Source organism: Parasteatoda tepidariorum, chromosome 8 (assembly GCF_982258835.1).
Source record: "Parasteatoda tepidariorum strain Cologne lab strain chromosome 8, Ptep-v5.0, whole genome shotgun sequence".
In the NCBI taxonomy this organism is placed as follows: domain Eukaryota; kingdom Metazoa; phylum Arthropoda; class Arachnida; order Araneae; family Theridiidae; genus Parasteatoda; species Parasteatoda tepidariorum.
This window is the reverse complement of record NC_141762.1, coordinates 104,203,682-104,492,039: the sequence shown is the minus strand read 5'-3', so window position 1 is coordinate 104,492,039 and position 288,358 is coordinate 104,203,682. Positions and strand designations below refer to the sequence as shown.

General features: G+C 29.3%; 3 protein-coding genes and 7 long non-coding RNA genes across 24 annotated transcripts; 7 read left to right on the top strand and 3 right to left on the bottom strand.

Moving 5' to 3' along the window:
- The first annotated feature begins 25,980 nt into the window (after window positions 1-25,980).
- LOC122272587 (uncharacterized) lies at window positions 25,981-66,072 on the top strand. Of its 8 annotated transcripts, XR_015436005.1 has the most exons (7): window positions 26,051-26,121; window positions 29,054-29,233; window positions 29,327-29,445; window positions 32,017-32,132; window positions 36,459-36,557; window positions 62,502-62,673; window positions 65,926-66,072. It is a non-coding gene; the product is annotated as an uncharacterized LOC122272587 (long non-coding RNA). The 8 variants fall into 8 exon arrangements; XR_015436008.1 differs by lacking the exon at window positions 29,054-29,233 and having other exon boundaries at window positions 25,981-26,121; XR_015436006.1 differs by lacking the exon at window positions 62,502-62,673 and having other exon boundaries at window positions 26,054-26,121.
- A 3,982-nt stretch (window positions 66,073-70,054) lies between these two features.
- LOC147806606 (uncharacterized) lies at window positions 70,055-81,729 on the top strand. Its single transcript, XR_015436004.1, has 3 exons — window positions 70,055-70,311; window positions 79,397-79,612; window positions 81,194-81,729. It is a non-coding gene; the product is annotated as an uncharacterized LOC147806606 (long non-coding RNA).
- A 15,652-nt stretch (window positions 81,730-97,381) lies between these two features.
- Window positions 97,382-107,794, bottom strand: LOC147806605 (uncharacterized). Its single transcript, XR_015436003.1, has 2 exons — window positions 107,457-107,794; window positions 97,382-97,773 (listed from the first exon to the last, which is right to left on the bottom strand). It is a non-coding gene; the product is annotated as an uncharacterized LOC147806605 (long non-coding RNA).
- A 23,682-nt stretch (window positions 107,795-131,476) lies between these two features.
- LOC147806604 (pre-mRNA-splicing factor SPF27-like) lies at window positions 131,477-132,756 on the top strand. Its single transcript, XM_087149457.1, has 2 exons — window positions 131,477-131,644; window positions 131,726-132,756. Exons 1-2 carry the CDS (start codon window positions 131,570-131,572, stop codon window positions 131,885-131,887), a joined length of 237 nt encoding a protein of 78 aa, XP_087005583.1. The 5' UTR covers window positions 131,477-131,569; the 3' UTR covers window positions 131,888-132,756.
- A 4,600-nt stretch (window positions 132,757-137,356) lies between these two features.
- On the bottom strand, window positions 137,357-195,681 carry LOC122273919 (uncharacterized). 4 transcript variants are annotated; one of them, XM_087169544.1, is made up of 9 exons: window positions 195,189-195,681; window positions 193,238-193,327; window positions 191,374-191,487; window positions 176,180-176,319; window positions 165,840-166,018; window positions 145,367-145,468; window positions 142,078-142,179; window positions 138,839-139,374; window positions 137,357-137,588 (listed from the first exon to the last, which is right to left on the bottom strand). In XM_087169544.1, the coding sequence occupies exons 6-9, from the start codon at window positions 145,383-145,385 to the stop codon at window positions 137,562-137,564; spliced, it is 684 nt and encodes a 227-aa protein (XP_087025670.1). In that variant the 5' UTR covers window positions 145,386-145,468; window positions 165,840-166,018; window positions 176,180-176,319; window positions 191,374-191,487; window positions 193,238-193,327; window positions 195,189-195,681; the 3' UTR covers window positions 137,357-137,561. The 4 variants fall into 4 exon arrangements, 1 of the variants encoding a protein (XP_087025670.1); XR_015435999.1 differs by lacking the exons at window positions 165,840-166,018; window positions 176,180-176,319 and adding an exon at window positions 179,436-179,632 and having other exon boundaries at window positions 138,462-139,374; window positions 195,189-195,678; XR_015436000.1 differs by lacking the exons at window positions 165,840-166,018; window positions 176,180-176,319 and adding an exon at window positions 179,436-179,632 and having other exon boundaries at window positions 138,462-139,374; window positions 191,374-191,481; window positions 195,189-195,678.
- On the top strand, window positions 139,148-140,620 carry LOC147806603 (uncharacterized). Its single transcript, XR_015436002.1, has 2 exons — window positions 139,148-139,284; window positions 139,339-140,620. It is a non-coding gene; the product is annotated as an uncharacterized LOC147806603 (long non-coding RNA).
- Window positions 195,682-200,499: 4,818 nt separating the features above from the next.
- Window positions 200,500-213,434, bottom strand: LOC147806602 (uncharacterized). The gene is made up of 3 exons (XR_015435998.1): window positions 211,865-213,434; window positions 203,232-203,330; window positions 200,500-202,267 (listed from the first exon to the last, which is right to left on the bottom strand). It is a non-coding gene; the product is annotated as an uncharacterized LOC147806602 (long non-coding RNA).
- A 44-nt stretch (window positions 213,435-213,478) lies between these two features.
- On the top strand, window positions 213,479-229,525 carry LOC147806601 (uncharacterized). 5 transcript variants are annotated; one of them, XR_015435996.1, is made up of 4 exons: window positions 213,479-213,621; window positions 217,878-217,981; window positions 221,622-221,702; window positions 229,323-229,525. It is a non-coding gene; the product is annotated as an uncharacterized LOC147806601 (long non-coding RNA). The 5 variants fall into 5 exon arrangements; XR_015435994.1 differs by having other exon boundaries at window positions 213,493-213,664; XR_015435997.1 differs by lacking the exon at window positions 213,479-213,621 and adding an exon at window positions 213,700-213,883.
- A 10,374-nt stretch (window positions 229,526-239,899) lies between these two features.
- LOC147806600 (uncharacterized) lies at window positions 239,900-251,452 on the top strand. Its single transcript, XR_015435992.1, has 2 exons — window positions 239,900-240,208; window positions 242,728-251,452. It is a non-coding gene; the product is annotated as an uncharacterized LOC147806600 (long non-coding RNA).
- Window positions 251,453-279,794: 28,342 nt separating this feature from the next.
- On the top strand, window positions 279,795-287,027 carry LOC147806599 (TBC1 domain family member 30-like). Its single transcript, XM_087149456.1, has 3 exons — window positions 279,795-280,004; window positions 282,522-282,700; window positions 286,589-287,027. Exons 1-2 carry the CDS (start codon window positions 279,839-279,841, stop codon window positions 282,593-282,595), a joined length of 240 nt encoding a protein of 79 aa, XP_087005582.1. The 5' UTR covers window positions 279,795-279,838; the 3' UTR covers window positions 282,596-282,700; window positions 286,589-287,027.
- The last annotated feature ends 1,331 nt before the right edge of the window (window positions 287,028-288,358 follow it).

The following is a 288,358-nucleotide window of genomic DNA, read 5'->3' as shown; positions in this document are numbered from 1 at the left end:
GCGAATAATAGCCAAAAAACGGATAAAATTCGACTCGGGAGCTATGCACACGACTCACTCCGTAACTCCCTTCAATATTAACTTATAATTTTCAAACTCTGCCAGAAATTAGAATTTTATATACCAAACAATCGTACCAAAGAGAATTTTTATACACTAATTAGGAGGCACACAATGGGCCAAAATAGATTTCGTTAATTAATTCGAAAAAAGTTCTTTAAGCTATATATTCGTGAAAGCAACGTGTGAGTCGTGGTGTTGTTGTTAGCGCCATGGGTAAAGAAGATTGTAGACTCGATGAAGAGGGGTTCGGTCCTCGACACTGGATAAATTTTAAATTTTTTTTTTATTTATTTTATTTTATTTTTTCAAATTTTTTTTTCGACTCTTCAACATGAATAAAGTCTTCTATAAATCAAAATAACTATTCTTCTTTTGGGAAAGAGCGAATAATAGCCAAAAAACGGATAAAATTCGACTCCGGAGCTTTGCACACGACTCACTCCGTAACTCCCTTCAATATTAACTTATAATTTTCAAACTCTGCCAGAAGTTAGAATTTTATATTCCAAACAATCGTACCAAAGAGAATTTTTATACACTAATTAGGGGGCACACAATGGGCCAAAATAGATTTCGTTAATTAATTCGAAAAAAGTTCTTTAAGCTATATATTCGTGAAAGCAACGTGTGAGTCGTGGTGTTGTTGTTAGCGCCATGGGTAAAGAAGATTGTAGACTCGATGGAGAGGGGTTCGGTCCTGGACACTGGTTAAATTTTAATTTTTTTTTTCTCTATATTTTATTTTATTTTTTTAAATTTATTTTTCGACACTTTAACATGAATAATGTCTTCTATAAATAAAAATAACTATACTTCTTTTGGGAAAGAGCGAATAATAGCCAAAAAACGGATAAAATTCGACTCCGGAGCTATGCACACGACTCACTCCGTAACTCCCTTCAATATTAACTTATAATTTTTAAACTCTGCCAGAAATTATAATTTTATATACCAAACAATCGTACCAAAGAGAATTTTTATACACTAATTAGGGGGCACACAATGGGCCAAAATAGATTTCGTTAATTAATTCGAAAAAAGTTCTTTATGCTATATATTCGTGAAAGCAACGTGTGAGTCGTGGTGTTGTTGTTAGCGCCATGGGTAAAGAAGATTGTAGACTCGATGGAGAGGGGTTCGGTCCTGGACACTGGTTAAATTTTAATTTTTTTTTTCTCTTTATTTTATTTTATTTTTTTAAATTTATTTTTCGACACTTTAACATGAATAATGTCTTCTATAAATAAAAATAACTATACTTCTTTTGGGAAAGAGCGAATAATAGCCAAAAAACGGATAAAATTCGACTCCGGAGCTATGCACACGACTCACTCCGTAACTCCCTTCAATATTAACTTATAATTTTTAAACTCTGCCAGAAATTAGAATTTTATATACCAAACAATCGTACCAAAGAGAATTTTTATACACTAATTAGGGGGCACACAATGGGCCAAAATAGATTTCGTTAATTAATTCGAAAAAAGTTCTTTAAGCTATATATTCGTGAAAGCAACGTGTGAGTCGTGGTGTTGTTGTTAGCGCCATGGGTGAAGAAGATTGTAGACTCGATGGAGAGGGGTTCGGTCCTGATCACTGGTTAAATTTTAATTTTTTTTTCAATTTATTTTATTTTATTTTTTTCAAATTTATTTTTCGACACTTCAACATGAATAAAGTCTTCTATAAATCAAAATAACTATTCTTCTTTTGGGAAAGAGCGAATAATAGCCAAAACACGGATAAAATTCGACTCGGGAGCTATGCACACGACTCACTCCGTAACTCCCTTCAATATTAACTTATAATTTTCAAACTCTGCCAGAAATTAGAATTTTATATACCAAACAATCGTACCAAAGAGAATTTTTATACACTAATTAGGAGGCACACAATGGGCCAAAATAGATTTCGTTAATTAATTCGAAAAAAGTTCTTTAAGCTATATATTCGTGAAAGCAACGTGTGAGTCGTGGTGTTGTTGTTAGCGCCATGGGTAAAGAAGATTGTAGACTCGATGAAGAGGGGTTCGGTCCTGGACACTGGTTAAATTTTAATTTTTTTTTTTATTTATTTTATTTTATTTTTTCAGATTTATTTTTCGACTCTTCAACATGAATAAAGTCTTCTATAAATCAAAATAACTATTCTTCTTTTGGGAAAGAGCGAATAATAGCCAAAAAACGGATAAAATTAGACTCCGGAGCTATGCACACGACTCACTCCGTAACTCCCTTCAATATTAACTTATAATTTTCAAACTCTGAAAGAAATTAGAATTTTATATACCAAACAATCGTACCAAAGAGAATTTTTATACACTAATTAGGGGGCACACAATGGGCCAAAATAGATTTCGTTAATTAATTCGAAAAAGTTCTTTAAGCTATATATTCGTGAAAGCAACGTGTGAGTCGTGGTGTTGTTGTTAGCGCCATGGGTAAAGAAGATTGTAGACTCGATGGAGAGGGGTTCGGTCCTGGACACTGGTTAAATTTTTATTTTTTTTTTCTATTTATTTTATTTTATTTTTTCAAATTTATTTTTCGACTCTTCAACATGAATAAAGTCTTCTATAAATCAAAATAACTATTCTTCTTTTGGGAAAGAGCGAATAATAGCCAAAAAACGGATAAAATTCGACTCCGGAGCTATGCACACGACTCACTCCATAACTCCCTTCAATATTATCTTATAATTTTCAAACTCTGCCAGAAATTAGAATTTTATATACCAAACAATCGTAACAAAGAGAATTTTTATACACTAATTAGGGGGCACACAATGGGCCAAAATAGATTTCGTTAATTAATTCGAAAAAAGTTCTTAAAGCTATATATTCGTGAAAGCAACGTGTGAGACGTGGTGTTGTTGTTAGCGCCATGGGTAAAGAAGATTGTAGACTCGATGGAGAGGGGTTCGGTCCTGGACACTGGTTAAATTTTTATTTTTTTTTTCTATTTATTTTATTTTATTTTTTCAAATTTATTTTTCGACTCTTCAACATGAATAAAGTCTTCTATAAATCAAAATAACTATTCTTCTTTTGGGAAAGAGCGAATAATAGCCAAAAAACGGATAAAATTCGACTCCGGAGCTATGCACACGACTCACTCCATAACTCCCTTCAATATTATCTTATAATTTTCAAACTCTGCCAGAAATTAGAATTTTATATACCAAACAATCGTAACAAAGAGAATTTTTATACACTAATTAGGGGGCACACAATGGGCCAAAATAGATTTCGTTAATTAATTCGAAAAAAGTTCTTAAAGCTATATATTCGTGAAAGCAACGTGTGAGTCGTGGTGTTGTTGTTAGCGCCATGGGTAAAGAAGATTGTAGACTCGATGAAGAGGGGTTCGGTCCTCGACACTGGTTAAATTTTAATTTTTTTTTTTATTTATTTTATTTTATTTTTTCAAATTTTTTTTTCGACTCTTCAACATGAATAAAGGCTTCTATAAATCAAAATAACTATTCTTCTTTTGGGAAAGAGCGAATAATAGCCAAAAAACGGATAAAATTCGACTCCGGAGCTATGCACACGACTCACTCCGTAACTCCCATCAATATTAACTTATAATTTTCAAACTCTGCCAGAAATTAGAATTTTATATACCAAACAATCGTACCAAAGAGAATTTTTATACACTAATTAGGGGGCACACAATGGGCCAAAATAGATTTCGTTAATTAATTCGAAAAAAGTTCTTTAAGCTATATATTCGTAAAAGCAACGTGTGAGTCGTGGTGTTGTTGTTAGCGCCATGGGTAAAGAAGATTGAAGACTCGATGGAGAGGGGTTCGGTCCTGGTCACTGGTTAAATTTTAATTTTTTTTCTCTTTATTTTATTTTATTTTTTTAAATTTATTTTTCGACACTTTAACATGAATAATGTCTTCTATAAATCAAAATAACTATTCTTCTTTTGGGAAAGAGCGAATAATAGCCAAAAAACGGATAAAATTCGACTCGGGAGCTATGCACACGACTCACTCCGTAACTCCCTTCAATATTAACTTATAATTTTCAAACTCTGCCAGAAATTAGAATTTTATATACCAAACAATCGTACCAAAGAGAATTTTTATACACTAATTAGGAGGCACACAATGGGCCAAAAAAGATTTCGTTAATTAATTCGAAAAAAGTTCTTTAAGCTATATATTCGTGAAAGCAACGTGTGAGTCGTGGTGTTGTTGTTAGCGCCATGGGTAAAGAAGATTGTAGACTCGATGAAGAGGGGTTCGGTCCTCGACACTGGTTAAATTTTAAATTTTTTTTTTATTTATTTTATTTAATTTTTTCAAATTTTTTTTTCGACTCTTCAACATGAATAAAGTCTTCTATAAATCAAAATAACTATTCTTCTTTTGGGAAAGAGCGAATAATAGCCAAAAAACGGATAAAATTCGACTCCGGAGCTTTGCACACGACTCACTCCGTAACTCCCTTCAATATTAACTTATAATTTTCAAACTCTGCCAGAAGTTAGAATTTTATATTCCAAACAATCGTACCAAAGAGAATTTTTATACACTAATTAGGGGGCACACAATGGGCCAAAATAGATTTCGTTAATTAATTCGAAAAAAGTTCTTTAAGCTATATATTCGTGAAAGCAACGTGTGAGTCGTGGTGTTGTTGTTAGCGCCATGGGTAAAGAAGATTGTAGACTCGATGGAGAGGGGTTCGGTCCTGGACACTGGTTAAATTTTAATTTTTTTTTTCTCTATATTTTATTTTATTTTTTTAAATTTATTTTTCGACACTTTAACATGAATAATGTCTTCTATAAATAAAAATAACTATACTTCTTTTGGGAAAGAGCGAATAATAGCCAAAAAACGGATAAAATTCGACTCCGGAGCTATGCACACGACTCACTCCGTAACTCCCTTCAATATTAACTTATAATTTTTAAACTCTGCCAGAAATTATAATTTTATATACCAAACAATCGTACCAAAGAGAATTTTTATACACTAATTAGGGGGCACACAATGGGCCAAAATAGATTTCGTTAATTAATTCGAAAAAAGTTCTTTATGCAATATATTCGTGAAAGCAACGTGTGAGTCGTGGTGTTGTTGTTAGCGCCATGGGTAAAGAAGATTGTAGACTCGATGGAGAGGGGTTCGGTCCTGGACACTGGTTAAATTTTAATTTTTTTTTCTCTTTATTTTATTTTATTTTTTTAAATTTATTTTTCGACACTTTAACATGAATAATGTCTTCTATAAATAAAAATAACTATACTTCTTTTGGGAAAGAGCGAATAATAGCCAAAAAACGGATAAAATTCGACTCCGGAGCTATGCACACGACTCACTCCGTAACTCCCTTCAATATTAACTTATAATTTTTAAACTCTGCCAGAAATTAGAATTTTATATACCAAACAATCGTACCAAAGAGAATTTTTATACACTAATTAGGGGGCACACAATGGGCCAAAATAGATTTCGTTAATTAATTCGAAAAAAGTTCTTTAAGCTATATATTCGTGAAAGCAACGTGTGAGTCGTGGTGTTGTTGTTAGCGCCATGGGTGAAGAAGATTGTAGACTCGATGGAGAGGGGTTCGGTCCTGATCACTGGTTAAATTTTAATTTTTTTTTCAATTTATTTTATTTTATTTTTTTCAAATTTATTTTTCGACACTTCAACATGAATAAAGTCTTCTATAAATCAAAATAACTATTCTTCTTTTGGGAAAGAGCGAATAATAGCCAAAACACGGATAAAATTCGACTCGGGAGCTATGCACACGACTCACTCCGTAACTCCCTTCAATATTAACTTATAATTTTCAAACTCTGCCAGAAATTAGAATTTTATATACCAAACAATCGTACCAAAGAGAATTTTTATACACTAATTAGGAGGCACACAATGGGCCTAAATAGATTTCGTTAATTAATTCGAAAAAAGTTCTTTAAGCTATATATTCGTGAAAGCAACGTGTGAGTCGTGGTGTTGTTGTTAGCGCCATGGGTAAAGAAGATTGTAGACTGGATGAAGAGGGGTTCGGTCCTGGACACTGGTTAAATTTTAATTTTTTTTTTTTATTTATTTTATTTTATTTTTTCAGATTTATTTTTCGACTCTTCAACATGAATAAAGTCTTCTATAAATCAAAATAACTATTCTTCTTTTGGGAAAGAGCGAATAATAGCGAAAAAACGGATAAAATTAGACTCCGGAGCTATGCACACGACTCACTCCGTAACTCCCTTCAATATTAACTTATAATTTTCAAACTCTGAAAGAAATTAGAATTTTATATACCAAACAATCGTACCAAAGAGAATTTTTATACACTAATTAGGAGGCACACAATGGGCCAAAATAGATTTCGTTAATTAATTCGAAAAAAGTTCTTTAAGCTATATATTCGTGAAAGCAACGTGTGAGTCGTGGTGTTGTTGTTAGCGCCATGGGTAAAGAAGATTGTAGACTCGATGAAGAGGGGTTCGGTCCTCGACACTGGTTAAATTTTAATTTTTTTTTTTATTTATTTTATTTTATTTTTTCAAATTTTTTTTTCGACTCTTCAACATGAATAAAGTCTTCTATAAATCAAAATAACTATTCTTCTTTTGGGAAAGAGCGAATAATAGCCAAAAAACGGATAAAATTCGACTCCGGAGCTATGCACACGACTCACTCCATAACTCCCTTCAATATTATCTTATAATTTTCAAACTCTGCCAGAAATTAGAATTTTATATACCAAACAATCGTAACAAAGAGAATTTTTATACACTAATTAGGGGGCACACAATGGGCCAAAATAGATTTCGTTAATTAATTCGAAAAAAGTTCTTAAAGCTATATATTCGTAAAAGCAACGTGTGAGTCGTGGTGTTGTTGTTAGCGCCATGGGTAAAGAAGATTGTAGACTCGATGGAGAGGGGTTCGGTCCTGGACACTGGTTAAATTTTTATTTTTTTTTCTATTTATTTTATTTTATTTTTTCAAATTTATTTTTCGACTCTTCAACATGAATAAAGTCTTCTATAAATCAAAATAACTATTCTTCTTTTGGGAAAGAGCGAATAATAGCCAAAAAACGGATAAAATTCGACTCCGGAGCAATGCACACGACTCACTCCATAACTCCCTTCAATATTATCTTATAATTTTCAAACTCTGCCAGAAATTAGAATTTTATATACCAAACAATCGTAACAAAGAGAATTTTTATACACTAATTAGGGGGCACACAATGGGCCAAAATAGATTTCGTTAATTAATTCGAAAAAAGTTCTTTAAGCTATATATTCGTAAAAGCAACGTGTGAGTCGTGGTGTTGTTGTTAGCGCCATGGGTAAAGACGATTGAAGACTCGATGGAGAGGGGTTCGGTCCTGGTCTCTGGTTAAATTTTAATTTTTTTTTCTCTTTATTTTATTTTATTTTTTTAAATTTATTTTTCGACACTTTAACATGAATAATGTCTTCTATAAATCAAAATAACTATTCTTCTTTTGGGAAAGAGCGAATAATAGCCAAAAAACGGATAAAATTCGACTCGGGAGCTATGCACACGACTCACTCCGTAACTCCCTTCAATATTAACTTATAATTTTCAAACTCAGCCAGAAATTAGAATTTTATATACCAAACAATCGTACCAAAGAGAATTTTTATACACTAATTAGGAGGCACACAATGGGCCAAAATAGATTTCGTTAATTAATTCGAAAAAAGTTCTTTAAGCTATATATTCGTGAAAGCAACGTGTGAGTCGTGGTGTTATTGTTAGCGCCATGGGTAAAGAAGATTGTAGACTCGATGAAGAGGGGTTCAGTCTTCGACACTGGTTAAATTTTATTTTTTTTTTATTTATTTTATTTTATTTTTTCAAATTTTTTTTTCGACTCTTCAACATGAATAAAGTCTTCTATAAATCAAAATAACTATTCTTCTTTTGGGAAAGAGCGAATAATAGCCAAAAAACGGATAAAATTCGACTCCGGAGCTTTGCACACGACTCACTCCGTAACTCCCTTCAATATTAACTTATAATTTTCAAACTCTGCCAGAAGTTAGAATTTTATATTCCAAACAATCGTACCAAAGAGAATTTTTATACACTAATTAGGGGGCACACAATGGGCCAAAATAGATTTCGTTAATTAATTCGAAAAAAGTTCTTTAAGCTATATATTCGTGTAAGCAACGTGTGAGTCGTGGTGTTGTTGTTAGCGCCAAGGGTAAAGAAGATTGTAGACTCGATGGAGAGGGGTTCGGTCCTGGACACTGGTTAAATTTTAATTTTTTTTTCTCTTTATTTTATTTTATTTTTTTAAATTTATTTTTCGACACTTTAACATGAATAATGTCTTCTATAAATAAAAATAACTATACTTCTTTTGGGAAAGAGCGAATAATAGCCAAAAAACGGATAAAATTCGACTCCGGAGCTATGCACACGACTCACTCCGTAACTCCCTTCAATATTAACTTATAATTTTTAAACTCTGCCAGAAATTAGAATTTTATATACCAAACAATCGTACCAAAGAGAATTTTTATACACTAATTAGGGGGCACACAATGGGCCAAAATAGATTTCGTTAATTAATTCGAAAAAAGTTCTTTATGCTATATATTCGTGAAAGCAACGTGTGAGTCGTGGTGTTGTTGTTAGCGCCATGGGTAAAGAAGATTGTAGACTCGATGGAGAGGGGTTCGGTCCTGGACACTGGTTAAATTTTAATTTTTTTTTTCTCTTTATTTTATTTTATTTTTTTAAATTTATTTTTCGACACTTTAACATGAATAATGTCTTCTATAAATAAAAATAACTATACTTCTTTTGGGAAAGAGCGAATAATAGCCAAAAAACGGATAAAATTCGACTCCGGAGTTATGCACACGACTCACTCCGTAACTCCCTTCAATATTAACTTATAATTTTTAAACTCTGCCAGAAATTAGAATTTTATATACCAAACAATCGTACCAAAGAGAATTTTTATACACTAATTAGGGGGCACACAATGGGCCAAAATAGATTTCGTTAATTAATTCGAAAAAGTTCTTTAAGCTATATATTCGTGAAAGCAACGTGTGAGTCGTGGTGTTGTTGTTAGCGCCATGGGTAAAGAAGATTGTAGACTCGATGGAGAGGGGTTCGGTCCTGGACACTGGTTAAATTTTTATTTTTTTTTCTATTTATTTTATTTTATTTTTTCAAATTTATTTTTCGACTCTTCAACATGAATAAAGTCTTCTATAAATCAAAATAACTATTCTTCTTTTGGGAAAGAGCGAATAATTGCCAAAAAACGGATAAAATTCGACTCCGGAGCTATGCACACGACTCACTCCATAACTCCCTTCAATATTATCTTATAATTTTCAAACTCTGCCAGAAATTAGAATTTTATATACCAAACAATCATAACAAAGAGAATTTTTATACACTAATTAGGGGGCACACAATGGGCCAAAATAGATTTCGTTAATTAATTCGAAAAAAGTTCTTAAAGCTATATATTCCTGAAAGCAACGTGTGAGTCGTGGTGTTGTTGTTAGCGCCATGGGTAAAGAAGATTGTAGACTCGATGGAGAGGGGTTCGGTCCTGGACACTAGTTAAATTTTAATTTTTTTTTCTATTTATTTTATTTTATTTTTTCAAATTTATTTTTCGACTCTTCAACATGAATAAAGTCTTCTATAAATCAAAATAACAATTCTTCTTTTGGGAAAGAGCGAATAATAGCCAAAAAACGGATAAAATTTGACTCCGGAGCTATGCACACGACTCACTCCGTAACTCCCTTCAATATTAACTTATAATTTTCATACTTTGTCTGAAATTAGATTTTTATATACCAAACAATCGTACCAAGGAGAATTTTTATACACTAATTAGGGGGCACACAATGGGCCAAAATAGATTTCGTTAATTAATTCGAAAAAAGTTCTTTAAGCTATATATTCGTGAAAGCAACGTGTGAGTCGTGGTGTTGTTGTTAGCGCAATGGGTAAAGAAAATTGTAGACTCGATGGAGAGGGGTTCGGTCCTGGACACTGGTTAAATTTTAATTTTATTTTCTATTTATTTTATTTTATTTTTTCAAATTTATTTTTCGACACTTCAACGTGAATAAAGTCTTCTATAAATCAAAATAACTATTCTTCTTTTGGGAAAGAGCGAATAATACCCAAAAAACGGATAAAATTCGACTCCGGAGCTATGCACACGACTCACTCCGTAACTCCCATCAATATTAACTTATAATTTTCAAACTCTGCCAGAAATTAGAATTTTATATACCAAACAATCGTACCAAAGAGAATTTTTATACACTAATTAGGGGGCACACAATGGGCCAAAATAGATTTCGTTAATTAATTCGAAAAAAGTTCTTTAAGCTATATATTCGTGAAAGCAACTTGTGAGTCGTGGTGTTGTTCTTAGCGCCATGGGTAAAGAAGATTGTAGACTCGATGGAGAGGGGTTCGGTCCTGGTCACTGGTTAAATTTTAATTTTTTTTTTTTGTATTTATTTTATTTTATTTTTTCAAATTTATTTTTCGACACTGCAACATGAATAAAGTCTTCTATAAATGAAAATAACTATTCTTCTTTTGGGAAAGAGTGAATAATAGCCAAAAAACGGTTAAAATTCGACTCCGGAGCTATGCACGTGACTCACTCCGTAACTCCCTTCAATATTAACTTATAATTTTCAAACTCTGCCAGAAATTAGAATTTTATATACCAAACAATCGTATCAAAGGGAATTTTTATACACTAATTAGGGGGCACACAATGGGCCAAAATAGATTTTGTTAATTAACCGGAAAAAAGTTCTTTAAGCTATATATTCATGGAAGCAACTTGTGATTCGTGGTGTGATTGTTAGCGCCATGGGTGAAGAAGTTTGTAGACTCGATGGGGAGGGGTTCGGTCCTGGACACTGGTTAAAGTTTAATTTTTTTTTCTATTTATTTTATTTTATTTTTTTAAATTTATTTTTCGACACTTTAACATGAATAATGTCTTCTATAAATCAAAATAACTATTCTTCTTTTGGGAAAGAGCGAATAATAGCCAAAAAACGGATAAAATTCGACTCCGGAGCTATGCACACGACTCACTCCGTAACTCCCTTCAATATTAACTTATAATTTTCAAACTCTGCCAGAAATTAGAATTTTATATACCAAACAATCGTACCAAAGAGAATTTTTATACACTAATTAGGGGGCACACAATGGGCCAAAATAGATTTCGTTAATTAATTCGAAAAAAGTTCTTTAAGCTATATATTCGTGAAAGCAACGTGTGAGTCGTGGTGTTGTTCTTAGCGCCATGGGTAAAGAAGATTGTAGACTCGATGGAGAGGGGTTCGGTCCTGGTCACTGGTTAAATTTTAATTTTTTTTTTTTGTATTTATTTTATTTTATTTTTTCAAATTTATTTTTCGACACTGCAACATGAATAAAGTCTTCTATAAATGAAAATAACTATTCTTCTTTTGGGAAAGAGTGAATAATAGCCAAAAAACGGTTAAAATTCGACTCCGGAGCTATGCACGTGACTCACTCCGTAACTCCCTTCAATATTAACTTATAATTTTCAAACTCTGCCAGAAATTAGAATTTTATATACCAAACAATCGTATCAAAGGGAATTTTTATACACTAATTAGGGGGCACACAATGGGCCAAAATAGATTTTGTTAATGAACCGGAAAAAAGTTCTTTAAGCTATATATTCATGGAAGCAACTTGTGATTCGTGGTGTGATTGTTAGCGCCATGGGTGAAGAAGTTTGTAGACTCGATGGGGAGGGGTTCGGTCCTGGACACTGGTTAAAGTTTAATTTTTTTTTTCTATTTATTTTATTTTATTTTTTTAAATTTATTTTTCGACACTTTAACATGAATAATGTCTTCTATAAATCAAAATAACTATTCTTCTTTTGGGAAAGAGCGAATAATAGCCAAAAAACGGATAAAATTCGACTCGGGAGCTATGCACACGACTCACTCCGTAACTCCCTTCAATATTAACTTATAATTTTCAAACTCTGCCAGAAATTAGAATTTTATATACCAAACAATCGTACCAAAGAGAATTTTTATACACTAATTAGGGGGCACACAATGGGCCAAAATAGATTTCGTTAATTAATTCGAAAAAAGTTCTTTAAGCTATATATTCGTGAAAGCAACGTGTGAGTCGTGGTGTTGTTGTTAGTGCCATGGGTAAAGAAGATTGTAGACCCGATGGAGAGGGGTTCGGTCCTGGACACTGGTTAAATTTTAATTTTTTTTTTCTATTTATTTTATTTTATTTTTTCAAATTTATTTTTCGACTCTTCAACATGAATAAAGTCTTCTAATAATCAAAATAACTATTCTTCTTTTGGGAAAGAGCGAATAATAGCCAAAAAACGGATAAAATTCGACTCCGGAGCTATGCACACGTCTCACTCCGTAACTCCCTTCAATATTAACTTATAATTTTCAAACTCTGCCAGAAATTAGAATTTTATATACCAAACAATCGTACCAAAGAGAATTTTTATACACTAATTAGGGGGCACACAATGGGCCAAAATAGATTTCGTTAATTAATTCGAAAAAAGTTCTTTATGCTATATATTCGTGAAAGCAACGTGTGAGTCGTGGTGTTGTTGTTAGCGCCATGGGTAAAGAAGATTGTAGACTCGATGGAGAGGGGTTCGGTCCTGGACACTGGTTAAATTTTAATTTTTTTTTTCTCTTTATTTTATTTTATTTTTTTAAATTTATTTTTCGACACTTTAACATGAATAATGTCTTCTATAAATAAAAATAACTATACTTCTTTTGGGAAAGAGCGAATAATAGCCAAAAAACGGATAAAATTCGACTCCGGAGTTATGCACACGACTCACTCCGTAACTCCCTTCAATAATATTTTATAATTTTTAAACTCTGCCAGAAATTAGAATTTTATATACCAAACAATCGTACCAAAGAGAATTTTTATACACTAATTAGGGGGCACACAATGGGCCAAAATAGATTTCGTTAATTAATTCGAAAAAGTTCTTTAAGCTATATATTCGTGAAAGCAACGTGTGAGTCGTGGTGTTGTTGTTAGCGCCATGGGTAAAGAAGATTGTAGACTCGATGGAGAGGGGTTCGGTCCTGGACACTGGTTAAATTTTTATTTTTTTTTCTATTTATTTTATTTTATTTTTTCAAATTTATTTTTCGACTCTTCAACATGAATAAAGTCTTCTATAAATCAAAATAACTATTCTTCTTTTGGGAAAGAGCGAATAATTGCCAAAAAACGGATAAAATTCGACTCCGGAGCTATGCACACGACTCACTCCATAACTCCCTTCAATATTATCTTATAATTTTCAAACTCTGCCAGAAATTAGAATTTTATATACCAAACAATCATAACAAAGAGAATTTTTATACACTAATTAGGGGGCACACAATGGGCCAAAATAGATTTCGTTAATTAATTCGAAAAAAGTTCTTAAAGCTATATATTCCTGAAAGCAACGTGTGAGTCGTGGTGTTGTTGTTAGCGCCATGGGTAAAGAAGATTGTAGACTCGATGGAGAGGGGTTCGGTCCTGGACACTAGTTAAATTTTAATTTTTTTTTCTATTTATTTTATTTTATTTTTTCAAATTTATTTTTCGACTCTTCAACATGAATAAAGTCTTCTATAAATCAAAATAACAATTCTTCTTTTGGGAAAGAGCGAATAATAGCCAAAAAACGGATAAAATTTGACTCCGGAGCTATGCACACGACTCACTCCGTAACTCCCTTCAATATTAACTTATAATTTTCATACTTTGTCTGAAATTAGATTTTTATATACCAAACAATCGTACCAAGGAGAATTTTTATACACTAATTAGGGGGCACACAATGGGCCAAAATAGATTTCGTTAATTAATTCGAAAAAAGTTCTTTAAGCTATATATTCGTGAAAGCAACGTGTGAGTCGTGGTGTTGTTGTTAGCGCAATGGGTAAAGAAAATTGTAGACTCGATGGAGAGGGGTTCGGTCCTGGACACTGGTTAAATTTTAATTTTATTTTCTATTTATTTTATTTTATTTTTTCAAATTTATTTTTCGACACTTCAACGTGAATAAAGTCTTCTATAAATCAAAATAACTATTCTTCTTTTGGGAAAGAGCGAATAATACCCAAAAAACGGATAAAATTCGACTCCGGAGCTATGCACACGACTCACTCCGTAACTCCCATCAATATTAACTTATAATTTTCAAACTCTGCCAGAAATTAGAATTTTATATACCAAACAATCGTACCAAAGAGAATTTTTATACACTAATTAGGGGGCACACAATGGGCCAAAATAGATTTCGTTAATTAATTCGAAAAAAGTTCTTTAAGCTATATATTCGTGAAAGCAACTTGTGAGTCGTGGTGTTGTTCTTAGCGCCATGGGTAAAGAAGATTGTAGACTCGATGGAGAGGGGTTCGGTCCTGGTCACTGGTTAAATTTTAATTTTTTTTTTGTATTTATTTTATTTTATTTTTTCAAATTTATTTTTCGACACTGCAACATGAATAAAGTCTTCTATAAATGAAAATAACTATTCTTCTTTTGGGAAAGAGTGAATAATAGCCAAAAAACGGTTAAAATTCGACTCCGGAGCTATGCACGTGACTCACTCCGTAACTCCCTTCAATATTAACTTATAATTTTCAAACTCTGCCAGAAATTAGAATTTTATATACCAAACAATCGTATCAAAGGGAATTTTTATACACTAATTAGGGGGCACACAATGGGCCAAAATAGATTTTGTTAATTAACCGGAAAAAAGTTCTTTAAGCTATATATTCATGGAAGCAACTTGTGATTCGTGGTGTGATTGTTAGCGCCATGGGTGAAGAAGTTTGTAGACTCGATGGGGAGGGGTTCGGTCCTGGACACTGGTTAAAGTTTAATTTTTTTTTTCTATTTATTTTATTTTATTTTTTTTAATTTATTTTTCGACACTTTAACATGAATAATGTCTTCTATAAATCAAAATAACTATTCTTCTTTTGGGAAAGAGCGAATAATAGCCAAAAAACGGATAAAATTCGACTCGGGAGCTATGCACACGACTCACTCCGTAACTCCCTTCAATATTAACTTATAATTTTCAAACTCTGCCAGAAATTAGAATTTTATATACCAAACAATCGTACCAAAGAGAATTTTTATACACTAATTAGGGGGCACACAATGGGCCAAAATAGATTTCGTTAATTAATTCGAAAAAAGTTCTTTAAGCTATATATTCGTGAAAGCAACGTGTGAGTCATGGTGTTGTTCTTAGCGCCATGGGTAAAGAAGATTGTAGACTCGATGGAGAGGGGTTCGGTCCTGGTCACTGGTTAAATTTTAATTTTTTTTTTTTGTATTTATTTTATTTTATTTTTTCAAATTTATTTTTCGACACTGCAACATGAATAAAGTCTTCTATAAATGAAAATAACTATTCTTCTTTTGGGAAAGAGTGAATAATAGCCAAAAAACGGTTAAAATTCGACTCCGGAGCTATGCACGTGACTCACTCCGTAACTCCCTTCAATATTAACTTATAATTTTCAAACTCTGCCAGAAATTAGAATTTTATATACCAAACAATCGTATCAAAGGGAATTTTTATACACTAATTAGGGGGCACACAATGGGCCAAAATAGATTTTGTTAATGAACCGGAAAAAAGTTCTTTAAGCTATATATTCATGGAAGCAACTTGTGATTCGTGGTGTGATTGTTAGCGCCATGGGTGAAGAAGTTTGTAGACTCGATGGGGAGGGGTTCGGTCCTGGACACTGGTTAAAGTTTAATTTTTTTTTTCTATTTATTTTATTTTATTTTTTTAAATTTATTTTTCGACACTTTAACATGAATAATGTCTTCTATAAATCAAAATAACTATTCTTCTTTTGGGAAAGAGCGAATAATAGCCAAAAAACGGATAAAATTCGACTCGGGAGCTATGCACACGACTCACTCCGTAACTCCCTTCAATATTAACTTATAATTTTCAAACTCTGCCAGAAATTAGAATTTTATATACCAAACAATCGTACCAAAGAGAATTTTTATACACTAATTAGGGGGCACACAATGGGCCAAAATAGATTTCGTTAATTAATTCGAAAAAAGTTCTTTAAGCTATATATTCGTGAAAGCAACGTGTGAGTCGTGGTGTTGTTGTTAGTGCCATGGGTAAAGAAGATTGTAGACCCGATGGAGAGGGGTTCGGTCCTGGACACTGGTTAAATTTTAATTTTTTTTTTCTATTTATTTTATTTTATTTTTTCAAATTTATTTTTCGACTCTTCAACATGAATAAAGTCTTCTAATAATCAAAATAACTATTCTTCTTTTGGGAAAGAGCGAATAATAGCCAAAAAACGGATAAAATTCGACTCCGGAGCTATGCACACGTCTCACTCCGTAACTCCCTTCAATATTAACTTATAATTTTCAAACTCTGCCAGAAATTAGAATTTTATATACCAAACAATCGTACCAAAGAGAATTTTTATACACTAATTAGGGGGCAGACAATGGGCCAAAATAGATTTCGTTAATTAATTCGAAAAAAGTTCTTTAAGCTATATATTCGTGAAAGCAACGTGTGAGTCGTGGTGTTGTTGTTAGCGCCATGGGTGAAGAAGATTGAAGACTTGATGGAGAGGGGTTCGGTCCTGGACACTGGTTAAATTTTAATTTTTTTTTTCTATTTATTTTATTTTATTTTTTCAAATTTATTTTTCGACTCTTCAACATGAATAAAGTCTTCTATAAATCAAAATAACTATTCTTCTTTTGGGAAAGAGCGAATAATAGCCAAAAAACGGATAAAATTCGACTCCGGAGCTATGCACACGACTCACTCCGTAACTCCATTCAATATTAACTTATAATTTTCAAACTCTGCCAGAAATTAGAATTTTATATACCAAACAATCGTACCAAAGAGAATTTTTATACACTAATAAGGGGGCACACTATGGGCCAAAATAGATTTCGTTAATTAATTCGAAAAAAGTTCTTTAAGCTATATATTCGTGAAAGCAACGTGTGAGTCGTGATGTTGTTGTTAGCGCCATGGGCGAAGAAGATTGTAGACTCGATGGAGAGGGGTTCGGTCCTGGTCACTGGTTAAATTTTAATTTTTTTTTTGTATTTATTTTATTTTATTTTTTCAAATTTATTTTTCGGCACTGCAACATGAATAAAGTCTTCTATAAATGAAAATAACTATTCTTATTTTGGGAAAGAGCGAATAATAGCCAAAAAACGGATAAAATTCGACTCCGGAGCTATGCACACGTCTCACTCCGTAACTCCCTTCAATATTAACTTATAATTTTCAAACTCTGCCAGAAATTAGAATTTTATATACCAAACAATCGTACCAAAGAGAATTTTTATACACTAATTAGGGGGCAGACAATGGGCCAAAATAGATTTCGTTAATTAATTCGAAAAAAGTTCTTTAAGCTATATATTCGTGAAAGCAACGTGTGAGTCGTGGTGTTGTTGTTAGCGCCATGGGTGAAGAAGATTGAAGACTTGATGGAGAGGGGTTCGGTCCTGGACACTGGTTAAATTTTAATTTTTTTTTCTATTTATTTTATTTTATTTTTTCAAATTTATTTTTCGACTCTTCAACATGAATAAAGTCTTCTATAAATCAAAATAACTATTCTTCTTTTGGGAAAGAGCGAATAATAGCCAAAAAACGGATAAAATTCGACTCCGGAGCTATGCACACGACTCACTCCGTAACTCCATTCAATATTAACTTATAATTTTCAAACTCTGCCAGAAATTAGAATTTTATATACCAAACAATCGTACCAAAGAGAATTTTTATACACTAATTAGGGGGCACACTATGGGCCAAAATAGATTTCGTTAATTAATTCGAAAAAAGTTCTTTAAGCTATATATTCGTGAAAGCAACGTGTGAGTCGTGATGTTGTTGTTAGCGCCATGGGTGAAGAAGATTGTAGACTCGATGGAGAGGGGTTCGGTCCTGGTCACTGGTTAAATTTTAATTTTTTTTTTTGTATTTATTTTATTTTATTTTTTCAAATTTATTTTTCGACACTGCAACATGAATAAAGTCTTCTATAAATGAAAATAACTATTCTTATTTTGGGAAAGAGCGAATAATAGCCAAAAAACGGTTAAAATTCGACTCCGGAGCTATGCACATGACTCACTCCGTAACTCCCTTCAATATTAACTTATAATTTTCAAACTCTGCCAGAAATTAGAATTTTATATACCAAACAATCGTACCAAAGGGAATTTTTATACACTAATTAGGGGGCACACAATGGGCCAAAATAGATTTCGTTAATTAATTCGAAAACAGTTCTTTAAGCTATATATTCGTGAAAGCAACGTGTGAGTCGTGGTGTTGTTGTTAGCGCCATGGGAAAAGAAGATTGTAGACTCGATGGAGAGGGGTTCGGTCCTGGACACTGGTTAAATTTTAATTTTTTTTTCTATTTATTTTATTTTATTTTTTCAAATTTATTTTTCGAATCTTCAACATGAATAAAGTCTTCTATAAATCAAAATAACTATTCTTCTTTTGGGAAAGGGCGAATAATTGCCAAAAAACGGATAAAATTCGACTCCGGAGCTATGCACACGACTCACTCCGTAACTCCCTTCAATATTAACTTATAATTTTTAACTCTGCCAGAGATTAGAATTTTATATACCAAACAATCGTACCAAAGAGAATTATTATACACTAATTAGGGGGCACACAATGGGCCAAAATAAATTTCGTTAATTAATTCGAAAAAAGTTCTTTAAGCTATATATTCGTGAATGCAACGTGTGAGTCGTGGTGTTGTTGTTAGCGCCATGGGTGAAGAAGATTGTGGACTCGATGGAGAGGGGTTCGGTCCTGGACACTGGTTAAATTTTAATTTTTTTTTTTCTATTTATTTTATTTTATTTTTTCAAATTTATTTTTCGACACTTCAACATGAATAAAGTCATCTATAAATCAAAATAACTATTCTTCTTTTGGGAACGAGCGAATAATAGCCCAAAAACGGATAAAACTCGACTCCGGAGCTAAGCACACGACTCACTCCGTAACTCCCTTCAATATTAACTTATAATTTTCAAACTCTGCCAGAAATTAGAATTTTATATACCAAACAATCGTACCAAAGAGAATTTTTATACACTAATTAGGGGGCACACAATGGGCCAAAATAGATTTCGTTAATTAATCGGAAAAAAGTTCTTTAAGCTATATATTCGTGAAAGCAACGTGTGAGTCGTGGTGTTGTTGTTAGCGCCATGGGTAAAGAAGATTGTAGACTCGATGGAGAGGGGTTTGGCGCTGGACACTGGTTAAATTTTAATTTTTTTTTCTATTTATTTTATTTTATTTTTTCAAATTTATTTTTCGTCACTTCAACATGAATAAAGTCTTCGATAAATCAAAATAACTATTCTTCTTTTGGGAAAGAGCGAATAATAGCCAAAAAACATATAAATTTCAACTCCGGAGCTACACACACGACTCACTCCTTAACTCCCTTTAATATTAACTCATAATTTTTAAACTCTGCCAGAAATTAGAGATTAATATACCAAACAATCGTTCCAAAGGGAATTTTTAAACACTATCTATAGGGGGCACATAATGGGCCAAAATAGGTTTTGTTAATTAACCGGATGGAAGCTCTTTAAATGGGTATTGGAAGGTAAGATGAAAAACATCCAAACCAGTCAGATTGTTGAAAAAATTGTATTGTTTCTTTTTATAATGGCCTTTCAATTCCTCTCTTTTTTTCTATGTCATAGTTTCCCGACAGGGGGGGGGGATTATCGCAGTTGGCGGTGAAGCCCTTCTGCAGGGATCTAATAAGATTGTGGGTGATTAAGATATATTATGGATTTTCGGAAAATTTGGAAGATCGATCCATTCTTTATCTTTATTAAATAGACTATTTTTCAAATTTAGAAATTTGTTTCTAGAAAACTATAAAGTGTGCAAATATTTGTTTGTTTTTACACTTTTTATAAAGACTTCTTGAACGTATTGGTAAAATAGTTTATTTGTATAATTTATGTGTTTTTTTTTTCTTTGTGTGATAATTCAAAGGGATGTTCTCAAATATACTTTTTTTTGTTAACTCATAAAGTATATGTGATTAGATTTTTAAAAATATTTCTCTCCTAGTAGTACTATTTAAAAAAAATCAGGCGGTGGATTGCAGGTCTTCTTAATAACATTTTTCTTTTATTAGTTGACGCAATTCTGAGTTTACGACTATCTACATTCAACTACGTAGCCTTGTAATTTTGAACCCAGCTCAGAAGACAAGAGAACTCGTAGATCAAGCATTGGGACAAACTAGCTTTCGCGGAGGTCTTTTTGATGAAACTAATTCGCATTTGCGTTATAGTGAGAGGAAAAGCACGAAAACATCTCACCGTTAGCCCGAAGGCTGAGGTATACTAACCCTTGATCCATCTACCACTGAGGTCATCCTACGAGTGCACTGTGTTCGGTGCGAGTCAGGACCGGAACTCGAATCACCCAGCACCTCTGGGTTTCCATACAAGGGCATCTCATTGAGAGGTGAACGCTCTATCTACCGCAGCTCTGATAAAATTTGTCAAATTGTTTTTAAAATGAAATATAAGAAAAATATTTAATTAAGTATTTAATTTTAATTTCAAAATGATTCCGCTAAATTTATTTTTACGCAAAAACATTTAAATTATTTACTTATGATAGAACTACGATGTTAAGCATCACTGGCTACTGTCAGTGTGCGAGTGGGTAAGCACTTTGATCAGCCTGCGTAGGGACCGAAGATGCGCCGTATCGGCCAGCGTTAGGCCATTCTACCATATAGTGCTCGACTTCGTGCGCAGGTCGTAGGCCTACCAAATCAGGGGAATCATCCCCTCTGCAGAGGATCAAAATTGCGATGGTATGTCTTCGGATCCTCCTCAGGGATGTTTCCCAGACCGTCGCCAATAGCCCATTGTGTAGCTCTAATGCGACGTCAATAAAGTACCTACCTACCTGCATATGAGTTATTTTTACTAAAATTAACAACAACAAAAAAACGTTCATAGTTTAAATGCATTAGCTATAAAATATATTTTTAATTATTTGAAAGAAAGGTTTCAGAAGAGCATCAAAGCAAAAAATGTTAAACGACTTAATATGGGACTAAAATGTTTATAACTTCATATTCAAATATTTTAATTTTTCTATACGCGGGAACTGAAAAGTATTTCACATGTGAAGCGGACGGTGACCCAAAATAAGTTGAGAAGCTATGTCATAAACGCTAAGAAGATTTTAGTCCCAGCTTCTTCAATAATTATCGTTATATTTTTGACGGTGTTAAACATTAATTTACGACTTTTTTTTGTCTTCATTTCTGACAAGGATTCTAGAAATATATATATTAACCGCTTCCTTTAACAATATTTGGTGAAACAAATGCATAAAATCGCCATATTTTTTTATTTCATTAATAAATACAAGAAACTGAAATAAAACTTAATAAACAAGTTTTAAGTTAAATTTTTTTTTTATTTGTAAAAAAGTATTTAATTTACTATTAGTTTGCTATCCCGGGTTATCTCGGGAAAGTGAAGAAAATTAAATAGTAGCCTTTGTATGATAGTTTTTAAAAGTGACGACACAAATTGATACTTTACAACAGCCAGTGAAGTGATGCCCCATTTGTTTTACCCTTTTTCTTCTATGTAATGTCATCAATTGCAAACAAACAATTGCACAAAACACGTTTGCAGTCCCACTATCTAACAGCAAAACTCCCTAACAAACTTCTGATCACAGCAGACTTTTTTTTTTTTTTTTTTTTTTTTTTTACTTTTGGAAAACAAAGCGTATCGACAAATTCTGCTATGTCCGAGTTTTCTCGGGATAATAAATATTTGCAATATATACGTACCCGAGATAACTCGGGATAATACATATTTGCAATATATTCGTGCCCGAGTTAACTCGGGATGATACATATTTGCAATATACGCGCACCCGAGTTAACTCGGGATAATAAATATTTGCAATATATACGCGCCCGAGTTTTCTCGGGATAATACATATTTGCAATATACGCGCACCCGAGTTAACTCGGGATAATACATATTTGCAATATATACGTACCCGAGTTAACTCCGGATAATAAATATTTGCAATATATACGCACCCGAGTTAACTCGGGATAATACATATTTGCAATATATACGCGCCCGAGTTAACTCGGGATAATACATATTTGCAATATATACGCACCCGAGTTTTCTCGGGATAATAAATATTTGCAATATATCCGTGCCCGAGTTAACTCGGGATAATACATATTTGCAATATACGCGCACCCGAGTTAACTCGGGATAATACATATTTGCAATATACGCGCACCCGAGTTAACTCGGGATAATAAATATTTGCAATATATACGCACCCGAGTTAAATCGGGATAATACATATTTGCAATATATGCGCACCCGAGTTAACTCGGGATAATACATATTTGCAATATATGCGCACCCGAGTTAACTCAGGATAATAAATATTTGCAATATATACGCGCCCGAGTTAACTCGGGATAATAAATATTTGCAATATATGCGCACCCGAGTTAACTCAGGATAATAAATATTTGCAATATATACGCGCCCGAGTTAACTCGGGATAATACATATTTGCAATATATGCGCACCCGAGTTAACTCAGGATAATAAATATTTGCAATATATACGCGCCCGAGTTAACTCGGGATAATACATATTTGCAATATACGCGCACCCGAGTTAACTCGGGATAATACATATTTGCAATATACGCGCACCCGAGTTAACTCGGGATAATAAATATTTGCAATATATACGCACCCGAGTTAACTCGGGATAATACATATTTGCAATATATCCGTGCCCGAGTTAACTCGGGATAATAAATATTTGCAATATATACGCACCCGAGTTAACTCAGGATAATAAATATTTGCAATATATACGCGCCCGAGTTAACTCGGGATAATACATATTTGCAATATATGCGCACCCGAGTTAACTCAGGATAATAAATATTTGCAATATATACGCGCCCGAGTTAACTCGGGATAATACATATTTGCAATATACGCGCACCCGAGTTAACTCGGGATAATACATATTTGCAATATACGCGCACCCGAGTTAACTCGGGATAATAAATATTTGCAATATATACGCACCCGAGTTAACTCGGGATAATACATATTTGCAATATACGCGCACCCGAGTTAACTCGGGATAATAAATATTTGCAATATATACGCACCCGAGTTAACTCAGGATAATAAATATTTGCAATATATCCGTGCCCGAGTTAACTCGGGATAATACATATTTGCAATATACGCGCACCCGAGTTAACTCGGGATAATACATATTTGCAATATACGCGCACCCGAGTTAACTCGGGATAATAAATATTTGCAATATATACGCACCCGAGTTAAATCGGGATAATACATATTTGCAATATATGCGCACCCGAGTTAACTCGGGATAATACATATTTGCAATATATGCGCACCCGAGTTAACTCAGGATAATAAATATTTGCAATATATACGCGCCCGAGTTAACTCGGGATAATAAATATTTGCAATATATGCGCACCCGAGTTAACTCAGGATAATAAATATTTGCAATATATACGCGCCCGAGTTAACTCGGGATAATACATATTTGCAATATATGCGCACCCGAGTTAACTCAGGATAATAAATATTTGCAATATATACGCGCCCGAGTTAACTCGGGATAATAAATATTTGCAATATATACATACCCGAGTTAACTCGGGATAATCAGGGAAGCGGTTAAGGGCGGACGTTGCAAATCACCTGAATGGCGGCTATTTTTAAAAGTAATGCTTTAAAAAAGAAAAAAAAAAGGGAAATAAAGCGAATAAATTTAACCCTTTGCTCTCGAGGTCTTTTCATCTATTAAACAGAATTCACACACAAAACTGAGGAGGATATTATTGAATTAGTTTAAATAATTGTTCAAAATTATTTTATATGTTGAATTATCTTCGGATAAAGGAATTTTATAATCGTGTGCATAAATTTTATGATTTGCTTAAAAAGTTTTTAAGTAATAGCGAAATACGTGCAAAGTAACCTTAACAATTAGGGTCTCAAACTTTCAATCGCTCACCAGCCTAAATATTTGGAACCCGTATTTTATAGATTACGGGCAACAACCCTCCATGTTTTGATGATAAAGAATCGAAATCCTTCGAAAAAAAATTAAGTTTAATTCAAGGAAAATACGGATTTGAGTTTAGCTGAGTTATATTTTACAAAAAGTGTGAAAAGTATAAAGATATAAAAACTGAGGAGGATAAAAAAAAAAATAATTAAATGCATAAAATGAGAAACTAAGTAAAAGATTTAAATTATGGCTGCAAAAATTTTTCTGATTACTTGCCAACTTATTGATTATTTAAAAACCACTCAAAGTTACTTCCGGCCTCCCCCTTCCCTTCTCTTGTGATCCATTTGCGTTTTCAATCTTTTCTTTTTAAGAGAGGAATTCTAATTTTTTTTCCTTCTTTTTTTACATGGCTACCATATTTAAGCCATTATCTTTTTTATAGCTTCCTTTCAAACTTGCTAATTCACTAAAAAAAAATATTTAGTGTAAGATACGTATTAAATTAATAATAGTACATAAAATAATGACATCACGCCTGGAGTGGAGGGTGGGAGTTCTTAAAACTGCGACAGTTAGTTACAAAGGGCAGGGAGGGGGAGTTCTGCAAAACGCACATTTCGATTAAAATTAAAACTTTTAAAATCACTAGATTAAATTATTTGTACAATTATTTTTTGTACTGTTAATAGATTTTTCCCCAAAATAAGTACACATGTTACCAATATTGCCTACAAATGTCATTAAAAACATATGCAATTAAAATTTAAAAATAAATAAAAGTTTCTTTTTCTCTCTATCGCTGAAATACCGATTTGAGACTTCTAATGGTCATTTTTAAAAAAAAAGGATTCTGAAAGTTTATAATAAAAACTTTTTTATGAAACAAACTGCATGTTCTGGATGTTTTAACCCTTTCGCGACGAGTATTTTTTTTTACAACAGAACAATTTTGGAGCATAAACTATGAGTAGGGCAGCATTATGCACGGTAGTGCCATGCATGTTCTGTGAATGAAAATACCTTCAAAAATATTGGCAGGACTGGTGGGAAAGTCTCCCATTAGACAGGGAAGGGTTTCTGTCCCAAAAGATTTTTTTGAAATTTGCTTGGGACGTATGTGTCCCGTTAGGCTCGAAAGGGTTAAATCCTCGAACTTCGAATTCATTACAAACTTAAAATAATGATAGTAATAATAAATCTAGCTCGACCTTATCGTATTTCACTCAAGGAAAAAAGAAAAAATAGAATCTATGAATGTTAATAAATAAAACTTTTAATGTTGTTTTAAATCATATAAGAAATATTTTCAACTCGAAAAATTAACATATTTTAGTGTGTTTTTATTTTCTTGTTTTAATGCGATAAGGTAAAATAAAATTTAATTCATCGCCGTTAAAACCAGCATACAAACACTTTTTTCCCCCCACTACCAAAAAAAAAATTTTCTTCAAGTATTTCTCTTTATTTCAAAAGAAGAATAAATAAAAACACTCTTATTATGGCACATCATTATCATATCTTGAAAGATGGGTTTTCAAAACAAAAAGATTAAAATCAAAGTAGTTAACTAGAATTTTTAAAAAGATACTATGATCATCAATCATTGATTTGGCGAATTTTCCCCCCATGCAAATAACAACCGTCTGAAGTTCTGAGGTGCAAATTTCTACGCGCATCGTTGAATTTGATTGGTTAAAGAATCCAAGACTTTGGCGAAGCGCTGTTATTGGAAATCTTATATTTGTAGTCGCTCTGTCTGTACATCTGGTTCCATTCGAGGTAGATATATTAATTTTATTTTTGTAAATACAGTAGAACATCACTTCCGTTATTTTAAATTCATTAATTCCTAAGAGTCTTTATTTTCAATTTTATGCATTTACAATTAGTATTTCTCAGTTTCTGCTGCCATAAAGAAATAATTCATGAAATCTTTAAGTTAAAAAGCTCTCTTTTTATTGCTTTTTATATAGATTTGACCATATTATTTGAGTAACAAATTGACTTTTTGTTATTTGATGACGTTAGTTCTTTGGCATAACTTTGCAAATCTACTATTTGAAATATTTGTTGTTTCTTGTGTTTTATTTATTTTCTTATATACTACTATGGTAGTCAAAATTGAGTTTTAAAACTGATAACATTTTATAATGTATTAATCTTATTTTAATATTCCGGTTATTTTTCACTCAAATTAACAAATTAAAAGGATACTTTTCATAGTTTTACTACTTGGAATTGACTATTTAATTAGAGTAACAAATAAGCTTTTTGTTAGTTGTTTTGGTTTTACATAGCAAATCTGCAATTTGTAATTTTTCTTGCTTGTTTAGTTTTTCATTCTTTCTATTAACTAATTTGCTGTCCTTTGGCTTAAATTAAGCTTTAATATAGGTTACATTGTGATAATTAAATGCAATAGGTACTTCATGATTTAATTTTAAGGATATTTATTTTTGTGCTCAAATTTAACAGTAAATATTTTTAATTATTAAATGCATTATATTATGCATTAAATATTAGTAAATATTTAATGCATTTCTATATTTATTTCCTTAGAAGATGAAATGTAGTAATTTTTATTTTTAAATTTTTCTAAAATTTAGGTGTAATATCAGTTGTGAATTCAATTTGTGATTTGTAGTTGTGTACCTGAAGAATTTAGTTGTATTAATGAAATTTATTATATTTTAATAATTCTTTACATAGTAATTTTTTTTTAAAAAAAAAGGATGTATATTGTATACATAAAATATTACAACTGTTTTAAACCTTTAAATTTGTTAAATTTATTTTTCTTGCATATTGTTTTCTAGTTATCACATATTTGAAAAAGAACAATTAATTGAATATTAATTGAAAATCGATACTATATTATCAACCAGATTGTAATTAAAAGATGTTTACAAAAAATTGTTTTAGTGTTTGATATTTCTCTATGACAAAGTTTTACTTGGGGGAAAGAAACATATATATTCTTGAGCAATGGGAAGATTTCCCTATCATAATCTGAAGCAGAATAATCTCCAAATATTTGCAACTTCTGGGCAGTAACTTACAAGGTACTGTAAACATCAAAGGCGAGGACCAACTTGAAGGGTATATATCTCATAACCGCCTAAAATCAAGCCTGTATATCTTTAAAAAAAACAAAAAACAATTGAGAATTTAAAATTCATTAATTGCTTTCAATCAATCAGTTAAAGTGCTTTATCAAGTTGATAACAATATTTAGTACAGTTATTAAAATATATTTCCTAATACACTTGGGATTTCACTAGATTTGATGAATTTGCAGATCTTTAGGAGCTTATAATTCTAAATTTCTGGGTCCTTTTTTGTTGTTGTTGTAAAAGCAGGTCTCTATTTGAAATCATTTAAGTATCTCTACTTTAAGGATCTGCATAAAATGTAAAAATTTGAAAAACTATGTGATTTGCAACCAATTCCGTAATAGGTCAACTAAGAATTTTAAGAAGAAGCTCTTTGCTAAGCATAAGAGTGTATAATATTTGGTAGCTTCAGCATAACTTAATATGAAAATATTGTATTCACACAAATTTAATCAAATAGATTATTTTCAATATATTTTAGTTATTATATAGGTAATCAGTGTTTTCATTACAGAAAAAAAATGGGGAGAGAATTTCTCACCCTTTCTCGAAAACAGGGTGAGATTTCAAAAAGTTAAGTGAGATTTCTAAAAATTAAAAAAACACGAGTAGACTGGGAAAAAATTTATTTCTTTAATTATAATACATTTTTAACATCTTCTAATTGAATATTTTTGCTGCATCATTTGCTGCTACTTGGAAAACGTTCGATATCTACTTTTTCATCAGCTATTACATTTATTTGACTGAAAAATATCCGTATTTGTTTCGATTTGACCGTTTCTACAGACATTTGTTTCATTTTCATTTGTCCGCTACGGAGTAGAAGATGCTGCCTTAACAAGGTATTTGTCCATCTTACATTCATGCACAAAAAATGTAAACGTCTTACACGAATAAACCTAAACCTACGGTGAACACGTGGCTGCAGAGAAAGGGGTTCTGCTGTTCGCACCGGTTCTGAACAATACTGGTAAATAGGGAAGCTAGATAACAAGGACCGATGTTCAAAATAATGAAATATCAAGGAAGAAAAGTGAAACAGATTTTATTAAAAATGGCAAAAGACGAAATTTTTTCCAAAATTCGCGCATTTTGAAATTGATTAATAGAGTGCGCGAACTTCTCGCGTTTATCATTTCTTATTGCGAGAAAAGAAAAAAATATGCGAGATTCTCGCGTTCTCGCTCTGTAATGAAAACACTGTTAAATAAACTGCAATAGATTTGAAGTGAAATTAAAAATTTGACTATAGCAACTAGCAACTGTTACATCTGTTAAACTCTGACTTATTTTATTAGATCTGTGGGAAAGAAACAAAATTTACTTATATTTTTTTTAAAATTCAAAACTTCATTTATTAGACTTTGTTTTTTTTCAGTGACTGTACTCTTTGCTGAAAAAAAAAGTCATAATTTTTCTAGCATGTTCTTCACCAAAACTTGTGATTTTCGACAGTGATTGTCAAAACTAAAAGGGGGTTAATGTCAGAACGATTGAACATCATAGTTGATCACTTGTTATTTTCTATGTATATTTATTTATAATTACTTCACATTTATATTAGCTAATAATTATTTTCTTATCTAAACTTTTAGGTATCTGATATGAATGTTAAAAACTATGGTTAAATCTGGATGAAACAGTCAATTGTCAAATGTGTGCCAACTTTGACTTTAGTGGTTTGTCAGTTTTCTCCACTGTGAATAAACCTTGTCCTCTTTGCTTCAATTTTGATTTTTTTTCCCTGGCATGAAAATTTACTTCATTTCGATGAAGTAAGTTGCCATGCCTTTACTCGAAAACATTGTTAAATACTCTTCTATGGATGTTTAGTTGAAATTTTATAAAATTTTTCTATTCTCTTTCAGAGCATATTCTCAGTTAAATAGTTTGAAATGGCTTTTTTCAAAGTACACTGGATGATGAACACAGGTTCTGGATCTATTTATCCTTGTGGTATAAGTGCTCAAGAGGGTTCGAAAACAAGGTATTTTTCAGTTTTCTTGGCACAATAAATTTAATTATTTTATTTAATTTTTATAAGTTGGAGGTCTACATTTTTCGCCAAAAAAATTTGTTTATGCAGGTGTAATTATTTCTTCTTTTTTTGCTGTTTACTTATATTTTGTGGCTTTTTTTTAAACATGATATTTGCTTTGTAAGAGGAAGATATAATAATTTGTATTTATTAAACATTTCTATGTTTAAAATTTTTGTTTTTCTTTTAAATTGTAGTTTTTGACTAAGTATTGTAAAATAATAAACATTTCATTCAAATTATTTGTTGATGAAATTATTTTATTTAAAAACTGTTTATTTTTATAGATAAGTTTTTAGTTTTCACATACAATTTATTTAATGTTTCTTTTGTTTTTCTTACATTGCTTCAGCCAAAAATGTTTAAATTTTTGCAAAAATTAATGATCAATTTAATAATTTATGCTCGCCATTTTAAAGTTTTTATAATATTTTTCTCAATGTTTTCTGTCCATTAAGTAAATAATTCTATTGTGTATTAAGTGCAAAATTTGCATGAAATACGAAATATTTTCAAGTCAAAATCTACCAACCTTTTTTTTTTAAACTCTTAATTATTAAAGATTGTTACTAATTGAAGATTATCTCAATTCACATTTCAATTTTATAGCTGATTTCTTTTATAGCCAGGCATGAGATTCATCTGACTTGTCCCTGGACAAAATTTCAAACTTTTTAAACTTTATAAAAAAATTCCTGAATTAAAAAAAAATTCTCTAGTATCTATTTTTCTAAATATTTCTTTTTCTACATTATTTTATTTTACTTTACTATGTAATCCTATTTAATCATGATAATCTTTAGTTTGTTAGACTGTTAATGTGCACAAATTAAAGATAACTTTAAATAAGTATGTAAATAATGAAAATTAGTTTTAAATTTTTTTAAAATTATTTTTTCATGAGTTTATGTGTATTTTAGCTTTTTTTATTCTTTTCCCACTCTTATAACAAGCCTAGTTAGTGACTAGAATAAGCTATCTGATTGGAGGAAATAGTCACCCCTGGGTCGGGGAAGCCTGTTTCAGATACTGCAGACTTTTCCGTTGTCTAGTAGAACTTGGTCAGGCATAAATTATAGTATTGTAAGTTTTTAGTGTCACACCAAACGTGAAAAATTTAGTAGACCAATGGGACTACTATTCTTTTAGTGTTCCGAAAACTTAATGTGGCTTGAGGGAAAAAAAATAGAACTTTTCATTAGCATAATTCATGTTATGGTACACATGTTATGAAATAAGAGACAGTTGCGCAGAATAAAAAATGGAAATTGGGACACATATAATGAAACTTCACTAGAATTTATTTGCATGAATAAATATTATTAAAAAAATTGAATTTAAAGTTCTCTGTTTTTAGATAAATGCAGTTTTCATTGACTTCTATCGACATAAAAAATTAAAATCATACACATCAATAGCATTACACTGCAATGCATCTTATACATAAATCAAAATTTCAGTTTTTTTTTTTTTTTTTTTGCTAACAAATACATTGTCTAAAACAGTAAATATCATGTAAAGTAATTTTTATCAACAACATTAAGAATAATTATTATAAACATTAATGATGCTTTTACCAGTGTTATAATATAAGCTATGTAAAATGATTTTTCCTCAATATCCTGTTCCTCACTATCTATAACACTTAAAAGCTATTACCCCATAATGATTTAAGAGTACTATTTATCAAAAATTCAGTAAAAAAAAAAAGCTATAACATTTGTAAATAAATTCAACATACTGAGTGAAATGTTGAGTTTAGATAATAAGGAAAGCTGTGAAATTAACAAAATATATTAAAAATTAATTATCTAAAAAATCCTAAATAAAATTCTCAAAGTCCAAAAGATATTTCTTTTAGCTGGTGGACAAATCTTGCTGTCAGTCCACAGAAAGCATGTAAATTTAAAGTTTCAACATTTAGATTTAAAATGCTTCATCTCATGGGGGAAAGGGGAGTGGATGGAGAAACCTCTCAAGTGTAGCCGTTTTCCAGAAAAATTAAAAAGCTGTTTGCAATTGTCATCCAAAAATATTTGTAAATTTATGTTACAGCTGACAAATTGCATTCCTAAAATTTCCCTAAAATTAAAGCCTTAATTGGCCCTTCTTTTAAAATTTTTCCAGACTGTGGCCACCCTGCAACTCACGGAAGAACTTCTGTACTTATTTATTTCTATAATATTCGTTACAGAAGCCTTCAGTTTAGAATAATAAATTTAGAACAATTTTTTTAAACGCATGGAATTCAGAATAAAAAAATGTTTTCATTACTATTTTGTTAATTCCAAACATTTCGACAAATTTGGCACCCATGCATATCATTTGGGTGAAATTTGTCGAACATTTAACAAAGATTGTTGCCATATTGGCATAAACCTTATAAATTTTAATCAAGTTCGTTGCAGTATCTAGTTCTTATGATGCCGACCTATTTAACCAATCCAATAAGTTAGAAATTTCAAACTGTTGATAATTTCCTACAACATGTATCTCTAATATATTTTGTTTTATTTTTAGGATTAAATGGGCATGATCTTAATAGACTTCATCCTAAAGGCTGTGATAACACATCATTTTCTTTTTTAAGTTGTGCTGCTGATCCAAAAGTAAAATTTTCTTTCCTAGTATTTGGGGTAAGTAAACTTTTTTTTGGGAGGGAGGGATTTTCTTGTTTCTCAAAATCTATTGTATTTATGTAACTTTAAGTACATACTGTTTTTTCTATTCACTTTATCATGCTAATAGAAATTTATCTTTAGGTTTGTTGATAAATCATTTTTATTGTGCAAATTTTTTTTCTTCCCATTACAATTGTTACATGAAAAATAGCATTTTACTAATTTATTTAAAGAGATGCTTGCAAAAAACTGACTTAGTTGTTGACTAAAAACTGGGTATTTTTGTTAATTAAATAACTATTCAACTGAAGCATATTAATTAAATGTAATTTTAAAACCATATTTATAACAGAAATGTAATAATTTTAAGAAGAAGTTTAGACTTCATAGCTACTGTTTTGCATAGCTGCAAATGCACTGAGACTCAATAGTCTTGCAGTGTACTGATCATCAAGACATGGTTCCCAATGGAACACCGAAGTCAAGCATCACTGACTGAGGTCAGCATGTGGGTGACCTCTTTCATCAGCCTACAAAGGGACCGGGAGTGCATGGTATCTGTCCCCTCTAAACTGTTCTAAGTAATTTACTCGACTTCAGACACAGATTATCCTGCTGCCGAAATAGGGGACCCATCTCCTTTCCGGAGGATCAAAAATTGTGATGGCATGTCTTTGGATCAACCTCAGGGATGTTTCCCAGCTCGTCGCCGATAGCCCATTGTTCAGATATAGTGGGACGTAAACTAACAACAACTGAGACTCAGATGTTCTGTATTTTAAAAAATTTAATTTTGAACTAACTATGTATACTCATTTTATTTAGCTAACCATATATATTTTATTTTCTTGTTCAAAGTAAATTGCATTGAAGATTATTTGTTTAGAAAAAAAAAAGTTTCATTTTCAATTTCATAGCAATTTGTTTTATTCATTAGTATATTTCCCTTAATTTCTTTCTTGAATCATAGTTTGTTGGTTTAAAGCAAGGTCAAAACCAAACAACTTTTTTAACAAAAGTTGTTAACTTAGTTTTCTTATAAGAAATCTTTTAAATAAATTTTCTTTTATTTTTGTGTGATTGTTTTCAGCTTGAATAATGAAAAAAGATTTCTCACATTTGTTACAATTTTGAATTTAATTGCTAATTGAAATTCACATACTTTAAATAAACATAAATCTGCAATTTTTAAACGTGTATGTAGAATTAGTTTTGACAAGAAAAAAAAAATCATATGTAAAAGAAATTAAAGCAAGCAAATTTTAAATAAAATCATAAGGACTCTTAAAAATGTTTAAAATAAAATGGATTGTTAGTTATTTCATGTTCTCTGTTAGTTTTTAGTATCAGTTAAAAAGCATGTAATTACTGAAAGAATTAAAGTTTTTCAAACTTTATTTTTTCATACTTGTTAAAGATACATGTTTGCTCCAGTGAAACGTATAAACAGGGATGAAGTACTCTTCTAAATTTTATTTTTACAGGTTAATTTCAGAATTATTTTCTATTACTTTGGTGAACAAATTTGTGTTGTATATATGCAGTATGCTCTTATTTATTATTGTAATATTCAAAATTACTGTTTATATGCTATATTTAAAAAAAAAAAAAAGGGTTTAAAAAGTATTTTTAAGTGTTTTTTTCTTTATACTACAATATAACATTGTTACATTTTAAGCTCTATATATTAAATGACAAAAAAGTAATTTATTTTTTTGCGTTTCAGAAACATTAAGATTAAAATATACTTTTACAATTTTAAATGTTTGTAATTATGTAGTCCATTTATTAATTTTATTCTTTACATCATTCGAATTATATTTTTTCATTGAAATATTACATTGTCTTGTCTCTCCCATGATCCTGCATTTTGAAATTTGTTTTGGCTCAAAAAAAAGTTAATCTTTCTTTCATTCTTTGATACATTTTCACCTCAATTAAATTGATTTCACATTGCCTCGATCACATTGATTCAAAGTAGCCTGGTTGCATAATTTTTATTTGAACAGTCAGTTGGTAAAAGCATGTCGAAGCAATAACAAAAATTAATTTTCTAAAGACTGCTGTTATTACTGTAAACTTATACTCTCAGTAATTTCTTTTATATGTTTTATTAATATTCATTATGGAAGGTTTCATTATACGTAAAAAAAATTTTGTTCACAGTACTCTTGCAGCATTTTTTAAAAATAAAAGTATAATCATTCATTTTGTGGATGCTCATTTAACTTATAATCTATGATTTATCTTCGAAAAATGGTTAATGGAAAAATTGTTTAAAATTTAAAAAAAAAATTTCATTTTTAAATCCTTAAGGCCTTTTCTATTTTAACATATTTTAAATTTTTTTCTTAGTGCTTACAATATTCATCTTAACAATTTTATGCATTAATTTGTTGATATATCAATTAAAACATTTTTTATAGATTATTTTGCAAAAAAGTAAAAAAAAAGGTTAAAAATTCATGTTAGGTATATATAACATGCAGTAAAAATTTTAATCCATCATAAAATCTTATTCCATGCACAGTTTAAATAAGTGTATTATACTTAAGATAAAAAAAGTTTACTTCAAAACTTTATCTTAAGTAGAAAAAAAATTCCTTAGGGATTTAATTAAGATTAAAACACAAAATTATCACCTATGAGATAAAGCACTTTAAAGTCTCTCTGTTGATCAAGTTTCGGATTTTAAAGAAAGGTTAAATAGTATTTAATATCTAAATATTATTTTAGTAATGTGTGAATATGTATACATATTGGGATGAATTTTAAATTATTTAGATATTCAAGAAAATGCTTTTTTTTCTTCACTTAAGAAATATTTAATAACAGCATGATGAAAAGAAATAAATTGATAAATGTGTTCCATAAATATATACACACTTATAATAAATGTAGGTTTAAGTTCTGACCGTCAGAAAAACAAAGAACTATTTACTTATATGCCATTTATTTAAACATAATTTAGCTTTAAATATAATGAGGTTCTTATTGACATACTGCAAAATTAAAAAAAATTTACTTAAAAATATATTTTAATTGAATTTTGAAAATTTTACAATAAGGAATATAAGCATACAATTCAAAATTTGTTTATCTAAGTGGCAGAAAACAAATATGAAATTGAACTGAGAAAATAAAATTTAGAAAAGCACCTTCTTATTTATACTTTTGACTGTAGTAAGCATTATGTATATTTCACTAGTATATAAAAATAAAGTTTAGGAAGTTTCAATTATTATATGATTGGCTAATTCTACAAATTACAGAACATGGAATTAGTTATGGTCTAATTTATTTTAAGCATTATTACAAAACCTCGTGTTTTTTATTTTAAATTTGCTTGCATTGATTTCTTTACATTATTACTTTTGTGAAAACTCAAGTTCTATGCAAACATTTAAAAATTTCAGAAAATGTGAGAAAAACATCTTTTGACTTCTCAACATTTAGACAAATAAGAAATCAATATAAATACAAGAAAATTTAAATAAAGGAAACGAAGGAAATAAAAATATGACCACCGAAGCCAACATCTTCAGGGGGTACCGGCCTCGGTAGCCAAAAAAACAAAACCATTTCCAATTGAGGGAGAAGCAAATGCCTAAATTAACTCCCTCAGTACCCCAATGGTTTTGTTTAGAAGTCCAGGAAAAAACATGAAATACAAATAACAAACTAAGAAAAGAAACTCAAACAAAATCATCAGAATAATATAAACTAGAAAAACAAGAACAAGAAAAAACAAGAAAATAAACATAAATATAAAAACAAGAAAATTTATTTATTAAAAAAAAATTTTTTTTTTTAAATATTCAGGCTTTTTTTTTTCTCTTTTAAATCATTTGGTTTAAACTGCATTGTTTTAAACCAGCTAAGTCTGCAGCCAAACATTGTCCTGCATCATTAGCATGAAATATTCTAATGCATTTATTAATAATTCAACAATACATCGAAATAAAAATCCAGATAACATAAAAAATAATTTTATGAAGAGAAATGGGAGAAATGATTGTTACAGTGGTCAAGAGTTTTCATTGAAACACTGTGATAATTTTCATTTCCAAACAATGAATCTTGGGCATTGTTTGATAGACATAGTCTTTAGACATTTGCTTAAAAATTTATAAAATAATTGATATCTAACGAAGTCCAAAATTAAATTAAGGAAATGAAAATACTAATCTATAACTTTTTTGCTCTATGAATTATTCTTAATTATTTCTTTTAAATTAAATTTAGTAATTTTAAACTTTATTTGTGAAAAAAATAAGAAGCTTCATTCTTTTTATAATGTCTTTAATCAGATATCTCATTTTGTAAATTTTTTGCATTTAGCTGAGCAAGTCAAAAGTGTCCGGTGGTAACAGCTCAACAAATAAAGTCTTGGCTCAACTGATGTTATTTCTTGACAAGATTGGAAATTAAAAACAATGAGTATGTTCATTTTAATTATGTCTTAAATTAGTTGTAGTATTTTAGTATACTATTTTTTAAATATAGTCTTGAACAAAATCCCTGTATTGAATTACACTTGTTTCAGATTTGATAAATTAGAATAGTTAAGAGTGTAATTTAAATAATTTGCTTTTAAAGCTCTAAAGGTTTTGAAACATTTTTTGAAGTTATACAGTTGTATACTGTCTATTATATTGAATAATTATTAGGCAATTATCTTTGCTGTTTATCTAGTTTTGACTTCTAATTGATCTTGCTTTTTTGAATAGTAATTGGAAAAAAATGCTCATAAGTTCAAAAACTTTTATAATTTATGATCAATAGAGAAACAGAATTAAGTTGCAGCTTGTTAAACAAAATGATACATGAAATAAAGATTTTTTTCCTGTTTTGAACGTGATAACCAATATTTTTGCAATGGTCAATCAAATATCTTAGTAGACCAGGCCCGTCTTAACCCTTTGAATAAATGTACATGTTGAAATTCCTGTTTGTGTGTAAATAAGAGCAATAATTTACACTTATGATTTTTATCTTTATGTGTTTTATCCTTACTACATACTCCATAAAGCATTCCTTAGTTAAAATTTTATTGATCTTGCTTTTCCAGATAATTCCTCAAAATAGGTTAATGCAAAATGCTATTTAATAAAGTAGTTTTTTGGCAGTAAAAATCTCTAGGCCGTAAAACTGAAACAACAATAGATTGTGATAATATTGAAACGAAATGGAAATTTTGCAACTTATATGGAAATTACTTAAAGAATTGTGATAATATCGATCTTAAGCTCAAAATTAATTTTTGTAAATCAGAAAATTAACATTGATTAAAATATTAAAACAAAGAAAAGTTTTAAAATATCATTTTGTAATTTTTTTTATAAAAATAATAATTTTTATTTCTACCCATTTTTGTATTTCCAACACAGCTTATCTAAATAGTTGTATTGCGGTTTTTGTATGATGTGGAAGAAAAATATCTTCTGATTTTTTATTTTATAAATATTTTATTCTTCATTGGGATTTTTTTAAAACCAGATATAAAAAATTTCATACTAAGACTATGATACATGGATGAGTTTCCGTTAACTGACATATATGTGACTTATTACAGATATCCATGAGATATCTGAGGGATTTCTTTTATACATCAGTTGTATGTATTATCTGGATATCTCAGATATATTCTTATTGGATATTCGAACAATATCTTAATCGTTCAAAAACTTGATTCTATTAAATTTAATGATCTTATATAACTAGTAAATTTAAGTTTTATGTTCCATAATTTTAAGAGTAAAATTGATGTTAGATAATTTAATTTTGCGGAATAAGTTCACTAAATTTAAAGTTTTGCAAATTATTCATGATTTATAAATAATAAAGGTGTGGGAGAGATGTGTAAAATAAAAAGTGTTTGTGATGAAATTTTTTTTAGTCTATTTTGAAAACTATTGCACGTAGAGAAAGCATCAAAGTAGTAATTTTTTTTTATTTACGGAGAAATGTTTTATCATAAAATCAAACAAAATTATGTTAGCAATTCCAGGGGTGATTGTGCTCCGGAAAAAATCCGGATTTCCGGAACTTTCGCTAACAGTGATCTGGAAGTTTCCGGAGATCGAATTTCCAGACGTTTCAAAATATCGTTTATCACAGAAGTTTCTGGAAAATCAAATTTTCAAAGGTGGAACTTAAAAACACAGTTTATTTTATTTGTTTGTAAGGGAGAGCCAAAAAGATACTTTATAAGCTTATATTCATGATTAATATTCATTTTTTCTCAGTAAACAGTTGTTATAATCATGAACTCAAGAAAGAAAGACATATTTGTAAATTTTAATTACTTCTCCAGGTCATCATAGGTATGTGTAAATGGTATAGGTATGTGTAAAATTTTAAATATATTTTAAGTAAACTAAGAAATATAGGAAAAAAACCTTGTTTAAATTTTTTTCAATTTAAACTGTTTTTGTTTTTTTTAACTCAAGAAATTTTCCGGAATTTTGACTTGGGCTCACAATCACCCCTGCAATTCAAGAATGTTTATTCATGATCATAATAGTTTTATTTATTGTATTGCAAATTTATAATTGCTGTAACTTTTTTTTTATAATGATTGACTATAAAGCATGAGTAATAAATTGTAAATCTGTATCTGTTTAACATTTGGCTTTGTGTGTTTGGTAACAGAAATTTTTTTTCCAAATAAATCTTACAGCAAATTCTGTTATATGAAATTGTATCTTCAAGAAGATAAAATACACTTTAATTGAATAATATTTATAGTAACTTGGCAATAATATTTTAAATAGAAGTACAAACTGAATAAGATTTTCTGTACAAGTGCAACAAAGTAATTAAAGTCTATAATTTTTAAACTAGATGAGAGAATTCAATAACAATACTTTTTCAATCAAGAAAGTGCTTAATTTTAATCTAAATACTTTAAAATTATCTGAATCCATTTGTTTTTACTTTGTTTTGGCAATTTTGTAAATGAACAAATTTCAATTATATTTCCATTCTTAATAATTATTAGGTAATCATTTGTAAAAAATCTTATTTTAAGTTTATTAATATACAAATTTAGCTATAAATATAAATGCCTAGTACCATAATCCTTAGAGCTAAAAACATTTTACATCAACTTACTATGCTGTATGAATTTAAATTAACAGCTACTTTCAAAATTTACCATTTGAAAAAAAGAATTTTTTTAACAAACTTTTATTTAAGTTTTATATAAAGTTTGCTTACTTAATACTTGGATTCTAAAATTTATTTAAATGAACTATGAAAATCATAATGTATTTTAACCACCAATATTATGACATAAGTGTTTTTCTTTTAATTTAGACTATTACAGTTGTTGCAATTGTATCGAATTTAAGATGCTTAATTTTAACACTTGGCCTGTTTCATAAATCTGGGAGAAGAAAAAAAACATAAAATAAAATATGCTTATCTTTTTCATGGGTTGAGCATAAAACAGAATATTATTGATGCCAGTGATACTTTTTTAATGGTGTTATTATAAGTTGCTACGGGCTTTGTGTTAATGGGCACTGTTTTAAAAGGTACCCAAGTCAATCTTATAGAGACCTTATGTAGCTAATGTTTTAATATACTTCTTGTATTATGTGTTAATGCATAAAAGATGAAAAATGCTTTTAAAAAAGAATTGACCCAATGAATATTTAGTGTTAAATGTTCCTCTTTTTAGAAATGTTTTTCTTTTTAAGTTTTTTTTTCATACTTAATACATTGCTGTAGTAATAGGCTGCAAATTAATTATGTAATTAGCAATTTTTTTTATATATTATATAAATCACAATCTGTAAACAGAGCAAGATTAATTATTTCAGTATTAACAGCATTTGGTTGTGAAAATTAGTATGCTGTTGTAATTGTGAATACAAAGTGTGATTTAAAGATAATGCAATAATATAATTTGATTATGTTACTTTAAAAGGTCTTTCCATAATTATAAAAATAAGTTCTGTCGTCCTTTGTGTTTAACATGGGAAAAAACTACTTTTGTAACGTCATTTAAGAAATTCATTAAATTTATTTTCCTTTTTAAATATTGCCTTTTCTCTTATTTAAAAATGATTTATTAAATGACTTGGAAATAATACTATTGATTTATCTAAATTATAATTATTAAATTCTTAAAGTTTTATTTTAAATTAATAGATGTTTCTTTATTGAAGAGAAAGTTTCTTCCTCTTATGTTAGAAGAAACCTCTTACTTCACTAGGGAAAAAAACTTTTCATTCCTGGTTTCAAGTTCTTTTTTAATTTTTTTATTCTGTGAATGTTTTTCATGTTGTGCCTTATTAAATTTACTCAATTATAAACTGAGAGTCTAAATGTTGCAATTTTAAATTTAATGTTTATGACTTAGTGTTATTCCTGAAAGCTGTTTCTCGCAAAATAAAACTAGATTATAGGGTTCAGAAAAAAACCTGCCCCAAAAAACTTTTTTTCTCTTCTTTCCCCATGAATCCTGTGGCAGAATTTTTTCGAGCTATCTGTGGCAAAACTCTAGCTCTATTATCTTTCTGCAATATACTTTTAATAATAACAAACATATGTTAATTTTTAAAAAAAAACAGAAGTTCTGTGTTTACAAAAAAACAACATAACATATATTTTTTAAATTAAACATTTAATAAATTTTTAATCTAATGTTGCAATTAGTGATAATCTTGCATTTTGTTGGGGGGATGCGCAAATTACTTCCTTCGCATTTTGTAAATAATAATTACAATAAAAAAAATCATGAAATCCGTAGGAATAATTGCTTGTCGATTGTCATTATAAATTACAAAAAATGCATGATTTGTCACTATTTTTTCTGCAATATTTATCAGAAACTAGTTATTTTATTATAATTATGTAAAGTTTACGAAAATGTTTCTAAATTTTATTGATTTCATGTTTATAAGTTAAGAACATTAAACGATAGAAAAAAACAATTTTTATTACTGCACAGATCCTAATTATGATTTTTTTTTTGGAAAGTGATTAAAAACATTTAAGTACTTGAAAAGTACTTATGAGGTGCTTATTTTTCATTGAAAAATCTGTCTGCTCACCTTGTAACAATAAATTTTAACCCTCGAGTATTTTGTGATTTCTTACGGTCAACAATTGTATCTCCTCAGGGCCAAACTTAATAATTGCTTGAAAATTATAAATATTGGTTGCACAGTATTTTTATAATTAGCATTTATCTTGGCTAACTAAATTATTTTGATTTGTTTTCATATATTTGTTACGATAAATATTTTAAGGTAGTTTTTAAAAAGTGGGCACATAACACAGGGTTGTCACAGAAGACTAAAATGCTACTATTTGTAACTATTTTCCGTCTGAGGCAACTATGGCAACTTTTTTGCCTGAAAAGGCTAACTTTTTTCCAGGAACAGAAAACTATATTTGGAGACTTTTCTGTTCTTTTCTTTTTAACATAACTTAGTTTGACAGCCTGCGGCCCGATGGCTTCTAAACACAATGAACATTTTTTTCCCGCAAAAAAAGTAAAATATGTTGAAAATTTTGAATTGCAAATTGGAGTCATCACAAGTCCAATTTCGATACGCTCGTTAATAGGCTCAATCTTTCAACATAGTTTCAGTGTGTTGTTTCAGTTAATTTTTTTTTTCTTTCGCTATTTCAATTAAATATATATTTTGCATTGATTATATGCAAATTTAAATTTCCTCTTGAATCTCTCACCCTCGCTTAACTCGGATCTCTCACATCATCATAATCGTCATTTTTAGATTCTTCGTGAAGTAACAAATATTCCCGGGAGCTGTAGCCAAACTTTATGACATCTTTTTCCAATGCGATTGTTGCTGACAAAAGTGCCATTGACAGATTCCAAGTCAATAATGTACGCCCTGACCCTCCCTCAGATTGAGAGTTAGGTCGGAAAATAAATTTAAGTAAAGACATTTTTCTCTTTAATCTTCGTAGGAATCACTCAACCTATTTCATAAACCAATAGTAATTTCTAAGATTTCCCTCTTTTCCCTAAATAGAGAAATTTTTGAATTTTTTGCAATATTTTCTACGCCAGACAGACTGTTCATCGATGGAGTTAACTTCACTTTTCTCTCGTCATCCATTTGAGAATGATCAAATAAAATAATATTGCTTTCATTAAAATCCTGTGTCTGTTTTCCTGCTCGGTCCAACTGCATCATTTTATATATATATGTGCTAAATCAATTATTGAGATAAAGGGAAATATTTAGAAAAAAAGTGTTTTTTTTTAATGTAAAAGTATTTTATTTTCTGCAAATATACTAATTTTTTTTAATTTAAAAATTTCTATTTAAAAATTTAAAAATTTTTTAATTTAAAAATTTAAAAATTTTTTAATTTAAAAATTTCTAATAAAGACGTTTTTAAATTTTTAATTTAAAAACGTCTATATAAAAATTATCATATTTGCCACATAACTTGACTAAATGGATCATGGTATATGACAATTGGGTTATTTAATAAAATTTTAGTCATATTGAAAAAAAAAATTCTTATTTAGGCAACTATTTTCATGCTTTAGGCTACTAAAAGCAACTATTTTGTTCATTTTTTTGTGTGACAACCCTGATAACAGATCTAAACTTCTTGCTCTTGCAACAATTAAATTTAATTCACTATCAAAGTTTTACAGCAAATTTATAATTCTGTAAATAACTTTAAAAAAAATTTTTTTTCCAACCAAAGGGAAAAAACTTGAACATTCATGATGCCAACAAAGTTAATTTAACCATTTTTTTTTAATTTTCTCTGCATGTTAATAATGAGTGAATAAACTTTAAATACTACAGTTACTTGATAATATCCATAACAAACACCAGCAAAATATAAGTTATACTTTACTAAGTGAAAGATTTTTAGAAGTAGCAATTAACGCATTATTGAGTTTACTTGTCTGACATAGTTTCTGCGTAATGTTATCGGTCAACAAAGTATTTTGATGCACGCCCAAAGATGTATTTTACAAAACCATGTTATTATTTTAACAAAAAATAGGTTAAAGTAATTATTTTTAACTTTTTTTTTATATATCGTAAAATAATTTCTCAAGTATTATAAGTATTTCCCCTGTTTTAGGGTTTCTATTAGCGACTTTAACTTGAATTACTATTGCAACTTTTTTCAGCCAAGGAGAGTTCAAAATTCAATTAGCTGCTTTCCTTACCAATTTTTTTTGGAAAAAAAAAATGCAAAAATCGACTTATTTTTTCAATTTTATTAATAAATACCAGGAAATCAAACAAAACATATTACACTTGTTCTAAGTTGAAATTTCAATTTTTCAAGTGTAAAAAATATTTAATTTACCATCCGTTTACTATTCCAAATTATCTCGGGCACATGAAAAAAGTTAAATACGGTACAGAACCCGTTATCCGGAAATCAGAAAACCGGAAAACCAAAAAACCGGAACGAAATTCGATAAATTTTCTCGCCATTTAAAAAAAAAAAAATTTTTTTTTCCCTCATAAGATTTTACGATTTTTCTTTCTTTTTTTAACGATGTTTACCTTACCATCATTTGGAAATAATCATTAGTGTATTACTTCAGCGTTTTTTCTTCTTTTGAAGATTATTTCCAAATATTTTTTTTCTTTTAGTTGGGTTTAACAATAAAAAAACGGCTTTTTGTAGCGATTCAGAAAACCGGAAAAATCAGTTATCCGGAATAGCGATGGTCCCGACCGTTCCGGATAATCGGTTCCCTACTGTATTAGTCTTCGTACATGTTCACATCTTCATAATCTGAAAAAGCATCTGCCTTACTTTCGCTCATGAACGCCATTTTTTTTCCTACTTTAATTCATCAACCATCGTAAATACAATTGTACAAAACACGTCTGCAGCCACACAAACAGCAACAATTGACAAACTTCCAATCACAGCAAATTATTATTATTTTTTGTTTTGCTTCCGGCAGAATAAAACAAAACATTCTGCTATGCCCGAGTTGACTCGGGATAATATATGTATTTGCAATGTACCTAATTTAACTCTGGATAATCCGGAAAGTGGTTAAGAATCTTGTTATCCTTTTTTATTTTTTAAAATAACTTAGTACATATAACTTAGCGAGATATAAATGTACAAACATTATTTGGCAGTGAACTCCTGATAATTGCTTCTGAGGTAGTACAGAACTCAAAGTGGCAGTGGAGTATAGAAATCACCCAAAATATAGCCCTTAGAGTTATCACAGGGGGGTGCATTCTCTACTCCAACTATGACAAAGCAAATGCAGATTAGAATTTGGCTTCCTTCCCATCATAGAAAATTTGTTCTCAAGTTGGTGGAGACTAAAGAGACGCAATGACTTCTGGGCGACCTCACTGGTTATCATAAATTAAGGAAAAATCACAAAAATAGCGATAACTCTTTCAAAAGTAAGCCAAACCGTGCAAAATTTGCATATGTTGTCCACTAAGAGTAGCTGAGTAAAATTGCAATATGCAAATTAGTGGCGCTGCACTCGGCTTACGTCATCTGCCTGGAGCATAAAAGTCCAAGTTTGAGAGAAAGCACACAAATTTTACTGTGATTGCGACATTGAAAATCTGAGATAGCCAATTCGTAATAATGACCTCTAGGCATCATTTGCCTGAAGAACTACGATGGAGAGCCATCGGGAGACTAGAGGCAGGGCAGAGTCAATCAGAAGTGGCCAGATGGCTAAATGTGAGTCCATCTGTGGTTCATAGACTTTGGAGGCAATTTCAAACCACAGATTCGGCATCTAGGAGGTTCAGTCAAGGACGGCCAACTGTTACGACCAGTGCCGATGACCGATATTTGACATTAAGTGCACGCAGGAATAGAACCGCTACTCCGACACATCTTAGATCCTCTCTTGCTGCAGCCACCGGAAGGTTGGTGTCAACGTCAACTGTGCGCAGAAGGCTCCACGAAGGTGGTCTGTATGCGAGACGACCAGCCATTTGCGTGCCGCTCACATCACGCCATAGGAGAGACCGTTTGCAGTGGGCCCGACAACATGTCCACTGGACGTCAGATCAATGGAGGCCTGTTCTCTTTACGGATGAGTCCAGGTTTAGTCTAGAAAGTGACAGTAGACGTTATTTGATATGGAGAGAACCTGGGACCCGTTATCATCCATCAAACATCCGTGAAAGAGATGCATACGGAAGAGGCAGTGTCTGTGTTTGGGGAGGCATATCCTTAGGAGGGCGCACATACCTCCATGTCTTTCCAAGGGGAACCGTGAATGCTCAGGTTTATCGAGACAACATCCTTGATGCTTATGTGCGCCCATATGCCGGGGCAATTGGTGATTGCTTCCTGTTACAGGACGATAATGCAAGACCACACAGAGCTCGCATTGTTGATGATTATCTTCAACAGGAAACAATTACTCGCATGGAGTGGCCAGCTCGATCCCCGGACTTGAATCCTATCGAGCACGTTTGGGATGCTCTAGGGAGGCGTGTATCTGCCATCAATCCGCCCCCTCAGACCCTTGCCACGCTTGCAACTGCTTTACAAGAGCAATGGCTCTCACTTCCTATTGAACTGATAGACCGCATAATTGAAAGCATCACACATCGCTGTTTGTGCTGTATTGCTTCTAGAGGCAATCATATTCCATATTAAAGGTACTTTTTCTATTGCAAACCGATACTTCCAATTTGTTTATTTTATACATGTGCTAATTTCTATACTACTATTAATGTCTGATAATTTCTTTTTATGTTGTTTAATACCTTACTATGTGTTGTATATTGTGGGTAAGTTTCATAAAATTCCATGTGTAATTTCTTGAGTTATCGCGATTTTTGTGAATTTTCCTTAATTTATGATAACCAGTGTATAAACAGGCAGTCCATAGGTTAAAATCACAACCTACCGTTTTACAGATGACAACAGGGCTGTTTACCATCTAAATTTTATTTGAATATCCCTCTCTTAGCAATCTTCTTCTCTCCTTTTTTCCAGCACACAAAGTTTAAATTCTAAAAATCTAATGTTTGTATATTTGAAATTATGTATTACTAACTATAGCAGCAAGGCAACTGGACACGACTGCCTTGATGCTCACCTCCATAGACGATCTTTCTCGATCCTAACTGTGTCTTGTGCGGGGAGGACTCCTCAATGAATGCTGATCATCTGGGGGTCTGCCCCGTGACAGATACTGAAATGCCAGGGAACAGTTGCAGGCACTGCTAACTGATTTCTATTTAATGTTTCTTTGTTCTAAGTGTTTTTATATTTCGAATGTTTTAATGTTTTTAAATTTTTTTATTTTATTTGTTATTCCTTGTGGCTCTGTGCGGAGTGTTTTTACACTCCAGCAAATGATGTACACATCACGTGCTGCTGCTAGAAATTTAGAAAAATATTTAAAATTTCTGTTTTAGTTTTACCTTACAGTAGCATCAAATAAATAAGAAGCAAAATGTTTACATTTTTTTAATATTTCATTTTGCCTCAACTGCTTGAACATTTCATTTGCCTCAGGATCATCATTTGGCGCAGGACATTTTTACTTTAACTTTTTTTTATGAATTTAATGTTTCAATACTTGTTTTTCTTTTTTATTGATAAGTTAAAACACACTTCATGCTTCTAAATTTAAAAGGAAATATCTTTTTGCAATTAAGTTTGATCATAGCTTATCTTTTTTTTTTTTTTTTTTTGTTGTTATAACCCCTAGTTTTTCTACTTAAAATTTGAATAAATATTCAAATTTTTGCAGCTGAAAGATGGATCCTACTCACCGTGCTTTAGACTGCCCAAAGTCTGAATGATTTGTTCAAAAAAAAAAAAAACTATAAGTCCCGTTTGGAAATATTTCAGTCAACTATCTACTAAAAAAGGCCATTTAGTGTCATTTGACATTGCTATTTGTATTTTGTGCAAAGCTTCCCTCTTTTGGTGGGAGTTCAACAAATTTAACTGATCGCCTAAAGGTTAACCATCCAATGATTTTTTCACAAACTTCTCCTGGTAATAAATACATGCAAGTTGCAACAATTGCTGAAGAGGAATGTGATGGTCTAGTACCCGTTATTTCTGACTGAAAATGACCTCAAAATCTGGTCACATTGGGGATTTGCCTCTCAATAAGAAGCATAAAACGATACTTTATTTTCAACCACTTGATCGAAATTCTGCAAAAGAGTGCACTGAATCTGTAGCACAATGCATTGTTGGCAGCTTGCAACCATATAACATTGTTCAATCTCAGTCATTCATAAATATGATTAAAAACTTGAATCCACGGTATAATATTTCTAGCCGAAATTTTTTGCTCAAACAGCAATCCCAAAACTATGTAATGAAACAGTTGATAGGGAAAAAAAAAAAGAATTATTACTCATAGAGGTAAAAGATATAGCCATAATAACTGATAGTTGAACATCAGTTGCCTATGCCCCTTATATTGCTGCACATATCATTGATCTTCAATGGAATTTAAAATCTTTTTGCCTCTCCTGCATTGTTTTTCAAGATGACCTTACTTCTGTAAATATTGCAGAGACCTTAACAGGGATATTATCTGAATGGAAAATTTTAGTGCCAGAACTTAGCTGTTGTACTACAGATAATGGGGCCAACATACCTAAAGCTATAAAATTGTTCAACGTGCGTCATAGGCCATATTTTACTCATACAATGAATATAGGAATCAATGAAGCCTTGAAAATGCCAGTGTTAAATAAGCTGTGGCAAGACTAAGAAAGCTCAATAGCGCATAGCTGGGATAAGGGATTTTAAAGAAGCAATAAGAGTTTCTTCAAATGAAAGTTGTTTCTTTGCCCAGCGCGTGCATAACTAGGTGGTGGAGCATTATGAAGCTTTGTAGATTTTTGGATGACCAATTGCCACTATGCAAGCTGCTTCAAACTTATTCAGATAAAAAGCACCTAATGCTTAATAATAAAGAAGCTAAAGCTATAGAAGAGTCATGTTCTATAATATATAATGTTCTATATTATATAACAATTAAAATTTCTTTCTTTGAAATTATTTTTTTGTAATATTTGCAGTTTAACCTCTCTTTTTATTTGATGCTTTTATCATTAAAATAATTTTTTTCTAACTACATATAGCAACTTTGTGGGTGATTTTCTTATAATGTTTTATTATAATTTGTTATTTTGTACTGTTATTGTGTACAACATAATTTTTTTTATTATACATACAGTGTAAATTAAAATTTTATGCCAAATAAAAGAAATATAACCATACTTAGTTTTTTTCTGTCTCAGAAGTAATCATAAACAGTGATTTTTGTACAGTATATTTACAAAAAGTTATTTTAAGTTATCGTTATTTGACAATAATGTATGTAAAATAACAAGGTACATAGGTAATCATTATAAAATAATGGTTATTTAATAAAATTAACTTTCAATATCTGGTTACAATTATATTGCTTTTAACATATTCATAAGGCATGCACGCTATATTCTTATATAGTACTTTATATCTTATATACACTTTCATCTGTCTTTTTCCTTTATTTTTTCAGTCGAAAAATTACTTGACAAATGATAATTACAATAAAGATTACATTTTGTAGAAAATATTGGGTATGAGAAGGCCCAGTTTAAATGCTGCTACTAATATGATTTATTTTCAGTATTTAGACAAATTTATAAACAGTTTCGATTCATTATGTGATTAGATAATTAAAGATTGAGTTTATTACAAGCAGGGTTCGTGATTTTTTTGATTTTTTTAAAAAAAATCAGATTTTTTTGATTTAAATCGGATTTTTTTGATTTAAATCAGATTTTTTTGATTTTTATTCAGATACACAGTAAGAACTTTAATTTATGATTTAAAAAAATTATAAATGTTTAATCAAATTAACTTATTGTTACAATATAGTTTTAATATTATTTTAGAAGCTCGAACTAAAATAATTTTTCATTATAATACATGGCTTTGAATGCATAGCAACCATTTTGAAACAAATGCATGATTAAAATTTAAAGACTAGATGAAATAGAGAATTTAAAGAATACTTCAGGGGTCTGTCTGGGTTTTTCTGAGAGGTACCTATTTTGTGAGAATTAAAAATTATATTAAAAAATCAGCACAAATATAGTAAAAATATGCATTTATCGTTTCTTACGAGACACAAAAATAAAATTTTAAGAAAAAGTAGTTTGTTTGATTATTCTATCATTTTTCCTTAAGTTGAATTTATAAAGCTACCGTTAAACGGTAGTAAATTTGGCTTAGACAGACCCCTGTACTTTAACTATTAAAACAAAGTTTCAGCAAGCAAACCATAACTTTAATTTAAAATTGTGATTTCTTTTTTTTTTCTCTTGATTTTCAGAATGACAAAATAAATGTAGCAGACTGTGTTTATAAATTTAGTCAGTCATTCATCAAAAAATAAATAAATATTTAATCTATATATTTTTATATTAAAATATTCATTTTTAATTCTATATCAAAATAGATAAGTTAATCTAAAAAAAAAAAATAGAAAATCTATGTACTCATTGGAATTTTTTTTCACAATTTCTTTATAGAAAATCAGATAATGTCAAAGATACTGTAAACATATTATGAGAAAAAAATACCAGTTAATAACCCTACTGCATCAAATATACTTTGAAAGGGAAGAATGACACTATATTAGGAAAAAAAACATCTGTTTTCATCAGCCCTTTTCTTTTTCTGTTTTCTGCATATTAGGGTAATTTCTTTTTAATATAACCTCAAGCTTAAAAAATATACATTTTCCACCAATAAAATATGATGTAGATTTTAATTTACGCTTTCTCATTCAAAAGGTAGAATTTTAATTAACATTATTTGTATTATTTTTTGAAAAAAATTCATGTTTATTAATTACTTTCTACAGCTATGCAAGTCTATATTAAGACAGCATTAAATGTTTACTTTAATCTGTACTTTCAATCTCAAGAATCAAAAGATTTCTAAAAATGTAATTTCAAATGTGTTGAAATTTAACACACACCAAGAAAGAAAGTAATTTCGTAAACAAAAATTAATTAATGCAGCAATTTATTTAAATTGAATTTTAATACTAAGAAAAGAAAATAATAAAAGTATCAAAAATTTAAAACACTGTTTTTTAACTTTTAAAATCAATGCATATAAATAAAAAAATTAGTTGATTTAAATCAATGATTTTTTTTAAAAAAAATCATTTGATTTAAATCATGATTTAAATCGTGATTTAAATCAAGCTGATTTAAATCAACGAACCCTGATTACAAGAAATCAATCAAATGCTCAACAAGTGCAAGAAAGCAAAACCAAATGTGAAAGCGTAACATCGTGATGTGGCGATGCATCACGATGCTGAAATCTTAACATAGCCCAGTCCTAATAATTGTTAAGTTTTTAAATATTAAAAAATTAGACCGCAAACGCTTTTAATTTTCACATAACTGTGACTTTTCACCCTATTGACGTTTGGTACCATTTTCAGAATAAGAGCGCTGACTTTAGATAGTCTAAATCTGACCTAACAGTTTATGAGTAACTGCTGCGAACTCGCTATAGCTGTGAAAAAAGCATGTTATTCGCAAAAAAAGCCTTGCATTATTCAACGGAGCATTCGAAAAACTGCCTTAAATGTCCTAATTACCGGAAAAAATATTATTTTTAGCTCTTGAACATTAAACAGTTAAAATCAATAATATTTAACTAAAACTTTATTTGTCCGAAATATTGAGGGGATATCATTTAAAGATTTCTAATTATTTAGGCAGACATACACCCCCCTCCCCATTTCCAAGGACGTTCATGTCAAAATGCATGATGCAGAAATTATACACAGCTCAAAACAAAATGGATTTTTAAAGAAATGTTCACAGCTCAAATTGTGTAGTTTCTACTGGTAGTAAATTTTAAATTAGGTGAACCAATCATGGATCGAGAAGTGCTTGTAAGAGAGATTTTTAAAAGTTCGAAAGCTTGCTTCTGAATTGAATATTTGTAGTATCTATTGTTCGCCTCGTATAACCGTTCTTCGTTTCGTTTAATCTTTTTTGTAGCAGTTAGAACCTGTTCACAAATTGAAAGGTTATTTATTTTAACTAATTTAAAATCTGATGTATGGTACCTTGTAGTTATCTTAGTTAACCGTAAAAGCTCTCTTAAAATATGATAATTTACAAATTCCCGTTTTAACCCCTTAACAATCGGTTAATTTTCCAGAAAACGGTCATAAAAGTGCCCATTTTTTTTTATCCCAGAAAATTATATAAAAATATGTGTATGAACAATATATATATTCATTTTTGATTTGTTTTTAGCTTGAAATTTTAAAAAATAAAATTTTTAGGAAAAGCCAACATTCAGGATTACTATGACTTAATGTTGGTTTTCCAGCAGGCAAGGGAAGTTTAGAAAATATATGTTTTAAACATTGAAAAAGAATTTTATTAAACTTACGCATAATATAAATAAGGATTAGTAATTTTTTTGTGTGATAAATTTCAAAGCATGAGATAGAGAGGCCAACGTCACAATCTGGACAATAGTACCGAGTTTCCTTCCTACATCTCTAATTGTTTTCATCTCTTCTCTAACTATCTACAATTACCTTAAAAAATATACTGGTACCGCCATCTGGTCTGTAAAAGGAGAAATAAAATTTTTTCCGGTCAAAAGAAATGAATTAGTTTTATTCTTATTGGCTCGTTACTACTGAACACTCCAGCGCGTAAATATCACGGGAGCGAGAAATAGAGGACGAAACCTCACCCCGTAATTTTCATGGGAGTGAGAAGGAAGGGGTTAAAGTTCATACAGCTCTTAAAGGCATAAGCAAATGAAAGTAGATTTTGACCAAATATAACATTTTAATGTAATTCATGTAACATTTTACCGGTTGAAATTACATAGAGTGACGTCAAAAGTTATATACCTTACAATTCAAAAAAAAATATATATATTTTTTTTAATATTAAATAAAAGCAAAATTAGCAAAAAAATTTTTTTTACTGGGATTGCGTTAACGGATTTTATAATTTTGTGCAAAAATCTGTAAATTCATTAAGAAAATACCCAATATGGCCAAAGTTATGGCGAAATACAGAAAAAGTAAAATGAACATTAAGGGGTTCGAACTTTTGATCGCTTTTCTGAGCATTAAGTCGTGTCACCGTATAGCACGTAGTAACAAAAAACTAATTTCGGTCATTTTGTACCGAACTGAGAACTTTCAGGATCGGTAGAGTTTCTGAAGACTGCAGGGCACTACAGAGAATGAAATGAAGATTCCCGTCTCGAAAGTAAAACTGGGGCAAGTTTGGTGTTCAGTATGAACACTCCCTTGGAATCAGACATTCCACGACAATTGGTTCTAAGGGCGTGGCTAAAATTTGTCCTATCATACAATTTACCTAACATTTTCTTTTTAAGTGTAGCTATTTACATTAGCATGAATAAAATTGCGAAATGAGCTTTTGCTATTTAGATAATATTTTTGACTATTTACTGTTTTTAAATATTATTTAAAATAATGTTTTCTTGCTTTCATTAGACTAAAGAAATATTCATTGTGAATACTTTAGACTAATATTTAATCTATTATATATTTACATACACATACTATTTTTTATTAAAAATTGTTATATATATCAATTTATAGAATAAAACCCTTTTTTCAATAAGAAATATTCTTTTGTTTCTGAAATATTCTTTTTATTATTTTATAATTATTATTATTCTTATAATTATTTTTTTAAAAGTGTAAATTTTAATGAAGTCAAATGCAAAATTCTGTACCTGTACTGCTTATGACTTTAAGTAACTACTTTATTTATAACTTAGTTTTATTTGTTACATTATCAAAGTGACTGTTTTTACTGATTGTTAAATAAATATGTTCGCATAAAATAACATTAATTTTTCAGATTTATGTAAAAAAAGTTCTTGTGATTTGTAAAATCATTATACGCATAATAGTTCTATGAGCAAAGTCTAGTACAATGAGCTACTTTCACAGCTTTTATTATAAATTTTAATGGAAGAATTAGAATTTTTTTTTAAATTAGGAAAAGAAAAAATACATATTTATTTCCAAAATAATTTTCGAAACTACGTTATTCTAATTATTTTTCTTGTTGTCATTCGCATCTTTTATTGTAAGAAATGTTTTCTTCCCTGTAACAAATGTGCTGCCATCTGTGAATCGTATTAAGAAACATCGTTCGGAATAAAGTGAATTAAAAACTGTTGAATTAAAAGTTTCATCAATAGAGAATTTAAAGAAAAAAAAAATGATTAGGGCATTAAAAAGTAAATTTGTCTAGGGAATATATCCAGTGGTTTAACTAGCCTATTGGGCTCTTAAAAAAATTAAAAAAAATTTTTTTCGAAGTTTAGGCTCTTTAATTTTCTTTATGACGCCGTAATTAAAATATTACTGTTTAGAACCATTTCTATTAATTGTATCGAAAAAAATTATAAATCTAGCACTAATTTTACTATTAATTATAACTTATTAAAACGCTAACTAATAAAAAAAAACTAGCCAATGCATTTTTAAGTGCATACACTTTTAGTTATATTTAATGCCAAAATGTATATATTCGTTATTACCGCCCTTTATATATTATTAATATTATCCTCATATAAGTTGTCAATATTAGAATCTATGTATTTATAGTTTCAACTTAATATGTAAGTAAGTGAGAAAGGAAAACAAGCACTCGTTACCTAAATCAGACAAATCAATATCGAGAAGCATCTAAGCATAGGTTCCAATAAGATACTTGGACCTAATTAATTTAACTGATAAAACTCGAAATGATTTTCGCCACCATTTAATTTTTTCCAACAAGCAAACTGGTTTTGATTATCTAAATTTTGCATTTACGATTACTGACTTCTTTTATGGTTTGAAAAATTTTGATAACTTCGTTTTTTTCCCCCCCCTCACTTAAATGTTAGTTTGCGATCCATAAAATATTTTTTTTACAAAGATTGTGCAGTATACATACAGTGCGTGAAATAAAAAAAGAAGCCCAGTAAATGCTGTAACGCACTAAAATACAATATTAATGGTTTGAGAATCTAACTACAAATATGTTAACTATTAAGTGGAAGCCGTGGTGGCCCAGGGGATAGAGTGCTACCCTAAAATTGAAATGACCCTGGTTCGAATCCCAGCGGTGGCATGCGATACGAATTCCGCGACGACCACAGTGCGGACGCTAAATATCCTCGGTGGACAGTGTTGCCAGGTGCCGATAAACGTTTACCCCCAGATGGCGTTGTAAAATCTCCTACAAATTTTTAAAAAAACCCCAAAATTTTTAACTTAATGTATAAGTATTTAAAAAATAGTACAAAAGTTAAATAATGTGTAAAAAACATTGCTTTAATACTTTTTAATATTTTATTATCAACAAATTAATCTTTTTTACATTTCAATTTCTACTAAAATATTTAAGATATTTTTTCAATGCTTTTTGACTCGTGCATTTTTTCATAAATATTTTATTATCAACGATATAGTCTTTTTAATATTTTAATTCTAACATTATGCTTAAATTTCAGATAAAATATCCAAAATATTTTCATCAATACTTTCTGATTTGTACATGTTTTCGCTGTTAAACATTTTTAACGTAGAAGAAGTAGGTACAAAATTTTGACAACCATTAGAAAGTTCATATGGAACGCGCGCATCAGCTGTAGTTATAGACATTTTATTTATTAATTTGTTATTAATAATAATTAATATGGAGAAACATCTCTGCATTTGAAAACGGAATACTTAATAAAGCTAAAACAAGAGTCGAGCTAAGTAAACTTAAGTCGAACACTAAGTAAACTTATGTCGAGATTCGAGCTAAGTAATTACTTACTACATTTACATTCAACAAGAATAAGTTCTAAAATTAAATCTTAATCTTTTTGTTTTGATTTAACATATTGATTTTCATATTACTATCTCACACATTCAGTTATTAAATTTGATATTAAAACGTCACCAAAATGAAACTAGTAAAACTCACAAATAACCCTAAAACAAACCCCTAAAAACAAATTCCCCTAAAATACCCACTGAAGATAAAAAATCCCCCTAAATTTAGGGGGGAAACCCCTAATCTGGCAACACTGTCGGTGGAAGACGGATCTTGGGTTAGTGTCCCCTTGCCTTCAGGCTAACCGTGGGAGGTTTTTGTGGTTTTCCTCTTTTCGTAACGTAAATGCGGGTTGGTTCCATCAAAAATGTACTCCACGAAGGCAAATTTCTCACAAGATTTCATCCAGGATTTCCATTGTCTCCCGGATTGATTTAAAATTGCAAGATTCGCTGCATTATATTTTTCGAACGGTTCGCTTTTTTTGACTGTAAAAAAATATGGGGGTAACCACGATTTGGAAAATATAAATCCCAGAAGATAAATCTGGTGCGTGGTTGTCCAATTTTCAAGACTATAATCGGGTAATTGTTCTTAAAGAAGAAGATCACAGATGCCCACATTTGACCTATGACGTCAGCGCCAGCTGATCGTTTATAAGCAAAATGGCGGGTTAAAGTCGAATTAAGTTTCTCCTCATAAGTTAGAATTTTAATTAAAGTGATGTTAATAACGTGCTATAAATATTTCGTTTCATTAGTAAGTGTGAACGAAGTATAAATTATACTTATTATATGATAATTGCTACTATTTCTATGTTACGGGATATATTCCCTGGTCGATGCGGTCTTTTTAATATCTCATTCTCATCTTTATTTAATTATTTTTAATCTCTATTGATGAACTTCTAATTCAACAGTATTTTCACTTTATTCCGAATGATGAACAAATGGCAGTACAGAGAAGGATTTGTTACAGAGGTGTATTCATAAAGAAAGTAATTTATTTACAATAAAAGATGCGAAAAAGAATAACGGGAAAAGTAATTAGAATAAAATAGTTTCGAAAAATATATGTCAAATAAATATTTATTTCCACTACCTATTCAAAAGTTTTTTAATCTTATTCGCATCCATTAATAAACTCATGTTTGTGAAAATTGCAACACCATGAAGGAATCGTCATAATTGAATGAAATTTACTACACAGTTGAGTGGTAGTGGTACAAATAAATGATTAAACTTTCAAAGTAAACAAACAGTAACAAGATATCGAAATCAGTATTTTGTGTAGCCACCACGCACCGCAATAACGCCACCACGCACCGCTACACGACGTGGCATGGAGTCAAGCAAATTTTGAATGTATGTCTGAGGAAGAGCATTCCATATAGTTTGTATGCGTACCCTAAGTTCGTCTGTAGAAGCAGCAGGACGAGGATCACGAGCGAGGCACTGACCAACGAAATGACACACATGTTCAATCGGTGACATATCTGGGGAATACGCAGCCCAAGGAAGAAGCTGTACCTGCCGCAATGCAAGGAAGGTTTGAACAGTCCTAGCAATATGAGGGTGGGCATTGTTTTGTTGAAATACAGCGCCTGGCAAGGTTGAAGGAAGGGAGCAGCTTGGGGCTGTAAAACTTCACTGTTGTACCGGTTGTTGTTCAGATTACCCACAATTCGTAGCAATTGAGATCGTCCATGATATGCTATGGCACCCCAGACCATAACTCCAGGTGTTCATCTACTGTGGCGTTCGATAATGCACTCCGGAAGGTGGCGTTCACCGGCATAGCGTCTGACACCGATGAGACCCTCATGGTACCACAAATTAAAGCGGGATTCGTCAGAAAACGCGACACGCTGCCAAACAGCTCGCCAGTCCCTATACTGATTGGCCCATTGTAGCCGCAGGCGGCTATGGTTTAGCGTGATAGTGATCCTGTATGAAGGAGTCCTTGCGCGCAGTCCATGCTGCTGTTGATGTCTACGAATTGATGAAGCACACAATGAAACACCTGTAGCTATTGACCACTGTGCTGCCAGTTGTCTAGAGGGAACCGTATGGTCTGTCAGCGCCATGCGAACCAGGTGTCTATCATCGCGAGCTGACGTGACATGACTCGTCCATCCACTGCTTCCAAACACGCATCACTGTGCTGCTGTTACGCTGCACACGAGCGGCTACTGCACGACAAGACAATCCAGCTTCACGAAGGCCTATGATTCTCCCCCTTTCAAACTCCGTAAGTTGTTGAAATCACGCTCTCATTCGTCAGAGAGGCATAAGTAACGTCTGAGCTAACGTTTACCACTAGCAGATAACCACCCATAACCATACACGCCTCGCTACAGCCGTCTATTTATTCGGATCCATCCGCCGCTCAGAGGGTGCTGCTCAGCATACGCATGCGCTACGGGCCTGAAATTCTAATCATTTGCATATTATGCTCTACTTTGCATTTCCTGAAAATTTCAGCTCACTCGCATAAGTCCTTCATGGTGTTGCAATTTTCACAAACATGAGTTTATATATAATATGATTTCACAATCAAGCATAGACCCGCGTAGCGTTGGATTCGAGTACGTGAATGACCATGTGAAATCGTAGGAAGTGGTCAGTTGTGTAAGCGGACCAATTTGTCGCTGCAAGCGTTGATGACCCTTTCCGATTGTTCTTTACAATTAAGATTTTTTTTATTAAGGTAAATGGCCTTTACTCTATATGCCTTCAATTAATAGAGAACACCAGCCACTGTGCTGACTTAAAATATCTTCAAAATTAGACTGCTGATGGATCAGAGTCCCCTTCCCATCAGGCTAACCATGATATGTTTTTGCACCGTATAACGCAAATTAGGGTTAGTTCCATCGAAAACTACCTCCAAAGCGCGAATTTAATTTCTCCAATAGTTGATTCAGGAACTTCGTTGTTTTCTGGATTGGGTTCAAAATTACAAGACTACGGAGTTGAACAATGGTAGTCGAAGATTTGGATCGGCTGTTCAGCGATGGATATAAAACCAATTCATGAATTCGTAACCAAAACTAAGCGAAAAAATTTTTTCAAAATTCTCAAATAGAAAATAAATTATGTGTGTTGTGACGGACAGATTTGCATTCCTTAGCTTATTTAAAAAAGAAGAAAAAAAAACAAGAACAACAAAGAAACAGAACAATAAAAGTTGTGATCGCCTTGTTACGATCTCTGGTTACCTATTGGTCAAATATTTTTCTGTCTTTTTGGATTGACTCCATTAAAAGCCGCAACATTTGTCAGATTGATTTTCATATCCTGCCTCTGTACGTGTTTCAAGACGTCGCAAAATACTTTTCCTTCTTCAGCATTCATAGTTATATTGAAATCACAGTAATTATAAGTTAATAATAAAAAGAATATAAAATTACTTTTAATTATCATTATGTAAATACATTAAAGAGGCCGGTGCAAATATATTTGAGGGTGCCTCCTTGGCGATTTTTTTTGTTTTGCGCCATTCCTGTTTGCGAGGAACACCGTGCAAACAGAAATGACGGTTAAAACATAATGAAATTTTAATAAAACATTGGAAAATTTCAACGAAACATCGGGAGGACGGGATAGCCTGGTTGGTAGGTCATGTCCAAGAGATCGTGACTTCGATCCCCGCTGGCCGAAGACTCTCCGTGTAGTAAATGGTGACTGATGCATGTTAAATCTGTCGAGACACAAAGTCCTCCATGTTCCCCTGACATATCATACCTCTGGGGGTACTGATCCAGGAGTTTCCTTGTGTTCTCAATTGGGTTCAAAATGACAAGGCTGCGGAGTTGAACATTAGTTGTCGAAAACGTAAAAATTGGGTCGGCTGTTCAACGACGGATATAAAAACATCGGGAGCCGCAGTGACTCAGGGGATAGAGCGTTCACCTTCCAATAAGTGCTGACGTGAAATATCCTCAGTGGTAGACGGATCATGGGTTAGAGTCCCCTTGCCGGCAGGATAACCTTGGGAGGTTCTCGTGGTCTTTCTCTCCATGTAACGCAAATGCGGGTTAGCCCCAGCAAAAGTCCTTCACGAAGGCAACTTTCTCCCAATACTCGATCCAGGAATTTCCTTCTCTTCTGGATTAGTTCAAAATTACTTTAAAAAAATAATAAATAGCATTGCTGTTAGCATTTTAAAATGACTTTGCACTAGCATTGACAGTTTTGTATAGTTAAAACATTTAATTGAATATCAAAATATAATTTTCCTGGTATGTCTTAAACAATATTTCCAATAATAACTAGCTTCAAACCTTCCCATACATTTTTCAATATAAATTTTTTTTTTATCTCAACCGTTGTAAGAATTTAAAGAATTCATACAAAGGGTATTATTTCCAAAAAACTTTGTTGAAAATAATTTTTTCTGTCAATAATGTGTCTTTCATATGAAAATCAGTCATTTTCCTGGCACTTTTTTTAGTAATTTATAACTGAAATAGGTATCGCCAGCAATCAACATCTTAGGTTAGGAGATTAATTAGAATACCATCCTATCAGAACCTGTCTAATTGCAGGAATAAAGAACCAACTTTCTGAGTCAAAACGTATTTCAAAAAATTTTACAAGGTGAGAAGGTTTTTATGTTGCCATTTTCATGTCCTCTTGAAATCATTAATAACATTTACCTTAGTTGTTTAAAGATATCCTGATGTTTTCTGCGGAAAAAAACGTCTAAGGCCAAAACCTTAAATTAAAGTAATGTTAAATGCTGTAAAATGACAAAATTGTCATTATCTTGGCTGTCATTTTCCTGGCTTATAAATTCCAGAACATTAACACAGTTATAAGATAAATTTTTAAACTCTATAATGTAAAGAGAGGGAAAGGAAATATTAACCTAATACCCAGTTTATGAAACATTGTAATATGCTCGTATGTAATTAAAGATATTTATTTATTTAATGATTGATTATTGTACACAATTTTATTCTGGTCATAACAACAAAAACATTTTTGATTCTTTCCACAGTGGATAAAGTAATCAATTTAAACAATTCATGGTCCATCTAACTCAAAGGCTTTAGGTTATTTTTTTTTCAAAACACAGATAGTTAAAAATATAAAGGATAAACTAAGAACATCACTGTACAATTTAATTCTGTCATAGTCTTTAAACGTTGCTTGGGTGTATAAATTAAGGAATGTAATAAAGTGGTAAAATAAAATGGTTTGAAATATTTTAAATTTAAATAATATTATAAAAAAATTTCCGATGTAAATTATTTTAAAATTAATTTTAATGTAAATTTTTATAAAATTAATTAACAAATTCCTAAGATTATCATTTTAATTGTAGGATTCTTTCATAAAGATATTAAAGTTAACTTTATTATTCGTGCTGACAAACAGACTGTTAATTACTTTAAGTAGTCCGGGAAAAAAGACTGTACTAAAATTTCTTAGAATATCTCAAATTCAAAATTGTCTGCTTCTTACCCAATATCTTCCAGGCATTTTGCTTCCCTGAAATCTTCAAGATTAATGAAATTTTACAAAGTTTTTCTGTTTTCTTTGTTTTAACTGTTTCTTTGCAAATTAAAATGTAGTAAAATTTAAAAGTAACTCATTGTGTGCGTTACTCTCTCACTTTCATTATATTTAACTAATTTATTAAAATTGTTCACAATAAAAATTTTTGGAATTTATTTACATAAAAAAGGCAAAATTAACTTCTCAACTTTGTCTTTTTTGAGTTTCTTAAGTTGAGTTACTTACTATTAATACTTAGTTACGAGTTACTTACTATTAATACTTACTATTAATTAGCTTAAAATGACTGTTTTCTTAACTTCTAAGCTAATATTTCATTTTCCTGGCATTCAGAATTTGGTGAATTTCTATTTTATTTTTTTCTTGTGCAAATGTCAGTAAACAACACGGCTGTCTGTAAGATATTAGTAAATGTAACTAAATAAACGTATAAAAAAAAATAATAATTCTTTTGAAGACTTTAAATTTGAAGAATCCGAATTGTCATGTTTCCAAAGAATCACCCATATATCTTTTCGATTTCACGAGTCAGCGATTTGAAATATAGATATGGAAAGACTCCGATCAGCAAAACAAATCATGAATTCACAACTGATGCGTTTTCAATAAAAATAAGATTCAATTTTAAAAAAGAAACTGCAGACTTTTCGGAATCATTTAATAATGGGAAGGGAAAAAAATTTCAGAAAAATATTTCTTTAAGAAAAAAAAAGTAGCGCATTTTTAAGATTTGTAGCGTTCGAAAAATAATAAGTAGCCCAAAAAGTAGCGGGTAGCCCAAATTCGATTTTCAGTAGCGGGGACTTTTAAAAGTAGCCCAATCCGCTACTTGTAGCCCAATCTGGCAACACTGCGTAGACTCTGAAATTACATATACCGTTGAACAATAAAAAAATAACGCTAAAATCTAAACCAATCAGAATCGCGATTGGGTTACCAAAATAAAAATATTGACGTTCCCATGAATAAAACAATATCGTCCAACTTGGCGAGAATCAAGGGGCACCCTCAAATATAGTCTAATCAAAAAGCCTGAAAAGAAAAACAGCAGCGGTCGCCAAAGCGACGCTTGCGCTCTGTTTACTATTACTCTTGAACACAATTGAAAAGTGTGTGGAAGCTATCAAATCGAAACCTAGACCCATTTTGAAAATGGGTAAAAAAAAAACAATAAAAAGAGAGGATCGTAAAAAATATAAATTTACAGAAAATGCTTAGAATCGACGGACTTAATTCCTTGGCATGATAACGTGGCTCTCGATGTGAGAATGTGGATACGACTAAATAGTCTTCTTTGTCCTTGTGTAAAGCTGGATGATTTTAGATCATATGTGTAATCAGAAGTTTTATTTTAAAGCAAAATAGTTTCAACCATTGGTTGGTATTAGCAACCACTAATTGAATGATTAATAAAAGTTTGTTTAGCTTCAAGATTGGGCATCTCTATAAGCTGTGAACATTTGATGTTGTTGTTAATTTACGTCGCACTAGAGCTGCACAATGGGCTATTGGCGACGGTCTGGGAAACATCCGGAAGGATGATCCGAAGACATGCCATCACAATTTTGATCCTATGGCACACCCGCTTCGGTAGCCCGATGACCTGCGCGCGAAGTCGAGTACTTTACGGTAGCACAGTTTAACGAGGACCAATACCGCACACCCTCGCTCCCTACGCAGACTGATCCAAGTGGTCACCTGCCCGCACACTGACCGTAGCCAGTGATGCTTGTCTTCGGTGATCTGCTGGGAACCGTGTCTTAACGATCAGTCCACTGCGGGACGTGAACATTTGATAAGAGCCAATTTGGATAACTACAAAACAATATTTAACCGTTAACGGAAATAACATCAGTTTTTAATCGAGTTCACCCTTGGAAAAAAAGTTTTAGAAATTCCCTCACTTAAAATTCATTGGTTTAACAAGCAAGAAATCAATTTTAAAACGAATTTTTATTTTCTGTCAGTTGAGTTGAATTTAATATATTTGATTATTTAATTCTTAGTTTTCGATCTTTGAGATGTCTGATCACTTTGATGACAATCCAGATCCTGGTCAAGATCCAAAGAAACCTGAAAAATCCCCTGAAAGAAAAGATCCTCCGGTTCCTGGTCAAGATCCTAATAAACCTGAAAAGCCTCAAGGAAACCCTGATGAGAAACCATTGTAAATAAAAAGTAAGAATTTCAATACGATTTAAATGAAATGTAGAAAATTCCTTTTTTTTTAATTCAAATAATAATAAAAAAGATGTAAAATCCTTCATGGAGATCAGATGCTTAAACAGAAGCTTTTGGTTGAAACCGTATCTGTCTACTCCAAATAATTCATGATACATAGGAACTCAAAATCTTTATTTGACCTTAATAGTGTAATGTAAGTAAAGTAAAAAAAGATCTAATAAATATGAAACATAACATTTTAAAAGATTACTTAAAAGAAATAGGAATTTCGTTATTTAATGGGCATTTGCATTCTTAGATATTTTATTTGGCGAAAATACTGAATACTAATCATAAGTTATGAAACACTAGAATCACCGTTATAATCAGGTATATGGCTATGAAGTTTAAATGACTCAGGTGGATAGAGCGCTCGCCTCCCAATGAGGTGAACTGGATTCGAATCCCAACGATGGTCAGTCGATACGAATTCTACACCCGGCTCAAACCGATCACAGTGCTGACGTTATCAATGGTAGATGGATCATGGTTTGGAGTCTCCTTGCAGCCTTCTATATCACTGTATTTATACACTGTAACTATTTATGTACTTCAAATATTATCTTGTACATATCAAAATTAATACCGCTGACTGGACCCGTTCCTTGGCTGGAGTGGAACTGGACTAGTGGCCAAGTCCTGGGCTATATGGTTAAGGGTTTCGTATAACCTAGGTACATGCTCAGGGCTTGAAGGAAAGAAGCCCTGCCTCCAGGCTAACCGTGGAAGGTTTTCCTCTCGATGTAACGCAAATGTGGGTTAGTTCCATCAAAAATTCCTCCACGAAGGCTAGTTTGTCCCAATGCTTGTTCCAGGAGTTCCCTTGTCTTCAAGATTGGGTTTCCAAATTACAAGGCTGCGGAGTTGAGCATTGGTAGTCGTAAACCTAAAACGACGGTTATAAAATAAAATGAATTTTAAAGTATGGTACAGATTTGGCATACGCTGAAGTTCAGGCAGTATTTAAATTTTCAGACTTTATCGTAAATAGTGAAACATGTATGAATAAATAAATAAATTTCCGATGGATACAAAATGGAATAACCCTCTAATAATGGTATTTTTTTTATCAGTCAGACGCACGTGAGTTCAACCATTTATTACTTTTTTATTTTTATAACATAAAAGAAAAAACGCCGTCACAGCCGTTACTTTTTATTATTATTATTTTTTTTTTAAGTATTTCATGTACTTTATTGGATTTACGTGGCGCTAGATATTTAATTTTGCGAAATTACTTGTGTTTTGTTGAAAATCAAACGAGTTAATTACTAAAATAATAAGTAGAATTGTAGGGATAATTACCTTCATGGGATTAACATCTCTGTAGTAAATCGATTTGCTAGTACTGAATTTTCACGCATCATTTAAATTTGCCCAAAATCACAGTACTGAATAATATGAAAAGAATTTCAAATGAATACGTATTACAATAAAGGTCTAAACAATAATTAGAGAAGTATTTTTTTTTAAATATTTTTTAATCTTAAATTCATCAATTATGACATCAGTAGTAAAATGGGAACGAAATTCCAGGGACAACAAGGTTCTAATTTAGCGGCTTCCAAAAGGTGTTCCGCGGAACCCCAGTGTTGCATAGTTTCATCACCGGATCCGAGAGTTAAGTATTTTTCAAAATCAGTAACAAATTTGAAGTCTGTAATTATATTTATATCAAACTATTATTTTATTTTTAATTTTTTATTTCGGTTAATCGTATTTAATTATTCAAGGAAAATGGCAGTAAAAAAGACAACAGATTTTAAAAAATAATGATAATTACACTAGAATTTTCCATCAAACTTTTTAACACAAAGGAAATTATAAAATTCAACTATAGGGAAATGTGTTTCTCTGATAGCCATTTTAAATGTTGTTGTAGTTCATTTACGTCGCACTAGAGCTGCACAATGGGCTATTGGCGGCGGTTGGGGAAACATCCCTGAGGATGATCCGAAGAAATGCCATCACAATTTTGACCCTCTGCAGAGGGGACGGCACCCCCGCTTCGGTAGTTCGACGACCTCATTTCAAATGTTTGCAACAGTTCTTATTCATTTCAATGAAAATCATAATTCAACTTATTTTATTCAATTTTAGTTTATGCCTGCAATAAATACAAATTCAGAACCAGACAAGAAGCCTGTGAAATTAAACTATTTGAAATGCCTTTATCGTTAACCCCTTGCGGTACAGTGTTGCCAGTCTGGCAACACTGTACCGCAAAAAAGTACTGTACTGGCGAAAAAGACTTCAAATCACTAAAAATTTAAAACTTTTTGCTTCTAAACGTGCATCGTTTTTTTAGAAACCAATATTTTTAAACAGGATAGAGCTTAAATATATTTCTTTACTTAAAAATCACAGTTGCTACCTATTTAAAATTTTCACTCAAAATCTGCTGTGCTGAAAAGTTTAAAACGATGAAAAAAATTTTTTTAATTCCGCACCTCAAATAGTTTCAAAATTTTTGGTAGTCTTTCTTCGGTCAATACGTTTACAATTGGGTACTTGCACTTCGAGAAGAAGAAGAAGATCAAACATATGACGTCAGCGCCAAGTGATCGTCAATAAACAAAATGGCGTGTCAAAGTTGAGCTAAATTTTTTCACGTAAGTTAGAATGTTAATTAACGATAAGTTAATTAGATACAGACTGGTATCGAATTCGTTGAAATATAATTCTTTCTTGTCTACTTCTTTTTACTTAGATTTATTATTTGTTTATGTATTTTTTTGTAACCGTGATATATTTTTGTTTTGTAAGCCTGGCAACTTCGAAGCATAATTAGGTTGTTTATGTTCTACATAGCTCCATGCCAGTCTTTGTGTTAAGTCTCTGTGTAAATATATAGTGACATAATTGAAATCTTTGTGAAAGAATTCAGAATGTGCCACTTGAGAGAATTGATACTTGTCGGGCTTGGCTTACTTGAAATAGAATGGAAGGAAAGTCAATCATTTAGGGTTCCGCAGACGGAAAAAATGGAGAACCGTTGTTCGCAATAATAATAAAATTATTATTATTATTTTTAAATATTATGTTAATGTTATTTTAATGAAATGAATGTGGCGTTACTTTAAAAAAACTTTTGATGCGAGATAGTGTTCCTGAATTGAAATTTTCAAAAGTTTAACAAAATAGTTGCGTTGTTTTAAACAATCAAATTTTGAAAATATATTATTTGATTTTTTTTTTAATTAATAGGTATGTGAGTAAAATACCTTTCATACTCAAAAAAGAAGAAATTACAAGAACAAAGTTAAGAAGATGTTAGTTGTGAAGAAGACATTCTGTTCATTTTTATTATCAACGTAATCCACATAGTTTAATAAAAATTTATTAATTTTGTTAGTCCACTTTTTCTTATTTGCCTAACATTTAAATTTTTTTATATTTGCCGAAGATTTTAATTTTATGGCTAAAAAAGATGTTAATAAGCATGTGATTTGAAGTTTTCGTGACATTATAAGGACATGACATTTTATTACAGGCTCCACTTGTTAATTCCAGAAACTGCTGTCCACTCCTCAAAGGTGCGGATTAATTGAGCGGCAAATTTTTGTTGATATATACTGATATTCGTTAGAAAAAGCACAAATTTATAATTTAAATACATCAAAACTGATCAGAAATGTAGACAAAGACATAAGGCCGAGATAGCGTGGTTGGTAGGGCACTGGACCCTTGTTCAAGAGGTCGTGGTTTCAATCTCCACTGGTCGTCTCGCCGTGACTCCCCGTGTTGTAAATGGTGACTCGTGCACGTTAAATCAGTCAAGTCACAAAGTCCTTCATGTTCCGCTAACAAATCATACCTCTGGTGGTACTGATCCAGGATTGCCCTTGTTTTCTGGGTTGGGTTCAAAATTACAAGGCTACGGAGTTGATCATTAGTAGTCTTAAACGCAAAACTGGGACTGCTGTTTGACGACGGTTATGAAATAAAAAACAAACACATAGTTTATTCGCATTCATAAAAAATTAAAACATCAGAATTTCATTAGAAAATCAGATCTAATACTTTTTGCTAAACTAATTATGCGACGCAAACAATATTTCACTTTGAATTAAAATAAATAATTTTTTGTTATATACGTTAGCTACGTTTAATACTCGTTGTCGATAGTGGACACTCGGAAGTGCTTTTCAGATAGTTTTGCTATCTGAGCTTGCTCATTTCATCTGTCCTGAAATTAAAATAGCATTCTACTTGCCTAAAAATTCAAACTATAGTATTTAGAAACAAAAGTTCATATTGATAAAGCGTTTATTTTCGATTTTTTTCCGCTTTATTGCATGAATTTTTTATTTCTTATAAATAATATTTGAAATCAACCTGTAAATGGGAGTAGTTAATGGGAATAATGGCAAAAATAAATGAATAAAAAACATTGATGTACTTCTACATTTTCATGAACATTTACTCCGTTAATTCTAATAATTTATTGTACATATGTTACAATTAAAGTAATAAATCAGGTAATTATTAATACTAAAAGGTCTATTTTAATAATAACCGCTTTTTTTATGGTCAAAGTGAGAAAAATTGCAAATTATTCCCTTTAACCGGTTATTAATAATAATAAGTAATAACAATGTTATTATACGGTTTATATGGCATTGGGACAGAGGGGTGTGCCTCTTTGTATATTACATATGTTAAGGCTAAAGTGGTAGATACGGTTATTATTAATACTAACCGGTCAATATTAATAATAACCGCTTCTTTTGATCAAAGGGAAAAATAGAACGGAGAGATTTCCGTATCGTGATCTGCGGTTGAATAATCGCCAAATCTTGCTATCTTCTGGGCAGCAGCCCGCGAGAAACTGAAAAAAAAAATCACAGGAAGGGACCAACTTGACGGGAATAACTCGTGGCAACCCCCGGGGAAACATCTACAAGCTTGTTTTTTCTTTTCTGTTTAAAAAAAATTCCACTTTAAAATCAATTTGGAGATTGTTGTTGGCCTGGCAGATCACGACACGGAAATATCCCCAATAAAAACGCGAAAGAATGACATTGACCTAACTTCATTAGTTTTTATTAATAAAAACCGGTTAATGGGATGAATTCGCTTAAATTATTCACTTTAACCGGTTTATTTGGTTGTTATTAATATTGAACGGTTAGTTATAATAATAACCAACTGTTCACATTAATCGTAACACATATGCTACATAAACTAACACGTGTGCTTATTGCAACGCGTGGCTTGCGGTAACAGATGTGTAGTTCGTTTCGTTTATTTTAATGGACGCTTCCAACTGACTACTTAGGCAGATCCCAAGGACTGACGGACTAAGAAAAATACTTGTAATGATTCTCTAAAGATCAACAAGCAAGCACTTAAATTGAAGCAACCTCTCCTTCATCCCCTCAACAAAACAAAAAAAACTAATCTACTATAGATATGATCTCTGACAATTTGTGAGAGACACGGTTCCCAGCAAGTCACCGAAGTCAAGCATCACTGACTGCTGTCAGTGTGCGGGTGGGTGACCACTTGGATCAGTCTGTGTAGGGACTGTGAGTGTGCGGTATGGGTCCTCGTTAAACTATTCTACCGTAAAGTGCTCGACTTTGCATGCAGGTCGTTGGGCTACCGAAGCGGGGGTGCCATCCCCGCAGCAGAGGATCAAAATTGTGATGGCATGCTTTCGGATTATCCTCAGGGATGTTTCCCAGACCGTCGCCAATAGCCCATTGTACAGTGCGACGTAAATGAACTACAACGACAGTTCGTGAGAAGACAGTACATTTCCAGCATAAAACTAATTCAAATTTCTTTCTTTCTTAGGGATTTCTTACCTATAATTTGTTCTATATTTAATATAATGTATTTTAATATAATTTAATTCAGCAAATGCTTAGTAGCATTTTGTTTCTGTTGACATTGAATTTGAAGTGGAATTTACCTCTATGAATCCCTTAACATGCTATTCAATTGTAAGAGCTAAACACAATGAGTGTGAGAGGTTTTGAAGGCGGAACCGCTGACTTTCGGGGCCTCCCTAGCCCAGGAGTATCGCGCGCCGAACGCAGTGTAAAGCGTGAAGGTGGCGGGTCCGAATCCTGCTGTAACCCTGTATGCATTCTTTGTGATGTCCTTATTTAAACTGTTCTATCTGTCCTTCTACTTGACGTTGGTTTATAAGCCTAAATTGAGAAAACAAGCCTGCAAATATATGTAATTTCAATAAAGCAATAGAACCGGTGACTTTCTTTGTCATTTATATCTCCAAGTACTTTTTTTTTGGTACTTTATTTGCGTCGCTCTAGAGCTGTACAATGGGGTACGGTCTAGGAAACATGCCTGAGGATGATCCAAACTCATACCTTGGCATTTTTTCATCCTCTGCAGAGGTGATCGCTCCTCTGCTTTCGAAGTGCGAGACCTGGGCGCGAAGTCGAGCACTTTACCGTAGCACAGTTTAACGAAGACCGATACCGTGCTCCATGGTCCCTACGTAGGCTGATCAAAGTAGTAACTCACCCGCTTACAGACCACAGCCAGTAATGCTTGACTTCAGTGACCTGCTGGGAATCGTGTCTTAACGATCAGTCCACTGCGGGACCCAAGTTGCGACAGAGAATGCTGTTGGTTTAAATTGCTCATCACAAAGAACCTTAATAGTTACAAACTAATATCCTACAAGTTACATAAAAAATAAAGTTATCTCTAAATTTTACAGTGCTTATGAAAGTTTGTCCTCTTCAAAACACTTTTAAGCGTGGAGTTTACGGGTTCTATTCCAATCGTAACCATGTTGTATCTAGTTTTTCATGTCTACCTGCATTTTGGATAACTTTACTTTCGAAATTAGAGGCACATTACTTGTTCTTTGACTTAATTTTACAAGCCTGTTAATTTATGTATGATTGATTTTTCTTCGGTTATACTTTATTCCGTATTCAGTTATTCAAATATTTGAGTCCCGCAGTGGATTGTTCGTAAAAATACGGTTCCCAGGAGAACACAGAAGTCAAGCATCACTGACTGTTGTCAGTAAGCGGGTGGGTGACCACTTTGATCAGTATTCGTAGGGATCCAGGGTGTGCGGTATCGGTCCTCGTTAAACTGTTCTGTTGTGCAGTGCTAGACTTCGCGCGCTGGTTATCGTGCCACCAAAGTGAGAGTGCCATTCTCTGGACAGAGGATCACAATTGTGACGGTATGACTTCGGATCATCCTCAGAGATGTTTCGAAGACCGTTGTTAATCACGCATGGTGGAGCTCTAGTGTGACTTAAATAATGTACTTACTTATCATATCATCAACTCAACTCAACTGTGGCAGAATTTAATCGTTATCGATATTAAGGGATATAAAATAAGAGGCACGACTGGTATCGAATGAGCTCTTTCTGTCTCCTAACTGTTTTATATGTAAGTGTAGTCTTGTGTGTTTATTCTCAATTTAAATACTAAGATGGATACCGTACGTGATTTTGTGTCGGATGTTTTCTCTGAAGTTTTGGTCCAAAGAAGCATTTTTGTCTTAAAGATTTTGAAGGAATAAATTTGTTACCGATGATTACCAATTTTCAGAAGGTTGTTTATAGATGACTTTTCTCTTTGTTTTTTTAAAGTAAGTTTTTCTAATTTTTATACTTTTTGCATTTAAGTTTTTCGTGATTATTAGTGGTACGCTTGTAATTGTGTGTATCTATAATTTGTGATTGCTTTTTCAGAAAGATTAGTATTCCTGTCTTAATAATTGACCCTCTTGGGTAATTTTTAAAATATTTTGATTCGTATTTTTTGATGGGATATTAAGTTTCTTAAAATAAAATGAACACATACTAAAAGTAATTTTTAAAGTTCTGTTTTCTCAAATATTGAATTTTCAAAGTTCCGTGATTGTTTAAAACTGAAAAGATATCCCCTCAATATTAAGACATATCTTATATTTATACATTTGTGTAAGCATGTATGTATATTTTATACAATTGTATTAACGCTCCATTTTAAAATGACTTGCATTATTTTTTATACTCGAAATATTTTTAATCCTATTAATTTGAAATTTTTAAGATTAATAGTTTAATAATGGTTTGTGTATACCAACATCTCTTAAACTAATTTAACTTTCATAAGCTTGAGTTTGGTTAAAGAAAAACAAAATGTCTTCTGTATTGAAAGCACTGTTTGCAATCAAGCTTCTTGGTGTCTTTTGTACCCCTTATGTTCTTTCCTTTGACCAGGTAATAGTTTAATTTCGTTATTCAGTTAAGTTGTTTGCTTGCTGCGGTTGAGCAAATGGTTTCAACTTTTAGCCGGAAGTATTTTGCGTCAAACTGTTGTCCAGTACACCAGCTAAAATGTAAAGATATAATATTGAAACAGGTTTTTTTTTAGAGTGCCAGTTTAAAATTTGAAATCAAAATTAAATTCCGGTTATTAAACTAAAATGCTTGGCGATCGATTCTCAGACAAGCCATGTTTAGATTAATAGAAATAGAAAATTTTATTTTGGTATTTTACTAATTAAATATTCGTTAAATTTTCACCAAAAAATTTTTCAGATGCGTGATTGTTATCCCAATGTTTGAGAATCTGTTGAAGTAATTGTACTAGTTTTAAAATATAGTCTACGATTAAAATACACGTAATCTAAAAGTTTAGGCCAAACTTTAAAACAAATTATCTAATAAAATTTATATCGAATCTATAAAATTGTTTGCTCATATCTGGATTTTGTCTGCTATTATTAAACTATACTAAATCAAGTCTTAAACTTGTTTCACTGTAAAATTCAAGCGTGCAGGTAAAAGCAGTTTATTGAATTCACATTCTTTAAAATTAGAAAACTATTTCAGGTATCTAGTTGTTTGGAAACCAAAAACTAGAACATACAATATGGCATATTTAGTGTTATTTAAATAAAACACATGGTATTAATAAAATGACAGTTTTTTATGAATTCTGCTCTTCAGTAATGTACAAATTTGAATATTTAAGGTAACACATTCTGTTCCAAATCAAAATTTTTATCCGACAATTCCGAATCTGTCTGTAATTACCGCTTACATTATTTAAAATCCTTATTTTCGCCTTACAGTGAACCTAAATAGAAAACATTTAATCGCACAGACTTTTTATTGTTTCACAACCCCGCTCATTTTGGTATCTTTTCTCCCCTTCTGTTTTTCCTTACACCAGGTAACACCGTTTAATTTCGTTATTTAGTTAGGTAAAGTTGTTTGCTTGTAGTTCAGCAAATGATTTAAACTTTCAGCAATAAATTCAAATGAATTTCTCATAATTGGAAGTAAATTAATACGTAATAAAGGATTACTGTGAAATAATTTTTTTCCTTTTGATCGCGATTATTTTGTCTGAAAATTTCGTTCCTAATTCAATTGTGTAATTCCTGAGGTGAATAACAAATTTGTTAGTTGAGAAATTCTAATTAACTTTCTTCGAAATTTATGAAAATTAGAAAGTTGACCTAAGTATTGAAAACATTAAAGTGTTGCACAACTTTCAGATTAAAAATCTTATTCTACTGTATTTTAATAGAGCATTTATCCCAAGGCATGAATATTAGAAAACTATCTGCTAATTTCAGCTAAATGTGCTAAATATCATCACACTAAAACATAAAATCAGATTGTTGTATATAATTTACTGGTTGGGTACTAAAGGTTTTGCAATCATTATTGGCTAATTTCAATTTCATTTGTTTTTTCGTGATATTTAAATGCGTACCGCATTGCCAATTTTTAAAAGGTATTTCTAAGCTGCGAACGCCAATATGGAATTGTGTTCGATAACTATCTGTATCGAGCCATTTTTCGTGATTTCTGTAGTAAACTGATTTAAAATTCCGAACAGTTAATGGCATTCAAAATTTTGGACTAAATTGAGAATTGTTTTAAAATGAACAAAAATATTAAGTCTCTAAATTCTTTCTTTTTAGTATTTGAGACTAATATTAATCTAATATTAGTGATACATTACTTAAGTATACAATGTTCAGTAGCAAATTTAAAAATCTAATGTTCATTGTACTAGAACATTTGTTTAAAAGTTTGTCAGGGTCACGTGATGTAATAACACGCATTTTCTGATGTTGCGAGCAAAAAGCTTGATATTATAGATATGATCATTTTTTGTTTTGGTTTTTGGACGATGGATGAAAAAGAATAAAAAAATGGTGAATTAGTTTTTGTAGAATTTTGCGTTATTTCTTTTGTAAAAGGTTACGACTGACAAATGCGCGGGGAAACCCCAATGGATTTCGAAATAAAAGATTGGTAGTTGTTTGTTCTATGAATTTCAAGTTGTTTGATGGAAGATAGTGAGTTATTTAGATTGTCTTGAAATTGGTTTAGGAAGTGGCATTTTTTTTTGTAAGAAGGTGCAGTTTAGAAAGTAGTAGGTGAAAAATGGCATTTTTAGGAAGAGCTTTAAAAGTAGATTTGAAGTGTTTGGCGGAAGAGTTAGGAGAAACGGCAACGGAAGACATGAGAGTTACCGAATTAAAGAAGATTATATTGGCGAGTACGGAGTACGAAGAGGAGTTTGTGAAGGAATTATTAAAAAGAATAGTTAGTGGAAGAGAAGAAATAAAGCGCCAACAAAAAGAAGATGAAATTAGGCGACAAGAATATGAAATTAAGCAACAGGAAAGGGAAGACGAATTAAAGCGGCGAGAACAGGAAAGGGAAGATGAATTAAAGAGGCGAGAACAGGAAAGGGAAGGTGAATTAAAGCGGCGAGAACAGGAAAGGGAAGATGAATTAAAGCGGCAAGAAAAGGAATATGAATTGGAGAGGTTGAAGATAGAAGCTTCATTGGTACATACTGGTACTATAGGAGAGACGAGCAGCTCTCGAAATGAAGAAGCAAGAGAACATGTACCTGGTGGATTGCAAAAATTAATGCGTACTTTTGATCCAAAAGAAGGTGATATAAGTTTTTATCTAATATTGTTTGAAAGACAAGCACGAAGAGTCCATATAAAAGAAGAAGATTGGGTAACGCATCTTGTTGGATTATTGCCTCTAGAAATGGCGAATTTAATTGCAAGGGAGCCTGAAGAAAAAGTAAATGATTATAAACATGTAAAATGTATGTTATTGAAAAGGTTTAAATTGAGCCCAGAAGCATTTAAAATAAAGTTTAAGAGACATTGTAAAGCGGCTGAGAGCACTTGGCGAGATTTTGGATTTGAATTGGCGAACTATTTTAACGAATGGGTTTCGGGACTAAAAATTAATGATTTCGACAGCCTGAAACAACTTGTCATTGTCGAACAGATAAAAGAACGAGTACCTGGAGACATACAAAATCATTTTATTGATGAGTGGAGTAGAATTTGCTCAGTTGACACACTTGCTGAGAAGCTAGATGAGTACGAGAATGCAAGGAAATATAACCAAACTACTAAATTCATTGCTTCTCAACCATATAGGAACTTATACCGGGAAAAACCAAACATGGTTAGTAGAAGATATCATACATTTGGTGAAGGATATAAACATGAGCATAACAACCATGGCAGAATTGATAAGCGGAGTTCTTCCCAAAATCCAGTCACATGTTTTAATTGTGGACGAGTAGGACACTTGGCACGATTTTGTCGAGATAATAAAGAGAGGAGAAGAAACATTGAAGGCAAAGTGGCCGAGGTTCAAGTATCGGAAGGGCAAGTATCCGAAGTTAAGGTACTCAGAAATGGAAATATCGAAAGCAAAGTAGTCACTGCGAGATTTAACGGTGAAGTCATGATAGGAAACAAAAAATGTAAAGGCGTTCAACCAAAAATAGCTGCCCTTAAGAAAGTTAGAATTTCATATAATGGAAATGAATACGAAGCTGTAGTAGATTCTGGTGCACAAATAAGTGTATTTAAAAACGATATAGTGGGTAAGGAAGTGGATTACAAAGGACATATAATACTACAACCTGCGTTTGGCGAAAGTCTAAAAGCTGAGTTAAAAGAAGTGGAAATCGCTTTGGTAACGGAAGGATATATTACGCCTATAATTAAAACGATGATAGCAGCCGTCAATGGGTTAAATGCTGACATTTTGTTGGATGCTGAAACTTATGAGGCATTATTAGAACAAAAAAGAGTATACAATCCCAGTTTTACTGCTGCTATGAAGCTAAGATCAGATTCCCGAAAGGAGCTGTTATATATGAGTGCAAGTGACGGAGAAGAGCAGCAGGAGCCAACAGTAGGTGAATGCGGTGATAAAAAGAATGGAAATGAAACCGAACGATTCAAGATACAACAACAAAGTTGCGATACTCTCCAAGAAGCATGGAAATTGGGGAAGCAAAATAAAGGAGGGTATGTGATACAAAATAATATACTATGCCATGAAGAGCTGTTGGACGGGAATAGAATACAACAATTAGTAATTCCCGAAATTAGAAAAGGTAAAATACTAGAAATTGCCCACGAGTCAGTATTCGGAGCACATCTAGGAGCTCGTAAAACAATTCAAAGAATTAAATTTTCCTTTTATTGGCCAGGGATGGTCAAGGAAATTAAAGCTTATTGTAGCTCATGTCATGGGTGCCAAGGTAGAAGAGTTGTTCGTTCAGTAGACAAAATTCCGATAACACCTGTGTCACGTCCTGAACTTCCATTCCAAGTGGTGAACGTAGATCTAATTGGTCCTCTAGATCCAGTATCAGCACAAGGACATAAAAATATCCTTTGTTTGATGGACCAACATTCAAGATGGCCTGAAGCAGTCCCGCTCAAATCGTTAACGGCAAGGAATACATGTGAAGCACTGCTCGAAATATTCTGTAGGACAGGAATTCCAGAAGTAATCGTGGTGGATAATGCGACAAATTTTACGGCAAGTTTAACGCAAGAGTTTTTGAAGGTTTTAGGAGCTTGCCCGCGATTTTCAACGCCATACCATCCGGAAGGGAACGGATTGATTGAAAGATGGAACCAAACTTTCAAAAATATGCTACATCACATTATTAGAGAAGTAGGAAGAAATTGGCATCGACACATACCATTTGTACTATGGGCTTATCGAGAAGTTCCAAATGCAACTACAGGAGTACCACCTTTTCTGCTAATGTACGGGAGAGAACCGAAAGGCCCGTTATCTATATTGAAGTCAATTTGGGCCGGAGATATGTTTTTACCTTTGAATATGAAAGGATCAGCGGAGGAATATTTAAAAGAGTTAAAAGGAAAATTAGAAATAGCAACCGAAAAGGCAAGGTTAACAAGTGATGTGCAACAAAGTAATTATGCCAAATATTACAATAGAAGGAAAAAATACCGGGAATTTGCGCCAGGAGATCAAGTACTTGTGCTAATGCATGATTCATCCAATTCATTATATGCCAGATGGATAGGTCCAGTAAAGGTAATTAGAAGAGTGAAACCGAATTCGTATTATTTGCAAATGCCTGAAGGAAATTTAAGATTATTGCATGTTAACAAAATGAGAGAATACAAAGCGAGAATTCAAACAGTTGGAGTTGTCTATGATATTGATGATGAATTTGGTGAAATATACGAAACACCAACTCTTCCTACAGATGTGGAAAGCTATGAAGCATTGAAAGGATTAAATTTGGATTACTTACCCAAAATGCAACAAAATCAATTGAAAGATCTTTTACATAGACGCAAAACGTTGTTTTCGGGGAAGATAAGGATAGCTAAAGTTGGGAAACATGCGATAAAGCTGAAAGCTGAGGAGGATACGATGAAACCAAAAACGTATAAGATACCAGAAAACTTAAAGGGGAAAGTGGATGCACAGATCAATGAATTGCTAGCGTTAGGACTGATTGAACCGGTGGTAAGTGAGATAGCACACCCGGTAGTATGTGTTCATAAGAAAGACGGAACAATCAGGTTATGCATTGATTTCAGAAGTTTGAATGCTCTTACCGTTCCGGATGCATATCCAATGCAAAATATGATGGAGTTGAATTTCTTAGTAGGAAAGAAGAAATTCATTACTGTGCTAGATATGTTGAAGGGATATTGGGCTATACCGATGGAGAACGGCAGCAAACACCTCACAGCATTCCGAACTCACCGAGGCCAGTACCAATGGAATGTATTACCCTTTGGATTAAGAAATGCTGCTGCAACCTACCAAAGAGCTATGTCTAAAGTGGTTCAGTCCATGTCTGATTTCACTTGTGCTTATATCGATGATTTAGCAGTATTTTCTGATACGTGGGAGGAACATTTGATTCATCTTGAAGAAGTTTTTAAGAGATTGGAATATTTTAATTTCTCCGTGAACTTGAGAAAGTGCGAATTTGCTAGACAAAAGGTTAAATACTTAGGACATATTATTGATTCAGGTAAACATGCTCCTGACAAAGAACGAATAAGAGTAATACAGAAATTAGAGGCACCCAAAACCAAAAAACAACTGAGAAGTGCTTTGGGATTATGCAACTTTTACAGGCAGTATATTCCAAACTTCGCAAAGATTGCTCTTCCACTAACAGAGCTTACTAAAAAGAAAGTTCCTAATGAGATTCCTTGGAGCGAAGAAGCTGAGAAGGCATTCAAGGAATTGAAGACGTCGCTATGTAAGATCGCAGAGTTACAAGTCCCAGACATAGAGAAACCATACTACTTGCATACGGATGCATCTCAAAATGCGGTCGGATGTTGTTTAGGTCAGTTAGATGAAGAAGGAAATATTCGTCCCATAGCTTTCGGTAGCCAGAAGCTGAATTCAACTCAACAGAAATGGTCTACAATTGAAAGGGAAGCTTATGCTATTATTTGGGCTTTGCAGAGATTTGAAACCTTACTCTGTGGTGCTAAGATTATTTTATTAACTGATCATAATCCCCTAGTATTTCTGACGAGTGCGACACCCCAAAGCCCGAGGTTGCAGAGATGGGCGTTAGCCATTCAACGCCATGATATTGAGGCAAGTCACATCAAAGGATCGAAACTTAGTAATGCAGATGCATTGTCCAAACTGTAAATATAAACTAAAATAAGACTCTGAACATTTTTTCCTATTATTATTATTAGGTGATTAAAGTAAATACCTAGTGTTAAGTTAAACCTAAGATTCAGTGAATATTTGGGTGAATGTGAAACATAGTTTGTTTATGTGTAAAGTGTGACCCTTAAACTATTTGCCATATTCGATCTTTGGATCTATTATGACTCTGGGGGGAAGGTGTCAGGGTCACGTGATGTAATAACACGCATTTTCTGATGTTGCGAGCAAAAAGCTTGATATTATAGATATGATCATTTTTTGTTTTGGTTTTTGGACGATGGATGAAAAAGAATAAAAAAATGGTGAATTAGTTTTTGTAGAATTTTGCGTTATTTCTTTTGTAAAAGGTTACGACTGACAAAGTTCACGATGGCTTTTGCTTAGACACATCGATATTGACCTATTATAATCATTGGTTTAACTTTTATAATTAAATGTTTAATGTTTTAAAATTCTTTTTTAGGGGAAATCTACATATTTGGTTTATAAGAACTTTCACATTCAGGTTTTGATATAAATGTCGTTATAATTTTAGGCTGGGGAATGTTTTTGTAGGGATCATCTTTTCACTAGTCTCTTAATTATACTAACAGGTCTATCAGTGAAAGGTTAGTGCGAAATTTATGGTAAATGGCAAATTTACGAATACGAAGTGTCTGTAGCTTTAAAATGTGTCTAAAAGATTTAACTTTAAGAATTTTAATGGTGCTTTACTTCAGGTAAAATTTTTTATTTAATGAATGTTTTGTATGCGCATAACGTCCAGAGGCAACGGCCCTTAGGTATAGTTCGTTCACCAGGAGTTGGCACTTGGCTCCACGTCCTTGGAGGCTGTGTTCATTTCATCGCGGGAGTAAGAGGAGAAACATCTCTTAATGCGTGCCAAGCACATGCAGTGAATTCTATTATACCTTTCGTTACTCTAGCTAATTAAATATATTTTAAATTTAAAAACTGCTCTTTTCCCAGCAAATATCTTAAAGGACAAACTATTCACTCAAAAGAGAGAAGTATCAAATTTATGAAATATTTAATGTTATATTTATTTCACAATGTGCATTTTTTTTTGTCTTGAGATAGCCAAATAACAACCTTGTTCAGGATTGTTCACTTCCTTCTCCTAAAAATAGCGAAATAGTATGGTCGGTTATTATGTGATGTAGGCAGAACAAAGTGCCCACTCCTGGTGAACGTACTATATAAAGCCAAAGGCATCCACTCTGCCAAAAGGTAACCCAGCAAAGAATCTATTAAACATGTCTTATATACTAGTGAATTGGAATTTTTGTAGTGGTAGATACATTACAGGTATAAAGGCAAACACATCCACTCTGCCACCAAGAATACCAAAATCTAAGCAAACAGCTACGAAATTTAACAGGTACAGGTTTGAGTCGAAGAAAATATTTGGGTCGAAAATATTGTTATTCAAACGAAACTTAGTTATTAGTTTTACGTCAGTTTAGATTTAAGAAATTAAAAATATTGTTCTAAATTATTATTAAACAATATATTTGTATTGACATAAAAGCAGGTAATAATTTAAATTTACTTTGAAGTAAGATACTTTTTCCGGGGGTTAATATAGTTTTTCTGTAGTTCTTACGACACTGCGTACACAGCATTAAATATTTAACTAATGAAACTTAATCATATTAAAGGGTTATATTTTTAATTACATTTTCTTATTTGTTGCAGAATCCAAGAAGCTACCGTGATTTCCTTGAAATTGATGTTTGAGATTCTACCACAGGAAGTAACTAATGCTAGATTGAAAGAATATAGACCTTGCAGCAGAATAATCATGATGACTTTACAGCTTGATACTCTACTACAGAAAGTTAGTAATGCTAGATTGAGAGAATATAGACCTTGCAGTAGAATATTGATTATCACTTTAAAGTTTATTGATGGGTAAGTATTATTATGATCAGGTTAAGAAATTGTTGAACATAAATTTTATTTAATGTATTTAAACTCTAATACAGTGTTTGATCAGAGATTGAATTGTGAATAAACAAAAATCAAATTACTCTGGTATCCAACTGGGTAAAGAGGAAAAAATTTTGACGAAAGTTTGAATATTTCATTATTCATGTTTGGAGTTGGTTAATTAGCTTTCCAAAACACAAGTTTTGATGACAGATTTTAATAAATGGAGTTTGATTAGATTTTTCGCGTGCTGACAAATATAGCCAGAAGTAAACACCTGAAAACTAAAAAAAATTTTCTTAGTTTTTTTAACCTTTCCATTTGATTAAATTATATTTTTAAGACTTAATTTTCGATTTTTCGTCCTCTGAATTTTATGAACGTTGATTTTATGAATTTTTATCTCAATTTATTATAGAATTTGAAACATTATTTGTAGTTTTGTATGTTGTCCATTTGCGCAAAAGCTAGGGTATGAGTGAATTTCGTATTTTTATTAGGCTTTAAGTGAGTCTATAAATTTTTCTTCCTGATAATTAAATATTCATGAATATATTTAGTTATATTTAATTTTTTAAGATTTTAGTTCAAAACACATGTAATCACACTAATCTAGAGAATTTGTATTAAAATTTATGCATTATAATTTGTTGTCGAAGTTTCAGTATGGCATGGAAAATTTGGTTTTTGAACTAATTTGTTTTGAAATATACTTTTTTAATTTTCGGATCCTTGCTAACAAATTAAATTTAGCCTTTGTAAAAATATGTTGAAACCAGTCTCATACCTTAAGGGAATTTCATTTTTATGAAAACTTGGCTTCCTCTAAATAGTTGAGAATGTTTTGGGGTTTCCCGTATATGTTACCAAGGGGAAGAGAGAGGGGTGTGGACTGGACAGTGTGTAAGCATCATTTTAAATAAGCTAGGTAAGTTTTTCAAATGTATTAATTTTTTAACTCGTTAGGACAGAAGTTAATTGCGTTAACATTGTTCCTTACGTTTTAAAACTTATTTCACCTTTTTACTTTCTTAGTGGGGGGGGTAGGATTTTAACGTCTACTGATTTAATCTGCTTATAACTATTGGGAGGCTAATGAATTCGACCCAATGTCATTCATCAAATAATTTCAACTCTAATTACCTTTCGAATGCAATATTCCCTATGCATACATCAAAGCTGTTTCATTTACTTTCGTGGTGATTTTAAAATTTTTAGTAATTAAAATTTCGACTGGCGCCGTTAGACTCGGGGGATTTTCATTTTAACTTTGTCTGCGTTTGTTAATAAATTCTTGTGTTTTACTCCAGTGATTTGGAAAGTAGGCACATAGTGCAGAGGACTTGTGAGTAGGAATTGAATGTTTGTACTAATGTGATCATTATGGCCATTACACAAAAATATCAATTTCAAAAGCTTACCAACGAAGGGGTTGGAACGAATCATTAGAATTTTAGTAAATGATTATAAAACTTGATTCGACGCACTGATATCGAACACTCTTACTAAAAGACTTGTGTAATTTTACCGTGAAAGTAAGGACATTTTTATTTTTATAATTAGGCTTTGTACTGGATACCTCAACGACGTATAGTAACTCTTAAGGACCCTATTTGCCGAGATCTCCATTTCGGACCTAGTTGCCATAGGAAACGTGTGTGCCAAGATGCCCTCGATTACTTAGTGTGATAACTATGTGTGCCTAGATGACTTCGATAACTACCTAGTTACCATGATAAACATGTGTGCCAAGATGACCTCAATTACTGACCTAGTTGTCATGAGAACAATGTGTACCAAGATTAGCTTGATTACCGACCTAGTTACCATGAGAAACATGTGTGCTGAAATGATTGACTTTTGTTGCCATGACCGAACTGAAGAGTTAAACCTACCTTATTTCTTCGACTCAAAAGGTTTATTTTTTATATTCTCTATTTTGGAAATTCCACACTTGTATTGTATGAATATTTAAATATAATTTTTTTTTTTTAATAAGAATGAAGCTACATATTGTCTTTTGTGAAATCTAAATCCATATTTCCAATTCCGTGCATGCAATTTAAGAGTACTCAGTAATAAATTAAATTTATTTCTAAGATTTTTCTTAAATATAATTTATCGAATTGATCTAAAGTTTATTATATCCAAAATTTTGTTCATTAATTATTTTAATAGTAAATTGTTTATCCATTAAATATCATAAATTAAATATCATACTTCATTGATCCTGTGTAGTGTATGTATACGTAAACTTAAGTATCAAAACGTTTTAAGACAAGCTTATTGTTAGCTAGCGCTCTTAATAAATTATGACTTATGTCTTAAAAATAAACCTAGAATATTTATGAGAATTAACTTTCAACGAATAAAAACTAATTTCGATTTGTTTTTTCTTCAAACTGTTGTCCAGTACAAGAGCTAAAATGTAAAGTTGTAATTTTAAAAATTGATTCCTTGAGAGTGCCAGTTTAAATTTGAAATGAAAATTAAATTACGGCAATTAAACTAAATTACTTGGCTTTCGATTCTCAAACAAAACATTTAAATTAAGAAACTTGGCTTTCGATTCTCAAACAAAACATATTTAAATTAAGAAAGCTTAATATAAAATTTTATTATGGTATAATACTAATTATATATTTTTCAATAAATCTCCACCAACTTTTCAGATGCGTGATTGTTATCGCATAATTTGAGAATCAGTTGAAGTAAATATACTAATTTTAAAATGATATCTACGGCTTAGAATACACGTAATATAAGAGTTTAGGCCAAACTTTAAAAACAAATGATTTAATAAAATTTATATCTAATCTATAAAATTGATCGCTCAACTCTGTCGGCTATTAAAATATACTAAATAAACTCTTAAACTTACTTCAATGTAAAATTCAAGAGTACAGGGAAAAACCGGAATAGTTTATTGAATACACAATCTTTAAAATTAGATTTTGGTAGAGCGGAAATTTTTTGAATAATTATCTATGTCTATAGTTAAAATCTGATGTTTTCTCACCTAATATTAATTGAGGAAAAAATTTGGTAGGAACAAATATTTCAACTTCGCCAGGTAATTCCTTAAGATAAACTGGAATTATATTTCTAATTAAATACGTTCAATATATTTTTATAAATAGACATGAGGGTTTATACAAAACTAGTTTCGTTTTTAATCTTATTTCTCAGCAGAGTCTATTTTGTATAACGAAATTCTTTAAATAGATATTCCTCGATTTGCTTTTCCTCTAAATATTTATAGTGGTATTCATTCAGTGTTCAAAAGTAACTGTTCGATTAAAAGTTTCAACACTGAACAATATTTATTACGGATGATTTGGTGGCCAATTTAGTTATGCCTAGCCAGCTATAAACACCGCGCGTGATAAAAGGGTGTTTTAAATTTTTGAAAAGCTTCAATGCTGAAGCTATATCTAGTCGTAGTTGCAAAAAGTAAATAAATTTGGAAGATTAAAATTGAAATTTAGTTCCCCTTTTTTTAAATGTAATTATACCTGGATGAGCAAATTTAAAGCAGTTTAAGGAATTTCGTTATGCATTCATATTGTTCACTTCATTCATATTCACGTTCACGTCATTCATATTATTCATTCATCACGTTATTTCATTATTTCACTTAATTCTATCTAATTACTAACATACGACTAACTATGACATATATTTTAACCATAAAACATTAATTCATGGACTCTGCTGCTAAGTAAGTTTAAATAACGGAGCATAATTACGCAGTATAAGTTATTGAAGTTTTTCTTAATTACGAGATAGCATTTCGTATAACTGAAGTTGTGCAATAGTAAAATGACTCAGAAAATATGTAGATTTTTAAAAGAAAGTGTAAATTTTACTAAAATCCTGTCTTGTTTCAATGCATAAAATTTTTGAAATTTGTTTAAATTAAACAAATTATTTGTAAACGGGACATTATTAGAGAAATCGACAGAGGAGTTTTAAAAACATGTATCTATTTTAAATTGAGTGAAAATAGTACTTCTTAAACTAAAAAAAAATTTAATCTGTAGACATTCTACAATGACTAGTGAATTTTACTAAGACTGAAATGCCTGTACCAGTTATTCTAAAGGAAACTGAAATTAAAAAAATACAAAAACTTATAAAAATTAAACTTGCCAGCTTTGTTATTGTAGGCCTCTCCTATTAAACAAACCCTAAACAATAATCTGAATACCCTGAAACAGTCTCGTATGTTAGTTCGGGCATTTTTTAAATGTTCGCTATTTTAATACTAATAAGAGAGCAGAATATTGTCTACTTGTAATTATCCATCCTCTTTCACGTGACACTTCTGAATTGTTGAGGTTTCGCTAGATTTTTGAAGAATAAAACAAATCTCAACGTTCACGTTACCGTTTACTTGACGCAAATTTTATAACATTCATCGGAATTTTTTTAAAATTTGATATTACATTAGGCAATACTTTGCAATTACAAGTGAGGTATTAAGTGATTTGGAGACTTTTGCGCAATTTAAGGTTGGTTGTAAGGTTTGATCAAACATAGAAACGTTTGTGAAAAGACTTATGGCTGAAATTTTTCCCGAAATTTTAATTCTTACGCAGAGTTATCACAAGCTATTAAATTTGCTTAGTGGATACAGGGCTCCAAATGTTAAATTCCTGAGCCTGACTGGCCTAGTTGAGTACATATCCAATAGAGAATTGACTTAAGCTACTCTAAAATTGGGAAAGTGGGTATTGATTGGAAAAATAGTTTTCGAAGTAAGCATGGTGGAGCTTAATTGAAAAATAAATTAACAATCATTACGGAACAGATATCCCTTAATCTGATAAAAAAATAGTTTTCATAATTTCGAAAATAGGTACATAATTCATAACGTCCTTCGAGATCCAAATCAAATTTTAGAATTTACTTTATGACAAATTTAAAATAAAAGTTAGACAACAAAATTTGAACATTTTAATATCACATCAAAAGTCTAAATCTGTTCGAAAATGTGAAAGAATGTGCCAAGAGATTTATCCAACTTATCCGAATCTAAAAATTAACTATGTTAAAATATGTTAAGAAATAAAATAAATCTTTCAACGTGTATATGTTTCTAATAAAATGCAAAAGATATTTTGTATATGTGTATTTACCTACGTATCTTAAACATTATAACCAACGTATTTAGTAGAATTTTTAAATGTTAAAGATTTCAAAAATCTGATTTTGATGCAGTGTAAAGTGAATATGTAATGAATCAAATTATTATTTCAAAATCTCTCGAACGCATATTTTTTAAACTAAGCTAGTTATTGCAAATCGATTTGATAAAAAAAAAAACTAATTACTGTGCGATAGAATACTAAAAATATAGGTTCTTCGTCAGAGGAAGAAAGTTTCCGCTATAGACATGAATCGACAATTTGAAGAAAAAATCCACGAGGTAAAGTATAAACTAATTTTCTAAATCTATTCATTTTTAAATCCTTTTTACAGTAAAATTTTGAAAAATTTTCTTATTCTCGTGGTATGTTGATTATGCGTTTAATACTTCTATAAGAATAAATGACACAGATCACAATAAGCTTGTCTAAGAGTTAAAACGTGTGTATTATATGAAATGCAGATTTGCAAATTCCTAAAAATTTAATCTCAAAATTTTTATTTATGTTTCAACCTAAGTTAAACATTGTTATAAGGCTAGAAATTTTTACACCAATTTAAAATTCAATAATATTAGAACACCAGGGTTATATTATACAAAATGTTAAATTAACTTTCGGAATCTGAACTGTTTTAAGTCTAACTTTCAAAGAATTAAAATTTATATGAAATTCTCATCTACTTTTAGGTATTAAACTTTAAAAAATAGTACCGCTTAACTCAAACAAACATGGTAACGCCATTGTTGGAAGAGTGGCATAAAAAATTTGATACACCAAAGTAAATCTTGAGATACTATATCGAAATTGCAACTGTATCATTTTTATAATTGCAGAGAACCAAATTTAAACCAGATAGCACGTAAATATTAAGACATCGATTATAAGACAGCTGAATGAAGTGCAGCCTAGTAGGCGCGGTTTATAGTTGATGATATAGTAGGTCTACCCAATTTGGGGACATCGATCTGCAGCATAAGTTTGCAAGTGTGAATCGGTATGTTCTAGACTAGAGCCGCTGAATTAAACAGGCTGACTTATCATTTATTTTTGGAGCAAAGAGCTAACATAAGCACATAACATAACTAATACTAACATAACGTTAACTTGCTAACTTGTTTGCTCCAATATTGCTTGATAGGTCAGCTCTGATAGTATAGGAGCCTTATTCTAGACTAGTGTGGAATATGACGTGAAAGTGGTAGACGGCCGCTCTGCTTTCTCGTCATGCTTCACACTTGTCTAGCTGTTTCGGAACTTCTCGATTCACACTTTTGTAGTGGATCCTCGTGCTGTGAAGAGACCTTAAATCTTTATCGGAAGTATCTATTGATTTAAAGAACATGAAACTAGTTATTAATTTTTTTAATATGTGCTCGGTTTTTACTCTTAATATGATGCTGCAATGACTTTTGCGAAAGCGAGAGTTCCCAGTCTTCAATCGCTATATTGATCGTATGTTCAACAAAACGGGTTTTACAGTAAAAATTAGATAAGTAGCACTAAGCCCTCGGGAGTTTCATAAACGCCAGCCGGAAGGGAAAAATTTCGTTCTTAAAAAAATAAGTCGAAATTTTTGGATTTTTTTTTTCTTTCTAACTATGACATTTTTTTAAAAATTAATAAATTAAAAGCTGGAAAAAATTTAAACTACTAACTTGGAACCTCAAGCAAAAATAGTGTCTGTTTTATCTAAAAATGCAGTCTAGAAATTAAACTAAATGCGCAAATCTGCTTTTCATATATATAAGTTTAAACATTTTTGTTAAATTTATCAGACTAATGGAATAGTTTTAGTTGAAGGAGAAAGTCTTGAAGTAAAATCTTTAGTGTTAACTTTCTGATTTCTATTGTGTTATATACTACTTAGAAAGAAATAAAATTAATGTAAATTAAAAATTAAAATGTATATAGGTTAATTTTTGTGATGAATGATACGCATTTTTGCAATGAGAATTTTCAATGGAGGATCATAAATATTTTTGACTCTGAATTGTGCAATTGAATAGCAAAGTTGCTGTTTTCATAACTCACTGTTCATTTCATACTTTAAATCCATGTGAATATAAATATTTTGATGCAAATTATGTAAGATTTTTCTATTTATGTAATAATAGGGCAGAAACTTAATGTTCATGTAAATTTTTAATGAGACTTCATTGTAATTGTGATTAGAGCTCCATGTAAATTAAAGAAGATGTTGTTTAAAACTAATTTGTAAATGAGAGTTTTAAATAATTATATGTATTATAAAATGTTCTTTTTAATAAAAATATTTGATAGACATAATGGCTTTAATTTCTTGATATGTGGAAATTTTTATTTCCCACTAAAATAAGTTACTCAGTTTTAAATCACCCCTTTACAGATAATGAGGATATTGACGCATTTATCCCGATTTTATATAAAATTTGCAATAAGGAATTAGGATGTTAGTTGGACTTTTCTGTAAATACTTATACTTTACGGATAGTTATTAAAGCAAATGTAAATGTCGTCAGGACTAAAATCAGTTTGATATTAAGACACTAGTTTTAAAAGAATTTGATTAATTTTTGCACCAGTCAACATCTGCTCTTTTTTTTTTTTTTTAAAGGAATGTTTTCCTAGTTTAATTGGGAAATCGAATTTGAGCAAGTCTGTAGACATCGAAAGTAAAATTATCCTTTCCAGCAAGAATGAAAGAGCTTTTTTTATCAGATATGAAAACTATTTTGAGAATATTGTGTTCTGAATCGCTCAGGAAAATTAAGTGTGGATAATTATCCTTAACTTCTTTCTTAATGTGGTTTACCTTTTTCGTAATCCGTTTAACTTAAAAAGTGTTAACTCTTTAAAGCAATACTTATATTAAACATTTTGTACTTTTAAATATATTGTATAAAAAACAAAACAAATGAAAATATTATTTTTAGCACTTTTATTAGTTGCGCCATCTTCTATTTCATAACCATACCAGTTTTTTTCCTGACAAGTTCAAATTCTAACGCGGCTCACTTCTAAACACTTATTTGGCAGTTAATTAGATTGAAATAGTTATTCATCATTGAAATCTCATCAATTTACAAAATCAATAACTAAATTTCTGACTATAAAAATATTTGGATTATATATTTCAGTATAGATTTCAGATAATTTAACAGATTTTTAGTAACTATTAGATTGCTTTTATGATTAAATATGCCAAATATATTTTTAATAGGTAACAAGCTAAATCCCGTTATTTTATCTAATTCTTTAAATTCATTGAAAGCTCCTTTGAACTTAGTTACCAAAGTTAAAAAGTTTTGTATTTACAGGATAAACTAACAAAGTTTCTCAAATTTTAAAGCATTTTTAAAACTTTCGAAATCTTAAACGTTTTGTGAAATTCTGTGACTAGGTTCAATAGACTAAATTTAATTAACCTGTACAAATAGTTTCTATAGTTTCTTCAGAATTTTCTATATGCTAAGGTGCAGGGCAGAGACCTTTTCAAAACCATTATTAAATCTAAATCTTAATTTTCCATTATTACACGAACGTAATATTCCATTCTGCAGATTGATAAGCAATCTTGACAGAGAAAATTTTCTGCTGACGAAAGTGCTCATTCTTCAGATGAAATTTTCTCAACTGTTTTTCATCCTCCTAATACAAGATGGCTGTATTACAACAGCAAATAGTTTCCATTGCGCTTAAGTTTTTTATTAGCTTTCAAAGTTTTTGATCATTCGAAAAATCAGATCCATATAAAAGTACTAATTCCTTATTCAAACTCTCATTTCCTTAAAGCTATAAAAAAAAATACACAAAATTTAGCTGACATTATCCCAGTAATTTATAAAAGATCTTATGACTATACACTTCAGGGACCAGAGCTTTAATTAATAAGCATATCCTGTTCTTTTTCCTAGTGGGAGAGAGGCTTCTCCAACTTGTGCCATGTGTTCCTTAAATTAACAAGGGGTTATGAAGCTATACTTTGAGCTCACAAGCCTGCATATGCAAAATAAAGATATTTAATAGTTTTAGTCAAGTAAATTTGAGCTTAGTCAGACGATGCGACTATTCCTGAGTTGATACTCCCGTCTCTATACCATACTAACGAGAGGACTTTTATCCATGACAGATTTAACGTGCATCATGTTGGTAAAGATGAACGCCAGTATCGAACCCTGAACCCAAGCTCTCGACTAGATGTTCGAACCGAATGCGCCACCGGGGAGTCTATATCTAAAGGTTTGTGGTTTCTAAATCCTTGCCAAAGTTAAGGTAGGCACTTCATTAACGTCGCCATTTGGCGACGGTCTCTGTAACATCCCTGGGGATGATTCGAAGACTTGCTATCGCAATTTTAATCCTCTGCAGAGGCGATGGCCAAACTGCTGCGGTAGCCCGACGACCTGCTCCCGAAGTCGAGCACTTTACGGTAGAATAGTTTAACGAGGACCCATACAGCGCACCCTCGGTCCCTACGCAGGCTGATCAAAGTGATCACCTACCCACTAACTGACTGCAGCCAGTGATGCTTGACTTCGGTGTTCTACTGGGAACCGTGTCTTTACGGTACACTGCTGGACTTGTCAAAGTCAAAGAACAGGTATTACGAGCTACAAACGTGATTTATATTTTTAAACAATGAAAAAAATTTTTATAGTTTCCAAAGAGCAAGACCGTTAAGAATTTTTTAATTTTTTTTAAAGTTTATATTGAATCAGTGGGCGTGATCTACAGAACGTATGTGGAAAGGATCTCTAGTTTCGAATTTAAGATTTCTCGTACTTTTTTTTAAATTTATTTTTATCCTACAGCGGAAAAAATTATTTCAGACCTCCCTCCCTTTTAGATGATTTTTGAGATGCTTGTAGTAATTCGCATGTAAATAACAGTAAGTAGTAGGAAATTGTATTTCGAGTTCAAAGTATCTCGATCAATATAAGAAAAATTCATTTCGGTTCGAAAATATGTGAAAAATTCATTTTTTCTCATTTTTTAAAAAAATATCAAAGGTGAATTTGGGCATTTGAATGTTTTTTTTTTCACTTAATATTTTTAAATTATTTCAGAGAGCGATTTATTTTTTTTATAATTAGCATGAAAAATAAATTTTTTTCATAATAGCCTCAAATTTTGACCTACATACGTATGATAAAAGTTTTTTTTTGAGGGAGGGGGGGGGGAGGACTAACGTTTTATTTGTTTTAGAAATTAGTTTGCTTCAACTTTGATGGTATATCATACATTATATGATGTATATTTATTTTTATTAAGAGAAGTAAATGCAATATAATTTATATTTTAACCATGAAGTTTTTAGTTTGGATGATTTATGAGATAACCTTAAAATCAAAAATTATAAAATTTTTATTATGTGTGCCACTTTTTGATATGTTGTACATTTAGGATGATGTGGTCTTCCAATTTAGAAGCCACATTTTTCAAAGTTAATCGATAATCCAGTATAATTTCGAACACATTCGATGGAAACAAACCGAAATATCTTACGTTACATTTAAAATTAATTAGTAAGTAAAAAAAGAGATTTTTGTAAGAAAAATAATTTATTGGTTACTAATCACAAGATTATTATATGAAGCTAGTTTAACAAAACTTTTACCAAATTGTAATTTTAATTGTAATTTTCTGTTTTTAGCAAATTCAGAATAAAAATTTTGAGTGGTAAATATTAACACACTGGTAAGTTTCTTTGCTTCTATGAAACAAAAATGAATTAAAACGATTCTAGAAAACTTTTAACAGTCAGGAAAAGTGTCTTTAAAGTTTATTACACTGTGACTATATTGAAAATAATAAAAGAAAATATATTGTGCGTAAATTAATAACCAAACTACTACTAACTAAACTAGCTAACTACGAGTAAACTAACTAAACTACTACTGAACTAAACAAGACCACTAAACTAACTATTAACTAACTATGCTAAACTAACTAAAAGTGCTAAAGAAAGATCTTTCATGCTCTTAGGTTTATGGTTCCAATAGTTTAGGCATTATCGGGGTGGAGTTAATTTCTTTTTCATATTTTGTCACCTCAAAGAAATATTTTTAAACTTTTATTTTTTTTTTAAAAAAAACTACTAGTCTCTTCAAATTTTGGATTTTATCATTTAAAATTAAATTTATTAAATTGTTGCAAGATATGTAAGATTTCGCATATTTATTTAATCAAATATTTTCAGATCATATTTTCCACATTGAACTTACTTCCTACACTTTGAGGGTCAAAAATTGAATGCGTCGGAAAAAAGCACGTTTTTGTATTTTATTTCGTAATTTAAACTCTCATCAGTTCAAATTAATTTTATTTTATTTCAGAACCGCCGTTGAACAACCTAATCAATTTTGAATTGACGACTGTTGCGATATTCAATTGTAATTTGAAATTGGATTTCAATATCGCTAAATTATCTAAAATAGGGCCATATTACTGACTGCACAGCGTTAATACAGTTTTAAATTCTTTGGCTTTTTTTATAATCTGAATATTTATAAAGAAAGAAGCGTCGGTAATGAAACTTACCCCCCACACCTCAATTTTTTGCACGATATTTTCTTTTTATTTATTTGTTTCTATATGTGTTAACGTGTTATTTTAAATTTTAAGAATTTTTCTATTGAAAATATAGCTTTAAAATATTTTTGCAAGCAGTATTCTGATATATTAACAAAACTGTGCATTGGTTAGATGTTTAAAAAAAAATTTATAACTTTTAGTGCATGTTATACCTGTTGAAGTTTTTTGAACTCTTTTCTCTGATTTTGCACCAAACTAACCATAAAAAAAATGCTAACTGTTACATATGTAAATATAGCTGTGATTACTAAAACTTTTAAGAAGAAAAAAAGGTTTTTAAAAATATGTAAAAATAAAAAAGCATTAAAAATTGAAAAAATTGAAGTATTTTGAAGTTTAAAAAAAAGGACAATATTATGAGTGTCCTAAAGTAAATTAATAAATGTCTATTAAGAGTGCGTGTCAAGTGCCCAAGAACTTTTATTATTTTTACTTTTATTAAAAAAAAATTGTTCTGGAGGTAAACTATTCATTCCGGAAGAAATAGTCTAAATTATTCCTTCTAGAATATTTGAGGAGATCACGAACAAGAGTTTAGTCACAGGTTACAATTTTCAGTTTCAAAATTTATTTTGCTATTCAAAAAGTAATTCTTTAAGTATAATACTTATTATATCTTCTGAATGCATTTATTATATTTACTAACTGTACTTAGTTTTCTTGTTGAATTACATTTTTATTAGAAAAATGGATTATATGAATATTTTTAATCGTTTTGACAGATCACATTTTATTTCATTTTTATTTTATACCCCTCGTTGAACAGCCGACCCAATTTTTGGGTTTGCGACTACTGTTCAACTACGTAGCCTTGTAATTTTGAGCCCAATCTAGAAGACAAGGGAATTCTTGCATCAAATATTGGGAGAAATTTTGTAGAACTAACCCGCATTTGGGTTGCATGGAGAGGAAGATCACGAGAACCTCCCACGGCTAGACTGACGGCAAAGGGAGTAACCCATGACCCGTCTACCACTGTGGATATTTCACGTCAACACTGTGGTCGGTGCAAGCCGGATGTGGATTCTTATCGACAAGCAATCGCTGGTATTCGAATCCAGTTCACCTCATTAGAATGCGAACGCTCTATCCCCTGTGCCATCGTGGCTAAGGGATCTCAGTTGGTTAGAATTAACATCGGTCGGAATGACCAATATCTATCAAAAATAGGTACATCTCAGATATTTTTTTTAGTTTTTGGTGACTAAGTACATTTTTTTTTATCTAATTTTGGCACGGTCTGTTTTTAGATTTTGGTAATTTTGTTAAGAGAGCTTTAGTAATGATCTTTTTAAACTGGGTACTGGTAAACAATATATTTTACGAACAATTTAATAAATTACTTTTCTATGAAATCGGATTAGTGATAATATGTTAAATCGTAGAAATTTAATTTTACTATATCTAACTTAATTTCAACAAAACGATTTTATCTTGATGAGGCTTAATTATATATTTTTTTAATTAATAATCGATATTAGAACTTTTTTTCCGGATTTGATTTAACTTTATTTTTAACTTTGTAAATTTTATTTCATGAATAATACTTCCTGAACATGTAAGATATTTATAATTACAATTATTTCAATTCTGTCTGATGTATCTGTGTTTGGCTTTAGATTTCTGTTGTTCGTTTAGTTCCGTTATTTTGCTACTCCAATTATGTTACTCTCAGAATCCTCCATGTGCGAAGGGTATTGCTATACCACAAAACATTCTAATATACGGAGGTAGCGGGTTTGAATCCTCCCTAGATTTATCTTAAAGCTGTTTTAATCTAATTTAAGCTTCATCAATTTGACAATCATTTATCAGAAGTTTTTTGTACTCTATCTGTAAAAATGCACGTGCATATGTATATAATTGGAATTTAATCATCATTTTCATAGTTAGCCAAACAGTCCAATGTCTTCCTCGGAAGATTTCTCCATAATGACTTTCGATTTATATCTCATCTCCAATTCTTTTCATTAATTACAAGAAAATCAGACTCCACCGAGTCAGGCCATCTCAACCGCGGCCTACCCTGCTTTCTTGTTCGGAATTTAAATAGTCAAATGTAAATTATCGGCTTTTGAATGGTAAACATTTACTAGCTTTTAATTAAATAGTCGAATGCAAATTTTATTTGGTAGCGAATAACAACACCTCCAAAAAATAAATAATAGCCCTTAAAAATATAAACTGTGCAACTAATATAATGACTTCATAGGGCAAATATTGATTTAAAATCCTTCCTGGTTCTTGTATTTCAAACAAATAATGTTTGATCTCATTTAGGTAGTGTACATGAAAAGCTTGGAACAATAAGGTAGGCGAAACTTTTTCCAAATGGAACATTTTTATCCTTTAGAATACTTCGTCTACTTGCATTGTTTTCTGGTAGATACTTTACAAGTTTTAGAAATTTCCCTTAGATAAAAGCAATTGCACGAAAATCTTAAAAACACAATTTCTGCACAATATGAAAATGTGACTTATCATTATATATTGATACACAACCTTCATATATATATATATTTGTTTTTAAAAACAACATAATGTATTTAAAAGCTTTAATTCTGTCCGCGTGTTATGCTTTGTGACATACTTACTTATCTTTATTTTTAATTAATAGTACAGTTTTTGTCAATTTTTATGACACAAAAATGACAATCTGAAATTTTAAGTGCTTTCTTTAAATTTGAATTCACAGTTATTCTGATTGAATTCATTACGCGACAGTCTCTGCAGAAATGTGCAACTCATCGAATGCAATACGTTGAACACGCATTACATCGTCATTTCTGATCCGATAACCTTAGAAAGCAATAAACTGTTCTCCCGGTCAAATGACCGGTTGTGGTAGAAATACTCTGCCAACTTTTACGCATTTGGCGTAAAATTTTATTTTTATATCTAAAGTGGTAGTAAATATGTACTATTTCTTCTTTTATAAACTAAATTTTTAAATAATTTTCATCATCACTATTCTTAAAAAAATGAAGCATGTATATTAATATGTGTTACTATCATGGTAAGCAGCTTAAGCCTTTTCAAATACAGCGTATTTTTTTTGCTTAAAAGTGAAATTTTTATTCCATTTTAATACCACTGGGAAAAATCATAATGGAAGGGATTAAAAGTTGGCAGGTATGAAATAGGTATACGACACGTATTATTCGAAAAATAAAATACAAAAGAAGAAGAAGAATAGAATATTAACTGTATATAATGGTTAGAAAAAATCATTGTCAAATGTGCAAAAACGATACGATGATCAGCGCATTTTCGATGCAAAAGTTCTTAAATGGTCTTTTGACCGGTTATGGTGTGCTCTGTGTTAAACTGAAATCTGCCTACTTAACGAGGACCCTATACTACCTTCGAGGAAACCTTCTTTAAACTTAGTACAGTAGGGAACCGATTATCCGGAACGATCGGGACCATCGCTATTCCGGATAACTGATTTTTCCGGTTTTCTGAATCGCTACAGAGAGCTGTTTTTTTTCATTGTTAAACCCAACTAAAAAAAAAAAAAAAAAAATTAGAAATATTCTTAAAAAAAAGAAAAAACGATGAAGTAATACACTAATGATTATTTCCAAAAGGATGGTAAGGTAAACATCTTTCAAAAAAGAAAAATCCTAAAATCTTATGAGGAAAAAAAATTTTTTTTTAAAAATATGGAGGGAAAATTTATCGAATTTCGTTCCGGTTTTTTGGTTTTCTGATTTCCGGATGACGGGCTCTGTACTGTAATTTAAAATACAGAAGGAAAAAAAGTGAGTTTAGATAAACCAAAATTAATCTAAGAATTTTCACATCTTGAATATACACTCTAAAAACTGTACCGCTGATTTCAGAGGCACATTTGGATCGTTTGTGCTTCTGAATTTTAAGGGCACAACGTGCCTTTAAAAATGAAAGGCACAATGTACCTCTGATTTCAGAGGCACATTTGGATCGCTTGTGCCTCTGAATTTTAAGGGCACAACGTGCCTTTAAAAATGAAAGGCACAATGTACCTCTTAGCTTGAAAGGTACATTGTACCTTAGATTTTGCTTTTATGAACCACTCATTGAAATAAGCATTTAGTGGAACCAAAACCTGTTATTTACCAGATTTGAACACACTTTTTTTTTTTACCCATTCGTAATTTGCTTGCACTTCATATAAAAAGGGGTTTACACTATTACCAAGATATTAATTATAATAATTCTTAATGAAAAATATTTCCCAATTCTTTGAATATTCGCCACTTGAGGTGATCATCTCAAGGGATTCCATCTAATGCTTTTTCATAGGCAATTATAAAATATGTAAATTTATACAATTTCTTTAATTATGTAGCGTTTAATGATACTTCAACAATTACAATGATGTTTTTCTAATCAGATATAGGTATAAAAAATATTTATTTCTGTTAAACCAAGTCAATATAATTCATGGATTTTTTTTCCAAAAAGTATCCTCAAAATGGAAATTTCTTATAAATTTAGATATTTTTTAAATATTTAGAGATTCAATAAAATAGCTTTATAAGAATCAAAATTAAACACTAAATATCATGAAATCTAATATCTTTTATTTTCACACATAAAGAACAATATTACATAATTTAGTAACAGTTGCACACAAATATGGAAAAATATAGAACTTTCACAATATTTTAAAATTATAGATGTAGATTTTGAACAATTTGTATGTTTTATAACATCAAATATGTTTAATCAAATGACTTTACAAGTGTAAAATCAAAGATTTCTTTCTATTGAAATGAATTTTTTTTTAAAAGCCTGATTTTGGCGAAGCATATTAACCCATTAGGCGCCATCATTCCCATTTTGGGAACATTAGCTTTCAATTTTTTTAGAACTAACTGTACTTAATATTACTTAATTGACAATTTTATTTGAGCTCTGAATATATGAAAAGAATTTTGCAATTTTTTTTGAAAGCTTGTTTCAGAATTTTTATTTTTTATAGTATTTTAAAAATCGTGAAATTCCGCATTTTTATCCCCAATCATTAAACATGCATTTGTTTTATAAATATTATTAAAATAAAAATTATTTTAACTTAAACTTGATTACAACAATCTAATGTACTAAATAAAATTAGCCCATAGAGAAAATGTACAATGGCTAGTTTACAATTGAAGAAAAAAGACCTTGTTCCCTTTTGAGGGAAAGTATTGGCGAAAGCTGTTTTCAAACGAAAAACAAGATGCAGATTATTTTAGCAGAAAAAATATTTTTTCATGACAATAATCTATGCACTAATTTAATAACGCAGAACATAGCGTCGATTCAGGTTTATCTTTATATTACTACACTAATCTAATACGTTGCCAAAAATAAACCTCAATCTATGTTTATTTCCTCCCCTCAAACACGATAAAACATCTGCATTTTTCAATCTCTCCCCCATTCATTGCACGTTTACTCCTCCCCAACAGCAAAATGACTCTAAATTTCTATTTGCATTTTTATAAAATAATTAATTTATAATAAATTTGTATTATGTTTAAAAGTTTCCTACAGAAAAAATCTATCATAAAAAATTTCTAACATTTTCCTTTGGCTAAGAATTTTAAAATCTGGCAAATAATTTGAAATACTTAGTATAGGCTATGTATATATATATAGTAATATCATAATTAAAGGTCAATAAAGAAAAAGTGCAGGTAAAAAAAGAAAACACAACACCGGAAGCAAAATTATAATGATAAACACACTTAATACAATGAGTAATTTAACCAGTGAGAATAGCCAAAACCAAATTATAATATTATAAATTATAATAATTTATTTATTAAATTATAATAATTTAAAATTTATTATAAATTATAATAATTTAAAATAAAACAAAATTAAAAAAATTAGCACTATAATGAGAAAATAAAATATAATAGTAAAAGGTGATAACATATAGATAAATTTGCTTTACAGAGTGGAACAATTTACTTGGTAATGTAAGTCAATTTTACTTGGAAATGGTAAGATTCGTTTAATGCAAACCCTTATAAAAAAAGTCCACATGTTTCGCAGAGAACTTTTATTAAAACATTTTCCAAATTTTGAAAAAAATCAAATGACACACATTTTTCTTTCTTTTAGTTTTCACTAGTTATTAATACAGAATCACAATAATTCAGAGAAATAGCAACGGACATTTAAAGGTTGTATCCGGAAGAAAAAATGCTCAACACTTTGCCGGGGGAGGTACATGGGCAAAGCATTTGCAGAGGAGGCCTGATCAAATCCTTCCCACAGCATCCACATTATTTATAGTTTAGCAGACCACAGTGCTGATGTAAAATACCCTCCGAGGTAGTTGGATCATGGGTTTGAGTCCCCTGGACGCCAGACTAACTGTAGCAGGCTTAGTGGTTTTCCTCTCCATGTCAGTGTTTTGTCATGCATTCATCTCGGCTAGAACATTTAAAACAGGACTTATCAATGTAAGAGTATTTTATTTGAATAAGTTGTTAAAAGTTTCTATCACAATGTACAGTCCGCAAAAAAAAAAACGAATCACCCTGAATAACTTTCGTTCTAATGATCGGATTTTCACGAACTAAGTGTCAATCTTAATGGTTCCTGGGGGTGACCTCAAATATGTTAATTAATTAGTGCTAACTATTAATTAAGTTACGAAATCAGACACAAAAACGTACTTTCTCTGAATAAACATATAATTTTTTTTACATATTTGGAATCTAGACCCTTAAATTAGGGGGGGTAGACAAAATTTCAAAACAATTGGGTCGTAAATTGGGTTGCAATAAAGGTTTATATATTTGGCGATAGTCCAGAAAACCGCCAAAAAAAGTCGCCTGCGCTAATAAATATTTTAAGATAACCCATTGACTAATTCAAAAGAGGAGTGCTTAATTTTACTAGGTTGCTACGCAACCAAACTCTGATAGTAAAAAAATTGAAATAATGTTCAGTGATTGCTCGGAGGGGCTTAATTTATTGTTAATAGAAAATATCTCGAAGTTTCCAGGCCATAAACAATTTTTTTAGGGGATTTCTGTCCAAAAAGCAAAAAAAGTATTATTTTAATCTCCTTTGAAAAGTAAATTTGAATCGATTTATAAATTATTTATGATAGTTTTTAGAATTTAAATACATGAACTTTTTATCTGATATTGTTTAGATTACACTGTTTTTACTATATTTATTCGAGGATTTTATACTAAAATAAAATGAGCATAACTTATTATAGCTATATACAAAATTTTAGGGATAATCATTTTTACAGTTTTAATCGAGTCTTCTAGGCAAGAAAATTTGAAGAAAAAAAAGTGCTTGAAAAATAAAATATAGATTGTATAATAATTCTAATGCACATTCACAAGGCTTTCTATAATTTACGATATTTCTTTTTTCTATAACTCAAGGAATTGCTGAATGTTTAGTGGCATTTTAAAAAGATTGAAATATGTTATGTTTAAGAATAAGATATTGAAATAATATGTTGCAAATTGTAGGATTCATTGCTTAAAAAATCGCTTCATTCTACTAGATATTTAGGTTACATCGTTTCCTTTGGATAAAGATGATTAGCAAATAGCATCCTCATGTTTCGATACATTCTGAAACTTATACGTTCGCAAATTCACCATAAAATGTCGCACAGCATATTCTTCAATTACGATAAGCTACATTTACCACCAAATACTGCTACTATGGTTATTTTTGCTTTCTTATATATATCTGATGATCTCTTTTTAAACAGAGCTCGTAAGATCCTTAAGATACTGAAATGGGGGCACAAAAACTTAAGAGATAAAATATTTAATTTCATTAACTCAAAATATCTGGTGTCAAAATGTTAATTTTTAAGTTAAATATAACTTTTACAATATTGATGTTCTTACATTTTTAAAGACCATATGAATCCTGATAAAATATTAAAATGCATATGTTTACTTTAACTAGTGTGAAATCCTTATCAAAATAATGATCAAGACCTAAATGTAAAACAGTATAATTGACGATAAAAACTCAACTGGCTTCAAAACATATGAAGAGGGAAGTAAAAGTCGACATGTTTCGTGTTTTCAAATATAATCGCCCATTCTCAAGACTTGTCAGGCTTGGATAACTTGTGACTTTTATTATTGGACGCTCAAAACATGTCTATTTTTATTACCATCTATTATTTTTTTAAATCAATGAACTTTTTATATTTTCGATTCAGTTTCTTGGGATTATCCATTTAGTTACACAACATATTAAATTATTTCACTCGATATTAAAATAAGTTTTACATATGCTATAGGCACAGGTTCTTAGATTGAAAAAATAATAATTCACTACTTTGTAAAAAAATTAATGCAGTAAAAAAAAAAAATTTTTTTTTTTGCTGCAAGCCTTAACATTTTAGTTTAAGGTCATAAAAAAATTCCGTTTACAAATGAAATTTCAAAAGTCGAATGTGAAAATGGAATGTCCCCTAGTACCAGGAATCGAAATTAAATAGTAACAAGGACAACTTTTTTAAACAAGTTAGCGTTTCCGTCCTACTCGAAGTTGTTTGAAAAGGTATTTTTTATATATCGATTCCAAAGTTTATTCTACATATATTTCAGGGTATACTTTCGGAGTATTTCGATCGAGTTTATTTTTACACCCTTATTTGCTTAAAATTACTAAATAATTTACTTACAATAAATTATTCAAGCTACATGATTTAATGCATTTATAGTATAATAATAAACGGAGCTTCCGACGCATATCCTTAACCTTAATACCGCTATCATTAAATAAATGGAATAAGCTTAGATAAATAATAAAAGTTAATTTTTCCCTCGTGTAATTTTCAAGGAATAATATGTTTCGATCAAACAGATTTCATTCTGGAAATAGCGAAATTATTGAGTAGGTCCCTTGGAGCAATATCATTCTTATCCTCTTTTGACGAAATATAGGAAAAATTAGTTTTCACAGTTTCTGTAAAAAGTATGTTAGCCTACTTGCCACGTTTTTTTTAATTTTTTTTTATTAAAATAAGGTCGGAAATTGTGTATTGTGTGCACAGCTTCGGAATCCTTACAAATTTCAATTTTTAGTATTTCCTGATTAACAAAATAAGGCATTTTCCCGATAACAAATTATACTACAATAATATCTTGGAAATCATGCTAAAGTAAAAAATTAAACAAAATAGTTTAGTATATTATCAGAAAAAAAATCTACTTGGTATCTTAAAGAGTAAAAGATATAATGAAATAATTAGTGAATCACACGTGGTCAGATAATTAAAAATTTAATTTCACAACTAAGATAGTAGGACGATATTTAAGATACTGAGATATTTTAAGACACTAAAAAAATTGGTTACGTATTCCACAGCTTTTTATGTTCGGTATCTTTATCCACTTTGTAGTGACTTGTAAAACATCAACACTATTTTAGATAATATAAGTTGAAGTCACAAGAAACAAAAAAAAGAAGACAATCAATAATCTATATTCTTTTTTCAAAAAAATAGCATGCTAAGTAAATAATCAGCTGTTTTGCATTAAATTATTTTAAACAGCTGAATGTTTTTAATTTCTTAACAAGGTTTTATTCTTAGCTAGCAGACAATAATTCTTTAAAAAAAACTTGACTATAATTTGAAAAGGAAACCTAAATTAAAGAAAATCTAAATTAAAAGTCTAAAAAAATTATTAGTATATTAATGAAGAAATAATAAACGTAAAATGGAAAAGAATAAGAATTTTAAAATGTTAACATTTTATTAAATAGTAGGTAAAATAGTTCTGCGATACACTTCCGGAAATTTCTTTTAAGATTAGGGTGATATAGGGTAAACCAACAAATGAAGGAGCATTTCATAGATATTTCTTAGAAATAAGATTTTAAACGTTTTAATTTAGATTGATTGGTAAGAGTAGCTTACTACCTAACAATAGGAAGTCCTTTAACAATGCATTTAGTTATCTGGTCTTTGAGTCTTCTCTGGAAAAAGTTTTGAATTTGTTAGTATCTGTTCAACGCCTTGTTTCTTTGACAAAATTATAAGGTCAGTGTTTGTTGTTATCCGTTTAAACTACAATTAATTGCATATAATAATGCTTTTTCTTTTCATTGTGAAAAAAAGAATTCAAAATATGGTCATTGAAGTTACATTTTATTTATTTTAAGCATCATAACATAAGCAAGCACTGAGATTAGGGGGTGTTTATTAACTGGATTACAGAACGATGAAAAACCAATGTATAAACAAGTGTTCCTTTACTGGGATTTTTTCAAGTTAATGAAAATAAAAGAAAAATTTTAATTTTCTTGTACCTTTTGTCATATTATAAATCAAAATTATGTTAAAAATAAAAAAACAACTTCTAACCAGTGAAGGAACAGGCATGTTCCTTCACTGAGAATAGATTTCCCAGTGAATGAATAGTATGTGTGAAATATGATTTTACTTGGATAATTAGTAGTTCAGCGACATAGAGGACTCCTAAAATTCAGTTAAATGTTGTATGAATAGTTCCTATAACTATTTCATTTAAATATGCAAATTTAATTGCTAAATTTATTTAAAGAATTATAATAATAATTAATTTATTATTTATCTTTATAAATGTAATGATTAGTTATTACATCATACCTTAGACTCCTTAATAAACTATGTTTATTAACTAAATATAACAACTAAATATAATAATAAAAGCTTGAATGGAATCTTTGCAGGATTTTGTGCCAATAATTAGCTAAATTATTATCCTATTGCCGTCTTTAATGTCCTAACGGGAACTGGTAGGAAAAATCCATTTAAAGACAATTATCTAGGTGAAAAATGGGTGAAGTTTTTTTAAGGTGACATCCACCGATAACTCAGTGCAATGCGAAGATAATTTCAAAAGGCAAAACTTCCCTTAGAGAATAATATTCGAAATACTGGTTTTAAGAACTTCAGAGAATCTTCAGAGAACTTAGAGAGATTGTATTTACAATGCGAATGAAACAAGAGTTGAATACTGCCCTTAAACGGGAAAAATCTGCGGCCTTAAAAATTATAAGGATTTATATTCTAAAGTACCTAGGAAAGAAAAAGTACCTCCATTGGTAGTTTTTCCTTACAGAAGAATAAGAATTCGTAGAGATATTACAGATTCAGTCCCTGCTACATATTTCATTGGAAAAAGCTATTCATGAAATGAAACGATGACCGCAGCAACATTTTACAAATATATTGCAAATGTTTATACCCATGGCTAATTAAAAATGCAATCAAATTCCTAATTTTGCTTCTTCTGGATAGGTATAAATCTCATATCAATTTGAAACTGAGCAAGTTTTGTTCCTCAAAACGAATTTTCTGGTTTAGTTTTTTACGTATTTCTTGGAAATCTCTTAGATCTTGAAAACAAAAGAATTGTAAAACAATATGTCTAGAAAATTTTACATCCATTTTCAAATAAGATTTGAGGCATCAACTGATGAAGTTAAAATGCTTTTATGAAATGCGATATTTTTTCATTCGATGTTGAAAACGTTGACTGTAACAAATGCATGCAAAACAGACACCAAGAGTTAATGAGCAAGACAACTTATCAACAAAACACATGCTTCGTTAGTAACGATGCGCTATTTCTTCAGAAGCTTGAGAAGGAAATCTCACAAGTTATGTTGCAAATTTTTAAAGGAACATTGACAGAAAAGTTTAATCTCCCAAATATCCAATAGCCTGCGCTTTTCTCTATATTGAAGAATTTATTTCAAAAAGAACAATTGTATAATCAAATTTTGGCTCTGAAGCTGAGACAACTAACATTAATAATGAAAGTATCTTGAAAACCGATTTTGAGATAAGTCCTCTTGAGGCATTGTTAGTTGCAAAAACGATTGGTTTCATAAGTAACTACTAGATATAAGTCAATGACAGATGGGTTTTACTCAAACTTCGAAACTCCTTTTTCTCATTTATTATCCAGTGAGGAATTCTGGAAATGGAACTGGAAAATCAAAAGAAATTTCGAAGATTCATTTACATTGGCCAAAAATTTGGAAAAAAGAGGAAGGTTAAATCAAAAGAAAAAGAAATAAATTACTCATGACGAAGAGAGAAAAAATACTTAAAAAGATTTAAAAAAAGCTTAAAAAATATGAGGAAAAGATTAAACAAAAAAATGATCGAATTATAATAATAATAAAAACATCATTAGATTACACAATGATAAACATTCATAATTTAGAACGGACTATTAAACTGTGAGAAAAAAATGAAAAACATTTTTTTAAAATTATGTATTCAAACATATTTTACTTTCCATTCCATGACTGAAAAAAAAGTAAAATTTTCCACATTAACTATGGTTATATGTCGTAATTCCAAGAAAAATCTTGTTTTTAGACATTTGTGTGGCCTATGGATTCCTAACGAGCATCAAACATTATCAAAATTAAGTGTTCATTCTCTGGAAAATTTAGTGTTTATTCACTGGTAAGAACTGTTCCTTCAATTGGTCATCTTACTACTTATTATTTAAACCACCAAAAGCTTAAAACAATATTATGTAAGTTATCTAACTTTTTTTACATAATTTGCATTTAATAACAAATATGTCGAAACCATCATTTAGCTAAAATTACAAATTTTGAAATTTTTATGAATTTTTTTTAAAGGCAAGCTAAGCTTAAGTGTTCCTTCATTGTTTAGTTTACCCTATAAGATGTTGAGAAATTTGCGATGTTGTGAGAGATGTTTTACGTATTTTTATTAATATTTATAAAATATATATTCAAGAAATTGATAAATATATTATTCCAAATCTATGCATACGTATGTATATTATTGAAATTGTATCAGTTATTGAAAAACAAAATAAAAAAAATAAAAAATAATCACATTAAATAAGCACAATCTGGTGTATTCTATCAGAAGCACGCTTTTTTAAAACTAGACATTTGTTGAATAAAGTGTTTTTTATTCAAAATTCTTTACTAAATTGCAAATAAATTATTAAATGACTAAAAAAGAAACATCGTATTTTATAGTGTGAAAGAAATAAAAATAAAAAGATTAGCAAACGATTATTAGCGAAAAAAATATGAATGAAATTTTACGCTACGCGCGCTAAGTCAAGTTCCTTCCAAGTTTATCACATTTTAATATTAATCGCCCCAATTAGTTATTTCTTTATTGTCGCCAAATTATTTTTTTAAAAATAATTAATTTTAATTTTTCTCAGCTTCTAATAAATAAAAACAGTTGAAACTTTAGATTTTCCAATTGAAAAATATGTAGATTAATATGGTATAAAAACATTCATACCTTATAATTCAATATTTTTTCATCCTCACTTTAATTAAATAATAAAAAATAATAAATAATTATTAAAAATTATTTTTTGCATGAAATTATCTTTGGGTAAATAAGTTTTATGAGTGGGTGCAATTTTTTTTGAATTGCTTCATTAGTTTTGAAAATATGACTGAAAACGCAAAAAGCGAAATTAACATTAAGGGGTACGAACTTTGAATCGCTCTCCTGACCAAACTATTGGGACCACATTTCCCAGATTGCGGCTACCCCCTATATTTTGAAGATAAGAAATCCAAATGTGTAAAAAAAAATGCATGTTTATTCAGAGAAAGTACGTTTTTGTGTCTGATTTCGTAACTTAATTAATAGTTAGCACTAATTAATTAGCATATTTGAGGTCACCCCCAGGAACCATTAAGATTGACACTTAGTTCGTGAAAATCCGATCATTAGAACGAAAGTTATTCAGGGTGATTCGTTTTTTTTTTTGCGGACTGTACACAAATACATTCATGAAGATTTTATTACATTAAGAATAGGTTTAGCTAAAATAATTTTTATATATAATATTATTGAACTAATTTAACACGTTGAATGCCATAGGGGTCACCGGTGACTGGTGCCTAGATTATTCGAAACACATAACTCGAATAAATTTTTAATGCTCTAATTTTTTTTTATATTATTATTACTAAAATGGTTTGAAGAAATAATTGTAATATATACTGAAAAAATCATTTTGGCCAGACGGACAAGCCATGTAAAATTAGTGTGGCATTCAACATGTTAAAGAAAAAAAAAGTGTAAACCTATCTAAGCTTAAATACATAAGAAAGTGCAAGGATTGTTCTTAACACAAAACAAAATTGGAGTCAACAAAGAAAATTCAAATGTAAATCGAAAAGTAATTATTTATTATTTATAAAAATATTTAATAATTAAAAACATTTTTTTGCATTTACTGGAACACAGTCGAGACAAAAAGTAACAGCAAAAAAAACTATTAATCATTTAGTTATACTAATAATATAAATTTAGATTACACAAACATTAAATTGTCTTTCAGAGAGCAAAAAAAAAAAAAAAATTTCACTGTATCAAGTTTATACACATATCAATCCTTACAATCAATATATTTTCTTTCTAAATATTGTTATCAAAATTGCTTCGCTTCATATTTTTTTTACTACAGTTCAGGAAAAGCATTAGTTATAGATTAATAAAAGTTTTTTGATAATGTTATTCTAAGTAACACAGGTAAGGTAGCAATAACAATAAAAAAAATAAAAGTTTCTTAAAAATTATTATCACTGATGCTGAATTAGAAAGTTTTACTAGGTAGCTTTTCGTAGCAAGAAAACATGGAGTATAAAGTGTTGAGCATTGAATATGAAGTACCAAATATTTTTTAAATAAAGTATTCAGTATATATCGATAAAGCGTTAAGAATTTATCTTGGAAAATGCCAGTGACACAACAGCGATTCTGCATATCTAATCCATTTGTGATCCAATGAATGTTATGCAAATAATTTTTTTATTTTTTATATATAGTTATTGATATCAAAATTATGTAAATTAAACTGCTCTAGTTAGCAATACTTTAATATTTTTCAAAAAGTTCAAGCTGTTAAGTACTTGGCATTATATTATTTTAAACAAAGAGCAAGGTACTCATCACCGCCCATCACTCAACCATGACCAAAAATCCTATTTCTAGGGCTTTACTTTTTAACGGCCATGGTTAAAATGCCATGTAATTTTGATACTGGTCAGATAAAGTGGACTCCGCTTGAGCTAGCTCGTTTGAATCTTCTGCACGATAACCAATGAGAGAACTTTCAGTTGTGGCGGAATTTATATGCAAAGTATACACGCCAGTTGTTTTATACATTGCCAGGATCTAACTCATTACCCTAGTTCTCTAATAAGCAGTGTGAAAGATAATTTAACCAGCTGTGCCACAAGAGCACCCTGGAGCAAGCTATTAATCCTTTTTAAAAATCAAATAAATTAAATTTCAATTTGAAATGTTACAATTTTTAAAAGGAGTTTCACAGTCGTAAATAATTATATATCCCATGTTATCTATTTTGAGTCATAAATTCAAAACTAAAATTTGAAATTATACACTGAAAGCTGTGATGTTAGAATAAAACATTTTTAAACATTACTTTTTCAAAAAAAATAATAACTAATTAAAAATTTATAAATCATTAGAAGATTGCCTTTTTCTCCCATGCTTACACCATATTTAAAATATAAATAAAGCATAATCTTATTTTTTTCTTCAGGTTTATATCAACTGTAAGTTTAGTAACAGTTTGAAATAATTATAATTAGATATCAATGTCAATTGTTTTCTAAAATAGCTAATAATTGAAAGTATACTTTTCATAATTATAATAAAAATTCGAAAACATTCTTCGTTGTTTTTTAAATTATTCAATCATTCTGTGAGAGAATTTCTGTGATAGCTCTCGAATGTAAACTAAGATAAACAAAAAAGCAAATTGGTATTTCAAATAAAAATGATTTCTTATTCATAGCTATCGCCACATTGAAAACCTCATACAAAATTATAATCAAACACTACAGAACAAATATAGGGCACTTTAAAAACATTCCTCTTAATATTATAATGATAAAACATAAATAATACAACTACAACAGAAATGTAAACATAACTAGGGTTAGCTCTCTCGCTTAAACATTTTTATAAGATTTGTAGCATTAATAATTCAGTAATAAAAATTGAAATGTATTAATAAAAAAGATGCCGTCGTTACTTAGGAATAAATATAAAAATAAGATATAAGTATTAAACTTACCAAATTCAAGCATTTTTATAACATCGATAGAACACATTTGTAGACAAACTTCTTCCATCGGTAGCGTGGATGGGAAGGGACAGAAAACGTATTTCGTCATAAAATTTTTCACTGATGTGCGCATGCGCTTGTTCTCCGTTACATGATCGTACCGAAGAAAAAGAAATGAAAGGCACAAAAGTCTTTTCGTACCGCGCATTGACTGGCGTTTGCTTTGGTGCCTTCAATTTCTCGTGGTGCCTCTCATTTTTAAAGGCACATTAGTTATGTGCCTCTTACGCGAGAAAATACACGGTACATTTAGCTTGTGCCTCTGAAATCAGAGGTACAGTTTTTAGAGTGTATTGTTGAAACTTGTAGTTTATTCTAATGTATCTCGCATTTTTCTATACTTTAAATTACTAATGTAGTTGAAGGAGAATTTATCTTGAACGGTTTCGCACCCTGTATAGCGTCCTCTAACGCACTCTGCAATTATGTTAATTAAAAATCTTCATAAACAAAACAATTTACGCTTTAATAAAATTTACGCTTTTAGTTTTTTAACCCATTTCCATAAAAATACCAAGGAGAGCTAATAAAATGAACTTTAAATGTAATAAACTTCTTATCTTAATTTCTCATCATAAAGTAGGCATGATGATGTTTGGAACAACATAACAATTTAACTAATTTTTAACTTAAAATTTAATATTTATTTAAAATCTTAAATTTAGTTAATTCCTTATGAATAAAAATGAATTCTACTAATAACGGAAACTATATTAGTTATATACATTCTGTTGAATTTTTAGTAAATAGGGTGAAAACTTCTGTAGTTATGGTATTAGGTGGGCTGCTCTGAGAATAAGAAACCTTAAATTTAGTTAATTCCTTATGAATAAAAATGAATTCTACTAATAACGGAAACTATATTAGTTACATACATTCTGTTGAATTTTTAGTAAATAAGGTGAAACCTTAGTATAATCAATGTTTGACTTCAAAGCAAAAGAAAACATGTAAAATATTAATTATGATATGGTTGTGTTGCTTAAAAATAGGGTTCAGCAAATTTAAATCTATGCATTAAAATAAAGTAGATTTCATCATAAATTTTATCACTTGTAAATATTTTAACTCAATGCAGTTTTCTGCAGTAGTTTTTTTAAAGAAGAACTATATTCTTTTTAATTTCTTGTTGAAATTTTATGAAACATTTATGTGTTTTTTTTTCTTTTAAAATTTTAATTAAAAATGATTGACTACAGACGCTTTCTTTTGTAGTGTCTGTTGCTTATTTAATCAGAATTGGTTTATGACAAACTCTCTATTGAAGAAGAAAAAACATTGTGTATAAATATTTAATACTCTGCATTGGTCAATATGGATACAGTTTTGTGATATATAAACATGCTCCACCTTTATCGTGATAACATATGAAATTATAATAATTATATGATGTATTTACCATATCGTATAATTATCATATCATATAACATCATGATATTAATTATGATTATATTAAAAAAGGCAAAATATTTGAAAGAGCATTAATATAATGAATGATTATTAATAGTATGATTCGTAACAGAATCATGAAATCAGTTGGTTGCATTATCAGGCTACATACCGAATGAAAGAAGAAAATATATTCTAAATTGTAAAAAATAATTATGCTTTTGTGATTTTCCTATTATTTTTAGATACAGATGTTTCTGCTTTATGTAAAGAATATTTACAAAGAACTGCCTAATCACTTGCATCTTATATTTGAACTACGGCCTACTCCAAATGTAAAAGATTTATCGGCAACTACGTTGGAACTTTTATTGAAAGAAACATTTACCATAACACAGATTCAAATTGAGAAAAGTGGAAAAAGAATCCCGAATTCAACTTCCCAGATGGTGAGTAAAAATAATTTTAACGTCTGTGAATCAGTTTTATTAGTTATTAAAATAATCATTAGTTCATATAATATGAAAATTTCAGGTCTTGTGTTTAAAACCTTTTTAAATGCATGTAGATTACATTATTCAAATTTTTTTTTCGCTTTCATTTCCTGAGTAAGCAATAAAAATAGTTATTTGGCTAAACCATTATAAAATTTAAACTGTTTGTCGTAGCTTTGGTAATATTTAAAAATTTGCTTATTCACAAGTATGAAAGGGTTTCCATTCCTAAAAAACCATAAATTTAAATATGGTTTTAGGAGCCCATAAAAAGGTCTGTTTTTCTTTCTAAACCTTCTTAAAGCTCATTAATATTTTAATTTTGAAGACTTCAATTGCATTTTATAATTGTTTTCATTATTATTCTTAATGCTATTAAATTTCAGAAGTGATATTCAAGTAAAATTAAAAAAGTTATGAAGTAACTTAATTTAAAAATTTAATGTGAGGAGCATTTTTTTTTCTTCTAATTTAATTCTAAAACATGATTAAAATCTTTTTTCTTGCTTAATTAATTCGAACTTCGGGTCAATTTTCAGTAGTATTTACTTTAACATCTCAAAAGCATGCATACATGATCTAAAAAAAATCATGTATGCATGCTTTCAATCTGTATAAGCCTTCAAAGTTAAGGAAAAATTTTACTATTATTATAATAGGGGTGCACTACCTTTTGAAGTGAAGGGCCACATGCACATCAGATTGACCTATGAAGAGTTGCATGCCCAAGAATTTAGACAGGCATGTTGACAGCAATTATAGGTAGTAAATTTTTTATAAACATCATTGTTCTAGGCACTAAATTCTTTTTATCAGTTAACCTTGCAATATATTTGTATAAAATTAAATGCTTTTAAATGTTTAAAATTAAAAACTGATTACCCAAGGAAACAAAATACAATCAGAAAACCAGAATCAATTTATGAGAAAGAAAAAAAAACAGATAAATAGAAATAAATAAAAATAATAGGAAAATTCATAATTTTTTTTTTATCACATTACATAATGCAGAAATCCATTTAAAAATACATTTTAACATTAAAAATTTTTAACGTTCATAGAATTAAATTTAAAAAAGAAAAAAAAGTATTCTAGTTAATGAAATAAATGCAAGTTAAATTCTTTTGTTTATAGAAAGTTTGTAGGGTTAAAAATGATTATAATTAAAACAAGACCCTTTCAGTGGGAAATAAGATTCAACATTTAGTAGGGAATATACTCCAACTTTAAAACTTTAATTTTATATAAATTATAAGAGCAGGAGCTAGAAGAGAAAAGAAAAAGAAAACATTAATTTTGATCTTAAGAATCTATTTTTTAATTATTATTAAATAGTATCAATTTAATCTATGGATTTATCAACTTAATTACAAGAACTTACGGAGCTACCTACGATTTTAAATTTTAATTATACTATTTTGGAATAATTAGATACAGTACAAACCTTAAAAAATTAAACTTTTTAAAATTTTTATTTAAGAATTTTAATCCTTTGTTCGATGTCTTATCCCACAGTTTTGAATTTCCTCTACTTATTTAGCTTTTTTGTTGCATTTTTTATACAAAGTTTTTAAGAGTAAACTTGTTCTAAATTAAGCTGAAGATATTTTAATTTTAATGATAACAATATGTTAATTTTCATGAAAATTAAAATATTGTTTAGAAAGTCAAGCATTGTTAATCTTTCACTGTATAAACATTAAATTAAATAAATATGAAAGATTTACATACAATTTCTTTTGACTACAGATTGCATAAAATTTTTTTTTTACATTTATGTTTTATAATTTTTTTTAAAACATGCTGCTGACTTAACTGTCTTTAATTATATATTCAAGCTTAAAAAAAGAATTTAAATTTAGAATTTGGAAATTTACTTTACAAGCTAAGTTTTTATTGTGTTTCAATTTGAATGGCTTACAAAAATTGAAAAATAACCTTGTTAAGTCATTGACAAGACACTGTTTTAATGTAATTATTTCTTTATCTGTGTTTCTTTTACATTGGGTTAGCTCTCTGCCTTGGAGATTTTGGAACTTGCTCTTAGATATTCTAGCTATATAATTCAAAACCTGTTTTTTTTTTTTTTTTTTTTTTTTTTTTAAATCTTGAGATAAAGATTAGAGTTGTTAAATTTTTTTTATTAACAAACAATTTTGTTTTGAATTAAAATATTTTGAAAATAAACTTTAATTTTTATACAAGTATTTTCTATGATACACAGACAATTTTTTAATTTATCCTTTTCAAAAAAATAAAAATTCATATGAAATTTAGAAATTGAAAATTTGATTGATGCATTTTAAACAGAAGGATCAAGCCGGAATCAGTAAGAATATTCCTTAGGTTTCCAAAGCTCGTGAATTGTATTTTATTATTTTTGAAAAATTTGAATTTTTTTCTTGCCGTTTGTTTTTTTTAATAGAATTATTTAAAATATTGTTAAAAGAATTATTAAATTAAGAAAAATGTCACGGGAAAAATATGATCTTGATCATTCAAAAAGTCAACTTTCAAATGATTGTTTGCTTTTCAGAAACCGAAGGGACTTTGAGCAAGCTCCCTTTCCCTGAACTCACACATACTTTTATAAATGTCATACTTTGTTGGTTTGAATCCATAATGAAGGCATAACAATCTATTGTATCAATCAAGTTTAACTGGTAATTCTCTTATTCAAATTAAATAACATGGTTCTCCAGTTTTATGTGTGTTTAAAAGAATTTTAAACTAAAAATTAAAAAATTACTTTCTTCTATACTTTCTTACACTAAGAATTGTTACTTTGTGATTTTTCTTTTTTTTTTATATTGTTTATATGTTTGATTTAATTTGCAGGTCATTTTACTTCCCAAAAGCTATGTCCTTAATAGCACTGGCAGAGCTACCTGTAATTTTTGTCTTGATGTACCACCAGCTATATAAAATGAGTGTTCATAAAGATGTCTAAGAATTTATACTATTGATAATGACAACTATTACTTTACAACCCACAACTCAACAGAGGTGACTTAATTTTAATATTACTTACATATTTTTTGATAATAGAAAGTTTAATATTAGTGACTATGCTTCAATGTTGAAATAGTCTATGAAGTGATAAATAATTGAATAATTGTCTCTTTGTTTGCCAAATTACTCTTAGATGATAATTTATCTATATAAGATAACTAAGAAATCTCTGGAAGTATTAAAAATGTTGCACTTGCTTTAAATTCCAGAAATTGGAAGCAGTTTTCAGTTGATAATGATCATTGTCAATATTTACATAGCTTTTGATTAATCTGGCATTGATTCTCATATTTGCTATTAAGTATTTGTTTTATTAAAATTTTCCTGTTTCTAAATAAAAACTAATTTAAGTTTTGATTTGTGAAATATCACTAAAATATATAATTTTGATTAATTTCAGAACAGTCATTAAAAACTAATTTTCTAATTTTATAGAAAAACTCATACTTCCAATAAAGTTTCAATTAATTCACAGCATGTCCTATATAAGATAACGATAATGTATTCTCTTTGATAAAATACATCTGAATTTGGATATATAATTTTCTAATTCTTATTCTGTTTGGATCAAATCACCTAAACTTAGAATATAATATTTTTTTAAATATCTTACAACCAGCTCATAATTTAATTAAGAAATAGTTAATCTGAGAAATATTTATCAATATTACAAAAAATTTTATATTTTTAAATCTTTTTAAAAAATAAAAGCTTGTTAATCTTTTTTAATTAAAGCAAATCTTGTATCCAAATGAAATCAGATTTATTTTATTGGTCTCATTATTCTTATACTTGATTAAAGCTGGAATGTCTTTTTTTTTTTCTTTGAAAAGGCTTGCAGCAAAAATATTGCATAATGTGAGTAAGTTTTTTTCCAAATATCTTAAAACAATGTCATATATTTAACTCAAAAAATAGTCTAAAGAATATTGACGATATTGTGTATAATGTATTTTATTACATTGTTACACTTATTAAAAATAAAACTTTCTTAATTGAAACAAACATTTTACTATGGAGTTCAATATAACCTATTAAGTGATCAGCCCACTAGGTATACCAAGGCTATAATTAACACCACTCTTGCATCACCTCTTAATATACTGACCACTTCTCAAACTAGGCCATCAAATTGGTACATTACAAATGGTCAACTTGCGTGATTTTCGCTGTAAAATCTATTTTATTGATTTTGATTTTTATCTTGATTGTTGTTTTTATCCTTGGCTCGCTTGTCATTTTAATTTTATTTTCATAATGTTTACAGCCAAAATATTGCAGAAAATATAGAGAAAAACTTTATAAATTAACTATTTGCATGCAGGATATACCTTAATGTCTTTCTTTTTTACTTATTTTATATTTCATACCAAATGATCAAGTCAGAGTGGTTTTATACAGTAAAACTCTACATTATTGTTTTTACTCATTCAATTGTATTCTGTGAAAGAATTTTATGTTCAATGACTAGGTGGGACAAAGTTAAACGTTAAATTTTGAGCATTTAATTTGTTCTTGGGGAGAAAAAGCAGACAAAATGCAGAATGTTTGCAGAAATTTTATTTTTTGTTTTGTTTTATTTTAGGAGCAATCCATCTTTCAACAAAGAAGTTTATGTTAACTTTATGGCTGCATAGATAAAAACATTATCCTTTCTAGCTTACCTAGTTAAAATAAATCAAGTGATTGATACTACTAAGAATTATTCATTATTTTTTGAATAAATATTTTTTATCCTGTGTTTTTAAGGAAATCCCTTTGCTGCTTAGAAGTACTCTAATGTTGTATAACAATGTTGAGCACACTACTAAGAAATTTTAAATAAATAATAATGTGATATGTAATAAATAAAAGTTAAGCAAATTTTGAATAAGTTTTCTGTAATTACTTAAAACAGTGTTAATTTTTTTGGTTTTATATCAAACATTGTCACTCACCGGTGACTGACACGGCCAAAACAAAAGGTTCAGTGTCAGTCACTGATGGCTGATGTGGACCTCAACATGTTAAAAGACACTTTAATACTCACAGATATGATTTCAAAATCAACTCAGAGGTCAAAGGCACCAAGCTATCCATGTGCTGGAGTGGGGATAGATTCTCAATCGTGGCATGAAGCTTTAGATCCATAAGTGTAAGCTGTTTTAGGAAGTGAAAGCAACTTGTGCTTAACATTGTCAAAATCATGCCATTGGTTAGGAATTGTAGAATTTTAGCTTTTATGACCCTCCTGACCTGCAACAGGCTGTTGTGAGAATGATTTACTACACTTTAATGATTTCAGAATGTATGATTTGTTGTCAACAGGGCGATTACTTTCAAGCAAATTAATGAGCTATCTTTACATTGAGTACTTAATAATGTTAGTTGAAAAATTAATTTTCTAGGCTCATTTCTTCAATACATTTTGCGTTTAACATATTAATCGCTAGTTAGAATTTTTTTTAGTAATTATATAATGAAACATGGAATATGATAAAAAAATTCTGCACAATGCATTAGGAATCAAATTTTTGACTTTATAAATTAAATAGCCCTGATGCTGAACTATTTGCTCTTTAGACATTAAATGGAGGTAATGTGCAAAGTATATTACAAAATATATTATCTAGAACTCATTAAAAGGGAAAATAAATTGAAAAATCATGCTAATAAAAATAAAGTGAACTTGATATGATATATTTGATTAATTGCCCCCCCCCCCCCGTATTTCCTTGCTTACTTGTTTATTGGTTCAAAATGAAGGAGGAAATTTATTTTTTAGAACTGTTCTAACTGCTGGAATATTTTCTGATTATTAAATTAATTTTATTATGTTGTGAACATAAAAAAAAATCCTGCCTATTTTATTTTATTTTTTACTACTGTGATTTAACTGTATCATTAATACTGGAACCTCCAATTGTAAAATCACTGAATTGTAAAATTAGCTGCTTTTTACCATTAAATCTGCAAGAACGGAATCATTTTAATATCAAACTATGTGAAAACCATCGTCTAATAAAATTATTATTACAGTTGTTGTAAAGACAACATTTTGTAAGGCTTTTGTTCATAACAATGAAAAACTTTGCTGTTTTTTGTTTGAATGATTAGAATTTTCTATATTCTCAAGTTTTGAATACATATAAATAATAATTTTTTTGTCTGTTCTCTATGAACAAAGTTATTGGTGTTGATTGCATTTTGTGTTGAAATTGAAGGGCAAAAGTTAAAAAAATTAGGAAAAAGAGAGTCTAAAGGAATCCAAAAGAAAATTATTTATGTACTAAGAAAAATTGTAAAATGCCTATCATTCAATGTCAAGGATCCTCAATCATTCAATGAGATAAATCTAACTTCAATGGATTTCAAAAGAGCTCTTGATTTCTTAAAATGAACTTTACAGAAAAGAAAAGGATATTTAACGTTTTAGAAACTCTTATATGCTTTCAAACTATGGTGAATTTTTAATTTGAAATTTTGCTTATCAAATATAATATTTTATAACCCTCTAAAAAATGTAGCTTATGTTAATGTCAAATGTAGGTTTTGTAAAAATAAAACATAAACGTAGTAATCAATTTAGTTTTTAATCAGTTTAATTTAGTTTAAAATTCAACTTTAAAATTACTTTTTCCTGCATTTTGGTTTTTAAAATTTGCTGCTTTTTACAATCAAGTGTTCTCAAAACGGATGTGATTTTAATAGGCAGCATGCACTGTATTTATCTTTATCTGATTAATATTAACCTAAATTAGTTGCAAATTTAATTTTAATTCAAATTATGATAATAATTTAACTTAGCTGTGATTTTAATTTGATTATTTTTTGTAGTATGTTGTGAATGAGCATTCCTCATAGTTTGCTAAAGGAATGATAGGATTGTTGCATCTATGTCCTCAAGAAGTTGCCCACTTGTGCAAAGAATTGTTCGTAGCAGCCCGTCATATTTTAACCACAGAGCTGAGATAGTAAATGCTTTTTTTTATTACTTAAATATCTCATGTTTTTTCCTTTATTCTAAAACATGTTTTTTTTATAAAGACTCATTTTTTTAAAAAAATGTTTACTTTATATACCATTTAAAAAATATTTCTGTTTAAAATGTTCTCTGTGTGTACGAGTTTTCCTTATTTTTGAGAAATTCTTTAATTTTTGCGTCATTTTCAGAATTGTGCATATCTCACTAATTATATCTAAAAATTAATGACTCTAAGAAAAGGAAATTTGTAGAAGTTTTTGTAATAGCAGCATTTTTTGAAACAAGAATAGCAAAATTATATTTTAAAAGTCTTTCTCAGTCTAAAATAATCTATAATTTAAATACTATTATTTTAAAAATAAACTATGTTGTTATATATCTATTATTTGCTAAGAGAGAGTAAAATACTTTTCATGACTATGAACAATCAACTAAAAAGAAGTTTAACTCAGTGGCATAGTTGCTATCAGTGTTTAAATTAAAAAATATAATATAAAAAATGTTTCATTTGAAAAAATATCCTTGTATAGTTCTTACGATATTACATATGTTCAATAATGTAAAAGTCTTAAAAAATTTTCAACATTAATAACTATTTCTTTATATATTTATTCAAGGTGAATTATGTTTTCTCATTTCCTTATGGTCTCATTTCCTTGGAGCTGAGATTTCCAAACTCACAGATTTCTCCAATTCTTAAGTTTCACTTTAAACATAATTTCAACCCAAATTACTATTGTTTTAAAGAAAATCATTCTCTAAAAGAAAATACGATGACAAATGATATTTATTTTAGAATATTGAGTCTTGTTTATCATCCTGTTTTACTGTTGAAAATATACAGTTGTTACAGTTACTTCTTAGAGTTTTTGAATAAGATTGCTAACCTTAATTTAACGAATTCCCATATGTTATCTGGAATTTTTTTTAATGTTTGGTTTATTGTTATACAAATCTATATAAAACTTCTGTTTATTTTGAGAAAAACTTGAATTCAAACTAGAAATGTTCATAAGTTTTTTGAAAGGCAAAAAAAGGGATGTATGCTCTCTCCAAAAACTCTAAACTCATTTCCTCTAGTTATTTTATCAAGCACTTTTTAAATCATGTATCAATTAACAGGTTTGTTTCTGTCATGTCCAGTACAGTATCTATATTTTAATAGAGGGGGGGGGGGTAACGGAATTGCAAAGAAAATTTATTTTTAATTTATTTTAACCCTTCTTTCAAGAGAAGTTACAGTTTTCTATATAGTTAGAAATTCAATTGCAAGAGGGAGATAATTAATTTTAACATAGGTTCTTAAGTTTCTAATTCTAACATATTTGTGTCTTGTTAAAAATTTAGATTAAATTAAGATATAATCAGTTTATTTTATCTATTTACTGCTGTTTGAAATGAATAAATCATAATAGGAAGAGATGCTAAAAATATCTACAATATAACAGCATGAAAAAATTACATAAAAATTTAATTAAAGAGATTATGTGACTTTTTAAACTCTGTTTTTGCTTTACTTAACATGCCAATATTTAATGAATTGTGTTTTATTGCAATTTTCAAAGTATCCTCTAAATGCTAATTTGTCAAATATATTATTCCTAATTAAGTGTTCTGTTATTCTTTTTTGGCATCTAGTTTTATAATCTTCTAAGCCTCTGCTTTAAATTTTGCATATCAAGTTATCTGCAATAAATTTATTTGTACAAATTTTTTTTATTTTCTTATCAAATTGTTTTAAACTGAATGAGATGATTCAGTGAGACACAAAAACATCATCAATGTTTCTTGTGCTGAAAAACCTTAAGAGTTCACAGTTGTCCTGATATTCCAGATTGACCTGATAAAAAAAAACTGTGATCTTGTTTTAAACTTTTTGATCTAATATTCCCAATTTTCGTGTATTTTCTGATCATCCCATTTTCTACAAGCATGAACTTTAAGAGATTTGATTTGTAGAATAAAGAGATTTTGGTTTTCAGGCATTTTTTGTTATTTATTATTTTAATATAGATTGATGATGCTAGTAAAAATTTCAAAATTTAGCAGTTCCAACTTAGGGACCGTCTATCAACTACATATATTAGAAATCTTTTATTGTGTGGTCTGTGGGCTAATAGAAGCACTTAGATTTTAGTTGCTCTTTGAATTATCTCATTTTGTTTAAAATAATAATAAACTACTTGGAAAAAGAAAAGGTTTATAGAATGACAATTTTTGAATTCCAATATAAGTTTTTTTTCTCCCCTTTCTTTTTGCAAAATAGTGTATTTCGTATCTCAGTATCATAGTAATTTTGCCTATGCATTAATTGATTCTATTCTAACTTTATTTAAATTTTTAACAACCAACATTTTGTAACATTTAATGAACTTTGTTTTAGTAGAACAAAATATACCTTTTTACTTTGTCATTTGCTTTTTTTAAAAAAATTAGTTTAACAATGTGTACTGTTCCAAAGTATATCTTGATTTTTTTTTCTTTTTCCTTTTTGAAAATTGTTCTGATTTTCTCTTTGATTTATTATGAGGCTTGGAAAATATATTCTAAATTATAATTTTTGTTAAATGAATTATGTTTCACAGCTCTTTAATTGCTTTTTCTGACTGTAGTATTACTTATTTTAATGTAAGAATCTTGTATATTTTTAGGCCTCTTACTTATAGTACTTTAACAGATCTTGTGCATCATGTAGGACAACAGTTATAGTTGATGGATCTGACTAAGACTGTAAATGTGTTCTCAAAAAATGTGCATGATGAATCTTTAGTAACTGCAATTCAAACAATGTCTTGTAAGCTTATTCTGAATTTAGTTGAATACATTAGAATAAGATCTGATCGAGAAAATGGCAATGCAAGTTCTTTTTTTCTTATTAATTAAAATATACATTTTATGCCACTAATTAAATTTATTGTAATTCAAGGCAATAATGCTTCTAAATTGTGAAGAATTTTTATTGTATGAATAATAGTTGCATTTTACTAAAATCAGGAGAGTTGCTTGTGCTGTTAAATTTATTTTGTTACACTTCTTATGTTTATAAAAATATGATTTTAATAACCATGAGAATCTGGCAGGATATCAAAGCCTTATACTTTCAGCCATTTATTTTCACATTAGCTTCTAGCTATGAATTTCAACTATTTTTAAGCCTTAAATATTCTTAAAGTGTATTTCAGTTCAGATTATTTCATGGTATTATTACTAGTTTATAATTCCTGATCTTATAACTAGTTTTGTTGTTCTAGTAATGAAAATTGTGCTTTGCTGACTATTAAGTCTATTGTAGAAATTTTAAAGAATTTTTTTTTTGAAAATTAGTAATTTCTATGAGAATAATATTTGTAGCAACACTAGCTCTGGTATAATATGTCTGAAGCAGGAAAAAGTCCTCTATGATGTTTATTATATTTTGAAAAAAAAATTATGCTTTATTTAGGGCCGTGAGTTATTAATGAGGAGGCTTGAAGTTTTTGGTTTTAAAATTATTGCAAAACTGCAACTGTCTGTCCTGCAGAAAAAAAGCATAAGCATACATTTACTTTCTGTTAAATTTATATAGTTGCTCATAGTACTTGTATTCAGAATAAAACTTGAAAATATGGAATCTCCTTGAAAAAAAGAAAGAAAAGAAATTGCATCCACTGTTTTTTACATCTATTGATTAGTATTAGTCATTTAGAGTAGAAAAAAAAACTTGAAAGATGTTTCAAAACTAAATATTGTCTTAAAGAATTTGTATCTGTTAAGTGCTGATAACTGCAAATGCATTTTAGAAATCATTCTTGTCACACACATATTTATAATTGTCATATGCTAAAAAATAATTTTTCAAAGAATTTGGAAATAGTGAACCTCTGTTTTATAGTAGACTCTTTGCTGGGTTCTTACTCATTTTACTATTCAAGGGTTTAATTGTACTTCCATATGCTTTTATGTTTTTATTCTTTAAAATATCAAAAATCTTATAGACTAAGAAAAACCTTTTAATTGTCTTGGAATTTTATTTAAAGAAAAATAAGAGATGGAAAAATACAATGTTAGGTTGGAACCTGGAAAAATATTTCAGCAAACCTAGAAACTAAACAACCTATTTCAAATTGGACTATAGCACTAAATAGCCAAAAATGTTCAAAGTAAATAAGTTCAACATCTGTTTTTATTTTTGTCTGTTAAAATTCTGTAGTAACATTGTTGAAGTTCTGAATTTATCGAAATTAAAGTACTATTTGTGTTATCTTTTTATAATTGTTTCTGTAGCAAAAAAAATAAATGAGGCAAAATCAAATCTGCATTTTCTAATAGTCCCGCAGTGGACTGTAAGACTCGGTTCCCAGTAGATCACCAAAGTCAAGCATCACTGGCTGCGGTCAGTGTGCAGGTGGGTGACCATTTGGATCAGGATCATGCTTCCCAGACCGTCGCCAATAGCTCATTGTGCAGCTCTAGTGCAACATAAATTAACTATAACTGCAACAGCATTTTCTAATAATTAAATAATTAGAAATGCTTGCATGTGCTTTTGTTCTTTAAAATATCAGGGTTTTCACTGGATAAGAAAGACCTAGAAATGTCTGGGAATTTTATTTAGGGAAGAAAGAGTCGGGGGAATGATGCTAAATTTTGAATATTTCAAAATTTTGTAAACATTTTTCAGGACCTTGAGTGTAAATAACCAATTTCAAAATTTGCAGTAACAATATGTAGCCAATGAATTTCAAAATAAATAAGTCCAATATCTATTACTTTTATTTATTAAATTTTTTTTGTTAAAAGTTTATTGTAACATAGTTGAATCTTTTTAGAACATTAAAATTAGAATGTTAATTTGTAAAAAATACTTGGTTTAACAATTTATGGTTTCAAATTTTTTCTTAAATATAACTATAAATCCAAATCAACACTAAAAAAGTTCTCGAAAATTAAGTTTTTTGTATAAATAAATGTTGGTTTTTAATCATTAGTAAGAAGTTTGATAGCAGACTGTATGATTGATATGACTCTATTAATAAATTATGTTTCATTGAGCTTTTCAGTTTCTAGTTTTTATACAAAATATTGTTTTTGTCTAGAATTTATATTTATATTTGTGTAAAACCCTTCTAGGGAAATAAAATACATTTTACAAAAATTAATATTAGGCATATTTCCTATTAAAAAATTAGTTTGAATAAAAAATATATATATATATATTTCTAAAGAAATATAATCTTGAAATTTAATGATTTCTAATTGATTTATAAACTTGAAATTTCATTGAAAATCTGTGAAAACCTGTGTTTTAATCCTATAAATGACTTGGAACTTTGAATATAATTGATGTATAAAATCTCCATTTCTGTGTATTCACAATATTTTTTTCCATTAACGGCAGAATCAATAACTTTTCACTCTGCATTCAAACAAAAGTTTATGCGCCAGAATTTTGAAACAACAGTATTTAAAAAAGCTGGCTCAAATATTTTTAGTTTCTTTTTCTTCCTAATTTTTGACATAAAATAATTTTACAATCAGCTTTAAGAATATTTTATTAATTTTTGTTCCTTGACATTAATTGTACGCGTATCCATCCATATATGTCTTGACTCATAAGTTTCAGGTTAATAAGTATAAGTTTAAATAAAATGAAAGTCAAAGTATGTCAAAGTATATCTTCTATAAGAGTAATTTCTTAATAGTTTTTTGAAAAATGTTGCAATAGATTTAAAGAATGCATTTAGAAACTTATATTTTTATTCATTCTAAATAAGGAAACAGGTATGCAAAAAAAGTCTATCATTAAGGTGTTAAAAGTACTGTAGTCACACAAACACATGAATGCTTCTGTATATTTCATTAAATCATTATTTATTAACTATTAAGAAAATTGTTATTTTGTTAGTAATTTTTTTTAATATTAGTGAAATGTTTCATTGCTTTAAATGAATATATTTTCTAATAGTTTTCTTTAGTTTCAGGCAAAATTTGGTTTTCCTGCTTCTCAGGCAGTTAATTATAGCATTGCAGAATGTAGAAACTTAGTGAAAACTTTAGTATGTTCAGCGAAAACAGTTACTTGGGGGAATTACGGCTTGCAAGTTTTCTGGCGGTAAACTTTATTTACCCCTTAGAAAATTTTGTTTTAATATGACTATAGACGTATCCGTAACCTAAATTAAGTGTTTAAAAATGTGATTTTTTTCATTTGCAAAGTATTTATATTATTTGATTTTTCTGTTATAATAACATATCCTCTAACATTTAAATATTGTACGAAATATATTTATCAATGGTAGTGAACTAAATAAAAAAATTTAAAGCAAATAAAATTTTTATAAAAGTTTTACCATAACTTTAGAGCACAACCTTTTCTTTATATGAGCTTTAATATATCTATTTAAGTTATTTATATGAAATGGTGAAAAATTCTTGGAATTCATTAAACTCATAACTTGATACCACTAGGAAAAATGTATTCTGAAACTATAGAGATTTTATAGTAGTTGAAAGGTATGTATTGAGGTTTAAAAACGTTAACCATAGTCACGAAAAAATATTTATTCAAAGTACCTAGGTTTTTTTCATAAATATTTTAATTATTTCTTTTATTACAAGTTTTATTATCTGGTGTAGTTTAGCTACCACTAGAATTATTCAATTCCAATTTACTTGTATATAAGACATATTAACTTGATTCTATCTGGAGGTACCTTTGGATAGATAACAGCTTACACTGTCAGTAGCCTAGCTCTACATTGGTGACTTTTTGACTTGATCTGTACCTCAACAGAAATGCCTACTTTGATATGAACATGCCTTCTTTGACGGATGGAACACTGAGAACTGGTTGACTTGCTATTTGCGACATTGTTTTCCTCACGCTGTTGCTACACAGCCTTGATCAAACACAAAAGCTGCCCATACACACTCGACTGCTAATTGCAAGACAAGAGCGACCTCTCTAACAACCGTGATTTTAATACAACTCTCCTAGCCTCTGGCAAAACAGCAATGAATCAACTAGTGGCATCCGTTCATTGAATTCTATCACAGATAAAATTCTGGTAAGGAGTATTGTAGCATAGCTACCACTACAATCATTCAATTCCAATTCACTAATATGGACGACATGCTAACTCAATTCTATCTAGAGGTACCTTTGGATAGATGACAGTTGACATTGTCAGTAGCTTATCCCTACACTATATTGAATTTAAATTAATTCTAATGCAAAAATGATAACAGCACTCGATGAACTTCAGGTCAGTCATCTGGCGTTAAAGGTACAGACAGAAAAAGGATTTCATATTAACCGTCAGAGAAATATATAAATGTAATTTCTGAATTTATGTTGAATATCGATATCTTTTCTTTCTTATTATTCATTGAAAAAACAATTATGGTCAAATGAGTTAAGGTGAAGGTAATTAAGGTTCTGTTGAATATAATTACCTTCAGTAGCAAGTAAGTTCTTGCTACATTTAATTAAATAAAATTGAACAAAAATTATATCAAAATATTTTTAGTCATTTAATATTTGTGTTCAAAATAATTATCCCTTATTTAGCAATAAAGGAAGTATTCTTTCCCTATGTGGAAATGACCCTAATAAGGTACTGAATGGAATGTGATTTTTTCCTACTTACCTTATCTCTTGGATAGTAAAAATAAACAGAATTTAAAATGAGGTGATATTAATAACTATAAATTTTTCTGAGCTTAGACCATTTATTTCTTTGTCTATTTTTTGGTACCGTTCTTAAAGTGTATCAGAAATTCAGAGATAGTTTTTTAAAAAAAAAAAATTAAATAGATATAAACTATTTTTACGTATCATACTTAAAGGTATATAGGCATATATACCTTTAAAGGTATAAGGCATATAGCCTTTTTATGTTTTTTAGTTTGACTTAAATTTTTTTTCCTTGTGACCAGAAGTTATTAAACTGTTAAATTTATTTATTAATTAGTATTCAGAGAATATTTTAATAAAGTAAATACAGTTGTAACTTTTCTTGGTTAAGCATGATTTTAAGCTTTTTTAAAGTTAAGAAAAATTTTAGATTTAGATATTTAACATTTTGCATTACATCACAAATTTTTATGAATTATTTGACTTTTTGAATCAATAAATAAGTGTTTATGAAATTTTTTCTTAATTTTCCTATTATTTTTATTATCAATACATAAAATGTGTATCAAAACCTTCAAATTGCATGACAGTTTCGAAAGCAGTAATTTATTTATATCTTAATTTATAGGCATATTTAAACTTTCTATTTTATATATATTTTGAAAAAAATATTTTTTGGTGAAATTTTAAGCTAGCTTATATTCTGTGTGATGAGACTTTAATATCAGAAAAAGTGCTTAAAATAGTTTTGTTTTTTTAAGTTAAACATTTTTTCCATGTGATTTTATGGTTTTTTTTTAATGGTGTGGTTCTGTTTATGATGTAATGCATGTTATGTTTAACAGAGCTTCTTAATTTCTTATAATTTTTTTTCAAAATTTAAAATTGATTTTTAATATTTAAGAAATAAAATTATTCTCATTGATGAATATAAACCTTTATATGTAATTTTCTTTATATTTTTAGATGTTTAGCTCATTTTAATGCTTTAGAAGTCTAATATTAATTTTAATCCTAAAGGGATATTTCAAACTGTTTTACATATTCCTCAATGTACATGCTTTATTGGAATTGCATTAAAGCATAGTTTATCAAAACTATTTAAACAAATTACTTTAAAAAAGTAGTTTTTTAATTTTTGTTATTTACACTGAAAAAAATATGGCCAGAATCATCCTTATTTATATATTAATACACCATTAAAATTGCATGTCTCTATGATTTTATAAAAATCTCACTTTGAATAGAGTTCCCCCCCCCTTATTTTTGCTGCTCATTGCTGTAACTCATAAAAAAAATATAGCAAATAACTAGTGGCATACTTTCTTAATCTTTTTGCAAAATTTTTTTGTGCTATTTTGCAATGCTTCTGTTGTCACCATAGGGTGCAAGCATAAAATTTGATAGTAATATATTCCTCTGGTAAAAATTATATAGTAGTCAGAATTATAAAAAAATTTCTAAGATTACATTCTTCTTTAAAGAAAAGTGAAAGTTGTTCGTGTTTCTTCTATCATGCTATCCTCATAAAATTTGAGTTATTTTTTCCTTTATCATTATGAAAAATTTTTTAAAAAAATATTTTTTGTGTTTTATGCTATTTCTTTACAATTTAAATACTATTTTTGTCTGAATATTTAACTTGCCATCACTATTTTTTTAATAGCTGTTCCCTATCAAATTATGCATTTAATTTTGTTCCTTTATTTAAATTGTTTCAGATTCAAACACTAATCCAAGTAAGCAATACCAACCTAAAGAAACTTATTAGGTTGATCAAGTATGCTCAACGAACTCTGGATGTTTATAAGTTAACAGTCCCTACTCCTGGACAAGCTGTTCAGCAGCGACCAATGACGTAAGTATTGTGTCAATTATAATACTCAGGGGTCTGTCTAGGTTTTTCTGAGCGGTACCTATTTTGTGAAAATTTAGACATAATTTGTAAAAAATTAAAAATTATATTAAAAAATCAGCACAAAAAGATGGTAAAAATATGGATTTATCGTTTCTTACGAGACACAAAAATGAAATTTTAAGAAAAAGTATTTTGTGAAACTACCGTTTTTCCTAAAATTGAATTTGTGAAGGTACCGCTAAACGGTAGTAAATTTGGTTTGGACAGATCTCATTCTTACTTATGTGTTTTTCTTCAGAGCATCCCACTTTTGCTCATTGTAATACCCTGTATTTCACTTTAGAATTCAGGGCACTCATTTTTTTTTATAACCATCTTTGAACAGCTGATCTAATTTTCAGTTAACGACTACTAATGTTAAACTCTGTTACTTTGTAATTTTGAACCCAATCCAGAAGACAAGAGAACTCCAGAATCAAGTATTGTAATCAGTATCAGTATGCCTTCTTTGAGAACTTTTTGATAGAACTAACCCGCATTTGTGTTGCATGGAGAGGAAAACCACAAAAACCTACCACGGTTAGTTTGACGCTAAGGGGACGCTAACCCATAATCTGTCTACCACAGAGGATATTTTGTGTCAGCACTGTGGTATGCAGAATTCATATAGCAAAGCCGGTTGCGAAATTCATATTGACCAGCCATCTCTGGGATTTGAACCCTGTTCACCTCATTGGGAGACGAATCCTCTATCCACTGAATCTTCAATGTCTCTAATATTCTCCAGTGTTGCCCAGTCAAATTTTATTTTAAAACCATTCAAAGCTTTGTTCTTGCACTGCTTGTGTGATTTTAATATAAATGTGTCATTGCGCTCATGATAATCAAATGTGGAAATGAAATCACTAGTTTTTCTGTAACTCGTGTTTCACTGAACTGATTTTCTTTTCTTTTTTCACTGCCATGTTTAAATGTGTGATTTCTATGGTAGTCAATAGTATCATTACTAAATTAGGAGCCTAACTTTGTTAAGTGCAAAAAAATTTTCAGAAAGTAGTACAAGAATTGAACTTAATGTCAGTTTTAATTATTTATCTTTTTTAACAGAAAATTTTAATTTAGCTACTTTTGCCAACAGCTTCAATTTTTTTATTTTGCTAATTTCCATTCTATTAACTCCTATGGTTAACCTGCCTTTTAAGCAATTTAATCACCAAAAAAAAAGTCTTGTTTCGTATTGCAATTGTTTTATTCAGCATTGGCACGACACCCTTTGTGAACCTGCCTTTTAAGCAATTTAATCACCAAAAAAAAGTCTTGTTTAGTGTTGCAATTGTTTTATTCAGCATTGGCACGGCACCCCTTTGTGAGCCTGGGCCTTCCTCAGAAGCTTTTCCCATTCTGCCCCTCTCCCAGCAATTGAGCCTTAATTTTAGGATGGCAAAATCCTCATCCACACTGTCTTTCCATCTCTTTTTGGGCCTTCCTCTTGGCCTTTTATTGGAGGGGGTTGCATTAAAGACTCTTAATGCTGTTCGTTCTGGGCTTATTCTCACTACATGCCCGGCCCATCTCATTCTACTTTGTTTAATAGATTTAATGATATCATCACTATTAAAGATCTTATATATTTCAAAATTTTATCTTTTTCTCCAGTTGTTGTAATCGAGAATAGCACCAAAGATGATTCGTAGGACCTTCCTTACGAAGGTTGCTAATAACTTATTTTCCCTTTTTGTTAAAGTCCATGTCTCTGAAGCATAACTCAAAACTGACTTGATTAATACCTTATAAAGTAAAATCTTCGTCTTTCTTTTTATTAAGTGAGATTTCAATAATGATCTTAAACCATAGAAGCAGCGATTGGCTGTGATTATTCTTTTTCTGATTTCTGATCCTAGATAAGTAAAATTTTTTACAGATTCAAATTTAAGAGAATCTATTTCAAACAATTTAGGGATGGTTTCCATTGTACCACAATACATGTATTTTGTTTTCTCCACATTCACTCTTACACCCGCAGAGTTGACCCACAGTTATCTGACTCCTCAAAAAATAGCCATCTCCTTTTACACTATGGGGAAAATGACCTTTTGCTTCTTTAAATTGCCTTAATCATTTTTATGACCCTGGGCTCTTTTGTGCTTTTATAAAATGTCATATATTTGCAATACCATCTATATGTCCCTTAAGTTGTCTTAAACTAGCAATTATCTAGATGTTCTAGGAAAACAGATGTAAGCTTTTAAGGGATCCAAGGGGATGACTCTTGTGGACATTTACTGAGGTCATTTTGTCAAGAGATTTTTTCTGAGACAAACGTAAAACGTTCCAGTTAAATTCCAGTTTTTAGCTCATTTAATTGCGTCAATTAAATTAGTCATTTTTAATTCAGATATAAATTTCCTGTTAGCTTTCATTTTGCTCAATTTTTGAAATTAAAATTTAACTTTAATTAAGAGTTATTAAAATTATTTGCAACTTCCTTTTTTTCAAACATAAATTGCGATATCAATAATTCCCATTCTTAATAAAATATTTCTTTGGAAAACAAGAAAACAAATGTAAATTTATTTATAAGGGGGTAAGTAAATATTTGCATTAACTCATTTAATCGTTTAAATGTTATATTTATATACTGTTAGAATTCTTTTATAAGAATGGTAACATAAAGATTGCCTTTTTTTTGTTCGTACATAAAATTTAATTTGTTTAGCACTTTAATTGATAATTTTACTGTTTATTGTGTGCATGGATTTTGTTGTTATTTTATGTTTTTTAAATTATAAAGACATTTAAATTTTTTAAATTGGAACTTCGAATTTTCAGGGCTTTTAACAACTTTGTTTTCTTTAAAAAATGAAATGCAATCTTTATTTTATACAAAAAAATCATAATTAATTTAATAAAAGAACGCATTTAATTTCATAAAAAAGCTATGAACATCAGCTTAAAAATCCGTAGCAATTAAAATTCATTGCCATGACTAACCATTAAAAAGAATTTTTTTTTAATTAGCAAATATGCTTTGACTTTTCCTCATTTTTCTTTCATAAAAAACAAACTATTACTCTTTGTCATAATTTTGTCACATATGATTACATAGCATCATGAATACATAGGCCAAATATTCAAGAACGAATTGTTTACAAAGTATAGCTATATTTTCTAGGGACCTGTCCATATTGGAGTAAGGCAACTTTGTTTTTGTTAATCTATGTATATAGAGAAAACATTTCTGAATATTTTTAAAATTAGGACTTTTTAAAATGTGGGTATATGCGCCGATAGAAAAAAAAGTCTATAATTTCCTTCAGTTTCCATAACGCGATCAAAAACCTTTAGATTTGAAACTTAAAAATAACTTTCATTTTTATAATGGTTTTGTCTTGAAAAGACCTTCCTTATGATATAGTAACCGGATTCAACAGGTTTATAAAATTGGTATTTTATGATTACAGTAGCCTTTACTGTGGACATGGGGGGACAATTGTAGACAACATGAATAGCTTTTTTCCCCCTAGTCGTATTTCCTCGGTGAGATGTAAATTGGTAACTGACGTACAGTGAACCAAAAAAGTAACTCCCTGAAAAACTTTTGATTTAATGATCGGATCTTCACGTTCTCAATAATTCGAGGGTATGACTCATATGCAAATTAATTAGTGCACGATATTTTATTTTAAATTACGCAATCAGACACAAAAACATACTTTCTCTGAATAAACATAACTTTTGTTCAACAGATTCGATTTTCTAACCCCCGTAATACAGGAGGTAGCTGCAATCTGGGAAATATGGTCCCAATACTTGGGTCGGGTGAGCTATCCAAAGTTTGGACCCCCAAATGTTAATTTTATTTTTTTGTATTTCACTACAGATTGAGAGCTTTTTAAGGGAATTGAAAAAAATTTTGCATACGATTATAAAATTGTTTTATCTAAAGATAATTCAATGCAAAAAATAACTTTTAGTAAATATTTACTATTTTTTATTTAATAAAGGTGTGATGTTGATCATTTACGTCGCACTAGTGCTGCACAATAGGCTATTGGCGACGGTCTGGAAAACATCCCTTGAGGTTTGATCCTCTGCAGAGGGGATGGCACACCCGCCCCGGTAGCCCGGTGACCTGCACGTGAAGTTGAGCACTTTATGGTAGAATAGTTTAACGAGGGCCAATACCGCGCACCCTCGGTCCCTACACAGACTGATCCAAGTAGTCACCCACCCACACACTGATCGCAGCCAGTGATGCTTGACTTCGGTGATCTGCTAGGAACCGTGTCTTAACGATTAGTCCACTTCGGGACAATAATAGTCTGAAAACTTTTAAATCGTAAGGCATATAGTTTTTTTTATCATTTCAAAGTATCTAATTCCACATGGAAAACACAAATTTTAACGAAATTGGTTGATCAGTTTCCGAAAAATCAAGCTTTATAACTAAGATTTTTTTAAAATTTAATTTCTCAGGATTAATCGATTTCGCTGAAATTTCGTATTTTAGAGTGTGGAGAATTTGCAATGTTTTGTAATCCTATTTATAAGCGAACAAATAACTTGTTTTCATAAATATATTCGCCACCATAATACATAAGTAGCTAAAATGTCGGTTACAGATGGAGTACTGAAAGTTTTTGCCAAAAACTTTTGCCCCAGGGCCCCGAGGGGTGAAGTTACGGCACTGGTTAAGACACGGTTCCCAGAAGATCACCGAAGTCAAGCACCACTGGCTGCGGTCAATGTGCGGGTGGGTGACCACTTGGATCAGTCTGCGTATGGACGGAGGGTATTGGTCCTCGTCACTGTCTGCGGTATTGGTCCTCGTTAAACTGTTCTACCCTAAAGAGCTCGACTTCGCATGCAGGTCGTCGGGCTACCAAAGCGGGGTTGCCATCCCCTCCGCAGAGGATCAAAATTGTAATGGCATGTTTTCGGACCATCCTCAGGGATGTTTCCCAGCCCATAGCCCATTGTGCAGCTCTAGTTTGACGTAAATGAACAACAATAACAAGCATATTAAAAGCGATTAGAAATATTCAGACAAATTCGAGGACTATTAAGGACAAACGTTAAGATTTTAAATATTTCAAGGTATTTGAAATTCTTCATGACAGCTATTGAAATTTGAGGACTGTCTCTAAAATTTGAAAACGTTTGGTTACCTTATTTATTGTTCTAAATAATGTTTTGTCCCGCAGTGGACTGATCATTAAGACGCGGTTCCCAGCAGATCACCGAAGTCAAGCATCACTGGCTGCGGTCAGTGTGCGGGTGGGTGACCACTTGGATCAGTCTGCGTAGGGACCGAGGGTGTGCGGTATTGGTCCTCGTTAAACTGTGCTACCGTAAAGTGCTCGACTTCGCGCGCAGGTCGTCGGGCTACCGAAGCGGGGGTGCCATCCCCCCCGCAGAGGATCAAAATTGCGATGGCATGTCTTCGGATCATCCTCCGGGATGTTTCCCAGACCGTCGCTAATAGCCCATTGTGCTGCTCTAGTGCGACGTAAGTTAACAATAACAATAATAATAAATAATGTTTTCTGTCAAGCGCCATCTATCTTATTTCAATAAGACAGTCATCATTCTGTTACCATATGAGCTAAAAGCAAATTACTCTTTCATAGCAAATTATTCATTTTGTCTGATTTGCTCACAATTTTAATTTCATTATTTTGCTTCCCGTCTTAAAATAATTTTTATTTGTACGATTTTCTGTAAAGTATAATGGCTGGTGAAGTTATTGTTGATGCTTTTCCTTACATCGATCAAGGTTATGATGATCCTGGTGTGAGAGAAGCGGTAAGAATTGTCGTTGCAACCAATGTTTAACATAAAATTCTTCAAAACAAAATCGATTCATTAATATTTTTTCTATTGTAGGTATTATCTATGGTAGAAGAAGAAACTCGTCGATATAGACCGACTAAGAACTATCTTGAACATCTGCCACCTTTGAATTTGCATGCTTTTGAAGTATCAAAATTAATTTATGTTTTTATTGCATATTGCTTCATAAAGGAATTGGGGGTACCCTTGGTTTGACGTAAATTTTCGTTCACTGAAACAAAGTTTCGTGCTACCATGATGTTCTTTGCTTTCAGTGAAATCACCTTCTGGTTTACTGCAACTTTTATTTAGAGTTATGTGATTTGCATGAGGATCGTTGGTTGTTATATGTCCAGCTTGAAAGATTTTCATATATTAATCTCTGCTGCATCGCCAAGCTTGTCAGTGGCTCTCCAGAAACTAAGAAAAAAATCACTGAAAGGGACTAACTTAAAAGGTGTAACTCCTGTTCAAACATCTAAAATTTTTTTTTTAAAATGAAGTGTATAATTTATTTAGTGCCTTGATAATTGTAGTTGATGCAAAAGATCTGAATACAGAAATATTTCCTCCCATTGAGGAGATATTTTCGTATCAAGAACTGTTGCGTTAACTACAATTGCCAAGGTGCCAAATAGGTTTTAAATTTGTAATTTATTAAAAAAAATAACATGTAGATGTTTGCTCAGGGGGGAGGGGTCAAGTTATACCTTTCGAGTTAGTCCCTTTCAGTGATTGTTTTTTAGTTTCTCGCAGGCCGCTGCCCAGAAGTTGCTAAAACTTGGCGATAATTCTGCGTCAGATCACGATACGGAAATCTTTCCATCCTGTATTTAGAATAATGCAGTTGTATTTGCAGAAAAAGTTGGCCATTGTGCAATTTTGTTCACTAAAATATATTTGTAAGAGATGAAACGTATCTAAAAAATAAGTAAAAATATTTTAATACTTTTTTTTTTTTTTAAAAAGTTATGTCGGTTACCTAAATTTTAAAATGCTAGTTGTTTTCCAGTTTTGAATAGGAAAAAAATTGATAATTTAGTTTTGATATTCTGATTTGATTTTACAATTAGAATTATTTATTTCACACTATTGTATTGATATATTTTGCTTTGGCTATATTGATACAGTATTAGAAGGCACTCCTTTTTGCTTTTATAATTGTCTCTGTTGAGGAAGAGATTATATATTTTCTTTATTTTGTTTTCCAGATTATTAAGAATTTTTTTTAGATAATTAAAAATTATTTTTTTTAAATACCTTTGAAAAATATTTTAATAATTTTCTTCTCTTGTCATTATTTTTTATTATTTTCCATATTTTCTCAATATTTTAATACAGTAGGGAACCGATTATCCGGAACGATCGGAACCATCGTTATTCCGGATAACTGATTTTTCCGGTTTTCTGAAAAGCCGTTTTTTTTATTGTTAAAACCAACTAAAAAAAATTTTTTTTGGAAATAATCTTAAAAAGAAGAAAAAACGATGAAGTAATAGACTAATGATTATTTCCAAAATGATGGTAAGGTAAACATCTTTCAAAAAAGAAAGAAAAATCCTGAAATCTTAAGAGGAAAAAATTTTTTTTTTAAAAAAATGGCGGGAAAATTTATCGAATTTCGTTCCGGTTTTTTGGTTTTCCGGTTTTCTGATTTCCGGATAACGGGTTCTGTACTGTATTGTAAGAGTTTTTTTAATTTATAAATTTTAACAGGTCTTGAGCTTATAAGAAATTTAACAAAATTATTATCACAGCATAAAAAAAGTGTTAGGCTAGCCATGTTTTGAGTAATATATTTTATTTGGCTATATTTGTATAAAATAGCACAGCTTCTTATTTTTTGGGTTACATCATAGCAAGCTGCGAATTTTTTCAAATTCATTTGTAGTTTGTTTTGTTGAAAGTTAGATTAAAAGAATGTGTTATATTGAAAACACTACTAGTATAATAGCGTTGGATGGTGCATTTTTTTCAAGCTTAGGTGTAAAAATCAGTTGGGAGTAGTAAGTCTTGTGACGAATTTTGACCCCTAGTGCCATCTGCACTTACCTTTACATGGTGAATCATCTATACTGTATAGTATGAAAACAACCATCTGCTTTATGTACTTATTCATTTGTGTCTATTACTTTAGTTTTTAAGGGGTCACAGTACATTTGCAACTTTTTTTTTTTCTAAATGAAGGTATAGTCATTCATTTTGTGGATGCCTTACATACTCCTTTAACTTATAATCAATAATTTATCTTTAAAATTAGTTAAAATGTTTAATTTTTTAAAATTTAAAATAAAATTGAAAAAATTCAAAATTTTTAAATTTTGAAGGCTTTTTTATTTTAACATATTTTTTTTAAAAAAAAATTCTAAGTGCTAACACTATTCATCTTAACAATTTTGTGCATTAGTTTTTGATTTATCAATTAGAAAATTTTTTATAGATTATTTTGTGAAAAAGTTGGAAAAAAAGATTAAAAATTCCTGTTAGGTATATATAACATGCTGTAAATATTGTAGTACCTCATAAAATGCTTATTCCATGTGCAGTTTAAATAAGTGTATTATACTTTGGATAAAAAAAAGCTTACTTCAAAGCTTTATCTTAAATAGAAAAAATTCCTCAGGAATTTAATTAAGATTCAAGCACAAAGTTATCATCTATGAGAAAAAGCACTTTAAAGTCTGTCTGCTGATCAAGTTTCTGTTTTAGAGCAATCAAAATAATTAAAAACTTTTTTAAAAATGTAGATAGGGAGAGGATTTTTTTTCAGTGCATTTGAAATAATTTGAAGTTTTATTATAAGCAATGAAAAAATAACGATAATTTGGTCATTTTTTGGGTACTGTGACCCTTAAGAGGTGTTTCAGAGTAGTCTTAAATAAATGGATTCAATTATATTTATTCTCAGTTACTTTGTTATTAAATGAAAATAGCAAACTAGAGATTTGAAAGAACATTTTTGTTTTTGAGAAGTGACAGAATGTATTCTAAATGCGTATGCTTAAATGTCTAGTATAGGACGAATTAGGAAATTGCTGTTCACGGTAACATATTTAAAATGGTCATTTTTTTTTAAAATTAAAACTTTCAAACGATTAAAGAAAAGCTGCTAATATTAATATATAATGAATTTCTTTTAAGGAATTTCTCAGAATATGGGAACATTTCAAGAGTCATAGCTGCCAACTCTACTGGATTTTGCCAGTTTTTCCTGGTCTACAGGTTTAATAAAAATTCTCTTGGTTTTTGTACATTTAAAAAATGCCTAAAAATTGAGTAAATTTCCTTAAAAATCCCTATTGAAATAGAATTTTTGTGCAGATTATTGCTTGTTTGAATATTTAAATATGTGTCACTAATACACAATAAAGCAAGTCTCGTTTTTAAAATTCAGTTAACTATCTTTGATGAAATAAATACTTATTACTATTCAAAATTATGAATATTCATAATACATATCATTTCAAGATAATTTAATATGAAATCGTAACTGAAAACTTTTGAACTTTTTCTATTTTGATGACTTTAAAAATCCCTAAAATTCCCTATATGTAAAATATTTAGTATATTTTGCAACAATTATCTTAAATTTATACTATTTCGTAAAATCTACTGGATTTTTTCCTATCCGTGTTGGCAGCTATGAAGATTCATTTCTGAAAAGAATTTTAAGAGACGATTATGGAATAAAAGAATGTTAATAATTTTATGTTTGGTAACAATTAGTTATATAACAATTATTTTTACATGAATACATCAGCTTAAACACTCAGAATAATGAAACTAGAAGAAGATGTGCTGACGTAAAAATATAAGCATTTCCTCTTTTTATTTTGAAAAGAACCGAGCTTTAAAATTACTTGCGTACCACGGTTAGAACAAAAATTTCACACATTTAGAAAAAGCTTTCAAAACTGTGATTTGAAAATGAGCAGTTGAAATTTTGACACATAAAATTTTATATGTGTTTTCTTTGAGCACCATCCAAAAATAATGTATTTAGGCAGGGTGCGTAGTGTTTTTAAAAAGTGCTCATTTTCAATTTTAGTTTTTTAAAAGCCCTTAAAGATGCTTTTTTCATTGGTTAATTTTAAAAAGTGTTAATTTCCCCTTTTTCAAAATGAGATTTTTCCTTTGATTTCCTTGATTTTCGCTTTGAATTATGCAAAAAGACACAGTTCACATTGTTCTATTCATCGTTTTCACAATTAATTCCACCTCAATCTATTTCAGCGTATTGTCAGTCAGTGGCGTATGAAAACGCCATTCGTTTTGCATTATTCAAAATTTCATGATTTTTGGCAATTGTCAAAAGTAATACCAAAATGTTTTTTTTTTTTTTTTGACATGACAGTAAAAACGTCAATTTTCAAAAGCTTTGCAACCCTGTCTAATTGTGATATTTTTTTTGAAGTGCTTAAAAATATATTTTTAGTACTTCAAAAGTGCTTAAAAGGTGCTTATTTTTTGTTGAATAACTTGGCTATGTCCCCTGTCAGGTCTCAAAATTAGCGGTTGTCAGTTGGTCTGAAATTACTAAAATTTGTCCTTTACAGCCATAAAATAATTTATCTGTTCGATCTCTGGACCAGCATTTGATGTAAAGGTATATTATGCAGGGTTGGGGTTTTAGATGTCCTAAACTTGTTTTGGGCAGGACACCTTGGTTTTACTATCTTAAACTGTCCAAAACTGACTAAAACTGTCCAAAACCTTGAACTTTGGTAATAGGTAAAAATTCAGAAAGATGTTACCATTGTGCACATAATTACAGTCAGTCAAAAAAGAATCCGAATGATTTGCATTTTTAAAAAAGCAACCTTTTAAAAATTTCCAAACGATTTTACTAGTTTAAAACGATTTTAAGAAAAAAAAAACGATCCTTTTCAGAAATTTTATCAGACCTTTCAGAAACTTTAACGTTTCATTTCACTTCAATTAAAATACGTTAAAAAAACATTGATATGCATTGAATTTGAAATACTTAATAACCTATTTAAATTAAAAATTTTATTCGAATGCATTTACGTTTAGAATCGACAACGCTCAAAATTGACGACGCACCGGCCGCATTTATGTTTAGAATCAGCATCTTTGAAATCAAAATCAACAGCTTTGAAATCCAAATCAACACCTTTGAAATCCAAATCAGCAGCTTTGAAATCCAAATCATCAGCTTTGAAATTCAGCTTTTTTGCCTTTTGGTTAATCTCATCAGGGTTACCAGACTCTGAAAATAAAAAATACTACGATTTTATCCAAAAAAATTCTACATGTCTGAAGCGCTATCTACCGGACTTTTTTTGAAAGCTTATGCAGACGAACACTGAGAGGGACGATTATTATTATTAATATTATTTATACTGTCTAACTAAAGTTTTTTAGAATTATATTTAAATTTATTTTAGTTGAGGTTAAAATATTACAATTAAAAAAAATTATCCTTTTGTGCAATCAGATATACGTATAGTAACTAATATTTTATCAGCAACTTCGTCATTTGAAGAGTAACAAAGAGTTGTGTGTATCATAATAATATCTCTTGTGTGTCAACAAAATTGTATAAAATTGAACCTAAATGAAAATATAAAATTTCATATTTTGTTTCATATCCTACAAAAAAGAAACGTAAAATTTGCTTAATTAAAGTGCAATTTATCTTATAGTCTACTAGTATAAACAAACTTTTTTAACATAAACTTTTATTTACTATCATTCCCTATTTACTATTATTTCACTATTATTACATTTCACTTCTTCACCACATTCATCTTTCTCCTCTTCCTTCTCTCTCAATCACATCTCTACCACATTCATCTTCCACCTCTTCTTTCTCGTTCATTCTCCGTTAAATTTCGTTTCACGATAGAAACGAAATAGGCTAAGATGGCTAACAAATGTTGCCTGTTGTAGTCATCTAAAAAAATTACAAAACATATATTTATCATGTAAATCGTGTTTTAATACTAGAAAAGTCAGCAGGGAAGTTTAAAGAAAGGTGGGATTTTTTAATTTAAATTAATTTTACTTAAGTCAGTAATTTATTAAACATTTGAAATATTAACTAAAAACTTTTTGAATTATGCTGTAAAAATTATTTATATTAAACTTAAAAAACTTGTAAATGAAATTTTATATATTTTATTTTTAAATTAATTAATAATTTGAAGAAAATTATGTATTTAGAGAAAAAATAGATATTCAGAACAATTTTTTGTTTAATTAATTATAGAAATTTTTTGAATAAAAAAATTACATAAAACTACAACAATAACACGAATCCTATTTAATATTTAGACAATTTAAATAGATAATTGTGTTTATAGTATTTGAGAGCAAGGAGTATTAAAAATAGTTGACATTTTATTTTGGAAATTATATAAACATTTTCATAAATTTGACATACTTTTAAACATTTTTTAAGGTTTACTGTCAATACAAGTAAAATCTATATTAGTTAATATTGATTTTATAGGCAATTAAAAAACTATTAAATTATTTATCAAAACTATTAAATTATTTATTAAAACTATTAAATTGTTTATTTGTTTTGGGTTTTTTATGCATCCCAGAAAATTTCCAGTTTTTTTAATAGATAATTTTCTTATGTACTAAATTTTTTTAATTATTAAATTCAATTTAAATTTAGAATGTCTTGAAAATATTGATTTTTTCTTCTTCATCAGCATTACTGTGTAGTGCAGACTATGGTTTTCTCAATTAATTGCCTTCAGGCAGATCAACTTTGATTTAAAATTTTCCAATTGTTAAGATATTTTGTTAAACTTACGGAAGGCTGCACGCATGGGTGCAAGTCTTCCGTCCCCAGGACGGATTTCCGTCTTTCGAAAATGTCCGCGGACGGAAGTAAGACGGAAACGAGACTGACTCGAAGACGGAAATCGGAAGAAGAAAAATTTCTGTCCTTAAACATATTTTTCAGGTCTACATTATTGGTCTACTTTCTTATGTCCTGTTGTTATTTTATCAAAAGACAGATGAATAAATATTTTTTGTACAGTACTTAAACTTGATGTATTATGGTAAAGCTTTCTTAGATAATTTGCATATGTCGAGGGGGTATTGTGTATGTTAGGTATTTCAGTCAAAAAATTTTCAGTCTTGGCCTTTTTTCCAACTTGCACCCATGGCTGCACGTAACATTACTTCTTGCGAAGGCAGGCACGGGCAATTCATCCCGCCCATTTGTGCTACAAGAGCGGGATCCTCCTGCGGAGCGCGACTCTCTGTAGGGGCTGCTCGACATCTAGGTGTTATATTTTCTTCTGAAGAAGAATCGCTGCTTGAGTCTGATGTAGCTTGAGTTCTTGAGGGTCCGTTTATGATCACTGGTCCTGGTCTTGAGCTTGCAGGCTTGCTTCCAGACTTGGTTCCGCTTTTGGATTTTGAGGATCCAGGTTTGGATCCTCTCTTTGATGTACTCTTGGGTCCAGGACCACCTTTAACTCTGCTGGGCCCAGCCTTGGGTTGTTCACGTCCACCTTTAATTCTACTGGGCCCAGCCTTGGGTGGTTCAGTTCCACATTTAATTTTACTGGGCCCAGCCTTGGGTGGTTCCAGTTCAGGACCAGCCTTGGGTGGTTCATCTGTAGGTTCTTGATCTTGTGGTTCCGGTTCAGGACCAGCCTTGGGTGGTTCATCTGTAGGTTCTTTCCTTTGACATTTTAGGTATGATTGTATTTCTGAAATAAATATTGAAATTTTGATAAATTCGATAAAAGAATATCAACTTTTATTTTTGAATTGTAGACATTGTATAAGTTCAACTTTTAGTATAAATAAAATGAACTTTTTTAATATATATAAAATTTTTATAGTAACATTTCATTCTATTCAGGGATGAGATTTTCCGCTTTTTTCAAATTTATCTCTTAAATTTCAGCTTTTTTATCAAAAATTCACATTTTCTAAAAATTTAACTTTTTTATAATTATTCCACTTTTTTAGAAAATTTACCAATTTTCAAAGAGAAACAGAAAATTCAAACTACATAGCTACCAATCCTTTCTCATTTTACTTATTTTAGCTATTTTCTCCCCTTTTACATGCAGCAGATAAGATTTTCCAAATTTTTTACCCACCCTCCAGATAGATCCGATTTTCGTAGTTCAAACAATGCTGCTTCTGACAAGCCTTTTAGAGGTCCCAAGACTGGAATCTGCTAATATCTCGATTCTTATTCACACGATTTTAATATCAAACATAGCTTTTCATATTTGCGTGTTGTGATTCTCATTCACGCGATTTTAATATTGTACGTTGTGATTCTTATTTGCGAAATTTAAAATCCTGATATTGTGATTCGTATTTAGGCCTTTTTAAAAACCTATGTAGCGATTGGTATTCACGCAAGTTTAAAATTCAATGTCTTGATTTGCTCATGCGGTTTATAATATCAAACATTGATTTTCGTATTTATATGTAATTTTAAAATAAGGTTTTGGAATTCACATTCACGCATTCTAAAAATTATGCATCATAATTCTTATTTATGCAATCTAAAAATTATACATCATGATTCATATTTACGCGATCTAAAAATTATGAATCGTGATTTGATCGTGTTTTAAAAATTCTATATCCCAGTTTGTATTTTCTCATTTTCAAAATAGTATATCTAGTTTCATATTCAAGTGATTTCAAATCCATAATTGTTATTCATATTCACGCAGTTTTAAGATCAACTATCGCTATTCTTGTAAGAAGTAAATTTTTTTAAAAATTATTTACTATAAAGGTGACTGTTTTTCTAACGATGATTATTAGTATATGTAAGTGTTACAACATCAGAGAAACTGGAAGGGAATATATTCAAAATACATTCTGCGCTTGCAAAGAAGAGAAAATAGGATTTGTTACAAAATGTTTGAAGATGAACTAACGACTAAATATAACAAGCATAAAAGATATAGCAAACAAGCAACCACATCAATTTTGGAAAAAGAGTTAATTAACTCATCATCAAAATTTTATTTATAATTGCTATTATTTATGCTATAAAATACAAAATTCTTATCAAATAAAAAGCAATTATCTAAACAGTTGCTGATTGTCATGTAATTTTTCAAACTAAAATAGCAATTTTTGTATGTTAAGGAGTTACTATATATTTCTACTTCACTGTTATTGATATGTTTCAGAGGGCTCTAGTTAGATTAGACTATAATATGAACATAATGATTCAATCCATTGTTAAAGTTTTTTTTCAATATAATTTAAAAAGTAATATTACTGATATATTTGCTATAAATCACATAACAGTATTTATTAAAAGAAATGAAATATTAATGTATACTCTCAGTAGTTTTAATTTGCTAAACCAGGTAGTTTTTCAAGTAATAATCGTCTCTTATGTGAACCGAGGAAAAATATAATTTCCTGCTTTATTTTTTTCAATTTATAATTTTATTTTCACTAAATGTTAAGTAGCAATGTAAACATTTATGTAATAATAGATTAGTACACAATTGTATGTCAACACATTATTTATTACCTTAAACTATCTGGAATTTATTATTAAAGGGTTGCGTTTGCATGAAATTTACTATCGTGGAAATTCAGCTTTTTTGCCTTTTGGCTAATCTCATCCCTGTTCTATGAAAGTACCAATTTCATTAGAATGTCAACTAACTGATATGTCTTCATAATTAACCTGTAGTTATTTAAATTTTATAGTTTTTAAGAAATCTTTTTGTCTTCGAAAATACTAATATTTTACGAGAAATAAAATTGAATGTTACAAGGTTCCAGCTCTATTAAAAACTAAAATTTAATGAAAAAATTTATTTCATTTACTTATGTAAGTTCCTGGCTAACATAAAAAGATTATAAATCTGTCTATAAATCATTGAAATAAAAGTTTTAATATAAAATATTTATAAATCTGTCTATAAGTCATTGAAATAAAAGTTGATATATAATATTTATAAATCTGCCTATAAGTCATTGAAATAATTTTTTAATGTAAAATAGTATAATGTTTTTTTAATGTAAAATATAATACTTTTCATTTTTAATTACTATTTTCTCAAAATGCATATTTTGACTCTTTGGGTACACTTTTCTCAAAATCTACTGTATGTAGAATTATAAATTTTGGTACAGAATTTGTTTATGTATATATCTACATAGTAGACCTAAAATAATGAATATATTCTATAAAACATTCATTTAGCATTATTGTTTCAAATTTCAATCAAATATTTAGGTTTACATTACAGAATCAAGTCTTTTCTAGTAAAATGTTAATTTAGTGTAATATTTTCACTCAATTTTTCGCAAAGTGTACTTCTGTAAGTATATTATTTAATTTAATATTTTTTTTAAAACTACTGAAGTCATCTGCAAAAGTTTTACCCTTTACCAAAAAAAAAAAACTAACTTACGTTTTTCCCGCAGTTCTTGTATCATATTTCTTGTTTCGATGTCATCACTGCTACGTTCACTTTCTTCCTCTTCTTCGTTGAGAAGTTTCAATTTTTTCATAGCTAAAAAAATATAACACAAATCTAAGGTTGTAAAAAAAATTTTAAAAAATAAATAAATACATTTATTTATTTCCAAAAATTATTAATTTATTTAATTTTATTACATTTATTTATTTTTATTTATTTATACTTTATAATTTATTTATTTATACTTTTAGTAAAATATAAAAGTTTATTGTTTTAATTTTTTTAAATTTATTTCAGATAATATTGTTGCTCATCAGTGCTTCAATTCTACAACCACTATTAAGTATTATAGTTTACTAAATTTAATGATTATATTTTAAAATTTATTGTATTGACTGTATTATATATTGTATTTAAAAGATGAGTTGTTGAATATAGTCAATTTTTTCAATGATGTTTCATTTTTATGATAATTTAATTTTGTATTTAATAATTTTCTAAGTTAAATAATTTTTTTTAAAAGCTATTGTATTGCATTTTTTTGTTATTAAATTATTGACTGTTATGCTAATGTATATATGGGTCGTTTATATATTATATACTATCTCTTAAACATCTGGGCTGAAGAATAGTTCATTTTTATAATTTATAAATATTATTTTTAAATATTGACAAAAATATTTTTAAGAAAATACATGTTAATTTATTATTAATTTTAAAACTCTACGTTATTATCATAATATTTAAAACTTAGGCTGAAGCAGGCCACAATGAGCATTTTGGTCAAAGTGATACCCCCACCATGAGTGGATAATAGAGGGCCAGACATTTGAACTGTAACCCTCGGGGACCTGTAACCAAGGCTAAGTTTCAAGTATAATACAGTAGGGAACCGATTATCCGGAACGATCGGGACCATCGCTGTTCCGGATAACTGATTTTTCCGGTTTTCTGAATCGCTACAAAAAGCCGTTCTTTTTATTGTTAACACCAGCTAAAAAAAAATATTTGGAAATAATCTTAAAAAGAAGAAAAAACGATGAAGTAATACACTAATGATTATTTCCAAAATGATGGTAAGGTAAACATTTTTCAAAAAAGAAAGAAAAATTCTAAAATCTTATGAGAAAAAAAAAATTTTTTTTTTTTAAAAATGGCTGGAAAATTTGTTGAATTTCGTTCCGGTTTCTTGGTTTTCCGGTTTTCTGATTTCCGGATAACGGGTTCTGTACTGTATCTATATTTTATATGTGACCTACATACAAGGTTTGTGATTTTTTTTTAAAAAATCAAATTATTTTTTATTTAAATTGTATTTTTTGATTTAAATCAGATTTTTTTTTTATTCAAATACACTACAAGAGAAACTTTATAAAAACTTTATAAATGTTTAATCAAATTAAATTAATATTAAAACTATATAATAACACTATTTAGAAGCTCTAGCTTACTGAAATAATTTTTCATTATAATGCAAAACTAACTATTTTGATACAAAGGTATTATTGAAATTAAAAGATAAGATAAAATAGATAATTTAAAGAATACTACTTTAACAAAGTTTTAATTAGCGTATCATAATTTTAATTTAAAATTGTGATCTCTTTTTTTTCTCATAATTTATTAAATGGCAAAATAAATGCAACAGATTATGTTTATAAATGTTGTCATTCATTAAAAAATAAGTATTATAATTTTATGTTACAATATTCATTTTTAGTCTTATATCAAAATACATGAGGTAAACATTTTAAAAATCTAATCTACACATTGGAATCACAAAAGAAAATCTGATAATTTCTAAGATATATATTATGAAGAAAAAAAAATAGTTAATAACCCTACTGCTTCAAATAGACTTAGAAAGGGAAGAAAAATATCTGAACTCAACTTTGTTTCGTTTTATTTTTTGGCATATTAAAGTAATTTCTTTTTAATATAACCTCAAGTTTTAGAAATATAGAAATTTCCATCAATAAACTATAATATAAATTTGAATTCCATGAATCAAAAGTTAGAATTTTAGTTAGCATTTATTTTTTTTATTTTTTAAAAAAAATATTGTTTACTTTTTACAGCTATGCAAGTCTATATTAAGACAGCATTAAATATTTAATTTAATCTGTATTTTCAATGTTAAGCATCAAAAGATTTTTAAACATGTAATTTCAAATGTGTTTAACACACACCAATAAAGAAAGTAAAGAACTAAAATTAATTAATACATCAATTTATTTAAAATAAATTTTAATAATAAAAGAAAATATACTTTATTATAAGCAAAACAGGTTCGTGGTCCGAAAAACAATCTAAAACCTTTTTCAGATGAGTTTAAGTTTTGACTAAATTGTATGTATGTTCCAAATTTAAGTCATCATTTTTTAATACACTCAATTTGAACAGACTCCATTGTGAATCTATTTTGTTTTTAATGCCTTTTCAACAGTTATTGCTACTACATTATTTCAAAAAACTTATTTTTTAATACAATACTAGGATAAGTGAATTTCAAATTTTATTCATTATTTTTTATATGTATATTTGCTATATATATTTGCTAATTCAATTATTAATACAAGGAAAAATTAAGTGAAAGAGTGTTTTTTTAACAAAAAATTTATTTTATAACAGATTTTACTCTTCAATTGATGTGTTCAACTGTCAAAAGGGGTTTGTCACAATGTAAACAAACTTTTTTGTATAAAAATTCAGCAGCAAAATTGAATATTAAGTATTATTTATTATTATTTCATTTTTATGCATTATTATTTATTATTATTTCATTTATTAAAAATGAATTCAATACTTTAAATTTAGTTATGATATATACAATATTTAAAAATATTTATTAGATAATATTGTAAAGTATTTTAACCATATGCTTTTTTAATTGTAATATTTTAGTTGTATTCTAAGGCTTTTTTTAAATATTAACTTTGATTTTAGTTTTTTTACTGAGTGTTCTAAAGTGTATAAAAAATAAAACTGTGCTTGGAAAAGCTTACTAAGCAATACTTTGTTTTTTTTAATCAAATTTTAAAATACAAAATTGTTATTGTTAGACACAATATTTTAGAAACTCTAGCATTTTTGAAAACTTTAAAATTTTTTAGAAGGCACACCACAGAAATGTTTAAACAAATTGTTAAAGCAATAAAATAAAATACTTTTGGAATTTGGTACCCTGCTGCCTTAATCCGGTCCTAATCATGCCTTCTTTAATTTAAATTAAACTAAAAAATATTTTTTTTTATAAAATACAAAATTTATAAATACTTACTCAGCATGGATTCCACCATGGTTCCAGTTTATGTTGAGAATCTGTTGTTGAATTCTATTTATACTATTTTATTTATTAGAAACTTCCTCAAATTTTCATGACCTAATTGCATTAAAAATAAAATAACAGCTGAATGCACATAAAATAATTGGGTTTTTTAATGCAAATTGTAATAATGTATAATTTATATGTCAAATATTTTTGATACAATTGAAAATTTTTTTATAAGAAGACCTTGTATTTTATAATAGTGATTGGAATTTTTCCTTATAAGACCTTGTATTTTATGATAATATAAAGATAAGAATTTTTTCTTATAAAATACTTTGCATTTTATGTTAATATAGAAACTGGAATCTTTAGTTAAAAATATGTTTAAAATAAATATTGTATATTATATAGGGTATATATTGGTTTAAAAAGGACTAAAATTAACTGTTTTTTAATTATAATGTATTTAATTTGGTTTAAATCAAATATAGAATAGTTTTATTAAAAATAATCAAATAATTTTATATATTAGATGGAAAAGACATAATTCTGTCTACTGAGCAAATTTTTGTATTATATAACAAGATAATCTAAAATATTTACAACTCAGGAATGAGATTAGCCAAAAGGCAAAAAAGCTGAATTTCCATGATCGTAAATTTTACACAAGCGCAACCCTTTAATAATAAATTCCAGACAGTTTAAGGTAATAAATAATGTGTTGACATACAATTGTGTACTAATCTATTATTATATAAATGATTACATTGCTACTTAACATTTAGTGAAAATAAAAAATTACCAATTGAAAAAATAAAGCTGGAAATTATATTTTTCCTCAGTTCACATAAGAGACAATTATTACTTGAAAAACTACCTGGTTTAGCAAATTAAAACTACTGAGAATACTTTTAATAAATACTGTTATGTGATTTATAGCAAATATATCAGTAATATTACTTTATAAATTACATTGGAAAAAAAAACTTTAACAATAGACTGATTCATTATGTTCATATTATAGTCTAATCTAACTAGAGCCCTTTGAAACAAATCAATAACAGTGAAGTAGAAATATATAGTAAGTCCTTAACATACAAAAATTGCTATTTTAGTTTGAAAAAATACATGACAATCAGCAACTGTTTAGATAACTGTTTTTTATTTGATAAGAATTTTGCCTTTTATAGCAAAAATAACAGCAATTATAAATAAAATTTTGATGATGAGTTAATTAACTCTTTTTCCAAAAAAAAAATAATAATAATTAAATTAAATCCTTTTTTAAGTGATTGCTTTTGTTTGCTATATCTTTTATACTTGCTATATTTAGTCGTTAGTCCATCTTCAAACATCTTGTGACAAATCCTATTTTTTCTTTTTTGCAAGCACAGAATGTAAGTTTTGAATATATTCCCTTCCAGTTTCTCTGATGTTGTAACACTTACATATACTAATAATCGTCGTTAGAAAAACAGTCACCTTTATAGTAACTAATTAAAAAAATTTTTACTTCTTACAAGAATCGCGATAGTTGATCTTAAAATTGCGTGAATATGAATAACAATTATGGATTTTGAAATCACATGAATATGAAACTAGATATACGATTTTGAAAATGAGGAAATACAAACTGGGATGTAGAATTTTTAAAACGCGTAAATACAAATCATGATTCATATTTTTCAGATCGCGTAAATACGAATCATGATGCGTAATTTTTAGATTGCATAAATAAGAATTATGATGCATAATTTTTAGAATGCGAATCCTTATTTTAAAATCACGTATAAATAGGAAACTTAATGTTTGATATTATAAACTGCATGAGCAAATCAAGACATTAATTTTAAACTTGCGTGAGTGGGAATCGCTATATAGGTTTTTAAAAAGGCGTAAATACGAATCACAATATCGGATTTTTAAATCTCGTAAATAAGAATTCCAACGTACAACATTCAAATCGCGTGAATAAGAATCGCAACATGCAAATATGAAAACCTATGTTTGATATTAAAATCGTGTGAATAAGAATTGAGATATTAGCAGATTTCAGGCTTGTCAGAAGCAGCGTCGTTTGAACTACAAAAATCGGATCTATCAGGAGGGCGGGTAAAAAATTCGGAAAATCTTATCTGCTGCGAGTAAAAGGGGAGAAAATAACTATAATAAGTAAAAATGAGAAAGGATTGCTAGTTTGAATTTTCTGTTTCTCTTTGAAAATCGGTGAATTTTCTGAAAAAGCGGAATATTTATAAAAAAAAGTGAAATTTTTAGAAAAATCTGAATTTTTGATAAAAAAAACTGAAATTTACGAGATAAAAGAGAAAAAAGCGGAAATCCGCTAAAAAGCGGAAAAATCTCATCCCTGCAACTGTAAAAAAAATTAATATAGAAATAATTTTTACTTTATTTAATGAAGTTTTATTATAAGCAATAAAATACTTTATTACAGAATTCAATCAAAATGATATTTTTTACTTACCTTTAAAACTCACAAATTATTATCACAAATCAAAAATAAAATTGAATCATTACAACAAACTATAATTATTTATAACCCATTAAAACCTTTTTTCCTTTCATAGGCTTCATAGCATTCTTCTTTTCTCCAAGCGCCATCTTCTTTGATATTTTTTCTGATGCAACGATTCATTTCTATCCGCAATTGATCTTAGAAACAAAAAACATCTAGCACATAGATAGAGTCCCAATATCATCGTAATAAGTATACAAAATGAAATTAGCAAAGCTACTAATGATTAGCAAAGCACTGGAGCTCTATTTATATTACCCGCACCACCAGAAGGCTAACCTATCAGAATTCAATATATTGCTTTGGACTTTAGTCTGAAATTTTGAATCAGTAAAAATCAGTTTTCAAAATACAGAGAAAATTTCTTCAAAGTCCAAAGAAAAATAATTTTAATAAAAATTTTTTCCAGTTTGTCTTGCAATTTAGATTTCTACGACCCTACTTTTCGTGACTTTGAAAATATTGTAAAATGTTTCGAGTAAGAGACTCAGCGTCTGTAAGCCTTGTAAGAAATTACATTTATATTTTGAAAATTATAAGTTTTGTAAATACAGGGTTTACCAAGTACTGCTATTATCCATGTTGACACACAAACCAGAATGAAAGAATTTCAAGTGGATATGACAGGGTACCTAAGGTTTGGTTAAGGTAAGGTCCTTATGTATTCCACATATATTCTTTGTACACAAAAAAATTACGTGAGATCATCTGGAAATAATTTATCACCCTTTGAATGTTTGATTGTTTTTTATTTTCTAAGCAGAAAAAAAATTATATCATTGAAGCTGAACTTGTTTAATATTTTAAGAAATTATTTACCTAAGTTTTGATACAAAATTAAAGTGTGATATCATTATTTAGAATAATTTAATCATTTTTTTTTTTTAAAAAACAAGTTTTTTGTATTACTTAAGAAAATGACTTTGATTTTAATTAATTTTGTGTTATTTATAAAATGAAAGAATAGAACAAAGAATTTAGAAATTTTCGAAATTCAAAATTTTGTCATTATTTCAAAGTACCAAATTCAAAAAGTTTCAAAATTCAAAAATCTTGTAATAACTCAAACTTAACAATTCATATTCCAATTCCAAAGCAATCTTTTGAAAATTTTAGAAACTTAAAATTTAGATTTTTTAACTCAAACTTGTAAAATTCCCAATACTAGAAACTAAATTTTAATAATTTGATAAAAGTATATTGATAAGTTATTATTACACAAAAGTGAACAATTTCTGCTTAAAATAAATCTTAGTATTACTTTTAATTCGAAATTGTTACAAGCATTTGAATCTAGATTGATACATTACTAAAGTATCTATTTGGAAACAATACTAAGATTTATATTTATCAGACCTTTAGCTTTGGACTTGTGAATTTGAGTTATTAAGTTTGAAATCTCGATTTTTTTCACAAGATATTTGAGTTCTGAATCTGGTACTTGGATATACATATAGGTTTTTGGACTTGTCAGTCATTTGCTAAAAAAAATAAAAGTCTAAATAAATAAAATCACACGTTTGACAATACGTTTGGACGAAACGGACCTTCTTAATTTCCTCAGATGCAATGAATTAAATTTCAGCTTTTTAAATTTATTCATGTTCTCTACAATCGTTTGTTTGTTCCATCAAATTTATTTAGTTTGATTCTTTACAAAAAAAATTACACAAGTAGAGATAGAATCGACATGAGTGAAACGAATTTATACCAACCGGTATTCACCGTCACTGAATTTTTTTTCCAACCGCTATTTTTTAAATCTAAATCTTTGCTCCAACTACTTTTCTTTTGATCAGCTGGTATAAACGTTCTCAGTTTATTTCTTTCGTAAATATATAGTCCTTGAGGCGTTTTCAAGTGAACAGTAGCTTCACCTTCCAATGTTTCTAAAACATGGCAAGGATCGGGTGGTGGTATGAATAGGTTGTCAATATCCATTTCATACGGAACGGCATATTGTCGAAATACTTTACATTTTTGGTTATCGCAATCGTACGTTATGAGATTGTCGTGATTGTATTGCCAACTAAAACAGGTCGAAAATAAGATTATGTTTGTTATATTAATTTTAAGTTTTGTGTGTGTAAATACACAAAACTTAACTTTATTTGTTATAATATTTGGCAGTTATATAAATTTATTTATTTTTGTAAACTTACTTCAGTTTTATTTAAAAAAAATATTTTATAAAATTTATATTGATCTTCTTAATGACATTTAAGAAGCACCCAAAAATGTAAGTGCTTAGCCAGAATTGACATGCACATTATTATGCGTTTCTGCTTTGCAATGTTCAAGTTGAAAATTAAAATTTCAAATTTTAAATTATATATCGGTACTATACAATGTTCTTAAACAAGTTGAAAATCAAAATTTCAAAGTTTAATATATATATATAAGTTATGAAAAGGGAATTATAAAGAAAAAATTTTAAAAGTCATTTTATATTTATTTACAATACATATTAACATCCATCCAAGTCCGTGATTATGCAACAATTAAAAAAATTGAATTTTATAATTTAGTAGGTATAATTATTTCGAAGTTTATTCAACGAGGGGTATGATATTTTTAGATAGAATGCGTCATCCTTGACCAACAATTAAGCGTCATCCTTGACCAACAATTAAGCTAATTTTTTCGAAAGTCACAAAGTGAAAGGATGTTTGTATTCTTTAAGGACGGCTTTTTATTTTTAAAATGGATAACAGATGTGTTCTAGTTTCTATGCTAAATACGTGTCCTTGTGGCTGATGTTTCACCCTACTCATTAATTCTGTCTGAAGAAGAAGTTTATTTTGTTAGTGATTTGAAAAGAACCTTGATGTCAAATGAAAGGCATTTGGTTATTTTCTTGAAATGAATTATTGTCCTTGCTCAGTCTGTTAGAACACGTTAATTTTGATTTTTTTTTATTAAACTTATTAAAATTGATTTCTTGTATTGTGAATATATTTGTCCAAACTTATTGAGAAATGGTTAAAAATAATATATTTATTGGAACTTATTGAGAAATGATTAAAAAATAATATATTTATTGAAAATTATTGAGAAATGATTAAAAAATAATATATTTATTGAAAATTATTGAGAAATGGTTAAAAATAATATTTATATAGTGTAAATTTGGAAAAAAATGCATGTAATTAGCGTTTTTTGATTATACCATAAAACGAATTCTCGAACAAATAATGTTTAAAACTAGGATTGAAAACTGAACGGAAAAGGAAAAAATATCTACTCTTTTTAGTTATTTTACTAATTATCAATCGTACAACACGAATTCTAAGTATTTATTTATAAACTTAACAGTTTTTTGTTTGAAATTTCAACTTATCTAATAGTTACTGATATTTTTATGATATTTTTATGAGCAAATTTTTATGTGAACTTTTTTCTCAATTATTTTTGCACTTTGTTCAAAATCTAAATTTTAGTAGTATGAAATTAGAAACATATCTCAAGAACTTTTTTATATACTTCCTATTTATATTTATTTAACGTATTGTATTACAATGTTTATCAATTGATACAGGATCGTAAACAAATACAAACCGGTTTCATTCGAGTAAAAAAAATACATTATGTGGAGGAAATAAGTAGACTCGCTTCTTATTATAAAATATAATATATTAACAACTTTGAATAATAACAATAACGTACATATTAAAAACAGGAGAATTATCAAGCAGCAGCAGCAGAAAGAAAACATTAGTATTCTTTTATTTGTGTTCCTCGTTGCTATGGGATACGAGGCTGGCAGCGTTGAGTTGTAGTAGGCAGGTCACCACAGTACTCCCCCTCCAGTGCTAACGATTCTTTTCTTACAAATATTTCGGATTGAAGCGCACTCGACGTCCCGAGCGTGTTGTTGTCGTAGCATTTGCTAAGTCGGGCGTCGTGGTTTTAGATGGTGCTGATGACGCATGTGTTACAGTGGCTTCAGGTTTCCAGATGAATGCTGGTTTAAGTCGGTCGATATTAACGTTAACTTCTTTTTCGTTTACTAAAATTTTGAATGTTTTTTCGTTTCGAGCTAGTACTTGATGTGGTCCTGAAAATTTTGGTGCAAGAGAAGGCTTTGGAGCATCACATCTGAGAAAAACGTGAGATGAGTTTCTAAGTTCTTTGTGTACGAAGACAGTTTGTTTGCAATGAGCGCTGGTAGGAACTGGTCGTAATTTTGACATGCAGTTTCTAAGTTGATGCACGAATGTAAAAGGGTCATTGCTGTTAGGTGGATTGTACGAAATCTCCTGGCAAACGGAGAGCAGTTCGGCAGAAGAGGCATTCAGATCCTCTTTCAACGCTGATCGAAGACCTAGAAGTACGGTAGGTAACACCTCAGTCCACTGTATTGCAGTGTGGCATCGAATTGATTGTTTTAAAGAGCGATGAAATCTCTCGACAATCTCATTGGAACTTGGATGGTAAGGACTGGTTCTGACTTTGTAAGTTCCCAAATACTTAGCTAGCGATGTGAAGAATCTACTAAACGGCGATTTTTAAGATCAACAAGCAAAGAAAATTTTTGCAAGAAGTCGGCGCCAATAATAGGACTTGAAACGGAGGCGATAATGAATGGCCACTGGAATTTGCGGCGCAATCCTAAGTCAACAGATATCAGGCGTTCACCAAAAGTTTGTATAGGAGTTCCATTTGCTGCGTAAAGTTGTAATTTGGTTTGGCGCTTTTGCTCATGAAAATGTGGTGGAACGACAGAAACATCAGCCCCGGTGTCTACAAGAAATTTTAAACCGGAATTCTTATCGATGACAAAAAGGCGTGCAATATTTCGGCCGCTGTCGTTCACGACTTTTAGCGACGGCCCATCTCGTTTCCCTGGTTGTTATAACGACACGGTTGGCGGCATTTGTTTGCCTTTTCTCCAAAATTGTGATGGTAAAAGCAAATACCCGGAGGAGGGCTTTCATAACGTTTCCTCGATGGGCTACGACGTGCATATCGACCACGTGATGGAGAGCGATGGCGCCGAAAAATTTCTGCTTGAATATCTACTACTTGAGAGACCTGTTTGGACAATTCATTAATTTGAGCCTGTAACACCTCAATACCTTGATCAGAAGTTTGAACTGCATGTATTTGCGTTGGCATGACCAGCTTGTGTATTTTATCAGCGATTTCGGACAGTTTCGTAAGAGGCTCACTACTGGCAGCTAAAATGGCTTGCATGTTTGATGGGAGTCTATTCATCCATAATGTTTTAAGAATATTGTCCGTTAGGTTACCGGCGGATAAGTCTGACATTTTAGACAATTGAGAAGGCCTCATATCACACAGCTGTAAATCTTGCAATAGTTGCTTGATTTTAACTGTTTCGGATTCTGAATAAACAGAAATTAATTTTTCTTTTAAAGATTTGTATTTTTCCATCGCCGGTGGACTAATGATAATTTCACGAACTGATTGAAGTACTTCTGATTCTAAAGCGGAGATCGCTGTATAAAATTGAGTTTCGTCAGCAGTAATGTGACTCAATTTAAACTGCGCATCCAGTTGAATGAACCATAGCGATGGGTCTTGGCGACAAAATGGCGGAGGCTTAACTGAAACTCGCGCCAATTGTGAAGAATCATTGTTGTCAACCATTTTAGATCAGTCAAATATACTCAATAACACAGAAAAATAATCAATATACGTATATAGCGACGCAGCCTCTTGGTACTTTAAATCAGAGAAATTGGCGATTCAAATTCTACACACCATACATAGATCCGATAAAATTCTGACAGAAATATGTTGACTTACCAGAAAGTGGCAAAACACTTTAAATCAAAGGTAAAATGTCTTACTTGAATTTCATCACTCTTGACAACTTATGGTTGCTCAGGCTTTTGCATATAAACTCCATATTCGTACAACATTGCAGGTTGTGATTCGTAATAAATCCGAGGTCACCAGTTTGTGGAGGAAATAAGTAGACTCGCTTCTTATTATAAAATATAATATATTAACAACTTTGAATAATAACAATAACGTACATATTAAAAACAGGAGAATTATCAAGCAGCAGAAAGAAAACATTAGTATTCTTTTATTTGTGTTCCTCGTTGCTATGGGATACGAGGCTGGCAGCGTTGAGTTTGTGAGAATATCACTCAACTCTACTGAAACTTTCAGACACTGAATCTGGCAACGCCGAGACTCATCTGATCAGTCTGTTTACAAACACCGCGTCGTTCAGACGCTCATGTCATTCATTCGTAATTTCCATTCTATTTTTATTTACATCAAATAAATATTTTCAGTTGATACCTGTTTCCTACGTATCATTGCTCAAATTAAGCTCTCACTAACAGGTCACGGGCCCAGAAATGGAAATACTAATCAACTAAAATGAACATTTAAGAAAGAATTCGGAAATCGGAAGTGTTGGAAACAACAGAACAGGTCAGTTTCTTTTTCATCACTTGTTCGCTGAAAACACTTCTGACATCGAAAAATGGCTGAAGCAGAAGCAATTAAAGAATTGCAGCAACAAATTGAAGATTTACAGACTCAATTAAACGTTCGAAGAACACCCGTTTCTACGTCAAGTGGGGGACTTCCAGAATCGAAACATCTTGATGGCTCGAACTATTCCGATTGGAAATTTCTAATGAAAAATTTCTTAGTTGATGCTGGACTCTGGGGATGCATTGAACCGATAAGAAATGAAGAAATTGATCCAGAATTAGATAGAAGAGCACTGGCAAAAATAAATTTATCGATTAAACCGATAGCGTCAGCCGAAACCAAGAAAGCGAAAACAGCTAAGGAAGCCTGGACGTCATTGCAGAATACCTATGAAGATAAAGGGGTAATTAGAAGAATTGGACTGTATTCATCACTATTTCGAACAAAATATGAAGATTGCTCATCGATGTCAACGTATATTGACAACATAACGAACATCTCGGAACAACTCGAAAGTATCGGAAAGCCACTAGATAGTGAAACTGTTGGCGGAATAATACTTGGAGGACTACCAGAAAAATTCAGACCACTCATTCTAGGAATACAAGGCTCAAACCAAGCCATTACAGTTGATTTTGTCAAAAATTTGCTTTTACAAGAAAATGTGAAAGATTTGTGTTCTACATCGACAAATCATTCTGAAAGTGCATTTTATGGAAAATCCCGGAAATTTGCTCATAAATCGAAGAATAAAGACACTAAAAAACCAAGATGCTACAATTGCAATGAATATGGACATTATAGTCATTCCTGTCCAAAACCAAAGAAACAGAACACACGAAAGAAGGTTGAAAACAGAGAAAATACAGCTGGCTTTTTCACATCTGTAGAATCCAACTCTAAAGATAACCTACCTACAGACTGGTATCTGGATTCTGGTTGTAATGCTCATATGACACCGAGAAGGGACTGGATACAAAATTTAAAACCTGGTGGAAACAGGAAAATTGATATAGCCAATGGCAACGTGGTTCCAGCAATAGGTATTGGAACAGTGGATATTGCATTAAAAAACAGCACTATCACAGCTAGTGATGTTATACATGCTCCGGAACTCACCACTAACCTGCTCTCCATTTCTCAAATCGCCAAAAAGGGTAAGTCAATAATTTTTGACTCTGAAGGATGTAAGATATTGGATTCTAAAATCATAATTCCAAATAAAAATGTAGTTGCTACTGCATCAGAAAATAATGGACTATATGTGTTAGACACTGCTAATTTTTCTGCATCAACTGCCATACTAAACTCTCAAAACACCTGGCACCGTAGACTTGCTCACTTAAATAGAAGAGATATGAACATTTTAATTAATAAAATGTCCACCGGAATTAACTGCGACACTAATAAATCTGACACCTGTATTACATGCATCGAAGGAAAACTTTCAAGAACACCTTTTCCTAAAGAATCTAAAACCAAAACTAACTGCATTCTAGAACTTGTGCATTCAGATCTGTGTGGCCCAATGCAAACATTGTCTATTGGAGGAGCTCGTTATTTTCTAACATTCACCGATGATTTTTCAAGAAAATCTTTTGTTTATTTCCTCAAAAGTAAAGATCAAGTAAAAGAAACTTTTGTGAACTTTAAAGCTCTTGTTGAGAATCAAACCAACGGGAAAATAAAAACCTTAAGATCTGACAATGGAGGTGAATATGTCAACACTGATCTTAAGAACTGCCTAAAGCTTTGTGGCATCAGACATCAAACAACTGTGCCAAGATCTCCAGAACAAAATGGGACATCAGAACGCTTGAACAGAACTTTAATTGAGAAAGCTCGTACTATGCTAATTGATTCAGGACTCTCAACTGAACTATGGGCTGAAGCTGTTTACACAGCTAACTACTTAAAGAATAGATCACCCACAAAAGCATTGAAAAACATGACACCTGAAGAAGCCTGGTCAGGAAAGAAACCAAACCTCTCCCACCTAAAAGTCTTTGGATGCAAAGTCATGGTACATATCCCTGATGTGAACAGAAAAAAGTTTGATCCAAAAGCCAAAGAAGGCATCTTTGTTGGATACAGTGAAGAAACAAAAGGATACCGTATTTTTAATCCTTCTACAAAGAAAGTTTTCATTAGTCGAGATGTCATATTCCTTGAAAATGACTTTTTAAATAAAGCAGATGACTCAACGTCAACAGAATCCCAAACTGCAGACATGACTGAAATCGAAAACATTTCCAATCCAACCACAACAGAGGAACCAGACACGACAGACAAGTCTTCAGACAATGAAGATGAAGATCCTTATAATCAAGACACAAATAGATACCCGAAGAGAGCTACGGCACCTAACAGAAAAATCTTTAACGACGACTTCATTGTGTATCAAGCAAATCTCTGTAGAGCTCAGGATCCAGAAACTTACGAAGATGCTATGCAATCTGACGAAGCTCAGAAATGGAAAGCTGCTCTGGAAGAAGAGATCGAAGCTCACAAACTAAATGGTACATGGGAACTTTGTGATTTACCACCTGGTAGAAAAGCCATTAAGAGTAGATGGACATTCAAAACAAAATTCAAACCAAATGGCGAAACAGAAAGACATAAGGTACGCCTAGTAGCTAAAGGATGCTCTCAAAAATATGGAATAGACTATGAGGAAACCTTCTCACCTACAGTCAGAAACAGTTCTATCCGTTTTCTCATTGCTCAAGCAGCCAACTTGGATCTGGATTTAGATCAAATGGATGTTGTAGCAGCATTCCTACACCCAAAACTGGAAGAAGAAATTTACATGGAACTCCCTGACCTCCCTGAATATTTTCCTCACAGATATTGCAAACTGAACAAATCCATATACGGACTAAAACAAGCAAGTAGAACATGGTACATGGAACTAGCTGAAACCTTCAAAGACATAGGACTTTCCAGATCGAAAACTGATCCTTGCATCTTTGTTTCAAACAAGAAAGGAAAAATTTTAATAGTTGCCGTCTATGTAGACGACTTACTGATTCTGTCGAATGACTGTAAGCAAAAAGAGAACCTCAAGACGAAGCTAAAACAACACTTTAAAATGAAAGATCTAGGAGAAGCCCACCACATTCTTGGAATGACCATCACAAGAGACCGTACAGAAGGAATCATCAGTTTAGACCAAAGCACCTATATCAGAAACATGCTCAAAAGATTTAACATGCAAGATTGCAAAGAAACAGCAACACCTTTCCCAACTGATCAAGTACTATCCAAAGAAATGTCTCCGAAGGACGAAAAAGAAAGGCAAGAGATAGGACAGATACCATATAGAGAAGCAGTCGGAAGTCTAATATATGCAGCTCAAGGAACACGTCCAGACATTGCATTTGCAGTGGGGGTAGTTAGTAGATATGCCAACAACCCAGGAAAACCTCATTGGATGGCTGTCAAAAGAATTTTCAGATACCTAAAAGGTACATTATCCAAAAGGCTAACTTTCCGGAAAAATGGACAACTACAAGGTTACACTGACTCAGACTGGGCCAACGACAAAGACGACAGAAAATCAACAACAGGTTTTGTCTTCTGCGAATCAAATTGTGCCATAATTTGGAACTCCAAAAAGCAACAAACAGTCGCCTTATCAACAGCAGAAGCTGAATACATGGCAATTTCTGCAGCATCACAAGAATTACTGTGGATTAAACAACTCAAAGAGGAACTGTTCAACCAAAAGATGGATGCAATAAAATTATACTGTGACAATCAAAGTGCTATAAAGATCAGTACCAACCCCATGCTATCATCTAGAGTGAAGCACATAGACATTCGTCACCATTTCATAAGAGAAAAAGTCGAACTTGGACTGATCCAGTTGTGCTACATTGATTCGAAATCCAATACTGCTGATGTACTCACCAAACCGGTGACTAGTGAACAACTTAAGAAGTTCAGTATTGTATTGGGACTTTCGTGAAGTGGGGGTGTGAGAATATCACTCAACTCTACTGAAACTTTCAGACACTGAATCTGGCAACACCATCGCCGAGACTCATCTGATCAGTCTGTTTACAAACACCGCGTCGTTCAGACGCTCATGTCATTCATTCGTAATTTCCATTCTATTTTTATTTACATCAAATAAATATTTTCAGTTGATACCTGTTTCCTACGTATCATTGCTCAAATTAAGCTCTCACTAACAGAGTTGTAGTAGGCAGGTCACCACACATTAGTATCACCTGTTTACATAGAATCTTCTAATGTATCAAGAAACTATATATTGTTTCTTTTAACGTGTTATCTTAAATTTAAGAAGAAAAAAAACGATAGGTTTGTTGTCTGTACTTTTATTTTAATATCCTATATATTATTTTGATATTCTAGTAAAATAATTTTAAAGTCAAAGTTAGCATTTTTGTCAGCAGCGGCATAACAGCATTGCGCACAAACCATCTTTACTTACCATTCAAGCTGGTATTTGGTATTTATCCCTCTAAAACTGGGTAGGTTTCCAACCACCACTGCGGATTAATAATATGAAATAAAACATTTTCTTCTTTATCATATCAAAAATATAACATAAAGCTGGTTAAATTAAACTTATAACATAAATTTTCTCCATATTATATTTGTAAGAATGAATATAATTTCTCTTATTTTCAGTATTAGTTTTTTTTATTTATTTTTTAGTCCCTTTCTAACTTACAAACATCTGAATCACAGAAAAGCGAAGAAAAAAATATTTGAAGTTTAAACAGATTGAAAATATTGCCAAGTTCAAACAACATCCAACAAAATTTTCAAAGTGTAAAAATCATCAAAATGTTTTCAGAGTTGAAAATAGTTTGAAAAGATTACCATGTATAAAAATACAAGTCCAAACAGTTTAAAATCTAACTTTAGAATTTTTTTCAAGTTTATTTGAAGTCATTTAAAAAAATTTTCAAAGTAAAAAATATTTTGAAACATTTCAAGTCTGAAATGTCTCGCGAAAAATATTCAAGAAAAATATGCGGTGAATTTCTCTCGAAAAATTCAATGAAATTCTTCCAAGTCAAAAAAAAACGAGGCTTAGCGAAACAACCGAAGAGAAATTTCCAACTTTGTCGTTTTTTTTCGGACTTTGAAGAGATCACAGAATTTTTTTCCGAGTAAGAAACAAATTCTCCTCGTAAGAAATATGTTCAAATTTTTGTTCACAATACAACGTTATAAATTTTAATCAATCTATCAAGTTTCAAAATATTATAAACGTTTCAAAAAAAGACTAACAGTTTTTAAATATTGAATATGAATTTTCAAGTTGTTCAAACAGCTTAGGATTCCAAAGTACAGCGTTTTTTTTATAATTCTAATGAATTCCAAATTCTTTTTTCCGAGTACCAAGAAATTTTCTCAAGCATTTAGAGTATTACTTTTTAATGGGGTGTCTTTAAAATTTCATTTTCAAGTTTTAATATAAAATGAATTAGCCTAAGAAAAAAAATACTGAGAATGTAATTTTTTACACAAAGGTGAGCAATTTCTGCTCAAAATAAATCTTAGTATTATTTTTAAATAGATACATTACAAACATTTGCATCTAAAGTGATACTACTAAAGTATCTATTTGGAAATAATATTAAGATTTATTTTAATCCGAAGCATTTGAAACTAAGATTTATATTTACTAAAGCATCTATTTAGAAATGATACTAAGATTTATATTTAAAGTATCTATTTAGAAATGATACTAAGATTTATATTTACTAAAGTATTTATTTAGAAATGTTGCTAAGATTTATATTTACTAAAGCATCTATTTAGAAATGTTGCTAAGATTTATATTTACTAAAGTATCTATTTAGAAATGTTACTAAGATTTATATTTACTAAAGTATCTATTTAGAAATGTTACTAAGATTTATATTTACTAATAATATCTATTTAGAAATGTTACTAAGATTTATATTTATCGGAAATTGTTCACCTTTGTGTAAATAATAACTTATCAAATCTAAATAGATGTAAAGTGTACAATTTTTTCATCATTTGCAATTTTGTGTCCATTTTTTGCAACTTAAAATTCGTAATTATGAAAGCAAAATCAAATTTAAATCGCAGAGAAGCAAATGCTTCTTGTTGATATGTTGAAAAAAATGATTATGTGAAAAGTTATTGGTTGCAGGCGTATGTCGATATGTAAAAAGCTTCTGCAGAGCGAAACAGAAATCTTGATAGAAAGTGTGCTTTCAGTTTTGAGGAGAAATGAAAACATAGGCAGACAAGCAACAGCCATGTGTAGAAATTTTTTTAAATGTAAGTTAGTTGATATTAGTTTCTCAGACGCAAATTTAAATTTTGTAAATTGAAAAATAATTACAAATTTAAGCTATATTATTTGAGTATTATATTTTAGGCCAATGGACTTAACTCTTTTTTTCAAATGAAGAAATTAGCATTTTGCCGGACATAGATGTTTACTTTAAAAATCTCTTTGAAAAGAAAAAGGAATCGCAAAGAGAAATTTACAAGTTTCTTTGTATTTTTTTACAATATATATTAACATCGTATCCCCTGATTAAAATAGCCCATTTTTGTCCGTAAATTATACTATGTAACAATTAAAATTAAAATTTTACGAGTATAAACATTTCGATGAAATTACTCAAAGATAGAAAGTGACTTTTTAAAGCTTAATAGTGATGCCATCTATCGACAATACGTGGATGCAAAAAATGTACTTGAAACAGTTCGTTCAAAACGGGGTTTTTGAAATAGCGGTTACTGCTACAACTATTTTTCTTTATTACAGAAGTAATTTTCACGCTTACAATGTATGGTAAATTGCACCATACAGTATAAAATACATCGATAACAGAAAAAAATTAAATTAAAATTTACATTAAAAGGAATTTGCACATCAACATTAGTGATTTTAAATTCGTTAGAAACACACTTAAAAAAAATGATGTGAGAAAAAAATTTAAAGTATAAATAAAATTCATTTTAATTTAAATATTTTGAATTAATTTGTTTGAGCCCCTGTGGGTGGATACTTGACCCCTTGTACAAAAATTTTTTAAATCTACAAATGTGTGTACAACATATTTCTTTCAAAAAAAGAAAATTGTAGTTTTTGTGGTGCTTTATAGTAGTATATTGGAATATCTCTGTGTCAATTAAGCTTACTTTATTCAGAAGCTAAAATTTTTTTTAATTGTAAAACATTTTTGAAAAACTAGAAAAAATTATTTATAATGGAAAAATGATTTATAATAAAAAGGAAAAAATATATTTATAAATTAAATTACACTTTCAAACTGAGTAAAAGCAAGAAAACTATTAATTAATTCTAAATAAATAGATTATATGACCCTAACTAAATACAGAAGGAAACAGAAACATTCCTCTGCAATGAAAGTGACTTTGTAAAGTTTAATAGTGGTGCCATCTATCGATACTTTCAGGTTTTATTTTAAAAAAGATTACAGAAAGGTTTTATACCTATTTAAAAACGATTAAATTTTTAAACCATGAAAGAAAAAAAAGATTATTTTGTAAAATTTTGTTTGTTATTCTTTTTAATTTTGTAATAAGAGTGTTTTGATTTTAAACTCTGCAGTATTTAATATTTAAAAAGTAATTGAATAGTCCTAAAATGATAAATTTTCTTATTGATTTAAAAGAGTGTCGATTGATTTTAAACTGCGCTTATTGATTATTTAATATAAATTTAATAGTCCTAAAATGATCAGTTTTTCACTATCGAAATTTAAATTTATTAACATTTTATTTTAATTTTGTAATAAGGGTGTTTTGATTTTACACATTATTTATTATTTAATAGTCATAAAATGATCAGTTTTTTTACTAGTGAAAATTTTAATTTATTAAAATTTTATTTTAATTTTGTAATAAGAGTGTTTTGATTTTAAACTACACATTATTTATTATTTATTATAAATTTTAAAATGATCAGTTTTTTTACTTGCGAAAATTTTAATTTATTAAAATTTTATTTTAATTTTGTAATACTAAGTGTTTTGATTTTAAACTACACATTATTTATTATTTAAAATAAATGTAATAGTCTTAAAATGATCAGTTTTCTTATTGAAGACTGTTTTGCTTTTAAACAGTGTCCAATATATTTTTTTAAATCGTAGTGGCGCTATCTATCGTTGAAGTTTAATACTAATACTTTGTAATTGTTTGGAGTTAAGTAAAACCATGAGAAAAGAAGTATCAGAAATATTTAAAAAAAATTGTTCTCAACCATTTCAGATTTTTGTCATTTATTTTTTTTTATTCTTCTATACACATAACGTTTATAAACAGCATCGGTGTTTTTAGTGGGATTCGAAAGATTTATAATTTTCTTATTACTTGTATCAAAAACATCTTCTTTTAAATTTAAAGTATTGCTTTTTAAATAGCTTTTATTTACAACATTTTCATCAAACTCAGAATTTTTCCTATAATGTTTCCTTTTAGCATCATAATGACCTCATCTGAATCAAATAAAAAAATTTCTTGTTGTTAACTTGTTGTAATTAAAAACTTTATTTTTTCTTTGAAATAGCGACTAGTTTTTAGACTTTAAAAATAAAATGATTAAAATTAAAATTTAAAGCTTAAAAATAAATGATGAAAATTAAAATCTAAAGCTTAAAAATAAAATGATGAAAATTAAAATCTAAAGTTTAAAAATAACATGAATTGAAATAATATTCAAGTTAGAATACTAAATTAGTAGTAATTAAACAGAATGAGAACGCAGAAAATGGACTAGTTATGTATTTATAGTTTCAAAATTTATTATATTTAAAAATTACATTCTATAGATTTTCCCATAAATTTTGCATCAATGAAATATACATATGTAAAAAAAATAAACAGTTTACAACAATTGGGAGAAAATTTTTAACAACCAAATTTGCAGCAATATCTATCAAGAAATTGTCCAAAGAAAACTTACACTCTGCTCAATCCATTACCACTATAGAATCTCAATCCATTTCCTCTAATGCGAAAAACCTCAAAATTCATTCATCAAACTACATGGAGGAAAAGTTGAGTTCTTTAAACGTTAGAGCCCATTGTACAAATTTCAACAAGGGAGAGTAAAACCTTCTTTTTGAGAGATTAATTCATCGTTGTGAAAAAATAATAATTTCTGATATGCCATAATATTATATTTAATAAATTTGAAGACATTGGTAGGTATTCCTGTTACTTTTGCATTCTCCTCCCTCTGCATCAACATTTCGCTAGAATCTTTACAGCAATGTGGACACAATCCGTCATATATAATTATCCAAACATAGAAGCATTTAAAATGGACTTTGAATGGGCAACATTTCCAACTCACACTGTAATTGTCGTTCAATTCTCGACACAGTAAGCACACAGTCTCCATTGGATGAAATAAATTATGGATATCATAGAAATCATGACAATGTTTCCTTTATATACACTTGTAACGCCACCTGGATGGGAGAACCAAAACATTTAACGCCACCTGGATGTGAGAATTGGAACATTTAACGCCACCTGGACGTGAGAATCAGAACATTTAATGCCACCTGGATGGTATCGTCTTTGTCATTTCATTTACCTACAAGTATTGCCTACTGCATTGCAGTCATGATTTTTACTGGATACATAGTAAAAAGTTTTTACGATCAGAATAAATTTAAACTCATGTTTATTTGTATTCACGACAATTATACAATACTGGATCATGAATTTGATAGATTCGAATATGCATTATTCAACATTTTGACGAAAGAAATGGCCTATTTCACAGCACCGAATATTATAACAGAAAGAGAATCATATTTAGAATGCATTCCCAGTAATGCCGTTATTTTTGTGGGTGGAGTATTTCAACACACACTTTTTGAAAATCTTTTAGGTTACAGTTACGGCAAGAACATCAAATTAAGATATTTATGCATTCCCCATTCTATGGATAATATGATTCCATCTATATTTTACTTGCATCGTTTAAAAGAACACGTTCAATGCAGTGCAAGATATTTGGCAAAAATGATTGAACCGACTGAGCTCCGAAATTTAAAATTATATCCTAATGGCATTAACACTTGTCCAAGTCTTTTCTAATTGTCTATGGCTGCAGTTTCCGACTCTGTTGAAAATTATGATGATTTAAATAACCTAAAATTATCAAAGTACTGTGGAAACGAATTAAAATATACATTTGTTCAAAAAAAAACGAAACCTCAACTGAGACCCATCAACTTTTTAATAGCTGCCATAATTCGATTTCACAGGAACTATAAAGTACGCTTTTGTATCTTATTAAGATTAAGTCCTAGAATGTGAAGATCCGATCATTAGATAGAAAGTTGTTTGGCGTAGTCAGCTTTTTTGTTTTTCGTACTTTTTTGTCTTTCGTACTTTTTGTTTTTCGTACCCCAGAAAGTTTGCACTTTATTTCTTTGAAGATATAAAAAAGCATTGATCACTTAAATCACAAATATTTGATTATTTCCTAAATCACTGAGCAGAAAAGCATAGATTTTGAAAGTTAAAAGAACAAATTCATAAAAAGTGTTTTAAAATTAAAACAACTATTTCAGGTAAACATGAATTAAAACTTCTTAATATCTCCTTATATTTAACCTAGCCAATTTTTTATTCAACACCATTTTGACTATCGGTGAAAATTAAGTTCTCCAGTTAAGTTTGTCTTCTAAAAGTAGCAGAGTAGTGAACGCATATATTTAACCTAGCCAATTTTTTATTCAACACCATTTTGACTATCGGTGAAAATTAAGTTCTCCAGTTAAGTTTGTCTTCTAAAAGTAGCAGAGTAGTGAACGCATTTCTGTAGTTTGTAGTTGCTACATTTTTCAGAAAAAAGTAGTTATAGTTAGCAACAATTGTAAAAGTAGAACTACAGAGTTAGCTACTGAAGTTAACTACAAAGAAAATGTAGTTTTACCGACCACCACCATCTATGGGGGCAATTTGATCCAGGAGAGCGATGAATGAATACCAATACTATTTGAATTATAAATCAAAATGATGAATAAATACCAATGCTATTTTAATTATGAATGAATACAATTAAAAAGATTTTAAGAACCAAGCGATGATTTTAAATCACGTATTGGAGATATTTAAAATATGGATAAAGCAGGATGGATTATCAAGATGATTTAACTGAGTAAATTATAGATGATTATGCAAAAAATATCTTAAACTTTAAAATGGCAAGATTTCCATTTGACATATTGATGATATAAAATTTCATTTGCAAAAAAAAAAAAAAAAAAAAATATTCAGAGTCAGCATGTTTCGAAGCTTGAAAATATGCGCCCATTCTCAAGACTCGCCAGATGTGAATGAGGCATGAATATATTCCTCACTCACATCATGGAGTCTTGAGAATGAGCACCTGTTTTTAAGCACTCAAAACACTTAGATTTTTATTACCATCAGCATATTTTTTTCAAGCAAATGAAGTTTTATACATATTGCTAGTGGATAAATACAATATAAAATGGTAGATTTCCGAACCTGTGCAATATTTTCTTCCTTTGGACCTTCAGATCCCGAATCAGAAATTTCTCGTTTGACAGGAGCTTTTCTGTCCAGTTCTTCCTTATCTTCATCATATTGTATTGGAAATGAAGATTCAGATATCTCCTTCTTAATCGGCATTTGAGACTTATTTGGACTTTCTGACTGTTGATTTTCTGTAAGTAGGGATGAGAGCAGTTAGAAAGTAAAAAAGAGGAAATCCAAGAATGAATATATATATATATATATATATATATATATATATATATATATATATATATATATATACACACAAAAATTTGACAAAAAGAGTGAGATCAAATTGTAAACCATGTGATTATAAATCCTGATGATTAATTTTAATTTGTATGAATATATAAATATTAATCACATGCGTTAATTTTAAATTGAGAGAATATGAATCCCGATATGAGGCTTTTAAATCACGTGAATATGAAACTCTATATAGAATTTTAAAATATGCAGAAATACAAATCATGATGCGTAATTTTTAGAGCATGTAAACACGAACCACGATGCATAATTTTCAAGTCGCGCAAATACAAATCACAATGTTTAATTTTTAAAGCACGTATAAATACGAAAATCGATGTTTGATATTACAACCGCAAAAACGTATCACGACATAGAATTTTAAGCTCGCATGAATACGAATCGCTACATAGGGTTTTAAAAACCGTAAATACAAATTACTATATTGGATTGGATTTCGTATAAATACGAAAATCGATGTTTGATATTACAACCGCAATAACGAGTCACGACATAGGATTTTAAGCTCGCGTGAATACGAATCGCTACATAGGGTTTTAAAAGCGCGTAGATACAAATCGTTATATTGGATTTTGAAATCTCGTAAATAAGAATCGCAATGTACGATATTTAAATCGCCTGAATAAGACTCGCAACGTTCAACTTTTAAATCAGGCAAATACGAAAATCGATGTTTGATAATAAAATTGCGATTTTAAAAATGCATAAATGCAAAACGCGATATAGGATTTTTAAATCTCGTAACTAAGAATCATAATGTACGATGCTTGAATAGCGTAGATAAGAATCGCATTGTGCAACTTTTAAATCAGGTAAATACGAAAATCGATGATTGATTTTAAAATCGCGAGAGACTGGACTTGGGATTTCTAAAAGGCTTGTTTGTATTGTTTTTGTTTAGACATAATAAATAAAAATTTACAAGATTAATTGAATGAGCAAATAAATATTTTCACCCCAAATCCACCTCTATTATTTTATTTATTTATTTTTCGTTTGCTTTCATGCCAGACAACAGGGTCATGACGTCTGAATTGCAAAAATACGAGCTATCCGGCGGACGAATAAAAATACGGAAAATCTTATTTTCTGTGAAGAGAAAATAGCTAAAATAAGTAAAAATACGGAAGGGTTAGCAGCTAGGATGTAGTTTGAATTTTTCGTTTATCTTTGAAAATCGTAAATAAATATGATTATTTTATTTTAACGATTGAATTTTCAAAAAAAAAAAAAAAAAAAAAGGCGGGATATTTATTTTTTAAAAAAAACGAAACTTTTAGAGAATCTGAGTTTTTGATAAAAAGGCTGAAATTTGAAAGGCAAAAGCGAAAAAATCTCATCCCTGTATAAAGATCAACCAGTTTTATCCCAAGGAAATGATTTTTTGAGAAAATTCAGAGGGAGGAATGAGGACTTCAATGCTTTCGCTCCTTTCGCTAAATTAAATTCCTCATAAAATATTTTAACTTGTTCAAAAATCAAAAAAATTTCCGCGGAAATTAGCGGGAAAAATGGAAAAATCTAAAAAAAAGCGGAAACCCGCGAATTCGCGGAAGAATCTCATCCCTGTGTAAGTCAATGGTAATTGCATAATTAGATTCAAATTCAATTATAAATGTAAGTTTTCTATAAAAAAAATAAACCTTTTGCTAACTTATAGAATGAAAGATTTTTCTGTAATATTAAAGTAAGCAAAAGACATAAATCCACTACAATATTAATCTAAGAGCTGTGATGGCTCAGGTGATAGAGCGTTCACAGTCTCATGAGCTAAACCGGGTTTGAATCCCAGCTGGTCTATACGAATTCCGCATTCGCCTTGCACCGACCACAGTACTAATGTAAAATATCCTCAATGGTAGACGGATCAGAGGTTAGAGTCCTCTTGCCATCAGGCTAACCTTGGGAGATTTTGCTCGCCATGTAACCCAAATGTGGGTTAGTTTCATCAAAAATTCCTCCACGAAGGCAAATTTCTCAAACTACTTGATACAGGAGTTCCCTTGTCTTCCAGATTATGCTCAAAATTACAAGGCTAGGGAGTGGAGCATTAGTAGTCGTAAACCACAAAATCGGGTCGGCTGTTCAATGACAATTTTAAAATAAAATAGTTATCTAAAATCTCAATTGCCTAATTTCTTTAAAATAATTCATTATAATGTAGTCACCTTCATCATAATGTAGCGATTATTTTTATTCAAGATGCTTTTTCTAAGATATGGGGATAGATTTGTACAATAACTTCAGCAGTAATAGTTAATACAAAATTTAAAATGGCACAATGCCATAAAGAACAGTTTTTTTCTTCAAACAATAGAATACACTTCAATACACTTAACTGCAAGAAGATCAACCAATCACAAAAAATTTAAAATAATGTTTCAAGTTTCATTACAAAACAAATAAAACAATTAATGAAGAAAATAATAAAAATATAAAACAGTTACTAAAAGCACATTTTAAAAACATGAAAATTTGGTGCTTTTTATATATATTGTATAATTTTGTAATTGGAACTAAAACCCATAGAAAATACACAGCATTTTGTATCTTATATAATATGTCTTTTGGTCATTCTGAAAAAAATGTAAACATACATTAAAAAATTTAAAATAAATGGATGTGTATAAAGGTACTTTGAAAGTACCTTTATACGCATCCAGGGTGCATAACCAAATTTTTCAACAAAAAATAAGCACCTTTTAAGCACTCAAAAATATTTTTAAGCACTATACGTTAACAAAATGCAAAATAATTTTCAAAGACTTTACATGATCATGATAAAATAACCAGTTTCTGACAAAGAACTATTTTCTTGACTATATTAGCCATTATAAAACAATGAAGAGGTTTTTCCATTTGATATCAGAGGGAGGAAAATGATGCCTGAAATTGAGAATATCTTGCAAAATGCAGCAGAGTTTCAGAGAAGAAAAAGCAAAATAAAAGAAGAAAATTAATAAAAAAAACAAACAAATGTAACATAAAAAATAATCAATTATTAATTTACAATAAAAACAATTATTATCCTCTAAAGCAAAGCAGATTATACAAATGAGACTTAGAATCTTGCTTTAAACAGAAAAAAATAATTTTATTATGTTAAATCTTAGTGGCACAATACAATTAATTATGCATTTTGGTGTCAGATGTAAAAAATCTAAAGTGCATCGAGATTTTAAAAAAAAAAAAAATTTTTTTGTAAATCAAAATGCAATATGTTTCAACACGTTTGTGCAAAATAACCTGTCTTGTTACAGTTTACTATAATAATTATTTATTGTATTTTCTGTTATTAGTGTGATTTTTTAAAAAAAAAACTGCACTTGTGAGAGATTCATTAATAGAGGTTAAAAATTTTAAATGATATAGCTTTTCATTTAACAGCTTATAACTTATCGAAACTGATATTTAAAAGTTAATAGTCATTATTTCTAAATCTTCAATTTTTTACTTTGAACATGATACCTTGTTTGTTTTAAATTATCAAGTTTAAAATTTTGGTTATCAAATAGACCTTACGGTGCAATTGCCGAACCAGAAATTTGTACGTGTACAATGCAGAACATAAAACTAAACTTTTTGCTTTCCTAATAAACTTATAGGAACAAAATTTTCTATATTTTATGTTTATACATCATTTAACATGTTTCTCATATATTCCTTAGTTTTTACCAGCTCTTTTAGGGTAAAAGGGGAAACAGTTATCAACTTTGGAATGCAAGCAACATTTACAAACTTTCACTGCACAATTCCAATTTTGAACCAATTGTCAAATATTTACCAACAAAACAATAAAATTAAATGTTAACATATAGTTGGTTTGCAAAAGAACTTTCTTTTTAAATGAAATGTGTTGTAAAAGGTCATAATGAGATTGAGAAAATTACCATCAATGCAACGATTTTTAGACAAACATTGCTGTTAGCGATTGTAAGAAAATGAGTGATTAGTTGGCGTTGCTGAGAAAGAACAATTTACAGATTTTATTGGATGACAATACAAAAGCTTTCAAAAAAGAGTGCAATAAAAAATATATTATTAAATTATAATCAACCAATTTTTGGAGAATTTCATAAAGGTATTAAAACATTTTGAATTGTTTCCCCAGAAGAAAAAATACTCCCAAAGAGTTGAAACAAACTTGAACGATAACTGAAATCAGCCCATGGACTAGAAGAAAGAGAAAAAAAACATTTATAAACAGAAGCTAACTCATTCTTCTGTCTCCACCACAATCTTTGCCTTTAATAGACTGCATAGTCCCATAGTTTCCAAAGAGGTCAAAGGTTTCTCCACTCATTTAGCAACTGTGAGAGAGTTTTTATGTGGCATTCTAGTTTAACAGGGTTATAATAGTAAATTTTAAAGCAAGCAAAATATTACTAATATGATGATATTTCAGCTGTTTGGTGATAAATTTCCATTTAAAAAAAAAGGGGCAAAATAATTTAAATTAAGAAAAAAAATTTCAGCTTTTCTTTAAAATTCCTGATTTTTCCATGTTTTTTATCTAAATTCCTCAAATTTTTCCAGTATAAAAAAAATTTCCAAAAATTCGAGGTGGGTGGCTACCCTTATTGTATATAATGCAAATATTGCGTATATTTGCGCAAATAAAATGGTCCAAATGGCAAAAAATAAACTTGTCCCAGACATTTGTCATATTACAACAATTTTGGACTGTTTCTGACACTTTCAACAGGTTTTTGATGTGTCATATCAAAAACCAGTTATTGATATCAAAAACCAAATTTTGTTCAAAATTGCAAAAAGAGAGAGAGAGAGAGACTGATAGTCAAAATCTGTCTTCAAAAGCAAGATTTGAATATGATCTGTTTGAATATGATCAAACACATTTTTCTTTTTAAACTTCCTCAATTCCTTTATATTTAATTGTTAAAAACCGTGATTATTTTTAAATTACATTCAGCTAAAACAATAATAATAATAACATACTCTGAAGTTCCATAACTTTTTTTCTTTCGACGGAACAGTCTTGCATGTCTCTTTGAACATTCAAAAACGAATCGACAATATCAGAATCAGAAACCTGAAACAGATTAACTAAAAATTAGTTTATTTCTTAAGTTTAAAAAGTAATAAAGTTGACACATACATATACAGCTCAATAGATATATGCTTGCATGCAGTAACAATTCTGAAAGGTAAAATTAAAATGTTAATTTAGTTAATAGATAATAAAAAAGTTATTTCTTTTTCAAATGGTAGCTTTTACAGAGTGTTTAGTAGCTTGGAACTTTAAAAAAATGACTTACGAACCAAAAATATTTTTTCTTTATATATATATAACTGTCGGTGAACAACCGACCCAAATTTTTCGGTTTACAACTACTAATGTTCTACTCCGTAGCCTTGCAATTTTGGACCTGATCCAGAAAACAAGGAAACTCTGAATCAAGTATTGGGAGAAATTTTGCTTTTGTGAAGGACTTTTTTATGGAACTAACTCGTATTTGCGTTATATGGAGTGGAAAACCACAAAAATCTTTCACGGTTAGTCTGACGGCAAGGAAACTCTCACCCATGATCCATCTACCACTGAGGATATTTTACATCAGCACTGCGCAAGCCGGGTGCGGTATTTGTATCGACGAGCCATGGCTGGGATTTGAACCCGGTTCACTTCATTGGAAAGCGAAAGCTCTATCCTCTGAGCCATCAAGGCTCAGTTTTTTTTAAATAAGAGAAACTTTTTTAGAAAAAAAATGACAAGTTTATTTAAAAGCTGCTTTTTTTTTTATAAGAAAAGTAAGTACATAGTCCCTGCCAACTTGAGGATGATTTTCTCCAGTTGTAGTAAAATAAAAATTTTATTACTACTATCAGCAGAAATATCTGTTTTATTTGGCTCAGAGTTCAAAAATAACATTGTATTAATTTTCATCCACTTTTATAAATATTAATCCTTTAATATGTAGTGGTGGTCCAAATCATTTTAAATAAAATTTAAAAATCCAAGAAAGCAATAAAAAGCATAAACTTTACCACAAATTTAAATGCATTTAAAATAGAAACTGCGTAAAAATCGGCAGTTATGTATATAGTGACAAGGTGTGTAGTCAAATCTATCAACAAAAAATAAGCACCTTTTAAGTACTTTCAAGCACTTAAAATATATTTTTAAGTACTATATACACTAACAAATGCAAAAAAATTTTCAAAGACTTTGCATGATCATGATGAAATAACTAGTTTCTGACAAAGAACTTATATTAGCCATTATAAAATAATCAAGAGATTTTTCGGATCAATATCAGAGGGTGGAAAATGAAGCCTGGAATTGAGAATATCTTGCAAAATGCAGCTCAGTAGTACATGAGAGTGCAATCTCACCGAACCCAGTTCAGTAGACACACATGCGGACTCGCAAGTATTTCATCAAACATGTAAAATGATTGGTTTTACATATAATTGCAGTTTTCTAATGAAACAAAATCTACCTTATTTATTCTGTCAGTCTTTACATTAGGAAATCAATTATTCTTTTACTCAACATGCACACACTTTCATTTTAAATCATGAAATCATTTCATTGCAAATAATATCATGTTAGTGATTTGCAAATAATTATATTCAACTGTTTTTATTAATTTGCTTATTGTTATTGTGAACACAACTTAAAATTTGATTTTAAATATCTTTCCACTTTACTTTGATTTCTTACCCTCTTGAAAGATGTTATGATTTATATACTTTTTGCTGTAATTGTTTAAAAATAAGGAGTGATTAATTTTTTTTCAAATTGGATTTTGAATGCTCCAAACATCCTCTTTGTTATATTCTATGAATTCAAGTCCTGTTGTGTATGCCATATTTAGACAAACAGTTTCAACACACATTTCATAAAGGCCACTAAAGTCTATTTGAAGTTTTTGTTTATAAATTATTGACTAATTGTAATAAAATGATATAACTGAAATGTGTGTATGCTTCGGACTTAATGTTCAGACCAGGCACACAGTCCATAAAGGCCAGTAAAGGTCCATTTGATGTTTTGGTCTATAAAATATTGAATTATATATGAAATATTATATTTCCCCTCACTGACACGCACTTATTGCCGCCTACCATGTGCGTAGTGCAGTTAAAACAAATCATTTTTTTAAAAATTAAGTTAAGAGTTTAGTAATGATTTGACACTTTTTAATAATTTAACATTAGTACTTAAAGTATTTTTTTTAAAATTTTTTTATTAAAATTCTGTCAATACTTGTTTGTTTCATAATTTTTTAGACAGTCAGTATCATTTTTAAACAAATAAATCTTTAGTCAATTTTATTTTCAAAAAAGAAAATAATAGAGAAAAAATATTTTTTCATTTATTAAGTACAGAATTTGACCAATAGTTAATACTACTTTTTATTATTTTAAATAATTAAATAAAAGAGGGTCTGATGATGTTTCAAAAGCATATGTTTTTTTCAACATATAATTTAAAACTTTTTTTTTTTCGAAAGTGAACATTTTTTTGGTTTGTTTTCTACTTTCGTTTTTTTCTTTTAATTTTTAATTTATTTATGTAAAATATTTTGTTACAATATTATTATTTTTAAACTAGTGAATCTTAAATCATTTTTATTTAAGAATAATGAAATAAAACTTGGGTTTGCTTTTACTTTGACTTCTTTATTATTTTAATTGAAACTATTAAGCAATGATATTGATATCATAGTGGAATATGTTTAGAATTAGTATTTACTTTTGTAATAGATTTATTTCTTTTTATTTATTTTTGATTGATTTAAAGATTTGCCATAGGTAATTTTTGAACAAATGCTAAATTGCAATACATCGCTCTATCGCGATGTATCACAATTTAAAATTTCTGACAACACCCAGTCCTAATCATAGAATATGACAAATAAACTATAATTTTAGTTATTCGGCTACTGTTTTTGATAAATTTTTAACCCTGTTCAGGCAACTATTTTCGTAGTTTTAGGCAACTATTTTCCTTCTTGAGGCTACTAAAGGCAACTATTTTTGTTCCTTTTTTGCTGTGGCAATCCTGTGATTTAAATAATTTAAAAAAATAAATAAATTACAGTTGATATAAATCATGCTATTCTGATACACAACACCTATAAACTGTCAAATAGTTTGACTTGCGATTGTTTCCAAGTGAAGGGGAATAATTAATCAAATTTTCAGGCAGGGATCTTTACACTTATGGAAATTAGAATCAGTTAAATTTAAACATGGCACGTAGAACAGATAAAAGCCTTATTTGTAAAGCAGGTTAACTCTATATTTGTTAATTTTGAGATACAGATTCACTAAGTCTTGTGAGTTAATTGTTTTTAAATTTTTATATGATTTGTGGTGCTTTCTGTGTGACTACAGAAATAAGCTAGAGGCGTACACTAGTTTTAAAATAAAATAAAAATGACAAGTACAAATATGAAAGTGAGGATAACAAGTGCAGTCAACCTATTCATATTTTGATCACAAAGGCAAAAATACACAAATAAATATTCTTAAGAAAGAAGGAATGTATAAGTGAAATTTTTGTTACTTTCTTTGCTGAAAAGATCTGTGGAATAATACCTTTTTTCTTTTTGATTTGAAAACTTTAATTAAGTTGTAATGTTCCTAAAATATGAATGTTTTTTTAGGAACTTACAACTAAATTTAATTTTCGTTGTAAGTTCCTAAAAAAACATTCATTTTAAAATTTTGCTTCAAAATTAGGTTAAGGAGAGTACATTACAAGAATGTTACATGCATCTCTTTTGAACTGAATTAGATTTTTGACAAAAGGTAAAACTTTTTGAATATCAGAGATATTTACCCTTTTTTAGTTATTTGCCTTCTCTTGTTTCTATCTTAACTAACTTTAAAAGGTATGATAGAGGCAAATCAATAATGGATTAGACTAGTATTTTTTTTCGCAAAGAAAACACTAATAATTCTATAGACTGATAGACACTAAAACTTAAGGATGAACAGGCAAAAAATAAATTGAAAGCAAAACAATTAACAGCTTTGAAAAATGAAACTATGGCACTTTAAAAATTTAAGATATATTTTATGAATACAGAAATAATGAATTGTATAAATATCAAAAAACAATAATAAAAATACTAGGGTTATTTGAATTTTAGAGTAAAAACCAATAGTAAATCAGAATTTATAAGTACACTGCGTCAAAAGTTTAATCAGTATTATATAATTTAGTCACCATAAAATTATTCAATAAAATTATTTCATGCACTGGCTTAAGATAATTTAAGGAAACATTTAATAATTTCCAAACAACTTATATGGCAGCAAAGAGTTTTCTCAACTTTAGAATTTTTAAGCCTAGGAAATTTGAATGCTGTTTTTTAACTTCTTCTCACACTTTAGATATTTTTCTCAATGATGTAAATCAGTTTTTCTAATGATTTAAACCAATTTGCTGAATATAAATTTAATTTACATTAAGCCTCTATTAGGTCATTTTATAATCAAACCACCTGGTACCCAAAAAAGAGGGGTCATGATTGACAGTCTGGAAAATTAAACATACTAAAACATAACCTGCATGAAATGGAATTCTGAAGAATGCCAATGCTCATTCAGGGCTGAAGAAAAAGTTTAACCAATTTTTATAACAACATTTTCGTACATTTATTTATTCCAGGATTGGGTAAGTAAAGTGAAATAAAAAAATATACATTAGGAGATTTCAGGAAGAAACAAAGAACATGATTAAAAATTGTCAAATCATTAGTAAAAACGACAGAATGAAAAATATCAAATTGCCTATTCAAACTTGGAGGTCATTCTAAGAACTGCTTTTTAACTCTTCCGTTTTAAAGGAGCAATCCAACAGATTTTGATAGCAGTTTTTTTTCCTCCCTTAAAAATTAATTTTCAACCTCTATTGTGAATACTTTTTAACTTAACTTTTAGAAATATTCCAAAGATTAAAGGTGATTATTACAGACAACATTGTATAAATAAGCATTTTTTCTGCCTCAAATAAGAAACATAAATATAAGGAATAATGATTGTTAAAGTATGTTTTCAAATACCTGTCCATAAGACTTTTGTTTCTTCATTGCAGTAGTCATGTACTTTGCACAAAGCAGCATTTCGGCAGTTTTTTCAGATCACTTCCAGAAAATCCCTCAGTGATTTTTCCAATCTCTTTTATATCAACATCTTCTGAATACTGAAATTTCAAATATTGTCATAAAGAATAATAGGTACAATAATAGACGACCTAGTAAGATATATATTTTTTTTCCATTTAAAAATAATTACAAGTTCATTTTCCAAAATGAGTTTCCAGCTCTTTCATGAGAATTCTGATAAAAAAAGAACATAAATTTAAATATTTCAAAAAAGTTCAGACGGGAGATTAATGAGAGTGTAAGAAAAATATTAAATAAAATCTGACAATTCTTAAGCCTCTTATATTGCATTAAATTTAATTTTAAAATTATATCAATACATTAAAATGTAAGTTTAAAAATTGAAATGAATGTAAGTTTAAAAAAGGTTTTGAGGAAAAAAACATGCAGTTGAATTATACATTTAAAAAACACACAAGGGTTCCAAGAATTTTTAAAAGAATAATTTAGAAATGTTGCAAACAAAAACAAAATGAAATTAAGCTCCGAAATGCATTTCGTACTTCGGAACTTCATTTCCAGCTAAAAACATTAATTTCAAGATGTAAGATTACATTATTAAGGTGTAAGATTTAATGAGGAAAATTTAAGAGAACAAACTTTAGAGTTTTAAATGTATCTAGAAGTATTGCTTGAGGTCATTAAATTAATAGCAAAACTAAGTAACTCAAATTAGCAACTTCTACTCTACAAAATATATTTCCAGCTGAAATCAAACGAATTTTTGAAATCGTTTTCATAATAAGATCATGTTTGTGAAAATTACACCAAGAAGGAGTTACGCGAGTGAGCTGACGTTTTCAGGAAATGCAAAGTAGAGTATGATATGTAAATGATTAGAATTTCAGACCCCTAGCGCCCTCTGAACGGCGGATGGATCCGAATAAATAGACGGCTTTAGCGAAGCGTGTATGGTTATCGGTGGTTATCTGCTAGTGGTAAACGTTAGCTTAGTCGTTACTTATGCCTCTTCGACGAAAGAGAGCAAGATTTCAACAGTTTACGGAGTTTGAACGGGGGAGAATCATCGACCTTTGTGAAGCTGGATTGTCTTATCGTGTAGTAGACGCTTGTGTGCAGCGTAACAGCAGCAAAGTGATGCGTGTTTGGAAGCAGTGGATGGACGAGTGTCGGACAACTCGAAAATCCGGGAGTGGACCCCGAAATATGACGTCAGCTCGTGATGACAGACACCTCATCCGGCGCTGACGGACCGTACGGCTCCCTCTAGACAACTGACAGCACAATGGTCAATAGCTACAGGTGTTTCATTGTGTGCTTCATTGATTCGTAGACATGTGCTGCAGCGTAGACTGCGTGCAAGGACTCCTTTATACAGGATCCCCCTCACGCTAAACCATCGCCGCCTGCGGCTACAATGGGCCAATCAGCATAGTGACTGGCGGGCTTATTGGCAGCATGTCGTGTTTTCTGACAAATCCCGCTTTAATTTGTGGTACCACGATGGCCGCCTTCCGGAGTGCATTATCGAAAGCCACAGTGGACGAACAGCCGGAGTTATGGTCTGGGGTGCCATAGCATATCATGGACGATCACAATTGCTCCGAATTGTGGGTAATCTGAACAGCAACCGGTACATCAGGGAAGTTCTGAAGCCCCAAGCTGTTCCTTTCCTTCAAGCCTTGCCAGGCGCTGTATTTCAACAGGACAATGGCCGCCCTCATATTGCTAGGATTGTTCAATCCTTCCTTGCATCGCGGCAGGTACAGCTTCTTCCTTAGCCAGCGTATTCCCCGGATTTGTCGCCGATTGAACATGTGTGGGATTTCGTTGGTCGGCGTCTTACTCGTGATCCTCGTCCTGTTGCTTCCACAGACGAACTTTGGGTGCGCATACAAACAATATGGCATGCTCTTCCTCGGACAGACATTCAAAATTTGCTTGACTCCATGCCACGTCGTGTAGCAGCACTTATTGCGGCACTTGGTGGGTACACAAAATACTGATTTCGATCTCTTGTTATTGTTTGTTTGCTTTGAAAGTTTAATCATTTATTTGTACCACTACCACTCAACTGTGTATTAAATTTCATTCAATTATGACGATTCCTTCACGGTGTTGCAACTTTCACAAACATGAGTTTAATAAAAACTGCATCCATGCAGCTTTTACACATTCTGAATTTTAAAAAAATCTACCTATATTTAGGAATTATATAAGATATTTCAAAACAAAATCGATAAAGATTTTGTACATAAAATACTATTAAACCAAAGTGGAAAAACCTATATTGCACACAACATAGTTTCTGTAAAGATAATAACTTAATGATTTAAATAATACCATGAAATAAAATATAACATTATTATAGAAATATATATAAGTAGTTTCAAAGATTTCTGAAAGAAAAATTGAATCTAAGTAGATTTAAATTGCTTGGGAATTAAGATATTCAAATTTAAACAAAACTTGAAATACTTGAAATTTCAAATAAAGTTGTTAAATTAAATAGAGTTAATCTATAGGTATATATAGTTACATACATATCGACTGTATTAAATATAAGTGTAAAAAATATAAACTAATAGTCCAAGGTATAATCATATATGAATAATTAGAACTAAAAACTTGATATAGTGCAGATGATTATACTGAAAACAAAAAAATAAACTAAGATATATATAAATAAATAATTTGGCAATTTCATAACTATTTTTCTACTACTTTTACAAATTGCAAAACGTATATTTATAATTTAAAATAGCAACATCATATGCTGATGAATCGGTAGACATTAAATTAAGTTTCCTAGAAAATATTCTAAGATATGTTCACAATAAATCATACATTTTTATTACAATTCATTTTCTTCAATTTATCTTTCAAATTCTGTTATTTTAGTAACATCAATTATTTCAAATGTACAAGGATGAGTAATAGTCTAGGTGCTTAACATTTGTAATTTTATGTTTAGTGTTTTTTTACTTTTATCCATAACATTCATAATTTCTACCTTTAAAATTAAAAAAATTACCCAGAAATTTAAAACACTTAACCTCAATATCATTTAGAATTCTTAATATCGACAGGATCATACCTCCCAAGGTATCTTTTCATAGTCCTCTGCATGTGCTTAATCCAATCTTGTTACTATTAAACTAAACAAAATAAAACAGTTTCTGATCTGACTTACTGGGAATCCAATGTGAAACATAGCAGGCATTCTCTGCAGAATTGCCTTGTCTACATCTTGTGGGCGATTAGTTGCCCCCATTACTACAACTTGACAGTCTGGATCAATAATAAGACCATTCCACAAACTCATGAACTGTGCCTTCATCAGAGCTGTAGCTTCATGATCAAAAGAGTCTCTTGACAGTAGAAAAGAGTCTGTAAAATCAGAAAAAAAAGTTATCAGACTCTGCGATAATAAACATGATATGCAGAAAAAGGTTTCAAACAATATGATAATATATAAGCAGTGAAGATATTGAAAGTTTTTACAAATGCAATGTTTCTGAAAGCAGGGATAATGTGCTGAGCCCTTTTTAAACATGAAGGTTGTAAGATATACTGAAATTCATCGGCTAATGGAAAATATGCTGTGGAGGAGAGGGCACTATAGGGGAAAAGGAGTGAAGCAAAGGCTTTCAAGAAGGCTACTAATGAATGATACTTGAAGTGTAGTAAGACCAACAATTTACCAAGGTGGGGAAACCCATAAAAAAAATAGTTTCATAACAAAAAGAGAACTTTCCTAGTGTCTAGATACTATTGGTGTAATCACTGAGTACAGGTCACTTTAAAAGAGTACATTACAAATTAACACCAGATTAAGAAATAAGGCATTAATCCTACCATCCTATAGTCCAGATCAGTTTCATGTGACTTACACATTTTAGGAAAATCAAAAAAGTGTTGTCAGGACATCTAAATCAAAGAATATGGCAGCAAGTAAGTCAAGTTGAGCACAAGTTATATATATACATATATAATTGACATGCTTCAAGTGCTCGAAAAACAGGCATCCATTTTCTAGACTTGCCGGCCGTGAATGAAAATAAATATTTTTTTTCCCTGCTCATTCAGGTCTGGCAAGTCTTGAAAATAGGTGCCCATTTTTGAGCGCTTGAAACATGTGAATTGTAATTTCCAATTAATATATTTTTCGAACAAATGAAGTTTTTGATCAAGAATATACTACTATTAAAGTTTCCTGGGATTATTTATTCAAGATTGAACAACTAGTTTCACAATGGGATATGAACAACTAGTTTCACAATGGGATATATTGGCTTATGAAGTTCATTGATTGTACCCAATAATTGAAATATTTTAAACAGTAAGCAATTTGAAACTATTTAGATACACTACACAAATATAAAGATAGGGAAACAAAATATCTATATAAAAAAAATCTGATAAACCAATTTCATGAATAAAAATGATACATGGCTGGATTTTAATAGACTAAATATGAAAGAAAAGTATTAGAATAACTTCACCATTGCTTGAAGGGAAAAATAAATAACAAATAGCAGATTTACAATGTATTTTATAATAAAATATGTCATAACATTATATTGCAATAAAAACTATAATCAAACTCTAGTGTATGAACAGTATAATGAAAATATTGCACAAACAAAAAAGATTTTTTCTCAGTTCATCATAATTTAATGACGAAATCTCTTGCTATTAGATATTAACATAAAAAACTAGCATTGTTATTTTGCTGAAGTAAACCGGCTGTTTACAAAATGTTATGATAGGGAGCATCCTAAGATTAAGAAATGCATAATGGCAAATCAAATAGAATTAAAAATATTAACTGATTCGTTAGTTTTAAATGTCTTTTGTAAGAATGCTAAATTAGGTTTACTTTAACAGTTGTCATACATAACTTTGAAGCTTAAAAAAGGTTTAAGATTTTAGCACATGGCATAGAATAAGAGATTGTTCTGAATAAACAGCACTGTTTCCACAATAAATAACAAAATAATAATTTTTTTAATTAAAAACCTGGATCATTAAATGTATTAGAAGAGTTCAGATTTGACATAATTTAAAAAATAGTAGTCAAATTGCAAAATTTTGGCCCTAAAAGTTACTTTAATAAAAGGTTTTAATCTTAAAAGGCTAATAATCTGGCAGTGCATAAATGAGCTGTATTTCATTGACATAAAATTCTTTTTAAGGTGAATGTTCATAAAGAAGGAATTCTGGGTAACTCTTTTTTAGGTGGTAAATAATGGTCATTAACTTTTTAGCATTAAAAAAAAGTTTTCACAAAACAACTAAATTATGCCATGTCATTCCTTTAAAAAACAATGTAACAATCTAGCAAGTAACAAAAAAAAATAAAATAAAGACTTTTCACGCCACTATAAAAATATTTTTGAAAAAGAAGAAAAAAAATCTGATGCTGATTTAATAATAAATTGTTTAAGCATTCTTTTTACACCTACATCTATATTTTCTTCATTATTTTTAAAGCTAATTTGCTTAAAAGCAAGCTGACTTATTCTCTAAATTGCCCAAAACTGGATATGTTAAACTAGTTTCGTGGCAAAGATGCTAAACAGTTAAAAAAATTAAAGAAAATAAGAAATAAAACAATAAGTGTTGAAATTTATTTAACCAATTGAACTGAGAATTAAATGAGATAAAAAGTAATGTAAAAAGGTATATGTTGTGCCAAAGTAAATTTTATATTAAATGATTTACGAGAGGGTTGAGCTCCTTTTAAGAAAAAATCATTTTTTTCCCAAGACAAAGGTATTAACTGGATAGAATAAAAGAAATTTATAAGCATAAGAGATGAGTTTAAAATTTCTTAAATGTGTTTATTTCTATTAATTCTATAAATTTAATACTTATATTAAGTTACTAAATTAAAACTGGAGATTTCCTTTGCAAATTTTTATAAAAAAAAACTATATAACTATTGTATTTTTAAAAAAAACATATAAATTAATATTTTTTAATGTAAATTTAAAATTATTTGATATTTTGTTTAAAAAATTTTTTTCTGCATCTTATTAAAAAAAATAATAATGATTTTTTTTTTCAAATTCCTTGATATTTTAGCTAAATTTAAAAAAAACCATTTTCACAGAAAAATATTAAAGTATACAATTTAGTTTCTATATTAACAAATTATTTTGTTAATTATGAGCGAAACACTACTTAACCTTTAGAATACAAGATAATTTAGACAATTAAACAAGAGTTAGCTGCTGTTTAAAAACAATAAAATTTGACTGAGTTAAATTTATTAAAAACTTGTATTTTGCTTTCAGTTTCATGTGAAAGATTGATTATTAATATTGTTCTGAGTTTTTAATTAAATATTACTTTAAATTAAACTCTTTTGTGATCTAAATAAAAATACACATTGTAATGGACAATATTAAAAATTTAATGAGTTTTTAAAGATAAGTTTTTCCTTAAAGTTTGTTTTATAGCAATATGTAAGCAGGAATGGACAGGGATACCCTGGAGGATGGTGGATGCACTTTTTAAGGGGTGTCATGTGATATGCTTATATTTATATCAATATGTAAATATATATATGCAGTGTCTTCCTTAAGTGATTTTAGATGGGCAACCTGCCCTGTCTACTTTTTGATCCCTATAAATGCACCCTCTCTTCCCTTTCTGTAAAAATAGTCACAATCCCTTAAAAACACTGCCTTTTTATTCATATTCCATTTTTAAGAAAACTCAATGATAAATATACAATGGTAAAATTATCTGTGCTTATAGATTTAATATTGATTACTGTTATAAATATTTACTTTGTTAAGATTATTTCCACATGGTAAAATTTGTATAAGTGTCTTTTTTTCTGAAAGGGGTATATTAATGAAATTTTTTAAAGTTATTTTTTAAAGAAATACTTTATTTTAAAAAAATGGACTGTTAAATGCTTATTTTTTAAAAATTCTCTGTTCAAATTGTTGAAAAAAGCTTTCAAGCTGTTTATTAAAAAACAGTCTTTTTATTTAACTTTAAAAAATATATATATATATATATATATGAATGCAGAGAGATGGTCTTTTAAAATGCCTTTAATTATTTTTCATAAGCTACATTTTTTTCTAATTTAGATGAGTGAGAATTACTTTTTGAAATATACACATAAAATAATATACACATAAAGAGAATAATTTAAAAGGAACATAAACAAAAATAAAATTTTTTTTTAGAGAAAAAGCAATGTGAAAAGGATGAACAATAAATTATTATTTTTTTTCACATATCAACATACATTTATGGTTTTTACCCCTTTAACCGAAGGGAAATTAATACCAATCTTGTTTTTTTACTTATTTATTTCAACAAAAAGTAATCAAGATAAAGGGCGCACTAAGATAGGTTCCAGTTCATTCCTGTATGTAAAGATAAACTTTTTGAATTCTTAATCTATCAGATATTATTTTAAGGTTATATCAGTTAGGAATAAAATATATTATCAAATAAAATTTGGTTTAGATAAATTATATATATATATATATATATATATATATATATATATATATATATATATATATATATATATATATATATATATATATATATATATATATATATATATATATATATATATTAGATAAATTATATATATATATATATATATATATATATATATATATATATATATATATATATATATATATATATATATATATATATATATATATATATATGTATATATATATATATATATATATATATATATATATATATATATACACTACCGGTCAAAAGTTTAGACTCACTCTTGAATTTTTCAAAATAGACAAATAACAAATAAAAATTACTTCTTTTAAACTGAAAATTACATTAAATCAACTTTATTTTGAGAAATGTAGGTATGCATGTATGGTAAGAACTATAATTTTATGCATAACTTATGAATTTCGCCCAATCTTGGATTCTTCGAAATATCCTCCTTTAGCCTTTATCACAGCAGCACATATTTTTGGCATTCTTTCTATTAGTTTTTGTAATGTTCTAGCTGATATCTGGTTCCAGCAACTAAGTAAAGATTCCTAAAACTTGTTTTGATTGGTACATCTCATTTTTGAAACATTTCTATCGAGTTCATCCCACAATAGCTCAATAGGATTAATATCAGGGGATTGAGGGGGGCAATACATGTATTTCAGTACTTTTTTCTTTTCTTTTGATGCAATATAGTTTCTACACAATTTCGATGAATGTTTTGGCTCGCTATCTTGCTGAAAAACAAATCCTTGACCAACGATTCTCTGTCCACATAGAAAAGCGTAACGCTGCATTATTCTGTGATAATATTTTTTATCCATAATACCCTCTATTCTTACAAGATCTCCAACTTTATCAACGGCAAAACATCCCCAAATCATGACTGAACCTCTTCCATGCTTCACAGTTGGTAGTAAACATTTACTTGTCATACGTCCACCAACTAAACGATGAACATACTGCCTTCGTTTGCTTCCAAACAATTCAAATTTTGATTCTTCCGTAAACAAAACCTTTGACCACTGTTCTAAAGACCAGGTAACATGTTTTTTAGATCATTGCAGTCGTTTTACTTTATTTTGTTTTTTCAAAGGAGGTTTTCTAGCAGCTACACAACCTTTTAAACCATAGTCACGAAGTCGATGTTGTACAGTAGATACTGACACAATTTTCTGCTGAGTAGCATTCAATTGCTCACGGATTTCTGGTGCTGTTCGAGTCCGCTGCCGCTTACTTTGAATGCGGATAAACTTATCCTCACGTTTGGACGTTATTCTAGGTCTCCCTGATCGCTGGCGGCTCTTATTTTGGGCAGCTTCTTTCTTCCTTTGCAAAGTTCTGACAACAGTGGTCTGAGAAACATTAGTTTTAGAGGCAATTTGTCTACTTGATTAGCCTTCTGCATGAAGTGCAATAATAACTGCACGTGTTTCCACACTTATTTCTCGTTTTTCACTCATATTTCTGTAAAAAATTTCGTAAAAAATTTTTTGTTTTTGTTTTTAATATATACTAGTTATTCTGACTAATTATATCAATATTTAAAATTTGTCATGTACATGAACATAACTTATAATTAACCCCATGAAAGAAGATGAAAAGTAAATTGTTTATAAGCTAAGAATTAATAAAATTTTTTAAATAAATTACACTTGTTTAAGAATAGGTACTTACATGCAATTTCATTCATTTCGTTATCAACTACAGAATGGTTACAAAATAAAAAAAATAATGAGCAGTTTTAAAAGAAAACAGAGTTTTGAGATGTTCGTTTATAATTATGTTTGATAAATTGTATGTTTAAGTCAGAAACATTTAACTATTTTGGAAAATTTTGAAATAAATACAAGTGAGTCTAAACTTTTGACTGGTAGTGTATATATATATATATATATATATATATATATATATATATATATATATATATATATATATACATACATATATATATATTTGCACTTTTGCTATCACTCTCACTTGCTATATCCTAATCAGACTTAAAATCATGCCTTATTAAATAATCAATCATTTAATTTATTAAAAACATCTTTCTCCAAATCAATTTTAAGCATTTAAATAACAAAAGAAAATAATAATAATTTTTCATTGCTGGAAGTATAAATAAATTTCAGTTCTCTAAAACATTAGGTATAGTAAAACTTATACATTTTATTTATTTGTTATAAATAATGTAATAAATAATCTATCTAAATCTTGGTTAAGAGTTAAGCAATTAATTAAACCTCTTTTAGAAAAAAAAAAGTAGTTCTTAAGAAGAGCTTTTTTTTTAAAGGGAAGTAGCATAACAGCCTATTAAACTTGACACACATGCTAGCATTAGCATATATTTTCACTCTATTGAAAATCTATTTAATAATAAGCTCTATACTTTTTCATCAATTACTAATAATTACATAAAAACTCAAAAATTAACTACCAATTTAAATTAACAAATTAAGCATTATTGTTCAGATATCATCATAGCACTACTAAATATGGAGTCAAGTAGGAATGAATAATAGTCATAAGCAGCGGAAGTTTTGTATGAAAAATTTAAAATAAATACTTAAAATCTGAAAAATATTTTACATTTTCTAAATATATATCTGAGATCAGAAACCAAAATATTAGGAATTATGAATCAAAATGTAAACTTCAGAATGATTAAACCATAGCCACTCTCAAATAAAAACTAAAGTTCAATGATTTCAATAATTTATATGTTCAATCGAATGAGTTTTTCTTCAAAGTTAATAATGAATCAGCTATTGACAATGTAAGCAAAACTTAATTGTACCTTAAATATAGATAATTTTGAAGACCAAAAGAACATGACCATTAAATTTTCAATAAAATTCATAAATATTCAGGTATTTACAAATCTCAGGTATTAACCTGAGTAATTACCAAGTTATAAAATCCAAGTATATAGTATAGCATACCTGCCAACATTGAAAAAATAAAATAACGGAGATTATACTAGGGAAATTTTTTAGGCTATGAGTAAAATTTTGATCCATCAAGCAAAAAGAGAAATTCAAAACTGGAAATTATATAAACGCTTACATTTAGTGTGTGTGAAGTCAAAAATATGTATATCAATCTTAATCTAAAGAAGATTTTTTTAAAACTATTATTTATAATTACTTAAACTATTAACACTCAACATACCATTACTTGCAATAGCAACATCTGCTGAGGAATAAGAGAAGTATTTTGGACATATTTTTTGGCAGATATTTTATCACTAAAAAATTTTTTTTTTCTAAATTTCTTCAACAAATACAGAGAAATTTGAGAATATAGCTGTAAACAAGAGGTAGACGTACAATACAGGTGTCTTCGTTAAAAAACTGGAGACTTGGCAATTATGTATTTGAGAAAGAAACATAGTAGAACTAAAAATTAAAATGCTAAAACTTTATATTTAAATTAATTACATGCTTCATTAGTTAAACGCATAATGAGAATTTAAAAATTTAGCACATAACAATAGTACAATTAATTATAACCTATTAAAAAAAATAGCCTAAAACCAGGCAATCTCATCAAAAAATATTACACTATAACTTTTTACTTATTTAAGCATTAACACAAGTAAAAACAAAAGTTATCGAGGCTGGGATAACCAAGTTGGTAGGGCATTGGAGCCAAGTCCAAAAGGTTGAATTTCTGTCAGCCAAATACTGCCAGAGTAGTATATATTAACTGGTGCACATTAAATCTGTCATGTCACAAAGTCCTCTACGTTCTCATAACAAATCAATACCTGAATAGGAGATTGATTGGCTGTGACGTGTGTGTGGCTGAAGTCATATTCTTGGACATAGATGTTGCTACCGAAAAAAAAGAAAGGCACCCTCTTTCTTAAATTTGCTTGGTTTCACCAAGCAGGCTTGATCACAATAACAACAATACAAAATCTATATTCACAATTACTTTTAAGAGACAAAAAGAAGAATAACAGGAGACTACAGAAGATTCAAATTAATATGCAACATTAATACTATTATCACCAAACAACACACTGAATTTTTTGAAATAATGAGTTATATGGGAAAAATGCTTGATCTAAAAACATATCTGTCCCTTTTGATTTATAACTTTCAAAATTGGAGAAAATTTTAGAATAGACAAAAAAGAAGGCAGTATTAAAATTTCAGATCAATCAAAAAGTAAAATGAAAATTGTGATATAAAATTGAAAACTTATGTTATTATTCCTCACAAGCATTCCATGCAACACATTTTTTCTTTTGGCAGTAATTGTGACAGCTAAAAGAGTATAAATAAATAATCTTTTTTATAATCCAACCTATTATAACCGAAACAAATTATTGTTTATCAACTTAAGTTTTTCTATTTAAAATCATTAAAGAAAATTCTGTTGACTTTTAGTTGAAAAACTTTGCTCAAACGAATATTTTTTCTGGACAAATGTATTTGAAAAAGGTTGTTTGATTATAAAGGAGTATATTGGTTGAAGTAAAATATGGTATATTTACATATGTTACAATATAACATTTTCATTTAAATGAGTTATAACATTAAGAACAAAATAAATAAATGTTACAGAAATTTAAAAACACAAGCACTGGTGAATAATTTCAGTATTGACTATTCATTTCAAAAATTGCAATAATTTTGAAATTCCAATTTTCTTTTTTTTAAACTTTTTTATTCTTTGTGCCTTGAGAGTATAGGACAAAATTAATAGGCACCCCTGATCACAAGGCAACAAAATATGATGTGTGGTGATTAAAATATGACCTACCAGTAGCCACATGATCGTAACTTTTTTTTGTTGAAAATATACTCGGCGCATTTTGTTATTATTTGTTAGCTTTTTGTCATGAGTATGAAATTAAAATGAATATTTTATAATATTCTGAAAATTACTCTATTTAACGATAGTTTCCTCATTTTACAAATAAACCTTGGCGAGCCGTGATGGCTCAGGGGATAGAGCATTCGCCTTTCAATGAGGTGAACCGGGTTCGAATCCCAGCGATGGCTGCTCAACACGAATCTGCACTCCGCTTGCACAGACCACAGTGCTGACATGAAATATCCTCAGTGGTAGACGGATCATGATTAGGATTCCTTTTGTTGTCAGGCTAACTGTGAAAGGTTCTCGTGGTTTTCCTCTCCATGTAACGCATATGCTGGTTAGTTCCATCAAAAAGTCCTCCACGAAAACAAATTTCTCCCAAAACTTTATCCAGGAGTCTTCAGGATTGGGTTCAAAATTACAAGGTTATGGAGTTGAACATTAGTAGTCGTAAACCCAAAAATTGGTTCAGCTGTTGAATGACGGTTATAATATTATAAAATGAATCTTGTAATGTTTACCATATTTAAAGCAATGCTTAAAATACCCTCATTAGTAATATCAACAACTTCATAAATTTTTAAAAATTTTCAATTTTTAAAAATGTAGCAACATGTTTTAAAAAATGGCGACTGTTAACAACTAAAATTTTTTTAAAATACAAAATTTTTCAAATTTTAAAATAATTCCCAGCATTTAAAAAATAATATAAGTTTTTTAAATGCCGAGATTATTATTAATTATTACAAAATATTCTAAAAAATAATTCAAACAAATAAAATATTTTAGAAAATCAACTCAGTTGTTTTTCAAAAAAATGATTTCAAACTTGGTCATTTTACATCTAATTTTATTCAGAGATGAGATCAGCTGACATTTCTTATGCAATCATTATACTTTTTCTGAAGAGGTTTTACAGTTATTATAAGGTTTTATTAGCTATTTGGAAATTGAACATTACATATGGAGAAAAAAAATTTTTACAAAGGAAAATATTTCATTTCAACACCTATGCAATTAGCCATCGAAGCATGCAATGTCTAAAATTGTTCTATCACATGTTGTTTTTGTTAGCTAAAAATCAGTTTTTGGTCTTGTTATTCAATGAACATGTTTTGTTCATTGTGTGATCATTTTTTGTTCATTTAACTGAGGAAAATTGTCCATACAAACATAACCAAAGGTGAAATGCTCAGACATTTAAATAAGAAATGACTACAAAACTATTTGTTTTAAATACTAAATTTTAACATTGCTTTTAGTGAAAAATAATTTAAATCTGCTAAATTAATTTCACTAGAAGGATATTAAATTAATTACTATCTAGTTAAATCAAGTGGGAAAAATGATATAACACACAAATTATAATAAATTAAAAGTTCAACCAAAACTGCTTTGTTGAGTTGATTTGTTCTTAAATTCTAGATGTTGTTAATTATTTTAATGTAAAATGGCTTTAATATTGCTTAAACTTACTAATTAAAAAATTACCAGCTTCAATATTTTTAGACATAACAACAAAATTGTGCACTTTGGAAGTAAAACAAAAATTTAAAAGTTCTGCAAATTAGTTCAATCAACATTATTATTTACAAGGTTCTTGTTAAACCATTTCACATTCAGATGTTAGAACTACACTTTCAGCAAATTCAAAACCCCTGAGTCAAAATTGAGTCAGATCACAAATGATCAAATATAGGAAATAATAGAAATAGTCATGCAGGGGTAATTGTGAGTCCAAGTAAAAATTCCAGAAAATTTCTTGAGTTAAAAAAAAAAAAAAAAAAAAAAAAAACAGTTTAAATTCAAAAAAATTTTAACAAGTTTTTTTTCTCCATATTTCTTAGTTTACTTAAAATATATTTAAAATTTTACACATACCTATGATGACCTGGAGAAGTAATTAAAATTTACAAATTGTCTGTCTTTCTTGAGTTTATGATTATAATAACTATTTATTGATAAAAAATTTAATATTAATCATGAATATAAGCTTAAAAAGTATGTGACTCTCCCTTACAAACAAATAAAATAAATTGTGTTTTTAAGTTCCACCTTTAAAAATTTGATTTCCAGAAACTTCTGTGAACAATGATTTTTTGAAAAGTCTGGACCTTCAACTTCCGGATCACTGTTAGCGAAAAATCCGGAAATCCGGATTTTTTTCGGAGCACAATCAGCCATGGTCATGTATTTTTAACAGAACTCAGAGGTACCAACTACACTCAATATTCATTAATATGTAAAAAAAAAGTTTACAGTTTTCTAATAAGTATTTCAAAGTATACATTATAAAAGGTTTAAACTAGTGTAGTGTGTGTAAGAGTGCAATCCAAATGAATAGTTGTGCGGTATAGATCTGAGAAATATAACTTTTTCTAATTGAATGGGGAATCTTTTATGAATAAACAAGAATTCTCTATTTTTAGACAAAACCAAAGTATTTGTAGTTGAAAAACATATACTAAAAAAGGAAAAAGTTTTATTAATAAAAGATAAATAAAAAAATAGTATTAATATATTTTTTAATACTGTAATGATTACATTTAAAATTCTTAGTGCATAAGAATTTCATTAATATAAAATTTTTTTAATTTATTTATGTTTGCAGGATTAAATGTAAAAAATTTAAGGTTTTGGACAAAAAAGTATAAATAAAAAAGCATCTTACATGAATCTTTCTTCATTAATATAGTAATTTAAATTTGTATTTCCAATATAAAGCACATAAAGGCAAACTTTAGTTATATAAAATTTCATTTACAAAAAATCTTTAACTTGTAATTTACCTCCTTCCAAAATGAGTTTCTTCTTCAATAGATTTAGTGTAGTATCAACTTATACAGATACTGGTGTATCAAATGAAATGGTCTCACCATTTGCTGGCACAAAACATTCTTTACCTCAAAGAAAAATCAAAACAAAATATTTCAATAGTTTAATAAAAAAGAATTTCAGAGTAATATACAGAGATGTGATTCAGTACGGCCTAGTTCATCAAATTTTTTAACTCTTAAATGTAATTTTTCTAGTTCTTAAATGTTTAAAACGTTGTCACCTAGACTAATACCACATTATTTTAAGCTCTTAATGTTTTAATTTCAAACATTAAGATAATTTAAATAAGTTTTAAAACAGTTTCAGAATTTCTAACATTAAGACACATAATTTTTTCTAATTTATTTTCGATTGGAAGTCATTTTGGTTGGAAATACAGAAGATTTTACAGTATTAATTCAATCTAATAGTTTTTCATAATGCTTTTAATTTGTACTTAGAATTAGTAAAATAAAATCTTAACAAACAATAAACAAAACAAAAATTTAAAAAAAAAGAAAAAAGCATTTCAAAGAATTTTTTTTCCTAGCATACATTGTTAATTTTAGGAAACTTCATAAAATATACAAAAATCATGAGAATTTTTAATGAATCAGGATAAATTAACATTGCTGGCAAAGCTGATAACTACAAATTTATCTCTCAGAATAAAACTACATGCTGTTAAATAGTATTGCTATCAATCAAAGCAATGAAGAAACTACTTTTCTTAATCTTCTTAAACATTCTTTTAAATAAAGCATCTGAATGGAGGAGGATAGTTTGCAAAACTATTCAAAAATGCCTCTATATACACTTCAAAAAATTTTTTAATTATATTTTTGTATTTTAGAACTTAAATGCAATTTTATACCAAGTTTTTCGGTGATTTTTCTTTACCAAAAACTCCATTTTTGAAGCTTTTCTGTCAAGGTTGGCAAGTTTCTGCCGAGGTGGTTAAAACCACTGGTAGAAACCGCTTAAAACTGGCATGGCAGAAACTCTTTTCTGACACATTTGTGGCAGAAATTTAGAAAATGACATAAAAGTAAGTACTGAGATTGACATACAATAGATAATTCATAGAAAAAAACAATTAAATGTTAACCAAAGTACAATTTATTTACAAAATTATCATCATTCGAAATCAAATATTACATTGTTTGCACTCTGCAGTAATCTATAACAAAAGACATGTTTTGATGTAGTTTCTGAACCTAAACAATTTTTCAATTTGCTATGCACGAACGAGAAATTAGAGAAGATTCTCGCAAGTTCAGCAGAACTAGCAGGCATTGCCTTTAAGGAACAAGCAAGATTTGTGAAACTTTCCTCCATTGCATATTTTTTTAAACTGTACCACCAGCTGGGATAGTTGTCAAAACTTGACTGGAAAAATAAGTTTCAGGAAATGGGGCCTATTTGTTTTGCAAAGCTATGACAATAATATATATTTACAAACAATGAATTAAAAAGTTTGTTACAGTTACATTTTTCAGTTTACTTAAACAAAATGTCATTAAGTAATTACTATAACTAATATAGAAGTTTTTTTAGTTTCTGCCAGTTTTTGCCGGCTATAACCAGTTTCTGCCACTGGCCTGGCAAAAACCAGTTTCCGCCGGCAAAAAGCCAACCCTGTTTTCTGTGCACCAGCAAGACTTCAGATGGTACACAATGTGCTGAATTAGTTGCATGATTCCTTTAGCATCAGCATGTGCACTCAACGACATATATTGCACAGGCATTTTAACCTATTTAAAATATTCATATCATGAACAAAACTTCAGATCATAAATTTATTAAAACTAACAACTAAGTTAATAACTAACTTACAATCTGGCGATTTTCAAATTCAATTTTCTTGGCACCGCTAATGACTTTATGACCAATCGTTCCAGATACACAATAACCTGGCATAATTAACTATAAAAAAAATATGAACAATTTTGATTTAAACAAATATTCTTAACATATGCATAATTTCCAAAAAGTCACTTAAAATAAAGTAGCCCCTTACTTGGCCACAATTGGGTACAAGGAAAAGATTCATCATATTAAAATGCATTTTTGCCAATTTACGCTCTTTGCAAGATCTATTTTCTTAAATGAGAATTGAAAAATCACTTACAAACTTAGTTATGGTTAAATTTTTTCTAAATTAAATTTAGGAATTCAATAATGAAATATTGCAGGGCACTATTGCTGAACTAGATTTGCCATCACTTTAAATATAAAAATTACAGAAAATATAAAATCTTACAGAAAATTTGGAGAAATAGGTAGCGTAGAAAATGTAGGTTATAATGTGGTATTGCTTTTATGATGTTTTTTTACTTTTATCTTTGCTGCACTGCTATAATTACTTTAAAGTTTTAGTTTCTCTTTCATAAGTTTTCATCTGCCCTTAAATAATTCAGCCAAAAATAAAAATAAAAGAAACAGCAAGTATAGCCCTACTTATTTTGTGATGGTAGTAACAGCCAATAAGAGTTGAGTAGGCTTTGGGGGCTTGGTTAGAGGAGGTGAGAAAAAAGGCAGGGACACACAAGGTTTTGGAGAGCTGAGGCTAAGAGACAAAAAAGATGAGGATCCTCAACAGCTAAGTCATATTATAAAATTTTCTATCACCCCATAATTATTTTTTATTTATTTATAAATTAGCAGTGCAGCATCATAATGTATAATTTCATGTTAAATTTTTATGTATTATTAATTGGAGTGAATGCCTCCTGCAATACAAATATTTGGAATTTAGCCTATACTACTCAACATAGAACATTCATTTCGGACGAATAATGGAAACAAAATCACTCACATTTTCAACAATTTCAACTGACATATCTTAAATAACACAACTTAGTAATGTATCACGCATGTGTTACACATTAAGTAAACACCAAAATCTCGGTATATAACATTATATTAATTTCTGGGAAAATGCCACACTTTAATAATAAAAATTATTGCAATTGACACTTATAAAAAATAATGATAAAGGAAAGAAAATAAAAAAGTCATCCATAAAAATTACTAAACAAAAATAAAAAAAACTGAAGGGCAGCTCTCTCTGAACTAACTACTTGTTTATAATTTAGAGATATTGAAGGTATTCATCAATATTTTACAGTGTATTTTCAAATCTTCCTTTTCGGAAAGTATAAACTAAGAATTTCTAAACATTCTACTTTCTTTATCTAACTGGTTAGTTAAATTTTGAGCAGCCAGGCTTTTACTGTATATCCATAAAATGAAATATGTGGCATGGAATTCAAAATTCAGGAAGAAAAGCTTTTTTAATTTTGTAATATCACAAGTTACATTATTTCTATAGCTACAAAGTATGGTTACGAAATCCAATTTAATGTTTACTTTTGCTGCCATAAAATAGAAACTTTTCTAACTAATATTAAAGTCCCTTGGGAAATTGTGACAGCTTTCACTTTTAACACATTACTTCATTTTTCATCACTAATTGTTTTAGAATTATTTAAAAGAAAAATCAGATTATCTATCTAATTCAAATACAATTTTTAATTATTTAATCAAAATCAAATATATATATATATATAAATTCTTGCACTACAAAAAATGATAATTTGAAATAATTTAAAATTTTTACCAAGAGTTAGGTCTTGTTTCACAACAAATAAAAACATGTTACGTGGTATGAGGAGTTATACTTGAGCTCGAATGATTAAGAAAAATGATTCTGACATACATGACTATTGAGAATATGTTTACTAATACTTGCAAACAAAAATAAATTAATAAATAAAGCACTAACCATGTTATTTGCATTTTGAATATTTGAACAGATAATATATAGTGCAACATTCCTGGAGTTTCAAAAACAACCATAGGACCAGGATTATCTATATAAGCACAGTCAAAGGGCTGAAAAAGAATTATGCAATTCAAATCATTAACCCCAAAAAAAGTAAGTAAATGTTTAAAAATGTAATCTAAAAAGATTTTATTAAATTCCTCAATTCAAGCTAAAATATAATAGTTAATGTACATAGATTCCTGGCAGCTATCTATCATAGATTTCGATACAAACAATAGATATTTTTACCAGCCTAAGACCTGACGTCTTTTTTTCAAGTTACTTAAAAGCTTGCCTTATTATAAATGTAACTATTGCTGTACTTATAATTTTACCCTAGAGTAATTATCAATTTTTAATCAAGAATTGATTTCATTCTCAATGATACAAGTATCCACAAGTGTCACAGCTTGAACAAAGCTATTTGTTCAAAGCACTCTTGAGTAGGAAAATATTGACAAAGCTCTTATTCATTCACCCCATTTCTGAAAATTTATACAGACGGAATATCTTGAATCTCTCCAGAAAGCAAAAAAATTGAAATAATAAGGTCTTGAGTTATACAGGTACTTAAAAAAATGTAATTTAATTAAGAAATGTGATGCTTTAATTGTTTTTAGTAGAAATTTATAGGCATTTCTGTAAATTAATTATACTACATATATCTATTTACATAAAAAATTTTGACATGCCCTTAACACTGAGAATAATCTTTTTAAAGATTTTTGATGTCTAACCTTCTTTGTTTGTTATGGTACCTGAGCATTTGTGCTTGATTATTAGAAATTCGAGAAACAGAGGTTTTGAAAGAAAACATTTCGAGATAGACATGGAAAATACATTGATTTTAAATAGTAAATGCGAGGAATTTTAGAAATTTTGAGATATAGAGGTTTTTGAGATAAAGAGGTTTGAAATAAACAGGTTTAACTGTAATAATAAAGGTCTTAGTTCAAGATTGAAGTTAATTTGACATGCTCAAGTTGAAAAAACATGAAAAAATTAACATGACATAATACTGTCGTAAGTATTACTAAAAATTTAATATGGGGAAGAAAGCCCAGTCTCATCCTAATCAAGAAAAAAAAGATGATTTGTTTAACATCAAAAAGAAACTTGATAAAAATTTTTTTCAAGAAATAAACAAAGCTCATAATTCTTAAGCAAGAATAAAATTATCTCAAAAATTCAGTAAATGAAAAGTTTTAAAACAGCTCTCTTAAGAAGACAAAAAAAAGGTATTAGAACCGTTGGAACAGAAAGGTATTACAATTGCATTGAAATGACGTGATATTAGCAGATTCCAGCATAGTTTCAAATATTAAAACGCACAATTATAATAGGTTAAGTATATAGATATTGAAATATATATATATATATATATATATATACAGTGGTGGCCAAAAGTGTGGACATTTTTTGAAAGTTTCATGTTTTTCAACTTTGTGTGCTTGTAGAATATATTAATTTTCACTTAAATACAAACATTTATATATCAAATTGAAGGTAATTTAATGTAGAATTTAATAATAAATACAGTACTACAATATCTGTATTACAAAAAAAGTTTTGCAACTAATAGTAAGATCTATCTTAGATTTGCATTTTTTTAAAGTGATACTTACACAATTAATACTTAGTAGGATAACCTTTATTTTTTAAGACAGCATCACAGCGTCTTTACATCGAGTGAACGAGTGTTTGGAGTTCATCTTTTGTAATCATTTGGTGCCAAGAATCAATTATAGCTTCAATAAGTTGTCTTTTATTGGATGGACGTTTTTTTTCCTACAAGAATTTTCAAACGTCGCCACAAATTTTCAGTTGGATTGAGATCAGGGCTGTTTCCTGGCCATGGTAATATATCTATTCCTTTATTTTGAAACCATGCATTGCATACTTTTGCTGTGTGGCATGTAACTGAATCTTGCTGAAAAATAAATGGTGCGTTGTTGGGGAAGAGATACCTGATGGATGGTATCAATTTTGGTTTCAGGACAGTTTCGATGTATTGGATGCCATCAATCACTTGAATTCGGCCCACACCATCTGCAGATATACATGCCCAAATCATGACATTTGTTGGGTTTTTTGTAGTTGCTTCAATGCAATCAGGATGAAGTGCTTCACCTACTCTATGTCTCACACATTTTCTACCATCACTACCAAAGAGCGATATTTTACTCTCATCGCTCCAGATTACTTGCTTCCATTGATTTTCTGACCATTTAATGTGTTCTTTTGCCCACTTAACTCATTTTTCGCGTTGCTTTTGATTTAAATATGGTTTTTTTCTTGGAATTCTAGCTTGTAGTCTAAATCCTGATAACCTTCTTCTTATTGTTCTTGAACTTACTGCAATACAAGCATTCATTTCACATCTAATGGCATCTGATGAAATTTTTTTATCTTGAAGGCATAGCCGTTTAATTTTTCTATCGGTTGTAGCCCTTGCGTATTTTTTCGGCCTGATTTGGCATCCTGAATGCCAAAAAATACATCAAAACTGTCCTGAAACCAAAATTGATATCTTCCATCAAGGATCCCTTCCCCAACAACGCACCATTTATTTTTCAGCAGGATTCAGCTCCATGCCACACAGCAAAAGTATGCAAAGCGTGGTTTCAAAATAAGGGCATAGATATATTACTATGGCCAGGAAACAGCCCTGATCTCAATCCAATTGAAAATTTGTGGAGAGGTTTGAAAATTCTTGTACGAAAAAAACGTCCATCCAATAAAAGACAACTTATTGAAGCTATAATTGTTTCTTGGCACCATGTGATTACGAAAGATGAACTCCAAACACTCGTTCACTCGATGAAAAGACGCTGTGAAGCTGTCTTAAAAAATAAAGGTTATCCTACTAAGTATAGATTGTGTAAGTATTACTTTAAAAAAAATGCAAATCTAAGATAGATCTTACTATTAGTTGCATAACTTTTTTTGTAATACAGATATTGTAATTCTGTAGTTATTATTAAATTCTACATTAAATTACCTTCAATTTGATATATAAACGTTTGTATTTAAGTGGAAATTAATATATTCTACAAGCACACAAAGTTAAAAAACATGAAACTTTCAAAAAGTGTCCACACTTTTGGCCACCACTGTATATGTATATATATATATATATATATAAAATAAGGTTCCCAACGAATTTTCACAATGAAAAACATGTTTATTGGCATTGAATAATACATGTTTGGAAAGCTTAGACTTCCCTCTTTTCTTCGGCATAATCGCCGTTTAGATCAATGCATTTTTACATGCGGTGTACCATCTTCTTTATGCCTGAGTCGTAGAACTCTGCCGCCGCTCCGCGAAGATAGCTTAAAACAGACAGAATTTGCTTAAACTTCTTCGGCTTTGGCGAGCATGGATGCTTCCACTAACGGGATTGTTCTTTTGTTTCCGGTGTCATGTAGTGGACCCAGGTCTTGTCCCCAGTGACAACAGAGTCCAAAAATTCCTTGCCATCGGTTTCGTAGGCATGAAGAAATTCTCAGGCGGCTTCCACACATTGCCGTTTGTTGTCATAGTCATCCCTCCGCATTTTCGGGACCCACCTTGCCCAAACTTTGGCATATCCTAAGCGGTCTCTCAGAATGTTGTGAATGCAGGACTTACTGACAACAGGGATCATCTCGCTGAGGTCCCGAACCTTCACCTTTCGATCTTTCAGCATTGCTTCTTCCTTTTTCGCAATCGCTTTGTCCGAAAACGATGGCCGGACAGAATGTTGTTCGTCATGGACGTCTGTAAGTCCGTCTTTGAATTCTCTGCACCATTTGCGCACAGTTTGCACACTCATACACTCTTCCCCGTACGCCTCACAGAGTTGGGAATGAATGTCCACTGGAGGAACGTTTTTTGCACTCAAAAACAAATCACGGAGCGTAATTCGCACCTGGCGTGAGAAACAAATGGAAGCTTTATCTTTCACGGCTACCAAAGACAAGAATTAACGTTGTAGATACCTCGCCGGGGTGTATTGTATTTCTTCAATTTAATATTTCAGAAACAAATATACATATATAGAAGGATATATTTCTTAATATACTTATAGAAGGATAAATTTCTTAAGCCTACAAGGGATATTCAAAACATCGTTAAATTTCACATTAAAAGAAGAAAAAAAGAGGCTTTAACCGCTTTTCCTCATAATTTATTAATGTCACCAATTTCTCATAGTAAGAAGCATTTTTTTTCTATATCACAGACCAAAAAGTACTAGAAAAAAATAATTTTTTTTTTTAAACAAAGATTCCTTTTTACAATATAAAAGCTTTGTATAACTAGTATTTCACTACACATAAAAGGTATAGATTCTAAAAATTTCTGTAGTTCTACTTCAATGTCCTGGATCCGAATTACTTCTTAAATTTTAAACCAGTACAAATAATTAATAACATAACATGTTATTAAGAAAAAAAAAAAAACTACATGCATTTAATCTAGATAAATTTAAAAAAGGAAGAAGTATTTTTTATGATAAAAAAAACAAAAACTTATGATCAATGATTCTTCATTCCATTTCTATTAATTAACTGCAATATATGCTATCTTAAGAACTTCTCTAGACACTAGTCTTTCATGTGGGCATTTGCTACGGTGAAGTAATTAGCATCATCCATTAAACAAGTAGTAGTTGTTTAAATGGGAATGCTTAAAAATGTATTACAAATAAAAGAAATTTTGGCTTTAAAATATATTCAAACTTGAAATTCTTTAAAACTAAATGATTTTTAACTACTAAAAAAGGGGATCTTTTGTATTTATAAGTAAATTTTTTAAAAAAACAACACATAATAGTTTTTTTTTTTTAAAGATATGATACCCATCACTGGGTAGGGTATCTTATTGTCACCAAGACACACATTTATTGTTACTAATTCCTTTTAAATTAGGCTTTTCTAAACCATTTAAATTAAAAACGAGTTAAAAACAACAACAAAAATTAGACTGCTAAAACAGAATCCTTGTCAAATAGGCTTTTCTACCTAATTCAAATTAAAGAAAAGTTTAGACAGAATAAAAAAAAAATCAACTGTGAAAATGGAATCTTTGTTAAACAGAATTTTTTACAATATTCAAATTGAAAATGTTTAAAAAAGCGAAAGAACATGAGAATCACAGACATAGTAAAACCACCAATAGTAAAATGTGTTTTAATTCACAATACTGGGTTAAATATAGGAAAAAATTTTACAACATATAATACAGCTATAAGTAAACAGGGTGCTTAGCCAAATATCTCAACAAAAAATAAACACCTTTTAAGTACTTTTTAAGCAATTAAAAAATATTTTTAAACACTATATATACATTAACAAAATGCAAAATAATTTTCAAAGACTTTACATGATCATGATAAAAATAACTAGTTTCTGACAAAGAACTCTTTTCTTGATTATATCATGCACGATAAAAAGATCGAGAGATTTTTCTGTTCGATTTCAAAGGGCGGAAAATGAAGTCTGAAATTGAGAATACCTTGCAAACTGCAGCAGAGTTGCACACGAGAGTGCAAGAATCTCACCAAACTCAACTCAGTCCACATGCGCACTCCCAAAAATTTCATCAAATATGCAACATGATTGGCGCTATCATACTTTATAGATCGACGGTACATGAGATGGATTGCGGTTGAATGAATTGTGAAAGCAATGAATAGAACAATGTGTCAACCACGCTTTTGCATGATACGTAGCGAAAAAAGAGAGGTAAAGAAAAAAATCTCATTTTCGAAAAGGTAAAATTAAGCACTTTTTATAAACACTTTTAAGGGTTTTTAAAAAACGAAAATCCAAAATAAGCACCTTTAAGCACTTTTTAAAAATGCTACGCACTATGGTAAAACATTGTGTACTGACTTTAATTGTAGAACTATTGCGAAAACTCCAAACTCTGTCCCTTTTATTAACATTATATTAAAAATAAGTATTCTCTTTCTGCTATTCTCCATTACAAAACAAGTCTAAACTTTTTTTATTTAGGCTTCTAGGCTATCTAAGACATATCTAGGCTTTTTTTTTTATTTCATAATGCAACAACAGTGCTCTCACCTTAGTGCGGTGCTGCAATTTGTTCATGTAGATGATCCCTAGATACATGCCTGTGGTAGATAAAATTGTGCCAATGTCAGACAAACCAGACAGTCCCTAGGGGAGGCACCAAACAAAAAGGAAAACAGGTTGGAGGTTGAGCAAACAATACTCCCTTATAAAAACTCACCTACTTCAATAACTCATGAATAAATATTTAAACACAAATAAGTATCAGAGCTTGAAGACATCCAGAACTTTGATGGATGAACTCTTCTAATGCGGATTTCAAAACAATCAGAGAATATTTTGCAGCAGGAAAGCTCAGTCTAATAGGAACTGGCAAGATCTGGTAACAAGAAGCACAATATGAGAAAATGTTCTAGAGAAGGCCAGTACCAATGATGATGATAAATACAACAAATTTAACGGTTTACTCAAGTTTATACCCAAAATATAAATATTTGCTTCAATCTTATTCTGTATCAAAAAATACAGCTTTGCATGCACGCCACAAATGAACAAGCAAAATTTGTTACGTAATAGAATCAATTTAATCTCTTTCCTGGTTATAACTGATTGATTGACCTGGTTATAAAGATTGAGGCAAATGTTTTTGCTGAAAAGAAAACAGTTTATAAGTTCAGCCTAACAGACATTGTCTAATGCCCTTTTAAACTTCGATTCCTTTTAGACCCTTGGAAGGCACAATATAACAAAGAATTATTGTAATTTCATGTCAATAAGATAAATTTCAATGATGAACATCCACAACACTGAAGATAATTAAGGAAATATGAAGTTGTAAACTTACTTTACCACCTTTTCGACACAGTCATGTACTTTGGTCAAAAAATCTCTTTCTCTATAACATTTTGAGTCGCTAATTGTAGTACCATCTGTAGAATCTGTAATCAGCAGGTCTGGCCTGCATTTATCAATCCACCCTGGCCCCAAGTGACGATCAGGAGTGGTGTAAAAATCCCCCTAAAACAGAAATTAATCTTAATACACGATTCTACGTGCTTAAACCTATGATGTATTTCAGAATATGCACGAACAGAAAACATGCGTTGAAATGTAAAAACATAAATGTGGATAAAAGAAACCGCATTACAGATACACCTACACTTTAAGAAATAAACATAATTTAAATTTTAAAGAAATAAACGGCTAATATTTTTATAAATTTGTCAGCTGTATTTCTGTACTGCAGTTTATAGTAATATATAAGCAGTGCATAACTATAGTAGTTTACTCAGATAGTACAAATTTCCTTGTTTATCTTTTAATTCCTATTTCCAGTAAAGATAAAAAAAAAGTTAATTTATTTTCCACATTATTTCAAAATTTGTAACTAGATTTTCAATTAACAACTATCTTATTCAGTTTAAAAGGTTTAATTAAATATTAAAATGAATTACAATTTGCTAAATAAAATAATAGTTAACTTACATATAAGCTAAAATGAGAAATATAGGTATTTCCCTAGTAATGTTATTTATTATTTGTAAAAAAAATTAAGCTTACATCAATTTTAATTTCATTTTTTTGTGTTACAAAATTTATTTATTAAAACAATAATAATAATAAGAAAATAGGGAGATGGATGAGTTGCAAAAGGTCTTCTATTTCAACATAGGATGAATTTGGTTCCTGATAAGAGGTCAAATTAGATATAACATAAATTTAGTAGGCTTTACTGTATGAAAAAGAAACTGAAATAGTTCTGACAAGTATGGGTAAGTATTGTGTTGTAGAATGCAAATCAATGTGAATAAAATAAATTTTTTACAGACCTTCCAAAAATAATTCTAATAATAAAATTATAATGCTTAAAGCCTAGCTTTCCTCCCATTTCAAAAACACAAAAGCTCAATCAAAATAAATATAAGAAACAATAAACCAATTAATTATTTACAATGACAATAGTTTAGAAAAAAAGACTTACTGTGTAGACTACTGATTGTGATCCTACTTTTATCAAAATCATTGCAAAACCCAATTCATGCCCAGCATAATAAGCTTTGATTTCAAGGTCATCAACAACCTGCATAAACAATATTTTATTTTAGGGTGCGTAGCTAGATTTTTCAAAAAAAAAAATAAGCACCCTTTAAGTACGTTTTAAGCACTCAAAAAATATTTTTAATTACTTTAAAGAAAAATTATAATTATGCACTAATAAAAATTATTTTTTTCTATTGTTTAAAGTTCTTAATTTATAAACATAAAATCAATAAAATTCAATAACATTTTAAAAAACTTTACATAAACATGATAAAATAAGTAGTTTCTGATAAATATTGAAGAGAAAACTGTGAAAATTGTGCTTTTTTTTTTGTAATTTAAAATCCCTATCAACACGGCAAAGAAAAAATCTCTTTTTAAAAGATAGAATTAAAGACTTTTTTTCAAATCCCGAATAGAAGAAGCATCTTTAACAGCTTTTAAAAAACATAAATAAAAAATAAACACCTTTAAACACTTTTTAAAAACGCTATGCACCCTGTATTTAAATAAAGGAAAATGTAATTTTTCATTACATCCCCAAAAATATTTTGAATTAATAAATAAATATAGTAAGAAATATATATAATATCTCATTTATGCAGCAAAACTGAAAACCAGCACCTTAGTTATGACTGGCTGGTCTATCATGTTACAAAAATAAATTAATAAAAGACCAAGGTTTTAAAAATTTATACTGTAAGCCATAAGCACTTGACCTCATTCTTTATTAATTGATAAATTTTTTTGTTTGATTTCAGTAGTTATCATAAATTTTGAAAACATACAAGAAAGGGAATATTAGGAGTTATGTTTTAATTATGTAAATACTTTTCAATGTAAATGCTTTTAACTAACTATTGTAAATTCTTGCGTTTTTTTTTTGTTTTGCCTAAGTATTTTACTCAAGTAGGAAAAAAAAGTGTAGTAAAAATTAAAAATTAACTTTAGAAAATCAGCAAGAATCTGGCACAAATATTTCAATTTTTTCTTTAATTTTTAAATAACTTCACATAGAAATACTTATAAATCATGTTATTTTATGCCAAATAAAAATTGATGTAACTTTTTTCCTTTGTGTTCACTCATAAGAGTATAACCTGAAACAAAATTTCAGAGTCATGCTAATGTCAATACAGTTATTTACTTGCCTTCAGTTAATATTTATTGTCTCATAATAGAAAAAATAATTATTAGTAAGTAATTTTAAAAACTGAATAAATAAAATTAACATGTTAATGTATTAGGAAGTATTTTTTCTTAAACTGATTTATATGCTACAGTGTAAAGTAGAAAGCTAAAAGTCCTGCCTGATGATTTCCTCTTAAATTTGCTTGAAGCATTTCCGAAATTTATAAATTTAGAATAGGGTTTAAACTTTTATAAATGGCATACCTTGCATCCTAACCGGGATAAGACACTATTTTTGCACATTTAGAATGTAAATGGGATAAACTGGATGAAATGGAAGAAATCCTTAATTATCACAAAGAATAAAATTAAAATTTATGAAATTCATTGAAACTAAGATTTTAAACAGGCTTTGTTCATTTATATTGGATTTGTAAATTTAATATAAAAGATAAAACTATAAATTCTGCGTTAAATTTATTTATAAAACAAAAAATTAAAGATAAGCTTTATTAAGCTAAATTTATTAAGTATTATTCTATACTTATATTTTATTCTATACCAATTAAGAGTAAAAGATATTAATACAAATAAAATTAATTTCAATTAATTATCATTTGTTTCAACGCTTTCATAATATGCAATTTCACTTTTTATGTCCTAATCACACTTAAGTTTACAGCATTTAATTTATGATCAACATTTTTTTTTTCAAATGAAAATCAATAAATGATATGTATTTAAATAACAAAAAAAGAAATAAATAAAATAATATGCTTCCTTTATTCCTGTAAGAATTATAAATTAATAACTCTCTAAAAGATTAGGAATTAAATGACAATACTAAATATTAAAAAAAATATATATAATGTTATTTACTTAGTAAAATATATTAATCCTTGTTTAAAGTTACTGATTGATTTAAACATACAACTTTAAATGAGAAAAAAGAGCCCCCTGCCCAAGAGCATTTTTGCCACATTGGAGTACAAACTTCATGATCTCATTTAAACTTAGTATACAGAAATAAAACATGCTAGCATATAATTTATACCCCTTTGAATATCCTACTAATATAAAGCTATATTTCTTTTAATTTATTAGTGATCGAGGAATTTATTAGCAATTGGTAAAAATAATTATTATTTACAGTTTTGAAAGATTGTGCAAAAATATATTTACGCTTTTAGCTTACTTGTTTTCTATGACATTTTTTTTTTTTTTTTTTTGGAATTCAAATTCTATAAGGGGTGAGATAAAAGTTTCAAACTATTAGGTAAAAATCTTAAAAAGGAGCAAAAACAAGAATAAATAACTTAATAATAACAAGAATAAATAACAAGAACAAATTTCCCTTGCTATGGATGGTGTTTTCAATATAAATGTAAGCAATAACAATCTTGAGCTCCATATTGTTTGTCTAAGATCTGACAGACATTCGTCTGGAGCTGTGGCGGTGACAATGGTAACTATGGCTCTAGTTCCACAAACAAACACAACATACATATGAACACAAACATAATGGTCTTGTATGGATACAGAACCTCCTATCTAAGTTGAATTAAAATTTACATAATAATTAAAGTACTTAGGACAAAATTGTATTTAAATTTAAGTTAAATTAATTTTTAAATACGTTAAAATATTTAGATGAGTACATGATTGTCAGAGAACAGACATGTACTCTGTTCTGAATGAAACAGAAGTGTACAAAATGTACAGAAAGTTACAAAGCAAGAAAAAGTATGCGCTGTGCACTTTGATGGAAGCATATCAAGTTTTAAAGCAAATGCATCCAAACATAAAACTTGGCAAATCTAAGTTTGCTGTACTACGACCTATCCATATTTTATGCATGGGTAAAACACCATATAATGTGCATAATGTGCTATTCATGAAAATGTAAATTTACTATTAAAATCACACAGTTGTGTACCTAATAATTACATAAAATTACTAAATATAGCGATTTGTAAAACTGATTTTCTAACCATCATTGAACAGCCGACCCAAATTTAAGTTTTCGGCTACCAATGTTCATCTCTGCAGCCTTGTAATTTTGAATCCAACCCAAAATACAAGGGAACTGGTATTAATTTGTTATGAGAACTTGGAGGACTTTGTGACCCAACCGATTTCACATGCACCAGTCCCCCATTTAAAACACTGGTATTCTTTTGATGTTATAATAGACAAGTGTAAACAGTTTAAGGGAAAAATAGGGTAGTTAATTTTGTTGCCCAAATAACTGAAATTGAGAAAGAAACAAACAATGTGCATGTTTTTTAAGCATGGTCTTTTAAAACAAAAACTTTCAAATAAAACTACAAGAATGTAGCATGGGTTCACTAGTCAGTTATTATAACAGTGCTGCCAACCTCAACTTTAAATAACCAAGAGTCACTCTTGACAGTGCTATTTCTCTTTAACTATTTGTCAAATTTGTAAGACATCCCCTTTATTACATTTCATGTCCGCTTACGACATATTAACATTCAATAACCTTTTTATTTGATAAAACTGCAAATTAAAATTATAATTATAATTGCAAATCCAAGTAAGGAAATGTTTTTTTTTTCATTTTAAAAAAAGCAGAAGATTTAAATTACGTCAATTATGATTAAGAATAATGAAGTATCAGAAATATAAATATGACTGAAAGAAAACACAAGACTAATAGAATTTACTATGCAACTGTTAAAAAAAAATTATAAGTACAAATTTTTGCAAAAGAAATACTAAAAATATGTACATAATCTGTATATTATCAATGTTAAATCTTATTTAATCAGTGTAAGAGCATTCTCCAAAAACACAATAAGCAAATAAACCCCCATACATAAGCATCGATTAAAATATTAATTATGGGAAAGATAAGCATCAATGAGATTCAGAAACTTAATTGAGCATTACTTAATTAAAAAAAAAACATTTTTAACTCTAAATATTATATTATCCTGAAAAAAATTTAAGAAATGTGAGAAAAATCCATATTTATCCACAGAAGTTAATCCACAGAAGAGAAGGGAAAAATAAGTTTAAAATTGCAACATGTTAAGATTTTCTATTAAAAAAATATCATTAATAAGATTGATAAATAGATAGAAAAATATAAATTATGATGGCAAAATTGTGAAATTAATAAAAAAAATTTAAAAAACAACAGAAAATAACTTATTTAATATAATAAAACTTACACAAATATAAGCCAATTAAAGATCTTCATTTAATTGAAGTTAAGCTAAATTATATTTAACTAAATTATAATATACTAAAGATTTATTATAAAAAACTAAAATCACCAAATTAACAAATATAAAACAAAATTAGTAATTAAAAAAGAAATATATTTTATATCTAATTAAAAGTAAAAAATAAAATGATAAAATACAAGGAAACTTTATTAATCAAATTAAATAAAAACAACACTTAAAATTTACCAAATGGAAATGATAGTTAAAAAAAAACTAAATATAACATAAATATTACAATCCAGTACAAGGTAGGATATAATAAAATCAACTGAATTTTTTTAAAAAAAACTTCACCTTAAAATTCATGAATAAGTATTAATTTATTGAGAATGAATTTCATGATGAACAAAGAAAAAAACTAAAATTATAGTGGTATCTGAAATGTATCACTTGTAAAAAGAAAATGCTGCAATCTGCTTTATAAAATAATTGTCTGCTTTTAGAAATAAATAATTAATTTTACGCTTATAATAAATAAACAATCTTTTACTTTTATTTCTTTATAAAATTAAATGATTTTTAATGAAACCATAGGTGACTGCACATCACGCAAAACTTGCAAATGATACTGCCCCTCTCAGAAATAGAAATTTATTTAACTAAAAAATATTGCTTCTTTAAAAGATATCAAATAAACATAGCAGCAAACTAAAAACGTTTTGTTCTTAATAATTTAAGTCTCATATGAAATTATAAAACAATTTGTCATAAAATATCAAGGAGAACAAAAATTGAGAAACAAAAATGGATGAAAAGAAAAATCTAAGACATAGATACTCTAAGGGGAGTAATAGGCAGTTCTTTAACAACACTCCAGAAACATGTAAAGACAAATAGAAGAATCTTATAGAATACACCTAATGGTAATGAAATCTAAATCACAAATTAGCAATTTTAAAAACTGTAAAAAATGCTAAATTAGAAAAGTAGTAAATTGTTAAGGAACATAATCAAGCTTTCTCCTTTTTTGATTTACGTGATTTCAAATAAGGCACAATTTTTTAAAGCACAGTTTTATGTAGATTTGTTCAAAAAGTTATTGTTAAAAAGTTATCACTATTGATTTCTCCATAGCTTTTAAATCCAATATTTTTTATATGATATTATTTACAACAACCTAATCTCAAAACGAAACACGCATTCGAGTAACCCTTTTTTTTTGAAGAATCTGATTCGTGTGATTTCATCATCGATCTTTTTTTGACGATTACTACTACGGATTTTGTGATTTTTAATTATGATTATCATTTACAAAAAGCATAGAAGCAAATATTTAGTGTCCCCCCACCCTCAACAAAATGCGAGAATAACACCAATAATATTAGAATAAAAAATTATTACATGTTCAATAAATAAAAATTATATAGATATCTATTCTTTGCAAACACATCGATTTTGTTATATATGTTACTAATTTAAAATAAGAAAAGCACTGTGTTATACACTAATATCTTTTTGCAAGATACTTTTAATAATAACAAACATATGTGTTACTAATTTAAAATGTTTGTAATTATTAAAAGTATCTTGCAAAAAGATATTAGTGCTTGAGAGTTTTGTCACAGACAGCTCGAAAATATTCCCAAGAAGCTTCACTGTATTAGATTTTTTCAGAAAGGACACGAATTTTAAACCCTAAATATAGACAGAATTTCAGCTAATGTAAATCTCTATTGAAAAATTTCCCTAGAATATGCACATGGTAGTTCATTTCTATTTAGAATCTCTAGCGGAACATTATCTTAATCTAAAATTCCTATAAAAGCAAAAATAATAACTTATTTCTAGCTTGATTTTGCATAAAAATATCAAGTAAGAAAATTATTTTACAAATAACATAGAACTAATAAATTTATTAAAATAGCCTTTAAACAACTTACAAATAAATGTACATAAAAATTAAAACTTAATATTAAATAAAAGAAAACATTAGTGTCTAAATAATATTTTAAATATTGAAAAAATTAATCACTAAAAAACCTTTATTATCACAATATTTGTGTTGAGCAAAGTGAAATTACTATAAATATTTAACTTCCCATACAAGGTTGAATAATTAGAATTGCTAATAAGATTTCTTGCAGAAAAGAAGTTATTTAAACTGAACTTTTCTTTGTTGTAGTAATATTACCTATAATAAATAATATCAATTACTAATTGTGTAATTACATGAATAATAAGATATAGTTAATTTTCTCTTCGAATTTAATTCATGTACTTTAACATAATTAAAGTTTGGTAAGTACAAAGCACAAAAATAATACACCATACATTATTTTTTATTTTCTGATCATACCTTTAGGCAATAAAACTGAATCTTAATGGTTTAAAGGGGTGACACCAAATATGTTAGTTACTTAGTGCAGACAATTTTTTAACATACAAAATCAGACATAAAAATGTACTATATTAGACTTGCAACATGTTACCGACTTAGAATCACACTCTAGGAACATGGCATCAATAGTTAAACCAATGGAGTTGTGGAAGATTGGGAACCTTCAATGTTAATTTGTTAATTTTACTTTCTGCGTTTATTGCCCATATTTCAACTCTTGAAATGATAAATAACAAAATTACTCTTAATGGCTTTTGTTTCTTAATCTAATCTCCTTTTCTTGAAATTATTTAAATACGAAGAGTTCATTAAATAAGTTAGATAATATAATCATTAATACCTCATGTCTTTTTTAGGTAACAAGAGGAACCATATTTTAAATTCACAAAACTATTGAATTTTATAAAGTTTTTTTTGCATAAACATGAAATTATAAAAATTTTTCTTTGCTATTCAACAAAAAAAAAAAAAAAAAATCAAGCTAAAATAAAAAGTTTATAGGTAAAAGCAAATCAATGTGCACCATCACAATACATGTAACAAGAGCAACCATGAATTACCCTAAGACCTAGGAAAAACCACAGACACCATAATAATAAAAAAGTACTTTGAACTACTATTTGCTCTAACAAACTGAATTTTTAAAAAAAATACTTTACTCAGTGAACTTCCTAGGCATTTTTAAAAGGGAAGTCTGCCCCATCTGCACTTTAATAACTATAAATGTGCCCTCCTTACCCCTTTTGTAAAAATAAGCCACCATCTCTTAAAAACACTGCCTTTTTATTATATTTTTTTCAGAGAAAAGTTTGTTTTCGTAACACCCTGTTTCAATGAAAAGTCTACTTCTGATTTACATAATTATTGATAATTATTTAACTCTAATTTCATTTCTTAATGTTAGAAAGATTTTTCTTACATTGTCTGGTTATACAGCTAAATTTCACATGACATTTGACCTCAATGATATTCTCAACTGTTATTTGAGAGGCGAAGTATATTGATGAATTTTCAAATGATTTTAAATTTTACCATTATTTTTTAAATCAATAGGTACCTTTTATTTTAAAATGGACTTCTAAATGTTTATTATCTCATAATTTATTGCTTAAAATACAAAAATAGCTTTCGAATTGTTTATCGATTAATCTTTTTCTATTTTATTCACTTTTTTTTTAAAAGAAAACTTATATATAGATTGTGTTTTAGCTTGCCTTTTCAAAAGCTTCAAATTTTTCTGTTATTTTAATAATGAGTGAAAATTACTTTAGGAAATATACACATACAATAGCATAAGGGTAATTAAAAAATTGAGGATCAAATTCAGTTAATATATAATATAGCAAATTTTGATAAATTTTAATGGTAATACACTCTCTCTTCTGCAAGTACCCTACTCTTTTTTATTTCTTTGGAGAACTCTGCTTTACCATACATGCATAGTAGAATAAAAATATAATATATAGATACAGGTTTCCACAAAATGATCACGTTTGTTAAGGGATTCTGTATTGTAATCTGTGATGACAAACACAATCGCAAAGGTGCCAAATCAACTTAAAATGTTTACACTTTTTTACAAAAATCATGTAGAGGTTTACCTATGCGTAACAACTAGTTATGTCATTTTAGTTGGTATTCTTTAGGGAATTTTTTTTTATTTTTAGTTTATCGTTGCTCCCTGCCTCAAAGTTGTTAAGCAGTGACAACTATTTTTGAGCAGATAATTACATGGGAACATTTCCTTTACTAAGATAAATTTTACTAATGTACAAGCACATTATAAAGTACAGAGGCAAGAAAAATAATATTCAATCAGATCACATCCATGTATGAATTTTATACATACACCTTTATTTCATCGTCGATTTTCTTTTTGACAGATATTTCTTTCACTAGAGATTTCAATCACATTGTCGGATCAAATTGACATATTTACTTAATTTCATATTAACACAAATTAAACTTAGTCAGGCTTTTAAATAATTCAGAATAAACATTTCATTCACAAGGCACATTCAACAAAACAATTATAAGACACATTCATACAAGTTAACTCCAACAGGTTATTTACAATTCATTTAAAATGATTCATTCACAAGGCACATTCAACAGAACAGGCATAAGAGACATTTAAATAAAATTTCACCTCATCTAGGCAATTACAATTCATTCACAAGGCACATTCAACAGAACAGGCATAAGCAATATTTTTAAAATTTAATCTCATCTAGGGAATTACAATTCATTCAAAACTATTCATTCACAAGGCACATTTAACAGCACATGCATAAGCGATATTTTTAAAATTGAACTTCATCTAGGCAATTACAATTCATTCAAAATTATTGATTCACAAGGCACAATCAACAGAACAGGCATAAGAGACATTTATAAAATTTAACCTCATCTAGGCAATTACAATTCATTCACAAGGCACAATCAACAGAACAGGCATGAGCGATATTTTTAAAATTTAACCTCATCTATGCAATTACAATTAATTCAAAATTATTGATTCACAAGGCACATTCAATAGAACAGGCATAAGAGACATTTATAAAATTTGACCTCACTTAGGCAATTACAATTCATTCAAAACTATTCATTTATTCATTCTTCAAACTTCATTCACAAGGCACAGCCAGCAGGATAATAATAAGATACATTTACACAAGTTAACTCCAACAGGTCAATTACAATTCATTCACAAGGCACATTCAACAGAACAGGCATAAGAGACATTTATAAAATTTAACCTCACTTGGGCAATTACAATTCATTCAAAACTATTCATTCACTAGGCACAATCAATAGAACAATTAGAAGACAAATTCATACAAATTAACACTAATAGGTTTTTTACAATTTAAAACTATTCATTCACAAGGCACATTCAACAGAACAATTAGAAGAAAAATTCATGCAAGTTAACTCTAACAGGTTCTTTAAAATTCATTTACAAGGCATATTCAATAGAACAAGCATGAGAGACATTTTTAAAAGTTAACCTCAGCTGGGCAACAAGGAGAAAGTGGGATAAGACTGTAGGAAGAATAGTTAAACTGTGGAGTAAGAATGGATTTTAACTGCGACAAAATGAAACGGGGCAAGAAACTAACAGATTAAAAAAACATATAGTTTAGTTATATATATATATATTTATAGTATAGTTAATCTATATTATTATTACAAAATTGTCATGTAGATTTTTTTTCTCGAAACAAAACTATTGAGCTGAAGTGATGATAATGACTAACAATCAGTTTTGGTGAAGCTTTTTGCTGTTTGCAGCTTATAGCTCGCTTATATTGATCTGAAGTTTACTCTTATTTAGAACACTTGTGCGGAAAAAAGTTTTTAAGCTTGTAGCTTACTTGTCTGCAAGGGCTATTTTAGTTGTTTGAAATTCAAATACTATTATAGAGAGTTAGATGAAAACATGGAAAAGAGCGCTTAGTAACTAATTTGAAAAACGGAAGAAATGAGAGTAAACAAATACTTGTGTACAAAAAAATTTTACCTTATAGCATTGAAAAGATATATATCTTTTTTCTAATATGCAGTAGCAAATTTTCTTAAATAATATTCTTCATTCGAGTTGAACTGTAAGAAATTGTATTGACAGTTACAGTAGTAACTCTAATTAATGTATAAAAATATAATTTTTATTTAGTATATAAAGTTATTAGATCATTAATTAATAAAGTATGTAATTAAATAAGTTATAAATTAAATTAGTATATAAAGTTGTTTGTTTCGTGGAGATTTCCGTATCGTGATCTGTGGCAGAATAATCCCCAAGTCCTGGAAACTTCCGGGCAGTGAGAAACTAAAAAGAAACATTACAAAAAGGGACCAACTCGAAAAGTATAACTCGTAGCCACCCCCGGGCAAACATCTACATGTTTTTTTTCTTCTTTTTTTTTTAAATTTGCAATTTTAAAATCTATTTGGCGATAATAGTAGTTGACACTACAGAAATATCCCCTTTTATATCAAATCTTTGATTCAATTATTCGTAACCAAAGTGTACATATTATTAGAAATTTTAATTTTGCATACTCAATTAGTTACTTCTTACTTTAAAATAGAAAAAGCTTCGCTATTTTTTAAATTTTTTGTTATTACTCTTCTTTTTACATGTAATCCTGATTATTGGATTTTCAAGCATGTTCCGCAATTCAATAAGCAGTATTTTTCCCATAAAATTGATTATAACTCTTATACCAAAAGATATTTTATTATTAAAAAAGCTCTGATAAACATATTTTTTTAAATAATTTTAAAAAAACATGCACATATATTTTAAAATAAATTTGATTTTTATTAAATAATAAATACCTTCTGAAATGTTAAAATTTAACGTACATTTAATGGTGTTAAAAAAACAGCATTTTTTGTGCTTAAAATGAAAAACCAAATTTTTTGTTATCTTGGTGAAACTTTAAAATCATAATTTTAAAATGTTACTAATAAAAATTAGACTAAGAAAGGTTTCATTAGTAAGAATTCAGGTAAACAAACTTGTAACCAAAGAAAAATAAAACAAAAATGTCAGAAAGATGAACCAAACAATTTTATTGATGGCTAATGGATATTTTTTTTAATAATTCAATTATTCTTTATGAAAAGTTTCATTACAAGTAGCAATTCATCGAAAAAAGTAGAAAAAATAAAAGTTAAAAACATAATAAAAGTATCCTAGAGACTACAAAAATTAAATGAAAGGTGGCTAATGATAATTTTTTAATAATTTATTTAAGTTTTAATATTGTTAGTAACACGGTAGCAATGAGAGCCAATATCGATAGGACTCTGTTCCAATTTGCATAAGATGCGAGATGAAAATGAGCAGTATCTGTCTCTGCTTTAACTGTCCCTCACTCACGATTTCAAAGACCAAATTTTGCTACAGCTCATAACAATAGAAGCCTTTTTCGACGGAGCACTGTCTTGAGAAACTAGTATTATTTAGCCTTTTGACACAGGTGTCCTAAAGAAGTGCTCGTGCCTGACAAACCCTCATGGATGTTTAAGATGAGCAGGAATTGTGTAATTTGCTCTTCTAGCTATTTGCTTTCCTTGTTTTTAATTTTTTGCTTTGTTCTTAATTTCATGGAATTTTGGAATATATTTTTTGCGTTATTGGTTTTTTGATTTCAGTTAGTTGTTAAATAAATTAGGGTAATTTTTCATTTTGCCGGAGCAGGCAATAAAGTCACTAATTGAAACTTAATGAGTGCAAGTAAATTCAACTGTTTTTTTATTATTTATAAGTGACTTTAAAAAAACAAATAATAGATAAATTAGCCAAAATTACTCGTGTTGGCGAAATGAAAAAGTACCTAGATTAGTTTAAAGTTATTTCTGTCCTTTGTTCCATATTCTTCCAAATCATTTGTTTAGTGTTTGTGCAAATCTTGGCTATCATAACCTAGTTTACTTCTGTATTGTAATGACAGGATTAAACTGGTCAGGTAGAAACATAGTCTTGAGACTACCATATGCCATTTCATACGACTCAATAGACTAACATTTATATGTATTTTTGTTGTATCTGCAGGCAGTATATGTCAGTAGATAAATGTAGGTAGATTGAATTGACTCTTTGGTTGTGAATTAAAGTGTTTGAACATATAACTAACTAACTAACTCAGTGGCGCGACAGCCCATTAAGAGGGCCAAGGCCGACTGTGCCCATCTCAGTTTTCTTGACCTTGGGCTCTGGGGTGCGGGAGCATATGTTCCGGTCAGGTGGTCAGCCGAACGCGGAACCCCCAGTGTTAGTTCCCAAGCATGCTTGGTACTCATTTTATCGACCCACTGAAGGGATGAAAGGCTGAGTCGGCCTTGCCCGGCCCAAGGATCGAACCAAGGACCTGTGGCACGACAGCGCGAAGCGCTACCGCTCAGCCACCGGGCGTCGTTTGAACATATATCTTAGTCAATTAATTAGGTACAGAAAGTATTAGCACTTAAATTTATTATAAATATGAAAGTAAGCAGCTACATTTATGATGATTCTGGCGGATTTTAATTTCAACTATTAAATGGTAGATAAAATTTAAAAAGAAAATGCTTAATAGTACTTGAAACTAATTTATTAGAAAATTATATCTTTATTATAATTTCTTAACTTTAATTTCTTGATATTTTTTAATGACCCCTTATTTTAATTGTTCTTTTTAAACTCCAAGACTAATATTTTTTTCTATGAACAAACTTGATTGTTTATAAATTAAATTTAAATCTCTGTTTCCACAATTTCCATATAATTTTAGAAGTAGACCATGATTTTTTTTATATGAATTACTGGTATGCAATAAATTGTTTTGCATGAAATTTCTAGCAGTTATATTGGATAACTATTAAATGTGCTCCTAAACTGGTTGTCTGAGTTCTGGTTCTTTATGGCTGTACTCAAGGGGTCATGTACTTAAGGTCCGATCAAAATTTCTTTTGATAAATGTAGTTTCTGTTTATAAGTTTTTTGAAATTTTTTTTAAAATAAAAACAGCAACTTTGTATGAATGGTCTTCAAAAATTCTACAATTGCGAAAATTAGAATTTTTGAACTTTGAGGAATGGGTCTACTGTAAATTTTGACCACCTTAGAACCTCTGTTCAGTCTTGCATATCATTCAAACTAAAATTACTTAAAGCAAAAAATTTGAACAAATTTTTCTTATAAGTTGGCCAGATAAAAAGTTACATTGAGTGAAATTGTTACAGGGAATGAATAAATCATACGTAATAAATTTTTATTTGCCAACTAACTTTGCAATTGTAAAAATGTTAAGTATTTGCAGCAATAAAAAATGCAGATTATTGTAAAAAATAAATAATATTGCTTTAATATATAAATTATAACCTGAATGAAACTTTGATTCTCATTTTGGTATTCACCATTCATTATTTTTGGATCATTTTATTTTATTCAGGTATATAATTTAGTAAAAATAATATGTTTGATGTTATATATTTGCTGAAAATATTGCAATATTTTTTTTTTGTCTTGCAATCCTTGTTTTTATGTACTAGTACTTTTTGAACATGGAAAGGCTGTCATTTTAAATTAAAATTACTTATAATGGTTTGTAATTTTTGAGGTAATTTTGGGTTGCTAATTATTTTCATGCTTTGAACCTTTCTTTTGACAATCAAATGAAATAACCATTGATGATATTAAACATAACTTTCAAGACATCTAAAATGTATAGTAACAATTTGAACACATAGGTGTATTTATTTATTGCAGAAAATGAATAATGAGTGTATTTAAAATTATTTTATTTCAAAAAGGCAACTTAAATCTCTACCACTTTTTCTTTAATCATAAAATGTTAAACAGATTTGTAGACTTCGAATCTTACCTTATAATATAGAATCTGTTTCAAGAATTATGTTTTAACTATATTAAAGCATTGACAATATTAAATCTGTGTCCAAAAAAAAGTTTTGACTCTTCTCTAATTATAATGTTTTGTAACATTTAAATTCAGGGTTAACACAGATCATTATGCTAAAAAAATAGTAACGAATAGATTTGTTGAGATATGTACGCTTACTCAATAACGATCTAAGTCTGTGTCAGGGTTTTTTAAATGAAGGTATTTTTATTTTTTGAAATAATAATGCTTGTAATTTTCTTATCATTCTTTCTCTTCATTTTTACTTTCAGATGATATTCAATAAAGATGATATTTCAATAAAAAGAATATTCCACAATCGAGAAATACTTATGCTCCTTACATAAGCTTTCTTTCTTGTACATTGTACTGTTTTGTGCATTTTTTAAAGAAAGTAATCACTCATGTATCATTTAAAAGTATGTTTGACACTCAAAATTTTTCAATTTCAGTTTTGAGCTGCTCCTCTTAATAATACTACATCTGATGCCATAAAATTGACTCTCCTTTTTATACTCAAAGCATTCTATGATGTTCAAGTTGGTATTGAGCAGAGGTAAATTTTTACATAAATTTGTTTAAAATAGGGTAAATTTTTAATATTGTTTTGCCTTGTATTATGATTTATCTTAGACTAAAAATATAAAAGGATATTTTATTGTAAATGATAGTTTTTTACCAATACCTTAGTTTTCTTTTAATTATCTTTTGTAATTTTATATTTATCATTTCTATGTAATTTGCTAATAATATTTTATTTTGTTATTAAAATTAAGTTATCAAAACAAATTACTTGTTTGTAATTTGCTTTGAGGAAGCAGAATAGTATCTTCTGAATGGTGATGTTAATAATGAAAAAAGAAAAAAAAATGTGGATTATGTTACAGTTTGGGTAAAACACCTCAAACAACAATTTTGTGGTTATGCATCAGTTGATAAAAATATTGAAACTTGCTGGATCAAAAAGTAGTTGCAATTTAATACCAATGAAGGGTGAACACAAACAATTAGAGCAAACATTTGCAGAAGGCCTGAAAATCTTTAAACCAATCAGGAGCTTTTTATATTCACAGGAATTTTCAGAAAATGAACTACAATCTGTAACAGCTCTTGAAAATTTATTGTTTGCCTTAAGAAAACCAAAATTTCTAAATACAGTGAAACCTCCTGTTATGGACACTTCTTCAAAACAGACGCCTCTCAATACGGACATATTTTTAATTCCCAGGAAATCTTCTATGAAGAAACCATTATGTACATACTCCACAAAGCGGACACTCCCATAACCGGACGCGGACAGTCATTTTGGCCCTGAAATGTTATTTCTATCTCCTCAAACCGGACACTACTTTTTCTAAATTTGAAAAAAAAGGAGAGAAAAAACTTTCTGCTTTAAATTGCAAGGAAAAAAAAGCGCAACTTTTCACCATTTTTAAAGCATGTAAATTTTTTTTGCCTTATCCATAACTAAAAATATTGTTAAACTATTTCACTACGGAAGAAGCAATTTTTCTCCTGTCACTTTGCCTTACCTTTGTAAAGAAAGGAGAGAAAATGATACTGCTGTTGTGAAATTATTTGGACGCGAGATCTTTTGATCTTTTCATCTGGACCACACAAGTTAAGAGACCCCTCAAGTTGAAATAACATCTTAAACGCTCTCAATGCTTCTTCCCCATTGAAAATTTCTTTAATTTTCTTATCAATTTGAAGACTGTATTTAACCGAGCTGGGGTAAAAAAGAGAACAGAAGTATAATCTTTGAGTTGTTCATATAAATGAAACATTTATTCAGACGATTGATAGCTGTTCAATTGTGAATAATCAACTCCATAGGTCCTCATGCCTTACAGGTAGGCATAGCTTTTTTCCTCTGTGAATCATGTGAGGTTTACTTTCAAAAAAGTATTAACCACATTCCCTATCAAATGATAGGTAGGTGTAAGAGGATGTAAACCTAATAATTGAAAACGACTGAGGATTGAAAGCTCCTATTCAGTATCATATGTTTAACTGAAGTATCTATGCTAATAGGGAAATTATATTCATTTATCTGTAACTACATCTGGAATTATATATTCTCCCTCAAACCAGACTCAACATTCTTTTCTTTTTGAGTACCGGAGACTTGCAGAGATCTTTGAGGTCTCCAAACTTTGTATCTACAGACTGCCTGTTTTTACAAGCTTTCTGAGAAATGCCACTGCTGGATTTAACTTGGTACAGCCTGTCCGGAAATTGGATTTCCACCAGACTGAGTTGTATCCTATTGCTCTGGCCACTATACACGAGAGATACCCTTGCCAGGAATGGCTGCAGGTTTTTACTGATGGATCCTCCACTTTTTCAACTGGTAAAGCTGGAGCCAGTGCTTATTCCAAATATTTCAGCCTTAGAGAACCTCTTGACACTTGGGCAGATAATTTTGATGAAGAAATGTTTGCAATCCTTATGGCTATTACAGCTATTGGTGAACCATCTGAACAAAACATTGTTATCTTTGTCGATTCTCCGGCTGCAATTCAGACCATTTCTGAATATAATTTATACCCCTCTGAACTTGAATTTAAGTGTAAACAACGCATCAGCTCTCTTCTTTGTTCTGGAAGAGATGTAGTCCTCCAGTGGATCCCTGGCCATTGTGGCATCTACGGAAATGAACGGGCTAATATGTTGGCTAGAGAGGCTACAGCATTGCATTAATCCTCTCACTCAGTTCCTCTTAGAAATGCAAGGTGGCATCTTAAGAGCGAATTCAGACACAGAACAATATCTGCTCTTGAGGACTTCGCTGATGGAAAATCCTGGGCTAGCCTTCTTGATGGCCAGCAGCGCTCTCGTCTTTCCCTCCTTCCCAGGGCCGAGGGAGTTGCTTGCCTTAGAATAATTACTGGACATGACTACTTGCAGGCTCATCTATTTAAGATTAACCTAGTCAATTCACCTCTTTGTGTGCTCTGTAACACTTCGCCTATGACTGGGGAGCATCTTTTTGATTGCCCCTCTCTTCTGTCATTCATTCCTGTGAGGACTTTCGTGCTCTCTCACTTTCTGGAGCTACTTCACTGTTATATTGGACTGCAAGACGTCTTATGTCTGAAGATGATGGCGGGCGTAATTTAAAAAAAGCAGCATCTGGAATTATGTTTTTATATCAAACTTCTTTATATATTCTTTTTTATCTTTCTTAAAGTTTAAAAAAATATCCTTATAGATAGTTATTGTAGATTATTTAATTATTTCTACATCTTCCAAAATATTTTTTAAATAATTTACGGTGTTAAACTTTGTTATTATGGTACCTCTCCCATAAATGAGCAAACTCGGTCCCAAGAATGTCCGCATAACGGAGGTTTTACTGTATTGTAAATATGTTGATGCACTTATTTATCCTTTACTTCGTGCCGTAAATAGTTTTGCATAAATATTTCGAATAATTTTTTTAATTAAATGTTTTATATGTATTACGAATGTATTAATTTTCATAAATTTCCAAAATATTCTAGGTTAACTCTCATTCGTCATTTTCCTGCACCATTGATTTGTAATGAATAGTCCCTTAAAAAAAGGATCAAATTGTAGATCGTTTGAATTGTAGCTTATAAAAATTACTATATTAAATGAATTTCAAATTTTTCTTATAAATTATAACTTAATAACAGAGGTTTCTAAAAAGTTTTAGCTGCCACCTCACTGTGTATTTTAAGAAAAACTTGATTCTATTTTATGCTTAAAACTCTGATCTTGACTGTTATTTTTTATTATGTAATCAGTGTTTAAGGAGAAAAAATCTAAAATCAAAACAAACTTTATGGTTTTTGCTTATAGGTTTTTATTGTTTTTACACTTTTACTTAAATCGTGAATGTAATAAAAGCTTTCCTATACTTGTTACTCTATAATATTTAAAATATAGAACAGAAATTTTTCTGAAAGAGGTTTAAATTTCATTATTTTACCGTTAATTCACTAGTTAGTTTTTTCTACACATAGCTGAATGTATCAACAGGTTATATAAAAATCTTTTAACCTAACTTCTTTTAAATAAAAAGTTTCTTTTTTCTCCCTTGAAACCATTTTTTGATGTTAAATTGTCTCCATGCATATTTTTATGTAGTTTTTAGTTCATAGTTATCAGAAATAGAATGCTAATTTTGAGTATTTGTCATTGTTCTCAATTGTTTTCTTTTTATTTAGCGACGGAAACATAAGGATTCGAACCCGCAACTGCTGCTCCATCATCATTTTTGTATACCTGCTGTTTCAGCTATGTGAAAAGTAATTCTTTTTTTTCTTCTGCTAAACGAAATATGCTGTCAGTAATGAAAAAGAAGTCAGTAATGAGAAAGTTTCTTTGTATTTCTTTTAACCTTTAATCAATATTATTATTTTCTTACCAAAAATTGTATTAAAAATGTTACACGTTATCTTTAGTTTCTCAAACTGAAAGTATACCTAATTCATGAGAAAATGTCACATTTATTAGTAATATATATGATTTATGAAATTTTTTTTCCAAATAGTAAATATTGTGTTAAAAATTTTGATTTTCATGAAATACACTTTGAGACACTCTTTAAATATGTTTCATGAAATAACTAGTTTTTCTCTTGATTCAAACCATAAAAAATATCACTGTTCCCTTCAGTATTTTTTATTATTTGTTAAATAAATTCTTTCAAAATGAATTTCGACCTTGCTGAAATGTTTATTAGTTGACCCTTTTAAACATTGATATCTGAATAATTTTAAATAATATTCTTTTTGATTAACTTATTACTTATTAACTAAATTTTATTTTACCTGTTGAAAAAATTTTCATATTTCACTTTAATTATTTTTTCTAAGGAAAATTATTAACCTTATTGATTTATTATTTTTAAACTTTTTTGTTGTTGTTGTTAATTTACGTCGCACTAGAGCTGCACAATGGGCTATTGGCGACGATCTGGGAATCATCCCCGAGGATGATCTGAAGACTTGCCATCACAATTTTGATCCTCTGAGGAGCGGATGGCACCCCCGCTTCGGTACTGTTTTAGCATTTTAAAAGTAGGTATCAAAAAAAATTTATAGTTCTTTCTTATTCCGCATTTTTACAGCCTGTTGCAGGCCAAGGCTCTCTCCTTAAGTTCTTTTATTCGGAATGATCTACTGTTACAGTTTTCCAATGATTGACCCCTATTTTATGTGACATTTTCTCAACTGTATCAAGCCACCTCATGTTTGGTCTACCCCTTTTGCCATTTTTTTTATCTTTGGGTTTAAATCATAGTAGCTGTAGATATGTCCAAGTCATCTTAATTGATATACCTTTTTAGTTTTCACAATATTTGGTTACTTTACTCCAGGCATTACTTTTTTGACAGTGCCAAATATTTTTCATTCAAATATTTTCTTTTCTCTCAGAACTTGTTTTCCTTTGTTTTGATCGTAGTCCAAAATGTGCTTCCACACATAATTATTTTTTTTACTAAACTTTTATGTTTATAAATATTTAATTTATGCTTAAGTGTTTTAATTTAAAGTGATTTCTTAATCCGTATTAACATTTGTTTGCTATATTTAATCAATTATTCTAATATTTAAACTGTTATACTGAGTCTTTAATAACTCTTTCCAATGACATGGAATTTCACTCGTATAGATATTCGTATGAGTTTTACTTTGCCTAGTTTTACCTTGCATTTAAATCTATTAAGAGTCATCTTTGTAAGATTTCTCTTGTTTCATGGTTATCTCTAAATTGAGTATTGCATGATATAATTTTGTTCTTTCTATGCCATCATATGCTGTCTTAAAGTCAAAAAATATATGGTATGTATAAATATTAATTTCGTTTCTTTTTCCCAGATTTGTATGATTGTGTGCATCTGGTCTTGATATTTCTTTTTCTAATCTACATTGATAATTTTTGATGACTTTTGCAATGTATGGTAATAATCTTTTGTATAAAATGTTTGGTAGGATCTTAAATGCTTTGTTTAAAGGGGTGATTACTCTGTAGTTGTTACACTCTTAAATTTGTCTCTTTTTTTATGTCTTGAACACATGGCCTTATACTCCCATTCAATGGGCATTTATTTCAGTGTCTTGACACAGACTTTAATTGTTTGTGTTCTATATATAAGCAAACATCATATTTAGTTTTTTACTCTCCAATGATAATAGAAGAGCTGTAACTGTTATGATAACAGAACCACATATGAAATGAAAAACCGCTTAAATATTAAATTTATCTTTTTACTATAAAAAAATTTATTTTTGAGGACAATTTAAATTTTTTTTATAAAACACTTGCATCACATTCAATTATTTCAAATGTGTCGTATATCATATCCTAGATTTAGTGTTCACCATGGTTGTGCAACAAATTTTGCATAAAATTTTATTTTTAAGAAATTCTTGTTTGTCTAACTCTTAATGAGGGTAAAATATACCTACCAGATCTAGTATTAAAACTAGTTTATTGTTTCTCGTTATTATTTTCTGGATAATGAATCCTGGCTATCATAGATTATCGTATATCGCATCTCAATGTTGCAATTTTCATCTCATTGGTTTTAAAATAAGTGGAAAGAATTTTATGGGTTTCCTTTGCTGTAAATTGAATTGTTTGCTCATGGAAATGCACTGTTCTGTTATTGCATATGGAAAACAATTCAGATACCTGAGCACATTCATGTATAATATACATAGATCTTTCTCTTTTGTTACACTAAATTCCTTCTTTCTCTATCCAAAATGATAGCAACTATTGTAATCAATAACAAAGCTACATAGTCAGTTTTTAATGGTTTACATTTTGTAATTAATAGAGGATTTAAGTTATTTTCATATCAAGACAATGGACTTATTTTATGACCATTGCATCAAAGAATTTTTTAAACCATATATAAAAACCAGTGCTTTAAAGTTGCTTTTAAATTACATTTACAGTTTTCTTTCAAAATGAAATCAATATTATTTATTCTGTTAGTCTTTATATTATGTAATCAATTATTCTTTTACTCAAAAGAAAAATAATGATTGAGAATAATATAAAAATTTATATAGAAAATTTATTTTACAGGAACTAAACAATAAAAAATATGTATATTTATTTCTTTTAAAAATAATTTTGATTTTAAATCATGAAATCTAATTTCATTGCAAATATCATGTTAGTGCTATGCAAAGAATAATATTTAGCTGTTTTTATTAATTTGCTTATTGCTATTGTGTTTAACTTAAAATTTGATTATAAATATCTTTCCCCTTTACTTTGATTTGTTACCTACTTGAAAGATGTTATGATTTATATACTTTTTGCTGTAATTGTTTAAAAATAACAAGTAATCATTTTTTTAAAAATTGGATTTTGAAAGCTCTAAACATCCTCTTTGCTATATTCTATGAATTCAAGTTTTGTTATGTGTGCTTCGGGCACAGTAAAAAATATGATGCACAATTCATAAAAAACACCAAGGTCTATTTGAAACTTTTGTTGATAAATTATTGACTAATTGAAATAAAATGATATAACTGAAATGTGTGTATGCCTTGGACATAATGTTCTGACTGGGCACACAATCCATAAAGGCCAGTAAAGGTTTATTTGAAGTTTTGTTCTATAAATTATTGAATTATATTTGAAATATTACATTATACCACAACACCCGACCATGTAGTGAGAAACAGAAAAATGTCAAGTTCCTTATCAGAACCAAACTGGTCACCAACACTAATTACAAATATTTATGATTCCTTGATTTTAGTGTTTTGATTAAAAAATTTGTATTACATAAATGATTTACTCAATTATTTAAATATTACTTCTCAAAGTTTATTTTTCCTTGAAATTATTAAAAAAAAATCATTAATATATGTTTGTAAAGTTATAACACTCTAATAATCAGTTTTATCCTTACCATTAAAAGATAAAATTAGTGGCACGGTAGTGACACGTTTGCAAGTGACAATAAGATATGGAAAAATAATATTTTGACTTGATATAGTTATGTTCTAGAAACATATAATGTGTTTTTTTTCCTTTAAAAAATATCCTTAGAGGATTATTAATGGTAAAATAAAAATAATTTATGACATTACAATAAAAAAAAGCAAGATGGGAACTGTAGTGAATTCATTTCTATGTGATTTAATATGTGGCTTTTTAATATTCAATTCGATAATATTTACAGTAACAGACGATAACACAGAATAAACTAGGACATCGCTTTTCTATTGATTAATGGGGACAGCAGTGATGTGCAATACAAGTATTTTTACTTTTAAGCTGATTTGGGTTCAAAATTCTTGAATCTATGGTCAAAAATTTGCAATGTTTCACTTGTACAATAAGAATAATGGAGGCCGGGATAGCCTGGTCGGTAGGGCGCTGGGCCCATATCCAAGAGGTCGTGGGTTCGATCCTCGCCGGCCGAAGACTCCCCGTGTAGTAAATGGTGACTGATGCACGTTAAATCTGTCGAGTCTCAAAGTCCTCCATGTTCCCATAACAAATCAATACCTCTGGGGGTACTGATCCAGGAGTCTCCTTGTCTTCTGGATTGGTTCAAAATTACAAGGCTACGGAGTTGAACGTAAGTAGTCGTAAACCCATGAAATTGGGTCGGCTGTTCAACGACGGTTATAAAATAAAAAATAAAATAAGAATAATGGAATCATACAATCATTCATTCCTATGTGATTTAATATGCGGGTTTTTAATGTTCAATCTGATAATATTAATTCTAACAGACGAAAACAAAAAATAAACTAGGGCAGCACTTTTCTAATGACTTATACAAATGTGAAAAATTTATTAAAAGCTGCAATAAACATTTCTAGAAAACTTAACATTTAGCAACCAAAGTTTTCACAATAATTAACATATTTAGTGCTTAGTTGGAAATTTACTTTAATTATCTGACTCTAAGTTTGGGAAACAGAAGTGAAACTTTACTCAATGAAATGTAATACCTTTTAAATATGCAATTGAAAGAAAGATATGAAAACTTTTTTTATGAGGAAAAGAGATTAAATAAAATAAAAAGGCACCAATCAAAACACTTTGAAAAAGTGTTAATGAAAAAAGCCCATTTTTCCCTTTAAAAATTAACATATCATTAAAATATAATTAAGAAATTCATGTGCTTTTACATTCTTGCAATAAATTCTTATGGTTATATGGTCTATAAGTGAAAAACATTATTATATGATCCCTCCTAAATACAAATTACATAATTATAAAAACAAAATTTTTCATTTAATGAAGCTTCAAGCCTCAGATTTCTTTTTCCTTCATATTACTTAAAAAATTCCTTGTGTTAACTTATTGGAACTGAATCCTTAGTTATATATTGAGTGTATATAAAATTATTGAATCTAAGTTTAGAAAATGTGCAACTCTTCTAACTGAATTTCGTATAATGTCTTGATTTCAGTTAGCCTTAAAAAATTGAAAAATAGCTTTGAAAAGTCTCTTGAAAAGCCTATATAATGTGGCCTAAAAATATAAATTCTGTAATTCAAGAAATATTACAAATATATAGAAATAGTAATACTTATAATTTTAGTTTTATTTACTGAGTATTATTATTTTATTTCTTTAAAATCTATTTTTATTTTTGAACTAAAAGGGGGATTTAAGTAACTCCTCTCACAAAATTGTATTTGCTAATTTTTCAGCAAATACAAGAAGTAAAATTATGTCATTATATCTAAGTTTTAATTTAAATAAAATATTGTGTGAATGAATAACCTCTTTTTTTTTAAAATTATTTTATTTAAAAAAATATAATATAATTATAATATTAAATTAAATTTCTTAATATTTTATTTTATTGACTGTAAATATGAATTTTATATACCTTTTTTTGCATTATATATTGTATCATATTGCATTCTCTTACTAACAATTACAAATTTGTTACTATTGTATAGCATCATCATTTAATCACAAAGTGATGCAGAACAAAATTTTTGCCATAATATTATGTTAAAAATGTTTATACTAGCTTTATATCTTCTTACAAACCTTCTTTACTAATTAATGAAGCTAAATTATTTTAAAATAATTTAGGTACCTAAAGGTAGAAGTATTTGGGATTAATCTGCATTATTTTTATAATTATTTAAATACCTATTAAATGTTTGTTAGGAAACAATTAGATACTTTTATTTTAAAATCAACTCTATCAAGGGTTTTATTATTTTAAGATAAATACAGTTTCTTAAATATCCAATTTCTTTTCCCCTATGTTTTGTCAGACATAGTTTCTAGAACTGTTTAACTTTGTTTTTTAATGTTTGTAACAATGTAAGATTTTAACTTGATTTTGATGCTCAATCAATAGCATTAGTTAGATGCTCCATCAATTCAAAATTCTGCCCTTGTTGAAAATTCAAGATTCTGCCCTTGTGTTAATTACACCTCCAAATCTTATGACTTTTAAAGTTTAAAAAGTAAGATCTTTAAACTTGATTTTTATTTAAATATTTCATTAAAAATCTTATTTTAAGGCAACAAATAAGTTTAATTGAATTTTAGTTAAGCTCTATGAAAGAAAGAATTTATAGTACATATCCTTATTTTACTGAGAAAATTGTTTTTGTGAATTATTTTCATTTCATGGATGTTTGTTCCCCCATATAAATAATCTTACACCCTGGTTACAAGTTCATTTATTTTAACCGACTGTTGTTCATAGTTGAAATTTTTTTTTTTTTGTATGGCCTTAAGCTTTCAAAATTTACAGGTATTGCCAATTTTTTGATCATTTAAAATTGTTATTATTGTTATCGTATTAAGAACTAATTTCAAACCAATCAAAATCATAATCAAAATTTAAGTTTATCTATATACTGTGACCTATCACTATACTGTCTCAGAACCTGGTGAGCATTTTCGGTTTATGATGTGAATTTTTACGCATACTATGGCTCATTTGTAAACTGATTGTTACAACTGCATTTTGCCTCTCAAATTCTTTCCCATTTTTATTCTTACTCAGGTATCACAACACCAGAATACTGCATTGATCTCTCTTTCTTTCTCCTGTTATTTATTTATTTATTAATTATTATTTTTTGTGGCAGATATTATTTATAGCTTTGTGATTTTTTCCCTATTTTGAGTATGTAATAGTTAAATTTGACTCAGTATGGCCAATTCAGATTATTATGCATTAAATTTCATCACAAACCAAGTGTCAAGTGGTTTTGGGGACTATCTTGTTTAATAATGCAGAGTTCAACTGTTTTTAATTCTCCTTTGTCATCATTTCTGTGATCAATATTACAGTTTTAAAGAGTTAACCTGTAAAATAACTATAAATTTTAGCTAATCTTTCACAGAATATTTTTACAATTTGTTTCAATTTGTACAAATGCATTATGATAACATTTTTGACAAAAAATGAATAATTTTTTTTAAGCTTCATGATAAAATCCATCTATAAATGTCTTCATTTATATTATCTGAAATTTACAACAATAGCTCAGTGGTCAAACGAATTGAGCAATAATTATGAAGAACTGGGTTTGGAACTTGGTGACAACTTGAGGCCCACACACAGCTGTTGATCGATGGTTCGAAGATTGTGTGGGATTGTAATGCAAAATTGTGTGTCATGCTTACACCACATTATGCTTTTGGTCATAAAATTAAGGGAACTCCACCACCTATTGACCCATAATAGGTTGTTGCAGAAATTCTTTAATTTAACAATAAAGTGTAGGGCATCTATTGTAGAATTTTTATTTATTACTTGATTTTTGATTTCTTCATTAATTTGACATATATGTGTTTCTTAATTTCAATTATTGATTTTTCAAATGAAAAAAAAAAAACTGTTTGTTATTGCTCAAAAATATTTTAATGCTAATATTATTTTTTTTTTTTTTCATTTTCAGTTCTGTTATGAAGGTTCATTGAAATGGAGCTGTAAAGAATCTGTTACATAAAGTTTAAGAAATGTCATAAGGAATACTGAAATCTGAGTTTACAAAGAACAGTTTTTAAAATAAAGTTTACATTTATAGTATGATATACTTTTCATATGTTTGCATTTTAAATGAACTGTAATATAATGCAATAAAAATAAACTGGGAAATTTGTCATCGATTTAATTATATACAGTCGAACCTGCGGACTCAGTAATGTGTCCACTATAACCGATGGTTCACTATATCCAAATTTTTTGAAGAATATTTTTTGCATAAGACAGTTGAATGATTGAAAATTGGCTTTGCAATTTTGCATAAGTTATTTAAAAAATTATTAACTAATTAACAGATAATAAAGCAAAGATTGATGGAAAAAGTGATTACGTCGCTAAATATTAGTTTTATTTTCACTTTTTATGAAACAAATTTGTGATTTTTGATTGAACACAATTTGATTTTAAATTGAGTTCATCAATTTTCTTATCTACAATGTGCAAAGAATGCAATATTTTTACATTTTGAACAAGATTTCGAACCATCTTAATAAAGCATCTTCTACGTTTTCTCCTTCAGCTCCACGCAGTTTTTTCGATGAAATTATGTTTTTGTCGTATGCCGCAAGAATTGCACTTCGATTTTTCCAAATGTTTGAAACTGTAGATTTTGACAAGGAAAATTCCTTGCACAGTGTCGATTGATTGGTTCCATCATCAATACGCTTTACAATTTCAACTTTGTCCTCTATTGAAAACGCTTTTCTCTTTAGAGAATTTGCCCTTTTCACTACTTTTGAAATAAAAATCTTGTCTCATATAGATAATGTAAGAATATGAAGAGAGCAGCTGTAGAATGAGTTAAATTGTTCCCCTTTGATTGTCAAGGGGTGATTTGTAAAGAATATGGTTTGAACAGATAAGAAAATTCCAAAAATTCAGCAGGTGGCCAAGTTAACTAGTTGTAGAGCAAGCTTGGGGAAAAGAGATAAAGCGAGGCTTGTCAGGGAGGGGGGAGTATAAGATAAATGATCTGTTTGACATTTATTACAGTATAGTTAAAAGTGATAAGTATAAAGGAGAGTAATATGATACATTTTATAGGAATGCATCCATTTTCAGTCCCAACACCTACAAGTTTAAAGATGGAGGACTGAAAAAGATATTTAAAGAAATGAGTCCACTATAACCGAGTTTCCAAGTTCTAAGCTGTTCACTATAAGCGTTAAAAGTAACATTATTTAAATAGGAATACGGACGGGACCGCTAAAAAAGTTCACTACATCCGAGTGTTCACTATATCCCAGGTTCACTATAGCGGGGTTCGACTGTATAAATATAATAATAATTAATTGTGTTGCATGTGATTTTTGCATCAGGCTGAAGATGAGAAAGTTACAAGTTTCCAGCTAATTAGCTTAAATTGTTTTTAAATTTTACTTGGATTATAAATGAAGTAAAAACTTTTCCTCTTATTATACCAAAAAAAATATATCTTCCAAATCTGCAAGATTTTTCCGGTAGTTTTAACTAAATTTATACCTATTTGTTTTTGCTAATAAAAATTTGTGTTAAAATGTAAGAAAAAATGCATTAAAATTTATATTGAAAACATTTATATGGATTACGTATCATAATTTTTTCTTTTATTTATTTATTTTTTTAAATTTATTGCATACTGAATTTTAAAAATGTTTACATAGAATATTGCTTGATTGCATAAAACTTCGTAAAAACAAATTATTTTTAATAAAAATTCATAGCTTACTCTTTTTTTCCCCTTTCATATTTAATGGAATTTCATTTCGAAGCTTACTATTTTCCTTTTTTTTTTTTTTAAAAAAAAAAAAAAGAAGAAAAAGAAAAATACCTTTTGGTGCATTTTTGTTCTATCCGTATCTGTTATTATTTGTATATGATTCTAAGCAAAAAATATTAAATATAGGTTTAGAAAATTTACCATTAAATTTAATTATGTATATGATATAATTAATGGTAATTCTGATATTGTCTAATTTGTATGACCTTCAAAAATTTTTCTGTAAATTCTTAAAAAGGCCTTAAATGTAAAAAGTGACTAAGAGTGGAAAAAATTTTTTATATTATATTAAAAGATTTTTTGATGTGAGGAAAAATATTATCCTTCCTGAAAATGAGTCATGATATGTATACATTATTATTATTTATAGTATGTGTAGAGTTTGAAATTGTGTTAGTTGCATTAATACTTTATGGCAATGTTTTTTTTTTATTGTAAGCTATGATATATTGTGAGAAATGATTTTTAACAACTTTTTAAATGAACTTTATTATGATTGATAATAATTAAGCATTAATTTATTTTTCTCGATATTAAGTAAAAATAAAGTTTTTTCTTTAATTTTTGAAACAAAAAAAGCTTAAATATACTTTAGTTTCAATAAAAATACATCAAAAGTACATTGTTAGAGTAAAGGAATTAACAATTTAATAAACGTACCTTTAAAACTGAAATAATAAAGCAATCCAAACTTATATTGTAAAGCAATTCCAAATATGCCAATTGTGTAAATTTCTTGCAAGAAAACTTCTTATAAGCCTTTAATTTCTTTTGAATAAAATCAAAAGGTATAATTACAAAAATGCCAGCTCTAAAGAAATTTTTTTAAAACTATTGTAGACATATTTATTTTTATGTTTCATTTTAGATTTCATATAGATGATGGTTTAATTTAAAAACTTTTTATGTATTCCTTAATTTACAAATTAACTGACTTGCCTTGACTTAAATATGACTTTTTTTTTTATTTTTGAAAGAAAAGAATCGCAATTTATTTTTTTTTGAAATGTACAAATAATATTTTTTTTTTTTTTTACAAAAAATACTTTATGATATTTGGTATTTTTATTTGGAAGTAACTGTGGAATATGTAAAAATACGAAATATTTAATAAAATAATATTAATTCGCACCGTCGTTCCTTATAAATAAATATCTTTTTGAACAATTATATCATTGAAGATTCAATTTTTAAAAATCATTTACATTATATTGTTATGTTCAAAATCAAGTTTTTTGATAAGTCTATTTGAGAACAAAATGTTATATTAATGGTCAATAGATAGCGCAAATGTATAGTAAAGACTGCAATGTTCAAGTTCACCCTGACGCCCTTTAGGTGACGCCTTCCCCGTCTAAATCTATGGGTTAAATATTAGGAAACAAGTAATTACTAGCTCTGAGGGTTCTCGAGCCTCAGTCATGTTCAATATTTAAGAATTATATTTAATAAAAATGAATGTGCTTTTTTATTTATTTTCAAATATTGTAACTTAAATAAAACATTCTTTTTCTTAAAACTATAATATTTTTCTTTTTAAGCACGTACAATAGCAGTAAAATGGAGAAGTTCTTGCTCATAAACTGTACATACAGGGCTGATTGTGCTCCGGAGAAAATCCGGATTTCCGGAATTTTCGCTAACAGTGATCCGGAAGTTTCCGGAGATCGAAGGTCCAGATGTTTCAAAAAATCATGGGTCACAGAAGTTTCCGGAAATCAAATTTTCAAAGGTGGAACTTAAAAACACAGTTTATTTTATTTGTTTGTAAGGGAGAGCCAGAGAGATACTTTATAAGCTTATATTATGATTAATATTTATTTTTTCTCAGTAAACAGTTGTTATAATCATGAACTCAAGAAAGAAAGACATATTTGTAAATTTTAATTACTTCTCCAGGTCATCATAGATATGTGTAAATGGTATAGGTATGTGTAAAATTTTAAATATATTTTAAGTAAACTAAGAAATATTGAGAAAAAGAAAAAAAAACCTTGTTTAAATTTTTTTCAATTTAAACTGTCTTTTTTTTAAAAAATTTTTAACTCAATTTTCCGGAATTTTGACTTGGGCTCACAATCACCCCTGTACATATAAACGGACCCCTATCTCCCCTAAATATTAAACTATAATTTCCAAACTCGACCTCATATTATATTATAATGTACTATACAGAAGACTAGGCAACTCTTTGATCAGTACCAGCATAGGTATAATTTGTTTTGAGAACGTGGAGGACTTTGTGACTTGACAGATTTAACGTGCATCAGTCACCATTTATTACACGGGGAGTCTTCGACCGGCGGTGATCGAATCTACGACCTCTTGGAATCTACGACCTCATGGGCCCAGTGCCCTACCAACCAGGCTATCCCGGCCTCTATATTAAACTATAATATTCAAATCTCTTCTACCAAGCTATCTCTCCTAATCTTTTCCTATGTAGGGGAGAGTCGGGTAGCCCCGCCCACTGTCAATTTCATATGTATAGAATATTTTTTCAAGTCAATGGGCCATCGGACATTAATTGTTATATTAAAAAAAGATTATTTTCAAAGTTTCAAGTATTTATGCAGCTGGTAACATGGTAAACAATAGTTTTGAAAATATGCTGAATACAGTAGTCATGAAATTAAGAAAAATTGGTTGAATGTTTCGATTAAACTTCATTTTAATACTAAAAAAATATTTTTTTTTATACATACAGCATTAAAGTATGTAGTCTTAAGTTTAATTTGCACAGAGAAAGAAGTTTGTATGTAAAAAATTGTTCGAGTAATTACAAATTCATAAAAAAATTGGATTTCGGGTAGCCCCGCTCACATGAATGTCGGCTATCACCGCCCAATTTTATTTCGTAGATAAATGTACGGTTGCAAAGATTATTATTTTATTACTTCAAATTTGAATGTTATATGCATTTTTAACAACAAATATATGTCTTAATATTATATGAAACATAAATTTATATATTTAAAAATGAAAAATTAAATATTTTTAAAATGTAATTGATATATCCAAATTAAATTTAATATCAAGAAATCATAAATATTATGATAAGCTATTTGCTTACTTATTTATTTTCACTTATTTGTGAACGAGTCAATCTACAGAAGCATTTGAATGCAATCAAAATACAAAGTGAATTTGTAATATTATAAGAAGTATTTTATATTAAGTTTATAAGAAGAAATCAACCAAATAAGTTTATATTAAAAAACAACTATTGTTTTTAATTATTGTGACTTAAATTAAATTATTTTCGTTAAATATTTAATATAAATATATATTAATACTAAAATATATTAATATACATTAATAATGATAAAAAGTATGACATTTGTTGTTATTAAATGATGGAATTCACTAAAAGTATATAAATATGTAATAAATAAAATAATTTTTTGATAAAAATGATAAATGAGGTTTATCTATTTTCAATACATTTGTCATTCTCATTTACACCTGAAAAAATAGCCAAAAAACACAATTTTTATAACTGGGCGGGGCTGAAAAACATGTTTTTTTAAATTTCTATTTTTTTAAGTTTAACTATTCTTTTTTTGGTTTATTCTTTTTGCAATATTTAATTAGATGATAAAACAATAGAAACATACAAAAATGTTGATTATTACTCAGTATTATACAAAAATATAAGCAACACTCCTTAAGTGAGCGGGGCTACCCGACTCTCCCCTTCTTTTTTTTTTCATTCATTTGGTCGTTAATCTAACTGGGGCACATGAAGGTATATAATATTTAACTTAAGCGCAATAAAAATTAGGGTCAAAAAATATATGAAGTATATTATTTGGATTGAATATTTGTCCACTGTAGAGCATTTTTAACCGAAAGTTTGGTGATTCGAGCCCACCACGAGTCGCCATTATTTTAGAGTCGTGGTGGCTCAAGGGATAGAGTCTCAAAATGAGGTGAAATGATTTCGAATTCTCGGGATGGCTAACAGATACAGCACCCGGCTCGCATGGACCATAGTGCTGACGTAAGATATCCCCATGGTAGACGGATCACGGGTCCCCTTGCCGTCATGCTAGCCGTATGTGGTTTTCTCCTCAATGGAAAGCAAATGCGGCTTAGTTTTATCATAAATTCCTCCACGAAGGTAAACTTCTCTTATTTCTAGATACAGGAGTTTCCTACTCTTCTGGATTGGGTTCAAAATTGCAAATCTACGGAGTTGAACATTATTAGCCGTAAACCCAAAAAAACGCAAATAAATTGTTAGGCCGGGTATTAATGAAGCTGATTTTGAACCGAATGCGTCAAAAAATCATGGAAAATACTTATTGCCGATATATTTGCTTTGAAAAATATTTCATGTAGAGATTATACGAGGGTTGCTATTTATATTTATTGACGATTTTAATCGAAAGTTTGATATTTTTAAACATAAATTCAGCAGACGATTTACCATTATAGCTTCATTTGTGTTGTTGACAGTAAATTGAAAAGTTCTTCTCTTTCAAAAAATGGAATTGAATCGTGAACATTTCCGTGCCATTATTTTTCATAACTTTCGACGTGGATTGTCAAGACAAGAGTGCTTCGATGAACTTAATTCTTTATTCAGCGATAAAGCGCCATCCTACAGCACTGTAAAAAATTGGTATAACGAATTTAATCGTGGTCGATGTTCGATCCAGGACGAATCCCGTGCAGGTCGTCCAAAATCCGTTGTTGTGCCAGAAAAGATCGATGCTGTGCGTGAACTGATAAAGCAAGATCGTCATGTGACATACCGTGAGATAGAGGCGTCTTTGGACATCAGTATGACTAGCATCAATAAAATATTGCATGAACATTAGAGCGTAAAAAAAATTTGTTCGCGTTGGATCCCGCATAATCTGACAAATGCTCAAAAAAAGGCTCGTGTCGATTGGTGCAAGGAAATGTTAGAAAAATAAGTTCAAGGTACATCAAAGGCTGTTATAACTTCTACACAGGTGACGAATCATGGATCTATGCATATGAGCCGGAAGCAAAACAGCAATCAACTGTATGGGTCTTCCAAGACGAGGCAAAACCAACAAAAGTTGTTCGAGGAAGAAGCACATCGAAACAAATGATTGCCTGTTTCTTCGGCATTAACGGTCATGTGGCAACAGTGGCGTTAGAGCAACGCAGGACGGTCAATTCTGAATGGTACACGACCATTTGTTTGCCAGAAATCATCGGAGAAATTCGAAAAAAGCAGAAGAACAGGCGAATCATTCTTCATCATGACAATGCGAGCTCTCACACATCGACTCAAACAAAGGCATATCTGACGGAGCGAAAGATCGAAATGATGGGTCATCCACCGTACAGCCCTGATTTGGCACCCAATGACTTCTTCTTATTCCCTCACATCAAAAATAAATTATGTGGACAACGATTTTCGACCCCCGAAGAAGCGGTTGATGCATTCAAAACGCATGTTTTGGAGTTACCTCAATCGGACTGGAAAAAGTGCTTTGAAAATTGGTTCAAACGCATGCAAAAGTGTATTGATCATCATGGAGAATATTTTGAAAAACAATAAAACCAATTTCGATCCTACATATTTGTTTTTTCATTATTAGGCCAGAAATATAAATAGCAAACCTCGTATATGAAGAACTGTCCAAAAAAAAAAAAAAAAAAAAAAAAAAAAACAGAATACAAAAACAATAGTTTAATTTTGTACATGTACAAATAACGTCAAAATTCAAATAAGTAACCTTCGAGTTAATCATGTTACTGGTTTAGATGATCTGATTTTTGAAGAAAAGAGAAGGATTTTCATCTAAATTCTAAGCGGATAACCCTTAGCTGCAACACGAGTATCTTGTTCTTTATTTGATAAAGTTTGATTTAATGAACCTGAATATTATTTTACAGAACTATTGAAAAAGAAACATGAATATATTAACTACAAAAGGCAAATTTTACACTGTTATCATTTTTAAATTTATCCAAATGCAGCATAATAACATCGGTTTCTGAATAATTTAATACTAAATCCTGAACTTACCTGAAAGTGTTTTTCGCATAAAACATCTTTTAATTTCCCGGCGTTATAGTTTTTAATATCAGAGAAAGAAAATATTTTTGGTTTGAGGTATACCGATGTTACCGTGAATAACCGATATAGCCTGGTTGGCAGGGCACTTGGCCCATGTCCAAGAGGTCGTGGGTTCGATCTCCGCCGACCGTAGACTCCCCGTGCGACTGATGCACGTTAAATCTGTCGAATCTTGAATTCCTCCATGTTCCATCAACAAATCATACATCTGGGGTTTTTGATCCAGGAGTTTCCTTGTCTTCTTGATTTGGTTCAAAATTTCAAGGCATTAGTTGTCGTAAAATCTAAATTGGGTCTTCTGTTCAACGACAGTCATAGAAAATAAAAAAAAGCAAAATAACCGAAATCAAGAGAATGTCGACTTTCATCGGCGAATGTCAACAATCACATAGGTGCTAGGGTGTAGATTAGGAGATGTTTGGAGCACTGGCATTGAACCTTAAAATAACATCAGTGTAAGGTATATCGGGCAGTGGCTCTAAACTAGACATATTATATATTTCGAACATTTACCAAAGCGACTATGTGATTGTCAACATTCACCGGTGGATGTCAACCACCAGTAATTTCGGTCATTTACGTATACATAAAAATGAAAGACTTGTTCAAAGTATCGAGGTATTTTGCTTAAAACTTTCTACTTTGAACCGTTCGAATGGGCTATGCGAAAACTCATGAAATTACAACCAAGCATTATTAAAATTTAAATTACAGATAATGTTTTTAACCTTTATTTCTTAATCTGCTATTTGGCATTTGACCTTTTTGAAATATTTACTCTTTAATAAAGTGGTAAATAATAAGTTTTAGGGTGATAATAAAACTTAAGCATAGTTTTCTTTTCTGTTTTGAGATCCTCTGTTAAATATCGGCTAAGTTATTCTAAAGATATTCAAATACATTCATTTGTTATGATTAAAATAGCGTTATATGTTTTTATTCAAATAATACTGTAGAATATGCAATTAATTCTGATTTCAGTCAATCTTTTTACCGCTTCCAAGTGATAAACACTACGAACTAAATTGATATAGGTTGCCTCGATATCTTTGCATTAGCTTATAGCTCTATTTTTCCATTAATGTAGTTTAGGGTTGAGGCTTAATCGATAGCAGGAGGTTGCAGTGCAGCACAGCCACCGAGAAATAAGGCCGTTTGTTTGTTCATTCACGTCGCACTAGAGCTGCACAATGGGCTATTGGCGACGATCTGGGAAACATCCCTGAGGAAGAAATAAGGCAGTTGAAATTAGCGAGTTACTAAAAATAGAACTCTCTACCTATGGCAACACTTCGCATGCTTTCAATATTAGCGTGAGGAGAGTCATACAAGAAGGAAGGAAGTTAGTTTCTGTCTTGATTTTCATGTAGATTAAAATCTTTTAATTTTTAAAACTACATGGAACTGAAAACTACGTTAAGCATAGTTCTAAAGGAAAATACCTTGTTAAACTGTTCTACTGTAAAGAGCTCAACCTCGCGCTCAAGTCGTCGGGCTACCAAAGCAGGGAAGCCGTCCCCTCTGCTCAGGATCAAAAGTGCGATGGCATTTCTTCGGATCATCCTCAGGAACGTTTACCAGACAGTCGCCAATAGCCCATTGTGCAGCTCTAGTGCTCCCCTTTGCAGAGGATCAAAATTGTGATGGCATTTCTTCGGATCATCCTCAGGGATGTTTCCCAGACCGTCGCCAATAGCCCATTGTGCAGCTCTAGTGTGATGTAAATGAACTACAACAACAACAACAGCTCTAGTGCGACGCAAATAAAGTACCTACCTACTTACCAATATAAAAAAGTTATATATAGATACTTTATGTTACGTACTTACTTTATGTTACTAAAATGTCTAATATAAAAAAAGAAATCAAATTAATTCAGTAATTGAGTAGTAACTAAGTAGGATTTCTGTTTTTTGAAATTTTTGTTTGCAAAATAAAACGAAATGTTCATCAAAAAAATTACAATAAAATAAATGAGAGTTGTTTGATTACTTTTAAAGAAACTCGCAGAACATTTGTAACTATTAATACTTCTGCTGCAGAACAATGAATACAACAATTCTCCTTGCTGCAATTTCGGGAAACTAACCTTTTAGAAATCTCGAGCATTTCGGTGTTGCTTTATTGAAATTACATACATTTGAAGACTTGAGTGCTCAATTTAGGCTATTAAACCTTTATCAAGTAGAAGGACAGATAGAACAGTTTAGTGAAAGACATCACGATGTTGTAGTTCATTTACGCCACACTAGAGCTGCACTATAGGCTATTGGTGACGATCTGGGAAACATCCCTGAGAATGATCCTAAGACATGCCATCACAATTTTGATACTTTGCAGAGGGGATGGCACGATCTGCACGCGAAGTCAAGCACTTTACGGTAGAACAATTTAACGAGGACCAATACCGCACACCCTCGGTCCCTACACAGACTGATCCAAGTGGTCACCCACCCGAACACTGATCGCAGCCAGTGATGCTTGAAGCACATCACGAAGAATACATTCAGGGTTACGGTGGGGTACGAACCTGAAATCTTCACGATTCGCACAGCCTATTGCGGGTGATACCACTCGGCTAGGGAGGCCCCTTTTCAAATTTAAATTTTTGTATAAAATAATCGTTATCGGCATTTTTATGGAGTATATATATGTCCGATGTCGAGAGTTTGTTCCTCTGTCCTAAGATTTTGCGATCAGGTTGTGACTGTCTTGAATTTTTCCACCGAAATTGTTATTTTTTCTATTAAGTGGTTGTAGTTATATACGATAATTTTGACGTTTTTTCTTTATATTCAATGTATATGGTGTACGGATGTTTTAGATTAGTGGTTTTGATCGAACTTTATGTAGTTTCAAAAATGAAAAGAAATCGGACAATTTATCCTAAATCGAATATTCCGTTGCATCTTCCTGATCGCAGATGTAATTTAAAGTTTGCCAGTGCGAATGTATATTTCAACAGTATCCTTTTCCGGTAAGTGATATATTCAATTAATTATTTTCAAGAAACTTTTCGCATTTTTGTTTAAATGATAATTTAAATAATTTACTGAATTGTTTTCATTTATTTTTCTCACTGAGGCCGTTTTACTAACAGGCAACTTTAAAAATAGCTGAATATTACAATGAAATTATAATTTAGAAGGCGATGATAAAAGACAATAAACGATAAAGCTCTACGTTGCACTGTGGGCCAGAAGATTATGATCCTTGGCCAAAAGAAGAAACTTAATTTTCAACCAGAATATGTGTAGGCAGTTTCAATATATCCCAAATTAAGTATTCATAATCTTTCCAAAGATTATAATTTACTTTTTGGACCGACGATAGTACAATTTAATGAAAAATATGTTAACAAAAATTGTTTTAAGTGTAACTTTAAAATTTTTATTTCAGAAATATATATATAGGAATTTTACTTTACTGTTACATTTTTATCAGAGTAATTAGTTAGTGTTAAATTAATACAATTTTTCAATTTGTTGGATAAGTTAATACTCTTGACAAACTTAGTTTATATCTTATCATTTGACATTTTACAATGTTTGAATGACTTTCCAAACTTGTCTCCAAGAAGTTTCACGAGGTAATTATCTAAACTTTTTTTGTTTTCTTTGATGTTTCTTTCGAAAAAACATGCCCCATTTTGTTCGTATTGCAAAGATGGACTAAATATACCGAAAAACAAGTTATGTTTCTTTTCTTTTTCTTCAGGTTTTTGCGTTATTTTCTAATTCGAGTTATTTTGTAACATTACTTCGGAAATATAATTTGCTTTTCATTTATAATATTAAATTACGAAAATTATTATATTTTCATTGCTATAGTATTAATTATTTAAACGTACTGTATTATTTTTACTTTTGCTCGCCATATTTCAGCCGTCATTTTGTTTCATAATTGTATTTTTGAGCTCAGCTTTATATTGCTTTAATGTCGCCGTCTTGCATTGAATCCTGAATTTATCAAAAACTGTCATAAAAACAAATTGTGATAAAAATTTTATTCAAAATATCGTTAAAAATTGAGTAGAAAGAAAATAAAATAGGCAGATTTAAATAAAATTATAGCCTTAATGCATAACGTTTGTACGCTTAAAGGAGTGGCTTAATAAGACACATTTCAAAAATACTGAAAGAATGTAATGCTCAACGTAACTATTCCTTGAGTTTTTTAAACTAAGTTGTTTCTTGGATCTAGCACTGGCTTTTTCGGTTTTTATAGAACGAACAGGTTTCTTTAGAGAATAAGGTTTTCACTCGAAAAATTAAACTTAAAGCAAACAAGTAAAAATTAAAAAATGGTGTCTTTTACTATTTTAATAAAAACTATGTGCTTATTAAATTATAATGTGCTTATAAAAGCTATATACTTATAATTGCACATGTGCTTATTATACTTTGTACAGTGATCTTAGTAAGAATCAATTATGAATATGATAATTAAACAAATAGGTAGCGAAATTGAACACAAACTTATGCTCCAATACCAATATACCTTTTTATAGATTTGTAAACGAAATTTGGGTGGTACTCAATCTCAAATCCTTTTAATGTTTTCTTTTCGGTACATTATCATAGGTAAAGTTAATTGAAAACTTTTTGTGCATAATAGTTTTGAAAACTAGTGTACCAAAAGATAATCTTATATAACCAGGGCCTGATTATCGCCTAGGCCCAATAGGCACGGGCCTACACTTTCTGGGGGGCCTCAAAATTAGTAAGAAATCCACAATATTTCATTAAAAAGAAATACTGAAAGAAACAGTATCTCAAAAGGCATTTTTTGTTTCAAATTTTCTTTATATTGTGATAAACCAAACTCGTATAAACATTGCACTAATCAATTTCGAAAGTACAGCTGAATTTTTATTGGTGCAATCTTTACTCCAATGGCTTAAGCAAATGCAACTAGAATGCATTTTCGCAAAGTCACTTATAAATGATGGAAGGCTGCAATCTTTAAAATAATTCAGCTAATCAGTGAATTTAGCAAAAATCACTGATTTTAATTGTTGGTGGTCACCAAACTATTTTTATTTTCATACAACATTGTTTTGTTTTATATTTTGCTTTAATAATTACATGTTTAAACTTTATCTTAGAAAAATAATCTTCAATTGTCAACTTTCAAAATTTTTTAGAATGTTTCTCCTGAATCGTGCAGTTCAATAGATTCTTTTTATAGTTAGAACTACTCTCCAGAAATATAATTTCAAAATATTTTGTTAGGGGCCCTGAAAATGTTGTGGACCTTGGGTCAGAATTTGTCTTGCTTGGTCCCTGTATATAACGAATAGCTTTAAATATGTTAGTGGTTGAAAAATTCGGTACAAAAACAAATTTTTATTTTGAACTCAAACTTTAAAATACAAAATTTAAACTAAATCGATGGAATGGTGATACATTTTAAGAAAGTTTTACAAATCAAGATTTTTAAACTATGCATGGATTAAGTTTTTCTTCGTGACTAATGAATGTCTTTCTCTTACAGCAGGAGTTTCACTATTTCCGTGCAGTCACTAGTTCTTCTACCGGAATCACAAGAAGTATGTCTACCTCTAAATTCCCGTCGATAGACAGAGCAACGACAACAGAGCAATAGTTCATGGAAGTCTACTTGCAATTAAGTTTTGCCACACCCTACAATAAGTTAGTCTATACTTTTCTTCGAACTTAAAAATTATTTCGCAGCTGTATTGATAAATTTTTTCAAAACTTTGTTTTAGAGAATTGACAACTGTTTCAAAATATTGATTCAAAATATACTATTTTAGTTGATGTTTTTTGTACAGTATAAAGTTCGGAGGCAAATATGTAACTCGAACTAATTGTTTCCTGTTTTGATCTACATATCAGTATGCTTCTGCCTTTTTATCAGTACAGAACGAGTTAAGAAATGAAAAGGAAGTCAAATAACTGACAGTTAAAGAGTTTGTTAAACACATGCATTCTTAATCCTGTAAATTAAGCCGTATCTATTCAAATGTTAAAATCTGTTAAAATAATTGTAACTTTTTGAAACTTTAAATCTATGCCTTTTTTAAAAAAATTTAAATGCATTTTAGTAATGAAATCTTTAATTTGCAAATAGTTTGACTGAAAATCATAAGTTGGACTTCTATTTTTTTTTTTATATTAGTGGTTTAAGTCTTTATTTAGTTAATTCTACGATAAATGCTGGAATTAATAGTAATATGAATTGGCGCGTTGAAATTGTAATCTATCTTAATTTCAACATTAAAACCATTCAGTCTTCATAAACAGTTGAATAAGCAAAGTAATTTATAAGTTTAAATAAAAGTTGCAGATCTTACATTTTAATTTCTTTAAAAATATAACAAATCTAAATGTTTTCAAAGCTTGAAACGGGTGAGATAAAAATCTTAATATGTTTTTGCATTTAAAACATGCAGGTTGGGTAAATATAATTTCCAAAAATTAAATTTTTATGAAAAGTGAATTTAAATTTACTGATTATCTAACTTAAATCCAAAATTCCAACTCAATATGGCATTGTTTCTTTTTATTTTAAATGTGGATACAGATTAATAAATTGCTGCATTAAACGGAAATTTACTATATTAGAGTAGTAAGTTTAAAAATTGTGATTCAATAGTAAAATATAATGGTTATAAGTAATGGGAAAAACTAAAGGGATAAAACTTAAATTATAAAAATAGAATAATATTAAATTTAAAAACTAGATAAACTTACTATTAAACAGTAAAACGGTAGAGAAATACAATATATAAATACGTTCACCGTAAGGGATAACAAAATTCAAATTTTCCAAGGGCTAGAAACTACTTTTAGTAATCTATATTGTGTAATCGGCAATCGAATATAAAGTATTAATATTTATAAAATTACATAATGGCTATTTAATATTTTCAATATTAAAAATGACCATCAGTCCGACTAAACTAAATGGTCTAAAACATTTAGATGTTTATTATTTAAACAGAGCAGAAACATTCTAACATTTAGATTAGAAATCTACTGTAATCTGGAAATTTCAAACATTATCTTCATATGTTTTCCTTGTTTCTGCGACTTCCCAAATAGTTGGCAGTCGTAAATTTCTTAGATTCGCAGAAGTAATTTTAGTTTTAACAGACCCCTCCTTTTTTAAGTCTTCAACACAGAATTTTCATTAAACCAATTTGCACTTTTTCATTTTGTATTTAGGCCAAAAGAAGTAACAAACGTATTTAGCTCTTTAATAATTTATAGTTATAAAATACAGCGTGAAAAAAAAAACCGGTGACTTTTTGGTGACTCACTGCTCAATACGACTCACTTCTAGATCTAAAAAGTTTATTCATCATTAAAAGATCTTAAATACACTTGATAAATTTTTCAATGAGAACTTTTTTGTATTTAATAAAGTATTTATGTAATTTCAATAATCTAACATATTTATTTAGTAACTAGTTTACTTTTTTATTAAAATATAGCAAAATGTTTTGCTTGTAATTAGCTTCAAGAAATAGATATGGGACGCAAGTAAATATCGGAAGAAGCTTAATAAAAACGATTACTAATTCGACATACTTAACAAAACACTAGAAATGTAAAACTAAACACACGGATTTTTTGCAACCACTGATTAAATAACTAAGAGCTACGGTATCTTTACTTTCAATGTAATGTCTAAGGACGAACTTTCTAGTGTTCTGCACCACTAAAGTTTTCATTCTAAATTCGTAGCTTCGGAAAGGACTAATAAAGTGTTTAAGAATATTCTAGATCATTCATTTTTAAATCAAAATTCTATTTTTTTCTGTCTAAAAAAAGCTTAAAGAATTACCGTGATTTATCCTTATTCTAAGCACCACAGTGACTTGGAGTTTTTTTTTCCACCTCCACGTATATTAAAAATTTATTTGCTCTCATTTTAAAGTCTTTAAAGATTTAATAGAACCTGAAAAGCTTTGCAAGTGGATAATTGTTTTAAGTTAGTAAATAAAGAAATTTTTAATATTTTTATTTAACTTTAAATCTTTTGATGGCGAAAGAAAATATTGGCAAATAAGGGAAAGTTTGAAGTGAAGACTGAAAAAGATGAAATAAAATTGCGTTTTATGTAAATATCTCAACAAGACCCCTTAATGTTTAGTTGGATTTTTAAGTTTCTAAACATATTTAGTTTATTTACGTAAAGTTTAATTTTTACGTCCCTTACGTTTCAGGCAAAAGTTTTTAATAGGGGGAAATCTTTATTAAAATTCTTATTAAGTGGCTTCTGAATTCTTCAGAAGAAATTCAAATATTATTTTGCTCTGAGTAAATCACTAACAAGTAACTCTATAACTTATTTTAACAGAAACCTAACACTAACTTATTTCTGAAGCAAAATAAGATTTGATTTGCGTGGAATATTTAACTTAAGATTGGAATCCGGATTTCTTATTATAAAGAAAATGAATTATAAAAATTGCTGAAATTTGTAAATTCTGAAGATTATGAATAACAGAATATCTGTTCCTTTCCATACTATATAGTTACAATATCTTGTTTAAAGTAAATATTTTTAGAAATGACTAAAATATTGATTCTTTAAAAATGCTTAGGTCAATTAGATCACTAGCCTTTATAAATGGTGTTGGATAATCTCAAATTTTGAACCAGTTTTAAATTGTAAGAATGTTAAATTATTCTGTAATTTTAGATTTTAATTTAAAGGTACTGAATTATCTAATGTACTTTACTGGTAGATTAACTTCATACCTTGAAACAACATTTACTTGAATTTCTTGTTTGCCTCAATATGTTCAGATTGCTTTTTTGTTGAGAAAAATAAAAAGTGGAATTCTAGTCACTGTGGTCGTAGTAGATATGTTATTCTTAAATTTCTTCTTTAAAGTTCAAATTTCTTGGTCTTTTATTTATTTTCAACAAAGACATATTGTAGATAATGAGACATTTCTACGTCGTTGCTCATACGAAATTTAGAAACGATTAGGAATAATGAAACACTTACAACCACAATATAGTTAAATAATATCGATGAGTCTAAAATTTTTGAATAAACTCTGTAGTAGTACAATATTAGTCTCAGAATTTTATGTTCAAAACCTATAAGCATGATCTTAAGCACACAATTTAAAGCAAGTATAATTGGCTAAAAAAAAAGTAAAGCAGTTAAGACAGTGTCTTTGATCAGAAATTTGCTTCCCAATCACCGAACTTAATTTTAAATGCCTGTTTTTCATAATTTAAATTTAAAGAGTCCATAACTTCAGTTTAATTCGAAAATTACTTATGACTTTTTCTCCTAAAAACCAGTAATCATATTGACTTCACAAAGATTAGTAAAAATATGAAATTTTTATCTCCAGAAATGTATAGGTAGAATTTTCAGGATTTCAAAAAATCCGGAATAAGCCTTTGTTAAAGGACGATCGCCAGTTTCACAGAACAATATTTATATAGGATTCTCCTTTACATATTTTTGAGAGCGAGGTTTAAATGAGCTTTTTAATTTCTCTTTAATTCAAATTTGAAGTTTCTGCTATAGTGACGGGTATCTTAAGAAAAGGTTGCTAAGTATAAGTGTTTGGGTACTGCTATAAAAATTTTATTAAGTAGAATAAAATTTTATTTTAAATCAAACATGAGCACGCACTGATTTTGCATGAAAAGCAGTGTTTTGTTTTTCTGAAACTAGTGTGGGAAGTGTGCTGACTATTTTCCGCAGAACAGAAGCTTTACTGTCAAAGTATAAACTGTTATTTTAAATACGAGCTTTCAATTAACTTTTACTAAAACAGAGCCTTGAAAAAGCAGGAATTACGGTAAAGTTTTCGCTGAGTTTGTGGCATTAAATAAGAGTAGAAGTTATCTAAATATCACATTTAAAATCTAATCTCAAATTTTAATTTCAATGGGCTTTTTGACGTATTAATGTAATTTAGTTTGCATTAAATAAAGGAATTTTTTTAAAAGAAGCAAAATTATGAAGTTCAATTTATGTGATTCAGTCATTGGTTTTGCATATCGTTTCAAATCTCCAACTGAGGCATTTTACATATTGAATGTGTAACAGATTATAGGATATTAGTAGTTTCTACTGATTTGCTTTAAAATACTGTTTTTTTTAAATGAAAGGGTATGAAATTTATCAGAAGGATTCAGCGTAATTGTAATTTTTCAAAATTTAACTTTTTTAAACATTCTGTAATTTATAAATTTATATTAATGTTCTTTCCTTGCTATAAAGAAAGATAATAAAACGAAAATGGGGTATTGTCGATAGATATAAGGAATTAAATTGTATAATACAAAGTAATCTGTTTCCAACTCAAATTATAACTTTCAGTCAATGTTCAATTTGTATTTTTAACATCTTTGTTTTTCTCTCTCCATTTTTTATGAATTTATGCTTGTTAATGTGCGACCTATAAATGTTGTGTAGTCAAAAATTCTGTTAAATGTGTAGATTACTGTCTGGAGGAAGATCATAATTTGTATTAAAGTTTATTTTGTACTTTCTTTGAATGCTGTGGAAATTGCTTAATGTTTTCAATGGTTTGAAATGCTTGTTTTCCAGTACGAACGTCTTTTCTTTCAGTAACGAGAACTTAGTTTTGTTTAAATTATCCATTTCATCTAGTTTTTCAAATGCTGAATCCTCTTTAAATGTTAAATTAAAGAACTAAAATTTAAAGGGACTTTATAAATCTTTTTTTTTCCTTTCGAAAATAACTAATTTTCTACATTTAAATTAGCTTCTATTTCTAAATAGACCCGATAAACGTTAATAAAATTTAATCTTATAAATCTGCTTTATATCCCAGAGATTGTCTCTAATATAGTAATGAAAATTGTTTTGCGTTACTTAACAAGATGTTTCAGAAAAAGTCATTAACTATTACTGCGATTAATTAAGGAAAGATGGATTATTTTAACTTTTAGTGGAAATGAATAGCCGTTTCGTAACTCTTAAATTACCACGCGTTCCGGTTTTTCCAGTTCTAAAAGTGGACACGCGAGTCTCCGTAATTTCTATAAAATCTTTTCCGAACTTATCTTTTTAGTTTGAATTAAAAGCGAAAATTCCCCTAATATTTTTTTAGTGCGCAGCATTTGCATTAGATGGAAAAGAAACGGCGAAAACTCCAATGGTTAGCCAAACTATTAGATCCTAAATTTTTATTACTGAAAGCAACTTTTCTTCCGTTGAAAGAAAGCATAAATTTAGAGAATTTCATACCGAAATGAGAATTGCTGAATTAATGCAACATAGGACAATATAAAACTGGAACTTGCAAGTAATGATCAGAAGTTTCGAAGTGACTGGGAGAATGTGATGCATGAAGTGGAAGTGGTAGACGGCCGCTACCGCTTTTGCTTTGTGTTTCACTCTTTCAGCCGTTTCGGAACTTCACGATTCACTTACTCAAATTTCTGTCTTTGGACAATTCGGCTTCGTGCTGTGTTAGGACAATATGAAACAGGAACTTGCAAGAAATAATCAGAAGTTTCGAAGTGACTGGGAGAATGTGATGCATGAAGTGGAAGTGGTAGACGGCCGCTACCGCTTTTGCTTTGTGTTTCACACTCTTTCAGCCGTTTCGGAACTTCAAGATTCACTTACTCAAATTTCTGATTTTGGACAATTCGGCTTCGTGCTGTGTTAGTTTTCATATTTCGTAGAAGTATGAAAACAAATGTTCAAGGGATAGAGCGCTTGCCTCTTATTTAGGTGACTCTAATTCAAATCCCAGAGATGATGATGACCTGGTCGATTTAAATTAGGCTTGCGGCTCTCCCAGACTCCAGTTTTAACGTAAAATATACTCGGTGATAAAAGGGATCATGGGTTTGAGTCCCCTTCTCAGGCTACCTATTGGAGATTTTCGTTGCTTTTTGTCTATTTGCATATGCGGATAACTTTACTGTAACGTTAAAATTTAACAAAAGTTCGGTTAGTTATCACCCACGACAATTTCAGAGCTTGATAAATGTTTGTCTTTTGGGTATGATTTCAAATTACGAAGCTACAAAGTTTAACATTAATAATTAAAACCCCGAAAATTTTATAAAATAAAATAAATAACTGAAATTAATAAATTAAGAAGTGATAGTTTATTTTAAATTTTAGTTGGAAAGTAATCGAAATATCACTCTTCACTGAATTAAATTTAATAAATTTAGTCAATAAAAAATCATTTTGTTTTAATGCAGGGAAATCTTGCAATTTATTTTTACTAATGTTTAATTCGAAAAAGTAGGAAAACAAATTTAAATAGAATTTTTTTTTCTGTTCCCCTAATTCTGGTTTTTGAACGAACTTTAAATTTTAGTTCTTGTAAACTGTAAAGTTTTCTCTTAAATCATCATTAATATGTAGTAGTGCTAAATTTCATCAAAATTTCATGTATAACTAAATTTAGCATTTACGTGGGAATTTTCGTTTGAACTCTGTTTGGCAATAGAAATTTTTTCATTGGTAGTCTTGTATATTTGAACTTGTACTGTATGTATGATGGAATTTGTGAGCGGTTTATTTCGATGTTATAATTTGTGCCAATTTTTCTCAGTTTTGATGTGCATTTTTAAAATGAGGAAACAATAAATTAGTCTTGTAAGTATTGATGTTTATTTAATGGTGTTTCTCAAATCAAACTGTCACTTTAAATACGAGCTTTTCAATTAACTTTTGTTAAAACTGAGCCTTAAAAGCTAGAATTTATCTCAACTGTGGCATAAAATAAGAGTAAAATGTATTCTAAATCTCACATTTAAAAAAAAATCTTGATCCTTTTTATGTAATTTACTTTTTTAAATAAGAAAGAAATTTTTAAAAAACAAAATGTGAAGTAAATTTATCAGATTCAGATCATTGATTTTGCATATGTTATTTCAATTCCTCAATTGAGGCACTTTACATATTGAATGTGTAACAGATTATAGGGTATTAGTAATGTTTCTACAGATTTTCTTTCAAATACTGCTTTTAAAAGAAAAGGCATGAATTTGATCTCACGGATTCAGCGTAATTGTAATTTTTCAAATCTACCTTTTTTTTTAAACAGCCTGAAATTTATAAATTTCTATTAATGTTCTTTCCTGCTATAGAGATAATAGAACAAAAATGTGGATATTCAATAGAGATAAGGAATTAAGTTGTATAATCCTAAGTAAATAAGTTTTCAACTCAAATTATAACTTTCAGTCAATGTTCAATTTGTATTTTCAACATCTTGTTTGCTGTTTTTGTCGTGAATTGATGCTTATTAATGTGCGACCTATAAATGTTGTGTTGAACCAAAAATTCAGTAGAAAGTAAATAACTGTCTGGAGGAAGACTTAAATTTGTATAAGTTCATTTTATAATTTCATTAAATGTTGAGGAAATTGCTTATAATAGCAAATGGAATTAATAATTGCTTTCAGTATGAAGTCTTTTTCTTTCAGTAGCATGAATTTTATTTAGTTTCAATTATCCATTTCATACTCTAGTTTTTTAAAAATGCTGAATCCTTACTACATGTAACGTTAAGACTTAACAAAAGTTCGGTTAGTTTTTCAAAGTTATCACTCAAGACTTTTTCAGAGTTTGAGAAACGTATGCCTTTTGGGTATGATTCAAAATTACGAGGCTACGAAGTTTAACATTGATAATTAAAACCCCGAAAATTTTATAAAATTAAATTTGTAACTGAAATTAATAAATTAAGTGATAGTTTATTTTAAATTTTAGTTGGAAAACAATCGAAATATCACTTCACTGAATTAATAAATGTAGTCTCTTAATAAGAATCATTTTGTTATAATGAGCATAGAAAGCTTGCAATTTATTCTTGCTAATCTAATATGTTTAATTAGAAAAAGTGCGAAAAGAAATTCATTTAAATAGAATTTTTTTTTCTGTTCCCCAAATTCTAGTTTTTGAACGAACATTAAATTTTAGTTCTTGTAAACTAGTGAACTGTAGTAAAGTTTCTCTTAATTGATCATTTATATGTAGTTCATCACAGTAATTTCATCACAGTTGCATGTATAACTAAATTAGTATTGACAAATGTGAAATTTTGTTTGAACTGTTTGGCAATAGAAATTTTTTAAGCATTGGTAGTCTTGTATATTAGAACTTATACTGTATATATGCTGGAATTTGTGAGCGGTTTATTTCTATGTTAAAATTTGACAAATTTTTCTTAGTTTTGATGTACATTTAAAATGAGGAACTAATAAATTAGTCTTGTATGTATTAATGTGTATTTAATGATTTTTCTTAAAACATTCAGAAATCTTACTTCCGTGGTGTCGTTTCAAATAGCATTTACTCTTTTACTTTTAGTCTTTATTTTAAACTTGTTTTATTTTACTATTTGAAACACTAGTAAAAATAGAATTGCTAATCCTAATACCAACTGCACAATTCGTTTAGCTTATTTAAGTAAAAAAAATCGGATAAAAACATGTTTAGAGTATAAACAACTTTTTATGGGATCTTCTTAGCCCTTGTTTAACCTCAAAGTTTATATTATAAAGGAAATCTGGAAAGTATGTGGTAAATCATAAATTCAGTTGATGCTAAATTCGCTTTTGCTCATTTATCCTATATCTAACTTTTAAGACTATCTAATTTTACAATCTTTGGCAAAATTTTGATGAAGTTAATAATTAGTGTTACATGTAACTTCATTTAATACAAGTGAATTTTTAATTTATCATTCTTTTAATTGATAAATTTTCAGACACGTTGGTTCCATGTTGAACCAAAATAAAGATCCCTTAACCACAATACTGTATACTAATTTGAACTATCAAAGGATTAAACTTGATACCAAGTAAGATTTTGAGCGTATTGAACAGTTCATAATGTGACAAAGCATAAAACATCACGCAAATAACTTAAAATCACATAGATGATTATTCGATGCGAATCAAGCATCGGCAGTATTTTGTTAGGGTTGAATCTGTTTTTGAGATGAATTTCTGAAATTGTATATACCTTAAATGCTTTTAAATAAATAAGTTTGAGTTTAGTTTATCCTCAAATTGAAATTTTTTTTTTTTCGAAATGCATATTGCAGTAAGTCATTCAGCTATCGTTTTGTAATTACTTTTGATAAAAATTTCTTAAATTAAATTCCTAGGATTTTGTGTCCTTTCAAAATTAAAATTTAGTTATCAAAATAAAGTCTAATTTTTTTTTTAGAGGGAAAAGTCCCATTTCTAATTTACTTAAAGAAATCTGCGAAATTTGAACCAATTAGAAACTTTCGATTCACAATTTTTTACCTTTCTAACTCTTTAATTTGCACATTTAAAAGTGTTTTCCTTTAACATAATATCGACAAATTTCCCTTTACAAACTAAACAAAGCCTTTTAATTGCTTAAGCTTCACGTAGCTAGCTATAAGAATTTAGTGTACGGCTTTGAATATCTTCAATATGCATTAAATACATGGAAGTAAATATTAACATTCATTGTAATATGCAAATGTTATTACTCATTATCTTGTTAGATGCGGCTCAAATAGTATAGTTAAAATTCGATAATTTACTGAGAAATAACTAAAATTGTGTTTTGAAATTGCTAAATTTGAATCTGAAAAAAAAATTTAAAGAGTTGGAAAATTAAACTAGATTGATCAACACTAGTAGAACAATTGAACTCCTAAACAAAAGAGAACTATAAATTTAAGCCACATTCAAAACGTTTACAAACATCTCAATGTTAATTTCTACATCAAGGAATACTTTTAAAGCAGTTGAAAGTATGTTTTAGGAACACTTGCGGCGCTTAGAAGTTCTAAAAATGTTTTGTTACTACCTTTATAAAATTAGTTTGAAAGCAGTTTAAACTATGTATTTACGCAACATCAAACATGTTTATGGAACTTAAATAAGACAGTTTGTGTTGCTTAGTTGTTGGACCGCTTTCTATGTTAATTCTTCTGATCTATATGAATAAATGCCTTTCTTTTTGTTAAACATACATCTGGCTTTGACAACTAATAAAACTAAGTGCAATTTTATTCTCAAACGATAAAATCTATACACTATACTGAATCTGGCAATGACAGTTTTTAGTAATTCCAAAAAAATTAATCACATTTGACATGTCTTATTTTGATGAGCAATAAAATGGGAGCCCATGATTAAACTCATATTTTTCAATAACTTTGATCTCCCTTTTTTGCTAAGTGCACATACCATTATCAGAAGTAAAACTAAATTAGATAAACACATACCCCGAAATACAGAAACTTATTTATAGATCACATTAAATTTTATTTTTAAATAACAAAGTGTTATAATATAATTAGAGCATAAAATAATTTCTACAATATTGCTTTAATTCAGATTAATATTGTCAAGAAAAAGCGCTATTAAAATAAACTGGTAAACAAAAGAGTGAAGTGCAACTTTTATTTTAACTTACATCCTTTAAAAATATAAGCATTTTAAATTACTAAAATATATTTGAACTAAAATGCGTGATGTGGTACTTGTTACCTCTCCCTCAAAATTAATCTTCTCAAGGCTTTGTATCTTTGTTCACGGCCTCTTATTAATATTACTTTTAGTACAACCTTGCATAATTTTGATCTAATTTAAGAAAATCACTTAAAAATTATTTTAAAACAAATTTATAAAGTACCCATTTTTTTGTTGATAAAAAGCATATTTAATATTTGAAAAGTTTGTTTTACTTGATTTAAATCAAACATTTGAAATACAAAATAAGTTTAATCATGAATATTTTTAAACGTTTTTTTTTTCTTACCGAGTTTAAAAATGTGTAGCAATTTTTAATGTAATAACTTTCCTAAATTATTAAGTTTACTTTCTTTAACATGAGGTTTTTATGGAACATTCATTATTCCAGCAATAAAAACCCAAATTAAATATTTTTATTTTGTTTTTATATTTTTTGTTTCGAATAAATCAGTGGTTGTCATTATCTTTTGTAAATGTTTTTTCCGGGGAGTAAAAAATATTAAGCTTTTTTAGTAGAAAAAATAAAGCCTCATAAATTGGTCCTATATTCTATGCTTATGATTGCATTATACTCTCTTTAGAGAATAGCTTCTTTTTACACGCATGCAAATAACTGCTCAATATATTTTGTAAAAGGTTTTCAGTGAGAAATAAGTTAAAACATTTTAAAATATTAAGATCCAAAGACCTTTATGAATTTACCGTAATTTAACTGAGAAAAAAAAAATCTAAGATTTAAACAAATATATGCAATAATTTTATTAATTAATTCAATAATGTTAAATTTTTTACTTCTGAACAGAGGGAATGTACGGTGCGCAGAAAACAAAGCAGATTTTAAGTATACGAATTTTTAAAAATTTAATAATTCATAAAATAAAGGATTTTAATACTTAAAATTTTGGTGTTACTAGATTTTTTTATATAGCATTACCATTCCAAATACATTCTTTTGAAGGAATATTTTTCTAAATTAAGCTAAATTTCTATATTTTTGTTTTTGTTTATGGTTACAACAAAATATTATGGAGGGAAAAATATTATCACTTTTGCTTAGTCTTAATCTTAACTTAAAGAAACTGAGCGAAATAAAGATTACTTTTTATTAAATCATCAAACCTGTAAATGACCACTAAGCATATCAGTTAAGACCAGCATTTTTAAACGGATTGGGAGACAAAACCTTTTAATATATTTTTCTTGTATCAAGCGAGGGTGATTAAAGAATATAATTTTTTGAGTTAAATCAGTTTTTTTTAATCTCTTAGCAGGTTTCGAATTTTGATTATTAAAGAAACTAACAGATGTGCACCGAAACATGCGGTTCAAAAACCGCTAAAAGCAACTTTTTCAAAACTTCAATTCCGACGATGGCTTCAAAATTTTTATTCTTGAGCTGGAGCCTAATTAAGTCACTTCCACCCTGACAGAAAAATAGTAAAAAATGTCGCTCTGATACAGGTTAATCCACATAATGTGGCGTCGTTAGAAGTATGATTTAAGCGCACACATTTTATCGCTGGGCTGAATGATAAACGTGAAGAACTAGATCAGTGATGGGCAAACTACGGCCCGCGGGCCAACTCTGGCCCGCCGAAAGATTTTATCCGGCCCGCGGACAGAATTTTAACTTTCTCTATTTTTGTTCTACAAAACATAAATTAATTAAAATAGTTAGCATTAACAGTTTCAATTGATAAAATGTTGAAAGCGAAAGTCCCTTATAGAATAGCCGTAGATTAGCTCCAACTAGTATTTGTCTTTCTCGAGGAGCAGACAGATGGAATCTAATATAGGTGAATTGTACTTCACATGAGGCTTACTACGCATTTTAAGTTCCAACGAGCTGATTTTTCTTCCGGCGTGAGTTCTAACGTAATTTATTGCGTATGGAAAGGCTGCTCACATACAACGTCATTGTAAATAATGGTGAAATTATTAAATGTATGAAATGGCTACTGCCTTTTTGAGTTATTTGTAAACATTTTTAATCCCAAAATGGCAACTAAAAAATGCAAAGTTAATGTAGAGTGCCATGCGTTCAATGATGAATTGACTTTATTTTATTTCAGAAGTTAGAATTTTTATTTTAGAAGTTTTTACACGGCCCACCAAACTTTTTTTTCTAGATTTTTGGCCCACGACCAAAAAAGTTTGCCCATCCCTGAACTAGATGAAGATATTTACTATGTGGTTTTGTGTTATGTTCTTCTGTTTGAACCTAATAATCATCTGAGGTAAAAATAAATTGCTCACGGAAACTGCTTTTGATTTGCAGGCAAGTTACGATTACTGAGATTTTTTTTCTCTATGATATTGAAATTCTAAAATGAAAACTTTTTTTAAGTGTAACTTGAAACAATAAAAGCACAAAAAAGTTTTATAATTGAATAAAAATTGATGATTTAAATGTCATTCCAAATAATTAAATTAGTTCTTTCATATTAAAAACGAGGAACATTAAAGATATATCATTCTGCTAAGGATTTTTGCTAACAAAGAAATAAAAATAGGGAAGTCTTGCAGTTTAGCTAACTGTGCCTACATCGCAGCAGCGCAATCTGCGTGAATGTAAGATTTTGCAATAACTTGCCAGTGAAAAATTTTAACGTAACCATTGAAACGGAATCGTCAAATGAACGGTAATTTATTGCGATTTTATATCATTAGGGATATAAAAAATTAATGATTTCTAAATCTGATCACTCTTGAAAAATATTCAAAATATGATGAAGTTTGTTCAATACTAGGAGTTATGGTTACATCCTAATGTTATTTTTAATATGCTTATTAATAACGAAATACCATATCAAAGGAATTGAGGGGCCATATGGATGATTTTAAGGCCGCATGGATGTTACATGAATTAAAATGAGACAGTTTCTAAAAGCAGTAGTGATTTAAACAAAAATGATTTAACTTGTTGTATCTGTTATGTTGAAGTAAATTTGCCCCCTCATTAAGATTCAAGTTACCCTATTATGGTTGAAATAATTTTCCTGACGTCGATGCCTAACATCTTTTATTTCACCTAGGCTGAACTAGATCAGTCTACAGTTACAATCTTGTTTTACTAGCGCAAATATAATATTTAATTATATAAAAATGGGTATGGGTAAAATAATAGTTTAAATTTTATGTTTGTCTTTGTAACAGTTTGTCATTACAATTTTTCAACATCAGTGTTATATACAAAATATATCTTAAGACTACTCGTCTAAATATAAGTATAACGTATATAAGTATACAGGGTCTTATTCTCAACACAGTCGCTACATAGAAAATTTATTGTCAAGTTCAAAAGACCCATTCCCTCAATTTCATTTAATTTGAAAATTAGTGTCAAATAAAGAGCCTGCCTTATATTATTCTGCCAAAACATTTAAGATTTGCGTCTTATTATTGAGCATTATGCATATACGTTACGGGCATTATGCATATATATATATTATGCTTACGTTAAAAACTTAGTTTCCCCCCTCTCTTTAGGGGCAACAGCATTTAAAAATTATGCTTATAGATAATTAAGTAACAAAACAAATCACTTCTTTTCTTTAATTTGAAGCTCTTAGGCAATTTGTCATGTTCTTGAAACATTTTTTTTATTATGAAATCTATGCGTGAAGTAACAATCAGGGAAAAAAATTTTTTTTTTACTTCAAATACTGAAAGTAAAATAAAAGCAGTTAAGAGAAACTGTTTGCATAATTTTTTAGTTATTAAATTATAAATTTTTTTAATTTCCTATAAAAAAATTTTTTTACACTCATTAATTAAATGCACTGTTACGCATACGTATTTAATCTTAATACTAGATTATTAACTCCAACAAATTTGATATTCTTTTATATTTGCAGTATATTTCTTACTAAAATAAGAAGTTATGATTTAAAAGCATTCATAAATGAACTCTCTAAATTTATTATTTTTCAAAATTCTGTAAGTCAGTACTTTTTTTTTTACTTAGATTAAAACTAATTAATGCAATAAGTAGGCAGAAATTTATTTTGCATTTGCTTTAGGATCAAATATTTTTAACTGAAAATCGGTTGCCGAACATTAGCATTAATGACATAGCAGGGTTCCCACTCCTTTAACAAAGCAAAAATTAAGCACTTTAAAGGACTTTTCTTTGGAAAAATTAAGTACTTTTTTGAAACAAAAATAGCATGATTGTTTAACATCAAAAATACATATGCCACCAGTGACAGCGCAAATTAATCACCTTCCTAAAAGAAATTAATAAATAAAAAAATTTAAAAAAAAAAACAATTTTATTATAATGTAAGCACTGATATAATTGTATTAACAGGGCTCACCAAAGAAGTACCAGGTAATTTTTGCAAACACAGGTCTGGGTTTTTTAAAGACATTTTCAGATTGCGAAAGTTAATGTATGAAACCAATCTGTATTCCAATTTTAATGATTTAATTGAAGTTGTATTGTAAAATTAAATGCGAAAATTAAGATTTGCAATTTTTTTCATATATTAAAAAGAAAAGAGTAAATAAAAAAAAATGGGAGAAACAATGAAAAAATTATTAGAATTTTTTATATTTTGCTACTTGATAGGCATAACATATTCAGTTGTGGGCCAAGTTTGCTAAATATTCAGTTATGCTCCAAATTTTTTTTCTTCTATTAATAAAATGTTTCATTTATAAAGGCATTAAAAGAATTAATTCCTTTATAATTAAAGATTTTTTTTAAGCCATTACTTATAATTACTTAAACTATTAACACTCAACATGTTACTTTACTGGCAATAGCTCCATCTGTTGAGGAATTAGAGAAGTATTTTTGCCATTCATCATCATCTGGCTAGACAGCCCAGGGTGGGCCAGTGCCTTCCTTTGAATTCGAATCCACTTCTCTCTACTTTTCACACTTGTTCGCCATTTTTTCTCCTTTAGAGTAAAGAAATCAGTCTCAACTAAATCCAGCCATCTCAGCCTGGGTCTACCTCTTTTCCTGTTCGTTAGGGTTTGTGTAATAGGATTTTCTTTAAATTTGAGTCAATGTGAGCTGCCCAGTTCATTCGATTTATTTTTATGAATTTCACAATATCTGGCTCTCTGTAGATTTTATATAGTTCAGTATTATATCGTCTTCTCCAGGAATTATTTATTTTTATCCCACCAAGGATGGCCCTCAAAACTTTTCTCTCAAAAATGACTATTTTATTTTCACCAGCTTGAGTTTGCCATTAGCAATATTTTATCAACAAATTTTTTTTTAAATTTCTTCAATAAATACGGAGATATTTGAAAACATACAGTTAAACAGGAGATAATCGTAAAATACAGGAGTCCTCGTTAAAAAGCAGAAGATTTGGCAGGTGTGAAATAATTTTCATAATCATGGAAGTTAATTAAAATAATTAAATGAAATAAACATAAAGGTATAACAAATCAAAAAAAAAAAAAAAATCAAAAGGTATAAATTTTTTTGTGAAACTAAACAGTTATTAAAACATATTTTAATGCCCAAGTCAGGGTTGTGGTTTTGGCTGTCCTAAACTGGTTTTGGACAGGACACATGGGTTTTACTGTCTTAAACTGGGTAAAACTGTCCTAAACTGTCTTAAAGTGTCCAAAACTTTGAACTTTGGTAAAAGGTAAAAATTCTATAGGTGTAACTATTGCACACATAATTACATGTATCAATAAATATTTGATATATTTTATACAATTTACTTTGGTTGAAATATTTGAAAAGGTTTATAATTCTTGAAGCTCCACAATTCATTGAACAACAAAAGTGAATACCTAATCCTTTAAATATAAATATGCTTTTAATACTGATAAATAATATTTTTGCATAAGGATAAATATGGCAATATTAAAAAATAATAATTTTTCTTAAAAAAAATACTAAATTTGTTCAAAAATTAACCTTTCATTTTTCACAATATTTTTTAAAAAAATTTCATTTCTGCATCACAGGATGATAAAAAAGACATCTATTCTTAAAAAAAATTGTTTTTAAATATAAATATATTAGTTTAAATTGAAAATACAAAATAACTTGTTGTTGTTGTTTCTTATCCTCTAATTGTCTGACGAAGTCAGACAAGATCCAGTAGGTTGTTGACCCTCAAAAAGTCGATTATAAGAAGTGGAGAAGCATATAAGCCCTCCTTGGAAAGGCCCAAGCAGTCGAGGATATGTTCAGTAACAGTTTTGAAGGGCATAACATCAATTTCAGTTACTGACACTGGTGATGTATCACCACTATGCTAAAAGAATTGAACATGAATGAAATAAAATTATTCTTGAATAGTACTATAGATAAATAGATCTGTTTATGACGAACCAAGCACTTAGTCCCTAATATTTTAACCTGTACGGCAAGGCCAAACTTCAGTTATGTACTATTGAATGAGAGGACCAATTGAACTTGATTACTGATTAATCTTCCTTTGTTTCAATTGAAGAGTCAAACAATATTAATAAAACATTATACTTTTAAAAACAAATATTCTCTAGCATATTTAATTATGACTGTTATTAGTTCTATGTTTATTTTGCCTCTTAAATATTGTTTAGATAAAATTGTGACATAATTTGAGTAAAAGGGTTTTGGACAAAGGGGTTTTGGACAGAACGGTTTAAACCGTGGATTAATCCATTCTGTCCTAAACCTTGCCAACCCTGTCCCAAGTACCTAACATTTTCATTGGAACACAGAAAAATAGTTTTCTTGGTGATAAACTATTCAAATTATTGGTGTTTGAATGATAATCAATCACTATTTGTAGAGAGAAAAAAAAACAAAATACACACTTTATACAATAGAATATATTTATTTTAAACAATATATAAGTCAATGTTGCTTATTCTTAGATTTTTTTAATTAATAAATAAATTACACAAAAAAAAAATACAGAAAATATTTTGAACTGGAGACTTCAATTTTGTTGAAAAGGGAATGTACCGAAAAATTCTATGCATTCTAGATGTGATGGTCTTATTCGTGAAATTTCAGTTCATAACGATTAAAATAGTCTTTGAATTTAAGAAAAAAAAAGCTTATTTTCTAGGACGTAAGAATTTAATAGCATTAGAATAATTTACTATTAATTTACGTAAATAAAATTTTAAAATATTGATTTAAATATTTCTTTTCAATATTTTTTTTTGATGGAAAAGTAGCTTTTTTCCCTTTAAATTTTCCCCCATTCCTTTTATTTTTTTTTAACCCTTTTCCTTACACTGCACTTTTCAAGAGAATATAACAAAGGTTTTGCTCCGGGCATCCGTCTCATCGGGGCACTGCCAGGCATGTTTATGAACAAAATGAAAAATAAATAATAATAAGAAGAAAAAGGATCAAAAAATTTATATTATGCGTTTATTGAAAATGAACAACCTCATGGTATCTAAACTTAACGAGACTTGGTGTTTGAATAAGATTGAGTTATGTTTGGATGCATATTGAATGCGGCTGAATAAAGGATTATTATTTTATTTTATAATCGTCGTTAAACAGCCGACCCAGCTTATTGGGTTTACGGCTACTAATGTTCAACTCCGTAGCCTTGCAATTTTGAACCCAATCCAGAAGACAAGGAAACTCCTGGATTAAGTATTGGTAGAAATTCGTCTTCGTGGAGGATTTACCCGCATTTGCGTCACGTGAAGAGGAAAACCACGAAAAACACCCACGGCTAGCCTGATGGCAAGGGGATTCTAACCCATGATCCGTCTACCACTGAGGATGTTTTACGTCAACACTGTGGTCGGTGCAAGTCTGAGGCGGAATTCGTATCGACCAGCAAACGCTGGGATTCGAACCCGGTTCACCTCATTGGAAGGCGGACGCTCTATTCCCTGAGCCGCCACGGCTCTAGGAATTATTATTTTTTTTTTCTTCAAAAAAAAAAAATTAGGATTATTATTTTTTTTTTTGTTAGGGGATATGTTTACAAAGTTAAAGAATCACACTTTTAATAATAATTCTAGTTGCGTGGATAAACCAGCCAGGTTGTTTTCTGACAACTATTAATCCCCAATACTAATATTAACTGTTTGCTTTCGCACTTTCGGAGTCTTTAGATTTGTTGCCAAAAGAGGCGTTATTTTAAGGTTATTCGTCAACAGTTTGCTGCCAAATGCACTTGAAACTTTCTTCTACAACGAAACCACTCAAAGATTATCACTTAACTATTTAAGATAACTTGCTAAAACGAAATGCTATGCAATTGAGTGACGCCAGAACAAGATATTTTAATGGGAAATCTAGTATTTTTTTTTAATTTCAAATATATCATTTAGAACGTTTTCTACTCGAATATGGAAACGGAAAGTTCATGTTCATTGCGTATACTGTTTTCTTAGTAGATGTACTTTGAAATATTGTTTAGTTGTCGAAATTTCGAAAAGTTTGTTTTCCTTTGTAGATTGTACCATGTATAACTACAGTTTCTGGCCAACTTATTAGACGCACTATAAGATTCTATGTAAAATCTTAATTATCAGGTAATACTATAACAGCTTTACTGTTCTGACGCGATGAAACCGGTTTAGGTTCGTGTATCAATTGGTTAACTTTGAAATGCAATACGTTAAAAATAAATACAAATAGGAAGTATGTAAAAAATCTCCAGAATAAAAACCCATTACATGTATGTTTAATTATAAAAGTATTGCCTATAAACTCGTGCAAAACATGCCATTATTAAAACACTACAGTGCGTCTAATAATTTGGTCTAATTATTATAATATACTAATATAATACCTGATAGAATACATATTCTATATTTATTCTATATATCGTCTAATTTATCCGATCGTTGAACTTATGTTATATATCGCCTAATTTTACCAATTTTTACCCCAACGTAAAGCAGTGCAAACCGGTTTCAGTCGCGTAAAAACTATAAAGCTGTAAAGTATCACCTGATAATTAAGATTTTACATAGAATTTTACAGCGCGTCTAATAATTTGGCCAGGGACTGTAATCAATAAATAAATTTTACTGATTTATTATTATTTTTTTAATTGCAGAGAGCTTTGTTACAAGTTAAGAGGTGAATGCACTAAAGATATGCAAAAGGAATCACACAGATGCAAGACAAAAATAACGGATGCAGTTTTTTTTTTCCTCCTTTTTTTTCTTCAATTTTCACTTTTAAGAAGGGTGGGGCAAGGGTCCCCCGTGGCGTAAGCAAGGACGATCATCCCAAGTGATCACCAAGCAAATGTTTAAAGTTAAGAGAAACCGACATTGGGTAAGAGGAGAAGCATCGGAAATGGAATCTGACAACTCCTGCAGCAACACAGAACGAAACACAGATTCTACACACACGGAAGCGAATATTGAAACAAAGAAAAGTGACAATTTGGTGACATCGCCCACCAACTTCCTCACCCAAGAAAGAGGATACTTTTTTGGTGTTCTTTCTCTCACCCCCCCTCCCTTTCCCACAGCAGACACTTTCTCTTTCAAACCTACATTTATTTTAATCTTAATAACTTAATTTTCGCTGCAGCAATATATTGCTAGCAGTGCCGGATTAAGCTTACGCGGGGCCCCATGCCCTTCAAATTTTTGGGGCCCTCAGATTAATTTTTTTTTCTCGTACATTTTTTATTTATTCAAATATAAAAGTATCTATATATCTTTTCATTAAAGAAAGCATATTTAAAATAATAATAATAATAATAAATTAAATTTTACTTTATTTTGTTTAATTGGAACGAAAAAATAATCAGACACATTTTGAAAAAATTAAATTACAATTTGAAATACTTTGCTTTTTGTTTAAACAAGTCTCAGCTCGCTATAGTTACTGCCCTCAATTTTTTCGCGCGCAAATCAAAATGACAAATTTGAACTTAAAAAACATTGATGAATCTTACTATACATAAACTATGATAATACTTATAAATAATAATTAAAATAAGTAATAAATAAATATGATTAACATTATGTAAAAAAATTATCGTATTTTATTAATATATATTTAAAATTGCTTTAAAAAAATCATCGCTTTTCTTAATATTTTTAAATTTATTTTCAAAAAATCCATTTTAAGGGGGCCCCTAATCATTGGGGCCCCCAGGCTATGGCCTAGTCTGGCCTAATAAATAATCCGGCACTGATTGCAAGCTTAAACAGTGAATAGTTTATTTTATGTCTCTTGAAAATGATTGAACTAGATAGTAATTTTCAACTTATTATATTGAAATGAATAAAAAAACAAATATTTTATTCTCGTAAATATATTTATTTATTTAATTTACAATTAATTTTAATTTTTCTTTCCAACATTTGGAGAAAAATAAAATTATTTTAAAACGCTGTTATTAATAGCATATAATCTATGACACTAAAAGGGAGTGGAGTGCTTTTGTTAGGTGCCCTGAAATTCGGTAAAAAGCTATTGTCACGTGTAATCATTAAAAATCACTATTTTTTTTTTAAATACAGTCAACCTTGCTTGAAGGAATACCATTGGTTCCTGCCAACTCTATTCAATTAAGCGGGTTATTCGATTAAAAAGGAAGTGCTTTATTCAATCTCTTTACAATTTAAATTATACATTTTTGAGAAATTTCACTTTTTAATGGTATTTAATGCATAGTGTAGTGTTTTGATTAAATAAACTCTACTTTATGATCAATAAACAATTAAAACTGTCTGCGTTAGCATCATAAAATATGAATGTCGTTTAAAGTTCACAGCAATGATTATTCTACTCAAGAGAAAGAAGCACTGAACACTGGTGTGTTGGGTTTTTAAAACTTTTTCTTATCAAAACTAATCTGGATCCCGGATCGTCATGGGGACTCTAACCCATGATCAGTCTACCACTCATGATATTTTACGTTCGTATTGTGGTCGGTGCGGAATTCGCATCGACCAGCCATCGCTGGGATTCGAACCCTGTTACAAGGATAGGAAAGCGAACGCTCTATCCCCTGAGCCACCACAACCCACTCTGTACGCATTATGAAAAAGAATTAGAGACAAAATAATAAAAATAATATTGATTTTGGTTTTGAGGGAGTGCTTGAAAAAAAAGTATCTTAGTAGATGGTTATTGTATTTTTTAACATCAGTGGACTCCGTCCGCTATTCACTGATGCTGCTCTTAACTCCCGAAGATTACTATGCTTAGCAAACCATGCTCGCTATTATGTTAAACCCGTTTTAAAAGTGTTTTAGCGTAAAATCGTAAGAACTTAATTCAATCAGCTACTTGCACTTTAAGAAGAAGACCTTTCATGCCCACACATGTGACCTATGACGTCAGCGAAGCAAAATGGTGTATTAAAGTTAAGTTTCTCCACACAAGTTAGAATGTTAATTAACGATAAGTATGTACTAGGCCGTATCGCACATTGAATTAGTTGAAATATAATTCTTACGCGTCTATTTTTCTTATTTAACTTAGATTTATTTGTTTATGTATTTTATTTTAACAGTGATATATATTTGTTTTGTATACTTGGCAACTTTGATGCATAATTAGTTTGTTTATGTTCCACATGCCTTTGTGCTAACTGTGTAACTATATATAGTGAAAGAATTGAAATTTTCCAGAAAGAATCGTTGTGAAAGAATTTAGAATGTTTCACTTAAGAGAATTGACAGGCTTGGCTTACTCGAAATAGAATGGAAAGAGAAGTTGCTATGTTAACCAAATAATGTCACCAACCAATCAGGATCGAGATATCCACACTACGTCACTTGCAGGTATTCCATTATTAAAATCTTTAAAACTGATTCCTTTTTTAAAAAAAATTAAAATGTTTAATCAAATTATTAGTTATTGAAATGTAAAAAAATCACAAATTGAAATAAGCAACATGCAACAGAAAAACTTTCAGAAGCGAAACATTAATTATGCTTTTTAAAAACTACTATGAAAGATTCACAACTTTGCTAACAACACAATTATAAATTACAGAGCTTTGAGCTATCATTTATAAAGCTGTCAAATGACTTAACTATTAAGAAGTTAAATTGAAATAATGGCATGAAATAGAAAAAACTTGCTAAAACTAAACATTTATTATTAAAAAAAAAAAAAAAGCAAGACTAATACTCATTTTTTAATACACAAAATTATTGTTATGGAACTTAAATAAGTATAATTAAAACGCAATATGGAACACTTGGTTGATATGAACTATTCTAAGGTTCTTTGCACCTTACAGCTCTGTTAGTTCCAGCTTTTCGTTGCCTACGCGAGAAAAGAGCTTTCAAGTATTTTCATCAAAAAAATATTTAAACAAAATTTCATTTCGTTCAAAATGATTTTTTTTCGTTCGGAATTAATTCATTTCCTATCCTTCAAAACTCTAAATCTTTCATTTTATTGAAGATATCACATGACCTAAGCAGTTAAGTTATAAAATTACTCTGAGTAGGGGAGAGTGGGGTCAATTGTAACAGGGTACGATTGTAACAGAGCAAAAATTTCGAGTGTCGGGTTCCAGATTTGGTTCTTAGGTGGCGCACAAGATGTATTTAATAAATCTACATGTACACCCCTGCTGACAACCATTTTTATGTACTTTTGAAAGAGTTACATCACAAAAGATATTTTCACGCTACGTAAGTACTTTTTTTGGTATTAGAATATTATATTGTAACAAAGTAATTTTGTTTAAACAAATAAAAATTATTAATCGAATATATAAGTGGACACCTTAATTAACATTTCAATAAAAAAAATTAGTTTTCTTAATTAACTAGCATTTTTTTTTTAACAAATGAAACTGAAATAGCGTCTTGGGGACGACTGTAACAGCTGAAAATAAATAATCTTATGTTTACAAACCATTACTTAACTCTTTAAGAACCACCGATAGTTTCCTATGTCATTTATATTATGTTGCATTATATAATGTTGCATTTTTAATCCCTTAAAGTTAAAAGTTAAACCCTTTAGGTCTCTGCTCATTATTATTTTTACTCCTAAAATATCACTACTATTTTGATCAACAAAAAAATATATCACAACTATGATAATATGTATAATTAACTATGTTTTAGTTGAATTTATGAACTGTTACAATTGACCCCGCAAATGGGGACAATTGTAACAGGTGCACGACTGTCAAAAATTGTTAATAACTAATATAATAACATTTAAAATAAGGTATTTATTTTTTTTTCTAGTAGAGGATAGTCTACTTTACTCGTCTGTCAATTAATACTAATTATATATTGGATTTTTTGTAAGTTAAAAATAGTTAAGTAAAAAATGTTACAATTGACCCCACTCTCCCCTACTCCTAGAGAAATATAAAAAAAGGTAGGCAAGTAGGTATTTTATTAACGTCGCACTAGAGCTGCACAATGGGCTATTGGCGACGGTCTGGGAAACATCCCTGAGCATGATTCGAAGACATGCCATCGCAATTTTGATAGTCTGCAGAGGGGATGGCTCCTCTGCTTTGGTAGCCCGACGACCTGCACGCGAACTCTAGCAATTTACGATAGAACAATTTAACGAGGACCGATACCGCGCACTCGCGGTCCCTAAGCTGGCTGAGCAAAGTGGTCACCCACCCGCTTACTGACGGCAGTCAGTGATGCTTGACTTCGGTGTCCTATTGGGAACAGTGTCTTTACGATCAGTCCACTGCGGGATAAATACGAAAAATGAGTTACCACAGAAGTGTTCAGAAAAAAAAAGAAAAAATAATAATATAATAAGAATAAAGTAAGAAAAAAATGAGTACGATAGAAGTGTCCATATAATTTTGTTCAACCCCAGTAGGTCAGTGTCTTATCACGGACCGTAAGGTTAGTCATTTGTACTATTGGGCTTAATTTTTACATTTACAAAAATGTGGCATTAAAATTTACTGTGATCATTCAGAAACTCTCAACAATGAAAAATATTTTGTGCCTAAGCCTAATTAACACTAAAAGTTGCCGTTGTGGTTAATTTGATCGTTTTTTTGCCATTTCGTTATGATATTCTATTCCTACTATTAGTTCACACTCTCCCTATTATCTCGTTCAAATGTTCAATCGTTCATAAAATACTTTTTATTCATACACTCAAGTTAAAATACATTTTTTTGAACTTGTAGTCGATGACACTTGATGTTAATACAGGTTTTTATAAATATTAATTCTTTCATTAAATAGGGATGAGCGAAAAACTAAATGAAATTTTCTGATTAATTAAGCGTTAGTCTGTGGGGATTTAATTATCGACTATGTCAACCTTCATCTATCAAAAGGTAACTCTTGATGGATTCAAGTTAACGTGTCTTATATACTAGTGAATTGGTATTTAATATTTATAGTGGTAGTTACGCCACATTACTCCCCTTCCAGAATTTTATCTGTGATAGAATTCGATGAACAATTACCACTAGTTGATTAATGCTGTTTATTTATTAACTTCAATTTTTGCTCATTATATTTTTTTAAATTTTTTTTCTTCCAAGCATTTCGCTCGTTATTTTTTTTAATTTTTTTTATATAGCTTTTCGCTATTTTTTCCCATCATTTTTTTATAGCTTTTCGCTATTATTATTTTTTTTTAGCATTTCGCTCATTATTATTTATTAACCGGGAGACTTTATTAACTTCACCGGATTTCTTTTATTTTATTTTTTTTTTTAATTTATTTATTTATTTATTTTTTTTTTTTTTAGAACACTCATTTTTTATTATTATTTTTTGATCTGTTGCCATTCGCAACTCTCATAAAAATAATATGAATAGACATGTGACATATGATGTTCCTACGTCCGGGTCACCAATGTGATTTGTGTGATGTGTGCGCCACAAGTCATTGTTTTAAATGTTGCTATAAGCGATTGAGTTTCTCTCATATTTTAAAGATAACATCAGTGATACTTTTAAACTTATAGCTCTATTTGAACAAAATAGTTCATTGCGCTCATTTAAATATTTAATTATTTAACATTTGCTGTATCAGATAAATTCAATAAAAAACACTACGTGGTAGCACGTGTGGTCCATGTTACCAAATTTATACTTTTAGAGTTGTCTGATACAACGCGCTCCTTTTTTTTTTTTTTTTTTTTTTTTTTTTTTTTTTTTTTTAAATTCTTACTATTAGTTTCACACTCACCCTATACATATTTATGTATCTTTTTTAAATTTACAATTGGGTATACTATAGCCTACATCACTGGTTGTGTTATTCCTACTAAATTTAACCCATGAACGGCATTTACTACGAGCCTAACTTCAAGCCACAAATAAACAAACGAAGTGTTTGATCGTTTAAATAGCTGCTCGCCAGATTTTATTGCATTATAAAGAAAAGTAATTGATATTCGAATTTTGATTAATAATTGATTTATGTGGATAGTGGCATTTATGTGGATAGTGGCATAGAATTTAGCATTGCATCATGGTAAATGTTATTCCTACTAAGTGGAAGTAGTTGTGTTTTTTTTATATTATACCCAATTGTTAATAAAATACTTTTTATTGATCCATTCAAGCTTAAATACATTTTTTTTAAACTTGATGTTTATACAGCTTTTACAAATATTAATTCATTAATTAAATTTGATGAATTTAATGAATTAATTTTAGTTTTAGATGGAGAAATTTTTTTTAATTATTTAATAAAAAGTGACTAAAATAAAATTTTTCTGTGTTAACCTAAGAAGGAATTGTCTTTAAATTATTTATTTATTTATATTACTTGCTTTTGAAGATACACCTTATCTTTTAAGCTCACATTTTTCGACTTTTCCTAAATTGATTTTACTATATCAAAATTTCATGCCTTTCTGATGATTAGTAAAATAGATAATTATGAAACTATCTAAAACAACCAAACCTAAAATAAAAGCGTTCATTTTTGAAGTTTTATGTCTGTTTTTGATTTTGCATAACTGCAAACATTTGGAAGATGAATTGTTGAACAGAAATTAGGATCCACCGTGCAGTTTTCGTGAAATTATAGAATAGTATCTTATATTATACGGAAGTAGCTCAGCTTATACTAAGCTACTATTGAGTTCCTATTGAATCATAATTTCGTTATTTCTTCTGAAAGAAACCATGTACATGCTGATTGACAAGCAGTTATATTTGTTATAATCCTGGAGAAGATAGTATTGTTTGGGAACAGTTATAATGAAAAGATATTAAATGACGTTCAAGCCACATAACTTTAATTTCAGCTGATATAAAGTCCCAAAAATTACTTTTTTAATCGATATTTTTGTTTGTGTAAATTGATTTAGATTATAAAGTTTGGCAACCAATAAATAAATAAAAAGGATTTCTGCGCTAACTACTATATAGAATAAAAGACTAAATGTTTAGAGGTCAAAAATTAATGCAACAGAAATAAAGATCATTCCGGAGAATTGTGCAGATTTGGTAAATGTTTTTAAATTTCAGTATCAAAAAGACGGGACCGAAAAGAAAAGTTAAAAGAAAAACACTCGGGTTCAGTTAAAAGAAAACATTGTGGCTATGATATTTAAGAAATTTCCAATCCAACCGAAAGAGCTGGGGTGGCTCAGGTCACAGAGTCTTCGCCTTACAATGAGGTGAACCGGGCTCGAATCCCAGCGATGGTTGATCGATGTGAATTCCGCAGGTTCTTCTGAGCTTTCTCTCATTGTAAAAAAAATGCGGGTTAGTTCCATCAAAAAGTCCTCCATGAAGGCAAATTTCTCCCAATACTTGATCCAGGAGTTCCCTTGTCTTCTGGACTTTGTTCAAAATTACAAGGAGTTTAACATCAGTAGTCGTAAACCCGAAATTGGGTGGGCTGTTCAACTACGGCTATTACTTATAGCTGCATCTGAGGGGGTCATTTTGCAGACACTTCAATGATTATTATTTTTTTTTTTTTTTACAATTATTTGATTCGAAAGAGAACTTTTTAAGTAATATGAAGTCAAAGGATAAGTGTCAATGTTTTTAAAAACTCATAATAAGTATGCTAAAAAATATTTAAAAAAAATTTTTAAATTTTTTTTTTGATTTTCCCTTGCAGTCAGGCTGACCGTGTGAGGTTTCCGTGGTTTTTCTCACCATGTAATGCAAATGCGGGTTATTTCCACCAAAAAGTCCTCCACGAAGTCAAATTTCTCCCAATATTTGATCCAGGAGTACCCTTGACTTCCTGGATTGGTTTCAAAATTACAAGACAACGGAATTAAATATTAATAGTCATAAATCCTAAATTAGGTCGACTGTTCAATGATGGTTATAAAAAAAATCCAACCGAAATCGGTCTCTTAAATTTGTGATTTGTAGCACTTAAAGTCGGTGGTTAAAATTTTCGATCCCGATTCGATATATAAGGAAAGTTCCATACAATTCCAAGAAAGTGTTAATATTAAAAGCAATTGCCATTTTCAAATTATATAGTTCTGTTTAATATATTCATTTAGTTTTGTGTACAATAAAAGTAAAAGACATTTCATTGAAAACAAAATTTTGTATAATGTGAACCATTAAAACCGAGTCCTCCCAAGTCAAAATTCCTGATGGTCCCATTAAAACATTTTGACGGTTTATGTTTTCAGTGCGATTCATGATGGTCCAACATCATTCGATGGTCACCATCATCCAACATTTTCCATTACATGCTTATGGTTTTTAATATGCCAACAAACTACTTAATGCTACTTTAATGCTATGATGGTTAACCATCAAGAGAAGTTTGATTCTCCTGAACCAACAATCTATGATGATCCGTGATGGTCCATGACGGTTTAATAGGAATTCTTTTTGGTTCTCAGGTATATACCATCAAAAAAATTTATTTTTTTCTTATATTGGACCCTCATAAATTAGTCCGAATTACTACATTGGGATGATGGTGGTTCATGATCGTTCTAACATTTGATTTCTAAGAAACTATGATGGAAATTTCTGATGGTTCAAAATGAACGAACCATCAAAACAAGCTGCTATTCTTATGTTGAACCATCATAAATCAGTCCAAATTCCTACATTGAGGTGATGATTACCTATGTTGGTTATCATCAAAAATATAATGGTTCATGGATAATGGATGTAATTCATGGATAATGGCATATAATGGATATATTGATTGTAACCATCAAGATTATGTTGGTCTATCAATGGAAAACCATCAAAAATTTTGACTTTAGCTAGCACGTGAAGATACGATTATTAGATCAAAATTTATTCAGGCTGTTTCAATGTTATTTTTTTCAAATCTTATTTATTTGTTTTTGCAATGTATTTATCATTACCTCATACATTTACACTCGCATGGGCGCCGTAGCTAGTGGAGAAGGTGACTATATGCCCCCTCGATGGACGTGTATACCAGTGTAGCCAATTTACGATTTATTGCAGAAAAAAATTTAAAGAATAAATGAAAATTTTATTCAAGATTTCCATTTTATCCAACTAATCCCGATCTCTCACCTACCTACTTTAGGCACGCATTAAATTATTTTATTTTATTTCATAACCGTCATTGAACTGCCGACCCAATTTTGGGTTACGACTGCTAACGTTCAACTCCGTAGCCCTGTAATTTTGAACCAACCCAGAAGGCAGGGAAACTAATGGATTAGTAAACCCAGAGGTATTGATTTGTTATTGGAACATGGAGGACTTTGCGTCTCGACAGATTTAACGTGCATCAGTCACTATTTACTACGCGGGGAGTTTCAGCTCAGTGGGGATCGAACCCACGGACTCTTGGACATGGGTCCAGTGCCCTACCAACCCCCCGCAATATTTCAAACAAATGAAAGTTTTAACAAATCATCATCTGTTTAAATTCATCTAAGTAAAAAACAAGAATGAAGGAAAAAATGTATAATGCGTAGATTTAGCAGATATTAAAACATTTTTCTTCTTATGTGTGAAATTTAGATAAGTAATCTGATTGAGTATTTCGTCTCCTTCAAATATTAGACTCTGCGACGCCCATGCATTTATGCAAAGGACTCGTGTAAAAAATATATATTTAGGAAAATATTGCAATTTAAATTATTAGCACATTTCTTTAATTAACTTAATAAATCTTGTTTCAGAATTTATAAATTAAAAGTTATCTTATTAACACAAGAAAGACTGAAACTTAGTATATTGCCCAAAAGCAGTCAAAGTACCCAAAAGCAGTCTGGGTTGTGAAAGAATTATCAATGTGTAAAGAAATTTGTTTGAAAATTAATTTATAATATTATTTACAGTTATATAACAAGTTATTAGTAAATATTAACAATAAAAAATTGTTTATCTTGTACAAAAAGTCACAAAATTCTAAGAAACTGTGTTATTATATGCATCATTGTTTTTCTAATTGAAATTAAAAAAACACTTCCTTGGGCAATCTAGTGTTAATAATTAATTTATTTATCTCGAATTTTTAGTAGTTTCAACGATTTAACTAAGTTCGATTTAATATGTTCAATTTGTGAATTATTAATAATTTAAATAATTGCCATAATATGCATAAGAGCATTATTTTTTTTTAAGTATCGAAATAATTTCTATAAGATCAAAATTAATTTCTAAATCTACGAGACTTAACCAAAAGACCAAATATTTTTTCGATTCCAAAACACCACAGGCCGGATGTAGGATTTGGAAGAGATTTCGTAGTTGTAGTTATAAAAATTTTTTTTTATCCGAAATTAAAATTAACTTTCGTGCAATTGGAAGTACTTATAGGAAAAATCGATCATAAATGTTCGTATATTGAAAATGACATTAAACTAGAAAACAGATAGCATTCCTTCCCCATATGTCACTCATCGACGTGATTGGGTGTATTTAAGACGCCCTTTGCTTTCATTGGTTGTTCGGTTATTGAAGGGAGGAGCTAAAGCGCAACAGGATTTTGAGGAAATGGGAGGTACATTTAGTAATTGTTGGAAAGATGTGATTGAGATTAATGAAAATGTTTGTGTTTGTTTTCGAGTTTTGGATAACTCCTATTTTCTGAGAAATATAAATACGTAAGTTTTCCCATTGATATTTTTGATTTGTTATTCTGCTTGGATGACCGAAGAAGGGGAGGGGAAATCGTGACTTATGATTTAGTGCGAACATAATTTTGTCTGAAAATACTTTTGTGGTTGCAGTTTAAAATTAAAGGGTATGATAGGGGTAATTTTGGTACATATAATGGTGTTTTTCGAAACTAAAACGTTCGAATTAGTAATAAAAACAATGTTTTTAATGGTATTTTTCAATTTGTGAAAATTTGACTTAAAATTTTTTAATATGCTTGTTTATTTTCTTGTTTTTATTTTATTTTATTAAAAACGCTGATACTAATGATCCTTTTTTTAAAATACGGTCCCTGGCCAAACTATTAGACGCACTATAAGATTCTATGTAAAATCTTAATTATCAAGTGATACTATACAGCTTTATTGTTCTGACGCGACTGAAACCGGTTTGCACTTGCTTACGTTGGTAAACCAATTGGTTAAATTAGACGATATAAAATATAAATTAGACGATTGAATAAATTGGACGATATATTACGTAAATATAGAATATTTATTTTATCAGGTATTATATTATTATATTGTAATAATTAGATCAAATTATTAAACGCACTGTAGTGTTTTAATAATTCCATGTTTTGCACGAGTTTATAGGCAATACTTTAATAGTTAAACATACATGTAATGGGTTTTTATTCCGGATATTTCTTATATACTTCCTATTTGTGTTTATTTTTAAAGCATTGCATAACAACGTTTGCCATCATTTGATACACGAAAGAAAACAAGTACAAACCGGTTTTAGGTAGCGCAAAAATAATAAAGCTGTATAGTTATCACCTGATAATTAAGATTTTACATAGAATCTTATTATTTGGCCAGAGACTGCATGTTTATCTAAGATAAAACTTATCATTTAGTAATCAAAACATAATATTTTTAATGGTATTTTTATATTTTTGCGATTTGATCTAAAAAATATTTTTAATGTGCTCGTTTATATTTTTTCTTTCTTTCTTTTTTTTTTAAATAAAAAAGCTGATACTAATTTTTCTTTTTTTTTAAATAGTAAGAAAATTATGCTTTATTTTCCCCCAATAAAACTAGATTGGACTTAGTTTTCATCTTTCTTCTTAATTATTAGTTGTCTTAGTTTTCTTCTCATTTTTTTTTCTTTGAAATTAAAGGGTATTATAGTGGTAATTTGGGTACATATAGTGGTGCTTTTCTAAGCTAAAACTTTCCAGTTAGTAATCAAAACATAATATATATATATATATATATATATATATATATATATATATATATACATATATATATATATATATATATGTATATATATATATATATATATATATATATATATATATATATATATATATATATATATATATATATATATATATATATATATATATATATATATATATATATATACAAATAAATAGGTAAGTTTAAAAATATTGAGAAAGTGTCTGGCCGGCGGAAGCTAAAGCTGATATGATATCAGGTTGTTATAGGACACCCCACGTATACATAGCAATCATAAATGGTGTGAATTAATCTTTCTTATTGTATATAACTGTAGAATGAAAACTATCCTTCTTTCTTGCAGTTGTGGTTGAGTCTTGCTGAAAGACATTTAGAAGGTAAAACTGCTCTTTTAGAGAAAGCATTTTCTGTTTGCTTAGGTGAGAAATGTGATCCAGATGAAAGTGAACTTGGAACTCAAATAATTAAGGTACTTTCTGAATCATTTAAAAATATTTCATTCTTTTTTCAGATTATCTTCGAAGAAGGTCATTTTAAAACCTAGTCATGTATATATTTTTTACTTTGTTCAATATTGGTTACTTTGCTTAATTTGCTTGATCAGCCTGTAAAGGGACTGAGGGCGCATATTATCGATAGTCAATTGTGCAGCTCTAGTGTGATGTAAATAAAGTAATTATGCTACATATTGCATGGTGCATGGCGTTTTTAAAAAGTGCTTAAAGGTGCTTATTTTCCATTTTTTTTAAAAGCCCTTAAAGGTGCTTTTTTCATTGGGTGTTTTTAAGAAGTGCTTAATTTTCCCTTTTCGAAAATGATATTTTTTTTCCTTGCCATGTCGATTTTTGCTGCGTATTATGCAACAACCTGCTTTTGACAATGTTCTATTCAGCTTTTTCACAATTTATTCAACAATCTATTTTGACGTATCATTGGTCAATGGCGTATTAACGCTCGAATCATTTTACATGTTTGATGAAATACTTGCGAGTCGGCATGTGTGTCCACTGAGCTGGTTTCAGTGAGATTGTGCACTCTCTTGTGCAACTCGGCTGTATTTTGCAAGATATTCGCAATTTCAGACTTCATTTTCCACCCTCTGATATTAAACCGAAAAATCTCTCCATTTTATCATGGCTAATATAATCAAGGAAAGAGTTCTTTGTCAGATACTAGTAATTTTATCTTGATCATGTAAAATCTTTGAAAATTATTTTGCATTTTGTCAATGTATATAGTGCTTAAAAATATTTTTGATTCTTAAAAAGTACTTAAAAGGTGCCATTTTTGTCAAAAGGTTTGGCTATGCACCCTGTATTGGTTTGATTTTGTTGATTTAAATGACTAAAATGAAAATATTTGCATTTTTTTCCCTACGAAATACTTTTTTTTTCAGTTTAAACTTATAGCTGTACAATTTTTAAAATAAATCTGGTTTCATAATTTTAATTTTCTTTTCAACCTATTTAATTGCATCGTCCATTTAATATTATATTTAAGAGTTTAAATTTTAACAATAGTTTTATTGCTTTTGTCAGAAAATATCTCATATGGTGCAGTTTAGCCCTTTAATTATTTAGGTTTTTACACCTTTTTTTTTCTTAACTTTTCCAGTTAAGATTAAGAATTCTAAAAACTGAAGGTTAGTTTTACACTACATTTTATTCTTCTAAATTAAATATTCGTTTGCCGATTATTAAGTTAGAAATTAAATTAAATCCAACAAACTTTATTTTATCAATTGAACACCAAGTGCACATGTATTAGACAGAAAAACAGAGTATTCAGTGTTTCTGCTAAGCTTTGAAAACTCTGAGTTCTTTCGACTCAAAACTTCTAAATTTCTTGGTTCTTTATTACTAAAAGTGGGTACTTATTTAAAACAATACACATATCTACTTTAAAAATATGCATAAAAAATAAATATTTTAAGTAGGATAACTATGTGGTAGGTTAATTGATTCAGTAAGAATTAAAACCAAAATTTCTATATCAATACAACTCAGTTATTTTAATTTTCTCCTTCTGTTTCTAACACAGAAAAAAAAGCTGCATTTAATTTTAACTACATACGATACACTATATATATTTAAATTTTTCGTGATGGAGATTTACAGATTCTGGAAACGAATTATAAAATGTTTTTTTTTGCATCCCTTTACCATTTTTGGCTTATTTGATGTGGATAAGTGAAATTGCTTATATAAGTACTTTTTAAAAACATTTTTCATATTAAAATTTCATTTCAGGATCTTCATCAAACTGGTTGCAATTCATTTAGTGGTGAAGTAGCTCAGCAAAACCAAACTCATTTGAAACGTGTTCTCCTAGCGTATGCAAAATGGAATCCTAGCGTAGGTTATTGTCAAGGTTTTATTTAATATGCTAGCAGCTATTATTCTAGAAGTTGTTGAATGGAAAGAAGAGGATGCTCTTTTAGTTAGTTCTCCTTTTATTGTGCATTAAAATAAATTCTGTAAATTTCTTGTTTAATTTAAATAACATCTGATATCCATGTTTTTAAAAATAGAATTTAATGTTGAATTTTTTTTTTAAATTTTAAGTGCAAAGTAAATTTTATGTATTGTATTGTAATTATTATCAAACCTTGTTTTCGTAAAATTGGTAATTATTATCAAACCTTGTTTTCGTGACCATCCTGGTAAGTTGACTACCTAATCTAAATAGATCTCCATTATTCAGTACTGAATTTATTGTTTATAATTAAAAGAAGTAAGATCTTTATTACCAGACCATTTGTCTATATGTTGACTTCTGAAAATATAACACTTATTTAAAAGTGTTCTTAAATGCTCTTCTAAATCTTTAAGTTAATTCCAAAGAAAAGAATACTTTTTCAGGAATATTATTTTTTGTAATTACAGAGTCCTCCCATGGTGAAAAAGTCTCTGTAAAGGTCTTAAATTTAAGTATGGTTTTAGGGGCTCCTAAAAAGGCTTTATTTTTCTCTCAAAAGCTTCAAAGGATCCTAATTTTAAAGACTTAAACTGTATTTTTATGAAACTTAAACAGTGATTCAAGTAAAATTAAAAAGTTTTAGATGTTAAAAAATCAGTTTATCTAGATATTCAATATCCCAAACTTTTTTTAAGACCTATTTAAAACTTTTTATGATTTTTTTGTTGAACCAGAGCTTATGATCTTTATTTAGAAGCAATCAGTATCTCTCTAAGCATCTTTAGAAGGGCGGCTAGCCCTGCTTACCCTCTGATTCCGATAAGTGTGCCCTCTTTTCCCTTTACGTAAAAATAAGCTGCCATTCCTTAAAAACACTGCTTTTTAATTCATATTCCATTTAAAAAAAGATTAATTTACTGTTTAAATTATAATTGCACCCAGCTAAAATTACCTGTGTTTAAAGGTTTAATTCTGATTTCTAGTTATTACTAATATTCACTTTGTTAGAAATATTCTCAACTGTTTAAATGTTTACAAGTATCTCTTTTTTTCGAGTTAATAAAATTTTTGAAGTGATTTTAAATTTCAAAATTATTTTTTAAATAAAACACTTCTTTTATTTTATTTTTAAAAGCTCCTTTAAATGTTAATTTCTCATAATTTTCAGTTTAAATTATAGAAAAAAGCTTTCAAGTTGTTTATGAATTATATTTATGAACTACACATTTTTTTCTTATTTTGATAATAAGTGAGAATTACTTTTAAACATACACATTAAATAGAAAAAAGAGGTTATTTAAATTTTTTTGAAGAATTGTTGTTAAAATTCAGTTATTGCATAATGTTTTACATTTTGATTCATTTCTGGTGTTAAGGGAGTTCCTTTCCTGAGAGGAAGTGCTTTTTTTATTCCTAAGGAGAAGTTTGAAGCAATCCTTTTTAAAAACTCTTTCGTAAGAGAAACATATATTTTTATGTTCTAAATCAAATCAGTAAAATCTTGTTCCTTATAAATTAGGGTGACTTAATTCTTTATTTCTACACTTATAATTCCTATATGCTTAATTTTTATAAACTGTGTTATTAACTAATAAGGAAAAAAGAAAGGTTAAGTTTAAACAAGCCAAGTTCCTTCCAGTTTGCACCAACCTTCAATCTTTTAAAAATTCTCTTAGGTTAATCTTTTACTTAAATCACAAATTATCAGTTCTTCATTTATTTTTGACCAATTGTTGTGAGATTGTATTTTTGTAGGATCATGTGGTATGAGTGTTTTCCCTAGATTCAAATTTTTTGTTATGCAATATTAAAATTTTTATTTTTAAAGATAACAACACTTCCAAGAAATTTTTATCGTGCACATTTTAAAATGTATAAAAATTGATCAATATTAATTTTAAATCCATTTATTGATAACAATAGAAGTCAGATTCTGGCTATTTGGTTTTTTCCTGTGACTTTTATGGAGTTATGTACTTTAATTTTTGTGAAGTTTTAATTGAGGTTTCTGCAGTGCACACCCAAAGGGGTGGATGTTATAACCCCCCTGAAACAATCAGCATGTTGCGTTCTGTTGAATAAGGACAATTTTTTAATTTATTTCCCTAGTTTTTTTGTGTTTTGTATATGATTTGTGTATTTTGCTATTTAAGCAAATTCTTACTGCAATTTAGCGGTAAAAAAGTTAGTACCTTGTTCCAATTCTAATTTTATTCTTCTTCCCCCCCCCCCCCAAAGAATCCCCCTGATTACATCTTCCTCTGTTCCTTCTAAAGTATCTTTTTCTTCAAGAGCCTTTTTGAAATGTTCTCTTCATCTCCTTAGTATTTCAGTATTATCATTAATACGTTCTCCGCTTTTGTCATGATATGTGTGAGTTCTTTGAAAGAACTCTTTTCTAGCATTGTTCACTACCTTGTAGAGAGAGTTCTTTGAAGAAAATTCTTTGGCTCTTTGTTATAAAATTTACCCTGGACTTAAAATAAATGTGGAGAGTGTTATTTATTTTTACCAAATCTATTTCAGGTTATGATATTTCTTATTGAAGAAGTATTTCCGGAAAGTTATTTTGCTAATCATTTTCGTGGTTTATCTGTTGACATGGCTGTCTTTAGAGACCTCCTATGCCTACGCCTGTCTAGCTTATCTGCTCATCTAGACAGACTGCAGTCAAATACACAGGATTCATGCACAGGTTTGTTTTATTTACAATCCATCTAAATTCATTCTGAGGGCCGGGATAGCCTGGTCGGTAGGGCGCTGGGCCCATATCCAAGAGGTCGTGGGTTCGATCCTCGCCGGCAGAAGACTCCCCGTGTAGTAAATGGTGACTGATGCACGTTAAATCTGTCGAGTCTCAAAGTCCTCCATGTTCCCACAACAAATCAATACCTCCGGGGGTACTAATCCAGGAGTTTCCTTGTCTTCTGGATTGGTTCAAAATTACAAGGCTACGGAGTTGAACTTAAGTAGTCGTAAACCCATGAAATTGGGTCGGCTGTTCAACGACGGTTATAAAAAAAAAATAAAAAAAAAAATTCATTCTGAACATTTGAATAAATAGAGTGCCATACTCTTCAGTACAATGACCCAATCTTAAAGTCCTGTTTGCTATTCCATAGGTGCAAGGATATTTTTATTTTCAATAGAAAATCCAATCTGATTCCAAATCCAACATTCTAATAAAGTGGCCAAAGTTTAATTTAATTCTTTTTATTACATTCCTAAAAAAACAGCAGTTAAATAATTTTGAATGTAAAACAAGGATACTGCCATTAACAGTGAGTCATTCAAAAAAGCAATTTAATACTACTGGTATCCCGGCGTATAAGTCGGACTTTTTTTTTTATTAGGAGGTAGCGACTTTCTGCTATGTCTGTTATGTAAGTTGATCACTGAAAAAGCCAAACAGGAAAATTTCTAAAGTTAAAAAAAATTATAAAGTAATAATTAAGATGAAGTAGAATCCGTTGCAGATCTCTGTAACAACACATTGTTGAATCTGATACTGATGATATTCTGCAATCTTTAAATGTGTAGTTTTATGGTATGTTTTAAAAGGTTTTCATATTTTTTGAAATGTTCTTCTATTAGTTATCTTAACTTTTCTTATTCTTAATTTTTTATGAACGTAATAAAAAAAAAATTTATACAAAAAAACTTAATATGTAAAAAATATGCCGAGAGAAAATACAAAATTAATATTGAAAATTGCAAATAACATATTAAAAATTATTTTTGGATAGGGTCAACTGAGACAAAGTTATTCATGTCTGTCTCATTGTTTTTACTACATCAAATTCTCATGATCAATGAATGTTCAGCTTTTTTACAGGTGTATAAGTTGACCCCTAAGTTTTGCAACATTATGGTGTTTAAAAAGTTGACTATGGATGTGTGATATTGTAACAAGAACAATTAAATATTAAAGATAAAATTGAAGCGAAGGTTTTTCTATATTCACTTGTTAAAAAAATATTCTTTTTTCTATTTCTTTTTTTAATTTGATATTAAAAAAACTCTTACTTAATGTTTATTTTTCTGATTATTGTTTATTTGTCTGCTAAGTACGTGATGATTACTTTTCAGACAAATGATGTGAGGAATTTTATATGAAGAAACTTTAGATGAACATGAATCAGAACAGCATAAACTACAATTCCGTTAATTTCTTTCTTTTAAAATAAAAAAGTTTTTTTTAATAATATCATATGCAAATTAAACCACTCCCTTTCTTTTTTTATATCTTTATTGGCTTTAGTATATGCATATATTTTTCTCCTTTTGGGTAATGCTAAATTATGTTTGCATAAAATTCAAATAAACTTAAACGTGAAGTCTTTGTGTATAACTTTATTTTATTTAATATTTTCAAATTGTGCCAAATATATGATTCAGTATGCTAAACTTTTACAAGAATAATCTTTGCTGGATTTCATCGAAGTCACAGACATATTTGTATTTTCGAAGATAATGCTACAGATTTCAAGTCATAAAATTCAATATACTACAATGGCTGGGACTTCTATTCTTATTTAAAAATACATTTAGTAATCCTTTAGGAAAGCGGGATTTAAGAAAAAGCGGCTTAACTCAACGGACTTTCATTTAGTAAATAATCAGATGAAAATTTGCTGTAAATGGCAAAAACTACAGCCTTAGCCTGTATAACCTTGAACAAGAAGTGTTACAGATTGACTTTATTTTGTAAGTTCTGCTATTGGGTTACACTTAACATCTTGAATTCCCTTCAAATAATAAAAAGCAATTAATTATTTTTTGCCTTACATTACTAACTAATATCTTATCATTCTTTTATGCAATTTTTAACTGAATTAGTTTAACAAGGACATAAAAACAGCAAAATAATTCCATGCTGCTACTAGTAAGCTAATTTTTAATTGCATAATCATATACATTTAAATATCTATGCATTTGGTTTCCAAAAGTAATGTAATTGAAGATTTAATAATATTAAAAACCTTTTAAACTTGATAATTATCCAATAATTTAAAAAAAAAATCTCTTTTATCCAATGTTCTCCTTAATCTGCGAAGAAGCATCCTGCCTTTTTTATTACTAGTTAAAACTCTCTTTTACCTGACACTTTACTTCTAAAAATAGGTTATTTGTATTTATTTTTAAAAAGTTTCTTGTTTAAATTCTAAAATGTGTGCAAAATTTATTTCAATAAATGTAAAATATATTTTAGGTGATGATGATATTTTAGGACATATTTATGTGAGCCTCCACTTACCAATGTCTTTACAATGCAATGGTTTCTGACCTTATTTACAACCTGCCTTCCAAAAGATACTGTACTGCGAGTCTGGGATTTGATTTTCCTCGAAGGCAATGAAGTACTATTGAGAGACGCTCTGGATTAGCTGAGTAAGGGTTCAAAGTTTTATTTTTATTATTCTTAAACCTCTGTTGAGGCGATGTAAGAAATCACCACTTTCATTGTTAGTTTTATTGCTTAATATGTTAGTTTTTTTAATATGTAGATTTATTTCTTAATATATGTCAGACCAGTCTTGACATACACTTCTGAGGCTTGAACAATGACAACACTGGAGAAAAATATTATCCCAATATTTGAGAGAAAGATTTTGCAGAGTATACTTGGTGGTGTAAATGAAAATGGTGAAGTCTGATTTTCTTGCAATTTCTGAAAAGAATTGGAGATAAATCAAAAGTCGTTATGAAGAAATCTTCATAGGAAGGCATTGGCCCACATTGAACTGTCTGGCCAACTATGATGATGATGATTTAAATAAATTATACAATGGATTATCTATTTTTCTACAAGCTATCCTATTATTCTATAAGTTATACTACTATTCTATAAGTTATTCTATTCTATGCGTATTATTTTATGATTCTTTACTATTTTATGTGAAGATTATAATTCTTTTATGAATTTTTTATAGCTTTCATTTGTTTAAACAGCATGTTTTAAATATTCAGAGTAAAAAAGTGTTAATTTATTATGACTTTAACCCAGTGGTGAGTTTTTGGTTTGGTGAGGAAAGCACACCTTTTAAAAAGATTAGTAGTTAAACTTGCATTTCAGAAATGGTATAAATTGTATCATAAGAATGAATTAAATACAATGAAACGTTTATATAATATTTTGTGCTAATTCTATATTACTTATAGCTTCAAACACATTTAATTTTAGAATAATTTAAATAAGACAAGTGTAATAATTCAAGACAATAATTTTAATAAGACAAGTCTATTACACTTTCTTATAGTGTTATTGAAATCAGTAGTGAGATTGCTTGTTGATATCTGTCTAATTTTACTCTTGTTAAACGGTCTTCAAGCCAATAAATCTTTGCTTGCAAATGTATGTAGATCCAAGTATAGAAAATGTTTTACTAGCAAATTTTTTCATACGTAGAAATTTTTTATCTTGTAAAATTTTTCAATTGTCAACTAGTGTCACACCATTAAACAAATCTTTCACAGTGTGTTCTGACTTCATATTAAGAAGTTCAAACTAAAGTTTCTCAGGTGCTATGTTTCCTAATCAAGGTGAATTCTTTTAATTGTTTTGGCATGCCTCAAAAAAAAAACTTTCCATAGGCCGCTGTTTACTCAAATATTTATACTACATCTCTGCTTTTAAGCATCATAGGAAATTGTTGCAAGTTCAGTTTCATTTATTCATTTGACAAATATAAGAAAACTCAGCGGCACAGCAGCCCATAGAGGGCCATGGCCTACTGTGCCCATCTTAGTTTTCTTGACCTTGGGCTCTGGGGTGCAGGAGCAGATGTTCCGGTCAGGTGATCAGCTGAACGCAGAACCCCCAGTGTTTAGTTCCCAAGCATGCTTGGTACTCATTTATCGACCCACTGAAGGGATGAAAGGTTGGGCCAACCTTGCCCGGCCCGAGGATCGAACCCAGGACCTGCGGCATGGGAGTGCAAGGCGCTACCACTCAGTCACCGGGCATCAAAGATTACATTGCCTCTGTAAAAATTTGTAAAACTAAATCTGATAATACAAATAAAGATTATGTTAATTTTGTATTGTATACAAATAAAGCTGAAATATTGTTAAAAGACCAAAAATTATGTCACTTATACACACATTTGATGGTTTAGAAGAGTTAATAAAAAGTGGCGGTGGCTAAGAGGGTGGAGTGCTCATCTCACAATGAGGTAACCCTGTTGTGAATCTCAGCGATGGCTGGATATTACAAATTCTGCGCACAGCTCATTCAAACCTGTAGATGTAAAATACTTGGGAAGTACCCAAAATTTATAAATAAATGGGTATTTATCAATTTTATTTCAAATTCAATGGTTATCTGTTTCTTTAAAATTTTACAAAATTATGTATATTTAAAGCATAATTAAGATTTGCTTACATTTTCAATAGTTAATTCTTTATTCATGAAGAAAAATTCATTCAATTTAGCATGTTAATTAGTAAAATTGTCCTTTTTTCAGTTTTCTTTTTTTGGGAGCAGTTATGGTTTAAATCTCATAAAATTCACATTTCTAATCTTAATTCTCAAGATTGGTGGTTTTAAAAGTAACAGCTAAAGGAGAAAACTTTTGCCACAAATATATTTTTGAAGTGCGAAAGTGTATTCAAGTGTTAAGTAATTTACTTTAATAAATTTATCATACAATACTTATCCTGAATATGAATATGAAGTATATACAGTATACTGTCGATATCTCAAAAACCTTGTTATGTCGAGTTTCTCTCAAAAGAGAAAATGAATTTTTTCAGAAAAATCACAATGTAAGTTTGTTGTAAATCAATTCCTTTCTATTTAATGCATAATTATTTTTGTCTTACTTTTAAAAATAAAATTGTAATTATTGTGTTCAGATTTATAGTCAACTATTGTTACATACACAATTATTAGTAGTTATTCTTTTGTTTCATCACTCTACTTTTTAGAGTAATGTTTTGGAATATATTTTTCTACTTTTTACAGCATATTTAGTTCTGAACTTGTTATCTCGAATACTCATTATCTCGAAACATTTTTAGCGTCCATTCAATTTTGGGATATCAAGAGTATACTGTATAAGTTCAAAATCTAGAGAAAACATGGAAGAAATTACAGAACAATGAAAAAAGGGGTGGAAAGAAAAATAATTACAAAAATAAAAAACAAACCTTTTTATTATTATTATTATTTTTCTTCCCCCCTTTTTTTCATTGTTCTGTAATTTTATCCATGTTTACTCTACATTTTGAACTTACTTTATGAGTTCTATTTACTTGCAGCTTATGCACAATAAATAAAACTCATTGTTTTTCTTAATTTTCTTCATGTTTTCCTTTTTGTATTTATTTTTTATGCAATATATATATACTCAGTAAAACCTCGCTACAACAATACTTTTGAAACCAAATAAATATGTTGTTGTAGAGGGGTATATTGGTGTTATATCGAGGCCCTACATACTTTGGGGATACAATAAGATTTTTTTTTAAATTTTAATGTTATATATGTGTATTAATTACAAATTTATATAATAATTTGCAGACAGGTTAATTATGGTTAAATATTAAAAACAATTGAGATAAAATAAGATCGGAAACATAGTTGAAAACTGTTTTTATTGAAAATAATCCGATATTTTTGTTTGTTTATTCATTTTTCTGACTGTTAAGTCAACCAACAAAGTATACATTTAGTTCAAAGCACAAAAATGATTTTCGTTTGCGAATGGGGCTCCTCCCACCCTCTTCAGAAAAAAATTCTCTTTCAGGTGTTAATGTGATGCTTGGGGTCATTTGTGACTCATGATCAGCTTTTAACATGATGGAAATTAAATCAGATAGGAATGTTACATCTGTGACTTCTTAAGAGATGAGGAAGGCGATTCCAGGAATGGAATTTTTGGGGGTGGTCAGCAATTAGTCTTCTCTTGTCAGAAAAGATGGAAAAAACGGCAAAAGATTATAAAATAAGATTTTTTACAATAATTGAAAACCAATGATAAATGGAGAAAAAAAAGTTGAAATTTGGAAAAAAAATCGTTTTACAGAGGTTTGTTGCTTCAAAGAATATCGTAATATTGAGAGGAGCATGACATTAATTTATATACAAACTCATTGGGACCACGAAATATTATCGTGATGAAGAGAGTGGTTTTTGTATTGGATATCATAATAGTGAGAGTTCACTGTATATATATATATAGCATTGAATAGATTAAATAGTATAATTTACATTTGAATTGTACATTTTTTGTTGTATTGCCTTTAAGATAAGAAATAGTCAATGTGTCATTTTAGGTGGTATAACATCTTCTCAGATTCTTCTTGCTAGACTTCTTGTTTTGATTATCTACCCATCTGAAGATCGAGAAAGAGGAATGCAGATACTCAAGTTCATAAAAGTAGTAGTTCCTGCAATTACCGTATATTCCGGCGTATAACGCGCACTTTTAATACAAAAAATAACATTGGAATTTACGGGTGCGCGGTATACCCCGAAAATAAAAAATTATAGATTAAAAAAATTTAAATTTGGAAAAATATTTTTATTTTAAAGAAATAACATACCTATATACTTTATTGATTTTCGTTATTACATAAATAGTTCATTATATTCGTCTTCCGTTATTTCTTCAGGCACGTCATCACAATCTGTTTCGTCTTCATCATCTGTGTTACCCTCATCCATGAATAAACAGTCATCTTCTGATCCGTCCAGATTATTTGAAATGCTGCATTTTTTAAGGATTTTCTAACCATCTCAGGCTTAATTTCACCCCATGCTTTTAATATCCACTCGCACACTGTTTCCAAACTTGCATGACGCATATATCCTCCTTTCTTAAAGGTTTTCTCGCCCTCCAACATCCAAGTGTTCCACTGTTTTTTTAAATTGCCTTTAAAAGCAGAATTCCAATGGCTGAAACTGTTTTATAAGCTTTTCTATTCACATGTTTTTATTTTTCAAAGTTTGATTCAGTTTTTCCAGTTGATTAAGTTTTTTTAGTTGATTAAGTTTTTCTAGTTGATTAAGTTTTTCTAGTTGATTAAGTTCTTTTAAGTTTTTTCAGTTGATTAAGTTTTTTCAGTTGATTAAGTTTTTTTAGTTGATTAAGTTTTTTCAGTTGATTAAGTCTTTTCAGTTGGTTAAGCTTTTTTAGTTGATTAAGTTTTTCTAGTTGATTAAGTTTTTTAAGTTGATTAAGTTTTTCTAGTTGATTAAGTTTTTTTAGTTGATTACGTTTTTTTAGTTGATTAAGTTTTTTTATTTGATTAAGTTCTTTTAGTTGATTTAGTTGATTAAGTTTTGTTAGTTGATTAAGTTTTTTAAGTTGATTAAGTTTTTTTAGTTGATTAAGTTTTTTTAGTTGATTAAGTTTTTCTAGTTGATTAAGTTTCTTTAGTTGATTAAGTTTTTCTAGTTGATTAAGTTTTTTTAGTTGATTAAGTTTTTTAAGTTGATTAAGTTTTTCTAGTTGATTAAGTTTTTTAAGTTGATTTAGTTGATTAAGTTTTTTTAGTTGATTAAGTTTTTTAAGTTGATTAAGTTTTTCTAGTTGATTAAGTTTTTTCAGCTGATTAAGTTTTTTCAGTTGATTAAGTTTTTCTAGTTGATTAAATTTTTCTAGTTGATTAAGTTTCTTTAGTTGGTTAAGTTTTTCTAGTTGATTAAGTTTTTCTAGTTAAGTTTTTCTAGTTGATTAAGTTTTTCCAGTTGATTAAGTTTTTTTAGTTAATTAAGTTTTTTAAGTTGATTTAGTTGATTAAGTTTTGTTAGTTGATTAAGTTTTTTAAGTTGATTAAGTTTTTCTAGTTGATTGAGTTTTTTTAGTTGATTAAGCTTTTTTAGTTGATTAAGTTTTTCTAGTTGAGTAAGTTTTTCTAGTTGATTAAGCTTTTTTAGTTGATTAAGTTTTTCTAGTTGAGTAAGTTTTTCTAGTTGATTAAGTTTTTCTAGTTGATTAAGTTTTTTTAGTTGTTTAAGTTTTTTCAGTTGATTAAGTTTTTTCAGTTGATTAAGTTTTTTTAGTTGATTAAGTTTTTCCAGTTGATTAAGTTTTTTTATTT

Excerpts from the sequence above, each read along its gene's own strand:
- LOC147806604 (XM_087149457.1), top strand. The coding sequence starts at position 131,570 with ATGGCTGGTGAAGTTATTGTTGATGCTTTTCCTTACATCGATCAAGGT. Across the intron at positions 131,645-131,725 it reads ATCCTGGTGTGAGAGAAGCG|GTATTATCTATGGTAGAAGA; the intron begins GTAAGAATTGTC and ends TTTCTATTGTAG.
- LOC122273919 (XM_087169544.1), bottom strand. Across the intron at positions 139,375-142,077 it reads ACAAGAACTGCGGGAAAAAC|AAATACAATCATACCTAAAA; the intron begins GTAAGTTAGTTT and ends TATTTATTTCAG. Across the intron at positions 137,589-138,838 it reads CGTGCCTGCCTTCGCAAGAA|ATGACTACAACAGGCAACAT; the intron begins GTAATGTTACGT and ends TAATTTTTTTAG.
- LOC147806599 (XM_087149456.1), top strand. The coding sequence starts at position 279,839 with ATGATATTTCTTATTGAAGAAGTATTTCCGGAAAGTTATTTTGCTAAT. Across the intron at positions 280,005-282,521 it reads TACACAGGATTCATGCACAG|GTGATGATGATATTTTAGGA; the intron begins GTTTGTTTTATT and ends AATATATTTTAG.